The 236,794-nt window shown below is 46.6% G+C and overlaps 9 protein-coding genes, 1 long non-coding RNA gene and 2 pseudogenes across 20 annotated transcripts; 8 read left to right on the top strand and 4 right to left on the bottom strand.

Annotated features, from left to right (window-relative positions):
• The first annotated feature begins 17,547 nt into the window (after window positions 1-17,547).
• Window positions 17,548-20,101, top strand: LOC146355441 (16 kDa beta-galactoside-binding lectin-like). Its single transcript, XM_084829886.1, has 4 exons — window positions 17,548-17,556; window positions 18,387-18,466; window positions 18,786-18,963; window positions 19,955-20,101. The coding sequence occupies exons 1-4, from the start codon at window positions 17,548-17,550 to the stop codon at window positions 20,099-20,101; spliced, it is 414 nt and encodes a 137-aa protein (XP_084686012.1).
• A 4,352-nt stretch (window positions 20,102-24,453) lies between these two features.
• On the top strand, window positions 24,454-28,625 carry LOC146355440 (16 kDa beta-galactoside-binding lectin-like). Its single transcript, XM_084832555.1, has 3 exons — window positions 24,454-24,779; window positions 26,408-26,585; window positions 28,392-28,625. Exons 1-3 carry the CDS (start codon window positions 24,682-24,684, stop codon window positions 28,536-28,538), a joined length of 423 nt encoding a protein of 140 aa, XP_084688681.1. The 5' UTR covers window positions 24,454-24,681; the 3' UTR covers window positions 28,539-28,625.
• Window positions 28,626-32,162: 3,537 nt separating this feature from the next.
• Window positions 32,163-59,112, top strand: LOC146355439 (16 kDa beta-galactoside-binding lectin-like). 4 transcript variants are annotated; one of them, XM_084832551.1, is made up of 7 exons: window positions 32,163-32,294; window positions 41,053-41,417; window positions 42,294-42,461; window positions 53,298-53,432; window positions 57,143-57,222; window positions 57,548-57,731; window positions 58,900-59,104. In XM_084832551.1, the coding sequence occupies exons 2-5, from the start codon at window positions 41,057-41,059 to the stop codon at window positions 57,178-57,180; spliced, it is 702 nt and encodes a 233-aa protein (XP_084688677.1). In that variant the 5' UTR covers window positions 32,163-32,294; window positions 41,053-41,056; the 3' UTR covers window positions 57,181-57,222; window positions 57,548-57,731; window positions 58,900-59,104. The 4 variants fall into 4 exon arrangements, with proteins under 4 accessions (XP_084688677.1, XP_084688679.1, XP_084688680.1 ...); XM_084832553.1 differs by lacking the exons at window positions 32,163-32,294; window positions 41,053-41,417; window positions 42,294-42,461 and adding an exon at window positions 55,837-55,890 and having other exon boundaries at window positions 53,380-53,432; window positions 58,900-59,112; XM_084832554.1 differs by lacking the exons at window positions 32,163-32,294; window positions 41,053-41,417; window positions 42,294-42,461 and having other exon boundaries at window positions 53,380-53,432; window positions 57,635-57,731; window positions 58,900-59,112.
• A 13,935-nt stretch (window positions 59,113-73,047) lies between these two features.
• Window positions 73,048-80,349, top strand: LOC146355438 (galectin-1-like). Its single transcript, XM_084840898.1, has 4 exons — window positions 73,048-73,114; window positions 76,755-76,834; window positions 77,935-78,106; window positions 80,160-80,349. Exons 1-4 carry the CDS (start codon window positions 73,106-73,108, stop codon window positions 80,304-80,306), a joined length of 408 nt encoding a protein of 135 aa, XP_084697024.1. The 5' UTR covers window positions 73,048-73,105; the 3' UTR covers window positions 80,307-80,349.
• Window positions 80,350-83,207: 2,858 nt separating this feature from the next.
• Window positions 83,208-103,952, top strand: LOC146355437 (uncharacterized). The gene is made up of 8 exons (XM_084830622.1): window positions 83,208-83,311; window positions 88,572-88,654; window positions 90,314-90,440; window positions 92,100-92,207; window positions 93,818-93,928; window positions 94,309-94,491; window positions 97,174-97,356; window positions 98,876-103,952. The coding sequence occupies exons 2-8, from the start codon at window positions 88,580-88,582 to the stop codon at window positions 99,181-99,183; spliced, it is 1,095 nt and encodes a 364-aa protein (XP_084686748.1). The 5' UTR covers window positions 83,208-83,311; window positions 88,572-88,579; the 3' UTR covers window positions 99,184-103,952.
• Window positions 103,953-103,974: 22 nt separating this feature from the next.
• LOC146355436 (uncharacterized) lies at window positions 103,975-116,546 on the top strand. The gene is made up of 3 exons (XM_084830629.1): window positions 103,975-104,755; window positions 110,569-113,778; window positions 116,309-116,546. Exons 1-2 carry the CDS (start codon window positions 104,264-104,266, stop codon window positions 110,593-110,595), a joined length of 519 nt encoding a protein of 172 aa, XP_084686755.1. The 5' UTR covers window positions 103,975-104,263; the 3' UTR covers window positions 110,596-113,778; window positions 116,309-116,546.
• A 5,281-nt stretch (window positions 116,547-121,827) lies between these two features.
• Window positions 121,828-138,940, top strand: LOC146355435 (tripartite motif-containing protein 10-like). Its single transcript, XM_084829885.1, has 10 exons — window positions 121,828-121,949; window positions 123,199-123,580; window positions 125,729-125,825; window positions 126,473-126,934; window positions 129,362-129,457; window positions 131,859-132,089; window positions 132,261-132,283; window positions 133,764-133,879; window positions 135,099-135,172; window positions 138,386-138,940. The coding sequence occupies exons 1-10, from the start codon at window positions 121,853-121,855 to the stop codon at window positions 138,938-138,940; spliced, it is 2,133 nt and encodes a 710-aa protein (XP_084686011.1). The 5' UTR covers window positions 121,828-121,852.
• A 3,759-nt stretch (window positions 138,941-142,699) lies between these two features.
• LOC146355434 (uncharacterized) lies at window positions 142,700-154,476 on the top strand. The gene is made up of 2 exons (XR_014787184.1): window positions 142,700-142,778; window positions 148,492-154,476. It is a non-coding gene; the product is annotated as an uncharacterized LOC146355434 (long non-coding RNA).
• A 15,474-nt stretch (window positions 154,477-169,950) lies between these two features.
• On the bottom strand, window positions 169,951-171,247 carry LOC146355433 (uncharacterized; annotated as a pseudogene).
• Window positions 171,248-178,164: 6,917 nt separating this feature from the next.
• Window positions 178,165-217,356, bottom strand: LOC146355431 (uncharacterized). Of its 7 annotated transcripts, none has more exons than XR_014787172.1 (8): window positions 217,116-217,356; window positions 215,830-215,878; window positions 212,598-213,068; window positions 211,546-212,035; window positions 210,827-210,937; window positions 206,232-206,297; window positions 205,108-205,855; window positions 178,165-178,182 (listed from the first exon to the last, which is right to left on the bottom strand). XR_014787172.1 is itself a non-coding variant. In XM_084830605.1 (7 exons), the coding sequence occupies exons 3-7, from the start codon at window positions 212,970-212,972 to the stop codon at window positions 205,311-205,313; spliced, it is 1,587 nt and encodes a 528-aa protein (XP_084686731.1). In that variant the 5' UTR covers window positions 212,973-213,068; window positions 215,830-215,878; window positions 217,116-217,356; the 3' UTR covers window positions 198,791-205,310. The 7 variants fall into 7 exon arrangements, 5 of the variants coding, with proteins under 5 accessions (XP_084686731.1, XP_084686733.1, XP_084686735.1 ...); XR_014787171.1 differs by lacking the exon at window positions 178,165-178,182 and adding an exon at window positions 189,966-190,365; XM_084830605.1 differs by lacking the exon at window positions 178,165-178,182 and having other exon boundaries at window positions 198,791-205,855.
• LOC146355432 (butyrophilin subfamily 1 member A1-like) lies at window positions 179,070-189,686 on the bottom strand. The gene is made up of 3 exons (XM_084830628.1): window positions 189,354-189,686; window positions 182,737-182,766; window positions 179,070-180,483 (listed from the first exon to the last, which is right to left on the bottom strand). The coding sequence occupies exons 1-3, from the start codon at window positions 189,394-189,396 to the stop codon at window positions 179,828-179,830; spliced, it is 729 nt and encodes a 242-aa protein (XP_084686754.1). The 5' UTR covers window positions 189,397-189,686; the 3' UTR covers window positions 179,070-179,827.
• A 1,772-nt stretch (window positions 217,357-219,128) lies between the features above and the next one.
• Window positions 219,129-234,812, bottom strand: LOC146355430 (zinc finger protein RFP-like; annotated as a pseudogene). Its single transcript, XR_014787112.1, has 6 exons — window positions 234,417-234,812; window positions 228,218-228,301; window positions 224,871-225,101; window positions 223,238-223,353; window positions 221,418-221,552; window positions 219,129-219,807 (listed from the first exon to the last, which is right to left on the bottom strand). The product of XR_014787112.1 is annotated as a zinc finger protein RFP-like (transcript).
• Between the last annotated feature and the right edge of the window lie 1,982 nt (window positions 234,813-236,794).

Below are 236,794 nucleotides of genomic sequence, written 5' to 3'. Positions count from 1 at the left end.
GAGACAGATTTTGCTGGAGAAATCCATAGCTGCTATACATCAAAGCTAAATGGCTGTTCAAATTTCCAAATGTTTTTGCCCTCTGTTATGGATGGGATGACTTAGAAATGCCGAGGGGGTGTTCCCAGAGCTTTCCTGGCACGAGTCAACTAGCAGCCTGCTGCAGTCCTTCAACAGAAGGAGAAAATATCTTCCCCAGTACTCTGGCTCTGTAATTGATGGTACTGTTGACAATTGCCCAGGGATGTTCCCAGCACTAGCAACTCAGTAAAAGGGAATTAGATGGAGACTAGCTGTCCATGGCTATTAGTCATGATGGCTATATGGTGCCTCTGTTATCAGAAATAGTATGTGTCAGTATACCAGGTGCTGGGGAACATGACCAGAAAAGTGCTATTGCACTCATGTCCTGGTTATTGGTTTCCCACAGGCAGCTGGTTGGTCACTGTGGAAACAGAATGCTGCACTAGATAGGCCTTTGGTCTGACCCAGCATGGCTTTTCTCATGTTCTTACTCCAGGCAGGGCTGGTCAGAGGGAACTAGGCACTTGCCCTAGACACCAAGCTGTAAAGTGTGCTGAGCTGAGCATAGTGACTCAGTGCTAGGTTCACACAACATGACAACCCACACTAACGTTTGTGTATGGGTTGCTGTTGAACCATGGGTGGTTGTGTTGTGTGAACCCAGCCGCATGAACAAACCATGGTTTGTTAACCATGAACCCACAAAGAGAACCCATGGTTTGTTGTTGGGTTGTAAACTGTGAGTTGTTTGTGGTTAATACACCATGGTTTGTTAGCAAGGCTGGGTTCACACAACACAACAAGCCACAGTTTCACAACAACCCACCCTCAACTTTGAGTGAGAGTTGTCATGTTGTGTGAACCCAGCCAATGTTTGTTAAGTGTACAGTCTACAGTGGGCTTCATAAAAACAAAACAAAAAAGCAGTCGGCATCTTAACCCTTTCCCCCCAAATATTCTACAGGTTGTTTGAGTATTAACTACAAAAATGAAGTTCCCTCAGTTAGTTTGGAAGAATGTTTGTTTTTCTATTTCCATTTCAAAAGCATTTGTTAAAGATGAAAATCAGTGGAACATGACTTTACTTTGTGGTGACATTACCAAGCACTCTAAACACTACAAATACTACAAACTTGCTTGGACCATCTTAACTCCCATTGAGACACATCACCTGAACATTACAGGCTATCAACAAATTTTTGTCAGGTCTTAAGACACGTTGCTTCAAGGCAACCCACAATGATAACTCTACTCACAGGAATCTTAAGAGTCAAGAATCACAGAGCTGGAAGGGATCCTGAAAGGTCATGTTGGCCAACCCCCCTACTTACACCAATAACCTTTGTCATGGTTGCCATTTTATCACCTCATTAATTGGGGGCGCAGTCCTACATCTCTCAGCATTCCCCAGTCAGCATGCTGGGTGGGGAATGCTGGGAGATGTAGGACTTCTTTTCTGTCTAAACATGCATAGGACTGTGCTCTTAACTGTTCTTTTAATTAGTACTAAAATGTTTTTCTGGCTAAGTTTTTTTTTTAAATAATCAGAAAATACCCCATAAATGAAAATGTTTATAGAGCTATGTTGTTTTGTTAAGGGGATGGGGAACATGCTGGCCACTGCCATTCTAGCCATGCGGTTAAAGCGGTAACCAGAAAGGCTTTTTTAAAAAAAAAATTAAAAGCACCATCCTGCAATCACTTTAAAGTTTTATTATTGGAGGATGAATACTCCACCTAGTATGCCACTGAGTTTTGACACTACTCATCTAGCTTGAACAAGACATGTTTAAAAAGTGAGTATCTTGTACAGGGGTACCCTCTGGCCCAGCTGATTTGGAAACCTGCCCCCCCTTCTTTTCCTTCTCCCCCCTGGTTTCTCTTGTCACTCTCTTGAGCAGAAAACTTGACTCTGGATCCAGAAGTGGCTCATCCTGTAGTCAGCCTATCTGAGGATCTGAAACATATGAAACATATGAAATGGGATGCTGAATGGAAGATGCTTCCAAGAAACTTTCTGAGATTAGATTTCGAGACCTGTGTGCTGGGCCAAGGTGGATTCACTTCTGGGAGACATTTCTGGGTGGTAGAGTTAGAGGAAGGAGGAGGTTGGGCTGCTGGTGTCATCAGAGAATTGATCAACAGGAAAGGGCTGATCAGGGCAAGCACCAAAGGATATGAGCTGCACAGAATAATGGTGTAACATATACTCTATTTTATCTTCCCCTTTTCAAATCACTTTGAAACTGAGCAAGAAGCCAAGTAGGATTCAGGTGTCTGGATTATGAAAGGGGCAAATGACAGTTTTCATTGTTGATACCAAGATCCCGATTTTCATTTTCCCACTAGCCTCTTTCTCTAGGGAGAGAATATGCCCCTGGTTCAAACTGGGGAATGGATCCCTGCAGAGGCTCTGGCCCTGAGGGAGCGAGATGGGAAATCTGGTTTCCTTCAACTTTGCCATCTCCCAGGGTGACAGTCCCTTTTAGGACACCTGTGGAGCTGTTGGACATGATCCAGCTAGAGTTAGTTGTGGCAAAGTCCCACTTGAAATCAATGGGGCGGAATTTAGTCATGGCAAGCACAGCCCATTGATCTCAATGGCAAGCAGAGAGTTCCCAAGTGGCAATCCATATTGGGGCATTTTTAAAAAGAGATAATTAAGGGGTGGGAGGTGGTGCTAAATCTCCCCTCCATTTGTACTAAAGACTGGAAATAACCAAACATATGACAGGGGTGAGTGGGTTGCACTGCAAAATTAGTTTTGCTGTTAAAAATGCCAAGCATTTATCTGGCTGAATCTTATATATAAGTCATGTTGACTTGTGTTTTTATACTATACTCTTAATTGGCAATGTTTCATACTGGTGTATCATTTTTAAAAATTTCTAATAAAGTACATTAAAAAAACAAATGAAGTCTTTCTTCCCCCTTGGGTCCTTGGTCACCCCATCCCAAATGTCCAAGGTAATTAAAAACAGCTTGAACTAATTAAATTGGAAACATACTAATGAGAGATGCTACTTGCCATTAAGTGGCTGTATTCGAAACTAAAACAGGTGTGGAAGTCCCCACCTCTCTTTAATAGACTGTGATCCTCTGCCTCTGCAGTTGACTGGCAGCAAGGGAAAAGTTACACTATGCGACTATAGCCCAAAACAGATGAGTAAGGGCATCTCTACACCAGCCTAGAATCCTGCATTTAAAATGGGGCTTTCTGCGTCCATTTTAATTGCAGGGTCACAACAACTCCCCCCCTTCTCCCCATATCTGAGTTTTCCGTTTTCTTTCATTGATCTCCCTCCTCTTCTTGCAGCTTTTACTCTTTTCATGGCAGGAACTCAAGTGGAGCACAACGGGGTAACTTGATAGCTCATTATCTGTGATCTATTTAAAAACCGGAACAAAGGGGATTTCGTGTAGGAGACACCTTGGAGGGTCACAGCATCATGTAAAGAGCCCACAAACTTCAGTGAAGGAGCAATCTCAATCGCAGGATAAAAGCTCCCTGTGAAGAAAACCTAAGGCTGCAATCCTATGAACACTTACCTGGGAGTAAGCCCTATTGAACACAGTGGAACTTACTTCTGAGTAAACATGCATAGAATTGCATTGCAACGTACCAAGCACTAAGGTTTTGTATCATGGATTTGTTTGGTCTGTTAAAAATGTATTGTGATTTCCCCCTGCAACACAGCACACTCTAACGTGCAGTAGAGACTGGGTTTTCCCACCTCAGTCTGTAAACTGCTCATCTGTAATCCATGCCAGGTGACCCAATGGAGAAGGTCTTCTCCCCAAGCTATATAGAGGGTGTTTCCAGACAAGGCTTTTATCACCCTGCTTCATAGGCAAAAATTTACTAGGACAGCGTGTATGTGTCCAGATAATGTCATCTTCCATTTGTAACCCTCCTGTGTTTTCCTGTTGCTGCTTCTGCCTTTTTTTTTTCTTACCACAAAAAACCCATGAGGGAGGAAAAGACATAATAGCTGCACAGTGCCTTTGGATTGGTAGGAGCTGTCCATCTGGAAGAGCGCAGTCTCACAACTAGAGTTGCTTTTAAGGAATAGCTTGCCTTCCATGATTTTTTTCCTCCACAGCATCTAGCTTTTAAGTTTAAGATTTCTATTGCAAGTGTTAACATAACTGCAAGTATTTATTTATTTATTTTTATTGCATTTATACCCCGCCTTTTTTCCTCTTGCAAGGAACCCAAGGCAGCTTACATTATCCTCCTCCTCCATTTTATCCTCACATCAACAACCCTGTGAGGTAGGTTGGGCTGAGAGTGTGTGACTGGCCCAAAGTCACCCAGCGAGCTTCCATGGCCGAGTGGGGAATAGAACCCAGATCTCCCAGCTCCCAGTCCAACACTCTTGCCACTACACCACACTGGCTATTTATCTTTCAGTACTCAAGTTTCAATAAGTGCAAAGAACACCTTTCAATATATAAATTCAGAAAAACTTCATTGCAGATGACAAAAAATGCTTGCTTGTTTCTGAGCAGAATTGGAAAGACACTGTGGTGGGGTGGGGAGACAACAGACGGTTAGAGACTTGCTCCAGCCTACAACAAGAGGCAGGGAACCTGGAGGTGTTTGTAAGGAGTGGAGGTCAAGGCAGTCCAATAGTAAATTGCTATTCCACTGCATATTCAGCACAGGTGGGATCTTTTGTGAATCTAGAGTCTACTTCTAACTATTCAGGGTTCAGCTCACTCTCAACTTCAGTCATCTTTTCCCCAGCACCACCCAGGACACACTCACTCCGCTCTGTCCTCCACAACCAATCTCCACCCCTAAGGCACTACAGTCAAAGTGCGTGATTGATCTTGATTTTAAGGTGGAAAGCAAAGTACACACAATAGCTGGCTTTATGGGCTTTAAAAGTAACACACACACACTTTTTAAAAGCCAGAAATCTTTCCTAGCAGAGAAACCACAAAGAGGGACTTGGGGAAGAGGGAATGTTTTATTTATCTCTTTTATTGGTCTCTTTGAAATGACATCATAAGAGCATCTCACCAAACCAAGAACCAGGCAGTAGTGATAGAGCACAGCAGCAATGCCTGGAGAGGTAGGCCTTCACTCCATAGCAATGAAACTAGTCAGTAGCTAGGGGTACAGCAAGTCCAGAATGCTACCAAGCCAGTATTAATCCTTTTTTTAAAGGTACCCATGAGTTTTAGCACTGGTCACAAAACATGGCACAGCCTTCCCCAACATAGTGCCCTCCAGATGTTTTGGACTACAATTTCCAGCATCCCCAGCCAGCATCTGTGGGAAGCAGGCTAGGGAATATAAGGCGAGCTGCATGCCACACACAGGTTCCCCAGCATCTCACCACTGTCTGTGCCATCTGGGCTGCAGCTTTACTGTATTCATTTTGCAGAGTGGAAGTGAAATGAAACAAATACGTTTGACTCCAGAGGAACCCTTGAAGGTTTCAGCAGCACTACAGACCCTTCCAGTCTCAAGCCCAGTTTGCACATTCAACAGAATCAAGAGATGAAGGTTTCCTCAGATAATGGGATGTTTCCTCAGGTAATAGGGTAGGCAACCTGGTGCCCTCCAGATGTTTTGGACTACAACTCCCGACATGAACCCCAACTAGCATGGCCAATGATCAGGGATTATGGGAGCTGTCTTCTGAAACATTTGGAGGACACCAAGTTGCCTGCTGCTAGAGGGGTCACATTTCCTCTGAAGCCCCCCAGGAGGCACCCCCCACACACAACACCCTGCCAAATTTGTCACTGCACCACATGGTGCAGCAGCAAAAAAAAAAGAGGGGCAACTTTGCAGGGAACCAAGGTGCGTGGGGAGGGCACGGCTGGTTTCTAAGCAGAATCGCAATTCCAGCTGCGCAATCACATGAGGCTTTTATCCTGCAATTGAGATTGGTCATCCACAGAAGTTCGCAGGTCCCGTACGTGACATTGTCAACCTCCAGCGCCTTTCTTGTTCTTCCCAAGCAATTTCGTGGTTAATTTGAAACAGAAATAAACTAGTAATAAACAGATCCATTTCCCATTTTTCCATGAAAAAAAAATAAGAGCTAGTCCACAGAACCATCTTGTGGCTCCATAAATGAAACATAAAGAACTCCCAGATACAGGGACAAAAGGGAGGGAGGAGAGGGGAAGCAGGAGGAAGGGGGAAATGGAGCGCATCTTGACCCTGCGAAGGAAATGGGGAAAGTCCTGGTACAGTTGTGGGATTTCTGCATCATGTGATGACATCCCAGGAGGCTTTGCTGAGTTTCCAGTTTGCATGGATACAAGGTGTCCCTTGTTTCCTTGCAAAATGGCTGCTTTTTTGCCACTAGCCGCCAACATTTGGTGATGCAATGGCAAATCTAGTGACTAGGGTGGGGAAACACAATGGGAGTCATAAAAACAGTCATGGGGGGGCCACATGTTGCCCACTCCTGCCCCAGAGGATCACATATTTGATTATTCCCTCATACAGACAAAATGCCTGGAACATGCAAAATGACCATGTTCAGGAGGCTAATTAGCTGGCTGGGGAATGCTGGGAGTTGTAGGACTTCTTTCTGTCTAAATACTCATAAGATTGCACCCTTAGGTTATTTTTGATAGTATTCTCCCATGTTTATCTAGTATACAACTGAACCATAATACAAAAGTTTAGTATAAAGAATCCAGAGAGCAACCCCCTGCCACCCCAAGAAACACACATAAGGCATTTTTACTAAGTTGATTAATCACTTCTGTCTGTAGCAGCTGTTTATCATATCAAAATCAACAAAATGACTATTATTAAACATGTTTTTTTTAAATGCAAACACACCAATTGACTACAGAAGGGCTTAGATGCTATGTATAACAATTTAATGTTGTGGGCTGAACTGCTACATACAGGCCCTAATCAGAAGTGAATACAGGTGTGTGTTATCTAATCAATTTGGCAGGGATGTCTATAAATTATCTATTACTGAGTAAGCTGCTTCTAAAAACAGGAGCAGAACTTTAAAGAAACATCTACCCTGTTACATGATATAACGTGAACGGCTAGCCACAATTAATACAACAATTATTCATTTCCCATATACATGTACAACTGTCATTCAACACTAACAAAAATAGAATGGAAGTAAAACAATGGGAAATCATATGTATATCACAAGACATAACAAAACCATGGGAGGTCAAGGAACTGGCATGCATTTACACTCTTCAATAAGTCCTTGAGGCTCCACTGCCTTTAAAGGAGGAAACCAGAAGACTTCTCTCCTTCTCAATTGGAGATGTAGCCTTTTTCCTAGTCATAGAATCATAGAATAGTAGGGTTGGAAGGGGCCTACAAGGCCATCGAGTCCAACCCCCTGCTCAGTGCAGGAATCCAAGTCAGAGCATCCCTGACAGATGGCTGTCCAGCCTCATCTTGAATGTCCAGCCTCATCTTGAAAGTCCTTGGATCCTTTCTATTTTCCAGAACTTTAGATCCTTTTCGTCATGCCAAAAGTCAGCAAAATGATTCACCATGGGAGCCTGGAGTCTTTTTGGAATGGATACAGCTCTAATGTTCACAAATCCTAATCCTAATGGCTCTAATGGTCATGCCTACATATATTAAACTGCAAAGACATTTAACAGCATAGATGACTCCTTAGATATTGCAGTTGACAAACTCATGTAGTAATATGGATTATCATAAAAGTTTCTGAGGCCACACTCCTATACATTTTTAGACAGAAAAAGGTCCCATGCTGGGGGTTGTAGGGCTTTTTTCTGTCTAATCTTGCATAGGATTGCACCCTAAATTACTTAAGTTCAATACAAGTCCCCACACATACTGCAATGACCGCATGGAAAATTGCCAGTAATTCCTCCACCATCAATACTAAAAAGATACCTATGGCAGGGGTGGCTTAAAGTACTGTGAACAAATCTCTCAAATTTTGTGCATGTATATAAGCAAACACAGGAGTGTTTTTGCACCATGGGATTTCTGCCCAAAGAAGCCAATATTTGCAAACCACAGTTCTGATTTGCATTATATATCTATCATAGGTAAGAGGCGTCATACTATAAGCCTTTCCTGATATACTTGGTTTTGCTTGGGCTCTAATAACATTCCCCCATCCATGTTCTTAGTTTTATATGATGCTTGTTTTAAAACCCTAGAAGGATATTCCCTTCGCTTAAGCTATGAGAATGTTTGCCTGTCTAGAAAAATCCCTGTTGTTATCGCAATTCCTGCAATGCCTTATTATCCTGAGGTATGGTAAATTTATTTTTAGATAGATGCTGTCATATGCCAGAAAAGGATTGGCATCACTTGGATTCCTACACACCTGTGTGTATAGCTTATAGTCCTTCATGATGTTGGGTCTGGTTAGAATTTATTTATTTATTACATTTTTATACTGCCCAATAGCTAAAGTGTTTAAGTGTTCTTCCCCTTAAATGCAATCCGTAAATGCTGTCAAAAAAGAGACATGATGTCAGCAATTGGGTGGAATGCATCCCACCTGAGGAGATTCCAGTCCCTCCTACTCTGCTTGGGGCTTACAGGCCTGCCTCTTCTTGGATGGATGGAAGGAGAAGCTGCTATTTAAAGCTCAGGCAGAGCAAGCAAGAGCTGTTGGACTGTGTTTCTTTGGAGCTGACTTGAAGAAGGGTGCATGATGGCAACTGTAAGTTCCTTGAAATGTGAGACGCATATGTAGTAACAATGTAGAAGTATCTGTGTCTGGCCAATAGTCTGTGTTGAGGGGTTTTGTGTGCTCCTTTGGGGAGGCTTGTTAAATAAAAGCAGATAACTAGTATCAAAAAGTGTAAAAATAAGCATAGAATAGGAGGCTGTTTGCATGCTAATCCATATGATATTAGGTGTGGCAAGGAATAATAACTAGAGACCAAGTTGCTGGTTTAGAGGTATAGGGGAAGTGGTATTTGTGACTACAAACATTACTTGGCTTGAGGGTCAAGATAGTAGCTTGCTATCCTTTCCTAAAAATCAGTCCTCCAGGAAAGCTTTAACACTGTAGGTACTGGCTAGTACTTGGTTGAGCAGAAGGTAGGCCTGGATCTACTGGCATCACTCTGGGCATTTAGAAATAGAGTGGCAAGGATTTCTGTTTCCTAAATTAATGAACTTGCACTTAATCATAAAATCACATGGCCTTAATTTTGCTACTGAAGAAATCTTGGGGTAACCAGAACTGAAGGTTGGCCTTTTTGCCATTTCAAATATTCCAAGGGTGGATGGGTTGTGGTTGATAACCCACCCAGAACTAGGAATGTGTAGATTGTGCAAAATCTGTTCCATCTGTGTTTCATGGATTATCAGGCACCTTTAATTCTGTCGCCTGCCCATTGACAGAATTTGATTTTTTGTTTCTGAATTTGCACAAATGCACACTTGTGCATTTTTGCACATGTGAAAATACACTAATTCCCCCCAAATATGCATTTTCATGCTTTAGCCTTTATTTTGCATATTTTCTTCAACAAACTTTGCCCACAATACAGAAAAGTTAGAAAACTGGTCTACAAATCCATGGAATCTGCCCGACAGGGGAAAAGCCAGTCAACTGCAAATTCCGCAGGTTGTATTCATGAAAATCCAGACTCATTTTGTTCCATTGTGGATTTCTCTGACATCCCTACCCAGAACCCATGGGCTGTTTTAGGGTTGTGATAGGCTTGTCAACCACTCCAACAACCCATACTTGCCAGGTTCGCATGTAACAAGATGCTACTGAGTTTCCCCCCCACACACACTGCATCCCAAATATCCATAATGGTGACAATATTCATAATGGTGGCGGCGGCTGCAACAAGAATCTATGCTGGGAAATTCACCCACGGCGGATTCTCGTTATGTGTGAACCAGGCCAGGCTGCGGGTGTCACCTCAGGAGGCAGATGGTGGTAGTATAGAGGTGGTAGTGGAGAACAGACAGGGGCAGATACTCTGTTTTGAAGGACAAATACCCCCTAAGCTAACTTTCAGGTGCAGCGGAGAATGCTGTCCCATTGCCAGTATAAAAGTAATGATCAATGATGGCCAGTCTGTTGGTTTGGCTTCCATATGTGGAACTGGAAGGGGCGCCATCTTGTCCTTCATCACAGGCAACAAAATGCTTTCACAGACGTGAACTTCTGTGTCTGCACTCCATTCTGTTATGGTATGCAAACCAAATGCCTGGTTGAGAATTCTTTCATTCTAAGTGTGTGTCTTTTGCACTGGGCTCCAGGTGATGGATCTCCAGGTTCTGGTAAAAAATGAAGTGGCCCCTGTAAGCTTGGGGTCTTCCCACCCTGGGCTAGGACATCTGTTTTTAACCCATAAGAGGGTGAAGTTGAGTTGAGAGGGGGCTGAACAGCCCATGCCTGGGGTGGGCTCTAGCTCAGGGGCTGAGCACCTGCTTTGCTTGCAGAAGGTCCCAGGTTCAATCCCCGGCATCTCCAGGCAGGGGCTAGGAAGGAATCCTGCCTGGAGTGGCGCTGCCAGTCAGTGTTGACAATGCTGGGCTAGATGGACCAATGGCCTGACTCGGTATAAGGCAGCTCCTTATGTGAGCATGAATAAAATACAAGCCACCACTCTGAATGCTATGGGTTCAAAGAGATGCTCTTTAGAAGAATTATTCTATAAAATGGTTACAATGGTTCTTGTTGAAGCAGTTGAAACAGCAGCAGCAAGGTGGCCTTCTACCCATGAACCACAGGGTAACTGCTTGTATCTTGCATCAGGTACAGCAACGTCTAATTAGGAATTCAAAGCCCACAGAGTTAGCCTTCTGAAATGGCATTGCTAACCCATAACAACTTCCTTGAGGAGCCCTGGCAGTAGCCGTATGAGACCAACAGAAGTTGAGTCATTTAGCCACCTTTCCCAGAACAATTCGCTGGAAGTAGGGTGTGAGAAAACCTCTTTTAAATCTGCAATGGAGGACTGATCAATGTTCTGGAAAGTGTGTGTCTCTGCCAAAGGGAGATAATAATAGCTGCTCCTCCTTGACTTCTCCCTTAATACTAAAAATTCTCAGGATAGTGCTTGATAAAATACTGATTGAAATTTTAAATCTTTGATAGATAGATAGATAGATAGATAGATAGATAGCGATGGAGCCACATGAACCTTTGAGGAAGTGAATTCGTCACATGTAAAGCCACCAGTGAGAATGCCCTGCACTTTCTGAAACACTGTTGCTTGCTCTTCCTCCAGCCAATGTTTTTCTCCCACTTGAATATCAAGGCTGGGGATCGCACCAAAGTGAAGGGGAATGTGAGATCAGATGCCAGAAGGTATGTACTGATGGAAGATTGAGTTTTGGGGTGGAGGGAATGAGTGGAAAAGAGGAGGAGAGACCAGAAATAATAAAACAGAGATCGAAGGATGGTGATGTTACTGTGTAAGACTCTAGGGTAGCTTTCCTCAACCTGGTACCCGCTGGATGTATTGGACTTCAGCTCCCTTCAGCCCCTCCCAGCATAGCCATTGGTCAGGAATGGTGGGGATTGTAGTCCAAAACATCTGGAAGGCACCTGGATAAGGAAGTCTGCTCTAGTAGTTCATATCAAATGAAAGCCTTAAACTTATCTTGCCTCTGTTTTCATGGCAGCTTTATCATCAAACTAGGCCGGGATGAATCAAATCTCATCCTTCATCTCAACTTTCGCTATGTGTGTCATGCTGGTTTTAACACCAGGATGATTGAGTTGAATTCCATGGCAAATGGAGAATGGGGTGAGAAGGTGCGGATGCTTGCCTTCCCTTTCCTGCAGGGAGAAGATGCGAGGGTGAGTAAGGGGAGGTGGATGCTGAGAGAACCTGGTGAATACAGCTGGAGCAGTGTGGGTGGGCTCTCCTGTAGAGTTAGAGGTTGGGCTTGATAACTTTTGGGGGCCCATTCCAATGCGGTGATGCTTGACTCTACGTTTCTGTGAACAGTCTCTATTGGTGAGCGCCCGTGACACATTCTTAGAATTCCAAATATGTCCGCCAGCCCAAAAGGTTTGGGGACCTCTGGCCTAGGGATTGGGCAGAAACTGTGCTGGAAAAGGGATGCTCCCCCCTGACAAAGGAATGTCATAATCCAGGTATGTGTGTGAGCATAAAACAAGCAATAAACCAGCATCTTCCAGCAGACAGAGTTGGACAGGAAAAAAAGACAGAGCTGGGATTTTTGGAGCTTTGGAAGTGCTGGTTGCTTCCCTAGAAGACCTACTGGTGTGGGTGCAGAGAGCTCTGGGATATTGCCTGGAGTATTTAATGTTGCATGCTTGTCAGTGCTCAACCCGTATATTTGTAAATGAATGCGAATACTACAAAAGGCCAATAAGCTTCCAGTGACTTTCTTCCAAAGGGAACCAAACCTGGATAAGTACTGCACCCCTCATAGCTCTCCCTGGTCAGAGAATTGGGGGCACACATAATGTAACAGATATAGAGAGAAGACCAGTGTTGTACACAGTGACTGGTTCCCATGTAGACGCTACTGGATATGGAGCAGGCAAAGAAATACAGAATGGAAGAGCTGCTCTGACCTGTATCTCTGTGGTGTCCTGACCTATCTGGGGGCATTTGTGCCCCAGACATAGTCGCATTCAGTTGAGGACCAGACACCAAAGCTCGGGTGTCTAAATTGTTGATCGTCTTGGATCTTGGCAAGGGCTCTGTAGGCTTCTGTGAAGGAAGTGTAGGTCCTGGGGCTGGGGAGGAAACCTTATAAGGTCCAAAGACCTGCTCTTGGGCACATGCTGGTCAAACTGCAACACAATGTGCTTGTGAGTGTGTGCACGTATACACAAGCACCTCTGCCTTGATGGCAAACAGCTCTTGTTTTTAGTATAACAACCTTCCTAAAGCACCCTTCCCCAACTGCTGCCCTGAGGATGTGTTGACTGCAACGCCTGTCCTCCTCCAGGCAGCATGGCCATTGCGGAAGAGGGGAGTTGTAGTCCAACACATTTGTAGGGCACCCAGTTGGGGAAGGATGTCCTAAAGCGAAGGTGTTTGAATCTCTTTCAGACCAAGAGCTGAACTCAATTCTGGAGAAGCTGGGTGGGCTACATTCCAGTGGTGGGCGGGGCTAAGGCAAAAGGGGCGGAGACAAAAACACCAGCATATTCTAGCCTAAAGCTCTTGCTGCCTGTAGCTAAGCCATAGGAGGGAGGAACAAAATCAGGGAAACCAGCAAACAACAAGGGAAGGGGTGTGGCCATCTGGGGACCCTAGGTGGGCTGGATTGGCCCTGCAGGCCAGAAGTTCAACACTCCTGTTCTAAAGCTTAAGGCTGCTTGCTTGATTAATTTCTTAACCCCAGGCTGCTGGAGGTATCTAACCTTCTCTCCCACGAAACTGCCATGGGCGAACCCTTGATCTTTTCTTGTTAGATGACCATCCTCTTCGATGCCCAGAGGGTGAAGGTGTCCATGCAGGGGGAGAAGTCTCTCACGTTCCCCAACCGACTAGGATTGGATTCTGCAGAATTCCTCTCAGTTGAAGGAGACTTCAGGATCAGAGCCGTCAAGTTTTACTGAAGTTCAGCTGTTCCCTTCCTGTGTCTCTGTTCTAGTAGGGAAATTTGTTAATAAAGCAAGTGAGTTGTGCACTTTATTCCATTTCTGCTGTCAGCATGCCACATCTGTGACTTCTGAGGTTCTCTACGAATTGGCTAACAAACATGCTGACCTAGTAGAGTGTGTCACTGAATATGTACATACTCCACTGGAACAACTTCCAGCCAGGGCTGGCCCTACCATTAGCTAGGGTGAGGCAGCTGCCTTGGGTGGCAGATAACTGCAGTGGCATCAGGGCTGGTCCTAGGATAAATAGGCCTGTGAACAAGGAGTTCCTTTCATCAACTTATAGTGTGCATGCATGCGTGCAGACACACACTCGTATATGTATAGTGCTTGTGTTTATAGTATTCGTAGTGATTGGTAACAGTGCCCCAATGTAAAACCATATTCTGCTGATTTTTATCTGGAATAAATGACTCCAAACTGGAAATTGAAATAAAATCTTTAAGACTAATGGATGGAAGTCATTTTTGTAGTTAATACCCAAACAGCATGTAGGACATGGGTAAAAAAGGGCCACAGTTGTAAACCGGATAAGAAATTAGTGAACAGGCACACACCTGTAAATGGGTCAGGTAAGTGATGTGGAAAATAACTAAGGCAAAGCCATGTCATCTCGGCTTCTTCATGCCTACGTGGCAGATTCCTCAAAGGCCTAAAACTGTTGTCTCTGTTTCTTCCATACTGAAGGAGAAACTGCTAGGACAGTAGAGAAAAGTTATCTTGTTGGCACAGCAATATGCCCCACACCTATGAATCATCACGCTTCCAAAATAATTGGGTCATAAATCCTGGGAAAGTTGCAGGACTCTCAGGGAAGAAGCTGGGGGTGGTGGTTCAGTAACAATTCAGTTGATAATGAGCAGACATGCGCGCTAGGCTTGGCTGATGTCACTTATTTAGCCACACTACGATCATAAATGTAACTGGTGAGTGTTGATCTGCACTGCCTCTGGGCTGACAGCTGCCTTCGTTGTACACAAATAAACTCGAGTTGGATCTTACCCGTGTGTCCAGAGCTTAATTGGAGTGCAGTTGGGCATGGACCTCCAAGTCCAATTTTGGACTTTTACCACAGTGATCTATGTAAAATAGGATAGTTGTTGGAACAATATAATTATACATGTGAATACAGTGTGAATACAATCCTATTTTAAATAGATCACTAACACCCACTACGTTCATGGTGTGTTTTCATATTGTTACAACATTATACTAGTATTAGCTGACCCATTTACAGTTGTGTGCTTGTTCGCTAAAAAAAGGTTAAAGAGACTCCCTGCTTTTGGTTAACCTAGCTCACTGCAGATGGTAAACACACAAAAACACAATCGCCAACCTTGGCTTGGCTTCCCTAAGGCTGGGCCTGAGTGGCAAGGACTGCTGGGGAGATGCTGGAGGTCAGAGCTGCCTGTGTCTCACAGCTTGCCTGACACCCCCCCCCCCACCCCGTAGCCTACTGTCCTCAGGTGCAGTGGCGGATGTGTTGTCCTCAGTGCTGAAGTACCATACCCTGCATAGCCACACATCCAGGAGAGTGTTCTCTACCATGCAGGATATAGTCCTGTCCAGTCCAAAGCTTTCTGTATGTTCGGGACACACTTGAATTGATGCACCCAAGCCAATAATCACAAAAAGTAGTAGAAATGAATAAGGGACTGCTGCTGCCCACCCCAGAATAAACTTTGGGCCAGCCCGAATAAGACATGCATAAAACCAGGACAGTGTTCTCTATCAGATGTCATTGCGTCATATTGGACCCAAAGCTTTTTGTTCTTGCAGGGCACTATCAGGTTTGCATAGCAAAACTAGGTTAAAAGAAAAAGGAACATAGAATCGCAGGGTTGGAAGGGGCCTACAAGACCATCAAGTCCAACCCCCTGCTCAATGCAGGAATCCAAGTCAGAGCATCCCTGACAGATGGCTGTCCAGCCTCCTCTTGAATGCCTCCAGTGTGGGAGAGCCCACTGCTGTGCATCTGAAATTATTTATTACACTTCTATACTACCCAGTAGCCAAAGCTCTCCCTGGGCCACCCCAAATCATAAACCCACAGATCCAGAGGAGGTGGACCTGACAAGACACAATGCCATCTGATAAAGAACACTCTCCTGGTTTTGTGCATGTATGCTTTGGAGCGGGCGGCAGCAGTTCCTTATTCTTTTCTACATATTTTTGCTACTATTAGCGTGGATTCACCAATTTGATAGTGGAGGGAAAGCCATAACTGAATGGAGCATACAGTCCTTCCACAAAAAAATCTAGCCCTGGTTTTTACTCCAAGCTTTCTTAATTTCATCAGTAAAATTTAATGGTCATTTTGTGACAGCCTTTTGGTAGAGCCATTTTGTTGCTGGTATCCTTAAAAAATTGGGAGTCAAAATCTTTGCCAATGTACCGCAAATCACACAGAGAACTACCAGCAGATCTAAAGCTGCCTTCTGCTCACTCTTGCATTTCATAGATGCAGACAATGACGTAGAACAGCCTTCCCCAATCCAGTGCCCAGCAGATGTGTTGGTCAACAACTTCTGGCAATGCCGGTTGGACATAACAGAAGTTGCAGTCTACGACATCTGCAGAAGGTTGGGGGAGGCTGGCTTAGAAATGTGAATGTCTTACATTTCCTGCATTTATTGCACAGTCTTGTTCTGAGCAGACAGTATGAGCAAGTGATGCCCCAAACAAAAATAATTCATCTTGCAGCTTAATTGCCCCCTGATCGGACCATCACTACCCTTCTCCCTGAAACCAAAACCAGGACTCAATGAAATGCAGGCACCTTCTGCTCTGTTCACTTCCATACATACCTTGTGAACTTTCCTGCTCTTAGAGTGCAATCCAATGCATGTTTAGACAGAAAAAAGGCCTACAGTTCCCAGCATGCTCCAGCCAGCCATGCTGGCTGGGGGATGCTGGGAGGTGTAGAATGTAAAGGATTGCGCCTTTAACTGTATAAAATAGAAATAATAAAGTGAGAAACTAATGTGTCTCTGTAATTTTTGCCGTTTCTGTCTCTGCATTTCAGGCAGGACTTTTCCTAGCCTTACCTAGAGATGCCTGAGATTGAACCTGGGACCTTCTACATGCAAAGCAGGCGCTCTACCACTAAGCTACAGCCCCTCCCTGTAGTCTATGCTTGAACACCAGCTGCCTCCGTAATGGGCATGCTTCAAGAGCTTATTTTTGATGACAGACCACGTTCCCCCTAAATACCTCATTAGGACTAGGGGTTCTGTCATTTTAACCCATTTTGAGGAGCTCACAAATTTTTATGCAGATCACAGAACATGGCACAGCTGTCCTGAACCTAGCTGGAGGGATGCTGGGAGTTGTAGTCCAACACATTTGGAGGGAACCACTTTGGAGAAGCCAAGCATAGCATCTTTTTCTTCTTTTTTGCCAAATTTGGATTTCTGTTTTCAGCACTGACTCCCGTGCAGATAATCCTATGCCATACTAATTCCATTTGTCTTTAAGGGGGCTCAAGACTCTTGTTGCTGCTAAGGACTAACATGACACGGCCACATTGCTGGAAGAAGGTTCAGGCCAAAACATTTTACTGCCTGGGGCAAAAGAGGAGGTGCACCCCACCCTCCCCGATAGCTCTATACAGAAACGGACTAGACTGGCAGTTGAATCTCACTTTGATACTGGGGTCAGGGGGATACCCCCCCCCCATGAACTTCATTGACAAGTGAGGACTAGACTCATGAATCCCTATCCAACACTCTACCTGCTACACCACACTTAGCCATTGGGTGGAACGCATCCCACCTGGTGAGATTCCAGTCTCCCTTGGTCAGCCCAGTCTACTCTGCTTGGTGCTTACAGGCTCCCCTCTTATTGGATGGAAGAGAGGAGGAGGAGTTCCTCTTGGCTACTATTTAAAGCTCAGGCAGAGCAAGCAAGAGCTATTGGACTGTGTTTCTTTGGAGCTTTCGAAGAAAGGCGCACGATGGCAACTGTAAGTTCTTTTGAATGTGAAAAATGGTGTAGAAGTATCTATATCTGTCTAATGTTCTGTGTTGAGGGGTTTTGTGTGCTCCTTTGGGGAGGCTCGTTAAATAAAAGCAGATAACTAGTATCAAAACGTGTAAAAATAAGCATAGAATGGGAGGCTGTTCTCATGCTAATCCATATGATATTAGGTGTGGCAAGGAATAATAACTAGAGGCCAAGTTGCTGGTTTAGAGGTATGGGAGAAGTGGTATTTGTGACTACAAACGTTACTCGGCTTGAGGGTCAAGAAACTGGCTTGCTATCTGTTCCTAAAAATCGGTCTTCCAGGAAAGGTTTAACATCCTAGGTACTAGGAAAGTTGATCTGGGATCTATTGGCAGAGCTCTGGGCATTGAGAGAAAGAGTAGAAAGGATTTCTGCTTTCCAAATTAACAACAGTAACAAAATGGCACCACCCTTGCCATTGATGGAGAAAGCTTGGGGTAACCATGAGGCAAGGTTAGCCCTAACATGAGACAGAGTGAAGGGGTTGTCTCAGGCGTCAGATCCTGTGTGGTATATAGGGGGTGGTGGGGCACAGCCAGTGGTCTGCTGCTTGCTTTGGGAGGACAAAAGCCTTCTAAGTGAGGTGAACGTTGGCCTTAACATGAGACAGTGAGGGGGTTTCCTCAGGTGCAAATAGACATTCTTCAATTCATTTGTAAGTGTGCAAGTGTGCACAGCCCTGATCTGGATCAGGACTATGGTGTTTTGGGAGTGAATTCTGGAAATGCAGGACAAATCACTGAGAATGCCCTGCACCTTCTGAAACACTGTTGCTTGCTCTTCCTTCAGCCAATGTTTTTCTCTGGCTTGAAGATCAAGGCTGGGGATCTCACCAAAGTGAAGGGGAATGTGAGATCAGATGCCAGAAGGTATGTACTGATGGAAGAGTGAGTTATGGGAAGGGGGGGAGAATGGGTGGGAAAGGGGAGGAGAAACCAGAAATAATAAAACTGAAATTTAGGGATGATGATGTTACCGTGTGAGATGCTATGTTACCTTCCCCAACCTGGTGCCCTCCACATCTTTTGGACTTCTAAGGCCATCAGCCCCAGCCAGCATAGCCAATGGTCAGGAACGGTAGGGGTTGCAGTGCAAAATATCTGGAAGGCACTTGGATGGGGAAGTCTGCTCTAGTAGTTCCTGTCAAATAGAAGCTTCAAACCTAATATTTTGCCTCTGTCATGGCAGCTTTATCATCAAACTAGGCCGGGATAGCGCAAATCTGATCCTTCATCTCACCTTCTACTATGTGTGTCACGCTGGTTTTAACACCAGGGTTTTGGAGGTGAATTCCATGGCAGATGGAGAATGGGGTGAGAAGATGCGGATCTTTGCCTTCCCTTTCCTGCAGGGAGAAGAGGTGATGGTGAGTAAGGGGAGGTGGGTGCTGAGAAAAGCTGATGAATACAGCTGAAACTTTGCAGGTGGACTCTTCTGTTGACTTGGGGGTTGGCTTGATAACTTTTGGGTGCCTGGCTCTATTAGGGGGATAACAGCTGATGGTTTTCAAGACTGACTCTGGGTGGGTGCCTCTGGTATAAAGTTTTTTTTAATTCCAAAAATATTTTTTTTAACAAGGAGGCTGGCATACTGCAAAGCCTTCCAGCACCATCTTTGAGTTCGTTACAGTGGTTTTGTGTTTCGGAGCAAGTTCTTGGGCAAGTTACTTTGAATGCCATTTTTCTTGGTAGAAAGGTAGAGTGCAAATCAAATAACTTTTCATTTAGTCTCACCAGTTTGCCTTCTGAGAAATGAGTGCTTTGTGTGTCACATGCCAGTTTTAACATGGCAGCCATTCTATGAATGGGCTAGCATCTCCCATGGCAGCCTCTTTGTGAATGGGAAAGGCTCCCCCCACCCCCCTGCCCACGGCATACATTTTGGGAGTGTTCTTGACATTCTCTCTGAATTCCAGATGTGGCCACTGATCCAAAAGACTGGGAACCCCTAGACTATGGAATGGACAGAGACTGTTCTAGAAAGGATGCTTCTCTTCTCCCTGCTCAGGAATGTGTTAATCCAGGTCTCTGTACAAGCAGGAAACAAAGTGTAGACTGACTTCTACCAGCAGACAGAGTTGGACTGAGAAAAAGGCGGAGCTGTGATTTTTTTGAGTGTTGGTGGTGGCAGCTGCTCCTCAAGAAACCTGATGTGGGTGCAGGGAGCTCTGGGATATTGGTTGAACAATTTAACACTATATTTCTGTTAATGGTTACGGCCTGCAGGCAGGAATTTCAACACTCCTGTTCTAAAGGTTAAGGCTGCTTGCTTGATTTCTTATCCCTGAGCAGCTGGAGGTATCTAACCTTCTCTCCCAGGAAACTGGCATGGGCTAACCCTTGATCTTTACTTGTTAGATGACCATCCTCTTCGATGCCCAGAGCGTGAGAGTGAGCCTGCAGGAAGAGAAGTCTTACACGTTCCCCAACCGACTAGGATTGGATTCTGCACGATTCCTCTCTGTGGAAGGAGACTTCAGGATCAAAGCCATCGAGTTTTACTGAACTTCAGCTGTTCCCTGCTTATGTCCCTCTTCCACCAGTAAAATAAGCTGTCAATAAAACAAGTAACTGGAGTTGTGCACTTTCTCCTGTTTCTGCTGTCAGCATGCCCCATACGTGGCTTCTGACGTTCTCTACAACTGGCTAACAAACAGGGCTGGCCGGGTAGCCTGTGTCCTTGATCAGGTATATATGCAGCAAGAACAACTTCAAGTCAGGGCCAGCCAAACAATTAGCCCGGCTGAGGCAGCTACCTCAGGTGCAGTGGCATCAGGGCTGGTCCTAGGATAAATATGACAATGAAGAGGAGTCTTCCCCCCCCCATTCTGTGTGTGTGTGTGTGTGTGTGTGTGTGTGTGTGCGTGCGCATGCATGCGCGCACGCGCACACACACTCTCTCTCTCTCTCTCTCTCTCTCGTAGGGTTTATAGTATTTTAGTGATTCAAGTGCTTGGTAATGTTGCATCAAAATAAAGCCATATCCTACTGATATTTATCTAGAGTGAATTACTTCAAACTGGAAATAACCACTTTAAAGCATATTGACTGAGGGTTGAAGGAAAGGTTGAAGATGCTTCCCGCCTTTGGTCAACGTAGCTCTTTGCAGACAGCACACACACAGAAACACCATCACTGATCTCAGCTTGGCATCACTCAGGCTGGCCCAGAGTGGCAAGGGCAGGGGAGGGGAGTGGGGAGGATTTAAGAAGTGAGGAAGGGCTGATTGAATCACAGAGTTGGAAGGGGCATCGGCGATCATCCCAATGCAGATTTGATCATCTAGTCCAACCCTGGGCCCTGCAGGGTGCAGCCACAGCATCCCTGACAAATGGCCATCCAGCCTCTGCGTCAATACTTCCAGCGAAGAACTCATCACCTCCAGTGGCACTCAGTTCCATTGTCGAACAGCTCTCACTTCTGGGAAGTTTCTCCTAATGTTTAGCCAAAATCTGCTTCCCTACGGTTTCCACCCATTGTGTCTGGTCTTGCCCTCAGGAGCAACAGACAGCAAGTGTGCTCCATCTTCTAGGTTGGGGTGGACAGAAGTAGATCTCTAGATGTTTTGGTCTTCAGCTCTGACTGTTCCTGACCATTGGCCATACTGGTAAGGGTTTCTGGGAGCGGAGGTCCCAAAGCTCTGGAGATCCACCCTCTGCCCATCTCTGTTCTACATTTTTGATCACTGCTATTGCGTCTCCCCTTAATCTTCTCCATGATAAAATATACCCAGCTCTTTCAACCATTCCTCATAGCACTTGGTTTCCAGACCGCTTGTCATCCTGGTTCCTCTTCTCTGGATGTGTTGCAGGTTGTCAATGTCAATGTCTCAAAATGAGGTGCTCAGAGCTGAACACAGTACTTCAAATGTGGTCTGACTAATGCAGAATAGAATCAAACAATTTCCATGATCAGGACACTGTAATTCTGTTAATGCCGCCCAGGATGACATTAGCTTTCTTAGCTGCTGCATTGCACTTCTGGCTCATGTTTTGATATGTGTGTTAATGAGTGGAAAAGAAGGAAAAGTAGCTGTGATGCACACAATGATGCTAAAGGTCATTACTGGTTCCTAGTTCCTTATATGCGTGAACGTTCAAAAGAGTTCAGTCAGTGAACTGCATGAGGACCTGATCTTTAAATGGTGCTGCACCCCAAACAAAGCTTTGGGATGTATAGGGCTCAAAGGGGCTGCTAACACAGTGCTTGCTGAAGGAAGCACAGCTCCAGCCCTGTGGTTCTGTCTACTTTTTGCTATTCTTGGTGTGGGCACACCAGTCTGAGAGTGCTCTGTGCATACAGAAAGCTTTGGGCCAGGCAGGCTGTATTCCATTTAGTAGAGGACACTTTCCTGGGTGGCCTGAAGGTTCTTGAGGGCTGGAGATCCCCACTTCCTTATTCTCTTCTAAGTATTTTATGTACAATCAACATGGCGGGCCTTGCGTGAGAGTGTCCTGTGTGGAAGGAAAGCTATAACTGAACGGAGTGCACAGTTTTCCCACACAAAAATCAATTCCTGTTTTTTATCCCAGACTTCCTTCATTTCAGCAGTATCATTCGGGGGTGGGGGGCAGCGGTCGTTCCAGGGTTCGGAGTGCACTTGGGCAAGATCCACCCCCCGTCCATGAGTCCGCCTTCTCACAGCCATTGTCAGCAGCTGCTATCGCTTATCCTCCTCTCTCTCATCATTGCTGCCTCTTGCTTGCTCGCCTAAAAGGCTGAGACCCAGGGAACAAGTAACCAGAGGCACCTACCGCTTCTCCTCCTCACCAGCACCATTTTCTGGGCCAGAGTGAGAAGCAGGAAAATAAGTTGGAATGGTGAAGGGGAGGAACAACTCAAGGGGGGGTTGTTAGTGGGCCCCTGCTTGGCTGTGGGACCTTGGGAGGTGCCCCACCGTGCCTACTGTTGACGCCAGACCTGATGGGGTGGGGGTCATAGAATCAAAGAATCGCAGGGTTGGAAGGGGCCTACAAGACCATCAAGTCCAACCCCCTGCTCAGTGCAGGAGTCCAAGTCCAAGCATCCCTGACAGATGGCTGTCCAGCCTCCTCTTGAATGTCTCCAGTGTGGGAGAGCCCACCACCTCCCTAGGCCATTGGTTCCATTGTCGTATTGTTGCTGCTGTTGTTAAACAATCGGGAGTCAGACATCCTTGCCAATCTACTGCAAATCAAGCAGAGATCTACCAGTGATCCAGAGCTACCTTCTGCTCGCCCTTGCAGTTCAGAGATGCAGACAATGACCCAGAAGTGTTCCCCAATCCAGTGCCCTGCAGATGTGTTGCTTCTATATGCAAAGCAGGTGCTTTGCCACCGAGCTACAGCCCCTCCAGTTCCTCCAGTCTATGTGTGAATACAAGCTCTCTCCATATTGGGCACCCTTCAAGAGCCTAAATTTGACAACAGACCATCACCCCCTTCTCCTAAATACCTCTCTAGGTTTAGGAGTTCTGACATTTGACCCCCTTTTGAGGAGTTCACGAGTATTTATGAAGGTCACAGAACATGGCACACCCATCCTGAACTTGCCTGGGGAATGTTGGGAGTTGTAGTCCAACACATTTGGAAAGCAGCAGGTTGGAGAAGGCTGGCATAAGCATCTTTTCTTGCCAAATTTGGGTTGCTGTTCTAAGCACGGACTCCAGTGCAGATAAGCCTATGCCAGAATGATTCCGGTTGTCTTTAAGGGTGCTCAAGACTCTTGTTGCTGCTAAGGACTGACACAGCCACACTGCTGGAAGCAGGTTCAGGCCCAGCCACTCTACTGCAGAGGCTAAAGAGGAGATGCACCCCCACCCCAGATAGCTCCATACAGAAGCTGGCTAGACTGGCAGTTGAATCTCATGTCACTGCTGGTGTCAGGAGGATAATATCATTCATCCAGTGAGCTTCATGGCCAAGTGGGGAATAGAATCCCAGTGTGAGGACTAGTCTCAGGACTCTCAGTCCAACACTCTCACCTCTATACCACACTTAGCCATTGGATGGAATGCATCCCACCTGGTGAGATTCCAGTCTCCATTAGCATTCAGCCCCTTCTAATCAGCTTGGTGCTTACAGGCTTGCCTCTTATTGGATGGAAGGGAGGAGGAGGAGCTACACTTGGGCACTATTTAAAGCTCAGGCAGAGTAAGCAAGAGCTATTGGACTGTGTTGCTTTGGAGCTGACTGAAGAGTACGTGATGACAACTGTAAGTTCCTTGGAATGTAAGAAATGGTGCAGAAGTATCTACAGCTGTCTAATGTTCTGTGTTGGGGGGTTTTGTGTGCTCCTTTGGGGAGGCTGGTTAAATAAAAAAAGCAGATAACTAGTATCAAAAAGTGTAGGAATAAGCACAGAATGGGAGGCTGTTCTTATGCTAATCCATATGATATTAGGTGTGGCAAGGAATAACAAGAGGCCTCATTGTTGGTTTACATGCATGGAGGAAGTGGTATTTGTGACAATGAACTTTACTCATAGCTTGAGAGTCAAGAGTTTACTATCCTTTCCTAAAAATCAGTTTTAGAGGAAAGGTTTAACATCCTAGATAATGGCTAGGACTTGGATGGGTAGAAGGTAGGTCTGGATCTGCTAGCAGAGTTCTGGGCATTTGGAAATAGAGTGGCAACTATTTCTGCTTCCCAGAATAATGAACAATAACAATATTTACTTTATGTAAAACATTTTCATCCCGCCGTATATCATTAAGATCCCAATATGACACATATCCCCTTGCCCTTAATTACACTGAGGAGGAAAGTGTGGGGTAACCATGCGTCAGGGTTAGCCCTAACATGAGACAGAGTGAAGGGGTTGTCTCAGGTGTCAGATCCTGTGCCCCACCCACTGCTATATAGGGGTGGGTGGGGCACAGCCAGGGGTGGTCTGCTGCTCTCTTTGGGAGAACAAAAGTCTTCTAAGTGGAGTGAATGTTAGCCTTAACATGAGACAGCGAGGGGTGGTCTCCTCAGGTCCAAACTAAAAATCCTTCAAAACGTTTGTAACTGTGCACAGCCCCGATTCAGATAAGGACTAGGCAGCTTTGGGAGTGAATTCTGCAAATGCAGGGCCACTGGTGAGTGTCCTGCATTCTCTAAACCATGTTTTCCCTCTTTCAGCCAATAATCTTCTCCCGCTTGAAGGTCAAGGCTGGGGATCTCATCAAAGTGAAGGGGAATGTGAGATTAAGTGCCAGAAGGTATGTACTGATGAAAGAGTGAGTTATGGGGCAGGTGGGGGGTGGGGTGGAATGGGTGGAAAAGGGGAGGAGATGCCAGAAATAATTGAAAAATGAGACTCGGGGATGATGATGTGACTGTGTGAGACTCTAGAGTAGCCTTCCTCAACCTGGTGCCCTCCACATGTTTTGGGCCGGCTCCCATCAGCCTCAGCCAGCATAGCCAATGGTCAGAATAGCTGAGAGTTGTAGGGCTTCTTCACTCTGAGCTTTTTTCCTGCTATTGAGATGGCTCTCTCACCAAGGTTTGCAGGCTCTTTAGATGATGTCATGAACCTCCAGGGCGTCTCCCACCATTTTCCCCAGCCTATCCTGTGTTTTCCCCAAAAGCAAAAAATGTAGCATTTTTTCCAGCCCATGGAACAGGAGCGCCATGACCTCCCTGTGAAATTCTTACTCCCATGTAAGTGTGCTGCAGGTTGCAGACTTACAGCACAATCTTATGTCTACTCAGAAGTAAGTCATAGCTTTCCTGGGGGCTGCGAGGAATCAGTACAGCACAAGTTAAGAGGTGAAAACAAGACTCCCCCGCTCCTTTGCATGCATGCCAGGGATGGAGGTGCTGTTTTGATTCAAACCATGTCTTTTGAGTGGCAACTGCAGGATGGCATGGAAGAAGGTGGAGCAGAGGGTTGGCATGTACGTGCAAACAGCCACTGAATGGACTTGCACTCATGCCTGTGAAAACATCCATACAATTGGGAAGCCAGCCAGCCACTATCTCTTCTAGCCCACCATGCAGGGTTGTTGGGAAGCCAGAATAAGGGGGAAAAGAAACAACAGCATGGGGGGGGGGGGTAAAGCCATTAGATGGGAAGCCTCCTGTGGAAGCACCGTGAGGACCCAAGCAAACGTATCTGGAAGGAGGGTTCCCTCCGCCTTTAAAGTTCCTAGAAGGGCTTCCAACTTCCCTTCTGCTGCAGAGGAGTGGAGGAACGGGTGGAGTCATCAGTCATGTTACAGGAACCAATGCTCAGCCTTCTGTCCTGATTTTTCTGTGCAGTCATGAAAAGGTATAGAGCAGAGGGAAGCACTACGAAAGATGCCTGTATACAGGGCTAGTCTAAATCCTGGAAAGGATCCAGAATCAAAAGGACTGGTTTGTAGTGGGGTAAAATGCCAGGTGTAAAGACAGCGTTGGATCATCTCTGTACCAGCCTAAAATCCTGCACTTAAAATGGAGCTTTCTGCTTTCTTTTTAAATGCAGGATCACAACAACTTCCTTTTTCACGTGCTTCATTCCCCCCCTCCTTCTCCCCATATCTGAGTCTTCCATTATCTTTCATTGATCTCGCTCCTCTTCTTGCCACTTTCCCTCTTTTTCACGGAGGGAACTCAAGTGGAACACACCAGGGTAATTTGATAGCTCCTTATCTGCAATCTATTTAAAAACAGAACAAAGGGCAGTGCAGGAGGGTCATGTAAAGAGCCCTCAACCTTCCATGAAGGAGCTATCTCAATAGCAGGATAAAAGCTCAGTGTGAAGGAGCCCATAGTCTAAAACATCTGGAAGTCACCTGGATGGGAAAGTCTGCTCCTACCAAATGAAAGCCTCAGACTTATTATCTTGCTTCTGTTGTCATGGCAGCTTTATCATCAAACTAGGCCAGGATGAATCAAATCTGATCCTTCATCTCAACTTTCGCTATGTATGTCATGCTGGCTTTAACACCAGGGTTTTGGAGATGAATTCCATGGCAAATGGAGAATGGGGTGAGAAGGTGCGGGTGTCTGCCTTCCCTTTCCAGAAGGGAGAAGATGCGAGGGTGAGTAATGGGAGGTGGGTGTTGAGAGAACCTGGTGAATACAGCTGGAGCAGTGTGGGTGGGCTCTCCTGTAGAGTTTGGGGTTGGGCTTGATAACTTCTTGTGGCCCATTCCATCCCAGTAATACTTGTCTCTACATTCCTGTGAATAGGTTTCCTTGGTGTAGGTTGCCTGCTGGTCAAAGCTTTGGACTTGTTATTAGACCTGGCCTTGGGCTCCTTCACACTGAGCTTTTATCCTGAGATTGAGATGGCTCCTTCATGGAAGTTTGCGGGCACTTTACATGATGCCATGATCATTCAAGGCGTCTCCTGCACTAAATGCCCTTTGTTCCGTTTTTAAATAGATTGCAGATAATGACCTATCAAATTATCCTGTTGTGTTCTGCTTGAGTTCCCTCCATGAAAAGAGTAAAAGTGTCAAGAAGAGAAGTGAGATCAATGAAAGATAATGGAACACTTGGATATGGGGAGAAGGAGGGGGAGGGGGTAAAGGAAGCCCCGTTTTAAATGCAGGCTTTTAGGCTGGTGTAGAGATGCCCCTTGTCAGGGGGAGAATAGCTGATGGCTTTCAATAATGTCTGGGCTGGGTGCCTATGGGCACCAATATGCCCATGGACACCTCTCCTGGTGCCCACTGGCTTCCTGCCCCTCCTGATAGTTATTTTATTAAGAATTTCTTTAAAATTACAAATACGTATAAATTTAAATGGGAGTCTGGCATGCTGCAAAGTGAAGTGCTGGCCTCCAGCAGCACCTTCCTTTGGGCTCAGAAGAATGGTTTTGTGTTTTGGAGCTTAGACCCCACCTCTGCCTAGTACTTGAGTTCCCAGGCAAGTTACTGTGAGTGTTATTCTTCTTGGTAGAAAAGCAGGGTACAAATCAAATAACTTTTCATTTAGTCTCACTAGCTTGCCTTTGTGTCACATGCCAGTTTTAACATGGCAGCCATTTTATGAATGGGCAGGCACTGCCCATGGCAGCCATTTTGTGAATGGGAAAGCCCCCCCCCACCACCTCAAGGCAGTCATTTTGGGAGTGTTCCTGACATTCTCTCAGAATTCCAAATGTGCCCACTGGTCCAAAAGGTTGGGGACCTCTAGACTATGGAATGGACAGAGAAACTGTTCTGGGAAGGGGATGCTTTTCTTCTGCCTGCTCCCTGCTAAGGAATGTTTTTATTCAGGTCTGTGTGTAAGCAGGAAACAAAGAGTAGACTGACTTCTGTCAACAGACAGAGTCGGACTGAGAAAAAGGCAGAGCTGTGATTTTTGGAGTTTGGGAGGTATGGGCAGCTCCCCAAGAAATCTAATGTGGATACAGGGAGCTCTGGGATATTGGTTGGACTCTTTCTCACAGTGGGACCACTCAGACAACACGCTAACCCACACTCAGTGGTTGAGTGTGTGTTGTTGAACTGTTGAACAACAACATACACTCAAACACTGAGTGTGGCTTAGTGTGTTGTCTGAACCCAGGACATTTTTTGTAGAGTGGCTTGTTAACCACTCTGAACAAACTGACAACAAACTATGGCCTCTCAACATGGCTCGTTCAAGAAAATAAGCCACAGTGCATGGTTAACAAGCCACCCTACAGACATTCAGAGAAGACACTAACCCACAGTTCAACAGGAACCCACAGTCAACCACTGAGTTAATGCTTAGGGCCCAAAGGATGGATGTTCAATGTCCTGTTCTAAAGGTTAAGGCTGCTTGCTTGATTTCTTATCCCTGAGCAGCTGGAGGTATCTAACCTTCTCTCCCAGGAAACTGGCATGGGCTAACCCTTGATCTTTACTTGTTAGATGACCATCCTCTTCGATGCCCAGAGCGTGAGCGTGAGCCTGCAGGAAGAGAAGTCACTCACATTCCCCAACCGACTAGGGTTGGATTCTGCACGATTCCTCTCTGTGGAAGGAGACTTCAGGATCAAAGCTATCGAGTTTTACTGAACTTCAGCTGTTCCCTGCTTGTGTCCCTCTTCCAACAGGAATATAAGCTGTCAATGTTGCATCTAACTAAAGCCATATCCTGCTGATATTTATCTAGAATGAATTACTTTAATTTCCAGTTTGAAGTAACAGCTTTAAAGCATATTGACTGAGGGTTGAAGGAAAGGTTGAAGATGCTTCCCGCCTTTGGTCAATGTAGCTCTTTGCAGACAGTACACACACAGAAACACCATCACTGATCTCAGCTTGGCATCCCTCAGGCTGGCCCAGAGTGGCAAGGGCAAGTTAGGGGGCAGGGAGAAAAATGGCCATCCAGCCTCTGTGTCAATACTTCCAGCGAAGAACTCATCACCTCCAGTGGCACTCAGTTCCATTGCCGAACAGCTCTCACTGCTGGGAAGTTTCTCCTAATGTTTAGCCAAAATTTGCTTCCCTACGGTTTCCACCCATTGTGTCTGGTCTTGCCCTCAGGAGCAACAGAGAGCAAGTGTGCCCCATCCTCTAGGTTGGGGTGGACAGAAGTAGATCTCTAGATATTTTGGTCTTCAGCTCTGAGTGTTCCTGACCATTGGCCACATTTGCAGGGTGTTCTGGGCGCTGAGGTCCCAAAGCTGTGGAGATCCACCCTCCATCCATCCCTGTTCTGCTTTTTTGAACACTGCTGTTGTGTCTCCCCTTAATCTTCTCCAGGCTAAATATACCCAGCTCTTTCAATCATTCCTCATAGCACTTGGTTTCCAGGCCTCTTGCCATTCTGGTTGCTCTTCTCAGGACATTGTTATTTATTGCATTTCTATACTGCTCCATAGCCAAAGCTCTCTGGGTGGTTTACAAAGATTAAAAAACAGTATATGAAGTTTAAAAACCTTTTACATAAATCACACAAGCAGTCTACATGGAGATAACATAGATCTCAAAGCAAGTTTGAGCAGTAAACCATAACAAGACACATCCAGGACCAATTAAAAACATCATAAGCTACCAAATGCCTGAGAGAAAAGAGAGGTCATAACCTCATGCTAAAAAGATAAGTATGTTGGTGCCAGTCGGGCCTTGTTAGGGAGCTAATTCCACAGTTTGGGGGCCACCAGTGAGAAGGCCCTCTCCCTCATTGACACTATCCAAGCATCGCTCGGAGGAGGCACACGGAGGAGGACCTTAGATGTTGGGCATAGAGTATGTATAGGTTCATGTTGGGAGAGGTGCTCTGTCAGGTATTGCAGTCCCAAACCATGTATGGCTTTATAGGCTAAAACCAGCATCTTGAACTGAGCTCAGAAGCATACAGGCAGCCATTGCAAGCTGGCCAGAGTCAGCTTTGCAGTAATCTAACTTAGAGGTTGCCAAGGCATAGACAACTGATGCCAGGTTATCCCTGTCCAGATAGGGGCGTAGCTGAGCCACCAACTGAAGTTGGTAGAAGTAGGGATGGCAGAGAATTCTGCCACGGATTTCAGTGAGGCCGAATGAGGAATGGCCTGCCCCCCCGCGGATTCCTCCCAGGACGAGGCTTATCTGGGGCGGATGTTCCAGACGGCGGCGGCTTCGGTGGCAGCAGCTGGTCTTTCGACCGGCTGCCACGACCGCCATTTGCACTCTGGTCTTTGCCGTGATAGGCTACGTAAGTATTTATGTAGCCTATCACGGCAAGCCAAGAAAAAAAAAACGGCGTACGCAAATGGCGGCGGCTACGGCGGCTGCCATTTGCGTTCCCTATTTTTCGCTGTTTTATCGTACGTAAATATTTACGTAGGCAATTACGGCGAAAAAAAAGGGAACCGCAAATAGCGTAGTGGGCGCTATTTGCGTTCTTTTTTCCCACGCCGTTTTATCCTACGTAAATATTTACATAGGCTTTTACGGCAAAAAAAAGAAAAACACAAAGAGCGCCCACTACGCTATTTGCGGTTCCCTTTTTTTTTCGCTGTAATTGCCTACGTAAATATTTACATACGATAAAACGGCGAAAAATAGGGAACGCAAATGGTGGCCACCGTAGCCGCTGCCATTTGTGTACACCGTTTTTTGTTTTTTTGGGGGGGCATGCCATGGTAGGCTACGTAAATACATACGTAGCCTATCACGGCAGCCTGGAAGGACACAAATGGCGGCCGCAGCAGCCCGTCTGCAGCCAGAACTCCGTCTGCGGACGGCCCTGGCCGGCTGCTCCGCGGAGCTGCGGCGGAGCAGAGCCAGCCGGGCAGGATTTCAGGGGGGAGGACTGGATAATTATGGAATAAAACCCGTTAATCGGAAGGACAGAAAGCGGAAAAATGGTGGATTTGAACAAACAGAATCTGAGTTTGAAACAGCACTGTGTACAGGTACTGTACACTGCACTGTGTACTGTGTGTTGTGTTTTTTGTTTTTTAAATTATTACATATATAAAAAAGGAAGGACAGAATGCTAACAGGTTTCCCATATGTTACGATAATAAATACCTATGAACATGTTATTGCTAAACTGTATAAATTACTGTTAAGGTATCAGACAGAGAATGAACAAGTAAAAGATTGTATGATAAAATGGGCACAAAATGTAGTCATAATATATCAATGGAAGAGTGGGAAAGTATGCGGAGAAAAGATTTAAAATTTACTTTATGTACAAATCTTAAAGAGAATTTTTATAAGATGATGTATAGATGGTATATGTCACCGTTTAAATTGTATAAAATGTATAAAGGTGTTTCTGGAAAATGTTGGAAATGCGAAGACCAAGAGGGAATGTTTTATCATTTATGGTGGACATGTAAAAAAGCTAAAACATTTTGGAAATGAATACAGTCTTTAGCTCAAAGAATATTAAAGACTACTATAGAATTAAAGCCAGAAACCTTTTTATTGGGACTAACAGATAAACATGTAAAACAGAAGAAGGGAACTCTCTTTATCTACATGACAACAGCTGCAAGGTTATTGTATGCACAAAAGTAGAAGAATGAGACAATACCAACAGTGAGCGAGTGGATCATGAAAATGATGGAGCTGGAAGAGATGGCAAAACTTACTATTATAGTTAAAGAAGGGTCAACAACTAAATTTATGTTACATTGAAAACCTTTTATAGAATTTGTACAAGAAATAGAGAAAAATGATATCTATGTATGTGGATTTTGAACTTTGAGATGGTCGATCCTTTTTTTCTGTTGTTAAAATTAGGAAAAAGGAGATAATGTCTGTGAACTCAATGTATGATATACAACTAAGATAAGAACTAGAGAAGAAGAATAATAAGCATTTGTTGTGTAAGGGGAGCCAAAGGTAGATATCTTACAATCTTAAGAGATATTTTAGTGCATGTGTATTGTTGTTCTGTTTGTTTTTGTTGTGTTGTGTTGTGTTTTTTGTTTTTAAATTATTACATATATAAAAAAGGAAGGACAGAATGCTAACGGGTTTCCCATATGTTACGATAATAAATACCTATTTTCCCAGCGACCACGTGGCTTCCTTTCGCTGAGTCATGAAGTGTATGTAAATCCTCAATCTTTTTTTCTTATTGTCTGTGGAGGTGAGGTCAGGTGACTGAGATCCCTCCAGGCCACCCCACCAGGAAGATAAGGTCATCGAGGGGAGGGAACGCAAGGGAGGGGAGGGAGTCCAACCATTTTTCCCGCCTTCAGTGCAGTCATTCCTTCACTCGCTTCACTTGCTCAAGACGAGAGGCGCTGCTGCTGCTGCAGAAAAGAGCGTGCGCAACTGGGAAGAGTGGCCCTGCTTCTACGGCACAGTTCAACCTTTATCACAGTGACGGTATGTTCTGAGATATACTTTACATGAATGTGCCCCTATTTAGTGATTTTGTGGTGGCATATGGTGGGGGAAGGACAGCAGCAAAGGACTCCATCCTCCAGCAGCCCGTGTTTTCCAGGCTGCATGGATTCCATCCTCCAGCAGCCGGTATGTTCCAGGCTGCATGGACTCCATCCTCCAGCATCCAGTATGTTCCAGGCTGCATGGATTCCATCCTCCAACATCCAGTATGTTCCAGGCTGCATGGACTCCATCCTCCAGCAGCCCGTGTTTTCCAGGCTGCGTGGACTCCATCCTCCTGTAGCTGGTGTTTTCCAGGCTGCGTGGACTCCATCCTCCTGTAGCTGGTGTTTTCCAAGCTGCGTGGACTCCATCCTCCTGTAGCTGGTGTTTTCCAAGCTGCGTGGACTCCATCCTCCAGCAGCCCGTGTTTTCCAAGCTGCGTGGACTCCATCCTCCAGCAGCCCGTGTTTTCCAAGCTGCGTGGACTCCATCCTCCAGCAGCCCGTGTTTTCCAAGCTGCGTGGACTCCATCCTCCAGCAGCCCGTGTTTTCCAAGCTGCGTGGACTCCATCCTCCAGCAGCCCGTGTTTTCCAAGCTGCGTGGACTCCATCCTCCAGCAGCCCGTGTTTTCCAGGCTGCGTGGACTCCATCCTCCAGCAGCCCGTGTTTTCCAGGCTGCGTGGACTCCATCCTCCAGCAGCCCGTGTTTTCCAGGCTGCGTGGACTCCATCCTCCTGTAGCCGGTGTTTTCCAGGCTGCGTGGACTCCATCCTCCTGTAGCCGGTGTTTTCCAGGCTGCGTGGACTCCATCCTCCAGCAGCCCGTGTTTTCCAGGCTGCGTGGACTCCATCCTCCAGCAGCCTGTGTTTAGGTCAGAGAAGGACTCCATCCTCCAGCAGCCTCTGTTTTCCAGGCTGCATGGACTCCATCCTCCAGCAGCCCGTGTTTTCCAGGCTGCGTGGACTCCATCCTCCAGCAGCCTGTGTTTAGGTCAGAGAAGGACTCCATCCTCCAGCAGCCGGTGTTTAGGCCTGAGAAGGACTCCATCCTCCAGCAGCCTGTTTTTTTCAGGCTTCGTGGACTCCATCCTCCAGCAGCCTGTGTTTAGGTCAGAGAAGGACTCCATCCTCCAGCAGCCTGTGTTTTCCAGGCTGCATGGACTCCATCCTCCAGCAGCCTTTTTTTTCAGGCTGCATGGACTCCATCCTCCAGCAGCCTGTGTTTAGGTCAGAGAAGGACTCCATCCTCCAGCAGCCTGTGTTTTCCAGGCTGTGTGGACTCCATCCTCCAGCAGCCTGTTTTTTTCAGGCTGCATGGATTCCATCCTCCAGCAGCCTGTGTTTAGACCTGAGAAGGACTCCATCCTCCCGCAGCCTGTGTTTTCCAGGCTGCATGGACTCCATCCTCCCGCAGCCTGTGTTTAGGCCTGAGAAGGACTCCATCCTCCAGCAGCCTGTGTTTTCCAGGCTGCATGGACTCCATCCTCCAGCAGCCTGTGTTTAGTCCTGAGAAGGACTCCATCCTCCCGCAGCCTGTGTTTCCCAGGCTGCATGGACTCCATCCTCCAGCAGCCGGTGTTTAGGCCTGGGAAGGACTCCATCCGTCCGCAACCTGTGTTTAGTCTTGGGAAGGACTCCATCCTCCAGCAGCCCGTGTTTTCCAGGCTGCATGGACTCCATCCCCTAGCAGCCGGTTTTCCAGGCTGCATGGACTCCATCCTCCAGCAGCCGGTGTTTAGGCCTGGGAAGGACTCCATCCTTCCGCAACCTGTGTTTAGTCTTGGGAAGGACTCCATCCTCCAGCACCCCCTGTTTTCCAGGCTGCATGGACTCCATCCTCCAGCAGCCGGTGTTTAGGCCTGGGAAGGACTCCATCCTCCCGCAGCCCGTGTTTTTTAGGCTGCGTGGACTCCATCCTCCAGCAGCCCGTGTTTTTCAGGCTGCGTGGACTCCATCCCCCAGCAGCCTGTGTTTTTCAGGCTACGTGGACTCCATCCCCCAGCAGCCCGTGTTTTTCAGGCTGCGTGCACTCCATCCCCCAGCAGCCCGTGTTTTTCAGGCTGCATGGACTCCATCCCCCAGCAACCCGTGTTTTCCAGGCTGCGTGGACTCCATCCCCCAGCAGTCTGTGTTTAGACCTGAGAAGGACTCCATCCTCCCGCAGCCTGTGTTTTCCAGGCTGCATGGACTCCATCCCCTAGCAGCCGGTTTTCCAGGCTGCATGGACTCCATCCTCCCGCAGCCTGTGTTTAGGCCTGAGAAGGACTCCATCCTCCAGCAGCCTGTGTTTTCCAGGCTGCATGGACTCCATCCTCCAGCATCCTGTGTTTAGGCCTGAGAAGGACTCCATCCTCCAGCAGCCTGTGTTTTCCAGGCTGCATGGACTCCATCCTCCAGCATCCTGTGTTTAGTCCTGAGAAGGACTCCATCCTCCCGCAGCCTGTGTTTCCCAGGCTGCATGGACTCCATCCCCTAGCAGCCGGTTTTCCAGGCTGCATGGACTCCATCCTCCAGCAGCCGGTGTTTCCCAGGCTGCATGGACTCCATCCCCTAGCAGCCGGTTTTCCAGGCTGCATGGACTCCATCCTCCAGCAGCCGGTGTTTAGGCCTGGGAAGGACTCCATCCTTCCGCAACCTGTGTTTAGGCCTGGGAAGGACTCCATCCTCCAGCAGCCTGTGTTTAGTCCTGAGAAGGACTCCATCCTCCAGCAGCCCGTGTTTTCCAGGCTGCGTGGACTCCATCCTCCAGCAGCCCGTGTTTTCCAGGCTGCGTGGACTCCATCCTCCAGCAGCCAGTTTTTTCCAGGCTGCATGGACTCCATCCCCTAGCAGCCGGTTTTCCAGGCTGCATGGACTCCATCCTCGAGCAGCCGGTGTTTAGGCCTGGGAAGGACTCCATCCTTCCGCAACCTGTGTTTAGTCTTGGGAAGGACTCCATCCTCCAGCACCCCGTGTTTTCCAGGCTGCATGGACTCCATCCTCCAGCAGCCTGTGTTTAGACCTGAGAAGGACTCCATCCTCCAGCAGCCTGTGTTTTCCAGTCTGCATGGACTCCATCCTCCAGCAGCCTGTGTTTATACCTGAGAAGGACTCCATCCTCCAGCAGCCTGTGTTTTCCAGGCTGCATGGACTCCATCCCCTAGCAGCTGGTTTTCCAGGCTGCATGGACTCCATCCTCCAGCAGCCTGTGTTTAGTCCTGAGAAGGACTCCATCCTCCCGCAGCCTGTGTTTCCCAGGCTGCATGGACTCCATCCCCTAGCAGCCGGTTTTCCAGGCTGCATGGACTCCATCCTCCAGCAGCCGGTGTTTAGGCCTGGGAAGGACTCCATCCTTCCGCAACCTGTGTTTAGGCCTGGGAAGGACTCCATCCTCCAGCAGCCTGTGTTTAGTCCTGAGAAGGACTCCATCCTCCAGCAGCCCGTGTTTTCCAGGCTGCGTGGACTCCATCCTCCAGCAGCCCGTGTTTTCCAGGCTGCGTGGACTCCATCCTCCAGCAACCAGTTTTTTCCAGGCTGCATGGACTCCATCCCCTAGCAGCCGGTTTTCCAGGCTGCATGGACTCCATCCTCGAGCAGCCGGTGTTTAGGCCTGGGAAGGACTCCATCCTTCCGCAACCTGTGTTTAGTCTTGGGAAGGACTCCATCCTCCAGCACCCCGTGTTTTCCAGGCTGCATGGACTCCATCCTCCAGCAGCCTGTGTTTAGACCTGAGAAGGACTCCATCCTCCAGCAGCCTGTGTTTTCCAGTCTGCATGGACTCCATCCTCCAGCAGCCTGTGTTTATACCTGAGAAGGACTCCATCCTCCAGCAGCCTGTGTTTTCCAGGCTGCATGGACTCCATCCCCTAGCAGCTGGTTTTCCAGGCTGCATGGACTCCATCCTCCAGCAGCCTGTGTTTAGTCCTGAGAAGGACTCCATCCTCCCGCAGCCTGTGTTTCCCAGGCTGCATGGACTCCATCCCCTAGCAGCCGGTTTTCCAGGCTGCATGGACTCCATCCTCCAGCAGCCGGTGTTTAGGCCTGGGAAGGACTCCATCCTTCCGCAACCTGTGTTTAGGCCTGGGAAGGACTCCATCCTCCAGCAGCCTGTGTTTAGTCCTGAGAAGGACTCCATCCTCCAGCAGCCCGTGTTTTCCAGGCTGCGTGGACTCCATCCGCCAGCAGCCCGTGTTTTCCAGGCTGCGTGGACTCCATCCTCCAGCAGCCCGTGTTTTCCAGGCTGCGTGGACTCCATCCCCCAGCAGCCCGTGTTTTCCAGGCTGCGTGGACTCCATCCCCCAGCAGCCCGTGTTTTTCAGGCTGCGTGGACTCCATCCTCCAGCAGTCTGTGTTTAGACCTGAGAAGGACTCCATCCTCCAGCAGCCCGTGTTTAGGCCTGAGAAGGACTCCATCCTCCAGCAGCCTGTGTTTTCCAGGCTGCGTGGACTCCATCCCCCAGCAGCCTGTGTTTTTCAGGCTGCGTGGACTCCATCCCCCAGCAGCCTGTGTTTTTCAGGCTGCGTGGACTCCATCCCCCATCAGCCTGTGTTTTTCAGGCTGTGTGGACTCCATCCTCTAGCAGTCTGTGTTTAGACCTGAGAAGGACTCCATCCTCCAGCAGCCCGTGTTTAGGCCTGAGAAGGACTCCATCCTCCAGCAGCCTGTGTTTTTCAGGCTGCATGGACTCCATTCTCCAGCAGCCTGTGTTTTTCAGGCTGCGTGGACTCCATCCTCCAGCAGCCGGTGTTTAGGCCTGAGATGGACTCCATCCTCTCGCAGCCTGTGTTTAGGCCTGAGAAGGACTCCATCCTCCAGCAGCCTGTGTTTAGGTCAGAGAAGGACTCCATCCTCCAGCAGCCGGTGTTTAGGCCTGAGAAGGACTCCATCCTCCAGCAGCCTGTTTTTTTCAGGCTTCGTGGACTCCATCCTCCAGCAGCCTGTGTTTAGGTCAGAGAAGGACTCCATCCTCCAGCAGCCTGTGTTTTCCAGGCTGCATGGACTCCATCCTCCAGCAGCCTGTTTTTTTCAGGCTGCATGGACTCCATCCTCCAGCAGCCTGTGTTTAGGTCAGAGAAGGACTCCATCCTCCAGCAGCCTGTGTTTTCCAGGCTGTGTGGACTCCATCCTCCAGCAGCCTGTTTTTTTCAGGCTGCATGGATTCCATCCTCCAGCAGCCTGTGTTTAGACCTGAGAAGGACTCCATCCTCCCGCAGCCTGTGTTTTCCAGGCTGCATGGACTCCATCCTCCCGCAGCCTGTGTTTAGGCCTGAGAAGGACTCCATCCTCCAGCAGCCTGTGTTTTCCAGGCTGCATGGACTCCATCCTCCAGCAGCCTGTGTTTAGTCCTGAGAAGGACTCCATCCTCCCGCAGCCTGTGTTTCCCAGGCTGCATGGACTCCATCCTCCAGCAGCCGGTGTTTAGGCCTGGGAAGGACTCCATCCGTCCGCAACCTGTGTTTAGTCTTGGGAAGGACTCCATCCTCCAGCACCCCGTGTTTTCCAGGCTGCATGGACTCCATCCTCCAGCAGCCTGTGTTTAGACCTGAGAAGGACTCCATCCTCCAGCAGCCTGTGTTTTCCAGTCTGCATGGACTCCATCCTCCAGCAGCCTGTGTTTATACCTGAGAAGGACTCCATCCTCCAGCAGCCTGTGTTTTCCAGGCTGCATGGACTCCATCCCCTAGCAGCTGGTTTTCCAGGCTGCATGGACTCCATCCTCCAGCAGCCTGTGTTTAGTCCTGAGAAGGACTCCATCCTCCCGCAGCCTGTGTTTCCCAGGCTGCATGGACTCCATCCCCTAGCAGCCGGTTTTCCAGGCTGCATGGACTCCATCCTCCAGCAGCCGGTGTTTAGGCCTGGGAAGGACTCCATCCTTCCGCAACCTGTGTTTAGGCCTGGGAAGGACTCCATCCTCCAGCAGCCTGTGTTTAGTCCTGAGAAGGACTCCATCCTCCAGCAGCCCGTGTTTTCCAGGCTGCGTGGACTCCATCCTCCAGCAGCCCGTGTTTTCCAGGCTGCGTGGACTCCATCCTCCAGCAGCCCGTGTTTTCCAGGCTGCGTGGACTCCATCCCCCAGCAGCCCGTGTTTTCCAGGCTGCGTGGACTCCATCCCCCAGCAGCCCGTGTTTTTCAGGCTGCGTGGACTCCATCCTCCAGCAGTCTGTGTTTAGACCTGAGAAGGACTCCATCCTCCAGCAGCCCGTGTTTAGGCCTGAGAAGGACTCCATCCTCCAGCAGCCTGTGTTTTCCAGGCTGCGTGGACTCCATCCCCCAGCAGCCTGTGTTTTTCAGGCTGCGTGGACTCCATCCCCCAGCAGCCTGTGTTTTTCAGGCTGCGTGGACTCCATCCCCCATCAGCCTGTGTTTTTCAGGCTGTGTGGACTCCATCCTCCAGCAGTCTGTGTTTAGACCTGAGAAGGACTCCATCCTCCAGCAGCCCGTGTTTAGGCCTGAGAAGGACTCCATCCTCCAGCAGCCTGTGTTTTTCAGGCTGCATGGACTCCATTCTCCAGCAGCCTGTGTTTTTCAGGCTGCGTGGACTCCATCCTCCAGCAGCCGGTGTTTAGGCCTGAGATGGACTCCATCCTCTCGCAGCCTGTGTTTAGGCCTGAGAAGGACTCCATCCTCCAGCAGCCTGTGTTTTTCAGGCTGCGTCGACTCCATCCTCCAGCAGCCTGTGTTTTTCAGGCTGCGTCGACTCCATCCTCCAGTAGCCTGTGTTTAGGCCTGAGAAGGACTCCATCCTCCAGCAGCCTGTGTTTAGACCTGAGAAGGACTCCATCCAGCAGCCCGTGTTTTCCAGGCTGCATGGACTCCATCCTCCAGCAGCCTGTGTTTAGTCCTGAGAAGGACTCCATCCTCCTGCAGCTGGTGTTTTCCAGGCTGCTTGGACTCCATCCTCCTGCAGCTGGTGTTTTCCAGGCTGCATGGACTCCATCCTCCAGCAGCCGGTATTTAGGCCTGGGAAGGACTCCATCCTCCAGCAGCCTGTGTTTAGGTCTGAGAGGGACTCCATCCTCCCGCAGCCTGTGTTTTTTAGGCTGCGTGGACTCCATCCTCCAGCAGCCCGTGTTTTCCAGGCTGCGTGGACTCCATCCTCCAGCAGCCTGTGTTTAGGTCAGAGAAGGACTCCATCCTCCAGCAGCCTGTGTTTAGGCCTGAGAAGGACTCCATCCTCCAGCAGCCTGTTTTTTTCAGGCTGCATGGACTCCATCCTCCAGCAGCCTGTGTTTAGGTCAGAGAAGGACTCCATCCTCCAGCAGCCTGTGTTTTCCAGGCTGTGTGGACTCCATCCTCCAGCAGCCTGTTTTTTTCAGGCTGCATGGATTCCATCCTCCAGCAGCCTGTGTTTAGGCCTGAGAAGGACTCCATCCTCCAGCAGCCTGTGTTTTCCAGGCTGCATGGACTCCATCCTCCAGCAGCCTGTGTTTAAACCTGAGAAGGACTCCATCCTCCCGCAGCCTGTGTTTTCCAGGCTGCATGGACTCCATCCTCCCGCAGCCTGTGTTTAGGCCTGAGAAGGACTCCATCCTCCAGCAGCCTGTGTTTCCCAGGCTGCATGGACTCCATCCCCTAGCAGCCGGTTTTCCAGGCTGCATGGACTCCATCCTCCAGCAGCCGGTGTTTAGGCCTGGGAAGGACTCCATCCTCCCGCAGCCCGTGTTTTTCAGGCTGCGTGGACTCCATCCCCCAGCAACCCGTGTTTTCCAGGCTGCATGGACTCCATCCCCCAGCAGCCTGTGTTTTTCAGGCTGCGTGGACTCCATCCCCCAGCAGTCTGTGTTTAGACCTGAGAAGGACTCCATCCTCCAGCAGCCTGTGTTTTTCAGGCTGCGTGGACTCCATCCTCCAGCAGCCTGTGTTTAGGCCTGAGATGGACTCCATCCTCCCGCAGCCTGTGTTTAGGCCTGAGAAGGACTCCATCCTCCAGCAGCCTGTGTTTTTCAGGCTGCGTGGACTCCATCCTCCAGCAGCCTGTGTTTAGGCCTGAGATGGACTCCATCCTCCCCCAGCAGCCTGTTTTTCAGGCTGCGTGGACTCCATCCCCCAGCAGCCTGTGTTTTTCAGGCTGCGTGGACTCCATCCTCCAGCAGCCTGTGTTTTTCAGGCTGCGTGGACTCCATCCTCCAGCAGCCTGTGTTTAGGCCTGAGAAGGACTCCATCCTCCAGCAGCCTGTGTTTTCCAGGCTGCGTGGACTCCATCCTCCAGCAGCCTGTGTTTAGGCCTGAGAAGGACTCCATCCTCCAGCAGCCTGTGTTAGGCCTGAGAAGGACTCCATCCTCCAGCAGCCTGTGTTTTTGAGGCTGCGTGGACTCCATCCTCCAGCAGCCTGTGTTTTTCAAGCTGTGTGGACTCCATCCTCCAGCAGCCTGTGTTTTCCAGGCTCCATGGACTCCATCCTCCAGCAGCCTGTGTTTAGGCAGCTTCTTTCCATGGGATGCAAAATGTGTGCCTTTATGTTGGGGGTTGGGTGGGGGTGGCTGCAGCTGCACACAGCGGGGAAGGCCAGCAGCCTGTGTTTGGGGCTGAGAAGGACTCCATCCTCCAGCAGCCTGTGTTTTTCAGGCCAGATGGACTCCAACCTCCAGCAGCCTGTGTTTTTCAGGCCAGATGGACTCCAACCTCCAGCAGCACCCTCAAAGTGCTTTTACACTGCGCTATATCTGTGATTGTAGGCTGTTTACAAGACTTCAGCTTTGCTATAGTGAAATATGGTACTGAGTAATTCTCTCACCACCACCACATGCATTTATGTCTCCCCCTGCCCACCCCAGTGGCATGAGCATGGAGAAAAAAATAATTCGTACTCAATCCATTACTCAAAAGATGTACGGACATCGGAGTTTCAGCATGGAGGATGCAGTTCAACGATATTTGGAGAAGCATGAAGCCCAAGTTGTAACCAGCCTCAATAGACCCAGCACTAGTCCACCCTGCAACTTCAAGCAGCGCACACCACCAAATACTGCTGCAGGAAGTGGCACAGCCAGCCACATCTCTGGAGGAACAGGAAAAATGTGCATGGATGGTGAGCAGAAGGGTGGAAGTGTGTCCAAAGCAGATGGAAATGTTCCCAAGGAGATTCTACAGTGGTGGAATGACAACGACGAGGTCTACATCATTGCAAAGGATGAATCTGGTAAGACTCTATCCTCCCACAGGCTTTTCAGAGCTTTAGCGGTGAGTAGGGATGGCGGAGAATTCCGCCACGGACTCCAGTGAGGCGGGATTCTAAAGAATCCCTGCGGAATCCCCCCAGGATGGACCTACCTGGTGGCGGATGAAGCGGCGGCAGTGGCTCCAGCCACTGCCAGGCCGCTGCGGCCGCAAATGGCGGCTATCGTAGCAGTCGCCATTTGCGTCCCTACGCTGGCCCGTGATAGGCTACGTAGCCTATCACGGCTAAAGCAGGGACGCAAATGGCGTCCCCTACACCATTTGCGTTCCCGCTTTAGCTGTGATAGGCTACATAAATATTTACGTAGCCTATCACGGGCTGGCGTAGGGATGCAAATGGCATCCCCTACACAGGACGTCATTTGCGTCCGCAGCAGCCTGGCAGCGGCTGCAGGCCCCACTGCGGGTTGGCCTGGCCGGTGGCTCCGCGGACTGGCTGCAGAGCGGAGCCGGCCAGGCAGGATTCTGGGGCGGGGGGAGGAATGGATCGCCTCCCCCCCCGTCGCGGATTCTGGGGGGAGGAACGGATCGCCTCCCCCCACCTGCGGACCCCAGCGGAGCCAGGTAAGCGGGGTTTCGTACACCCCTAGCGGTGAGGACAATTTTAGACAACTCTTGTGTAGCTTTGAAGTATGTACATTTAATTTGCACCTTGTGGTGTATGTTTTCTCATCTCAGTGCAGTAGTAGCTTACATCTGCACCTTGTGGAATGTTAATTGAAATTCCAAGCTATGTTTCATAGTTTTCCATAAGTATATAGTGTTTTCTCATTGCTATTACTCATGTGTACAAGGTGCATTTATCCTGAAATTCCGCATCTATTTGGAATCTTTACAGAAACGCCCACAACCGTCCTCCCTGCATCTGAGAGCGAAAGTGGGACAGAAGATGAACCAGGTCCAGAGCTACCTGCTGATAATTACCTCGTGGGCAGTGGTTCACGTAATTTGGAAAATAAGCCCAGAGGACTTAATTTCAGCAGTGATTCAGACAGCGATGATTATGGTGAGTCCTTCTGTACCAGTGTCCCTGAGTCTGTGGTCAAGCCTGCAGGGTTCTTTGGGAGCAATCCCAAACCTCAGGAACCAATATCCCCTGCTAAGTGCTCATCATCGTCATCACCAGTGCCACCAACAACAGCATCCACAAGTAGAGATGTGTGGAAACGTGCAGCTCCCGATGCCACCTCATCTGAAACTCCCATTCCCCAAAGAAAAGATGGTGGCAGGGTGAGTTCTTATGTGTGGCGCTTCTTCAAATATGAGAAAAATGATCGTTATGTTGTGGTTTGCGATGTTTGTAGAAGTCATGTGCGCCTAGGAAGGGAAGGGGGCTGTGCACGACTGGGCACGTCTGCCATGAGGCGACACATGGAGGTGCATCATGCGCTTCTTGTGCCCAAAGATAGTAAAGGCAAGTCCCTCTCACAACAATCCAAAAAGGCCGTTACCGCCTTCGTTGCATCATCTTGCAAAGACCAAACGCAAAGTGGTTCGGGTGAGAAGGACACAGAAGGCAACTCAATTAAGAGGCAGTTGTCAATGGAAAAATGCCTCACACTGACACAGAAGTTCCCCTCTAACAGCGTCCAGGCAGCAAGGTTGAATCGAGCCCTGACAGAGTTCATTGCTCAATGCATGCTGCCCTTCTCCATAGTGGAAGAGGAGGCCTTCCGGGACTTCGTGAAAGGATTGTGCCCTCGGTGGGAGGTCCCCTCTCGTCACTACATTAGTGGCGTTGCCATTCCAGCCCTGGCTTCTGAAATCAGAAGGGTACTCCAACAGGATTTGAAATGCGCAGTTGGAGGAAGTATACATTTAACGAGTGACACATGGACAAGTAATCAAACAAAGTCTTATCTGTGTGTCACTGCGCAATGGGTATCCGTCAATGAGATCTGCAGACTGACTCGGAGAACAGCAACATTGACCCTCACAATTTTCTCAGGGACACATACAGCAGAAAGCATTACCAAAAAAATTGATGGTGTTGTTAAATCCTGGTTCGTCCCCTTAAATCTAGCAGTGGGCTGTTTAGCGACAGATAATGCCTCCAACTACCTGAAAGCGGTCCGCATTGCAGGGCTAAACCACATTCAGTGCATTGCGCACTGTTTGAACCTTGTGGTGCGTTGCGGATTGAGCAATGCATCTCCTAAAATAGGCAAGCTACTTAAGATGGCCCGATCCATTTGCACCCACTTCAGGCAGTCCTGCTCAGCAATGGAGGCAATCAGCGCCATCCAACGTAGCCGTGGTCTTCCACAACACAGATTCATCTTGGACGTGTGCACACGCTGGAACAGCACATTGCATATGCTACAGAGACTCTGTGAGCAGAGAGCTGCTATAAATGACTACGTTTTAGAGAAACAACACCCTTCCATTTTTTTTGTCACACCACAGCAGTGGGTGTTGATGCAAGACCTGGTTGACATATTAAAAGTATTTGATGAATGCACAACTTTACTGAGTGCAGACTGTGCTACACTAGGCCAAGTTCTACCTGTGCTGAAGATTATAGAGGGAGCTCTGAGAAAATGCTGTGCTGGGCTTTGTAAGCACACCAGTACTGAAGACAGTGAAGCCCCCAATCCTGCAGGTAGGCTTGCTGAATTCCTTCTACAGGAGATGGGCAACAACAAACACATCACTTTGATGAGGAGGGATATGAAATACATTGCTGCATCATTCCTTGAACCACGGTTCAGGGATAGCACAATGAGGGAGGTGCAGCAAAGCCAGAACCCTGACTTCCAAAGTCTAAAAACCTATTTAACAGAGAAAATCATAGACTGCTACAAGAGAGATGTTCCGGATGAGAAGGAGCTGGGGAAGAGTGAGGCTAGTAGGACTACTACCTCCCCTGAAAATAATATCTGCAGCAGCAACATCACCAGCAGGAAGGGTGATGATGCTACAGCAGCTGCACCACCACAACGTACAGGGGCATCTCGTGGTAAGTTCTACTTGTACTCCTCATTGGCAGTGGAACTTGGTGTAACTGTGCAGGAGAACTGTACAAAAAGAGCCAGGAAAGGATCTGCTTATGATGTGGCTATCCAGGAACTGGAAGCTTATACCAAAGACAGTTTCTCAGTAACACACAGCAGACCAGAGAGTGATTCTCTCCTGTACTGGGACACAAAACGTGGAGTTTGGCCAAATCTGACCAAAGTTGCCATTTGGCATCTATCTTGCCCTCCCTCGAGTGTGTCCTCGGAAAGGCTTTTCTCTACCACTGGGAACATTGTCACCACCCGCCGAAGCAGACTCACACCAGCACATGTCTCCAGCCTTGCCTTCATACGCTCCAACAGGAAATGGATTCCTAAGCTGCACCTCCCCCCACCACCACCACCTGAAACTGTCAGCATAATAGAGCAGTCATCAAGTGACGAGGAGGACCCCGTGGATGATGATACGGCCAGTAATGTGACTCCCAAGTTCTGAGGAGCAATGATGCAGATTCATGTGTGTGCTTGTGATTGTGTGTGTGACCCTAAGTTCATGCACATTTTCAACTGGTAGAGAAAAAACCATTTCCAAACGTGCATGAAGAGGCAACTCACAGAGTGGGTTGTACCACCAGCAGCAGACACATTCCACCGTAGCCAACCTGTTCTTGTTTTGTGCAATCACATTTTAAGGTACACACACACAAATATACATACACTACACATATCTCGGACGCCAGCTTGTGTATAAGCATTCACCATTGTTTGGAGTGATCCTAATGTTTTCAGGTCTTTCCACTAATGTCACAAAGTGCCCTTATGAAAGCGATGCACTGAAGGTCTTCCTTTTGCCTCTCTTTTGCAGTGCTGTGTGTCAGTGTGTGGGCGCATCGTATCATACATTCCGTGTTGGTTCACGTTAGTACTTTTGCTAACAGTTTAAGAATAAAATTATATCTCTTGACTTGAACCAAAAATGTGTTTACTTTTTTTTTCCAAGGCTGAAAGAATTTTAAACAGAACAGAAGTAATGAAATGAAACACAAACGCAATGGCAATGTTGCCAGCTGCAGGCCTCAGTTGAGATGTAGTGCCTCCTCAATGGCCTGGACCCTTCTTTGGAGATCATTACCTGTGTAGAAAGAGAAGAATAAACCACAGTAGTAATATGCGTCTTGCAGGCAGTTAGCTCAACTGTCATTCTCTATGCAGTACTTACAGGTCCTATTCAGCCTCCGCACATCCCCCAGCAGATGCCTAAGGTACCAGAGGAGGCGCTTCATCAACTGTGGAAGAAGAAGGGTGGCCTTCCTCTACAGATGCTCCTCCTGCTGTTGGCTGCTGATGTTGCTGCTGCTCAATGGCTTCTGGTTGTTGTGCCTCCTCCTCCTCCGCCTCTCCTTTCTCTCTCTCTGTAGCCCTCAGTCCCTCCTGAGCCAGCAATGCACAATGCGCCGCTGTGGAATGTCACAGTAACAGAATGATTTCAGTTATATACATGGTGAACAAAACCACGGTCATTGATCTGTCTATCACCATTTCCAATTCCTACCATAACCAACCATGGATTCTGTCCCACCACAAGGTCTATTGAGGTGATAAGGGAGGCAGATAACACAGTATTGCCATTTTTGGCTGGATGATGGGGACTGTTGGACTTCAGTAAACATGCACAGGATAGCACTTTTACTCACCCCACAGAACTGATACTGCATTCCAGTGTTGCAGATATTTGCAGTGTTGTGGCCACTGGTATGTGCACACACAGTTCCTTGCTGACTTACTCATTTAGTTATTTATTCTATGTATGCATTGCATAAATCCCACCTTTTTTCCTAGCGCAAGGAACCCAAGGTGGCTTACATTATACTCTTCCTCTCCATCTAACCCTCACAGCAACAACGTATGTAGGTTGGGTCTTTCTGACTGGCCCAAAGTCACCCAGCGAGCTTCCATGGCTGAGTGGACTATACCCAGAGATCTCCAAGCTCCCAGTTCAACATTTGTTCATCAGTTGACTTGAGTGCCATTTTCTTGGTAGAAAGGTGGGGCGCAAAAATTCAGAAATCACTAAATAAGGATGACGTGCACTGCACAGAGGCTGGCAGCGGCGGCAGCAGCATTTCACCACAAATGGACAGTGTGTCAGTGTGTATAATATCATTTGTAGCCAGGGCCACATAATCCTATGCATGTTGTACAGGAAAAAGGAATACAGTTCCCAGCATCCCTTCAACCAGCCAAAGTGGCCGGAAGATTATGGGAGTTGTAGGACCTTTATCTGTCCAAACAAGCATAGGATTGCGTGCTAAATGTCAGAATTTGTTTTGTTTCCACATGACTGAGACCACAAAGAGATAGCTTCATCTTTAGGTGGGCTTTTGCATTAGCTTGTGAGGGAGGGGTGGTTGCAAAAAGGGCTGGGACTGGAGGGACCTGGGATGGGAATAATAATAATAATAATAATCAGACTGGTGGTGGTGTCCAAGAGGAGTGGCAGACCACACACATTATTGTTTTCATATTCATTCAAGCTTGATGATGGGATAAATATAACTTACCAGGCATACGCCTCTGAGAAATTGCGGGCTTCCCCACCTTGAGCCACACTGTCCTGACCCTCCAGTAGTATGGTGGTGGGTTTGGCAATGGTGCCTTCTTCTCCGCTGCATCCAGCCCTTCATTCATAAAGGAGTGCTTCAGGGCTTTCCACTTGGAGCACAAATTTATTATTTATTATTGCATTTATACCCCGCCTTTCTTCCTCTCGCTAGGAACCCAAGGCGGCTTACATTATCCTCCTCCTCTCCATTTTATCCTCACAACAACAACCCTGTGAGGTGGGTTGGGCTGAGAGTCTGACTGGCCCAAAGTCACCCAGTGGGCTTCCATGGCCGAGTGGGGACTAGAACCCGGATCTCCCGGCTCCCATGTACCTCCTGATGCACTCCCAGTATGCCTCATTGCGGCAGGAGCTGCTCCCAAAGAGCACTGCCACCGCCTCCCTATTTTTAATATTTATTATAAGGGCCTTGGTTGCTGCCCCCACCTCCCTAACACTGCTTTGTCTGCAGCCATAATGAGCAGACACACTTCAAGAAAAACCAGACAGCAGAATTGCAACCATGACAACCAGACAACCACCATGCACACGCACAACCATGACAACAACCACCACCACCACTCGCACGCACAACCACAACAGCCAGACAACCACCACCACCACTCACACGCACAACCACAACAGCCAGACAACCACCGTGCACACGCACAACCACGACAACCAGACAGCTGCCGCCGCCACCATGCACACGCACAACTACGACAACCACCACCATGCACAACCAGACAACCACCACCATGCACAACCACGACAACCACCACCATGCACAACCAGACAACCACCACCATCACGCACAACCAGACAACCACCGCACACGTGCACGCGCACCACCACGACAACCAGACAACCACCACCACGCAGAACCACAACAACCAGACAACCACCGCGCACACGCACCACCACGACAACCAGACAACCACCGCGCGCACGCACCACCATGACAACCAACCACTGTGCACATGCACCACCATGCACAACCAGACAACCACCGCGCACATGCACCACCATGCACAACCACGCACAACGACAACAACCAGACGACCACGACAACCAGACGACCACAGCCAGACAACCACCGCACACGCGTACAACCACGACAACCAGACAACCACCACCACGCAGAACCACAACAACCAGACAACCACCGCGCACACTCACCACCATGCACAACCAGACAACCACCACCACCATGCACCACCACGACAACCACCACCACTACGACAACCACACCACCACCACCACCACGCACAACCAGACCACCACCACCACGCACAACCACACAGCCGCCGCCACCACGCACAACCACGACAACCACACAGCCACCATGCACATGCACAACCACGACAACCAGAAAGCCACCACGCACATGCACAACCACGACAACCAGACAGCCACCACGCACAACCAGACAGCCACCACGCACAACCAGACAACCACCACCACCACACACAATCATGACAACCACCACCACCATGCACGTGCACAACCACAACAACTACCACCACCACGACAACTGCCACCACGCACACCGCGTTCTGGAAGTTACCAGGAAGTTTACGAGAGATTTCCCAGAAGTGGAGCCGGAGCCCCGTTGTTTTTATTTGGGAGACCCTGGGTTTTCTGAGGTTAGCAAGAACAGTAAACGCGAGGAACATAAACAAGAAATACTCAGAAATTAATAAAATCACAACTCCTGTCCGAGAAAACAAGACGGTGGAGCGCACAGAGGGCGGGAAAAATTCCCACCATGAGAAAAAATACGTAAACAATTACGAAAATAGCAGAGGAAATTCCCACCAAGGGAAGAAATACGTAAACAATCATGGCAATGGTGAGTCTGGCAGAAGTTACGTGGGAGGGGATTCCCGCCAATGGGTAAAACGTAAACATTTACCAAAAAACCCGATTCTTGCAGAAGTAATGTGGGGAGTTCTCGCCATGAGAAAAATACGTAAACATTTACGAAAAATAGTCTTTTTCCGGAAGTTATGTGGACTGGCGGAGATGGACGGCTGCTGGTGCGAAGGATTTTTTGGTGGTCAGTATGTATTTATCTACGCAATTTCCAGAGCGGAAAAAAACCAGAGAATTCCGGGGGCTTGCAGACAGCAGAACGGGGCAGAGGACGCAAACTGCGGAAGTCAAGAGGGACGGCAGGGGCACAGTTCGCACATCCCTAGGTAGAAGGCACTCTATGCCACTGAGGCCACCTGAGCCTCAAGCAACAAAGATGGATCCAGAAGAACCCCCAAGCTATGAGCCTGCTCCTTCGGGGGAGTGCAAGCCCCTCCCAAATACATTGAGCATCCTCCATCTGGTCAGAAGAACCAACCAGTCTTGTCTGGATTGAGCTTCAGTTTATTAGCCCTCATCCAGTCCGTTGTCACAGCCAGGCACTGATTTAGCACATCCACATCCTCACCTGATGAAGAGGAAAAGGAGAAGCAAAGCTACATGTCATCAGCATACCGAGAACAATGCACTCCAACACTCTGGATGGCTGCGCTCAGCGGTTTCATGTAAATATTGAACAGCATGGGGGACAGAACTGGCCCCTGCAGAACCCCATGCTGGAGAAACCACAGGGCTGAGCAATGTTCCCCAGGTAGGAGTGAAACCACTGCAATGCAGTACCTCCCATTTCCAACTCAGAGAGTTGTCCCAGAAGGATACCATGATTGATGGTATCAAAAGCCACTGAGAGATCAAGGAAAATCAACAGAGTCACACTCCTCCTGTCTTTCTCTCAACATAGGTCATCATACAGTGCGATCAAGGCTGTTTCTATGCCAAAACCCAGCCTGAACCCTGACTGAAATAGGTCCGTATAATCGGTCTCACCCAAGAGTGTCTGGAGCTGGCTTGCAACCATCCGCTCAAGGACCTTGCCCAAGAATGGGATATTTGCCATGGTCTATAATTAAGATTTTCTGGGTCTAGAGAGGATATCTTCAGGAGTGGGCTCACCACTGCCTCTTTCAGGTAGCCCGGGACCACTCCTTCTCACAAGGAGGCATTAGTCATCTCCCTGGCCAGGCCGGCTGTTCCCTCCTTGCTGGTTTTTAATCAGCCAAGAGGGGCAAGGATCCATTTAGAGGTGGTTGCACAAACCTGTCCAAGCACCTTGTCAATGTCCTTGAGCTGTACCAACTGAAACTCATCCAAGAAAACTGGACAAGGCTGCGCCCTGGATACATCACCTGATTCACCTACTGTAACACTGGAGTGTAAGTCCTGGCGGATGCAAGAGATTTTATCCTGGAAGTGCCTAGCAAATGCATTCCAGAGTGCCTCAGATGGATCTACGGTGTCCTTAGGGCCAGCATGTAATAGCCCCTAGATGACTCTGAAAAGCTCTGCTAGGTGGCAGATAGAGAATTCAACAGAGGTAGCAAGATGTTGTTTTTCCGCCCTCACTGCCTCTGAATTTACCTTACCATGGGCACATGCCAGTGTTCTATTCCATCCGCTAGGAGTTCTTCTCCATCTGCACTCAGGCCATCTCCTATTTTGTTTCATTGCTCTCAGATCCAGGGTATACTGTGGAGTACTACGAGCATTACTCTAGAGAGGGCACTCGGGAGCAATCATGTCAGCCACCTGGGTCATTTCTGCATTCTACAGATCAACCAGGGTTTTGACAGGGGAGTCTGCAAGATCAGCCAGAAATCTCCCCAGAGCCCTCTGGAAACCAGCGGATCCATTAGCCTCTGGGGGTGGACCATCTTAATAGGTCTCCCACCCTTGCAGAGAGGAAAAGCTGCGGTAAGTCTAAACCTCAGAAGGTGATGATCTGACCATGACAAAGAGACTAATGCAAAGTCCCCCACCTTCAGATCACAATCTCCCTGTCCAGTTGAGAAAACCAAATCTAGAGTATGCCCCGCTACATGTGTTGCAGAACAGAGTCAAATGATGACTGTCCATGATCTGGACACTAATGCAGATCATGCATTAATGCAGCCCAGGATTGCATTTGCTTTCTTAAGCTGCTGCATCACACTGCTGGCTCATATTTTGATATGTGTGTTAATGCATCATAGAGTGGAAATGAAGGGAAAGTGGCTGTGATGCACACAATGATGCTGAAGTTGGTTCTTGGTTCCTACTTCTTTATTTGCGTCAAAACATTCAATCGATAAACTGCACGAGGACCTGATCTTTAAATAGTGCTGTACCCAAACTAAGCTTTGGGATATACAGGATTCAAAATGGCTGCTAACACAACATGCTTACCGACACTCGGTGGTTGAGTTAGGGTTGTTGTTGAACAACCCTAAGGTTGTTTTTTTTTGAACCGTGGGTTAGTGTGAGCCCAGGACATTTTCTGCAGGCTGGCTTGTTAACCACCCTGAACAACCTAACAACCAATCATGGATTCTCAGGGTGGCTTGTTCGAGAAAAATAAGCCACACTGCATGGTTAACAAGCTACTGTGCAGAAAATGTCCTGAATTCAGACAACATGCTAACCCGTGGTTCAATAAACAACCCCCGGTTCAATAAACAACCTACAGTCAACCACTGAGTGTGTCATCTAGTAGATGACATTATCCTGAAAGTGTAGCTATATGACTTGGGGCAGCCCAAAGTTTGGTCACAGAACATGGCACACCCATCGTGAACTTGCCTGGGGAATGCTGGGAGTTGTAGTCCAACACACTTAGAAAGCGGCAGGTTGGAGAAGGCTGGCATAGCATCTTTTCTTGCCAAATTTGGGTTACTGTTTTAAGCACGGACTCCAGTGCAGATGAGCCTATCCCATAATGATTCCATTTATCTTTAAGGGGGCTCAAGACTCTTGTTGCTGCTAAAAACTAATGTGGCCACATTGCTGGAAGCAGGTTCAGACCAAGCCATTCTACCGCCTGAGGCAGAGACACATCCCTACCCCAGATAGCTCCATACAGAAGCTGGCTAGACTGGCAGTTGAATCTCATGTCACTGCTGGTGTCAGGAGGATAATATCATCCATCCAGTGAGCTTCATAGCTGAGTAGGGACTAGAATCCCTGTGTGGAGACTAGTCTCATGAGCCCTAGTCCAACACTCACTTCTACACCACACTTAGCCATTGGGTGGAACGCATCCCACCTGGTGAGATTCCAGTCTCCCTTGGTCAGCCCAGTCTACTCTGCTTGGTGCTTACAGGCTCGCCTCTTATTAGATGGAAGGGAGGAGGAAGAGCTGCTCTTGGCTACTATTTAAAGCTCAGGCAGAGCAAGCAAGAGCTGTTGGATGAGATTTGCTTCCACCCCACACAGCTCCATGCTGGCAGTTAAATCTCATTTCAAAACTGGTGATGGGAGGACGTGACTTCCTCCACTGCACCTGTGAGGAGCAGGCTAGCTTTGGGGGAGGGGGAATATAGGGCAAGCTGCATGGCCTTCCCAGCATTGTCCTCCAACATCTCAGCCCTGTCCTTGCCATCCAGGATGTGGCTTTATTTTATTCATTTTGCAGGGTGGAGGTAAAATGAAACGAGTAAATTGCCCAAGAGCCGAAGTACAAGGTAGAGGTGGGGCCTGAGCTCAAAAACAAAGCCACTCTTTCAAAGCCAAGTAAAGAGGACTCGGGAGGGCAGCACTTCGCTTTACAGCATGCCAGCCTTCCCGTTTAATAAAGGCAATAAGGGCTGTGATGGGTTGTATGCCCTTGTGACAAACTGGCCCTCAGATACAGGACCTGTTCACATGATCACTGCAGCTTAAACAAGCCACAGTGGCTTGTTCAAGCTATGGTGTGGGTGGGCACGTGCTGGGTGCCATTTGCCTAATAACCTGCCCAGGTCTGGCTTGTCATGTCAACTGAACCTGGGTGACATGGCTTGTTTGAGGGGGAAATAAGCCATGTCGGGTGACACAAGCCGTGCCTGGGTGGGTGATTAGGCAAACGGCACCCAGTATGAACCTGCACATGCCATTACTTAAACAAGCCACCATAGCTTGTTTAAGCTATCATGATTGTGCAAACTGGGCAATCCTATTCCTGCCTGCTCAGAAGTAAATCTGATCGCAATCTATGGGATCAACTCTCCAGTAAATGTACACAGGATTGAAGCCTTGGGGGGCAGGGGGACACACACCACCCGCAAATGATTGTGTGCCTCTCCATGATGTTGGGTCTGGTTAGAAAGTGTTCTTCCCCTTAAACCAGATGTGTAAATGCTGTCAAAAAGAGACATGATGTCACTTAGCAACTGGGTGGAATGCATCCCACCTGGTGAGATTCCAATTTCCCTTCTACTCTGCTTGGTGCTTACAGGCTCCCCTCTTATTGGATGGAAGGGAGGAGGAGGAGCTCCTCTTGGCTGCTATTTAAAGCTCAGGCAGAGCAAGCAAGAGCTGTTGGACTGTGTTTCTTTGGAGCTGACTCGAAGAAGGGCGCACGATGGCAACTGTAAGTTCCTTGGAATGTGAGAAGCATATGTAGTAACAATGTAGAAGTATCTGTGTCTGGCCAATGTTCTGTGTTAAAGGGGTTTTGTGTGCTCCTTTGGGGAGGCTGGTTAATTAAAAAAGCAGATAACTAGTTTTGAAAAGTGTAGGAATAAGAGCAGAACAGGAGGCTGTTCTCATGCTAATCTATATGATAGTAGGTGTGGCCTGGAATAATAACTAGAGGGCACATTGTTGGTTTAGATGCATGGAGGAAGTGGTATTTGTGATTACAAATGTTACTTTTAGCTTGCAGGTCAAGAGCTTACTAGACTTTCCTAAAAATCCAAAATCCTCCAAGTAAGGTTTAACATCCTAGGTACTGACTAGGACTTGGGTGAACAGAAGGTAGGTCTGGATCTATTGGGACAGCTCTGTGCATTTAGAAATAGAGTAGGAAGGATTTCTGCCTCTGAAATTAACAAACAGTAGCAAAACAACTTGCCCTTAATGATAAAATTACTTGCCCTTAATTATACTAATGAAGAAAGTTTGGGGTAATCAGGACTGAAGGTCAGCCTTATGATGAGATGGGGTGGGGGGGGTGCCTCAAGCAGCAGATGCTGGGTGGTACGGAGGGGGTAGTGTAAAATAGCCAGGGGGCTGATGCTCTCCTTTGGAGGACAAAGCCTCCCCATTCCCATTCCCCAAGCTAGCCTGCTGCCTTCAGGTGTAGTAGAGAATGCTGTCCCATCTCTAGTGTGGAAGTAAGATTTAACGGCCAGTCTAGAAACCTATGTGGAACTGATGGATTGGCGGTGTGTGTGTGTGTGTGGGGGGGGGGGGCATCTTTTCCTTCATCTCAGGAGGAGGAAGCAAAATGCCTTGGGACAGCCCTCCCATGAGTGAATTTTTGTGTCTGAGCTCCATTCTGTTATGGTACACAAATCAAATGCTTGGCTCAGAATTCTTTCATTCTAAGTGTGTGTCTTTTGCACAAGAGTCCAGCTGATGGATCTTGAAGTTCTAATTAAAAAAATGAAATGGCCCCTGTAAGTTTTAAGTCTGCCCACCAGTGGGTCAGGACATCTGTTTTTTCAACCCACCATGGGTGAAGATGAGTTGAGAAGGGGCTGAACACCCAATGCCGGGGGGAGCCAGTCTGAGCTACGTGAACAAGACTAAAACTCAAGCTATAACTCTGTATACTATGGTTTCAAATAAATGCTCTTTCGAAAAATCACTCTAAAATGGTTACAGTGCTTCTTGCTGAAGCAGTTGAAACAACAGCAGCAAGGTGAACCACAGGGAAATTGCCTGTATTTTGCTTCAGGTAAAGCAATATCTGAATAGGAATTTGAAGCCCATAGAGTTAGAGTTTCTACATGAGGCTGTTAATCAGTTGTATCTACTTTCAGTTTCATCGCAGAATTAAGATCCAAGCACTAAGGAAGTTTGTTTCCTTTCCTGCTTTTCTACTACATAACCTCTAGATGGCACTGTGATATAGCAGAATAGCACAAATACACAATAGGAAATCACGCTTTCTTTAGCCATTAGAAATACTGCATTTTCTCAACTCTAAAAAAAAAAAAAATTTGGAGAAAGTGCTGTTGACAAACAGAAGTGAAACTGGAGTGTCACAACATCGTCTAAAGAACCCAAGTAGGGAATGACAAGTGCATGATAAATGCCTTGTGTAGAAAAGCCATAGAATTAGCCTTCTCTAATGGCATCACTGAACCATAATTTCCTTGAGGACCCCAGAACAACAATTCACTGGAAATAAGGTGGGGGCAAACCACTTCTAATTCTGTAATGGAGAGAAGGCCAGTGTCATGAAAAGTTACATTTGCCAAAAAGAAGATAATTAGCTTTTCTGAAGTCCAGTGCCCCACAGCCCAGCCCCCAAATAACCACTTAGAGAGTGGCAAGTGATGAAAGGATCAGGGCAGCAGAAGCAAACTCCATTTTATTCCTGTAGTTAGGATGGTACTGAGATTTAACTTAGTTTAAAATGGAGGTGGGGGGAAAAGAGAAATGTTAGTTGTGTGCCTCACAACTGAAGCAATGCACATGGCTGTCTAAAGCAGGGGTGGGCAGAAAGTAGATCTCCAGATGTGTTGGACTTCACCTTCCAGCATTCCTGACCACTGGTCACCTGGAGATCTACCTTCTGCCCACCCCTGGTCTAAAGCCCCCTCACCCCCGCCCTGACAATTAAGTCCAGGGTCTTAAATTACCTAGCTGTACCACTGGAGGCAGAGAACTGTGTCCTTCTGCCAAAGAGTCTGCAAAAAAGAGTGACTGACACTGATGTTATTGTAGTGATGCTCATGAGCCACATCTGGTGGTGATCAGGATTTCTCCCTCCATCTGCTGGCACAACAACTCTGTGCTGCAACTTACCTAGAAATTTCCTTCAGTCTTCTAGGCTGGACACCTTGATGCTTTTACTTGGGAGAGAGAATCTAGACTAGGTGAGCATAAGTATGTTCCCTTTCACTTCCCCATCACTTAAAAGAGCATGTAATAAAGGGGCTGCCTTTGAAAATGGTCTGGAAACTTCAGCTGGTCCAAAATACGGCAGCAAGATTGTTAACAGGGACTGGCCTGCGAGCTCATATTACGCCAGTACTTTTCCAGCTGCACTGGCTGCCAGTCCATTTCTGGGCCCGATTCAAAGTGCTGGTGTTAACATTCAAAGCCCTTAATGGCTTGGGGCCAGGTTACCTGAAGGATCGCCTCCTCCCATATGTGCCTGCCCGGACCTTAAGATCATCATCAGCGGCCCTTCTCTGTGAGCCCCTGCCAAAGGAAGTGAGGCGGGTGGCTACTAGGGGGAGGGCTTTTTCTGCTGTGGCACCCCGGCTCTGGAATGAGTTCCCTAGTGAGGTTTGCCTGGCGTCTACATTGTATTCCTTTCGGCGCCAGGTGAAGACCTTTTTATTTTCCCAAGCATTTTAGCATTTTAGCTTTCTAAATTTTTATCTTTGCTGTTTTAAATCTGTGTACTAAACTCCTGCACTGCTGCTAGGTTTTATTGTAGTTGTATTGTTATATTGTGGTTTTAATGTTCTGTATATTTTAAATTGTTCTATTGTGTGTTGTTTGGATTTAATTTTTGTGAACCGCCCAGAGAGCTTCGGCTATTGGGCGGTATAGAAATGAAATAAATAATAATAATAATATATATTTGTAAGTATATTTCTAAACTGCCTTTTAAGACTTAAGGCCATCTCAAGGCAGTGTATTTATTTTATTCATTGCATTTATATCCTGCCTTTTCCTTCAGGGAGCCCAAGGTGGTATACATGATCCTTCTCCTCTCCATTTTCTCTTTGCAGCCACCCTGTGGGGTAGGTTAGACTGAGACTCAGTGATTGGCCTGAAGTCACCCAGTGAGCTTCATGGCCGTGTGGGGACTAGAACCCAGGTCTCCCAGCTCTAACAACTAAGCCACACTGGCGCTCACAGGAACATAATACAATAATACAAATACAAAATCACCATTCTTAAAATGTATACCCACCTCTCTAAAATCAACAGTTCTGAAAATCCTCAGGACAGCAATTAATAAAGTGCAGATTTAAATGTTAAATCTTTGAAGTTTTTTTTAATTGAACGATGGAGCTGCTTGAATTTTGGGAGGGGAATAAACTCCACAAATGTGGGGTCACTGGTGAGAATGCCCTGCAACTTCTAAAACACTTTTGCTTGCACTTCCTTCAGCCAATGATTTTCACCCACTTAAAGATCAAGGCTGGTGATCTCACGAATCTGAAGGGAATACTGGCACCAGATGCCAAAAGGTGGGTACTGATGGAAGAGCGGGACATGGGGAGTGGGGGAGGAATGGGTGAAAAAGGGGAGGAGAGACCAGAAAAAATACAACTGAGATTGAGGGATGGTGATGTTACTGTGTGAGACTCTAGTGTAGCCTTCACCAACCTGCTGCCCTCCAGATGTTTTGGACTTCAGTTCCCATCAGCCCCACCCAGCATAGCCAGTGGTCAGGAATGGTGGGGATTGTGGACCAAAATATCTGGAGGGTGCCAGATTTAGGGAAGGCTACTCCAGTAGTTCCTATCAAATGGAACCTTCAAACCTAATACCTTGCCTCTGTCTTCATGACAGAGTTATCATCAATCTAGGCCGGGATGAGTCAAATCTTATCCTTCATCTCACCTTTCTCTTTGTGCGTCCCCCGGGTGTTGAGACCAGGACCATTGTGTTGAACTCCATGGCAAATGGAGAGTGGGGTGAGGCCGAGAAGTTCCAGGCGTTGGCCTTGCCTTTCATGAAGGGAGAAGAAGCCAGGGTGAGTAAGGAGAGCTGAAGCTGTGCAGATGAACTCTTTTGTATGGTTGGGCTTGATAACTCCTTGGGGCCCATTCCAGCCCAGTGACGCTTGACTCTACATTGCTGTGAATGGGTTCTCTTGGTCTAGGTTGCTTGGGGCACAGAGCTGGTCAAAGCCTTGGATTGTTACTAAACCTGGTTTTGATAGGGGAGAATAGCTGATGACTTTCAGTAATGACCACGGGGGGGATCTTCACGACAACAGAACGAGAAGCATGTTGGAATATTACCTGGATTTTCATGGAATTGGCTTTGGTCCATCAGGGACACACAAAGCAAAATAAGCCGAGTGTTTTCAGGGGTTACACAGCACTTGAAAGGAACATAGTTCTGGGTGGGGTGCGGGGAGTAGAACTGCACCTCATCAAACTGGCAGGGGCTGCTCAACCAATGAGAGAGGCTTGTTTCCTGCCCCTGTCCAGGCTCCCCCCTGCTACTACATTATTATGAATGGAGAGCAACTAATTTTCCCCATGTGTGCAGATTTCCCTGAAGAATCCAAAACCCCAGGTTCTCAAGTGCAGCATCTGAAGGCTCCCCCTGAGAGCTTCCTCCTGACACCAATTTCACCCTATTCTAGCATTCTGCTGCAGTTGCTGGAATAGCAACAAAACCCACCCCATTTTCCCCCATGGATGCACTTTTGCCTTGAGAAGCCAAAATCCCTAATTCTCAAGTGCAGCATCTGAAGCCCCCACCCCACGCCGAGCAGCTCAGCCCTCAGTTTTGTCCCATTTTAACACTCTGCCCTGGAGTTATTTCTTCCACCCCCCCTTTCTCTTCTCAATGAGAAGCTCCCTTAAACCTGAAAGATAGTTACTGCGATAAAGCGGAGAAGGGACTTTACATAACAGAGAAGCAACTTGAAACTACAGAACATCAAAGAAGCACAACATCGCGATCGCAATTTAAGAGAGCATTGGAGAAGTGAAAGAGTGCTTTAGGGCGAGTTACTAAAGTTAGCCTTAAACCCTTTCACTGCAGGGGATGAGTCCACTTAGGGACCCCTAGTGGTCCAAAGGTTCAACACTCATGTCTTAAAGCTTAAGGCTGCCTGCTTGGGCTGTTTCTTATCTCCAGGCTGCAGAAGGTATCCAATGGGCTAACCTTTGATCTTTTCTTCTCAGATGACTATCCTCTTCAATACCCAGAGGGTGAAAGTAAATATGCAGGGAGAGCAGTACTTCACATTCCCCAACCGACTAGGATTGGATTCTGCAGAATTTCTCTCAGTGGAAGGAGACTTCAGGATCAAAGCTGTCAAGTTTTACTGAACTTCAGCTGTTCCCTTCTTGTGTCTCTAAAATAACCTGTCAATAAAACAAGTAACATAAATTGTGCACAATCTCCTAATGTTTTTACTGCTAGCATGCCAAATAGGGCACATGTGTGACTTCTGAAGTTCTATATGAATTGGCTGAGAAACAGGCCTGACCTAGTAGCCTCTGATTGTATATACACACGCACGCACAGACCTAGAACCACCTCCAACCAGGGCCAGCCCTGCTGGTAGCCAGGGTGAGGCAGCTGCCTCAGGTGGCAGATACCAGGGGGCAATCTACATTACAACTTTAAACTGGTTTATCTAAAGGGATCCTGCAGTTTCATGAGGGTACTGAGAATTCTTTGCTAGAGACCCCTGTCCCAGCAGCCCCTCTTCCTAGAGCTACAATTCCCAGAATTCCTGTATTTGGTAGCCGTAATCGCTAAAAACAGGTTTGAAACCAGTTTAAAGTTGTAATGTAGATTGCCCCCTGGGCTGGCTGTAGGATAAATAACACCAATGAGGAACACACACACACACACCCCTACCCCTACCTAGAACTACCTCCAGCCAGGGCCGGCCCTGCTGTTAGCCAGGGTGAGGCAGCTGCCTCGGGTGGCAGATACCAGGGCTGGCTGTAGGATAAATAGGAACACCAGTGAAGAACACACACACGCACGCGCCCTGCATCAGCTTGTAACTTATACGTTAAAGGAGCACAGGAGTGCCTCTTTAGTTAAGGTGAGTCACAAAAGAAATGTTCTGCCATTATAAGCCTCATAATTCTACTGGTTATAAAAATGGCACCTGTACAGCTTATAACCTGCCATCTACTTGATGAGATCTACAATCGTGCAAAATTTCATACTGTTCCCATACAAATTGCCATAGATAGAACAGGTTAAAAGGTGGTGAAAGGTGATACTATTTTCTTTACTCTATTTTTCTTTTTACTCAAGTTGCAGCTCAGTATATCATTTTTTTCTCAAATTCTGAGGAAAATGACTGATATACTTTATTCAGACTTGTTGAATTCTGCCTTTCATTGGTTTGGTGAAATTCTGAGCAGTTTAAAATTTACAAAGATTTTTCTGCCCCATGAAAGCCTGTGGCAGCAACTGCTGCCAAAGTTATGTCATGCATGCTCAGTTTCACTCTGAAGCTAGAACACTGTCAGTACTCCAGTGTTTTTGGAGGAAATCCAGGGTTCCTGACAGCAATTCTGACTGTGGGGGAGGGACAGCAAGAAACTGTCAACTGAGATAAGGGTGATGTAATTTTGAAGGCTGATGGGATAACTCTCACTAATGAAGAGAAGGCGGAAAAGGAAAAGGTTATACTGGAATCCCGTGCAGACTTACTCAGAAATAAGCTATTCTGAACATACAGGGGCATATCTATTCATTTGTACACATCTACTCAGTTAATGACTTGTTTATGTCCTGTTTTTTAGTTCATGTTTTTTTCCAGAACAATATAATGTCCTTTTTAAAAATCAGGGGAAGTCATTATTCTCCATGGATTCATTAAGATATTAGTTCCACCAGAAAGTTCTTCCAGAAATATCACATTTGTCTTTTCTATCTTCTGTGATTTCTTTGCTGTCTAATAAAGTATGCATTCTGTCTGAAGTTCTTTCTGCATACCGGGCATTTAAATGGTTTGCCCTGTGTGTGAATTCTTTCATGGGAGGTAAGGGCATACCTCTGGCTGAAGCTGTTTCCACATGCCAGACATTCAAATTAGTTCTCCTGTGTGTGCATTCTTTGATGTACAGTAAGGTTTCCACTCTGCCTGAAACTCTTACTGCACTGCAGACCTTAAATGGTTCCTCCCCTCTGTGCATTCTTTTATGCATGCTAAGTATACTATTGTGACTGAAACTTTTTCCATACTCCAGGCATTTAAATACATTTCCCCCAGTGTGAATTCTTTGGTGTGAAGTAAGCTCCTCCCTCCGTCTGAAGCTTACCCAGACCTGTTTCAGGCACTAACTGGAACTCATAAGCCCCTTGTAAGTCAGTGAGCAGAAGTAAAGAAAGAGTGGTTTTTACATAGTCTTGCTGCTTTGAGTTATTTGGTCGGTCCTCATAACAGTATTTTTCACTGCCCTTGCTTGGATTTCGAATGTGATTTGGTTTTTTGCTGAGAGGCCAAAACTCCAATACATTATCTGTAGCTTGTGGTGAGGAGAGGCCACTGCCTTCTTTTTCAGGGTTTGGTATCCTTTGAGGAGAGTGATTCTCTGCTCCACCGAGGAGGAGCAGGCTCTGCCGCATCCAGGCCAAAGGGTGCTGTACCGGGAAGTCATGCTGGAGAATTCTGGGAATTAGACCTCTCTGGGTAAGGATCCCTTTCTCCTCTCTTGAGAGACACTACAAGGTGTGAGTTGCTGTTATTCTCACCACTCACCAGTAAGGATGTTGCCTGAGAGGAATGATTACATTTCCATCCTGCTTTTTTTCCTCTTGCAAGGTCCTCCTCTCCATCTTATCCTCACAACAACTCTGTGAGGTAAGTTAGGCTGAGAGTCAGTGACTGGCCCAAAGTCACCCAGTGAGCTTCATGGCTGAGTGGGGACTAGAGCACAGACCTCCTGAGTCCCAGTACGACACTGTAACCACTACACCACACTGGCTCTCCTTATGGGGCCAGTAGGTCAGTTTGGACCATTCTGGCTAAGCCTTACCTTCCTGTGCTACTTCCTTCTGGCCCAGCATAGATCCAGGTGCTCTTCGCAGACAGCGGAGCCCCTACCTGGTGATTTTGTAGGATAAGGATCATGCCGCGGTGTGGGTGCATGGCAAAACCCACAAACCAGAGAGAGAGAGACTCACAAAAGACTCTGAGTGAACACTTGGCTCCAGTAGGAGGCAACACGGCTTGCCCCACTCACGGCCTTGCAAGGCTGAGGGCTGCCAGCTCCTGCTGCTTGGGGGAGCTGAAGGCAACATCATTCTACGGGTGTGTGTGGGGGGGGGTCTTTTGGGGAGGAAACAGGGAAGCGGTATTGCATTTCAAGCCAGGGGTGTTGCAGCAGCCTGGCTGACTGGACATGTGCATGTCTCTGGAAAGTATTTGGTTTAACTATTCTTCTTGGGGTCTGCAAAGAGGGGAGGGAAGAGGAGGCATTCTTGAGCTCCACATAGCTGAGACTGGGGCTGCTTTTCAAATGTCCCCTTTAACTTTTATGTTTCCTGCTTTCTTTCTTCAAAGGGGGTGGGGTGGGGTTACTGTATAATACCTAAAGAGAGCTGCTAGGGATGAATTTGCTCCAGAGTCCTCATCTTACTTTGGCTCCTGATCTTAATTTTGGAAGCAAGCTGTGCTTAATTTTGGAAAATGTGGGTGCCCTCTGGATGGTTGGATGCATGTGGAGCGAGGGGGTGGGTGGGGGGAATCTCCAGTTACTTTAATAAAGTAGCCTTGGTCATCCTGGTGCCCTCCAGATGTGTCAGACCACAATTCCCAGCCATGCTGCCTGGGAATTATGTAAGTTGTAGCCCAACACTCCTGGGGGGAACCAGGTTCAGGAAGGCTGCTGTACAGGTTCGAGGAGCTCTCCTGGCTTCTGCTTCTGGGCAGACCCAGCGTGATGAGTGTAATTGTTTTCCTCTAAAATTGCCTTTCTTTCTGTAACTGCATTTCTGTTTATTGTAGGTGGTATTGTATGTCTAGTTGTACTCAGTCCTTGAGGTTGCTACTGGCATGCAAAACCACCTTTGGTCAATTGTCTTTTGTTTGGTGCTAGCTTAGAGGTACGGGCCCTTACCTAGAGGCCCAAGGAGCTACATTTTGTTTGTCTTTCAGTTACTTATTGGCTCTGTGTAGGGATCTGTTCTTATTTTCTTGGCTGAAAAAGCCAAGAAGTAGCGAAGGGCAGAATGGGTGTGTGTCTGGCTTCTTCCTCCCTGTAGCATAAGGCGAGGACTGGGAGAAAAGGGTGCAAAGACTCCGATCAAGCCCCAAGATAAGGAAAAGAGGATTTTGAGATGAACTGGGAAGGCAAATATGGCCTATATGACAAACAGTAGGATGTGTCTGCCCAGCCGGAGTTGACCTTGCAAAGATAACAAGAAGATGCCTGGAGCTGTGAGGCAGCAAATCTCCAGAACTGGTTTCACCTGGCTGCAAGTTGGCTACATTCAAGGAACTGGGTGAAATGCCTTGAGGAGACATCCCATGCCATCCCAAAAGAGTATAAAAACCCTGGAACAAAGAGAAACAAATTAGCGATACAGCAGAACCCTGGACAATGAAGTGTGCTTGTGAGAACTTCTGTCCTAAATCCCTATGCTACACCCTGGCCTGGCCAGCTGGAGGTGTGCGTCTGTAAGTATGAATGGATAGTTCAGTGTAACTATTGCATTTCCCTTTTGGTTGAAGGCAGCATCCCACACCATCTGCTGTCTTGGTAATAAAGCTATAAAACTAGAAACTCTGTATCTACAAGGTCCTAGGAATTTTACCCTGATCACCCGAGATTCCTGTTGCTTTAAATTGTTAAAGCCTGTCACAACAGTTCTCCTAGTCATGTTCAACGGTATTCACTCTTTGATTTGCAGTTAATATCATATCAATCAGCAGAGTCTCATTTGTGGCAGGACCAGCCTCTCGGCTTTTGAGCTCACATCCAGTCAGACCTGGCAATTATATTCTGCGTTCCCTGCAGCAGTTGATTTCCTCTGATCTGAAAGTCCCAATTTCTTCTTTGCATTCACATTTGTTTTCTCTTTTCATTTCTGCAGGGGATGTGTGGGAGACAAGAAATGACAGGGAATCCCATCAATTGTGGGAGGAAAAGCGTAAGTGTGCAGATGTGAAAGAGAATACTGGGAATCAGGAGGAAATGAAGAAGTGGAAGGGAAACCAAACAAACAAGGAGAGAAATAAATCTTTTGCTTATTTGGATGTTCACTTCCATGAAATTCCAGCCCACCAAACACGCACACACATACATGCACAAAAGAGAGAGAAAGAACAAGTACCCTGTGTATGGGGAAAGGTTTGCTTGTAAATCAGTTCTTGATAACCACTGGAGAACCCCCACTGGGTAGAAACCATTTAAATGTCTGGAGTGTGGAAAGAGCTTCTCTTGGAATGGAACACTTACCATATATCAAAGAATGCACAAGGTGGAGAAATCATTTAAATGCCTAGAATGTGGCACATGCTTCAGATGGAAGGATGAGGTTACTTCACATCAAAGAATTGACACTGGGGGGAAACCATTTAAATGCCTGGTATGTGGAAAGGACTTCAGGCAGAACACATACTTTATCAGACAGCAGAGAAATCACAGAAGATAGAAAAGACAAGTGTGTTATTTCTTAATGGCTCCATGGAGGATAGTCACTTTGCCCATGTTTCCTCAGGGATGTTTTCATCTCATCTGGTCCTTTTCAAACAGAGGGTGTTATAAATAGGTGGACTCTGTCAACATCTGGATCTACGGAGCCATATTTAAAAACCATAGTGGTGTTGCGTTGCTGATATAATGTTCTGTATTCTGTTCATATGGCAAGGAGGTGGATTGTAGTGAAAAAATCTGCATTTTAGTTAAAAGATTAACAATTCCTCCTTTTGACTTTTGGGTCAAAGCTATTCAGCCACACTGTTTTGTCACTTTTTTCATTTGCAAGTAATTAAATTCACCTCTGGTCATAGACATGCGTACAGGGTGTGCCGGGTGTGCCCAGGCATATGCTAATGTCTCAAAAAAAAAAAGTGGCTTTGCATTTTAATTTAATCACATAATACTCTCTTTTAGTTTTAAAGTATGGATTGTTGTATTATGCAATAAGTGCCAAATAGCGTAATATAGATGTAGAAATGTTTAGGAAGCTCACGTTCGCTTGCAGCATGCGTCCCTACTGAGGCACTGCATTACCATTGGTCCTCCCCCTTTGTTGTTTATTCGTTCAGTTGCTTCCACCTCCTCGTGACTTCATGGACCAGCCCACGCCAGAGCTTTCTGTCAGCCATCGCCACCTCCAGCTCCCCCAAGGTCGAGTCTGTCACCTCCAGAATATCAACCATCCATCTTGCCCTTGGTTGGTCCCTCTTCCTTTTGCCTTCCACTTTCCCTAGCATCAGCATCTTCTCCAGGGTGTCTTGTCTTCTCATTATGTGGCCAAAGTACTTCAGTTTCGCCTTTAATATAATTCCCTCAAGTGAGCAGTCTGGCTTTATTTCCTGGAGTATGGACTGGTTTGATCTTCTTGCAGTCCAAGGCACTCTCAGAATTTTCCTCCAACACCACAATTCAAAAGCATCTATCTTCCTTCGCTCAGCCTTCCTTATGGTCCAGCTCTTGCAGCCATAGGTTACTACGGGGAATACCATTGCTTTAACTATGTGGACCTTTGTTGTCAGTGTGATGTTTCTGCTCTTAACTATTTTATCAAGATTTGTCATTGCTCTCCCCTCAAGAAGTAAACGTCTTCTGATTTCCTGGCTGCAGTCAGCGTCTGCAGTAATCTTTGCACCTAGAAAGACAAAGTCTGTCACTGCCTCCACGTTTTCTCCCTCTATTTGCCAGTTATCACTCAAGCTGGTTGCCATAATCTTGTTTTTTTTGAGGTTTAACTGCAACCCAGCTTTTGCACTTTCTTCTTTCACCTTCGTCATGAGGTTCCTCAGCTCCTCCTTGCTTTCAGACATCAAAGTGGTATCATCTGCATATCTGAGATTGTTAATGTTTCTTCCAGTGATTTTAACTCCAGCCTTGGCTTCATCAAGCCCAGCACGTCGCATGACGTGTTCTGCGTACAGGTTGAATAGGTAGGGTGAGAGTATACAACCCTGCGGTACTCCTTACCCAATCTTAAACCAGTCTGTTGTTCCATGGTCTGTTCTTACTGTGGCTACTTGGTCATTATACAGATTCCTCAGGAGGCAGACAAGATGACATGGTATCCCCATACCACCAAGAACTTGCCACAATTTGTTATGATCCACACAATCAAGGGCTTTAGAATAGTCAATAGAACAGAAATAGATGTTTTTCTGAAACTCCCTGGCTTTCTCCATTATCCAGCAGATATTGGCAATTTGGTCTCTAGTTCCTCTGCCTTTTCTAAACCCAGCTTGTACATCTGGCAATTCTCGTTCCATTAATTGCTGGAGTCTACCTTGCAAGATCTTGAGCATTACCTTACTGGCATGTGAAATAAGTGCCACTGTTCAATAGTTTGAACATTCTGTCCTCCCCCTCCCCGACTACTCTTCTAGAAAATTCTTTGACCTATATAAGTAGCTGCATCAGGCATACCCAGCGCAGTGTCTCGAGTGTTTGTAATCTTTGTGTAAGAGGCATCTGTAACCCTGCCGAAGCTGCTTCCATGGCATCACCTATGGCAGACGGGGCGGGGGGGGGGGGGGCAACATAGTCCAGCCAGCAGCAGGAGAAACTCCACACAGAGGGGAAGGCTTGTGGCCTGGGATTTATTTACTGAGGATTGTCCCTAATTTTTACAGGTATGTGTGGGGTCCCAAATCAGTTATCTCCTTGACAGGAGCAATTATTAGTTTATGTTATAGAGAGAAAGGGATAAATACTTTGTAAATGTGTAAATTGATTGCTGTGCTGAGGCCTGCAGGCCTACCTTTATCTTTTATTTAAAATATTGTTAAATGGGTGTGATGTATGTTTTGTAATGTCCTTTATGACTGAATATTCAATAGATGTTTGCCTTAAAAAAATTAAAAAATAAAATTCCCTGGGTGCACACCCTAACGCAATGTACTGCGCATGCCTATGTCTATCATTCTCTGTTGTCAATGTTGTGGAACATTGACGGCAAGCGTGTGGCAAACAGGTGGGAATTGTGTATTTTGTTTCCCACTTCCCTTACAGTGATTCCAACAGTTTACCACACAGAACTTTTGGAGCGCTAAGAAGAGTGAGGCTTGGGGCAGGGAATCATTCTGAAGGGAGGTGAAATCTGTTTTGAGAGAGGCAGCGGGCCTGTTCAGGTGCAACAGGTGCATGCTGCTGGATTGCTCCTCCTTGGTTTCTCCTGCCTGTGGAAGTGACTAAAGAAACCAGGAAGCCTCTGTCCATGGTTTGTTTAGCGTTACATCTGAACTGTGATCACTGGCTTGACCCTTTCCTAACAAGTCAGAATCATAAACCAAGAAAAAAAAACCTGGCTTATGATTCTGGCTAGTTAGGAGAACAAGCCAGGGATCCAAGTTTGGACATAATCCTAAAGAAACTCTGGACTGAAACTTCCTGGTTTGTTTAGGGATATTGCACCTCGGACCTGGGGGCCAAATGTGGCCCACCTGGGTCCCAGTCTAACCCTTCAGGATTCCCTGGCTGGCCATGCTCCCTGCCCTGCCCCATTTCCCCTGACCACCCATGCTTTCCCAACTTTTGTGCATTTTTTCCCCATTCTAAAAGGTTGAAAAGCCTCTCCTAAAGCTTAGTGACTGGAAGCAAGAGCTTTAGGCTAAAGTGTGCTGGTATTTTTGGCCCCAGCTCTTTTCACTTCAGCCCCATCCACCACTAGAGCTTCTCTGAAATGCAATTCAGTCCTCAGGCTGAAAGAGATTCAACACCCCTGATTTACCCTGGTTTATATTAGGAAACCTTCTCCCTGAAGCCAGAAGAATGAACAACATAACCCGGAGGCAAAAAAGTGGGAGGCTGTGGAAGGGATCTTATGTGCATCCCTGGATATTAAAATTGAATGAGGATGCCCTTTAGAAAGTGCTTCATTTGCCTGGAGTTTGCTATGTGGCAACCCAAGAGATGGTGTTCTCCATACAGGCACCCTGATCGCAGAATTCCCGCCACCACCATATATGGTCAGCACTGAGTCTTGCATGGCTGTGTATGGCTGTGAGATTGCAATGTATGGCTGTGAGAGCTGGACTATAAGGAAGGCTGAGCGCCGAAGAATTAATGCTTTCGAACTGTGGTGCTGGAAAAGACTCTTACGAGTCCCCTGGACTGCAAGGAGGTCAAATCAGTCAATCCTGAGGGAAATCAACCCTGAGTGCTCATTGGAAGGACAGATACTGAAGCTGAAGCTCCAATATTTTGGCCACCTAATGCGAAGAGAAAACTCTCTGGAAAAGACCCTGATGCTGGGAAAGACTGAAGACAAAAAGAGAAGGGGACGGCAGAGGATGAGATGGCTAGATAGCATCACCGATGCAATGAATATGGACTTGCACACACTCCGGGAGAGAGTGCAGGACAGGAGGGCCTGGCGTGCTCTGGTCCATGGGGTCACGAAGAGTCGGACACGACTGAACGACTGAACAACAACAACAACAACATACAGGCACCCTGATCACAGAATTCCCGCCGCCACCATATATGGTCGGCACTGAGTCTTGCAAGCTTTTGGCACCAGCTAAAGACCTATTTGCTCACCCAATCTTTTGAATGAATTTGTTTTGCTGCATTTATTTATTTATTACATTTCTATCCCACCCTTTCCGCCTAGGTTGGCGTGCATGATTCTTTTCTTCCTCTCCATGTTATCTTCACAACAACCCTGTGAAGTAGTTTAGGCTGAGAGTCAGTGACTGGCCCAAAGTCACCCAGTGAGCTCCATGGACACTTCATTCTGAGTCTCCCCAGGCCCAGTCCAGTACTCTAACCACTATACCATACTGGCTCTCATGTAATGGCATGCATTATGTAAACTGTTACTTATCTGTGTTACTGTTCTCCTCTGTTTGATTGTGTGTGTTCTTTGGTCGATGTATTATTTTATTGTGTTTTATTAGTTGTAACCTGTGTTGGGATTATTTTATCATGAAAAGTGGGTGAATAAATTTCATAAATAAATAAGAAAGAGAGAATTGAGCCCAGGGTCTGTCACAGCCCAGTCAGTGCAGTGTTTAGTACCAGTGAAGCATAGCTAGTGAATTCATTTGACCACAAGACCATCTCCCCCTGGAAAGTGTTACTCAGCTTCAGAAATTTACTCTTTTTCAGCTATTGTGTAGATACTAGAGTACCGGAGGGGAGGAAACAGAAGAGAGAGCTGCGTACAGCACTCTGTCATTTCATGCTATAATTTCAGTCTTATCTCCTCACTTCATTATGGCTTGTGCTTTGAGCCTCTTGTGGCCTATTAAGAACTCTTGTCCACTTAACATGTGGGATGCCGAGAGCAAGATAAAGAGAAGCTAGGCAATGACTGTAATTACAGCAGCCAAGATTTCCCAGGGCAAATATAGGAGGGTGTTTTGGAAAGCAACAGAAAAACAGCTGCCTGGCAAAACAACATACAAGTAAAGCACTGGGAGCATGGAGGTCCCTGGCCTTTAAGAATTAGTTTCTTAATTTTAAATGTCATATTATCATTAGCAGACAGACACAGATGGGAAGTCGGTTCAGTCTGTCACCCACAGGTTTTGTCACTGTCAGTGTCCTGAGGGCATATCTATGCAACAAACTTATACTAATGGTTATGATTATTTTTCAGTGCCTTAGAAACAAGGGCCTGTATAGTAATCTAATGAATGCCAATTTCACTGTCATGGCTTTCCCCAAAGAATCCTGGGATTGCAGTTTGACAATGGTATTGAAAGAGTCATAAGAAGAGGCTTGCTGGATCAGTCCAAAGTCCTACCTAGCCCACCACTCTGTTCCCACAGTGGCCAACCAGATGCCTCTGGGAGGCCTGCAAGCAGGACGTGAACACAATAGCATCCTCCCGCTCATATTCCCCAGCAGCAACTGCTATACAGAGACATGCTGCCTCTGATTCTGGGGGTAGCATATAGCCATCAGGACTAGTAGCCATTGATAGCCTTCTCCCGCATGAATTGAGGCACATAGGAAGCTGCCTTACACTGAGTCAGACCTTTGGTCCATCTACCCCAATACTGTTGACGCTGACTGGCGATGACTCTTCAGGGGTCTTTCTAAGCCCTACCTGGAGATGCCGTGAGTTGAAGCCGGGACCTTCTGCATGCAAAGCCTGTGCTCTACCATTGAGCCACAGACCTTCCTGAATTTGTCTAATCCCCCTTTAAGCCATCCATGTTGGTGGCCATTGTCTCTACATCTTGTGGTAGTGAATTCCATGGTTGAGCTCTGCACTGGATGAAGAAGTACTTTCTTTTATCTGTCCTGAATTGCCCACTGACTAGTTTCCTTGGATGGCCTCGGGTTTTAGTATCATGAGCAAGAGAGAAATACTCTCTACCCACTTTCGTCACACAATGCATAATTTTATTTACTTATACTTTTATGAGTTGCCTTTTTGGCCTGAACAGGCCCCCCAAGGTGACTTACAATTAAAACTTAAAACAATTAAAAGTTAATTCAAACAGAAGGATATAAATTCATTCCCTAACTTGCTTTTTTTTCTAAGCTAAAAAGCCCCAAAGAAATTGCTCCATGCCCTTGATCATTTTGGTTGCCCTCGTCCTATTCTTCTCAAGCTGGTGGCCTCCAGATTTTTTGGACTACAATTCCCAGCATTCCTGACCATTAGCCATGCTGGCTGGGGCTGATGGGAACTAAAGTCCAAAACACATGGTATGCACCAGATTGGGGAAGGATACCCTAGTCAGAAGGATATGCTATCCCCACCTCCTACAGAACTACTAGGATTTTCTGGTGAGAGGAAATAACTATTAGGCCAGTTTACATCTGTGGTGATTACATCTGTGTTGGTTTCAAAAGTCACTGGGTGCTTTCAGATGAGACTTTAATCATGCTATTGCCCTGTTTCATTCACAGAATTACAGAATTTTACAGGGGTTCTGTTGAAGTTCCATTCAAACATACCCCGACCACATCACACAGTATAACTAGAACCACTTGGCCCCATACTCACAAACACCCTTGTCCCGAATACTCAGAACTAGATACTGAAAGTTTAGACAAAAATTCAAACCTTGCTCTACTCCAGCCTTTCCCAACATGGTGCCCTCCAGACATGTGGGACTGCAACTCCTGTCATTCCAAGCTAGCGTGGCCAGTGTTAAGCCTGAGGTGCTGAGCCTCTTCCAGCCCAAGGGCTGTATTCAGTTCTGGAGAAGCTCTTGGGGGCTGCATTCATTCCAGAGGTGGGCAGGTCTGCGCCAGCTAGCCACACACCTGAAAATGAGCATGCCAACTAGCCCTACATATACAGCATACATGGTTACAGGCGGAGACAGGCTTTGCGTGTCCAGCTGTATGCGCAACGGGTGCCCCTCTGCAGTTGAGGCATTTGCGCTGGACATGTGGATGCCTCAGGGCAGGCTAGTCAGAATGCACAATGCCAGGGGCGGGGTTGCTTAGCACTTCGCGGCTATTGCCCCCAAGTGTCCATCCAGTGTGTGAGGGATATGTCTGAACAGGGCGAGTGTTAAGGCCAGGGTGGAAACCTCTTTCAGCCCAGGGCCTGAATTCAATTTTGGGGAAGCTTTGGGCAGCTGCATTCCGGTGGTGGGCAAGGCCAGAGGCAAAAAATGTGGGGCCAAAATACCAAAACTGCCAGGTTATTTTAGCTGAAATGTCTTTCTGCTGGTCACTAAGCCGTAGGAGAGGCACTTCAACCTTTCAGAATGGGGAAAAAACTGCACAAATGATTGACAGTTGTGGGAATGGGGTGGGGCTAAAACAGAACCAATTTCCCACTCCAATTCAAAATATATAGCATTTTTAGAATCATAGAATCATAGAATAGTAGGGTTGGAAGGGGCCTACAAGGCCATCGAGTCCAACCCCCCGCTCAATCGAGGAATCCAAGTCAAAGCATCCCTGACAGATGGCTGTCCAGCCTCGTCTTGAACGCCTCCAGTGTGGGAGAGCCCACCACCTCCCTAGGTCATTGGTTCCATTGTCGTATTGCTCTAACAGTCAGGATGTTTTTTCTGATGTTCAGCCAGAATCTGGCTTCCTGTAACTGGAGCCCATTATTCCGTGTCCTGCACTCCGGGATGAGATCCTGGCCTTCCTCTTTGGGACAACCTTTCAAGTACTTGAAGAGCGCTATCCTATCTCCCCTCAGTCTTCTCTTCTCAAGGCTAAACATGCCCAATTCTTTCAGTCTCTCTTCATAGAGGTTTGTTTGTTTCCAGTCCCCTGATACACCAAACTATATCAGAATACCAAACTTTACCATAGAGATACCAAACTATAGAGTGATACTCACCCATGAAGAACCAGGGCCAGCGATGGCTTTCAGTTTTTACCTGAAGTGTGTCAGTCGCAGTGGAGGCTGGCAGCTCCGATGTCAGTGGGGTGGTGAATCAGCTCCAGGTTTCAGTCAGAACTCTAAAGGAGCTATCCAACCTTGGATAGCTCCTTTAGAGTTCTGACTGGCTCTGACTGAAACCTGGAGCGGATTCATCACCCCACAGACGCTGGAGCCCCCACCTCACTGGAGTTCTATTCTTTTTCTGTCTATATGTTCAAAGGTTTCTTTGCTTCTGTTATTACACACAGTGGAAGTTATAAGAACACATGACCAAAGTCCAGCATCCTGTTTCCCACAGTGCTGAAGCAGATTGCCCTCCACCCCCCAAGCCCAGAATCTGGACATGAGGACTGTAGCTACTGAATTTCCCAGTAATTGGTAACCAGAGGCAGGCTGGCTCTGATCCTGGAGGTAGCATAGACCCATCATGACTAGTAGCCATTTGTGCCTATAAATGCTTGCTAGATTGATGACTAGAATGCACCTGCCAAAAACCAATGGTAGATGTCCAGGAACTCCTTTATCCATTTACCTTGGAATAAGCCCCCACTGAACTCAATGGGACTTCCTTCTGAGTAGACATGGATAGGATTGTGCTGTGAATCACTGACAGAGACAGGCTCCAAAATATTGCCCAGGCATTTTTCTGTCATGCCCATCCTTTCTCTGATTGGCAGGGAATGGGACACAAATGTGACCCTCCCATCAAGTGAGATGTGTAAATAGCATCAAACAGAGAGGCAATTTGGTTGGATGAGTTGTGTGATTCTAATCTCTATTGGTCAATCCCTTCTATTCTGATTGGTTGGTGGCAGTGCTTATTCCTTGCCTCTGTTTAAAGGTCAGGCAGAACATTAAGAGTACTCAAGCATCGCGCTTGTGTGGAGCTGAGTCATTAAGTTCACAATGGAGACTGTAAGTTGTTTTAGCCTGCTAGCGCAGGTAGTAGACCTTTGTTTAACATGCATTTTTTGACCTTGTGTGGCTAATATAATGATTAGGTAGGATGATTTATTGTAGCTTTTTGTAGGGACGAATGGAGGTTGGGTAATCCTGAGCCAATAACTTGTAAGGATTTTGTTTTGAGCAGTGGGGGAGGGAAATCTGTAGTTTTCTGAGGGGTAGTGTAATGTTTTATTCTAGAACTCTTGCATGTTGCTGTGGTGTAGTCTTCCCCAACCTGGTGCTCTCCAGATAGTTTGGACTTCAATTCCCATCAGCCCCAGCTAGTGTGGCTAATGGTGAGGAAAGCTGGGAGTTGCACCTGGAGGGCACAAGATTGGGGAAGGCTGTGTCTAATGATATCTCCTTAATAATTAACTTTAAAAAAATATTGCTCAAAATAAGGAAGGAGAAAGCTGCTGTTCTCTTAACTCATACAACACAAGTGGTTAAGGCTGAGTCCCCCATACACTTCACAGTGAAAGTACTCTTTCTTCAGGCATACATACTTCTGAGCCCAAAAAGCAGGGCCAGCCCCTACCATTGGGCAGAGTGAGATACCCATTGAAGTACTTCAGTTTTCTGCCATGAAAGAGAAACAAACTTGTAACTTTTTACAGTTGTAACTCCCCATCCTTGACAATGAGAGATACAAGATTTTTTTTCGCTATGGGTATTATGCACCCTGATTTGTGTGCATATTTTGTTTGCCTCAAGCAGTAAAGTACCTTGGGCCAACCCTGCCCCAAAGCATTACTCTTCAGTGGTAAGGTGCTACCAACCTTCACTGATGCTTGCTGTGTGCATGAGTTGATGAGCTAAGCCTTGGGTTTCAAACACCTCTCTGTCCCTCTCCCTCCTGACTTTATTTAATTTTATTGTGTAAGATTTCTCTTTCTTTTAACTGGGAGGCTATCATGCTGTGGAGCAAAGGGCTGCCCTCCAGCACTATCTTGATTTGGTCTCAAAAGTGTGGGGTCTGAGCTCCAACACACGAAACCACATCCACCTGGTACTTATGTTCTTGGGCAAGTTACTTTTCTTGTAGTCTCATCAGTTTGCTCTCTAGGAAATGAGTGTTTTGTGACTGGCCACACCCACCATAGCAGCCGTTTTATGAATGCATCCATGACATCAACGTTCCAAATGCATCAGCTGACCCAACAAGTTGGGAACCCCTGATCTAGGCATTTCTCCTGATTAGAAGGTGAAAGGTCCAAGGCCACCACAGTGACTTGCATAACAGGCAGCCTTAGCTATACTAAGTGGATACTTCTGTGTCCTGGGAGAGTTTAACACTTTGTGTGGTGTGCAGGTGATCTTGGTATGCCATTTAGGAACAACAAGGCTAGGGATTGTTGATGTTCTATGATATGAATCAGTATGCCTTGTGGTGAGCTGAGTACATAACGATTGGCTAACTCTGGCCTTGAGGAGGCTCTGTGAGTAACACTGGACTGTAAGCCATATTGTTAGTTCCAAGGACCAAAATGAGACTGGGATTTCTGAAAGACTCCTTGAAAGTCTTACGAAAGAGATCCTACTGGCTTGCATTGGCGAAACTCAAACAAAGTTGTCTTACTCTTCCTTTATTCATTAACCACATGGAGATAGTCTGCTACTGGCTTATTACAAAACCAATTCCAGGTAGGAGCTGGAATCCCATAGAGCCCGGTTTCTCGCCTACAAATTCTGTCATGCCATTCTCTTATGGCTTGGCCTTGTGACCCACTGACCCCCAATATTGGATTTTAGTTTCAAGTAGTGAAAACTTTGTAACCCCTTGTCTGGTATGAACTATCCTCTTTCCCAACTGAATTCAGAGAAATGCTGGGGAAGTATAACTCACCCCCGCATAGTTTTTTACATTACATTCCTGCTCTGCATGTGGCGGATTCAAATGCAAATGAGATGTAATACCTGTGTAAATTATGTCTCTTTCCACCCCTATGGTTGGAAGCTTAGTTCTCTTTTCTTCCCCCCTTCCCCCCTCCCTTTGCAAAACTACAGTTCCCAAGTTTCCTAGGAAGGGGGAAGGACTAGCTCAGGGATGCAAAACCTCAGGCCTGGGGGCCAAATCTGGCTCTCTGAGGATTCTAGTCCGGTTCCCCAGGAGGCCACACCCCCTTCCCACCCCTTTCAATCAACTACTGATTGTTTAGTTTTCCAGCTTTTAGTGTGGGGAAACAACTACATAAAAGGTTGAAATGCCTCTCCTAAGGCCTAGTTATTGGCAGTAAGAGCTTTAAACTAGAATTTGGTATTTTGGGGGTTTTGGCCCCACTGTGTTTACCTTTGTACCCATGGAATGTGGCATCAGAGAGCGTCTTCGAAATAGAGTTCAGCCTTCTGACTGAAAGAGGTTCTGCACCCCTGGAGTAGTTTTGAGGACATGGGCTCATCCAATCATGGGGACAGACAAAAACGAAGTATTCCTTCATATAGACCAAAGATGGAGAAGTTATGACCCTCCAGATGTGGTTGGATGGCAACTCCCATCAGCCCTAACCAGCAGAGCCAATGGTGAGGCATGATGGGAGTTGTGGTCCTCCATAAGTTGTTAGACTGCATGTCCCCCATCCATGTTATACAGTGTAGTTAACTACAGAACTTGCTGTCCACAAGATGTGACAATGGCAACCAACATAGGTGGCTTGAGAAGAGGATAAGCAGATTAATGGAGGAGAAGGCCATCAGTGGCTATTGGTCATGATGACTGTAGGTTACCTCCAGGTGTAGAAGCAGGCAGAATGCCTCTCAAAACAACTTGCTGTGGAACCACAGCAGGAATGGGCTGGTGCCCTCATGTCCTGCTTGTGGGCTTTCCCATAGGGCCCAGGCATAGGGTGGCCATGTGTCCTACTTGACAGAGCATAGTCCTCTATTTGACAGTGTCATCTATTGGAATTGCTGTCCGGTCCAAAGCCTGTTCCAAGTTAAAGAACCATAAGGGAGGTCAATCAGCACTGACCTTGAAGTTGCCCATCCACAGTGAATACCTGGACAACAGCTGACTGAGTAGACACACAGGTCACCTGGTCACAGTTGTCCCCACTATGGTCAGCTGTACTGCATTTCTAGTGACGTTACTGTAATTTCTAAATTTGCACCTATGCATATAAATTAGCATATGCAGATGTTATGCAAATCTGTCCTCTTTTGTCCTTTTTTTTTGGTGATGCCTAGGTGGCCACCCCACCCAGGCATCTAGAGTGGGCATGTAGTTGGCCACTGTGGGAAAAGGGATGTTGTCGCACTATAGAAACCTCTGGTCTGATCCAGCAGGGTGCTTTTTATGTCAATCTTGCCTCGGCTACTGTTTCAACCCGTTATCCTGGTGTGGTGTTCAGGCACAGTGTCTTAAAAAGATCATGTGTGTGTCCATGTGTGTGTTAACTGGCTGTACATAGCGCATGGCTTGAAGAGCACCCATTTCCATGTACCCCGCTCTCTGTGGGCCTGTTTCTGAACTTTCTACCATACACAGGGGGCTCCTCGGTGAACACTTTGCAGTGGAAAGTGTTTCCCTATCCCACAGGGGTGGGGAGATATATGTGTCCTCATATTAGAGACTGCGCACATTCTAATGCTTTTTTGCTTCCCCTTCCTTCAGAAAATGGTTTTTTCCCACTTGTCCATCAAGGTTGGTGAATGCATCAAAGTGAAGGGGAAAGTGGCCCCAGATGCTAAGAGGTTGGTATTGTTAGTGGGCTTTAGCTAGTGTGAAGGTTAAATATCTGGACATGTCTATGCCTTGGACAAGCTGTAAAATCAACATAAGCAAAAATGAACATTGACAACCCTAGAACCCTGCATTCTGGTGCTGTACCACATAATGAATTTTATTTATTTATTCGTTCAAATTTATATCCATTTTGCCAGAAAAGTATGAAAGCAGTGAACATAAAATACAATGGCATACAAATATCAATAAATATAACAATGAAAGCAACATAGTACAGTTAATCAACAATAAAACCCTGCACTCTACTGTGCGGTGTTACACTTCAGGGAAAGCCTGCATAAAGAGACAAGTTTTAAGCAGACATCTCAATGTCAGAACTGTGCTGTTTGAAAACATCTCGACGAAACCCCACTTTCAGACAAAATGCTCTCTTTATAATACTGAGAGGGCACTGCCAGTTCCCCTTGAAGTTGCCCAAGCTGGGCCTGGCAACAGAGGTTGACACTCTTGGGCACCTGCCAGGGGCCAGAACCATGCAGTGGGGTTCCTGCCAGCCCCCATAGTCTCCTAGCCCTATACCACCTCCTCCTATTTGGATGGATGGATTGGGCCCAGAGAGCAAGTGGATGGGTGGCAGTGCCACTGGTGAGGAAGGGGGGCCCTCCAAGAAGGGGCCCACCGAGAGCAGCTTGCCCAAGGGCCTCTGAAATCCTGGAGGTGACACTAACTCAAGTCCTGCTCCAGGGCCTTATCAGCCCTGTGGTTAGTAGTAAGTGGTGATGCTTTGCTCCAACAGGTAAGGTTTTTCAGATAATGACTTCAGCAGATCAAGCTGATGTTCTTAAAGGCCAAGTAGGGATTAAGCTGGGGTCAGGGGAAGAGAAAAAGGGTCATCGCTACACCCTAGCAACCACGCAGCGGGTGGAGAATGCTGATAAGGGGAAGAGGTTAGTGATAGGCTAATACAGTACTGCTTGCTGGGATTTGGGGGGGAGGGATTGAACTGTAATGATGGAACTGGGCAGGATTAGCCTCTCCCATCTCATATTAAGTTGGAGCCCACAATGTGCATCGCTGCTTGTGTCTAACGTGCCCCTCCCTTTGCTAGTTTTGCCCTCAACCTGGGCCGGGATGGCTCAGATCTGATCCTTCACTTCAACCCTCGCTTTGAGAGCCTTGGAGACAGCAAGATCATCGTATGTAACTCCAAGACAGGGGGAGAGTGGGGTTTGGAGTTGCGGGAGTCGGCGTTCCCCTTCCAGCTGGGAGAAGAGACCAAGGTGAGGAGGAGAGTCTCGGCACAGCAGTAGGCTGAAAGTGAGGCAGTGCTGGTTCCAGGATTTTGGGGGCTCCAGGGCAAGGCATTCTCACTGCCCCCACTTAAACTGGAAGAATAGGGACATGCTCCTGGGCTCCTTCTGACCTCCGTGGGTGCTCTGTGTGAAGAGAGGATGTGTGGGGTTTTGAAGTAAATGCCTCACCAGCAGGACTGGCACCAGGGATTGGCATTACTGGACATTTGCCAATGCCCACAGCTCAGTGGGGGCCCCATTAGTGACTACCAGAACCCTTTAGTCCTGTTGCTCTTATCACTGCTCACCCACTCTGGCTGTCTCTCCCTGAGGGAGAGCACCACCAGCAATGGGAGACAGCAGGAGGGAGTAACAGCTGCCACTGTCCAATCACTTCTCTCTCCTTGTTCTCTGGGCAGCGATGGAAATTGGCAGAGTGAGGGCAAGTGAGGGATTGCAGGGAGAAAGAGGGCCATGTCACTGGGCTATTCTCATGATCAAGCAGGCCAGTCTGGTTTATTTTAAGCTGCAGTGCATGCCAACTGCCATTTTGCATATTCAAACTGCAGCTTGTGATATCATCCAAACCCTGTTTCGGGGTTATCCAACGGCTGTTTGTAACCCTTGCACAACCCCGTCTGCCTGGGTTCAACAACATGACAAACTGTGGCTTGAATATTCAAAACCCGCCTGGCTTGTGCCACAGCCTGATGTGGCTTAAACAAGCCACGATGTGCTGTGGTGCTCATGAGAACCAGGTCACTGAGGGCATCTTGCCCACTTAGCCTCCGAACCTGGAGCTATCCTCTGCTGACCACACTAGCCTCTGGAGCTGTCCATGGGGAGAAGGGCTTGAAATAGCCTTGATGGATCTCCCACACAGAGAATCAACTTCTCTTGGTGGAGAGGGGGAGTATATCCTTTCATCTTTGATCCCAAAGCACAGTGTTCAGAATTCAAGGGGGTGGTGGGGACATCAAGAAAGGTCCAAAGGCCCACTGCAGAATGGGGCTAAGCTATAAAAATGTTAAGAGCACTTATGGTGACTACATTTTTGTTTTAAATTAACAAGTGATATCTAAGCAAAGGAGTGTGTGTCGTTTGCCACAGATGCGTATTACATAGACCCACCTAACTATTATAATCACAGCCATATCTCTTCTTCCCCTCCCAAGTGTAAACAACATTGGTGGCATGGGTAGATGTCTCTATGCACCTCAGTGGCTCACTGGTATCTCTTGGTCTGAACATGGGAATGAGCACATGCATAAAGAGACTTCTGGCTGAGCCTGTACTGTTCACACACTGGGGTGTGTGTGTGTGTGTGTGTGTGTGTGTGTGTTGGGGCTAAAAGAGCCCTTTGCCAATGTTTTGATTTGTCCGAAGAGCCAGTGTGGTGTAGTGGTTAGAGTATTGGACTGGACTTGGAAGACTCAGGTTCAAATCCCCACTCAGTCATGAACCTCAAGTCATTGATTCTCAGCTTAGCCTGCCTCACAGGGTGGTTGTGAGGATAAAATGGAGAGGAGGATCAAGGAGCCCAAGGTGGTACGCACGGGGGAAAGGTGGGATATACATGTAATAAAGAATGAATGGAATGAATGAATAAATAAATAAATAAATAAATAAGACAGTGTTCAGCTCTTATTCAGTACAAATATGGCCCCTCTTAAAATTAACTTCTGGTTTCTGCTTCTGAGAATTTTATTATAACTACTGTGACTTCCCCCAAGGCATCCTGGGGTTTATTGCTGAGGCTGCTGAGAATGGCCAGAGATCCCTAATGCCCCTGCACAGACCCCCCTAGTTTCTAGAGGGGATAGAAGATGACTCCAAGACCACAAATAGTATAATGCTGTCAAGGACAGAACTAATGAGTTGGCAAGACATCGGTGTTGCTCTGAGGCATAATTGCATGTGGCATGAAATGCTGGGCATGGCATCCTTCCCTAAGCGGTACCTCTGTCTGGGCCATCTTTATTATTTAAATGGCCACTTCCAGGAAACTGCAGTGAGTTAACTGCTTGCCTTTGCTTGCCAGATCTGTGTCTCCCTTGATGGTGAGGAGGTGACGGTGAAGATGAACGGAGACCAGGAGGTCAAGTTCCCTAATCGGCTAGGGCTGGGGTCTGCAGAATACTTCTCGGTGGAGGGAGACATCAGCATCAAATCCATCAAAATTGGATGAACTGTGGTCACAAACCCAGAAATAAACAAAAATGTGTTACTTGACTTTTGCCTCTGTCTTATTGCCATCCTCCTATGCTTCCTTTTGACATGCAAATACCAGCCTGGAAGTCTTACCAAGCTACTCCTGATTTGGATTCCTGCTACTCTCCTGCCTGATAATCAGTGGGGCAGGTAGGGCTGGAACTTGGGACCAAATCCAGGGCCCCCACAGCCAAGGGTCCCCCTAAATGAACACCAAGAGAGCAGCAGGTGATCAGCAGAACAGAAGCAAACTCCCATTTTATTCCTGTGGTCATGATAGTGCTAAGATTTAAGTGATTTATGATTTCAGAGGCAGAACTGCACATGCACAGAGTTGTTGTTGTTTTTTTTTTTTAAAGCAGGGCTGGTAAACAGTTTTTGTTCTAACATATCAGGAATGTAGATGCAGTGGAATGGAATGGTGGTTGTGGGGTGAAGAGAAATTATAGCTGTGAGGTTCACATCTGTAGTAATACATGTGGCCATCTAAATGGGGACCCCATAAGACCATTAAGGGTGCAGTCTCAAGCACGTTTAGACAGAAAAAAGTTGTACATACTGGCTGGAGCATCCTGGGAATTGTAGGATGTTTTTCTGCCTAAATATACATAGGATTGCATCCTAACTACTTTAAAAGCGTCTCTGTCATTTTAAGCTGAATCAATATGCTATATGCTGAATCTGCCTATACAGCCAAATGATGGTCAAAGTACATGCAACACTAAACACATCACTGGAAATTGTATTTCTGTTTAATTTTAAATAGCCTTGGGGCGGGGGGTAAACTGTGCCCTTATCATAGTAATTCATGAGAACTTATTTAATTATATTTCTATACTGCCCAAATAGCTGAAGCTCTTATGAGGTTGGATCCTGACTTAGTGATGATTTCAGTGGGTCTGCTCTAAGTATAACCAACTTAAGTCTCATTGCTTTCAGTGGGACTTCTGTAAGTATGACTAAGTCTGGATCCAGCCCCTTTACTAGGCCTTTTTTTCCTAATAACACTAGAAAAAATTCAAGTAGAAAAGTAAAACATAGTAATGATCTAGGGAAGAGGAAAGGTAGTAAATTAGAACAAGCTCAACTTTTCAGTATCATTTAGAAAGGGATAATTAAGTGTATGAAGCTGAAGCTCAAATATTTTGGCCACCTAATGCGAAGAGAAAACTGTCTGGAAAAGACCCTGATGCTGGGAAAGACTGAAGGCAAAAGGAGAAGGCAGAGGATGAGATGGCTAGATAGCATCACTGATGCAATGAATATGGACTTGAGCACGCTCCGGGAGAGAACGCAGGACAGGAAGGCCTGGCGTGCTATGGTCCATGGGGTCACGAAGAGTCGGACATGACTGAACAACAACGAATTAAGTGTAATGGTAGAGATTGGTCTTTAGGGGGCTTTTAAAAGGGGGATTAAACAAACCCCAATGGTAGTTAGCCATGTACCCATTGTGAGATTCCCAGAAGCCTCTGCGTGGCCCTTATCGGCATGGGATGCATTAGAATAGGTGGACCTTTGGGTTCACCCAGAAGGCTTTTTATAACTTGAATATTTTGTGGATGGCTAGGAGGGATAACCTGATTCTGTAAGGAAAGGCTGATGTCTAGGAACCTGATAACTAGCATTCTGTCCCCTTGCCACCCAAAGCAGTCATTCTTACCTAATAGGGATGATAAACGCAGAACCCAAGAAAAGGCTGCTAAATACATTTACTTGGGGTTAAGCACCATTTTGTTGTAGAAGAGGAGAACATATTTTCAAAATAAAAATAAGTGTGTCAGGAGCTACATACATCCATGATCAGAAAATGTTTTCAAACATAAAGGACGTTGTAGCGATCAGCCCCAGCAGGCTCCAGCATACCCATGCCAGCTCGAGTGCTAATCGTGGGCCTCTTTGCCTCTACCTCATCGCCTGTTGCTCTTTGTGTGGTCATTTGGGGCTCACCCTGGGCTGTTGGGTCCTGGACTTCGACCCCAAAGTCCAGCCCTTGCTGCACCATTGGCTGTGTTACAATCCCTGTGTAAACCTTTGGTGGCTGTGGCTGGAAATAAAAACAAATGACCTAAAGCACAATCCTATGCTTATTCAGACAGGAAAAAGTCCTACAACTCCCAGCATGCCCCATTCAGCATGGGAGTTGTAGGACGTTTTCCTGTCTGAACACGCATAGGATTGCTCCCTAAGAATCCCAGAATCTCCTGCAACGTGCTGGTTTTTTTTCCTTCCCGAGAATACATGTATGCTTTCAGCGACGTTCTCTAACAGGCACTAAAGACTACAGTTCCCAGAAGCCACTGCGTTCTCTATGGCAAACGTCATTACCTTTCGGCGGCTCGGAATGGCCGGCGGCTGCCAGCTTCTTGCATAAGGAGACTATCACGGTCATAGAAATAAGCAAGTTTACATATAACTTTCGGTTTCCATTTGAACGCTGCCATCTGCGGGGTAGGGGCATAGTTCTGAACGGTGCGTGTGTGCTGAACACCACCAAATCTCTATGGTGCTTTCGTCAAAGACACACCGCAATCCTAAACCCGCTTACTGGAGCGTAATACACCCAATTGATCACAGTGGGACTTTACTTCTGAGCAAAAAAGCACAGCGTTGCGCTGTTAAAGTCCTTTCAGCAGTCCTTGTAGCGCAAATCTATGCGTGTTGGGTTACAGTACGTCTCACTGTACGTCTCAACCAACTCAATGGTTGTTGTTTTACTTAGATGTAGGCGTGGACTTTCTATTTTGATTGATCTCTCTGAGTATTTCGATGCAGGGTTCAAGGGAGAACTCGGAAGTGTCACTACACTTTCATTCAGTCCGTAGCCCTTTGGGCGGTGAATGCGAACCCGTGTGTGTGTGTGTGTGTGTGTGTGTGTGGGGGGGGGGAACAGCTGTATTACAAAGCGAGGAGATCTATGGTGCCCGTGCTTCTTCCTGGGTGAGTTGCTGAGATCAAAAAAAGGCGTGTCCAGTTGGAAAAGTAGGTAAATACGATGGATCTTATTTTCTACAATTCAGTAAAGCATCAGTAGCAAAGCTTTTCTCCTTTCCTGTGATTGATTTTGCTATTTGTTGCTCCCCTTTCCATCCTACATCTGTGATGCTTCTCTAGAGTTGTTTCTGTTCTCCAGGCTCCTGGAAAGTGGGTTGTGTGTGTGTGTGGAAAGTCTTTTTTCTTTATTTATTACTTTATTTGTTATTACACCACTTTATTATTATACTACCCAATAGCTGAAGCTCTTTGGGCGGCTCGCAACATAAGTCTTCAAACCATAAAATACAATAGCACAGTGAAACATAACATAAAAATCAAAACATCATATAAAAACCTTAAGTTTGCAACAGGATAAAAACAAAGTAAAAACCAGAATAAAGCCAGCAGCAGTACACGAATCTAAAAATAACAAAGGGAGAGCAATGAGGTGCCCTGGGATAATTTGGATTCCTGGGTCCGAGGTGAGAGGCAGCACTCTGACCTCGGACCCAGGAGTCTGAGCTCCATGGCCCCTCCCCTTGCAGCTGGGGTGGAGAGTAAAAGCGATCTCTGAGAAAAGGGAAACAGATGGAGGGGGGGGAGAGAGAGAGAGAACAAGAACTAAGAAGGACAAACAAGACTGAGAAGGGGCTATATAAGAAAGACAGTGACCTGGTTCGCATGTTTACTACAGCCCACCATGGCTTATTAGCCATGGTGGGTTGTGGTGCCCATGGGTACCAGGTTGGCATTCCAGTCCCCTGCTGCCATGGCTTCTTGTTTTTTCTTTCCCAAGCACAGATTTCAGCAATGTTCTCTAACAGACACTAAGACTACAGTTCCCAGAAGTCACTGCATTCTCTATCATATGTGTCATTATCTTTCAGCAGCTTGGAATGGCCAGTGGCTGGCTGCATTTTGCATAAGGAGAGTATCACAGTTATAGAAACATTCAAGTTTACATATAACTTTTGGTTTCCATTTGAATGCTGCCACCTGTGGGGCGAGGGCATAGTGATAAACAGTGTGTGTGTGTGCTGTACACCACCAAATCTCTATGGTGCTTTTGTCAAAGACACACCGCAATCTTAAAATTACTGGAGCATAATACACCTAATTGATCACAGTGGGATTTTACCCAGCAAGGGTGTGTTGTTGAGGTGGTGGACAAGCCACCCAGAACCCATGGGCTGTTTTAGGGTTGTGAGTGGCTTGTCATCCACCCCAACAACCCAGTCCAGGGTCACACATAACAGCAAGCTACGACATGCCCCGGCCATACCTTGAATATTCAAAATGGTAGCCACTGCTGCAACGGGAAGCCTTGCGAGGAAATTCCCCCATGGTGGCTTCTTGTTGCATGCAAAGCAGGCCAGCATAAAGAACTGGGCTGATGCTTTTTCAGGGGTGGACAACCTGTGACCCTCCAGAGGTTGGTGGACTGCAACTTCAATAATCCCTAACTATTGGCCATGTGGGCTGGAGCTAAAGTCCAACAGCATCTGGGGGCCCGAGCTTCCCCACTCCTGCCTTAGTGACTTATTATAGTACTTCAACAAACATTAAAAAACTATGGCTTATGAAATGCTCTTCTGATAGAATAATAATAAAATAAACCACTGTTACCTCTGGTTTTCAAATTCTTACAAATGATCACTGAATATTTTGTCTGTCACACCATACATCAGCCTTCCCCAACTTGGTGCCTTCCAGATGTTCTGGACTTCACTTCCTATCAGCCCTAGCCAGCATGACCAATGGTCTGGAATGCTGGGAGTTGTAGTCCAAAACTTCTGGAGGGAGCCAGGTTGGGGAAGGCTGGATACATTGTGGTCCAGCTTAGCCAAGGCACTAAGGTGAAACTGGCAACAGGGGCTAGGCCGTTGGATGTGTTCTGTGTCAGAGACTTCCCTCCAAGCAGTTCACAATTAGGGGCTCATAATGGGCAGTATCCAGCCCTGCCCCCGTGTTAGCAGGATATACCGCTAGTGCAACAGGAAGCTGGTGGTTCTTGAAGCAATCAGAAACAAACGGAAACACTTCTTTCCGGAATGGGGCAGCTCACTGGAGCTCAAAGAAGGGAGTTCCACTGACCTGTCCGACTCCAGAAATGAGGATTTCCTCTTGTTTCCGGGGTTGCTTTAAGAAGCGCTAGTTCCATGGGTGGAACGGAACAGGTGAGGTGCAGTGACAATATTGGATGCTGCTCAAAGTGTACAAATTGGGAAGCAGAAACATGAAATGTTGCCCCCAAACTGTTGCCATGTACCTCTTTTGTTTTCGTTTTTTGGCAATTGTCCTGGGGATTTGGGGATTTGCAGTCTCCTAGCCAGTGTGGTGTATCAGAATGTTGTACTAGTGGCTCTGAGTCAGTCACACTCTAAAACCTATCTTGCAGGGTTGTTGTGAGGATAAAACAGGGGTTGGGGGAGCCCTGAGGTCCTTAGAGGGGAAGGGAGGAAGAAGAATGTAATAACGAAATTTTAAAAATTGTAGCAGCATGAGGAAGAGTTCGGTGTAGTTTGAGAGCTCGCTCATTTGTTTGGTCCAGAGATCTGTTGTAGCGTGGTGAGCTATGAGCCAGATATTCCCCAGTTCAAATGTCATCTCAGACACATTAACCAGATGCTCCGACCTCTGGCTCGGCTTGCACCTTTAAGAATGCTGGTGAATTGCTTTGAATGTGCAAAGCACCAGATAAATGCTGAGCATCGCTAATAAAAGTGGCATTTTACCATCAGTCCACCTCACTCAATACGGTCCACACTGACTGGCAGTAGCTCTCTAGGGTAGGGGTGGGCAACTTGTGGCTCTCCAGATGTTTTGGCCCACAATTCCCATCTTCCCTCACCATTGGCTATGTTGGCTGGGGCTGATGGGAATTGTTGGCCAAAAATCTGGGGGGGCACAAGTTGCCCGCTACTACTTTAGAGTCTCAGACTCAGCACAATCTGGCTATACCAAGCATTGAACCTGGGAGCTACAGGAAGCAAAGCATGTGCTCCACAAACTTTGGCCCTTCCCCAACAAAGGAAGCCTGGGCTTTGAACCCAGAGCCTTGGGGTTAAAAAGGAAGCTGCCCCTACCCACTGAGGCCTACTGTTCCTCTTAACCTTCTGCTCCTTTCAACTTGCAACTGGAGCTGCTTTTTCTGTCTGCTGCTAGTGTAAACAATGGCAGGATTGTACTCTGGTATGCTGACTGTTCACGGTTCCACAGAGATACCAACAACCTGAGAATTACATGGGCTGTGGCTGAAACTCCCCCCCCCCCGAATTCCTCGTGGGTGTTGCGATTCAGATAACAACCCTCAGCCACTGAAGTCTTGGCTGCAGTCCCTGGACATTTGTAGTCTGAAAGCCGCTGCAACGCATAAGTTGTGATCCTCTCCTTCTGACCAGCTTATTAACAATCAGCCAAAAGCAGGTAGGTGGACTGGATTCTGTGGGCTTGAATTGCCAACGGAGAGCCATGGTTTGTGCATTGATGCCTCCATGAAAGCTTTTGCTCTCCCGAGGCGTCGAACTGCAACTCCCATCATTCTCAGCCATTGGCCATGTTGGCTGGGAATGATGGGACTTGTAGTCTAACACCTCGGGAGAGAACCAGATGGGGAACGCCTCTGCCCCATGAGAGCTGTCTGTCCTGTGTCCCTGTAAAGACCATTCCCTGATGCAACAGATGACACACTGCTGCTTATCAGGAAGAAGGCTGGCGGCGCACAGCCTTCGCTTCCAGGACCCGATTTACAAGCCGCATTTGAGAGGCAGGCCACGATGCAGAGTGTTTGGCATACATTTCTTATATTTCTCTTCCCCTCCCCTTTCCATCATGGCCATAAAGGTGGTGCACGTAGGGTTTCCAAGTGGTCTTTCATCCACACACTGACCAGACCTTTATTCTGTGTCAGACCGTTGATCCATTTTGCCGGCGAAGCCTAGTGGCTCTGATATCAGTGGGGTGGTGAATCTGCTCCAGGTTTCAGTTGGAAGCAGTCAGAACTCTAAAGAAGCTATCCAAGGTGTGCAGCGAAGCACCTTGCATGGCTCCTTTAGGGTTCTGACTGAAAGCCAAAGCGGATGCACTGCCCCCTGGAATTGGATCCACCAGCCTCCACTGCATTTAGCTTGGTAGTCTCTACACTGACTGGCAACGGCTCTCTGAGGCTTCTGGCAGAGAGAGTTTCCCCCCCATCACCTGCTATCTAATCTTCTTAAACTGGAGATGCTTGAGATCAAATGGAGGACCGTTTGCAGGTGAAGCAGTGCTCTCGGACAGGGGAGCAGAGCCTCAGGCTCGACGGCCCAATCTGGCCCATCTACAGTCCCAATTCACCACTCCAGGGTTCCCCAAATTATTTATTTAGTGATTTATTTATTCATTTCATTTCTGTACTGCCCAATAGCCAAAGTTTTCTGGGCAGTTCACAGAAGTTAAAAGCACAAAGCACAGCATAAAACAATATAAAATATGAAAGCTTAAAACCATAATATAACAGTGCAACCAGAGTAAAACGTAGCAGCAATGCAGAGATTTAAAATACAGATTTAAAACACCAGAGCTAAAAGACTAGGAAACTAAAATGCTAAAATGCTGGGAGAATGGCCTTGCCCGCCCGCCCCTCAATCTTTCGGTGGTTTCCCAGGTTTTGTGCATCTCCTCCTAGGGTTCAAAAAGGTTGAAATGCCTCTCCTAAGGCATTTACTGGCAGGAAGAGCTTTCTTTGTGTGGAAATATGCTGGGTTTTGGCCCTGCCCCTTTTGCCTCAACTCCACCCACCACTGGAATGCTGCTCCTGAGAGCTTCCCCGAAATGGAGTTCAGCGTTTGGGTTGAAAGAGGTTCTGCACCCCTGACATAAATAGGTGACCCTCCAGCTGAGGTTGGGGTTGGAAAGAAGTTGTTGGCCAAAGCAGCTGAGCTAGCTTGTAATAAACAGTCTAAAACTGGTGTTTAAGCAAGAGTTCCTCTTTTTACGTGGCTTCTGGTGATTTGCTTTGAACTATAAGCTCAAGATGTCTTCTGTTATGGGCTATACCACTTTATCCTCACAACAACCCTGTGAGGCCGGTCAGGATGAAAGACAGCAATTGGCCCAAGATCTCCCAGGGGTTTCGTCTCATCCCTGCTTTGAGACGCAAGCAGAACAGATGCAAAACTCATTGTAGTGCGCTGTCTAAATTGCAGATCTGCTCAGACCTTCTGATTTTTTTTTTTTTACTAGTAACTGTTCTTTTCAAAGTTGCCCGTTGTCCTTGATCTTACAGGCCTGCAAATGATGCTCACGTGTCACCCAGGATTCAGGAGTCGTCCTTGCGATGTGGAAATGGCTGTGTTTCAACCTATTCAGGTAGGAGGACATTCAGGTTCTGTTGTGGTGGGGGTGGGCCTAACGCAGCCGTGTGCCATAGGCGATCAGGAATGCCATGCAGGCGAGTGAGCAGACTAATGGTAGAAGGATGGATTGCTGTTCCTCCGCAGCCAGTCTGCTTGGTAGATAGCAGTTTTGTTCTTTCTATTAGCCTGAATTTCCATGCTGGCTGTGGAGGAGAATTCCCTTCCTCTACAGCCAGCACAGAAACACAAGCTGTTCGCCTCTTAGCTGACTAGTAACATTTGTGGGCAATGCGTATTTACAAGACTGGGCTACTGGAGAACAACAAATGCCTTGGGGCAGCTTTCCCCAAATAGGGGTCCTTCAGATGTGTTGGACTATGACTCGCATCACCAGTAGCCATGCTGGCTGGGGATGATGGGAGTTGTAGACCAATGCACCTGGAGGGCCCCCATTTGGGAAAGGCTGCCTTGTGGAACAAAGGGGGAAATTGATTTTCTCCAGGCTTGATAGGCATGTAAGAATTCTCACAAACGTGCAAGACAATGGAGGGCCTCAGAGGGACCGAGACCTTTTGTAGTCTCATGTGCAAATGTGTGGGAATTTCAGCTTGCTCACAGCCATGCTTGTTTTGGTGGCAACCTGTTTTCTGTAGCGGGGGGAGGGGGTGGCAAGGGCATGCAAGGGAACATTGAAAAATGCCTTATACCAGATCAGATTATTTGTCTGTCTAGCTCAGTATTATCTGCTGCAGAACCTCCTTCACCTCAAGGGCCAAATTCCATTTCAGAGAAGCTCATGGGGGCCACATTCCAGTGGCAGACGGAGCCAAAGGCAAAATGGTTTGGGGCCAAAAATTAAATGTGCCTGAATAACCAGCATATTGTAGCTTACAGCTCTAATCGCCAGTAATTAAGCCTTAGGAGAGGCATTTCAGCCTTTTAGAATGGGGAAAAACATGCACAATAGAGGAATCCACCAGACAATCAGTAGGGCCAGGGGAAGGGGATGTGGTATTTGGGGGACCCCTGGAGGGTGGGTTTAGGACTCCAGGAGGGGCAGAATTGGCCCCCAGGCTTGAGGTCCTGCACCTGTGATTTAGGGCACAATCCTATGCATGTTTAGACAGAAAAAAGTCCTACAACTCCCAGCATTCCCCAGCCAGTCTGTCTGAACATGCATAGGATTGCGCCCTTAGATAATTTTAGACATTGATCTTGATGTTCTTGTGCTCTCTTCCCCAATCTGGACTTAATCTGGGGCGTGCTCTTTAGATGTGGATTATTTCACTTACTTCAAAATGTGGTATGTCCACCCTTCTGTGTTTGAGGGGCCCCCTGCTCATTCTGCTGAGTGGGGCTCTGGACCTCTGCCCCAAAAGTCCTACCATGAAGGCACCACTAGGAGCCCTTCTCATTCTGATCTTGTTACGTTTGTTGCTGTTGGCATGATTTTTGTCTCCCTTGTTTTTCCCCATGTTTGTAGTCCACCTTTAGCCATCAGGGTTGGGCAGGAGAAATTTAGTAACAACTGTAACTCCTATAGGCAGCGATGGACGTCTGTGATCTCAGGAAAGGTTTACTGCTCTGGGGATAGATGGTTGTCCCATTTTTGCGACTGGCCACTGGGAGCACCATACAAGTGGTGTGTGTGTGTGTGTCGTTGTTCTTGCAGAGGCTGATGGCCTTCGAAGACGTGGTTGTGAGCTTCACAGAGGAGGAGTGGGCTCTCCTGGATCCAGATGAAAGAGAATTGTACCGGACTGTGATGATGGATAACTACAGGAATATGCTTTCTCTGGGTAAGGACCTTTTCATCACTTCTGTTGCAACGGGGACGATCTGAACCTAAGTACCTTTGGTGTCAGAATTTTCCATTCTCTATGCAATGATGCTACATTGGCATTCATTTTTAATAGTGTTTTAATATTGTATTTAAATGTCATTTTTAATTGGTATGTGAACTTCTTGAAGATTTTTTAAAATATTAAACGGTATATAAATATAAATACCAATCAATCAGTCAATCAGTGGTATAGCGGAGCGAGGGTTCCCAGGGCCGAAGCGCCATGACGTTTTGATTAGCAGGGACGATGACATCATCTGCCAACTCTCTCAAACTTCCCTGTTGACTCTGAACTTGGCTGTGATCCTCACAATAACTGGGCGGGGTGGGGATGGATTTTCCCAGGAACAATATATTGTTGTGAGCTGTCTCTGTTTAATGCAGAGTATTTTGTGGTGGCTGGGTCTTGAATATCCCAAAACAGAAGAAAAAATATTCTCAGATGCCTGAAAAACTTCTATTATGCCCATGTGTTTGGGAAAGGACTTTCCTTCCTCAGGGACCGCTCCTCTTTCTCCAAATGTGTCACAAAGAATCCTTCCAGTGCTGTTTCTGTTTTAAAATATTCAGGTCTTGAATGGGCAGTTAGGACCCATTAGCTTTACAGAAGGCCTGCACCTGGTGAAGATGAAAACTGCTAGAACTGGTTTGTCGATATGGAGGTAATAGCTATGGGGACTGTCCTAATGAGCACCTCCACTTCAAAATTTACCACTACATCACTGTTGGCATGTATGAGAAGCAGGACCTTTTTGGTAGTAGCTCCATCGATGTGGAATGCCCTCCCCAGCAGTTGTGCTCAGCCCCATCCCTGGCTGGCTGCTTTTAGGAAACAGACAAAACAAACCCTGTCTGTTTCTCTGAGGCTGTTGTCTGATTAAACTGTTACTGATTGCCTTTAACTCTTGTGTATTTCTGTTGGTTGCTGTTGTTTTTAGTTGCTGTATTATTACGTGGTCAATTACTCTGTAAACTTAATTGTGAAAAAAGCAGTATAGAAATATTGCAAATAATTAAATAAATATATCAATGGACAGTGATCTCACTGAGGGTTGGAGAAGTGAGCCTTCGGTTTGAGCATTCCCTCTATGATACATATTTTATTTTTGGATTCTTTTTTTTCTCCTCCATGAAATTCTATGTTATTTCAAAATGAAATTAACAAAATAAAGGCAAAAGAGCAACAGCGTACATAATAATAAATGAAGATCACAAAAGGAAGAAAGGGATACCTAATGAAAGAGTAAAAATACAATTTATACAGCATATAAAAAGAGCGTGTGTGAGTGTGTGTTATTTTGTGTGTATGTGTGTATTAGTCAGAAAAAAATTGAAATTTCAAAAGTTTGAAGAGTTTTAACACAGGAAATGGAAACCACAATGCCATAATCTCTTTCCTAAAGTTAAGATTCTTTGCTTGCTGCACTACTGCCTGTTGTGAGTCATTGCGGGGTGAGGGCACCAGGGCTGAAAAGCAAGATATGAATGCTTGCAAAGGGCTGTCTGCTGCCCCAGAGTCTTGCCCTTATGGCACCACTAAGCGAACATGCTGCAGTAACAACTTTTGACCTGATCTCTTCTCCCCCGCCCCGCTGCCCACCTGTTTCGTGAACAGGATTCCCAGTACCCAAACCTGCTGTCATCTCCTGGTTGGAAACAGGAGAAGAGCCTCGGGTGTCAAAGTCCCATATCTCTGCAAAAAAGATGTCATGCAGCAGCTCAGGTGAGGAATCAGAAAAAACAAAAGTATGGAACTCCTTGTTGCATAGATCTTGACATTTGGGGTTAGCTGGCCAATAGGTTTGGGAGGGAGGGCGCAGTAGGTATGTAGAGCACTTAGTCTAATCTGGGTCTGCACATCTAGCAGAATGAGATGGTAGAGATGATAGAATGGACTGTACCACATTTGTATAAACAAAAAAATAGCCCTGCAAGTAGAAAATTAGCATATACGGGGAAGAGTTTTGGGCCAGCAATTTACCTGCTGTGCTGCTCTTCTACTTGCTGGGATGTTTTATTCTTGGAGGGGTATTCAAAAATGTTATCTCCCACTTGCAGTCTGAAGTGATGCAGTCTGTTTGACAACCTCGCTCTGCTGCATGTGTCAACCAGGCTGTAGACTTGAATACTTACCACTAGCAGATCCCCTGAACCTTTCCCATAGAACAGGGGTGCTGAACCTCTTTCAGCCTGAGGGCCAAATTTAATTTCAGAGAAGCTCTCGGGTTGCATTCCAGTGGTGGGCGGAGCCAAAGGCAAGGGGGCAGGGCAAAATGAGGTGGGGCCAAAATACCAAAAATACCAGCATATTTTAGCTTAAAGCTCTTAACTGACAGTTACTAAGCCTTAGGAGAAGCATTTCAGTCTTTTACAATGAGGACAAAATTACTGCTGTGCCAAAAATTTCTCCCACATTTTTTCCACCAATCTCATTCAATTTCATAGAAGAGAAATTGCTTTCAGAAAGAAATTCAATGGTGAACAAATTCTGGAGAACTTCTCATGAGTTGGGTTCGGGTTTCTTGGGTCTACCTTACTTAGGAGGCAGCGGAGGAGTGAGCACAAGTGTCCTGTCTTTCACTCTACAGTCATCTCTCTGGCAGCCTGTAGCCTCCTCAGCTTCCTACACTTCAATGAAAGCTCAGTTTAAGGCCCCATGAGGTAACGAGGCTAGCTGTGATTATTTAAGCTCAAAAACACAAAATAAATTATAAAACATCCCAAATGAGGCAGAACAATGGAAGCCTCTTTCACTGGGGGAGAAAACTTTCAGGAAACTGGAGGAGATATTTTGGCAGAGCACGAGCTCCACCTCACCTGGAGCTGGACGCAACACTGCCCCGACTTGCATTGCTGTGTATGCAAACCAGGGGCCAGCCTGCTGAGAAAGTTGATGCTGTTGCAGCACGACCCCCCCGCCAACCCTTTCCAAAAACGGAAGAAGCTGTGCTACAAGCCCTGCTAATGGGGAGCCCTACTTGGGAGAAACTGTGGAGAATTTCTCCTTCCCCTGGAGAAATTCAGTTAAATCATCTCCCAAATTTCTCTACCCACAAGTAATGTGGAGAATTTCAAGAGGCCATTTGTGCACAGCTCTAGAAAAAACTGTGCAAAAGCCAGAAACCACCAAACGATAGGTGCGTGTGTGTGAAGCAGGAACCACCCGGTAATGTGAGGGTGGGGCATGGCCATCCGGAGAATCACAGAGGGCCAGATTGGGAGCCCAGGTGGGCTGGATTTGGCCCCTAGGGCTGAGGTTCAACACTTCTGCCTTAAAATGTGGGGTGATATGAAAGTGTATATTTTTAAGCAAACTTTGATTTGGGATTACAGGTACCATCACGTATAACAAGAACACCAACAATGCTCCAGGGGTTATTTTTACATGCCTCCCATCTGCACCCAGTTTTGAGCAAGAGAGTCCGAGCCATCGGAAGTCTGCAGGTGTGTGCTTTGCGAGACCAGGTAACCGTGTCTCCTGTATCCCATTTCTAAGAAGTGGGTTAGCCTCTTGGAGCTCATGCAGAATACACACAGCTCTGACTGTTGTAATTGCTCTCTGGTGTGATTCTGTGGATGGGCTGTTGGGTTTGGGAAACCCTGGTTCCAATTCCCCATTCAGCCCTGAAAGCTCCCTGGACAGCTTTGGGCAAGCCCCTCCCTTTCAACCTAACCTCGCAGGGCTGTTATAAGAACTGTAAAGCACTTTGCTTGCTGGAAAGTACCCTGGAAATAATTGCTAACATTAGTGTTTTTCTCTCCTCTTCCCTCTGCTTTTATTGTATGAAGGCTGGTCGGTTGTTGTTGTGTTTTAATCCTAATAGGTGAAGGGGCAGAGGCAGAGAAGAAGCACACATGTCCAGAATGTGGGAAAAGCGTCTGTTCCAAATCTTACCTTGCGGAACACATGAGAATCCACACCGGGGAGAAACCCTTCCAGTGCCTTGAATGTGGGGAAAGATTCGCTTGGAGACGAACCTTTACTGATCATCAGAGAGTCCATTTGGGTGAGGAAATAGCCCACTGCAGAACTGGTGTGTCAGAAAGCTATGGGGAATGGAGCCTTTTTGGTTGTCACACCGGCCCTCTGGGAAGCCCGCCTGGCCACATTTGTAATTGCATTCTGTCACCTGGTAAAATGTGGCACTTTCAATTGGCCTTGGGTAGCAGCTGATTATTTGTTTGTGATGCTTCCCTGCCGCTCTGAAGGTTTTCTTCTATTTATTTAAAACATTTTGTTACCCTGCTTTTCAGCCGAAAAGGTTCCCAGAGAAGCCTACATAAGATTAGTAACAAAGAAGATGTTCCCAGTCTTCAAGCTTACAATCTAAAAGACATGACACAAAAGGAAAAAGGGATGAGGAGGGAAGAGGGAAAGCAAGCCCATGCAGGCAGCAATTCTTAGAATGACATTATGGTCTGGTTCACACATAACACTAACTTATGGTTTGTTGCCCTTCCCACAGTTTGTCTGGCAGAAGGTTGAACAAACCATGGTTTATTTTCTCAATCCCTGAGTTGTTTGTTTCCTTCCTCTCATACCCGCTTCCTCCCTGTATCCCAAATGCCATTGTGACGCTGGGTTTTTTACTGCACTCGCCACCACCTCTGTAGCCTGACAAAACCCATGAACAACCCACAGTTCTGAGTTTGCATGTAACAACAACCCATGGTTTAAACAACCCAGAGTTCACAACCCAACAACAAACCATGGATGCTCCTTCTGGATTGTTTGTGGTTAACATACCATGGTTTGATAGTGCAACTACATTCACACATCGTAACAACCCAGAATTCAACAACTCATACCATGGGTCAGTGTGATGTGCGAACCATGCCAGTTCTTATAACGCCTGGCTGGAATGGAAACAGTTCTGGGGAGGGGGAGCCAAATGATGCAGGTCTCTCAGCAGAGCCAATGGAGCAGGCCCTGTGTCCCATCCTGCAATCCTATACGCACTTATGTCGGGGCTAACTCAGTGGAGCTAACTCCTGAGTAGACATACATAGGATTGCATTGTAAGGCTCAAATGTTCTCTGTCTCTGATCATACTGGCCCTCAGCACGTCTGAGCATTTCATTGAACAGGACTGGATATTTACCGGAGGCGGGTGTGCGGGGAGAGACAGGGAGAATCCTTAAGTAAATAGCACATGTAAACAGCCAGTGATAAAAGCATGTGCTCTGTTTTTTGATCTGTGTAAGATGGACAGGCAGATGAGTTCAATTAACCTGTATAAAACCTTTACTTTGCCACATTCTGTGAGCAGCAGCCCTGAGCCATGTTCTGGTTTGGGGAGTAGGGGGAGGGACAAGGAGATTCTATAGCTTTCTGAGTTGGCTTTCGTATTGAAGGTTAGTATCTTTATATATGGACATAGGAAGCCGCCAAATACTGAGTCAGACCCCAGGTCCATCTAGCCCAGTATTGTCAACACTGACTGGCAGCAATGGCTCTCCAGGGTTTCAGGTGGGATTCTCCCCCCCCCCCCCACTGGAGATGGCGAGGATTGAAGCTGGGATCTTTTGCATGCAAAGCAGGTGCTCTGCCACTGAGTTACAGCTTCTCCCCTTCTTTATATCATGAAGGTTTGGTTTCACATGGGAAGCGGTATTAAATTTACAAATTCATTTTATTTCATTTTATTCCAGGGAATAATAAACCCGTTTTGGGGAGTTCTTCTGTTAAAGTATTCTGGATGATTTACATCAGGTATTTATTTTCACTGGCAGTTTTTTGTATTGCCAGATGAAGATTGCCTGCTTAATTAAAAATTTTGTATTCACATTCCTTCATGAGGTAACAAGTCTTTGGAAGAGGGATTGAAGTGGCCAGAGGGTTATTTTCAGCTGCCTTCTGTGAGAAAATTTCCTTAGGGGGTTCTGATGAAGCAATGGACGTGGAATATAATCTGGAGATCTCGTCATCTCAGACAGAGCCCACAGTTGGGATTTAGCGTACACATGCAGTTTACGTGAGACTTTACCTTTTTGGACCCATGGGCACATTTGGGAATTTGAGAAACTGCTGTGGGCACCATTACAAAATGGCTCCCACGGAATATGTGGCTGGTCACATACTGGCTCCTGTGGGGGCCTGGCTAGTCACAAGTGAGCTAAAAAGGTGTGAGGGAGAGAAAGAACGTGGCTAGAAGCTGAGAGGGAGGGGGGAAAGGCAAGGCAAAGGGGTAGAGGGGAGAGAAAAAGCAAGGCTAGAGCCTGGGAGGGGGAGAAAGAGCAAGGTAAAAAGGTGGGGAGAGAAACAGCCAGGCTAGAGACTGGGAGGGAGAGGAAACAGTGAGCTAAAGAGGTGGGTAAGGTGGGGATAGAAATAGCTTGGCTAGAAAGGGAGAGAAAGAAGATTGCCCTAACATTTTCAGAGGCTTTAATTTTTTTCTTTAAGGGGCAGGGAGTGGAGAACTTCGTGGGTACCTTTGGAGGTGTCTGTGGGTGGGCACCGCCTTGGGGACCCCTGATGTATATTCAGCTGCAGCATGTGCTATTTTTACTTGTGTTTTTACATATTATTGTAATACATTGTGCTGTCACTTTCTAATAGTAATAATACTTGACTCACTTGTTACAGGTTCTGTTGAAAATGAGATGGACAGAAAAGGTGCTTGTTGGCACTGCAAGATCTTCCTATCTCTTTGAGGTAAAAGGGGCTGATCTCTCCTCTGTCCCACCAGGTGATGGAACAGAGGAAAAGAAGAAATTCACGTGCTCCGAATGCGGGAAGATCCTGAGTTCCAAGTACCACCTTATTGAACACCAAAGAATCCATAGCGGGGAGAAGCCATTCGAGTGCCCCCAGTGTGGGAGAAAATTCATCTGGAAGAATAACTTGGCTCAACATCAGAAAATCCATCAAGGTGAGAAGCCCTCTCATAGCCTGATGTGGCCAATGGTCAGGAATCCTGGGAGCTGTTGTCCAAAACGTTAGGAGAGGGGAAGGCAGTTCTTATTCAATCCCCTGCTCAGTGCAGGAATCTTGCAACTATATAGAATCACAATTTTGAATGCTCCCCCTGACAGCTTAAAACAAAAGAACTGATTTCCCTGTATATAGAAAATTAGCACAGCAGGGGAAAAAGTTCTATTCTTAGCCTTCTTCCTCATGAGCTAGTTTTGTATAAGCAGGGAATTCTCTGCATTGGTAAGCAGTTGAGAAGGTGATTCTCCTCTCCCTCTGCATCTTAAAGTGGTACCATCACAGAAAGCTCTTCGATGCGAGACCAGCCCTCAGTTACAGCTTGTAATGGTTAGGAAGGATCCCACCGTGAAGTTCATTCAACCACCCAGCTCTTCCTCAGGAGTACTGAGGATTAGAGCTACTACAGCCAGAATGTTTTGATGTGTCATAATAAAAATGTCCTATGAGTCATTTGGAGCAATTTGCTCTAGAACAGAACAGATGCAATAGACATGCAATAAATAAGTGTTCAATGAAAACATCCAGTGTGGTGTAACAGTTAGAGTGTTGGACTGGGACTCAGGAGATACGGGTTCTAGTCCCCATTTGGTCATGAAGCTCACTGGGTGACTCTGGGCCAGTCACTGACTCTCAGCCTAACCTCCCTCACAGGGTTGTTGTGAGGGTAAAATAGAGAGGAGGAGGAGGATCATGTAAGCCGCCTTGGGTTCCTTGCAAGAGAAAAGAAGGCAGGATATAAATGTAAGAAATAAACAAACAAGGAAACTCTAAAAAATAGATAATGCCAATAAAACCTGCAGCCCAGATATTATGGGAAGGCCAGCAAAACCAAGTCGCTGTTCAGAGCCTTCCTGGAGACTTGCAAAGACGAGATCTGAACCCCCAATGGAAGCTAATTCCAGAAGTGTGGGGCCACCACTGAGAAGGCCCTTTCCCTTTTACTCTCCAGCCTAACCACAGTGGACAGGTGAGAAAGGCCTTTGCTGATCACTTAACACAGAGGTGGGGAACCTTTTTCAGCCTGAGGGCCTAATTCAGTTTTGGAGAAGCCACATTTCCATGTAGGCAGGGTCGAAGGCAAAGCTGAACCCCTTTGCCACACATTTTGCCAAAGGCCAATGGAGTAGAGCCAATGATACAAAAATATCAGCATGTTCCAGCTTAAACTCTTACAGCCAGTAACTAAGCCTTAAGAGAAGCATCTCAACCTTTTAGAATGGGGGAAAACTGCACAGAAGCCAGGAAACCACCAAACCATTGGCAGTTGGGAGAAAGGAGGCCTGGCCATCAGGGAACTCCAGAGGGCCGGACTGGGACCCTGGGGCTGAGGTTCCCCACTACTGTTTTAAAAGGTGCTTAATCTGCCCAGGTTTAGTTATGTTTGCTTCTTCTCCTTTTGCTGTCCCTCCCTGAAATATGTCACACAATTCTTACCCCTGTGCTCTCTGCCCATGCAGGTGGCTTGAAAGAAAAACACTGGTGCTCTGTGTGTAGGAAAGGCTTTCCATGGAAGTCGCAGCTTATGAGCCATCAGAGAATCCACACAGGGGTGAAGCTCTTTGAATGCACAAAGTGTGGCAAAAGGTTCAGCGGGAGAGGAGGCCTCGTGAAACACCTCAAGACTTACACTGGAGAAATACCAGTGAATCCAGCAAAGGTGGCCCAGGATTCCTTGTTGAGGCGCATGCTGACTCAGCACCAAGGGACTGGTTTGGGTGAGGAACCGCTAGAAGATCCCAGTCAGGTCTTGGCCAGGACAAAATAACACACTTACCCAATAGTGAGTGACTGTGCCTTGGCTAAGGAGCCTGTTCATCTTTGGAAAATGGCTAAAGAACTCTCCGAAGTAATGACCATTCCCAGAAGTGCCCAAGTTGTGTTTTTTTGGCTGTCTCACAGGCATGTCTGCAGGCCTTGACTTTTGTCGTTTAACAGTCTAGGGGATCCGTATCATTGGGGACTAGTCTGAGGGGGCTTCCAGAGGAATCTTTTCTTGTGAAATCGCCCGGCCCCGTTCACTGAATTCTGTGGGGATTCCAGAGGTCGTTGTCTTCCATTTGTAACCCTGCCATGTTTTCCCACTACTTTCCCCATCTTTTTGTCACAGAAAACAGTGGAGGCTGGTGGCTCTGATGTCAGTGGGGCGGCAAATCCACTCCGGCTCTCAGTCAGAACTTTAAAGGAGGTATCCTTTAGTTTCTCACCTTGGATAGCTCCTGGTTCTGACTAAAACCTGGAGTGGATTCACTGCCCTTCTGACATCTTCCACTGACAGAAAATCCATTTTGATTGGTAGCACTCGGAGCCTTCCCATCTGCAAGCACTTAGGAAGAGTCTAAGGCAGGGGTGTTGAACCTCAGGCCCATGAGCCAAATCCAGTCTGCTTGGGCTCCCAATTTGGCCCTCCAGCATTCCCCAGATGGCCATGCCCCCTTCCCTTCCCTCCATCCATCCATCATATGGTGGGTGTCCCAGCTTTTGTGCAGTTTTTTCCTTTTTCTAAAAGGTTGGAATACCTCTCCTGAGGCTGAATTACTGGCAGGTAGAGCTTTCAGCTAAAATATGCTAGTATTTTTGGTGTTTCTGGTCTTTTGGCCCTGCCACTTTTGCCACCAGCCCTGACCACCACTGCAATGCCACCCCCAAGAGCCGCTCTGAAATTGAATTTGACCCTTGGGCTGAAAGAGGTTCAGTGCTCCTCTGGTCTAAGGGAACAGGAGGAGTGGAACAGTGGAGAGAAGCTCAGCCATTTTGTATTCAACTTCTTAGAGTAACGCATGATCCTCATGTGTTACTGGCACCTCGCACATATCCGTTGCTTTCCATGTTCTGCTCTTTTTCCTTCCTGAAGTTTCTTGACGATCTCAACAATATTGGTCAGTTGCCAGTTGGGCCTGAAGTTCTTTCTCTGATGCATTTCTTGGCACTGAGGGCAGGAACCGGTCATGTCAGCCCTTCCCCATTGCTGGCTGAGGCAGGCACGGCAGAAGTTGTGTCCACAGTCTAGAATCACCGGAGCTTTGAAGTACTCCAGGCAGATGGAACATGTCACTTCTTCACAGAGCTCCTTGATGGGATCCTGAGATGCCATGGCCACCTCTCCTTGAAGTGTAAATAACAGCCTTGGTTTTGCTTCTAGTTTCTTCCCTAGGATTGCCTAAGAATGTGTAGGATCTTTGCCAAGCTTGAATCTGCAACATGACAAAAATCATGGTCAATATATACATACATGTATATATGGGGGGGAGGGGGGAGAGAAAGAAAGGGAGAATGCAGGAGGAACACTTTTAATATGGACATTAAAGCAGGGCTGGGGAATCTGTGGTTCTGCACATCTTGTTGGAATCCAACTTCCATCATTGTAAAGGAAGGCAAAGGGCAAACATGATTCAACCGAACCATTTCCGTAAGCTGCTCTTGTGAAATATGGATTTCAATTGACCCAGAACCACTCAAGTTGATCAGGCTGAGAGGTTTGGGAACTTATGAGGTGGAGAAGAACATGCACACAACCAATGTAGATGAAAGAAAAGGAGATTTATTGAAATAAAATAAGCAAAAGTAGAACCTCACCAGAGAATTGCATGCTCTCTGAGGCTTAAGAGTTTGCGCGCCTCTTAGGTAAGAGCTTAACACAAAACAATCCTCAAGAAGTTGCGCCCTTCTTGGTCAAGACTGAGTTACCCAAATGTGGTGCATTAAATGACTAAATATACAGTTAGCCCCTATTTGTTGCTCAGCTCCAAATATACAGTACGCCACAACTGGCTCACTGAGGCAACGGTGATACAGTGTCAGCCAGGCCAAGCCTAAGCCTGCTGTCTTATATCCAAGCCCAAACAGTTAAGTATGTCAGAACAAAGATAACTGCGCCTTATCTAAGCTCCGGACAGTAAAATTTTTTCCCTGAATTCTACCCAACACATACTCACCACACACTATCAAGTACTTGGCCAGAGCGCTTAATACACGTCCTGTGGATCGAGGGTACTGTTGGTATGTTTTTGATTGATTGCATTTCTATCCCGCCTTTTTTCCCTTGCAAGGAACCCAAGGCGGCTTACATTATCCCCCTCCTCTCCATTTTATCCTCACAACAACAACCCTGTGAGGTGGGTTGGGCTGAGAGTCTGTGACTGGCCCAAAGTCACCCAGTGAGCTTCCATGGCCGAGTAGGGACTAGAACCCGGATCTCCCGGCTCCTAGTCCAACACTCTTGCCACTACACCACACTGGCTCTCATGCTGTCATGTGCACATACGAATGATCCAGGTGCAACCACACTCACCCTGAACAATGGAGAGCTTGGGCGTTTTATACCCCTTTTCCTCTGTTGGGGCCTATGAGATCAAAGAGCGGTTCAGGATTGACATTTGTTGAAGACAGACTGCCACCTCCTTCAGACTCCCCAACATTTTTCAAGGCTGCTTCTGTGGTCATAATGTGCTGTCCTCCATTATCAAAACATCTGCAGATACTCCTCTTTTATTAGCCCATTTCCGTCTTCTGTAAATGACACTTTGGCAATCTTCAGCACATACCAGAGCACCCCCATTTGGCCTTCCTGCAAAAAAGCCATTCATTCTCCATTCACACCCTTACTGACCTGGGCTAGAATACTTCATATGCACATGACATGGAATGGTTAAAAGTTAACCTTTTCACATTTCATGATATTCTCAATGGACACTTAAATGTTTTGGGTTACAGGGTACATTTCAGGATGTTTACAATTCAGGCTTGTATTCAGGGACAAACTTTGCATTCTATTTCTTTTCACACCACATTTGTTACAGTGCAACAGAGAACAAGAATTCATTGTGGTGCCTGACGTCTACAAGCTTATCTACTAGGAGCAGAAAGAAGTTATAGAGGGAGCAATCTTTATTAACAAAATCAAGTAAAGGTAGTTTTAAGAAATGAGATAAATTAATAAAAGTGCTAAGACATTAAAAGTAAGAAATAAACCTAACAATTTAAGGGAAATATATGTGGATGTAAGGAGATATAGGGAAGACAACATGAAAAAAATAGGAAAAATAAAATCACACCGTGTCACTACCACCCACCATTGGCACCCCACCTGAGTGGGAGGGAATTCTCAGGTGAACTTGGCCCCTGGGCACAAGGAGTAGAGACCAAACCAGTTCTCCCAATTCCTTGGGTCCAGAACAAAGATTAGTAGCGCCAACCACAGAATTACACTGGATTCGGCACTGACCCAGCTGGAAAAGGCCCACACACTTGAAAGGTAGTTTATTTAAAAGGTAGTGAAAGGAGGTGATGGAAAGTTACAATAACAACTGAAATACAAAGAGAGTCTAAAAGTACTACAGCAAACTTTTTTTTGGTACTTTTAGTACCCCCATACAGACAAAAATAAAAACACTCTAACTGGCCTATTCTACTTACTTGTTGTAAGGGCCCTTTTCATAAAGCTGCACCAAACTTGAGCACCTCCTCCAGAGGCAGGATGAGAACAAAGGCCTGGGCGGGGGGGGGGGGGAGAGAACCCTCCCTAGATTTACACTCTGTTCAGTCCAGACTCTGGAGCTGTCGCCACTCCCTTATGGAAAGGAGGGTAGAAGGAAAAGGCGGTGTATTTTGCAGGCACTCTACCCCTCCCTTTGGCACCACGCGGTTTATGGCCTTGAGGCCGGAGACAGCAAGGCCATATACTTTTGAGATAACACAGGCTTATCCTCCCCAGGTGTTACAAGGTCTCTGTGCCAGCTCCCTCCCCTCTGGGGGCCTCTTACAAACCAACAGTTTCTAACCCACACAATATAAAACGAATATCACAATTCAAAAACATGGAGTTACTCTAGTTCCTTACAGTCATCCTTGTCCATCTGTCATGCTGGTAGGGGCTGATGGGAGCTGTAGTCCAATAATGTCTGGAGTGCCACAGGTTCCCCCCACCCTACAATAAAGGAAGGGCTGGTGGAAGGTATTTTGTCACCATAGGACAGGGGTGAAGAACCTTTTTAACTCTGAGGGGATGGGGCCAAAAATACCCAAAATTGCGACGCATTTCAGCTTAAAGCTTTTACTGCCAGTAACTAAGTCTTAGGAGAGGCATTTCAACCTTTTAGAATGGGGGGAGAATATACAAAAGCTGATAAATGATCGGTGATTGGGCCAAGGGGGTGGGGCCATCCGAAAAAGCCCGGAGGGTCAAATTTGAACCCAGGACCTGAGTTTCCTCACTCCTGCCACAGTAAGTGGGTAAGTAAAAGGTCATTTGCGTTAGTTTCTAGTTCCCTTGTTCTCGTGCTCTCACAGGCACTTGGTTGAATCCAATGTTAGTTCAACTTAGCGTAGCGGACCCAATGAAATGAATGGGACTTAAGTCCCATTCATTTCAATGAGTCTATTCTAAGTAGGACTAACACTGGACACAACCCACTATTTCCTCTTTTTATACGCCTGCCTTTCTAAAGGCCTCAGAGAGGCCTTTAAACCAAACTACACTTTGGTCAAAGCTAAACTTTGCATGGTAGCCTGTGTTCTGATTTTCAATATATATTGACCCTCCTATAACATCCAATCTAGAACTATGTGGGGGGAGGGGAGAAGCACGAGGCCCATCCAGCCCCTTCCTTTTTTGCCAAAACTAATGCACGTGCATTAATTAATTAATGCGCTGTGCGAACCCCTCCCCGCCCCTTCAGTGAAAAGCAAAAGCGTGCTGGCGCCATTCTGGTTCCTCCCCACAAAAGAACACAGAACCTCGCCCCCTTCTCTCTTATGGAGCGGTCTCCTCCTCAAGCCTATGCACGTTTACTCGAGAGCAAGTCCGCGTTCCGGCGCCACCGCCCCGCCCGGCCCGGCCGCGCAATCCGATGCATGCGGGTCTACTCGGAAGGCAGGCGCGCTGCACTCAGCGAGACTTGCTCTCCCAAAGCCGTTTGTTTGGGACTGCTCTTGCAGCCTTCACTCCCCGAGGACGCGCGGCGAGGCTTGCAGAAATCCACGAGGGCCCCTCGGCGCAATGCTGTGGCCTTAATCGGCGCGCGGAGCTGCCTCCGGGCCCGCCGACACCGCCCCTGGGAGCTCCCTGGCCGTCCCGCAGCGCCTGGCCTGCGATTGGGCGGGAGAGCGCAGCCCCCGCGCCGCAGGAACTCTCTCGTCCAATGGAGATAGGAGGCGCCAAACCTTCCCGTAATGAACTTGAGCGCTCCGGGAGAGAGCGGAGGACGGGAGGGCCTGGCGTGCTACGGTCCGTGGGGGCACGAAGAGTCGGGCACGACTCAGCGCCTGAACAACAAACCTTCCTGTACCTGGGGGCCACGAGACGCGGCTGGACGGGCCCGGGCCCTGGAGGGGAGTCCAGGGTCAGTCGTTGCATGTGCGAAGCCTCGTTTCTGAAACTCTGTTTCTTCCCGTAGGCGAGAGACGCAGAGAGAGTTGCCCTAAAATACCGCCCCCACCCCACTCGTACATTTTAGGGCGCACGCACATGCCCTAGAAGGGGTCTTTACATGTACATACGACGGTTTTGTATCGTAAGACCCCTTTTAGGACGTTTGTTTGTTATCTCTGTGTAAAGATGTAAGCCTCATTGAATTCAGAAAGAAAAAGGAGGGAGTAGAGTTACGCCCACCCCACCCCCCAGATCAATCCATCATTTAAAAACTGAAACAAACAATACCAGTGTTTTTTTCAGGCTGCACAATCTTATATACACACTTACCTGAGAGTCAGTTCCATTGAATTCAATGGGACTGCTTTGTAAACATTGTGTTTACAAAGGATGCAAACCTATACACCTGGGTTCTCCCGTGTGGTGCCTACCAGGCTCCCTGCCCCTCCTGATTTTTATTTTATTAAGATTTTTTAAAAATGTTTTTAAAAGGAAGGCTGATGTGTTTCTCTCCAATGCCATGTTCATTTGGATTCAAAAGGATGTTTTTCTGTTTTGGATTTCAGACCCTACTACTTCTTTGTACTTGAGTTCTTGGGCAAATTACCATTCTTTTAGCCTCACCAGTTTGCCCTCTGGAAAATGAGTGATTGTGGCCAGCCATGCCCACCATTTTATGAATGGGCAAGCCACCCTTTAGCAGCCATTTTGTGAGAGTGGCCATGACACACTATCAAAAGTCCAAATGTGCCCACTCACTCAGAAGGGTTCGGAGACCCCTGCTATACACATTTTTCCCTCTGAAGTAAGTCCCATTGAATTAAATGGAATAAACCCCATTCAGTGGGGCTTATATCTGAGTAGACATGTGCAAATAATTGTTAGACCCTTAGTGGTTTAGATGCTGAACTGCAGACCGGAAGGTCAGCAGGACAGCAGTTCGAGACCCGAGTGCTGCGTGACGGAGTAAGCTCCCGTCTTCAGTCCCAGCTCCTGCCAACCTAGCAGTTCGAAAGCAAGAAATTGCAAGTAGATAAATAGGTACCGCTTCGGCGGGAAAGGTAACAGCGTTCCATGCACCTCGGTGTACAGTCATGCCAGCCACATGACCAAGGAAGCGTCTTCGGACAGCGCTGGCTCTTCGGCTTAGAAATGGAGATGAGCACCACACCCTAGAGTCGGACACGACTGGTTGGGGACACCTTTACCTTTTTTAGAAACTGCACCTGAAACATTCTGTTTTCTGGGAAGACCCTGTGCTACTTAATATTGTATTTGTTTGTTTCATTTATATCCTGCTTTTCTTCCAAGGAGCCCATGTGTTACATGATCCTTCTCCATTTTTATCCTCACAACAGCCCTGTGACAGGCTAAGAGTCATTGACTGGCCCAAAGTCATCGAGGGAGTCATGCCCTAGTTGGGACCACAACCAGGTCTCCCAAGTCCCAGACCAACACTCTGATCACTACACCACACTGATTCTCACTCCTCACCCCATTCCTCGTAGTTCCCCAAGTGGTTGCTTCTTCTTATAGAGTTGAGTCAGCCTGAGATTTCTTAGGAAGTCAGTAAGTGATCCAACAGAGCTGCTGTTAAAGGGAGATGTTATATTATTAACCAAAAACTGCACAGTGAACAGGGGAACTCTGTTTGGAATAAGCGCTGTTGATTGATCACTTCTGAAATTCAGGGTTCAAAAGGACACCACAGTGGGTAAGGCTGAAGCAGTAAGAGTGGCCACCAATTCAGTTTTCTTGTAACTGATTTACAGTGTAGTTCTATGCATGTCTTCTCATAAGCAAGCCCCACTGAATTCAGTGGCATTTTGTTGTTGTTGTTTTTTGTTGTTGTTTATTCGATTTACTCCCATGGAAATGTGTATAAGACTGCAGCCTAAGTGGTTTAGGGTGCAATCTTATGCATGTTTACACAGAAAAAAATCCTACAACTCCCAGCATAGTTGGTTGGGGAACGTTGGAAGTTGCAGAACTTTTTTCTCTCTAAACTTGCATGGGGTTGTGCCCTTATTGAGGTGCCATATGTGATACAAAGAGAGTGGATGGTGAAATACTATAGCTGGGGTTGGGGAAGCTACGGTCCTCCAGATGTTAAGGACATAAGAGTCATGCTGGATCAGACCAAGGGTCCATTCCATAGGTTAACGCTGTGCTGCTTGAAGAAGTACATCCTTTTATCTGTCCTGAATCTCCCACCAATCAGCTTCATGGGATGACCTGGGATATTAAGGGAATGGTTCCTGGGTACAAAAGACCACTCTGGAATTGCTGGGATGTGAGAGCCATTGGGGGAAGGAGACACACCTTACCTCCCGGCCATCTCATTCTAAAGGAGATGTAAGTTGGCATACGTGTGCATGTGCATACATGCCTCTCTGGGGATCTGATGTGGAGTAGTGGATTTGCTGTTTGGAGGAGTGCTGCAATGTTGGCCTCCGCTTATGGTCTACCTCAACCTTTCCGTAACCTGATACTCTCCAGATGTTTGGGATTACAACTCCCACCATTCATGATTCTTGGCTTCTGGAGGGCACCATGCTGGGGAAGGCTGCTCTACCCAAATATTTGAAAATAAACCCAAATATTCAAAAGTGCTCTCTCCTTCCAGAGGAAACAAAACCCAGGGAACTGCTGCCCATGACATATCTTGCTACTCAGGTGCAGTGGGAAACACATAACAATATTGGTGGGAACAAACTTTTCTACCTTCCCAGGGAAAAGTCCCTGTAAAGGTTCCACTTGTCAAGTAAACATGTTCCTTCTCAGCATCCCTCCCAGTCTTTGTTGGCTTCATCACCTGCTGCCTGCCTAACGCTGCCTTTCTCATCAGCCACGCTCTCTCCTGCACAGAGTCTGTCTGTACAACAAAGTTTACACAGAGCCCAGTAGTGCTCTGAACGTGGCAAAAAATGCCTCCCACTGCACGCAGTTTTATAATTATGAAAAGTAAAATAGTGTTTATTAAAGGGAATCAGAATATCTAAGCAACATGAGGTTAAAAGATGAGGAAACACATTTAGCACCACACACACACACAAATAGCAGTTCAAATATCTTGCAACCTCACTCTAGGATTTTGAGTCTTGGTTGCAGGAAAGAAGTTCTTAGTTCAAGACATCTTGAAAAAGAAAAATGGCTACAGGCCCACTTTGTTCTCTGGAGAAGATGGGAGGAGGAAGTTGGCCAAGAATTCCTGAGCTCCCTGGCCCCCAAAGAGATAAATTCTGTCTCTTGGGCAGACAAAGAACTCTACATCTGCATACCTATATAGCCTTTTGAATTGCCTGGCTTTCCTCTAATAGGTGAAACCAGTGTAACTGGAGGAGGGAAGGGGGGCAACCCACTTTTGGACTTGAACCAATCGAGGATGGCTACCTTGGAGGGAGGAAGGGCATGGCTAAACCAGTCAGAGACCAGCCTGCTCACTGTTGCTAATGTATGATCTCCTCTCGCAGATGTGACTCTCCAGCTTTACGAAAGCTGAGTTTAAGTACACAGAAGTATTACCTGACCCTTTTAAACCTTTTAACAGCTCATCTCCAAGACAGAATGGACAGACTGGTAAAAATTTTGTAGTATCTGCCTGTGCAACAAAAGACCTATACTATTATGCACATAGGTCCAAGGGCTGTTTTGAAAGGGAGGCTTTTTTTTGGCCTTCCAAGATGGAAAGTCTTAAAGATACAGCTATTTCAATCACATGCCTCTCTTCCACTGATTTGCTCTATCCCCTTTTAAAGTCTGTTGCTGCTGCTGCTGCTGTTGTTGTTGAACTAAATCCTTTGTAAAAGCTCAGAGAGCTTTGGCTATTGGGTGATATAGAAATATAGTAGTAGTGGTGATGATAAAGCTGAGGGTGCTGTTGCATTCATCTCCTGCTTGTGGGTTTCCCATGGGCATTTGGCTGGCCACTGTGTGAACAGAATGCTGGACTAGATGGACCCTTGGTCTGATCCAGCATGGCTGTTCTGTTGTTGTTAATTTGTTTGCCCCAAAGGGCCCTGAAAGCAATATTATCATCATTGTTCATCAGTAGAAGAGGACACATCCCTGCCCCACAGTGCTTACAATCTAAAATTTGACTCAGGAAAACAGTGGGAGTGGAGGCAAGAGAAAAGGATGTGTTATTTTTTCAGATATTTTCAGACTTCATTACAGACTTCATTATTTCATTTATAATACTTATATACCGCTCAGCATCAAAGATTTCAGAGCGGGGAACAACATGATAAAAGAATAAAACCCCATAATATTAAAACATTTTAAAAGAAACAGATTCTGAACTTAATAAACCGTGGCTGGTTACTCCGGGTAGGCCTCTCGAAATAACAATGTCTTTAGGAGATATTGAAAGTAACACAACTCATTTCAGAGTAATTACATGGAAACCCGGTAACTGGAAACTCGGTTTGTGCTGAAAGGATTCATAGAAATGGTGGGATTTTGAGGAGGGACTTCAAAGAAGTAACAAAGATACATCATGCAGGTGTTCTGGGAGGCAGCTCTATGCATGTGAGGGAGCCAGGGAGAAAGGCCAGAGGCTTTTGAGGGAGCAGGAGACCTTCTGACAGCTGAGGGTGGTGGAGATTGAGGACTGGAAGTGATGAGCAGGAATGTCCTGGGATATAAAAGGGCTTTTAAAAAACAAACAAACAAAAGATCCTCATGGACTATCAAAATCATCATTTAATCACAGATCACATCTGTGCCCATGGATGGCACTGTAAAAATTAGAGATCCAGAGCATTCTGGCGATGCCATAGCACAAAAACATGGATTGAAGCCACAGATCCTTATGAGTCCTTGTGATTTTTACACATCATGCCACCAAAACATTGTGGTGTCGTGGTTAGAGTGTTGGACTGGGACTCGGGAGACCTGGACTTCAATGACGTTTACACCGTGATCATATCTAAGCACAGTTTCCATAGTTTCCACCAAATCTCCGTAAAATCAGAAATGACATCTGTGGCCATGGATTGCACCATAAAAACAATGGATCCTGCACTTTCTGGCATGGCTGTGGTGCAAAAACACAGATCCAGGGCACTTTCTCACAGATTCTATGTATTTTAAATTAGGATTTCTCCAAATCAGAGATCACATCCGAGGCCATGGACAACACCATAAAATCATGGATCTAATGCTTTGTGGTGCAGTCATCCCTCAAAAACCTGGATCCATACTATGTAGCCTCATGAATTTTCATGATTTTTGTCCAGCTCCCCCCCCCCATCGTCAAGTTACATCTGAGCCAACGGATTGCACACTAAATATGACAGATCTTGTGTTTCATGGCTGCACTGTAGCACAAAAACATGGAGTCTTACGATGATCACAGGTTCAGTTATTTACTATATTATTGTAAGATTTGGGGTCAGATAGGAAGGATTAAGGTGTCCAAGAGTACTAATGGACATTGCATTCATAGCCCTGGCAACATTTCCTACCATCTTTTTTTGTTATGAAAATTACAAGTAAGTGGGCCATAATGACTAAGAAATAGGGGGAGCCTTCTGTAGAAGGCAAAAAAGGTCATGATTCCCCTCACCTTCTGTTTCTGTTATCTAGATCCCCCTCCCCCTCTCAGCTAGCCAGAGTGAGAGGCCAAGGTATAAAGCAGACAGGAGTATGAGAAAGGCACAGACATGTGATTTTGGGACTCTGTTTTGTGGGTGCTTGCTGTTTCCAAGATGTGGGTGCTGACCTGGTGAGATGGATAGCCTGAAATTTACTTGCATGTAATTTTTGTATCTTTCCCTACAGTGTATGAGGAGACAAACTTGCCAATAACTGCATTCTCTGGAAATTTCTGGAACAGGCTTCTAAAACTCTTTAGGAAAAATGTCCAATACGGTCTTATAGTGTAGAAGAAGTGATTAATTTACAGTGGAAGAGGCCCATCATATTTTAACCCATCCTGATTATCAGAAAATTGTTACTGATCAGCCATGCAAGCCTTGTGGTGGTGACGTCTTCCTTTATTCTTTCAAAGGCTCTCCTTGGAAGCAAAACGATTGGCGGTTTGATGAATATTCTTGTGTCAGTTGTAGTGTCCGACTTTGGCCAAAAGAGGATCCAAAAGTGAAGAAGTTTAATCACAAAATCAAAAAGGCGTCAGGGACTGGAAACTTTGTTAGGCAAAGTTATACACTAGTTGATGGGACTTGTGAATTGGTTCTTTTACACTATATGGGAGATGAGAAGGTGTCTGAGGCACTTCTCCACAGGAATAGGAAGGAAAACGTAAGAAGAATGCACACGCCATTTATGCCTTCAGTAATACAAAATATCTCAGATGCAAGTGCTAAGCCTTCCAAAATCTATCAAGACTTTTGTAATGAGCCCTTAAGTGACTCAACTCATACACCTATGGCTCATCCACAAAACTTAGAGCAGAGAAGAAAGAAACATAAATTAGCAAAACTATGTAAACAAATCAGCCATTATGATTTGTACAATGTCTATGAACTCTCCACACTCCTGGAGGGTTTCATCCATGAGTATTCAATATGTCCCACACTGATTCTTGTAATGGGACTACAGGACATTCTTTCTGAAATTAACAAAATAATACAATTAAATACAGATTTTCCAATGTTTTCTTCATACACCAAAACTTTTCAGAAGGGCGACTACTACTTGTCTACTTTATTTTTTAAAAATGTGCTTTTCAGTGAATCCCCATTACTTCCCATCATGTTTATGATATGTGATAGTAGAAGGGAGCACAACCATCAGAGACTTTTTGAGTGCCTTTCACAACAATGCCCTTTGATTGATTGATTCAGAAAATGTGATAGCAACAGACAGAGAAAAGGGAATTGAAAACACAATCCAAAGTGTTTTGCCTAAGACCCGCAGAGTGGTATGCTGGAATCATATCCATCAAGATGTCAGGTTCTGGCTGAAAAAAACATGGTGCCAGTTCAGAGAAGAGCAAGAGATACCTTGCAAATATTTTAAATCTTGTAAGGTCAAGTTCAGAGCAGGACTATACATCCAGAGTGCAGATGCTTGGCAGAAAATGGAGCAAAGCGTTCTTTGATTACTTCAGTGAGGAACTACACCAGATGATAACTGATCGTGCTGGTTCCTGGGTTCTAAAAAATCTGAACATATATAACAAGAAAAGTGGGATCACAACAGATATTTCTGCGAGTTTTCATGCAACTCTAAAAATACTTTCAGCATGGAAGGAAACATCCTTGGAAGTGATGGTGCCATGTAACCTTGTATGCCATTCAAAAATTTTACTGGTCAGAAACCTTGCATGGATTACGCAATACAGGAAACTTTCATTTACACCCACAGTTCACCAAATATTCAAGATCAGTCTTTCCACGTACTGCTTGTGATCCCTTGCAAATCATGGACCTTTTGCAAAAGGGGAAATTTCCACAGCCAAAGACAGAGGAGAGGTGCAGGAAGCCACCTTCTGCTTGTCAGGAACTGCATACAGATTTTGCTGTACAGAAGAGTTTAGTATCTCTTTGTCCACAGCTTCGTGCATTTGTGGTAAGGGGAACTAAAGAACGGAGTTATGTGGTTCGCCTTTACCCAAAAGAGAGGTGTACCTGCCCATCGTCCAGGACCTGTTCTCGCATTAGAGCTGCAGGGAAAGCTATTGGACTACCACTGGTCCCTTGCAAGCACCCCAGGCTGCAGCAGAAGGCAGAAGATGAGATCTGGCAGAAAGTTTCCTAGAGCACAGGAGAATATCGCTAGAGTTCCAGCATCTGATTCAGTTCAGCTAAGTGTCGGGGCTGACTCATTAGAACAAGAAAACTTGAGCATGATGACTAGTGTGGACAATGCACAATCTTAGTCCCTGCTAAAGTATTCTGAGAAAGGCTGTACAGACCCTGTACAGAGGCCGATAATGATGTCTTCAGCCAGAGCCCACTATCCTCACCATGTCTGGACAAATCACATAGTTGCCCATCAGACCCGTGCTATAATTGTACCTTCCCAAAACTTGTCCTACGAGAGAGAGCTGGTTGGCTCTGTGGCAAATATATGTTTACGATTATGACCTGGAAACCCTAAAAGGATCCAGCTGGGTAAATGATCGCATCATTGATGCACTTCTGGCCTCCAGAGTGATCTTGGCCAAAGAATTGGGATATGGCGGAGCTGTTTTTGCACTTGAATGCCACTTCATGCAGACATTAACATGTGAAAGACTGTCGATAGAAACCGTGAAATCCTGCATGAAATATGGAGTGCTGCAAAAGGATGTTCTCATAATTCCAGTAAATGACCAACAAGTCCACTGGATCTTGATTGTTATAACTGTAAAAAAGAAGACCATGCTGTATCTGGATTCCAAACACGGGGTTGACTTCTCCATCATCAAGACCATCACATCCTTTTTAGGGCATCTCTATGAGCTGGATTCTGGAAAACCCTATAATTTGGAGGACTGGCCATTGTTTGCACCGACTGACATACCAAGGCAAGACAATTCCACTGACCGCAACCCTTTCACATGTTCTATCACGCATCTGGTCACATCTGGTGATCAATTACAGTTCACCCAAAACGACATGGCTTTTATTAGGCCCTGGATTGCAAAACAAATAGTTCAATACAGCAGGAAAACCTATCTTGAAAAGGGAGATGGATACATCCCACTGGAAATAGCTGACGTTACCCCCAAGAAGCAAGCGATGTTGCAAGAGAGTGACATTCATGTCTCAAGATCTTGTCCCCCTGGTTCTGAGGACACGCTTACGTATCAAATATTTTACCTTCCTTGTTAGAGAGCTGCTGGTCACGCTGTTTTTTGAAGGAACATTGTATGAGGCCCAGCCAGGACTTGACAGTGGTATACCGTAGGGAATCTTGCAGGGGCTGGTACCACTGCGTTTGCTTAGGAACTGATTCGAAAGCCCTCCCACGGGCTTTTGTGTCAGAATTGCCAGTCTGCTTTTGACAAATAAACTACAATGTAATTGGCAAGTTATTCTCCAGGTAAGTACAATATGTTTGCGCATGTGGTCTATGAATTGGAAAAATCCTAAATTAAGGAATATCAGTATCAGGGCAGTGCAAGCAGCCACCCACCCCAAGTTGCAGAACATTTTTGTTCTCTCTTTAATTTTCAACATGCTTCACATGGGGTAGGGGGAAGGCTGGTATAAAATGCAGTGATGGCTATTTGGTAGGAAGAATTTGTTTACTACAGATGCAAATGCTGTGACATGGCTTATCTGTGATTGGTCACTACCTCTTAAATGTTATTTCAAATCTGTGGGTAGTTCCTAATTTAAATGGGCCTGAAGTGCTTGGCAAGGGAGTACCTAATCCCTGAACATTTCCTGATCTGAATCTGTAACTCATGTTAGAGGAAGAGATAAAAACTTCCTTTGTTCTCTACAGGACATTCTCAAGGGCCACTTCCAGGCTCTGGAACTCCCTGCTGAAGGAGGCTAGGTTGCTTCTCTCTTTGTCCTTTTACTATCAGGCAAAGATGTTTTTATTCAGGCAGGCCTTTGGCATATAAGTGGCTCTGCTGTTGAAGCAGTTTTTAATTGGTTGGCTGTTGTTTATTTCTTTTATTGTGTTTTTAATTGTGTTTTTAATTCATTTTATGTTATGTTTTAATTAAGAATTTTTAATCTGAGTTATTGTTAGCCCTCTTGAGCACCATTTTTGGTGGGAAAGTGAGATACAAATAAAAAATATAAAATATAAGCAAGTTTGGGATAGGATCAACTGAGGTGAGAGAACTTAAGTTCCCTCCTGCTAGGGCCGCTGTTTCCTTTAAACCTGCCTTCCACAACATGGTGCCCTCTAGATGTGTTAGACTACAGCCCCTATCATCCCCAGCCAGCATGTCCAATGGTCATGCTGGCTGGGGATGATGGCAGTTGTGTTCCTTTCCAAGACATCTAGAGAGCACAGCTTGGGGAGAGCTGATTTAAAGAGGGGTGTGAGACTGGGCCTTTTCTGTGGTGGACCCATATATTTGGAATGCCCTCCCCTAGGAAGTACACATGGCCCCCTCTTTGCTGGCCTTTAGGAGGATTTTTAAGGCGTATTTAATCCATTGCATTTGGTTCACTTTTAGTGTATTTTATTTTTAATTCAGGTTTTAGTTGCTGCTGCTATCTTATTTATTGTTCTAATGATTGATGTATTGAATATTGTTCATTGTTTTTATGGGTTTTTTATTTTCTGTTTTAAAGTATGTTGTAAAGTATGTCTCTGATTATTATGGTGCTTTGTTCCTCCCAAATGACTGTGTACATTAAACTCAGATTGGTAGTTCTTGAGGGCCAAAACAGAGATTGCTTTCAGTCTGTGTCTAGCAGGTATATCCCCCACCCCCATTGTTATTCTAGAGTAGATGCAGGGCCCCCAATCCTGACCTTAAGCCCCACCCCACCCCCTTTGCTAGGGTCCAATCTGGATCAGGGGCCCCATGCATACTCTAGAGTAAAAATGAAAAAAGACATGGCTGTTAGACACAGATTTAAAGTAATTTCTGCTTTGGCCCTGAGAGAGTATGTCACCTAAAGAAGCAAAAATCTCTCAAAATACAAGTTCATTTGACTGCATGAGCAGCATCAGCCTTGAATGCCATTTTTTGGTAGAAGGGTGAGGTACAAATCATATAAATACATACTCTGTTCTAGTGAAGCAGTTTGTTAATCTCAAACATTGCTTCTCATTGGCTACTTCAAATCTCTCAAGCTCTGGACAGTAGGTACTTAGATACAGGGAAATAAGCATCCATAAATATCCACGACTTGGATCTATAATGTAGCCACCGTTTTTTCCTCATGGTAAGGGGCCATAGCAAAGTGTACTTTGCAAAGTGCCCCCAACACAGCAAGGCTTTCTGACTCCCAGTAGTTTTACAGCGAAATTAACCACAAATTATACTGCTCAAATGAAGACAGTTGAGGGTGGGGAGAGTAACCAGGACTGGATTTTTGTTCTGATAGATTCTGAGCTCCATTGAGTTTTGGTAGTCAGAACACATTCCTGGGCTCAGAAATCTTCAATTCTAAGTGTATGTCTTTTGCACCAGGCTTTGGTTGGTGGATCTCAGGATTCTAGTAAAAAAAACCCCAAACCAAAATAGATCCCGCAAGTCCAAAGTCTGCTCACCCCTGCCTTAAGGCAGGAAATCTAATGTCTGTTCCCTGCCACATGTGGCTGCCACTTGGATGTCTAGACTGCACTGCCTGCGTTGCAAAACCATTGAAAATTAACCGTGGTCAGTGTGCCCTCCAAAATCATAAATATCCTTCCAAAAAACAATATAAGGGTGCAGTCCTATGCATGTTTAGACAGAAAAAAGTCCTACAACTTCCAGCATTCTCAAGCCAATCATGACTGGGGAATGTTGGGAGTTGTAGGATTTTTTTTTCTGTCTAAACATGCATAGGATTGCACCTTTAATCCTCAGACTAATGACGATTCCTTACTTTAAGGAAGGAAACAGAAGCAATTGTATGATATATAATTTGAGTTGTTGTTGTTGTTATTTCAGATCCATGTAAGAGAGCTACAGAGGATTGCAGGATGACCTACAGAGAAGAAAGCCTTTATTGTGTTTGGTTGTTGCCGATACTAAGATACTAAGAAATTTTAATAGCAGGTGTTTTTTTTAAAGTATTTACTTGAAATATGTCACTTTTGATATCTATTCTTCTGCTTCCCCTGAACTATCATGCACCAATAACATTCTATGTTGTAAGTAATAAATATATTATGTTCATTTCAGCTGGATACATTTTTAAAAATTACTTTCATTTACTGTTAAAGCACGAATGTCATTTTCACTCCCTAGATTACAACATTTAAAGCACATTTCATTTGAAAATAACTAACATTCTGAATCTTATACTTTCAGATGGGGCCTGTTGATGTAATGGGTGAAAAAATACTTGAAATCAGTGTTTCCTGTATTTCACTGCTGCTTAAAACAACCTCTGTGATCCACTTGGCAAAATCTGTACTCCTTGAAGGAGGAGGAAAAATATTTGATTTTTCAAGTGTTAGTGGGGTACTGTATTTTATTTTGATGCAAGCTTATCAGAACAGACCACAATATTATATTTCGGTCACCAACCTGTTTCTGAGTTTTGACAGTGGGTTTCTTTTTTTTCATTTTTGGTCTTTAAGGGTGCAACCCTATGCAGGTTTAGACAGAAAAAAGTCCTACAATTCCCAGCATGCCCCAGCCAGCATGGCTGGCTGGGGCATGCTGGGAATTGTAGGACTTTTTTCTGTCTAAACCTAAGTAGGACTGCGCCCCAAACAGCTCTTTCTCCCTCGGTATTTCACCAATCAACCTGAAATTTTCAGGGTATATAAAACCAACACTGCTTTCTGGCACCTGTAATTTCAGTTACAATTTTATTAAGGTTAGAATGACCATTGTGTATGTCACCGTTTTGCATGTTTGCATGACCATTTTGCATGTTAGACCTTGTTTTTTACTTTACTTAAGAAAGGACACACTATCGTTTGTCCTTTAATGACTTGGGTGAGGCAGGAGGAATGCTGAGCAGATATCCCTTTGAAGAGTCTGAAATCACTTTCAAAACTTGGTTGGCACTTTATTCCACTGTGAGAATGTAAGAACAGATCACATACAAATGATTTACGTATGTTACAAAGCAGAGAGTAAAAACAGAAAAGACACTTATGAATAACATCAAGAGATTTCTTTCTTTCCAGAGGGATGCAAATCTTGCCAAATGGAGAATTCAGCATCCCACCCCCATTTAATACACGCCATATTTTTTACTATCCAATTTCTTCTTGCCAAATGGCGAATCCAGTGTCTCAGCATTCTCTATTTTCTCACTTCTGTTCTGTGAACATGATTTTCAAGAGATGGTGGACATACAACACACGTAGGAAATTAGAGTCAGTCACGTTACAGCTCAGGGTAAGGTTCTGAATTCTTTTTCTGCTAAACTCTGCATCTTTTTGTAAGGAGGAGAGATACAATTTTATTGACTTAAACTTATTTTTAATCAGGAAACAAGGGGCTCTAGGTGGCAAGGAGTGCCGGCTCCAGGTTTTTGAAGGCCATTAGGTAAGACACCCTCAATGGCTCCCCTCCCTCAGTGAGCTTACCTTCTCGCCGCCATTGTCACCAGCTGCTATTGCTCCTCATCTTTTTTCTCATCGTTGCTGCCACTTACAGGCAGAGAACCAGGGAGCAAGGAGGCCAGAGCATCTACTGCTCATCACCACCACCACCACTGCTGTTATCTGGGCCAGAGTGAGAGGCAGGTGAACAAGCAGATTGCAATGGCAAAGAGAAGGAGCAACTCCAGGGGTCTCTTTTCAGTGGGCCCCTGCTGGAGTGTGGGCCCTTGGCAGGTGCCCAACCATGCCTACTCTTGACACTGGCCCTGATTAATATACCAAGACTCATCCTGGGTGAATTAGAAAAGGACACCCGAGCCTAAGCTAAGCAGGGTCAGCCCTGATTAGTACTTGGATGGGAGACTGCTTGGGAATCAGACTTCCTGCACTGAGCAGGGGGTTGGACTCAATGGTCTTGTAGGCCCCTTCCAACCCTATGATTCTATGATCTCATTCTAAGATCTAGCCAGAGCTCGGCTATGTACTTTGAAGCCTGAAGGCAGATTCCTGTGGCTGCTACAGAACTTCAGCCATGCCTACCTGAGGTCTGGCAAGCTGTGAGTAGTCAGGCGAGACTTTTAAGGGAGTTCTACTCTGTTAATGGCTCTGGTGGGTAGGGATGGCCATGAATTTCTCCACGAATCTCGGGGAGGCCGAATGCCAACGCATTCGGCCCCCTGAAATTGTTGGTGAAATTCTCCCCCCCCCCCCCCCCGGGATGGGACTTACCTCCCTCGAATGTCCCTCTCGGCGGCAGGTTTCGGCGGCGTTTTGGCAGGGGCGGGGGCGGCGGCCGGTCTTCCGACCGGCTGCCACTGCCATTACAAAGTGAATGAAAAACACACACACACACACACGTGATAGGCTACGTAATGATTAACGTAGCCTATCACGGCTAGATTTCCAAAGTCAGCCGTGATAGGTTACGTTAATCATTACGTAGCCTATCACGGGTGACTTTGAAAAAAAAAACGCGTACGCAAATGGCGGCGCCCATGGGCTCCGCCATTTGCGTTCCTTATTTGGGCAGGGGTAGTCTACGTAAAGATTTACGTAGACTACGGCGAAAATAAGGGTGCCGCCATTTGCGTACGTGCTTTTTTTTTTCCAAAGTCACCCGTGATAGGCTACGTAACGATTAACGTAGCCTATCACGGCTGACTTTGGAAATCTAGCCGTGATAGGCTACGTTAATCGTTACGTAGCCTATCACGTGTGTGTGTTTGTTTTTTCATTCACTTTTTTATTTCGCAGCCGGGGAGATGGGGCACTTCTCCCCGGCCTGAATTTCGGCTGGGCGAGGCGGGGCGCCTCCCCCCCCGGCCTGAACTTCGGGGGGAGAACCGAAGCGCCTCCCCCCCATCGCAAAGCAAGCTGCGGGACCAGGGAAGTGACTTTCGTACATCACTACTGATGGGAAAGGCATATCAAAGGTTGCTTGATCCATGAAGACCAGAGCAAAAAGGCTCAAGGGCATTTCAACTCAAAAGTAGGAAGCCCATTTTATTAATTTACGTAAGTAGTTAGAAGTCACTCCCTATTATTAATATCCCAGTTCCCAGTTTATTAATAATAGCTTGATACAGCAACATCTCTAAGCAGTTTACATAACAAAGTATTTAAAATCACTGTTAAAATATTCAATAAAACAATTACAAAAGCAAAGATAAGTAATGGCAATAATATTTTTTTTTAAAGCAACAATAGAAAATAATCAATTACAAGCCAGGGAAAGTTTGTCTAAACAGGTACAGTTTCAGGAGGTGTTTAAAACCAAACGTTCTGTCTCCTGAACTGCACAGTGGAGGGAGTTGTGGTGGGTGGGTGCCACTGCTGAGAAGGCCCGCTTTTGAGATGTCATATGGCAGCTTTCTGTTGGCTGTGGAATTATCAGCAGGATCTCATCTGAGGATCTTAAAAGTTGGCTGAGTGTATATCGGGAAAGGTAAGGGCTGGCGTAGGTTTTCTTGCTGCCTGAGACGGGAGAGCATATGTGTGCCTCCACCACCCCAGCACATCTCCCCCCACCCCCTGCCATGTTTCCCCCATTCCCACCCTGTGTCCCACTCCTACCATGTCACCCTTTCCCAGCGCTTCTGCTACTCCTCTCTGAAGAGCTGCATTGAATGTAAAAAGCAGCCGCCACAGAGCTGATGAGGTCCAAATGCCTGACTCTAAAGGGGTCCTTCCTCAGAGCCAGGCAATTGGGCCTGGCCAGCTCTCTGGCTGATGCAGCTCTACAGAGAGGGCAGGTGGCTGAGAGCAGTCACTTGTCCTTTGTTTCGCTGAGAGCAAAACAGAGAGCAGGCAGCTGCTCCAGAGAGCCCTGTCAGCTGCTTTCTCTCTGCAGCATTTGCTACAGTGGGAGAGGAGAGCCAGCAAGACTCTCTGGAGCACCACTAGCATCACTGAGTGGGTTGCTGCTCTCCAGAGTACCCACTGGAGGCAGTGGTGGGCCTCAAGGAGGCAGGATGGAGGAGGGAGTGCTGCATTCAACTGTTCCTCCCATTCCACCACCTGAAGCAGGGGCTTCACCCTGCTTCATGGGTGGGCTGGCCCTGGGGAAGATGGTCTGCTAGGTTCCCTGGTCCCGAGTTGTTAAGGGCTTTGTATGTTAACAGAACCTTGAAATCCCTTAGTAGCTAATAGGCAACGAGGGCAGTTCTTTTAACACAGGTGTAATGTGTACATGGCTGGGTGTCCCACTGAGCACCCTAGCTGCTGCATTCTGCACTGGCTACATTTTCCAAACCAGGCTCAAGGGCAGCCCCACACAGAGTGCATTCGAGTAGTCTAATTGTGAGGTTACTACAACAGTGGCTAGGCTATCCCTATCCAGGAACAGGCATAGTTGTTGTACCAAGCAAAGTTGATAGTGGGCGCTCTGAGCTACTGAAGTCACCTGGGATTCCAGTGACAAAGATGGATCCAGAGGCACCCTGAAACTATGGACCTCTTCCTTCAGAGGGAGTGCAACCCCATCCAGTTGTGGCAACGACTGCATCATGCTGAGCTTACAGGTAAGTTCTCTAGGTATCCTGTCTACGTGGTTCAGGTCTGCATGCCCTGCTTCCTTTCCCCTCATTGGAGAACGGACCTAGGATTAAAGTCAACTGGGTTTCAAATGAACTAGGGCTGGCTGCATGCGATTTCAGACTCTGCCCTTGTGGTGGCGGTAGACTCCCCCAAGAACTGGGAGTATATGGCCTGTCCTGGGGCCTAGATTCCTTCTGCTCCACCAGAAACTCTTGTTCCTCTCTGCCTCCAATTCCTCTTCTTCCCCACGATTGAATTCCTTTGCCTGTTTCTTGAGTTGGCTTGTAGTCAGCCCTTTCCGTTTCCATTTGTTGTTGTTGTTGTTCAGTCGTTGAGTCATGTCTGACTCTTTGTGACCCTGTGGACCATAGCACGCCAGGCCTTCCTGTCCTCCGCTCTCTCCCAGAGCGTGCTCAAGTCCATATTCATTGCATCAGTGATACTATCTAGCCATCTCATCCTCTGCTGTCCCCTTCTCCTTTTGCTTTCAATCTTTTCCATGCACTGTCTTTATTTATTTATGTATTACATTTCTGTACCGCCCAATAGCCAAAGCTTTCTGGGTGGTTCGGTCTTTGGCTCCACTTACTAGGCTTTGTGGGAGTGTCTGCAGCAGAAGCCCTGCTGCTGTGTTCCTTCAGGATCCAGAGGTCGCTCATTCCTAGCGAGGCCTCTGAGGTGGTCCCGCCAGGCTTATTTAACCACCATGTCTTTCCCTTTGCCTCCCTTCGCTTCTCTGCCTCTGCTTCCTTCAGCGTGTCTGTCCTCTCTCCCTCCACGCACCTTTGCCCGGCTCTCTGTCTGCTGGACTCTTTTAACCCCGCCCCTGCCTCTCCCCTGCTCCAGGCTTTCTTTTACCTGCCAGCTTCCGGGATGAGTGGCGGACTCCCGGTGCATGGCTGTTTGTCCTCTTGCTGCCAAGGTCCATTGCCAACCTATTCTGGCTACATGTGCGGCAGCATCCTCAGCCCTCTCGTCTCCTCGCCCCACAGGTAGGTGACGCAGCCCTACTGACTTGGGTATTGGGGTGGGATCAGCAGCGAAAAACAGGCAAGCAACCAACACAAGGAAGGGGCTGAGAGGAGCAGCAGCACCTGGTTGCATTTTAAAATGCCCCCATCAGCCTCCGCTCGTCCTCCTTCTCACCACAGGCTCTCCCACCCTTTCCGTCTATGCCACTGTTCTTCACTGCAAGGCCTGAAGGTCACTGGTAGCTCCCAATGACTTCTAGTATGGCTCACCACTCTCTCTCTCTCTCTCTCTCTCTCTCTCGTTCACTCACTCTGTTTACAGGAGCTGCTCACCCTTAGCAGGGGCTCTGTGACTTGTTTGCTTCAGTGGTGGGCCAGCTGCTGTGATCTGGGGTACCGGAAGGGCCAGCTGCAGAAGTCCACTGCATAAGTGCTGGAGGGGAGATGGAATGTGCGGGCAAGAGAGCAACATGGGCCTGAGCTGGGAGATTTTGCAGCACTGGGTGGAGCAGAGCACTCTCTCGGTGACGAGCAAAAGATCCATCCCAATCAAATGGCCAAGTGAGCCTGTTGGGATTTGCCTGCCTGGTGACCTGGCCTTGCTTGGACGACATGGAGGATGGTGGGGAGGAGAGGCCTGGGAAGGCCTCTAGTTGATGCCTGTGTACAGCCTCGATGCTTGTCTGGAGAGGAGAGTGGCTCCCCCACAGCCCAGGAAAGGCCCCAAGTAGCCTCAGTGGCAGTGTGTGGAGCCAAAGTGGCTCCTGCTTGAAAAATACAGAAGACCACTGCTCTAGGCAGCAGGCAGCAATGCAGAGGAGAAGCTGCTGTCATGATGGAACAGGCAAGGGTGGGTCAGGATGCTGGGCAGTATTGCTACCTGAACAAGTCGCTGACTGGGGAAAGGTTGGAGTGAGAGATTTAGATCTCTCTTCCCCAGCTAGGGGAAAGGGGGAAAAACAACAGCAATGTCCACATTGGAGGAAAGGCGGTCAGTGCATGGCAGGGGGAACCCAGAAACATCTACCTCAGAGGCAGAGCAGGCGGTAGGTGAGGCAGGCGTTCGCGCTCGTTCTGCCACCCTCTAGCGCTGGCTCCAACCTGCTGCCTGAGGCAAGGGATTCACCATGCCTCATGGGAGGACAGGCCCATGGATCAAGTTGACCACTCCAACAAACACGTAAGTAAAAATACAGGATGCACACTCAAGTTCATACACTCTTAAACTAAGAAGTAGTTTGACCCCAAGGCTCGTATTCGTACGTTTCAGAAAGAAAGATGGCCACGGAAGCTGACGTTCCTGTTGAGGATATAACTACTTGTCCCATCTGCCAGGAATTCTTCACAGACCCAATGATTATAGACTGTGGGCACAATTTCTGCCATGCCTGCCTCCTCCAGTGCTGGGGAGAGTTGGGCGCAGAAGCTTCCTGCCCTTGCTGTGGAAAAACCTTTCAGGAAGTCAACTGCAGGCCAAACCAGCAACTGGCAAATCTTGTCAAAACAGCGAAGGAATGTATGGAAGGAAAGAAAGCAGAAGGAAAGAGGGGAGAGTGTGGGAGGCACCAGGCCCCTCTGAAACCCTTCTGCGAGGATGATCAAGACCCCATCAGCTTTGCAGTTCCAGCAGAAGGGATTGCTCAAAATACAAGGTAGGAAATTAGCACAATGGGAAAGGGGGGCGGGGAATTAATTCACACTTTTTTTGGAGGGTTCTGTGTAGATTAATTCCTATACAAGTTTCTCTCATGTCTAACAATAGTCCCATCCCCTCCATTTCACAGAGCATTTTGGCTTTCCACTGTTTATTGGGCAGGGCGGGGGGAATTATTCTCCAGTCTACATGTTCCTGTTATCCAGCACTGGAGTATATATGTCTCCCTGTTACATTTATCCAGTTGAGAAGGACTATCTTCTGAATACTCGATTGCTTGCTCATAGTCAGTAAACATCCGTTGATGTTTCCTCTACCCAAAAGGGAAATGTTGAGATTAAGGAGAAACTGAAAAGCAATCTGCGGATGTACAGGATCGCCTGCTCATGTTCAGAATCTTGATGGAAAGTGGAAAGAAATCATTCTGTATAGCCAAACCTTCCAAGTGGAGGATGGGAGTGAAATAGTTTCCTCAGTTCACTCCATCCAGGGAGAGGAAGGGAGAAGAAACACACACTCATTCACTGGGCTGCATCCTGTAGGACGGCTCTCTGTTTGAAGGCCCTGTCCTGTCCAGTTCCAGTTTAAAGATAATGAACCATAAGAACTGTTGCCCATGAAAAGTTAGCACCTCAACAGCAGGCTGAACAGGCAAGCACACAGGTCATTTGGTCACAGTCTTCCACAGCAGGGTGAGAGGCACTGTATTTCTGCAATCGCAGTAAGTATTTCTAAATTTGCATCTATACATACGCAGATCTTCGCCCTCTGTTTTGGTTATGCATTTCCTCTTTTTTGGCAATTTGTATGTGGCCACCCAGGCCATGAGGCACGGGTGCCTGGGGCCCAGGAGCCACAGAAGTGAGTGTAACAGAAGCAGAGAGTCTCAGAGCCAAACTACACATTATGCTAGTTGCATATGTGTCATTGAGGCTTGTCTTTAAAAAAAAACACCTCTAGTGTAAGTGCATGTGACCCTGACTCGGATCAGGATGACTATGCCCCGGGAGGGGAGGGTTAAATCTCTCCCACTGTTTTATGCCAGTTGGGTGTGTGTCGCTGAGGCTTGTCTTTTTTAAACTCTAGTGTAAGCGCATGTGGCCCTGATTTGGATCGGGACCACCGTGCTCTGGGAGGGGAAGGTTAAATCTCTCCCACTGTTTTATGCTAGTTGGGTGTGTGTTGCTATGGCTAGTCTTTTTTTTAAACTCTAGTGTAAGCGTGTGTGGCCCTGATTCGGATCAGGTCCACTATGCTCTGGGAGGGGAGGGTTAAATCTCTCCCACTGTTTTCCCTCCTCACATATATTTAAAAAACAATCAAAGTCTCCATCAGCATCCGTGGATTTTTTTTCTATTTTATTTCGACCCCCCATGAGGGGTGGGGTGGGGTTTGGGAGAAAATCCGTGCGTCGGGGGAAGGCTTAATCCTCCTCTCCTGGAGTACTGTGGTGCCCATCCAGATCAGGACCTCACACACCCATCTGCAAGGAGGATCTGTATCTCTGGGCTCTGGCCACAACTTTTGTCAGGGCTGTATCTTTTGGAGGGTAAGGGGAGACATGAGAGAGGTGTGCAAAATGATGCATGGTGTGGAGAATGTGGACAGGGAGACATTTTTCTCCCTCTGTCAAAATAGTAGAACCCAGTGGAATCTGATTGGTGGGAGATTCAGGACAGAGAAATTGAAGGGCTTCTTCACACATTGCATATTTAAACTGTGGAATTCGCTGCCACACGATGTAGCGATGGCCACCAATTTGGATGGCTTTAAAAGGGGGTTAGACAAATTCCTGGAGAAGGCCATCAATGGCTACAGGTCCTGATGGCTGTGTGCTACCTCCAGTACCAGAGACAGTGAGCCTGTGTATACCAGTTGCTGGGGAACGTGGGCAGGAGGGTGCTGTTGTGCTCATGTCCTGCTTGTGGGCTCTTGGTTGGCAGCTGGTTGGCCACTGTGTGAACGGAATGCTGGACTGGATGACCTTTGGTCTGATCCAGCAGGGCTCTTGTATACTTATATTAACAGCAAGAACTTGATGAGGCTGAGCTGTGTGAAATCCTAACTGAAGGAGCATGATTTACCCTGTATAAATCACACTGGAGACTCTGGGTCAAAGGAATAAGAAAGCTTGCATTTATTGCAGGAAATACATGTTGAATAGGAGGGTCCCCAACTCAAGATGTGGGGAGACCCAAAGAGATGTCTCCTCTCTGAGAGGCAAGAGCATGAAGAAGAAGGAGGTAGGAAGTGAGGTTAGCAACCCCAAGAGTATCAGTCTACCATGGGAAGGAAGGTCAGTATGGATCAGAGGACAGTCTAGGAAGCTTGGAGTTTTCCCCTCTCTATCGATTCCCTTTTCATGCAGACACGTCAGCTTTCCTTTTTTCTTTTTGAAGTTAGCTGAGTTGCACCCACACTTCTAACAGTATCACCAAAACTGCCTGAAATGGGAAGAACTTGAAGGCCCTGGAGTGTCATCTTTGCAAAGCCTAGATTTGGAAAGGAAATCTTTGGCCACACTGGCCCCTGGAGAATATAGTTTCCCATTTCATTTTTTTTCTCAACTACCACCACAGCATTTGGTATAGCCTAAAATCTCACAAGTCTTTATCAGGACATTTTGGGTGTCCCCCCGCTTTTCCCTTTTACTTTCCAAATGTAGATACTTCTGTGTACCTACAAGTCCCTTGAGTATGTAGAAACTGCTTCCGTATTTTTAGGGTGGCCCCATTTTGCTTACAAAGTGGTAGGCACTCAACCTCAGAAATTTGCTATTAGAGCGAATGATTAGAGCTCTTGAAATGAGACTCCCTCCCACTGGAAGGATTGAGAAATAGCTGTTATCCAACAGATGCTTCTTACCTCTCATCCTGTTGTCCTCCTACAGGTCCCCCACACTGTGACATCTCACAGCAAAGCCAAAGAGACTTCCTCCAATGTGGCTTCAGCCCCACCAGCCACAGATGTGAAAGAGGAAACCAAGTGCCCCATCTGTAAGGAGCATCTGACAAATCCGGTGTCTGTGGACTGTGGCCACAACTACTGTCGGGCTTGTATCACCAAGTACTGTGAGATATGGGAAGAATTGGGGGACGTGGAGTGTCCCCTCTGTAAAGCCAAGATCCAGAAAGGGAATCTTCGGCCAAATTGGCCGCTGGCAAATATAGTAGAAAAGATCAAACTCCTCCCACTCAAACCAGCAAAGGAGAATCTGTGTGTGAACCATAAGGAGAAACTCAACCTGTTTTGCATTGAGGATGGAGAATTAGTGTGCATAAACTGTGAAAGATCCCCAGAGCACAGAGCACATACTACACTTCTCCTGAAAGAGGCTACCCAGGAATACAAGGTAGGAAAACATTGAGATCTTTGACATTCAAGTCTGGTCTTCCTATCATGCCCGGAAAAAGTTGCTGGAACGGAAGGGGCCAAAGCTTAGTGGTAGAGCACCTGCTTTGCATGCAGAAGATCCCAAGTTCAATCCCCGGCACCTCCAGGTAGGTCTAGGAAGAACTCCTGCCTGAAACCCTGGAGAGCCGCTTCCAGTCAGTGTCGACAATACTGGGCTAGATGGACCAACGGTCTGACTCGATATAAGGCAGATTCCCCTGTTGCTATCTCAGTCTGGAAACAAAAAACCCATCTGATCCAGAAGCTCTTCCCCTCACCTGCAATGTGTGGTCTTCTCTGTTCTCAGTAATAAAGAAAATGCACTTCCTTGCTTGAGGGCACTTTCATCTGTTGCTATTTCATATGTTCCCAGGATTAAGCCCTCACCTTCAAAACAGATGTTAAGGCTGAGCTTGGTCAACCATGGCACTAATTTATCCCTCACTATGGCTAGATATGGGGACACCTTTACCTTTTTTTATGGCTAGATCAGACAGCCCCCTTCCACATCACAGAGCGTTATTTCAGGCTTTCTCTGAATCTCTTCCCTTATTATGCCCTAGGCCCACCTCACTCCTCTGTGACTGGAGGTCAAAGATGGTAGCCAAAGAGAAAAACAATGGAGCTTCCATATGGCTGCCCCTTGGGCATTTTTCCATGGAAGGGCAGGATAGTCCCGTTGCTCAGTGCAGTATCTAGTTGTTCCTGCATCTGAAGCAGGATCCCCCGTTTATGCCCCCCGCCCTCTATAATAGGAATGGGTCAAGTTAAGGGTGGTTGTAGACTTTAGAGGGTAGTGCTGCTAAAATGTTCACTTCTCACAACTCAGATAGATGGCTCCTGCTCAAATATGTGCTCTTTAATATCTGTTTTACCCCCTTGTCCAAGTCGCCCATTACCACACTCCCCTAGTTCCACTACGGTTATTGCTCCCAAACAATGTGACTCGATGAACCATTCAGGTCATTCAGGCTCCTTCACCTGCTCCTAGATGCAACTAAACCTGTCCAGTCTCTTTCTTCCAGAAGGAATTGGACAAAATGAAATGAGTGGGGTGTAAGCATTTAATTTTATGCTTAAGGCTCATTTGTTTCAAGGCATTTTGCAGACTTCTCCTCCTTCTCCTTCTTCTTCTTCTTCTTCAAACTGCAGTGAAATCTACCCCAACTTTTAAAAAGTGGCACCACCCATCTAGCTTCATACTCACAGCAGCAGCAGCAAAGCTCTACCCTGTCCCACCCCCACTTCCATGCACTATGTGGAACTGAGTTATTTAGCACTAAGAAAAAAAACTAAACATCTTAAAAGTTCATACCATCCTACAGATTTTGACCACAGAGTATCTTACGGATATAAATGTTATAGATGTAAGGCAGGGAGTCTTGGGTTATGGTGGTATCAATTCAAACTTTTGTCATGTTTTGTCACCTTCTCATATTCAAGGTACTTTAAAACATTTTGCGGGGGAAGGGAGTGTGTGATATTTCTGGATAATCCATTGCTTGTATTTCAGAATGATCTGGGTTAATCACGGATTAGTCCACCCCAGGATTTATACTAGACTGGTGGGTCAAAGACAGTTCTGGAAGGAAAAATGGGGGGCTTGCTTGTGGCCAGGGTTGGCAGCAGATCCCAGTGGGTCCTTGGCATTGTGCTGACAATACCCCCCCCCCCGTTTGCTTGCACATCATTCAGGCTGGGGGGGCCCTCTGCCCTGCGAGCCACCCCTCCCTCCCTCTTTTTTCTTTTACCTGGCAGAGGCTCCTGCTTCTCCTTGCCCGTCCAGCCCCTCTGGCAAAAGGAAGTGCTGAGGCAACCGGACAGCCAAGCCTGCAGGCCCCATGGCACACCATTATAAAAGAAAACTTTTTTTTTAACTTATGTTCTGAGTGGCATTGATCTGAACCAATCAGACACTGCCTTTGTGGGGGACACAACCAGTGAGGGCACAGGAATGATGTAAAGTGTTTTTTCCCCTCAAGATATTTTGTACTTCTCAAACCTCGGGATTCCCTCAAGCGTACTGTTCCTCTTGTACGTGGATGGTGCCGATTTGGCTACATAAGAACTGGCGCTCACCCAAACTTTGCAAATACCAGAATGATTGCTATTCTTTACAGTTATGCATGTGACACAAAACTTGTGAGTTGTAATTCAAATCCTTAACAACTGTTCCCACAATATCACCACTTTGAGCAGGAAAGACAGAGAAGACGTGAATGGGCAAGTCACAGCAGAGCTACCTGGTTTTCCCAGCATAATGGGAAGGGTTGTCAGTACGTTCCTAGCCCTTCACAGTCAGATCCAATGTGATTTTCTTGGAAAATCACTGATTTGCATGACATCACTGACATACCTCCTGACAGAGCAAAACCTGTTTCTGCAGAAAAAAATCAGGGCCCATCTGGAGTCTATGAAGAAAGAGAGAGAGAAACTAGAAGACCAGAAATTGGTTGAAGAATTGGAAAGCCTGGAATATCTGGTCGGTGTTTGTTATAATGGCTCATATGTTGGGGCTTTGTGTGGATGGGCGGATTCCTCATACCCTCCATTGGTGAAGGGAAATAATTTTCTGGGTCTGACATGCATTTGTGTTGTTCTGTGGTGGCTACAGCCTGGTTCAGAAATGCAAGTTCATTATTTCATATTTGGAAGGTCCTTTCTGAAGAGGCAAAGAAACCTTTAGCAGGGAAGACAAGCAGAGTGGTGGAAACGCCATGACGATTATGACCCATCACAGGTTAGAGCTCATATTAGAGCCTACTCCAGAGGTGGGAAATCTCTTTCAGCCCAAGGGCCGAATTCCATTCCAGAGAAGGTATTGGGAGTCACATTCCAGGGGCGGGTGAAGTCAAATCTGGTTGGCCACTGTGTGAACACAGTGCTGGACTAGATGGACCCTTGGTCTGACCCAGCAGGGCTCTTCTTACGTTCTCATGTTCTTAAATGAAAAAGGGGTGGAGACAAAATACCCCAAATACTGGCCTATTTTAACTTCAAGTTCTTACTGCCAATTAGTAAGCCTTAGGAGAGGCATTTCAACCTTTTAGAATGGGAAAAAAATCATGTACAAGCTGGAAAACCACCAAACTATTGGCAATCGGGGAACGGGAATTGTGGCCAGGAAAAGAGGGTGTGACCATTTGGGGAACCTCAGGAGGGCTGGACTGGAACCCTGAGAGGGCCAGATTTGGCCTGTGGGCCTGCTATCATGGTATCTGCTGAAAAATGGACAGCAGAGCTGTTCCAAATAGTTAGAGGTCCCTTACATCTTGGTTCACGGTGTGAAGGAGAGGACAGCTTGGTAGCCCACTGTGAACAATTTGCTTGACATTTTGTGGATAAAGTTGCTCATGTCCCAGTAGATGTACCTTTGGTACCTGCTTGTCCAGTTCAATTGGATGTGTTTCAATTGATGCAGCCTGAGGATGTGGACAGAGTTCTTGGAGATGTGAATTCAGCTTCTCCTCCATGTGAATGCATGTTTGGGGCAAAAAATCCGAACTTCAAGTATAACCTGATGGGATCTGAGCTAGTGGTGATTGGCCAAGAAAGAGATTTTGGGGTTGTGGTGGACAGCTCGATGAAGATCTCCCTCTCTCATAATGCTAGAACCCAGTGTCATTCCATGAAGCTGATTGGTGGGAGATTCAGGACAGATAAAAGGATACAGCGCATCGTTAAACTATGGAATTCACTACCACAATGTGTAGGGATGGCCACCCATTTGTATGGCTTTAAAAGCGGGTTGGACAAATTCCTAGAGGAGAAGGCTATCAATGGCTACTAGTCCGGATGACTATGTGCTACCTCCAGTAGCAGAGGCAGTGAACTACGTATACCAGTTGTTGGAGTAATTGGGGCGGGAGGATGCTGTTGCACTCACGTCCCGTTTGTGACTGCCTGGTCAAAAGCTGGTTGGCCACTGTGTGAATGGGGTGCCGGAATAGATGGACCCTTGGTCTGATCCAGCAGGGCTCTTCTTATGTTCTTATGATAATTAGCTACTACTTTACATCAAATTTCAAGTGACCACAAATATATTGTGACATAGGCATGCCAATTTATGTTCACATTTAACAAATTAGTCTTTCCAATAGCTTATAGTTCTGTACGCATTTTAATGTAAGTTCCTTGAACTTAAGACCATTATATATTTGAAAAAGACAGGCAGGTTGAAACATATCCAGCATATGTGTCCCTGTCAGAAAGATTGTGGCTATGAACTCTGGGCCAAGTGTGCCTCCTTTTCTGTACCCACAAGCTATAAAAAAAGCTTTATGAAGGATCATGTCATCCACTCTTGTGGTCACAGCCTCTTATCTAACATCCATTGACCAATGGTGCAATCCTATCTGGATAGTCTGTCTGGATAGTCGGCTGCCTCCAAACTTGGAGGCGGCCAACAATCCAATGCAGGGCGGGTGGTGCACGGAGGGGATCCTGTCCTTCATGCTCTGGCCGCCCTGCATTTGTGGCTAGACAGCCAATTTTGGCTAACTAGCTGGGGACTTCAGAGCGAAGGGGGGAGGCTGGATGGCCCCTTCCAACCCTATGATTCTATGATGCATAGGAAATATCGTAATTACACTTCCACAGTCTCCTCCCCTCCCCACCCCCGGGAACGGCCCCTTTTCTCCTGCTCCACGCTGCAGTTACAAGCACAGAGACAGAGAAGAACCGTGCTGCTGACAAGATGGCAGGGGAGGGGGTGAGGAGAACGGTTTCTGGGAACCAAGCTCAGAGACCTGGCTCCAAGCTCAGTTCCCCCAAACCAAAACATCCTATGGCCTTCTAGACACTGTTTAGTGGCCATAGGATTGCTCTCTAAATCTTATATTCTACCTCTGCCCTTTCTTTAATTTTGATGTATTTTTCCCCAGACACAGTTAGAACTGGAGAAGCAGAAGATCAGATCTGCCTTTGAGGAGGTACAGATGTTTCTTGAAGAGAAACAGCAGCTCTGGTTACTTCAACTGGGAGATTTGGAGAGAGAGATCAAGAAGAGGGAAAAGCAAAACCTCACCAAACTCTCTGCAAAGATTTCCCAACTCAGTCAGCTGATCACAGAGATGGAGGGAAAGTGTCTGCAGCCAGCAAATGAATTCCTGCAGGTGAGACTTAACACAAAGGTGCCTCCCAGGTCTCTTGGAATAAAGAAGGCACAATCCTAGGAGTAATATTTTGTTTTCCATAGATAGGGAAGGGGCAAAGGCATCCCAGCTAGAAAAAGAACAAAACAGTCTTCAGTCTGTGAGATGATTTCTTCTCTTTCTCTATTTCAGGACATCAGAAATGCTTTGAGCAGGTATGTGGCCCTTTCTCCACTCGCTCTTCTGTTTTTCCTCATCTTTAGGTGAAAGGGCTTCAGGACAATTGGGGTGCTTTTGGACACAAATGCTACTATTAACTGCAGCACTATATGAGGTTCACTACTTTGTCTGTTTGCATTAAAAAGATAGAGTTGGTGCTGCCCTCCTTTTTTCCTGCTCTTCCTTATTCCCCTTTCTTTTTCACGTGCTGTGGAACAGTTTCAGTCCTATTAAAAAATGAAGCATATTTCTGCAATATAAAGTCTGTGGAGTACAATCAAGAGTTTTAGAAACTGTGTTATCCTGGGGGACAATATGAATGACCATGAAATGATATTTTCTTTGCAATGTGGGAATGGTCTCCATCCTTAAGATCTGATATCCTTCACATTCTGAAGAGGGGAGAGATGTCTTGACCACATATCTGTCATCAGATTTCAAGCATTTTCCTTTGTGAAGGGTGAGAACATCAGAAGCTGCCTTCTACAGACCTGGTCCACAAATAACGCTAACCCATGGTTTTCTAACCCATGGGTTACTGAATTCTGGTTTGTCGTGATGTCTGAATGCACTACGAATAACCAGAAAGAGAACCCACGGTTTGTTGTTGGGTTATGAACATGGAGAAACAAGCATGGTCTCCCATTTCAGAAAATATAAAATCCAGCTGTAATTCAGAACACTCTCCATCCTTAGGCAAAACACAGAGGTTCCTTGGTAGCTAAAAAACAAAAGCAGAGAGAAACTAGATCATTTTTATATTAACAAAGCTGGAGATAATTTTAGATGGTGTACTACAGGGATGGGGAAGCTTAGGCCCATGGGCCAAATCTTCCCTCCTGGGGTCCCTATCCAGCCCTCCAGGGTTCTCCAGATGGCCCTGCCCCCTTTTCCTGGACACTCCCCCATTCATTTTGGGGTTTTCCAGCCCCCCCCCCCTCAAAGGCTTTAGTTACTGGCGGTAGGAGCTCCAAGTTACAATATTCCGGTGTTTTTGGTATTTTGGTTCCACCCCTTTTGGCCTTAAACAGCCCACCATTGGAATGCAGCCCCTGAGAGCTTTTTGTTTGGCTGGAAGAGGTCCCCCACCCCTGATGTACTAGGTAAGAAATAAGTCAGTAGAAGCCAAATTGGGTAGCTTTACATAGTACTGTGGGGGTGGGTGGGGAGACATACTCTCCAAATAAAATTACAGCTTCAGGTGGTCTAAAATCTTCTTCCTTTTCTAGTATAAGATCCCATGGCTGAATGGTTAAATTCGGTGTTCTTCAAGTCACACAAAAAGCAAGGATAATTGTGTGAAATGGATTGGTGTAGAAGCTGTTCAAAAAGATTTCTAGCTTTAAAATGGCAGGATGGGGCACCTACCCAGAAGCAGCTCTTCAGTAAGAGCCAAGCTTGCCATGTAATTCTACAACCCTTCAGGAGAACGATGCTGTATTACTGTACCTGAAACTTGACCATATTTCCTTCCAGGTGTAAGAAGAATTTAGAAAAGCAAGTGGTAGACTTCTCACCCAAGCTGGAAAAGAGACTCAGAATCTACTCACAGAAATGTTCTGCTTTAGAAAAGGTGATGGAGAACTATCGAGGTACTGGGCACAGCTTAAGAAAGGGGATGGATGTATATCCCTTTGAGCAGTGATGCCACTAGGACTGGACCTCAGGACCAAGATTCAGGGCCCTGGAGCCCAGGACCCCCCAAATGACCACCCAGAGAGCAACAGGTGATGGGGCAGCAGCAGACAGGCCTGGCATCAGCACCTGGCCTAACATGGGTGTGTCAGGGCACATCTGGGCTGGTGCTGCCTGCTGCAGCTTCCCTTCTTATTTTTTAAAGCATGTTATAGTCAGGGGGCAGCTGGATGGGTCTGTACATGGTTACAGATGCTCATTTTTTATTTTTACTTTAAAGATGTATTATCCTTTACTGCAGTAAAATACTGCTTATTGCCAGATAAATGTGTTTAGCATCAGGGCAGGAGAAGCAAACTCCATGTTATTCCTGATGGTAATGATGGTATGATTTATTTATATATTTTATTATTATTGCATTTGTACCCCGCCTTTCTTCCTCTTGCAAGGAACCCAAGGCGGCTTACATTATCCTCCTCCTCTCCATTTTATCCTCACAACAACAACCCTGTGAGGTAGGTTGGGCTGAGAGTGTGTGACTGGCCCAAAGTCACCCAGTGAGCTTCCATGGCCGAGTGGGGACTAGAACCCGGATCTCCCAGCTCCCAGTCCAACACTCTTGCCACTACACCATACTGGCTTAACTTAAGTTAAACTGTGAAACTGCACATGCTCAGGAATTTTTGTTTATTTAAAATCAGGGTTGGCAAACAGTTGTTGTTCTTTGCTCTAACATATCAGGAATGTAGAAGCAATTGTAAATTATGGAATGGAGGAGGGGAAGAGAAATACTAGTTGTGTTTTATATATAGCTGCCTAAAGAGCCCACCCCATGAGACCATTAAGTCCAGGGTCTAAAATTACCTAGCTTCACCATGGTCTGTGAGTGTTTCAGTTCCAGACTAGTTGCAAGGAAAGTGAGATCCTTTTAAAAAGGGAACTAGCTTTTCTTGCAAGATTCCTCGAGATATCTGGAGAGACACAGCCTCCTTCTGTTGCCTTTTGGTGGCTCTTTTGAGGAGGAGAAGAAAAGCCACTGTCCTTGTTCATAAAAGGTCCCGTGGGGTGTGAAAGAATGAGAGACAGAAGTAGCCTCTTCCTCCCTCCCCATGCCATCCTGTCCATTCCGGAGGAAGGAGGGTAGTTTGTATGATGCAGCTGTCCTGCTCATTAAAGAACCCGCACAGGGAAAGGCTCTCCTGGTGCCAGAAGTGGATATCTTCCTTAATCACCACCATCAACAGCAAGCAGTAAGCAGTAAGCACTGTAAAAATGCACACACAAGAAGAAGATCCCATTTCTTATAATAGATCGGAGGGAGGGGGCTTTTCAAGTGCAAAGTGTGGCATATAAATGCTTTTATGCATTACATCTGTCCAACACCATTCCAAGAGTTTTGAATAAATAGAGATCCTGGTTGGACAGTACTCTCATCTCTTCCCTTGCTAGTCAAGAGGAGAAACTATGTGAGACCCAGTTCTACCACTTTCTAAAAGATGCTGTATTAGAGCTTTTCTACACAAGGCATTTATTGTGTGCTCGTGATTCCATACTCACGGTTGTTTACGGGTTCTGCGATGAAACCAAAAGTAGGTACAGTGATTAACAGCCTCGTCTTGAGTATTTCACCTGGTGAACAAGAGGTGGAGGCTACATCATTTGTCTTGGGCATCTTAAGTATCAATAGGTTAACATAACCAGCTTCACTGCCCTCTGCTGTCCCTGCCCCAATTAGAAACAATCTCAAAGTGGACCAGTCTGACTGGAAGGTGCCTCCTCATTTCGTGCTTTAAAGTCCTCCTTCCAATTTGCTTCCCAACCACCATGTTGCCCTTGACAGACTCTAGATGTAAAGAATAAACCATAACTGCCGCCTTCCCCAACGTAGCACCCCCCAGATGTGTTGGGCTACAACTCCCATCATGCCCAACCAACATGACCATGCTGGCTGGGGGTGATGGGAGCTGTAATTCAACACATCTGGGGGGCGCCAGGTTGGGGAATGCTGCATTACTGCAAGAGCGTGATCTTAATTTAAATGCTGTTATAAATCAGGAGTTATCCGTACAGGAGAATCCGGAGGTATTTTTGTTGGTGTTTCACATATGATGGTCAGTAATTTTGTCACCTTTTTGTCTACATAACAGATTCTCTGGAGCAAGCCCTGAATACAGGTAATTTTGTGGGACTGAAAGAGAAGAGAAATTTTGATAGGAGATGGAGCTTGAATTAGGGTCTGGGAGAGGCCCGTCTTCTAATCTTGGGAGACCGCTTCCGTGACGCATGCGCACACGCACCCCGCAGTGAACTCATTCAACATAATCCTAATTTAAATGCTGAATTTAATATGGAAATTAGTGTGGAGAGAGCGTTTTTCTTTTCTTTTAGTTATGTGTTTCTGTTTGTATTACTAGTGAACAAGGTCTGGCTTTGCATGGGTTGGAACAGCCTCTATTTTGGTACAGCGGAGTCTTCAAGCAAACGTACAAAGCTGTCAGAGTTGGACACATTGTACCTGTCCCGTCTGAGTGAAGCTATGTCTGTTGTCACCCCTAGGCATAGCCCCTGCCTGTTTCCCCCTGAAGGAAGGGCCTGTCCACTCCATTCCCCTGAGGGGGGCTGCCCTACAGCAGGGGGGATGGAGCAGGCCTATAATACTGTCCCTTGGCCAGTTGGCCTACTAATCTCCCCTAGCTTCAAACTGTATGGACTGCGAAGTTATGTGCTGGTTAGGGAAGTCTGCCCCTATTGCTTGAAGGTAATACTGCAGGCTCCAAGCACATGGACACATTGAAATTAATTAAAATTAACTAATGCATTTAAAAAATGAAATAACCCTGGGCTGCACACCCATACGCTCTCCTTAGTATGCAAGCCATGTTTTACGTGTCTGGGGTTGATGGGCCTGGCACTACGGCACTGATGGGCCCAGCACTACGGCAGACATATTTATGTACCGAAATACGCCACCACCAAATACGCCTCTGCTGCCTTTCCAGTAAAAATGCTCAAGGCAGCTTGGAACTATAATTAAAAGAGAAAGAATAAGGGATTCAAAATGATAAGCTGAAAAGAAGAGAAACAAACCATCACATTCAGCTGAATGAATAAACAAACGCTATAGCCCATTTACACACAAAAAGCTTGGGCAAATAAAAAGGTCACCTGGTGCGGAAACGATATCGAAGCTGGCACCTTCCTGGGGGCTGGGGGTGTGGGAGGGCTGGGGGTGTGAGAGGGCTAGTTTTTTGTTTTGTTTATATTTTTAATGATGATCTGAATTTAAATTTGCCACCCTTTCCTTCCCATAATAGATTCTCTGGGGCAAACCCTTAATACAGGTAACTATCTGAAAAAAACTTGATAATGTGGGAAACCTGATGGATGGTGGTGTCTCCATAGTGGTTCTTCGTTTAGTTACTTAGGGCACAATCCTATGCATATTTAGATAGAAAAAACATCCTACAACTCCCAGCATGCCCCAGCCAGCATGACTGGCTTAGGAACGCTGGGAGTTGTAGGTCTTTTTTCCCCTTGATCAGGTGGCATTAGGCAAGTGACTGAACACACCCTTTTTCTGGAAGATGCAAAGGATTTCTCTTTTTTCCTCACAGAAGTCTTGGGCAGTAATGGGGCTATTTAGGTTAGAGGGGATGGTCAGGAGGGACGTAGCATGTGTTTAGGAAGTGGTGTGGTGTAATGACTAAGCCTTTGAGCTGTGAAATCAAATAGCCCAGCCATCAGCACATTAAGATGTGAGCCAATATGCAAGCCATTCTCTGCCTTACACACACACCTGTATATGGGGATAATTCTGCCCCTCTCTATAGAACTGATGAAAAGATTACTGACATTATGCATACACTATGTTTCAAAAACACTGAAGTGCTTCATCAAGGCTTGATGTTAGTGATGTTGGTGGCAGACGTGCCTTTTGGTGTGGAGTTGGACTGTATGTAGCTTTTGTCCCATGCTGCACAATTCTGGGGTGAAGTGTTGTGACTCCTTTATGAGAGATGTGGGAGTTTAAAAATATTCAGATGAATGGGCCCCAACTGCCTTCCTCAGCGAGTGCTTTATCTCTGGCTCTGACCTGCCTCTGCTTGAGGAAGTGACTTTGGGACAAACCAGAGGATCCGGAACAAGAGTTAAGCCTTCCGTCCTCAGCTTCAGTCCCCCTTGAAAACTGCCCCCTGCATGGCTATTAAGCTGGGGAAAAAACCCTTCCATTGGCATCAGTGGAGTCTTAGGGCTCTGTAGAATAGATCTGTGGCTATGGGAAACAGATTCAGGGCCAAGGCCTTATGAGCCCAGGCCTAGCAACGCCTGGTGTCTAGTTTGCCCTTTTTCTGCACTGGGCCTCCTATCTAGATTCAGGTGAAGCCTGGAAGAAGGAGAACATTTTGTGAGTGTCTCTCCAGCAGGTGATGCTAATCCTTCCCTTGGTACCATTCACCATCCAGCCGTCTCTTTTCTCCTCTCTCTGTCCTGCACTGAATATGACTCTGGATGCAGACACGGCACATCCCTGGTGCATCCTGTCTAGCCGCCTGAAGGGTGCAATGAGGGTGTGGAAGAAGCGGGACCTGCCCAACAACCCGGAGAGATGTGACTGTACGCCTTTTGTGCTGGGCAGTGAAGCATTCACTTCAGGAAGACACTGGTGGGAAGTGGAAGTGGTGGCATGGGGGAAGGAAAGTTGGGCTGTGGGGGTTGCAAGAGACTCTGTCAGTAAGAAGCCATATATCAACTTTAATCCTAAGGAAGGGGTCTGGGCTGTGGGGAAGGCATTCAATGTCTCATCCTCTCTATGTCGAGTCTTGGCTTTGACTTCCCCTAAGCCAACCCTTTTGACCTTGAGGCAACAGCCCAGGAAAATCTGGGTGTGTCTAGATTATGAAGGGGGCCAGGTGGAATTTTTCAGTGCGGATACCGATGAACTGATTTTCATGTTCCATTCAGGGTCATTCTCTGGGGAGAAAATCCGACCCTTTTTCTGGGGCAGGAAGTCAAGCTGAGGTGCTGAACCTTGAGTACAATCCTCAACAATCCTGAAAGGAAGCGGCACACGAGAGCTTTCTCTGTGGCTGCAGGAGAGCCCAGACCAAAGACTACAGTCCTAATGGTTTTCAGGCAGGACGTCCAGTTCCTGATCGCAGATTTTGCAAAAACCCACCTGCAAAACTGTAAATAAAGCAGGCAAGGTTAGAGGCTACCTTCTGTTGCTGTATGTTGAAATCATTGTTCCCTCTACTCCCAAAAAAATAAAAAAAAAGAAGCTACGGTAGGTTGGAAATCTTGAGGTATTGCTCCTGTGCCTTTAAAGGCTACCTGACAAAAAGAAATGTAGCAGGTTCAGGTCTTGCTGTCACTGCATCACCATCTATTGATTTTTTGCATGTCATGAAGCTTTTGAAGGCACAGGAGGCCTGGCAGAAAAAAAGTCATTTTGTTCTTCTTAAGCTTTTTGCAGTAGAGGAGATTATTATTTCAAACCATTGCAACAAAAGGAAGCTTCTAACCCTGTTTGTTTTGAGAGTTTACATTGATTCCCTTTTATTTCCACCATTACCCTGCATATGAAAGAATCTCTAGCTCTCTAAAGGGATGTACCTGAAAGACATAGACCTGGTTCACACGTAACAGCAGCAAATCATGGATTAATATAACCTACAGTTTGCAGGGACGTGTGCCACATGTGAGCCAGTTCCACTTTGTGTAAACAACCTCCCATTATGCTGGAAGTTGTCAGTGTGATGTGCGATCTTGGGCTGCTGGGTTGTTTAGCAGCTAAACAACTCAGTGGTTAACCCATGGTTTATAGGTGGGTTGTTTAGCCCCTAAACAACCCAGTATGCTGGGTTCAGACTTCATGCTGACAACCTGCAATTGACCCACTTGGAGGTTGTTTACATAAAGTGGAAGCAGCTTGCATGTAGCCTAGATCCCTGTAAGTCATGGGTTATTTAATCCATGATTTGCCACCGTGATGTGCAGACAGCCACCATCAGACTACCTGAAAGACCACCACCTCCCTTATGAGACTGCCTGGATTTTAAGATCTTTGGAAGAGTCCCTTCTCTTGACACTGCTGCCACCATCACCCATGGGGGGGATGCAAGAGAGGGCCTTCTTGGTGGTGGCTCCCTGGCTTTGGAACTCCCTGCCAAGGGGAGGCTGGGTTGGCTCCCTCTCTGCTGTCCTTCTACCAGCAGGCACAGACATTTTTATTGAGGCAGGACTTTGGCATGTATGTGCGCAGTAAGTGTTTGTTAGCCATCTTGAGTGCCATTTCCTGTAGGAAGCCAGGGGTATGATAAAGAAATGAATGAAGCTCTGTAGAAGGGATGTATCAGCCTGAATCCTACCGAAGGGCCCCCATCTACACAAGCCTTTTACTCTGAGGCGTCTGCAGGTCCCTCAGGACAGATGACGCAGTTGCCACTTCACAGCCATCTGTGGTTTTCTCCCAGAAAATGCAGGCTTCTGAGGAGGCGTTTTGCTGCAATGTTTTTGGTTTGCTGCAGGTTTCCCTGCGGTTGCAAGCCATCTGCCCCTTCCCCAGACCGACTTCACATTTTGCGGTGGGTGTGTGCATAGCGCTTGCGTCGCTCTGTGATGCCCCTTTATTCCCCCTTTCCCTTCTCAGCAGCATAGTTACAGAGGTATAGAGAGGCGTTTTCATTTATTTAATCACACTTTTGCACATTTTTGCAGCTTCATATCTTTGCAACAGTTGCTTTTGGACTCTATGCCCAAGGGTCGGGGGGGTCTTGGGGGACAACCAACTTCGCTCCGGCCTCCATTTCAGAGCGATGGGTAGGCATGTGCGACTTACGCTTGTGAGTGCGAACCAGTGCGAGAGTCTCAGTCTGGGTAACTGGCAAACAGATGGCATGGAAATGAAGGAACACAGAGGTTTATTACGTGTAACCTGGGCAACTTGTGGCCCTCCCTCCAGATGTTTTGGCCTACAACTCTCATCAGCCGTAGTCAGCATAGCTAATGGTGAGGGATGATGGGAGTTGTAGGCTAAAAAATCCTGAAGACTCAAAGTTGCCCACCCCTGGTGTAACGTAAGAGCATCAAAGATTGCCATCTAGTGGGGATATTACAGAAGTGCAACAGATTGAAAGGAATATGGAAAACTTGAATACAGAACTATTCTTAGTTAATCTGGAAAGGAAACAATTTGTAGAAGCCCATGGGCAACTTTCCATTCAGTGCTCTGTCAGCTGGGTGGGGGTGAACATCCATGCGCCTGCTTTGCTTGGAATGCACACAGACATAACACAAAAATATAAGTCATATAGCTGACTGGGTTGGTCCTAATAATATTTTTACCATCCCTCAGTTTTGCTCTCTGTGGCTTGCAGCATGGGCTGGGTGCTCATTCTGTAACCCAGTCTCTGCTTGTAGGTTGTCATGTCATCCAAACCTGGTGAGGGTGGGTTGTTGGAGTGGTTAACAAACCAGCCCTAAAACAGCCCATGGCTTCTGGGTGGTTTGTTAAATGTTGTTAACAACCCACCCTCATTGGCTTCGGACAATATGATAACCCATACGCAGGGGTTGGGTTACAGAACAGGAACCCAGCACATGCCACAACCCACCCTGAAATCCATGGCTTGTTCTAGAGTTTCAGGGTGGTTTGTAAACCACCCCAGCGAACGACAACCTGTGCCTGGTGACGGTAATTATGCTAATTGGTAGCTCACAACTGGGGCTTATTTGTCCTCCGTGATCGTGCAAACACACCCTGTGTGTCAGAGACCCAAAGTCACAGCTTCTGCCCTTGGGCTGGAGCCATCTTAAGCTGCCTGCACTTTGCTATAAACTGTTCTCAGCCTAGATTGCCATGCCAGTTTGGCCCTGACTGAGGAAATGCAAGTTGGTGTGAAGCTGGTGCCAACAGCACTTCTGGAGGAACAATAGCAGACTGTCTCCTATCCTTTGAGAGGACTTGGAGTGGACAGCCAGAGGATGCCTTCAAAATAGAGGACAGTCCTCTGTAAAAGAGGACACCAGGCCACCCTACATTTGGTCTGGGCACTGGTCCAAACAACACAAAGCTTTTGCTTGCCAGCAGCAATATGGAGAAATAACTTGTTTGTTTTTCAGGGGCAAAGCCAATCATATCTTGAAACTGATGTCATAGATAGTTAAAAGGAGAATCAACACTGCAGTCCTATGAACACTTACCTGGGAGTAAAACCCACTTGAAACAATGGCACTTACTTCTGAGTAAATATCCATTGGATTGTACTGTAAGGCTGCAATTCTAAACACTTAGTAGGGGCCAATAAGCCCAAATGAACACAACGGGGCTGACTTCTGAAATAAACGTGCAGGGTTGCACTGTGAAAACTGTATTCTGTGTATTCTTTTATGCTTGTTTCTTTTTTATACAATGGCATAAGGTTCAGCAGATATTAGGTTTTTTTTCCCATTATACCCTGTTTTATCTCTATCCGAAGCTCTTTGTTATGATCCACAGTTAGGGCAATAAATAATTGTACTCATAAGGGACTCTTCCAGTTCATTTCAGCTTTTGTCATGCTATTGATTCCTGCTTAGTGGCAGCACTTTTATCTTTTGCTTCTTACTTTGCTCTTTTTTTATACATTGCTTTGCCAGGGCAGAACCCTAAATGTGCTTTAAAATACTTAAAACAGTGAGGATCCTCCCCCACTATCCATGAGTCATTTCAAAGAAACGCCCAGTGGTTATTTGAAATAGAAAATGAAAGTAGGCCATTATTTATTTATTGGACTAGAAAGAGATAGGGAGAGAGCCGGTGCTCCTGCTGAGACGCTCTGCGAAGAAACTATTTGTCCCATCTACCAGGAGTACAAGGTAGGAGGAAATTACCATAATGGATTGATATGAGGAATAATTTGATTTTTGCGGGGAGGGTTCTTTGTAGACTCATCCCTACAAGAGCTTCTGTTGAGCATAATGACATCCAAGAACAGACATTCCCCACAAAACAATTTTGTACCTCCCACTTCACATAATTTATTTAGTTTCTATTTATCCGCCCCACCTTTTAAAAAAAGGGGGCTACATCCATTGTTCTGCGAGCAGACTGGCAGTTGTGCAAAGGGACTTCCCTTTCCCTCCTTTTCCTTCCTCCCTCCCTCCTGCAGCAACCCCCCCCCCTTTAATCTGGACAGTCCCAAACATCCAAAACTTGGAACTAGGCAGGGTATGGGTGGCTGTAGACGGGAAGAGGGAACCTTTTCTGCAAGTAGATGCTGTTCCAGTTGTGAACAGACACTATTGGATGCCAGCCAGTGTTTCCAGCAGCTGCATTCCCCCTGTCTCTACTGCTGGCATGGAGTGCCCATCTCACCAAGGTTTTACAAAAAAATTGGAAACACTTAACGCAGCAGGGTTTATGCATGCATGTATATACAGAAACACACACACACACACACACTGAACCATCTATCACTATGCCACACATCAAGAGGAGGAATGGGGTAGCATAATTATGGCAACAGAGGAATTGCTATTGAATACAGGCCAAAATGTGACAAAAAGGGACGGGAGAGGAGTGTGAAAGGGGTCTGTGATGTATGTTATGGATGCTCCTTACAGTAGCAAATCCACTCCCTTATGTATTACACGGGGATGAGCTATTAGTACTGGATTGGAGCTGGTATGAATTTTCACTTTATTATATCGTTGTTTATTTCTAGCATTTTTTCCTGCCCTTTAGCCAAAAAGGCAGCTTACAAAGATATTTCTTAAGACAGTCTCTGCCCACAGGCTTACAATCTAAAAAAACATGGCACAAAAGGAAATGGAATTGGGAGGGAGGAGGGAAAAAAAGCAAATTCAGGCACTAGATTCTAGGGAGCAATCTTGTGGCCCCTAGACAGCATCTGAGGAGCTATAGGATACTTCAGTTCCCAGATCCGAGGTTGGAGACAGTTCTCTGACCTCGGGTCTGGGAATCTTGCTGCCTGCCCCCTCACAGCTGGCGTGGAGAGAACCGCACCAGCTGCCTTTCCGAGGTAGCAAAAGCAAGCTCGGAGGAGTAAAGGGGGCCTTCCAGTGGGTGGGGAGGGGACTGGAGAGGCTGGGATGTGCATTATCCCAAGGCCTCTCCAGCCTCCTCCTTTCCCTCTCTGAAGTGCCCCAGTTGGGCAGGCAAAAAAGCCCATCTAGCATAAATGCAGGGTAGGAGGCGACAGTTGCCTCCGCCGCTCCTCCCACTCTGCTTTTGGATTACCATAAGCCTCCAAGTTCGAGCCCTATGAGTATTGAGGGTGTTAGGGATAGGATTACGCCCTTAGCTGCAAAGTTCAGCAGGTCATAGACACAGTGGAAGGCCTGCTGCTTCCTCATGGGTCCTCCGTAGTGGCAGCTGGTATCAGGAGGGAGGGGCACTCTCAGCTGGAGCTGTATCCAGGCCTGATGGAGGGGTGCCCAACTCCTGCTTCCAATCCCTCTGATGGCCTCAGCAGCGATCCAACCCATTAGTCTGGATCCAACCCGTTATCCTTTTCTACAACAATACAGCTCTTACTCCCAAATATATGTATTTAGCATCAGAAGCAAATGCCATTTTATTCCTGTGGTCATGATGGTGCTATGATTTTTAAAAGTGAGTTTAAAATGCAAAACTGCATGTGCTCTGAGTATTTCTATTTTTCAGGCTTAGCAAAAGTTTTTTTATCCTCCCCAACCCCAAAGTATCAGGAACGTAGAAGTAGTTCTAAAGGCATAGAGTAGCAGTGGAGGGGTGGGGAAGACAAATGTTAATTGTGTGCTTCACATGGGCATCCAAAGAAATCCCCCCCCCCCGGTAAAAACATTATGGGCATCTCTTCTTGTTGTTGTTCAGTCGTGTCCAACTCTTCGTGACCCCATGGACCATAGCATGCCAGGCCTTCCTGTCCTGCCCTCTCCCGGAGCGTGCTCAAGTCCATATTCATTGCATCGGTGATGCTATCTAGCCATCTCATCCTCTGCCTCCCCTTCTCCTTTTGCCTTCAATCTTTCCCAGCATCAGGGTCTTTTCCAGTGACTTTTCACATTAGGTGGCCAAAATATTTGAGCTTCAGCTTCAGTATCTGTCCTTCCAACGAGCAGTCAGGGTTGATTTCCTTTAGGATGGACTGATTTGACCTCCTTGCAGTCCAGGGGACTTGTAAGAGTCTTCTCCAGCACCACAGTTCGAAAGCATCAATTCTTTGGCGCTCAGCCTTCCTTATAGTCCAGCTCTCACAGCCATATGTTGCAACTGGGAAAACCATAGACTTGATTATACGAACCTTTGTCGGCAAGGTGATGTCTCTGCTTCTTACTATGCTGTCTAGGTTTGCCATGGCAAATTTAATTCAGGTGACCATTATATCTACTACTGTGGGCAAGAATCCCTTAGAAGAAATGGAGTAGCACTCATAGTCAACAAAACAGTGGGAAAAGCAGTACTGGGGTACAATCTCAAAAATGATAGAATGATCTCAGTACGAATCCAAGGCAAACCATTCAACATCACAGTAATTCAAGTCTATGCCCCAATCACTGATGCTGAAGAAGCTGAGGTTGATCGGTTCTATGAAGACCTACAACACCTTCTAGAACTAACACCAAAAAAAGATGTCCTTTTCATCATAGGTGCTTGGAATGTCAAAGCAGGAAGTCAAGAAATAACCGGGATAACAGGCAAGCATGGCCTTGGTGTACAAAATGAAGCAGGACTTGTGTTGTTGTTGTTCAGTCGTTCAGTCGTGTCTGACTCTTCGTGACCCCATGGACCATAGCACGCCAGGCCTTCCTGTCCTGCGCTCTCTCCCGGAGCGTGCTCAAGTTCATATTCATTGCATCCGTGATGCTATCTAGCCATCTCATCCTCTGCCGTCCCCTTCTCCTTTTGCCTTCAGTCTTTGCCAGCATCAGGGTCTTTTCCAGGGAGTTTTCTCTTCGCATTAGGTGGCCAAAATATTGGAGCTTCAGCTTCATTATCTGTCCTTCCAATGAGCAGTCAGGGTTGATTTCCTTTAGGATGGACTGATTTGACCTCCTTGCAGTCCAGGGGACTCGTAAGAGTCTTCTCCAGCACCACAGTTCGAAAGCATCAATTCTTCGGCGCTCAGCCTTCCTTATAGTCCAGCTCTCACAGCCATACATTACTACTGGGAAAACCATAGCTTTGATTAGACGGACCTTTGTCGGCAAGGTGATGTCTCTGCTTCTTACTATGCTGTCTAGGTTTGCCATAGCTTTCCTCCCAAGGAGCAAGCGTCTTTTAATTTCATGGCTACAGTCACCATCTGCGGTGATCTTGGAGCCCAAGAAAGTAAAATCTGTCACTGCTTCCATTTCTTCCCCTTCTATATGCCAGGAAGTGATGGGGCCAGATGACATGATCTTCGTTTTTTTAATGTTGAGTTTCAAAACAGCTTTTGCACTCTCCTCTTTCACCCTCAACAAGAGGCTCTTGAGATCCTCTTCGCTTTCTGCCATTAGGGTGGTATCGACTGCATATCAGAGGTTGTTGATAATTCTCCCGGCAATCTTAATTCCGACCTCTGATTCATCCAACCCGGCATTTCTCATGATGTACTCTGCATATAAGTTAAATAAGCAGGGTGACAATATGCAGCCTTGTCGTACTCCTTTCCCAATTTTGAACCAATCGGTTGTTCCATGTCTGGTTCTTACTGTTGCTTCTTGACCCTCGTACAGGTTTCTCAGGAGACAGGTAAGGTGGTCTGGTACTCCCATCACTTTCAGAATTTGCCACAGTTTGTTGTGATCCACACAATCAAAGGCTTTAGCGTAGTCAATGAAGCAGAAATAGACGTTTTTCTGGAATTCTCTTGCTTTCTCCATGATGCAGCGAATGTTGGCGATTTGATCTCTAGTTCCTCTGCCTCTTCGAAACCCAGCTTGTACTTCCGCTAGTTCTCGGTTCGCATACTGCTGAAGCCTAGCTTGTAGGATTTTGAGCATCACCTTGCTGGCATGTGAAATGAGCGCAATTGTGCGGTAGTTTGAACACTCTTTGGCGTTGCCCTTCTTTGGGATTGGAATGTAAACTGACCTTTTCCAGTCTTGTGGCCACTGTTGAGTGTTCCAGATTTGTTGGCATATTGAATGCAGCACTTTAACAGCATCATCTTTTAGGATTTTAAATAGCTCGGCTGGAATACTGTCATCTCCGCTAGCTTTGTTGTTACTAATGCTTCCTAAGGCCCATTTGACTTCACTCTCTAGGATGTCCGGCTCAAGTTCAGTGACCGCACTATCATGGCTATCAGGGACATTCAGATCTTTCCTGTATAGTTCTTCTGTGTATTCTTGCCACCTCTTCTTAATCTCATCTGCTTCTGTTAGGTCCCTGCCTTCTTTGTCCTTTATCATGCCCGTCTTTGCACAAAACGTTCCCTTGAGATCTCCAATTTTCTTGAAGAGATCTCTAGTCTTTCCCATTCTGTTGTTTTCCTCGATTTCTTTGCATTGTTCATTTAAGAAGGCCTTCTTGTCTCTCCTTGCTATTCTCTGGAACTCTGCATTCAGTTGGGTATATCTTCCCCTTTCTCCTTTGCTTTTCACTTCCCTTCTTTCGTGAGCTACTTGTAAAGCCTCATCAGACAGCCACTTGGCTTTCTTGCATTTCTTTTTCTTTGGGACGGATTTCGTTGCTGCCTCCTGAACAATGTTACGGACCTCCGTCCATAGTTCCTCAGGCACTCTGTCTATCAGGTCTAATCCCTGAAATCTATTCCTCACCTCCACTGTATATTCATCAGGGATATGATTTAGGTCATACCTGAACGGTTTAGTGGTTTTCCCGACGTTCTTCAATTTAAGCCGAAATTTTGCAAGAAGCAGCTCATGATCTGAGCCACAGTCAGCTCCAGATCTTGTTTTTACTGACTGTATGGAGCTTCTCCATCTTTGGCTGCAAAGGACATAATCAATCTGATTTCGATATTGACCATCTGGTGACGTCCATGTGTAGAGTCGCCTCTTGTGCTGTTGGAAAAGAGTGTTTGCTATGATCAGCGTGTTCTCTTGGCAAAACTCTATTAGCTTTTGTCCTGCTTCATTTTGTACACCAAGGCCATGCCTGCCTGTTATCCCGGTGATTTCTTGACTTCCTACTTTAGCATTCCAATCCCCTATGATGAAGAGGACATCTTTTTTTGGTGTTAGTTCTAGAAGGTGTTGTAGGTCTTCATAGAACCGATCAAACTCAGCTTCTTCAGCCTCAGTGGTTGGGGCATAGACTTGAATTACTGTGATGTTGAATGGTTTGCCTTGGATTCGTACTGAGATCATTCTATCATTTTTAAGATTGTACCCCAGTACTGCTTTTCCCACCCTTTTGTTGACTATGAGTGCTACTCCATTTCTTCTAAGGGATTCTTGCCCACAATAGTAGATATGATGGTCACCTGAATTAAATTCGCCCATGCCTGTCCATTTTAGTTCGCTGATTCCCAAGATGTCGATGTTCAATCTTGCCATCTCATGTTTGACCACCTCCAGCTTACCTTGATTCATTGATCTGACATTCCAGGTTCCTAAACAATATTGTTCTTTACAGCATCGGATTTTCTTTTCACCGCCAGACACATCCACAGCTGAGTGTCCTTTCGGGTTTGGCCCAGCCGCTTCACTCTTTCTGGCGCTACTTGGAAATACCCTCTGCTCTTCCCCAGTAGCATATTGGACACCTTCCGACCTGAGGGGCTCATCTTCCGGCGTCATCTCTTTTAGCCTTGTGATACGTTCCATGGGGTTTTCTTGGCAAGAATACTGGAGTGGGTTGCCATTTCCTTCTCCAGTGGACCACATTTTGTCAGAACTCTCTGCCATGACCTGTCCGTCTTGGGTGGCCCTGCACGGCATAGCTTATGGCTTCACTGAGTTACGCAAGCCCCTTCGCCACAACAAGGCAGTGATCCATGAAGCAGGACTGCTTCATTATAAATGGTGCCGTGACTCGGATGTGGCAGGCTCTGAGACAGAGAGGTGGCAGTTGCCTACTCTTTATCGCCGCACCGGGAGGGAGGGCTCGGCACATGCCTCCCTTTCTTGGCGCCACCGACCTTTTTGTCAGGTGAACGGGAGAAAGCCTGCGCCGGGATCGCCCAAACGGCAGCGAGCAGCAAGAGAACCTTGGGAAGCGGAGGAAGGAACTTGAGCCCTGCCTGTATCGCAGCTGCAATTGAGTTGAAACCCACATTGGAAGCCTTCAGGAGAAAGGCAAGTATATGGAGTAAAAAGAGGGCCCCGCCTTCGGGAGTAAGGCCACTGGGCAGAAAAAAAGAGGGCCCCGCCTTCGGAAGTAAGGTCAGTGTTAGTATACGTATACAAAAGGTGACCCACCCGATTGGGGGTGGAAGGGGGGACCTGATCACTCCCCCGAGCAGGCACTAGTACTCAGCAAGGCGCTGAGGAAGCTGCTTCGCTCCAGTGGAAACGTGCGAAAAGTGGGTGGCAGGGACATATGAATGAAGTGGTGGAAATTGATGATTGTGTGAGTGGCTACTGCAGTTTCTGTTGCATACCGTCGACAGTCTGGGTGCCCAGGCCAGTAGCAAAGTGCGTGGTGTGAAATTCCTTTTGTGTCGGCCAGTGAGACCCCCTACTCGCTGACCAATCCCCTTCCCTCTTTGTGCGCGTCTTCATCTTAGGAGGGAGGCTATGGGAGGTGGGGGAAGCAAGACTTGCACCCCCTTGAGATGTATGTTAAAAAAAAAGGAAAAAGATTTTTTTAAAAAGGATTCAGAATAGAGCGAGGAAACAGCAAAAAGCTCAAGGTCGAGCTGAGAGAAAAAAAGAACAAGATCTGAGGCTGTTAATTAGAGAAATGTTGCAGGACAGCCTGGCTTTTAACGAAGCGTGGGAGTGTGAGGCCGAAGAAGTAGCTGTTAGCCTAGCGCGCCGAGGGGGGGGGCAGGAAAATTGCCCACAACGTTCTGAGTTGTGCAACATCATCACCTCGCCTAATTGAAATAAAATCCCTAAGAAATAGAAACTAAAAATGAAGACCCAGAAGATAAAGGTGCAAAATGGGGAATAAAAGTGAAGAATCAGCCCCCAGGGCACAGGCTAGACCCCTCTTCGAGTGAAAAGTGTGCCATAAGACTGTCCCAAGGCAGAATGAAGCGGAAAGACCACGATGAAGATCTCTATCAAGGTAGCCGTGTTTAGCTTTGAACTGTCCTAAAATTTCAAAGAGCCTGTAGACCATCAGCTATATGATTTCTGAAGAGCGTAACCATTAAGCTTTTGCCGTGGGATTCCCTCCAATGAAGAAATCTCACTAATTTGAGTGTCCAGTGTTAGACTGCCTGAGTGAGTGTGCTGAAGAGACCGAGAAACCAGACAGCATGTTCCTGGCCAAGCCAAAATCACGCTACTACCATGCTACTGGAAGCTGCAATAAACTGTGTAAGCTGGGAGACCCAACCTGATTGAGAAGAAAAGAAGATATTGGAGTAACTGTCTTTAAAAAAAAACATAGTAAAATCTGTGTAGCTGGCTAGCTGACGCTGTCAGTGATGTTACAACTTTAAATTAAGACTGTTTTCCTGTTTGAGACCCCAGCGAAGAAAGCTGACCCCAGTTATTTGTTGCCTGTGCCAAAGCAAAGATTTGGCTGCCCTGTACCTCATCGTGTCCTGTTTTAAGCTTGGGATTTACAAATACAAACAAACTGAGAAGCTTGCCTTTGAAGTCCTGCAAATCACCCCACCGCCTCCCCGAAGAAGATTAATGGCTGCCTGAAAAATGCAAATATAAGGCGATGCCCATCACCCCCCAGCGTCCTGAGTTTCAGCACTTTGCTTTCATGTACCAAGTTGAAGGGGAAGAGAAGAAAAGAGGGGTGTGTGTGTGTGTGTGTGTGTGTAATATTATAAATCCCTGGCTAGCTTGTCTAGTGATAGATAGCCCCGAGAGCTTTCCCCCCCCAATTGCTGGATCTGCTCCATCATGCCTTACCATGCAAAAAGTGTTTTCCATTCATTGTGTTAAATTGCAGAAAAAGTTTGTTGTGTATATTTTATGATTTCTTAAATATCATAAAATATGTATGATATTTGCAGATTAGTGTTAGTTGCAACTCCAAATGATATTGAGTGTGGTTCCCAATGAATGACAAGAGAAAAGACAAAGACAAGTAGAGAAAGACAGAGGCAAGTAGAAAAAGACAGAGAAATAGAGAAAGTGGCAGACAGAGAAGGGGGGGGGAAGAAGAAAGAGAAGGCAAGAGGCAAAGAGAAAGAACATTTGTAGAGAAGAAGCGTGGCCATAGTTGCCCCCAGGGTGAATTAAAAGCAGCTGATTGTGCCTACAGCTTATTACCTGGGGTAAAGTAGCCACAATAATGTAATAGTTCTTTAATATGAAGAAAATGTAACTAGAAGGAGAAGAAGAGCCTATCCGAAATGTGTGTCATTGGGACTAGTGTAAGGCAGAAAGGTTTAAGTAAGTGAGTTTAACTTGAAAAAAGACAAATAAAGAGACAAGGCTGGTGCACAGAGAGGAAAGTTTTATGTAAAACGTTTGAAACATGATCTGCAATACAGGCAGATCAGCAAGAAAAAGAAAGCAAAAGAAAGAGAGATTTCTCTTCCCATACTAATGAGTGAAAGTGTTATCAAGCACTTTGCTGGGAAGCGAAGTCTGTTTACAGGAAGCTGTGCCTGAGAACCAAACACTTCTAGCCTATGCTGAAAATGCTTGCTAGTGTTGTGCTGCCTCATGGGTAACATGTATGGTATAAAACCCATTTAGCCCAATAGCTCGTGGTTCAGAGAAGCTGTCTGATCCAACCATTAAGTATGCCTGTGTGCTGTAAGTTACCCAATAAAGTCTCCTTGTAAGTACCCCCCCCCCCTGCTGGAATCCCAAAACACAAGCACGGCTAGAGCGCCTCATCCAGTATCAAACCCTGCTGCTAGAAGCCATGAAGGCAGGTATAAAGAAGTCAGTTAATATGACCAAAGTGTCTAAAGTGCTGCAAGGTGCCACCGAGGCCCCAGAGAGTACTTGGAGCATCTTTTAAATGCCTATCGCCAGTATACCCCCCTCGACCCAGAGGCCCAAGAAGACGTGGAAGAAAAAATGAAAGAAGACCCAGCAGAAGCAGAGGCACAGTGTGCCCAGTGTGGACAAGATGGACATTGGTGGCATGAATGCCCAAATAAAATGAATCAAATACACAAAGGAAAAAACCAAAGGAGCCAGAACAGGTGAGAGAGAAGACAGCTTGAGAGGGGCCGTGACATTGACTGTGAGGGGCCGTGACATTGACTTCATGATTGACACTGGAGTGGCATCAAGAGCAAGCAAACGTTAGCCTTAAACAAGAAGTCCAAACACTGGGCAAAGTTCTTCAAGCCCAGCGTCGCTTTGTCTTAGAAAATAAGCCCCCAGTTCCCATCACAGAAGTTCATCCTTTCCAACCAGGAAATGAAGTATGAGTTAAAGAGGGAAAAAATAACCCTTTAACTCCCAAGTGGAGAAGACCAAAAACTGTCATACTTTCCACCCCCACAGCTATGAAAGTAGCTGAAATTAAACCCTGGATACATTGGACACGAGTCAAGAGAGCTAGAGGGGGGAATGGACTGTGAACAAAAATCCTAAAACTCCTTTGAAAATTATTCTGAAAAAGCAGTAAGAAGACTCAGGCTAGACCTTACTGTGGGCACACCGGGAGACTGTCCACCCTGCGTACGGTCAGACCTGCAACTGGAAAATTGAAGAAGGGGACTAGACCCTACTGTAGCTAGCCAGGTGAATAGCTGCCCAGTGTACGGTCAGATCCCAAAGAAGATCAAACATGCGTGTTGTAGTGTTAGTAGTGATGCATTGTGTCTCCTTAATAAAGTGCAAAAAGGGGGGTCTGCCCCTAGAGAGGGAAATCTGTCCCAGCGATTCACTGATAATTACTGGCTTCACCTGGCTAACATCACTGGAGTAAAACATTTCTGTTTACCAAAAGATATACCTGCAAACAGGCTTATTAACTCTTGTCTAATACCTGTCTGTAGACATCCTGAGAAAATTCAAAAAGATACCATGTTACGCAATTATGGTATAGGCTTAACTTATTCCCAAAATGCTGATTGGGGCGTAGTTGCAAAGATCCTACCCCCTACAGAATTTACTTTACGCACCCCCATCGTTGCTGGAAGAAATGCTACGTGTGCACGAATGCTTAATTGTCAAAAATTTTCCAGAAAATGTAAAGCTATCCCTGCCCCCCCCTTCCTCTGTAATGAAATTCAAAACATATCTTTTAATGATGCCCACATACTTTTGCCTCATGGATGGTTTTGGACATGTGGTTCCCGCACTTGGTCATTCATTCCTGCCAACTTGTCTGATAACCACCCATGTTGCCTCAGCCGCCTAGTGCCAATTCTTCCCCCGTGGCCCGAGAAAATCCGTCGACGGCAGCCTCGAGCACTCCAACTAACTAAAGATTGTAATAGTCATGTGCAGTTATATTCTGACTCAGAAAAATTGGCCTTAGCAATGTCACTGGTTGGGGTTCCAGGTTTAGCCTTGGCTGATGGTCTGGAGATCAACCGGTTAGCTTGCAGCTTAGCCAAAAGCATAAATGCCACCTCACAAGCATTGTCATTGTTAAATAAAGAGTTGCGTGATCTAAGAGGTGCGGTTCTAGAAAACAGAGCTGGTATAGATTACCTCTTCCTTCTTCTTCATTTGGGTTGTGAGACACACCAAAAACTCTGTTGTTTTAACTTAACTGATAATGGCAATGCTGTAGATGAACAGATCAACAAGCTGCACCATATAGTAGCTGACATCAAAATGGGACAACATGATTAGCTAAATTGGTTAACCCCTTGGCTTCCAGATCTTAGCTGGCTTAAGGCATTGTTCATCCTAATTCTACCAGTGTTGTTCATAGAGATACTGTTATGCCTTTGCATTCCTTGTCTTATGCGCTGTTTAACCAATCTGTTTTATGTCTCGGCTAGTAAAACTGCCGCCCTCTACGCTCTAATAGCTCAACAAAATATTAAGTAAGAGGGTTACTATAAGAGTCCTGTGTTATGCTTCGCAAACCAGAATGTCTATTTGCGTAATGAAATGCTATAATTGTAATGAAATTATGCATTTAAGGGGGGAATGTAGCAGCCATATCGGGGGTCAGACTAAGTAGCCTCATGCAGTCTCATGCTTCATGTTCTTGCTGAGCTCATGCTCTCTGAAATATATGTTTGTAAGCTGACGAGACACAGGAATTTCTTATCTTGTCAACAAAGGCTAAGGTCAGCATAAAACTGTATATCTTGTTCTCTGCTGTTCTGTTCTCTGCTTATCATGGCTACCCTATAACCCATTTCTTGTATTATAAACAATGGTGCTAGGAGAAGAAATGTTAAGGACTGCAACCCCACACAGGAGGGAGAGGAGGAGCCGTTTCCTATGTGTCACAATATCTATAAAAACAATGTGCTGATGTAAATCGGGGTTTCTGGCTCTTTGGAAATGATTCCAGCCTTAAGCCCGCGCGTTAAATAAAGAAACTCTTTTTCCTTCACTCCGTGGTCTCTCTGACTCTGAGTTCTGCAACAGGACAAAGGCTAATAGAGTTCTGTCAAGAGAACACGCTGATCATAGCAAACACGATTTTCCAACAGCACAAGAGGCGACTCTACACATGGACATCACCAGATGGTCAATATCGAAATCAGATTGATTATGTCCTTTGCAGCCAAAGATGGAGAAGCTCTATACAGTCAGTAAAAACAAGATCTGGAGCTGACTGTGGCTCAGATCATGAGCTGCTTCTTGCAAAAGTTCGGCTGAAATTGAAGAATGTAGGGAAAACCACTAAACCATTCAGGTATGACCTAAATCATATCCCTTATGAATATACAGTGGAGGTGAGGAATAGATTTCAGGGATTAGACCTGATAGACAGAGTGCCTGAGGAACTATGAACGGAGGTCCGTAACATTGTTCAGGAGGCAGCAACTCAATCCATACCAAAGAAAAAGAAATGCAAGAAAGCAAAGTGGCTGTCTGATGAGGCTTTATAAGTAGCTAAGGAAAGAAGGGAAGTGAAAAGCAAGGGAGAAAGGGGAAGATATATCCAACTGAATGCAGAGTTCCAGAAAATAGCAAGGAGAGACAAGGAGGCCTTCTTAAATGAACAATGCAAAGAAATCAAGGAAAACAATAGAATGGGAAAGACTAGAGATCTTTTCAAGAAAATCGGAGATCTCAAGGGAACGTTTAATGCAAAGGCGGGCATGATAAAGGACAAAGAAGGCAGGGACCTAACAGAAGCAGATGAGATTAAGAAGAGGTGGAAAGAATACACAGGAAAGATCTGAATGTCCCTGATAGCCGTGATAGTGCGGTCACTGAACTTGAGCCAGACATCCTCGAGAGTGAAGTCAAGTGGGCCTTAGGAAGCATTAGTAACAACAAAACTAGTGGAGATGACAGTATTCCAGCTGAGCTATTTAAAATCCTAAAAGATGATGCTGTTAAAGTGCTGCACTCAATATGCCAACAAATTTGGAACACTCAACAGTGGCCACAAGACTGGAAAAGGTCAGTTTACATTCCAATTCCAAAGAAGGGCAATGCCAAAGAGTGTTCAAACTACCGTACAATTGCGCTCATTTCACATGCCAGCAAGGTGATGCTCAAAATCCTACAAGCTAGGCTTCAGCAGTATGCAAACCAAGAACTACTGGAAGTACAAGCTGGGTTTCTAAGAGGCAGAGGAACTAGAGATCAAATCGCCAACTTTCGCTGGATCATGGAGAAAGCGAGAAAATTCCAGAAAAATGTCTATTTCTGCTTCATTGACTACGCTAAAGCCTTTGATTGTGTGGATCACAACAAACTCTGGCAAATTCTGAAAGAGATGGGGGTACCAGACCACCTTACCTGTCTCCTGAGAAACCTGTACGAGGGTCAAGAAGCAACAGTAAGAACCAGACATGGAACAACCGATTGGTTCAAAATTGGGAAAGGAGTACGACAAGGCTGCATATTGTCACCCTGCTTATTTAACTTATATGCAGAGTACATCATGAGAAACGCCGGGTTGGATGAATCAGAGGTCGGAATTAAGATTGCTGGGAGAATTATCAACAACCTCAGATACACAGATGATACCACCCTAATGGCAGAAACCCCTTGATGGATCACTGCCTTGTTGTGGCGAAGGGGCTTGCGTAACTCAATGAAGCCATAAGCTATGCCGTGCAGGGCCACCCAAGACGGACAGGTCATGGCAGAGAGTTCTGACAAAATGTGGTCCACTGGAGAAGGAAATGGCAACCCACTCCAGTATTCTTGCCAAGAAAACCCCATGGAACGTATCACAAGGCTAAAAGAGATGACGCCGGAAGATGAGACCCTCAGGTCGGAAGGTGTCCAATATGCTACTGGGGAAGAGCAGAGGGTATTTCCAAGTAGCGCCAGAAAGAGTGAAGCGGCTGGGCCAAAGCCGAAAGGACACTCAGCTGTGGATGTGTCTGGTGGTGAAAAGAAAATCCGATGCTGTAAAGAACAATATTGTTTAGGAACCTGGAATGTCAGATCAATGAATCAAGGTAAGCTGGAGGTGGTCAAACATGAAATGGCAAGATTGAACATCGACATCTTGGGAATCAGCGAACTAAAATGGACAAGCATGGGCGAATTTAATTCAGGTGACTATCATATCTACTATTGTGGGCAAGAATCCCTTAGAAGAAATGGAGTAGCACTCATAGTCAACAAAAGGGTGGGAAAAGCAGTACTGGGGTACAATCTTAAAAATGATAGAATGATCTCAGTACGAATCCAAGGCAAACCATTCAACATCACAGTAATTCAAGTCTATGCCCCAACCACTGAGGCTGAAGAAGCTGAGGTTGATCGGTTCTATGAAGACCTACAACACCTTCTAGAACTAACACCAAAAAAAGATGTCCTCTTCATCATAGGGGATTGGAATGCTAAAGTAGGAAGTCAAGAAATCACCGGGATAACAGGCAGGCATGGCCTTGGTGTACAAAATGAAGCAGGACAAAAGCTAATAGAGTTTTGCCAAGAGAACATGCTGATCATAGCAAACACTCTTTTCCAACAGCACAAGAGGCGACTCTACACATGGACATCACCAGATGGTCAATATCGAAATCAGATTGATTATGTCCTTTGCAGCCAAAGATGGAGAAGCTCCATACAGTCAGTAAAAACAAGACCTGGAGCTGACTGTGGCTCAGATCATGAGCTGCTTCTTGCAAAATTTCGGCTTAAATTGAAGAACGTCGGGAAAACCACTAAACCGATCAGGTATGACCTAAATCATATCCCTGATGAATATACAGTGGAGGTGAGGAATAGATTTCAGGGATTAGACCTGATAGACAGAGTGCCTGAGGAACTATGGACGGAGGTCCGTAACATTGTTCAGGAGGCAGCAACTCAATCCATACCAAAGAAAAAGAAATGCAAGAAAGCCAAGTGGCTGTCTGATGAGGCTTTACAAGTAGCTCACGAAAGAAGGGAAGCGAAAAGCAAGGGAGAAAGGGGAAGATATACCCAACTGAATGCAGAGTTCCAGAGAATAGCAAGGAGAGACAAGAAGGCCTTCTTAAATGAACAATGCAAAGAAATCGAGGAAAACAACAGAATGGGAAAGACTAGAGATCTCTTCAAGAAAATTGGAGATCTCAAGGGAACGTTTTGTGCAAAGACGGGCATGATCAAGGACAAAGAAGGCAGGGACCTAACAGAAGCAGATGAGATTAAGAAGAGGTGGAAAGAATACACAGAAGAACTATACAGGAAAGATCTGAATGTCCCTGATAGCCATGATAGTGCGGTCACTGAACTTGAGCCGGACATCCTAGAGAGTGAAGTCAAATGGGCCTTAGGAAGCATTAGTAACAACAAAGCTAGCGGAGATGACAGTATTCCAGTCGAGCTATTTAAAATCCTAAAAGATGATGCTGTTAAAGTGCTGCATTCAATATGCCAACAAATCTGGAACACTCAACAGTGGCCACAAGACTGGAAAAGGTCAGTTTACATTCCAATTCCAAAGAAGGGCAACGCCAAAGAGTGTTCAAACTACCGCACAATTGCGCTCATTTCACATGCCAGCAAGGTGATGCTCAAAATCCTACAAGCTAGGCTTCAGCAGTATGCGAACCGAGAACTAGCGGAAGTACAAGCTGGGTTTCGAAGAGGCAGAGGAACTAGAGATCAAATCGCCAACATTCGCTGCATCATGGAGAAAGCAAGAGAATTCCAGACAAACGTCTATTTCTGCTTCATTGACTACGCTAAAGCCTTTGATTGTGTGGATCACAACAAACTGTGGCAAATTCTGAAAGTGATGGGAGTACCAGACCACCTTACCTGTCTCCTGAGAAACCTGTACGAGGGTCAAGAAGCAACAGTAAGAACCAGACATGAAACAACCGATTGGTTCAAAATTGGGAAAGGAGTACGACAAGGCTGCATATTGTCACCCTGCTTATTTAACTTATATGCAGAGTACATCATGAGAAATGCCGGGTTGGATGAATCAGAGGTCGGAATTAAGATTGCTGGGAGAATTATCAACAACCTCCGATATGCAGACGATACCACCCTAATGGCAGAAAGCGAAGAGGATCTCAAGAGCCTCTTGTTGGGGGTGAAAGAGGAGAGTGCAAAAGCTGGTTTGAAACTCAACATTAAAAAAACGAAGATCATGGCATCTGGCCCCATCACTTCCTGGCATATAGAAGGGGAAGAAATGGAAGCAGTGACAGATTTTACTTTCTTGGGCTCCAAGATCACCGCAGATGGTGACTGTAGCCATGAAATTAAAAGACGCTTGCTCCTTGGGAGGAAAGCTATGGCCAACCTAGACAGCATAGTAAGAAGCAGAGACATCACCTTGCCGACAAAGGTCCGTCTAATCAAAGCTATGGTTTTCCCAGTAGTAATGTATGGCTGTGAGAGCTGGACTATAAGGAAGGCTGAGCGCCGAAGAATTGATGCCTTCGAACTGTGGTGCTGGAGAAGACTCTTACGAGTGCCCTGGACTGCAAGGAGGTCAAATCAGTCCATCCTAAAGGAAATCAACCCTGAGTGCTCATTGGAAGGACAGATACTGAAGCTGAAGCTCCAATATTTTGGCCACCTAATGCGAAGAGAAAACTCCCTGGAAAAGACCCTGATGCTGGGAAAGACTGAAGGCAAAAGGAGAAGGGGACGGCAGAGGATGAGATGGCTAGATAGCATCACGGATGCAATGAATATGAACTTGAGCACGCTCCGGGAGAGAGCGCAGGACAGGAAGGCCTGGCGTGCTATGGTCCATGGGGTCACGAAGAGTCGGACACGACTGAACGACTGAACAACAACAACAACAAATGGCAGAAAGCGAAGAGGATCTAAAGAGCCTCTTGTTGAGGGTGAAAGAGGAGAGTGCAAAAGCTGTTTTGAAACTCAACATTAAAAAAACGAAGATCATGGCATCTGGCCCCATCACTTCCTGGCATATAGAAGGGGAAGAAATGGAAGCAGTGACAGATTTTATTTTCTTGGGCTCCAAGATCACTGCAGACGGTGATTGTAGCCATGAAATTAAAAGATGCTTGCTCCTGGGGAGGAAAGCTATGGCAAACCTAGACAGCATAGTAAGAAGCAGAGACATCACCTTGCCAACAAAGGTCCGTCTAATCAAAGCTATGGTTTTCCCAGTAGTAATGTATGGCTGTGAGAACTGGACTATAAGGAAGGCTGAGCGCCGAAGAATTGATGCGTTCAAACTGTGGTGCTGGAGAAGACTCTTACGAGTCCACTGGACAGCAAGGAGGTCAAATCAGTCAATCCTAAAGGAAATCAACCCTAAGACGCCCCCTTACTCCCCACTTCCCCTCACAGCTGCGCAGTTGCAGAGGCACAGAGAGGCATTTTCATCTATTTCATCACACTTTCCCACATTTTTGCAGCTTCGTACCTTCGCAATGGTTGCTTTTGGACTCAGTGCCCAAAGCCGGGGGGGGGGCAGTCTTGGGGGAGAACCAACTTTGCTCCAGCCACCATTTTGGAGTGATGGGTAGGCATGTACCGTTCACACCTTGTGAGTGCAAACCATCGCGAGAGTCTCAGGCTGGGGAGCTGATACACAGTTGGTGTGGAAATGAAGGAGTGCAGAACACCCACTTTTTACGTAACCAGGGTCGGACAGACACAACAGAATCCCTAAAATACAAAACAGACACTGAAGTGTCACACTGCCACGCTCACGGGTCTGCACAGCTGTACAGCTGTGCATTAAAATATAATGGCAAAAAAAAGAGGGCATGGCTAGGTCTGTTAGGGAAGCCCAAAGTAAATAGCAAGGGTATCCCAGCAGAAGGTAATGCGAAGCTGAAATGCTGCACAGTTGCGACAGGGTGAAGGGTAAAAGTGATGCCATGTAGATGGGGCCTGGGTCTTCCCAACCCGAATCTATCATTCTAGCCGCTACACTGCATGACTCATGAAATGTTCTTCATGGATGAAGGAAGATTCCCAAAAATCTTGTTGCTGTTCAAACAGAGCATCGTGGTTCCAGTGCAAAATATCTCCCATCGCAATTTTTCTAGTTACTAACATCATTCTGCTAAGTGGCAACTTAAGAATCATTTGAGACTAATTTGTATTTATCCATTGTGATCTGACTTTGTTCACTCGTTTAAAACTGGCTCTGTTTCAAAAGAATAAAAATAAAAAATTTCCATCGTTGAGTCAGTTCAAGGAAAGGAGACACCCAGTCGTTCACTGAAATAAAAATGAAACTGAGGCTATTTATTTACTGCACCAGAAGGAGAGTCAGGCAGCTGCAGCAGCTGGTGCTCCTACAAAGAAGCTCTGTGAGCCAGGAGTCCAAGGTAGGAAGTTACCAGGATGGGCTGGTATGGGGCACCACTGTGATTTATTTTTGGAGGGTTCTTTGTATGTTCATTCTGACAAGAGTTTCTGTTGAACATAATAGCATGCAAGGATAGATCTTCCCCACACAGCAGTTCCACGCCATTTAACACAGGGGTGGCAGAAGTTAGTTCTCTGTATGTTTGGGACTTCAACTCCTAGAAGCTCCTGTCAGCATGGCCAGTGGTCAGGAATGCTGGGAATGGAAGCTGGACATCTACTTTCTGCCCACCCTGCACCCACACACACCTTTAAAAATAAATGTTCCTGAAAGCTGCATGCTACTCTGAGATCCAGGTTCTAGTCCCCACTCGGCCATGGAAGCTCGCTGGGTGACTTTGGGCCAGTCACAGACTCTCATCCCAACCTACCCCACAGGGTTGTTGTGAGGATAAAATGGAGAGGAGGAGGATTATGTATGCCGCCTTGGGGTCCTTAGGAGGAAAAAAGGCAGGATAGAAATGTAACAAATACATAAATAATAAAATTTTTACAAAACTGGGAACACCCAATACAGCAGCACAGACACAGAGAGACCATCTCTAAATAAGTCACACATCAAGAGGAGGAATAGGGTAGCAAAATTGGGACAACACATGGATTGGGATTGGTTAAAACAGGAGGGCCTGGCGTGCTCTGGTCCATGGGGTCACGAAGAGTCGGACGCGACTGAACGACTGAACAACGACAACAACAAAACAGATTTGTTATGCATTAATTCATTAAAACAGGCTCTTTGCAGATTCATCTTCGTAGATTCATTTGTAGAATGTTTGTTGAGTACAATGGCAGGCAAGGCTAGTCTGGCTCCACGAAGCAATGCCCCACTGTTTCCTTTCCCGACTCATGCCTAGTTTACAACAGGGGAAGACACCCGTACATGCACAGGCAGGCCCAACCGAAAGGTGTGCTGCACATGAAGAAGGGCCATGGGGTAATGACAGAGGGTGCTCTGCCCAGCATTGACTGTGTTGATGGATCCCCATGTTCTATCCTGTGTCCAAATTTCTTTATGTTTTCCCTCAGACACAATTCATAATTTGGAGACAGACATCCTGTTCTACCTTTGAGTGACCACACTATCTTCCTGAGGAAAAAAGTGTGATTGTGGCTGGACAAAATGGTGGATGTGGAGTTCATGAGCAGGTAGGCCACCAGAAGCACCCTGTGGAAGTATATTGCTCCTTCTCACCCCTCTTTCCTTTTCACCTGCTAGGGAAATGCTTCAGTCTCATTAAACACACACACACACACACACACACACTTCTTCAAAATAGGAGCACAAACTCCTAGATGGCGCAATCAAGCTTAAGAAAGATGTCCTTTAGATTCTGCAGAGGGAGCAGGGGCTTTTTGCAATCATATTGTGTGATTGGACATCAAATACATTGTAGCCCAGTTCATTGGTCTATCTAGCCTGACATCACCTGCTCCAGTGGGCAGTGGCTCTCCAAGGACTCAGAAATGAACTTTCCTAGCCTCCTACTTAAAAGGTCTTTCAACTGGTGATATCATGTGGAATAAATGTGCAACTTGCAATGTGCCCGTACCTTGTATGTAGCCCAGAGTGAAATTCACAGTGTTGGCTCAAGACATTTTGCGGCCTGAAGCAAAGCCCAAATGGTGCTCCCTGCCTCTAAGGTCAACACTTCTAAAGTCTTGCTGCATCATTCAAACACTTATTCCCGCTTTCATCTCTCCCCTCTCCCATGGTGCCTTGGCTGCATGGTAGGCAGCCAGAAATTGACTAGCATAGAAACTGCTTGCATGAAAGAGCTCCAGCCTTGAAACTGGGCTGTGTGCTTGCAGGAATCACATGTGCATTTTCCTTCAATAACTCATGAAATTTAAGCATCTTCTTTTCCAGGTTTGAGAACCTCCAGATGCAAGCACTACACAGAAAGGTGACTCTAGGCATGTGGAATAGCTCAGGGAAGGGAATGGATGCAATATTATAGATCTTTGGGAGTGCATCATCTCTGGGTTTGTTGTAGGAAAACTCAATTTCTTGTTAAAGAAGGACTGACTTTGCCAGAAAGGTTCCTCAGCATTTCTGCAGATGCATTTTGGGAAACATTGCCTCTCTTCCCTTCACATTGGTGGATCTTTTGAGGAGGAAGAAGCCTGCGTGAAAAGGAACTTGTTGCCTTTCCTCAGATGCAGACATTTGGGAGTGGGAGGAACAGGAGAGTTTCTTCCACGTGCTTCTCATCCTGTCATTTTCTGAAGGAGGATGGCCATGCCCTTGATGCAATTGTCCTCCTCCTCCTAAGACCCACTGGTGAGATAAAGTCCCCGGGTGCTGAGAGGGGACCCCTTTCTCCACCTCACCCCTCCTCCCCTCTCCTTCATCAGCAGTAAATGCCCTAGTGGGGTGCTTACTTACAAATAATTCCCTTGCTGTTGCTTGCAGAGAGCTTCAGCTATTGGGCAGTATAGAAATGGAATGGAATGGAAATGGAATGAATGAATGAATTAGATAGATAGATGATAGATAGATAGATAGATAGATAGATAGATAGATAGATAGATAGATAGATAGATAGATGCTAGCTAGCTAGCTAGCTTCTGCCAGAATATAGATGTTTAGCGGGTAATACTTCTGCTTCCGCCTTTTCTGGGCTATCTTCACTCATTCCAACCTCTTTTTGCACAGTGCTGTCTTAGAGTGGAATGCTTCTTCTGCTGAACAAGATATGGAGCCCATCTTAAAAATTAATATGTATATGCCCAGTCTTCACAAACACACATTGGGCTGGATCCAACATTGCATGAGCAGATTTCTGCTGGTGCAATGGCACTTTGCCTTCCTCTCCGCCCTCCTGCAGCCCCCTGCATGTGCCCCAAATCTGCTCTATTGGGTCCCCAAACCCTCTCGAGCAGATTTTGTGGTGTGGGGGGCTGCAACGGGGAAGGGAAATCCATTCCACTAGCAGTTTTCATTCCACTAGGAGATGACCATGTTGGAGCCAACCTATTACTCACACAGACCACAGTTGCAGCTATCAACAAAACTTGCAAAGCACCCATCTAACTGGAACATGCCTCCTCTTCTTTCTCCCAAGCACGTCTTCTCCTTTGCTCCTCTATCTTTTGATTGCTCTTTACTCCTAACACAGGGCCAAACTAAATGTAACAGGAAATGTGTCTAATGTGCACATTTTTGAAATGTAAATAGCAACTGTGGGAAGCCCAAGCAGGATCAGGACCATGGGGCTGGGGAGGGGAAGTCGAATCTTCCCCCCTCCTGGCTGCTATTTGCATCAGGAGAGAAGCCTGCACTGGTGTCAATGGGCATTTTCCTCTCAGTGCAAGCAACAGCATAGGTGGAGTGTGAGTTCAGCAGAACCACTGTAGCAGGGAAAGGGTTAAACTCCCCTCCTTACCCACCTTGGTGGTCTTGATGCAGTTTCCCCCTCCCTGGCATCTCTTTACATTTTTAATGTGCAGATTAAATGCTTAAAGTAATCATGATTTGTTTGGCATACATCATGCCTGATTTAAGCAAACAAAAAATAATTCATGGAACATGGTGTTGATTTAATACATGCTGGACTTAATGAAAAGGTTTGTGTATGTGAGATGTTTAATTTTAAATGAAATGATATATTGCTCTATGTTTCAAGGTTGTGGTGCCTACGGGCACCAGGTTACCAGTCCAAGCCTCTGCAGTCATGGCTTCTGATTAGGCTGGGTTGTTGGGGTGGTTGACAAGCCACCCAGGACCCATGGGCTCCTTCCCCTGCCCCCATGTGTGTAATTCATGGAACATGGTGTTGATTTAATACATGCTGGACTTAATTAAAAGTTTTTTGTATGTGAGATGTTTAATTTTAAATGAAATGATATATTGCTATATGTTTCAAGGTCAGAGAAAACTTGGCACTTTCCCTTCCATATAACAGAGACCTGGTTTGCATGATCACTGCAGCCCACCAGGATTATTAGCCATGGTGGCTTGTGGCGCCTGCGAGCACCAGGTTGCCAATCAAAACCTCTGCCGTCACAGCTTCTGATTAGGTTGGGTTGTTGGGGTGGTTGGCAAGCCACCCAGAGCCCATGGACTGTTCTAGGGTAGTGGGTGGCTTGTCAACAATGTTTGCACATAACGACCTGATTCGGACAATCGCAGTGGGGGAAGGAACCATCGTGACTCCTTCCCCTGCCCCCATGTGTGCCGCACATGCAATCACCATTTGCCTAATCTCCTGTGATTCAGCGGGGGTGGGCGTGTTGTGCGAACCTGGCGCGGGGTGCAGTGGCGGTTGCTTTGTACCCACCCTAAAACCTCTACTGCACATCATGGGAGATTATGCAAATGGCGATCGTGTGTACGGCACTCATGGGGTCAGGGGAAGGAACCCGAACCCGGCCAATGAGAAGCTACCGCCTGCCCCTGCTGCGCCCCAAATGTTCAGAATAAATAGTGGCTGCCATCACAACAAAAAGCCCCACGGGGAAATTCACCCACAGTGGTTTCTCAGTACGTTCAAACTGGGCCACTGTCTCTGAACAAGCACTGAATAAAATACAGTGCCAGCAACAGGGCCAAGGAAAGGAACTCTCTGCTGACTATGCCAGACCACATTGGACCCAATCTAAGAAACAAAATGATTGAGCATAATCCTGATTTATATGGCAATGTTAATGAGATACGTGTAAGTGAAGGGACACATGAAATGATCTAACTGTAAATCTGTTACTCTTTTCTCCCCATAACAGCGTCCCTGGAGGAAACATTTGAACAAGGTAAATATCTAGAAAGAACTAAAGGAGATGGAAAGCTGGTGATGGGGAATGAAGCTCACCATTCTCTCCCTGCCCCTGTCCGTTTAATGAATCAGGTTGCTATGAGCAGATGGTTCAACCCCTCAGCCTTCTGAAAGAGTGTGGATTTCTGCCTGCCCCCACACCCCTGGAATGAAGGCAAATGACATAACAGCTCTGTTTAACGATGGGCCATAATGTTATTTATTAACAATGCTGATCTGCAACACCTACCTAATAAATCCCCCCCCCTTTTAGTCAGGACATCTACCTCCAAGGTGAGGTCTAGGAACACAATTCCTGCAACCTCCCTTGGACCAAATCTTAATCCAGTGTCAGCCCACACACTTCAGCTGTGCTGATGAGGCCCTGCTGGGCATCACAGTCCTGAGCTGGTCAGCACTGGATTCAGGAAGCTGTCAGGACCCAACAGGGCCATCCCAAGACATTTTCCTGCCTGAGGTGAAGGACAAGATTCCATTTACAAAAGCTAACTAGACTGGCACTTGAATCCTTATTCTTCACTGGCAATGGGACAGCATCCATCACACCTGAAGGCAGCTGGTTGGCTTAGGGGACACATGGCAGACCACATGGGCCACACCTCTCTCCTCCAATAGCATGCCGCTGCCTCCCAGCATCTGCCTCCTGAGGCAACTACCTCACTCTGCCTAATGGTAGGGCCAGCCCTGGGGCCCAAGGTTTCCTTACCAATTCCTGCTCAAGCTACTCAGTATTGAGCGGCTTGTTTGCCAGGTCTCCCTTCACTAGCTGGATGCCTCAGGGGGCTCACCGATTCTCTTGTGCTTCTCCCCCCACTTGCTCTGAGAGTACCATTGTGACCTGATAAAAATACAAAAGAGTTTGAACCTGGAAAACCTATACCTATCACCTGACTGGCAGACACAGCAGTGTAGGCGGAAAAATTCCCACAGCCAGTCTCGGCCCAAGAAACAACACAATTTCTACACGGCCTCTTTAGGTGACAAGCTAGGCGTGATGCCCTGAGGAAAACTGAGTGGGTGGTGAGTTGGCTTGGTGTCTGTCTGAGGGCATGGCCCCCTTAAAAAGACATGCTCTATTTGTGCTAGCAACACTACATGTGGTGATACACCATGCATTCCTACTTCTTTCTCCTGCTAAGGGGTGGAGGCAAACACCGCCCCCCCCCCACATGAGTCAGGTGGAAAACACACTTTTGCCTGTCACAGAAAAGAAACACTAACTGTTCTAATCAGGATAGTGAGGGTGCTCCCAGACAAGGCTTCTACCATGCCATCACCCTGCCTCATTCACACATTTTAGGGGTGTGTGTGTCTAGACCAGGGGTGGAGAACCTCTTTCAGCCTGAAGACCAAATTCCATTTTGGAGAAGCTCTTGGGGGCCACATTCCATTGGTGGGCAGGGCAAGAGGGGTGGGGTAACCCCGCCACACATATTTTATCTTAAAGCTCTTACCGCTAATATCTAAGCTTTAGGGGAGGGATTTTAACCTTTTAGAATGGGTGTGTGTGTGTGGGTGGGATGGACAAAAGCCGGTAAACCATCAGTTGAGGCCGCAGGCCTGAGGTTCTGTAGCCTTGGTTTGGGCAGTGACATCTGCTACTCATAACCCTCCCGTGTTTCCCCACTGCTTCTTCTGTCTTTTCTCATACAGTGGGAAACCCGTTGATGAGATGGAATAGCTGCATGATGCTTTGTAATTCCAGACCGAGGGTTAGGAGACCTTGGACTGGAAGCACCCCGAGAATAACTAGGATGATCCAAGGAGGGTGGTCTGGCAGCTGTATGAGTATTAGCATAGTGTAGATGCCAGGAGTGCAGGCTGTGACGCTCCCAGTTACACCTCAGCCACCAACTAACAACATGGCCATATGCAAGCCAGGATTTTCTCAGTTTCTCTCTCAGGCATGCACACCAACAACAGGGGGATAACAACCTGGTCTTCTCTGCATGGGCGATGTAAATGTCACTGGTATGGCAAACGTTACTGATACAGTGAGGTTCATCACACAACGCTGAAATCCTGCATCCTTACCAGGGCTTTCTGCTTCCGGATTCTCTGTGGGAATAAGATCAGCTCCTTTGCACATGCTTTGAATCAAGGACTTCCTTTCTCAGGAAGTTCTATATATTTCATTTTACAGCCACTACATGGTGCTGTGATTATAGCACAACGCTGTCATTACACACAGCTGATAGATCAAATTAAGGTTCCTTACTGCGTTATCTCCGACCTTTAAAAAAGTGGGATAAAGGTCAGAAACTGTGGGAGGGGCCCTGGTGGTTGATAGCGTTGTGTAAAGGACCCGCAAACCTCTGTGAGAAGCCAATCTTGGTTGCACGATATAAGCCCCATGTAGAGAAGCTCAGTGTGTGTGAGGCACTTTACATTCAGTAAACCCATGTATAAGTCAGGAGGAGGAGGAAGAGGATGCCACATTTTCCATGGGGAGTTGGATCAAACATGCCACTTGTCTTCTCCAGTTCAATGATCAGGTTGGTGTTTTCTTCAGTAGCAATGTGGGATTTCAAAAATATCCCAACTGGAGCCCAAGTGCCCTAATCAGGCAGTGTTGTCACCCTGTGAAAGGTGCTTTTCACAAACACCTGCCTGTGCTTCATGAGGTGACTCTTCTCTCCTCTGTGCTGGGTGTCCTGACCAGATTCAGGAGAAGCCCGGAGCAAGGTGGATTTCTGAGACACTCCACAGGAGCGGAGGCCAATCCTCTCCCTGACATCATCAAGACTCCTATTTCTCTCTCTCTCTCTGTATCCTGCAGTGAATGCGACATTGGATCCCAACACAGCACATCCCGCCATCACTCTGTCAAAGGATCTGAAGAGTGCAAAATGGGACAGAGTAGAACAGGACCTGCCTGACATCCCTGAGAGGTTTCTCTATGTAGAAAATGTGCTGGGCCATCAGAAATTCACTTCTGGAAGACATTCTTGGGAGGTGGTGTTGGAGCAGGGAAAAGATAATACTTGGGCTGTGGGGGCTGCCAGAGAGTCTGTCAGGAGGAAGGGAAGGATCAGCTTTGGTCCCAGTGTGGGGATCTGGGCAGTGGGGATGTTTAATGTCGATTGTGTCTCACCTGGTGAGATCCTGGTTTCAACTTCCCCTTATTGGAAACGCCTGGCCTGGAACCCGGAGCCCAAGAAGATCCAGGTGACCCTGGATTATGAAGAGGGTCGTGTGGAGTTTTTTGATGCTGAGAAGGATACGTTGATCTACGCTTTCCATAAAAAGTAAAAATTTTTCTTTTTTCTTTAAAAATTTAATTCCATAAAAAGTAAAAAAAAAGTAATACTACATGTATTATGTAGTATTTTTTTAAAAAACTACCATAAAAATAACTACATGGATCTGACTTTTTTTAACTGGACTTCTGTGCCTTTAAAATTGGGATCCCCAATATGGTATCCATAGACACTTCCCCTGGCACCCCCCAGGCTACCTGCCACTTCTGACTTTTTAGATTTTTTTAAAATTTTGGGTTTGTTTTCTTTAACTGGGAGCCTGGCATGCTTCAAAGCAAACTGCCCAGCCTCAAGCACTAGCTTTATTTCCAGGAATGCCTCTAGGCACCACGTGGCATTCTCATAAATTAGAAATGGTGAGGAGCATCCTGGAATACTAGAAGGGGCAGCAGGGAATGATAGGGAGTGTTTTGCTTGAGCTATGTGTGTGTTTTGCCTTTTCTTCTTGGGTGTCGTGTGTGTATTAGCTGGTTGTTGTTTTGAGGAGGGGTGTTTTGTGTGATGTGTGTGTGGTGTGTGTGTTTGCCTGGTTTGGGGTAGTGGGTGGGGTGGTTGAGTGTCTTGCCTGTGTGTGTGTTTCTGAGCATCATCAGTTTGCCTTCTTTGAAATGGGTGTTTGAGCACAAAACTGGGTTCAACTGGTTTTGCATTTTGGAGCTCAGTCTTGTGCTTAGGTTCTTGGACGAGTTACTTCTCGTTTAGCTCCACCAGCTCATCTTTAGGGAAATGGGTATTTTGTGACTGGCCACACCCACCATGGCAGGCACTTTGTGAATGAGCAAGCCCTCCCACATGGCAACCATTTTGTGAGAGCACCCATGACACTCCCTCAAAATTTCCATTGTGCTCACTGGCCCAAAAAGGTTGGGGACCCCAGATTTAAACTCTGGCCAAAATCACTCTTATCTAGCTGATTTTTAAAAAAAACTTTGTTGGTAGCAGGCACAATTATTTCAAAACTTTTCAACAAAAGGGAGCTTCTTACTCAGCTTGTTTTGAGTCTTCACATTAATTCCCATTTCTCCCTTTCACTATCCCTGCATATGGAAAATTCTAATTCTACAGTCTGGAACTCAAATGCCACCTCGCTACTGCCCTGTAGACCGCCTCGTTCGCCCTGGTGGAGCTCCTCATGACCATCTCCGCACGGCAGCCCTGGAGCAGCATCTGGAGCAGCATCTCCACCTCCCTCTCCTGCCAATAGGCGAGCTGCCTAGGCGCCATTTCTCTGGCAGGAGAATGACAGTGGGGCAGTTTTGACAAGACCATAGAGCATTCCGCCTCCCCTATTTCCTCACGGTGTCACCTGTTGACGAATCTCTGATTCTTCGAAGAAGCTGTTCGGGAAGTGGGGGGGCAGCCGCCATCTCTTGCGCACACGAAGAAGAGAGGGGCGGGAGCTAATTATGGTTGTCTGAACACTTTTAATCAGAGAGGAAAAGGCATGAACAAAAATGGGGAAGCAATCAGGGGCAAACTAAAAACAAGGCAGACATAGAATCAACAACCCGACCCACTGCCACCACACGACTGGCCCCAACGGGCTTCCCAGGACATGTCCCCTCAACGCAACCTCTCCCCCGTTCTCCCACATGAAGTCGCATAGCGCCCTACGGACCTCGTTCCACTGCTCATTATGCAGCTGGTCGTCATTCACGTAGGGAAGCCCCAGGGTGTCCAACACAACGCAGTTATTGTCCCCAGACGCCTCTGTCAAAGTGGCCCCGTTAATCTTGCAGATGTTGTGCAAAAATCACCGATGGGACGTTTTCCTCCACCACCTCCAGTCATCCCGTGAGACATCTCCACCTTCTCTTCAGCCTGCCAAAAGTGTGCTCCACCACGTTTCTAGCTCTGCTGAGGCACTGGTTGAAGTGAGCCTCCTCTGGTGAGAGGTGTCCCCCAAAAGGCTTCATCAGCCAACGCCGCACGGGGTAAGCTCTGTTGGCCAGGATCAGTGGTGGGATAAGCACACCGCCCGCTCTCCACGTTGGATTCCCAGGCACAAGCTTCCCTGCATCCATTGCTTCGCACAGGCGGAGTTCCGAAAGATGTAGGCGTCATGGTTTTGGCCACTCCACCCGATCTCGACATTGATGAATCATCCCGCATGGTCCATTGTTCCTTGCAGAAGCATTGAGTAGTAGTGCTTCTGATTGATAAACTCGCTGCCCTGTCTAATTGGGGATACGATCGAGATATGCATCCTGTCACAAGCCGTGAGTGCCCCAGGAAAGCCAAGGGCGGAGAAGCCAAGCATTGCCTGGAGAGAAAGGAGAGACCATATTTGGTGGGAGGCAGCCAAAGCATGACTGGCCGTTGCCAAGCAACAGATGCAACCTGCTCGTGCCCCCATCTCCCCACACACTTGCCCGGACAAGCCCCATCAAGCACAAAGCACACAGCACCCGCCGCAAGGGTTGTGTAACACGCTCCCGAAACACACGCACACGTTCAGGAGGACGGTGATCACCATGAACGGGGGAGTACCTCTCAAAAACCACGCAGACAAGATCCCACCCCCCGACGTGAAACTTGCCTATACTGTGCTGCAGTGATCACAGCTTCGATTCTTCGAAGATGTGAACCCAACCTCAAAACCAACACATTAGATGGGTCTTCGATTCTTCGGAGATTCAAAGAATCAAAGATGTTCCCTCCCCCCCAAAAAGCCACCCCCCCAACTGCTCCCGAGCCGTATTCACCACATCCACATCGCCAAGGGTCACCGTTCTCCGCAGTAGAGTATGCTCCAGAGCAAGGCACACCTCCACAAAGAATCCTGAGACCGTGGATTTCCCCACCCCTAACTGCTCCGCCGCACTCTTGTACAAGGCATGATTGGCAAGCTTCCAAATGGCAATGGCCACCCTCTTCTCCCCAGGGATCGCTCTGCGCAGTTGTGTTGAGCGTCTGGCCAAGAACGGGGCCACCTCACCCACAACCTGAAAGAAGGTGTGACGAGGCATCCTGAAGTACTCGATCCAGCGCTTGTCATTCCACACCTGCAGAACAAGCCTCTCCCACCAGTCCTGGCTGCTCGGGTGCACCCAATACCTCTGGGAAACCCGAGGCATGGGGAGAAAAGCTACATTGTGCCCCACGGTCAATGTGTTTCGAAGCATCCTCGAACACAAGTTCTGACGGCAATGGCGGTACCAGCGCAGTACCCGGAGACGAGACCTCTGCCGCTGGGGTGACAGCCTCTCCAGAGCAATCAGTGCCTGGACAGTACATATCAGGGCATTTGCAGACAGAAACAGCAGCCTGTAGAACATTGCCAGTTCTGGACCCATGGCTCCAGCCGGGATTTGGACACCAAAGAAGATAGAATGTGTCCAGAAAGAGCTAACGGGATCAATGGGACGAGGTGACGCAGGCGCGGTGAGGTTTCCAGCGAACAGCTGAGGAAGAACACAGGGGAGGGGAGGGGAGTTGATGGGAGGGTGGGCGGTTTATCGACGGAGGCGGGAGGAGTTGCTGCTCCTCCAGTCAGGGTGGCCCTGCTTTGGAGCTGAGGAACTGTGAGGCGCCAGAGTGTGAACCAAGCTCCCGTGTTCGAGGAGGGAGTGGAGCGGAGAAAATGGGTGAATGAGGATAATCACGTAAAAATGCGAGAGCGTTTAACCTGACGGGACACTGAATTCAGTGCGGTGGCGGGCACAATGTAGATTGGCCCTTTGATTTAGGAAATACATTTCTTGCTTGAAAATATTTTAGTTGCTTCTATTAATGCTCAACAAGCCTCGTGTGGCGCAGAGTGGTAGGCGGCAGTATTGCAACCAAAACTCTCCCCACGACCTGAGTTCGATCCCAGCAGAAGCCGGGTCTCGGGTAACTGGCTCAGGTCGACTCAGCCTTCCATCCTTCCGAGGTCAGTAAAATGAGTACCCAGCTTGCTGGGGGAAAGGTAGTCAAGACTGGGGAAGGCAATGGCAAACCACCCCGCTATAGTCTGCCATGAAAACGCCAGCGCAAGCAGCGTCCCTCTAGGGGTCAGTAATGACCCGGTGCTTGCACAGGAGGAACCTTTCCTTTCCTATTAATGCTTGCATATCTTGATCGTTATTAATTTGCTGTTTGCATTAAAATTCATTTTAAGGCATAAAAAGTCTAGTTTGGAACCTCTCATTTCATATTATCTCTTGTCCTCATCCCCACCCCATCTTCTGGGTATGTCTGTAGTGGAGATAAAGCATTAATGTCCAGAATTCTCTAACTGTATAGGTAACTTTGGTGTTAATGGTCTTTCCAATACTTACGGTGGGGGTGCTTTTGTTATCTTCTCCTGGGAAGTGATAGCTTTTCAGGAAAACATTACTCTAGTGTGGCCCATGATATTTTAATTATGCCTAAGGTATAACATCCAATTAGCACTTTTCCCCCTGCTCATCGACACAGGGCATGATAGTGGAGAACTAAGAGGTGGGGAGTTGTCCTGGGCCATGTTTCCACGACAACGGAAGAAGCAGCTAATGGAGGAGTACCGGATTTTTAAAAAGGAATCGGCTTTGCTGTGAGCAGGGCTCCATGACAGGTTCTCCAGAGCAGTAAAAATCAGAACAGACTTCCTGGTGGGGGTGGGGGCTGGAGTGAAGGTCATCTGACTGGCAGGGGCTGATCAAGCAATGAGAGAGGCTTCCCCTGCCCCTCCTTCTCCTTTCCCCTGAGAGTCCAGATGCACCTGCATTTCAGGAGCAAGTCTCATTGAGCACAATGGGAGTTACTTCCGAGTAGACACACATATGCTTGTGCTGGGAAAGACAGCCGTAAACATGACGACGGAAACCAGCCCCCATTTTAACCCACAGGATCTCTATAAGGAAGGGTGGAAGTAGCTTCTTCCTTATGCAATAAACCAAACAAAGGAGATCTGGAGCCTTGAGATCGCACTGTGCCTTGTCAATTGAGGGGGTTCTATGTAAGTTCTGTGGGCATTAAGAGGGCAAGCCTCGTTCAGCCCAGTGGGAGTTACTTCTGAGGAGACACTAATGGGTTTGTTGTGGGAAAGGGAGCAGTAAACACAGAGACAGAAACCAGCCCCCATTTTAAACTGGACGATCTCTATAACGAAGGGTTGAAGTAGTTTCTTCCTCCACACTGTTGCTGCGCTTGATCGCTGTAACGGGGGGAAATAATTAATTACTTCCGATATGCACAACTGAGAGAGAAGCCTCCTAATGAGCTCCAATCTTTCTATACTGTTGCTGTGCTTGATCGCTGTAACGGGGGTGGGGGAGGGATTAATTACTTCCAATGTACACAACTGAGAGAGCAGCCTCATTGAGCATAGTGTAACTTCTGAGTAGACACTAAATGGTTTGTGCTGGGAATCACAGGGATGGGAGATGGGAAACACCCCTTGACCTGGTGAAAGGCACACCCTGGGCAGGGTTAGCGTACCCGAGCTCAATGTGGAGGTTGGGACACACAGCAACTATACCAGGGAGAACCCGACTTGAGGAAAATAATCAGACTTTAAGCAGTCTCAGGAAATCTGGGTTTTCCCTGATAAGCTCCGAGGTGGCTGCTGGATAGCCACGACGTCATATATCTCTAACAACGTCAACACGCAGGTGGCTCGGAGTAAGTCGCTGGTGGAAACATACCCCCCGCCCCGGTCAGCATCCCAGACAGTCCCTTTGGGGAAGTCCATGGGGCCCAAAATGTACTTAAACCATAGTAGACCGCCATCATTCTGGATGTCCCAGAGATGCCTCATTATTACAATCCTCTTATTTAAAAAAAAAAGAAAGCACAGCAGTGTTGTCAGGTGAACAAAACTGTAGCACCAGTGGCCAGAGGAAGCACAAGTGGACTTAGTGTAAAAGACCCAGGCACAGGATTATAATTTCAAAGTAAAACTGGATTTATTTAAAGACAGTGGAATCTGCATGGCTTTAAAATGTAAAAGATAGGAAATGTCTAAAAAGGGTATTAAAAGAAAAAAGAGAAAAGCAAAGCACTAGATGTCTTAGGATGCAGTCCTATGCAAGTTTAGACAGAAAAAAAGCCCTACAAATCCCAACATGTCTCAACCAGCAATGCTAGGAGTTGTAGGGCATGCTGGGAGTTGTAGGACTTGTTTCTGTTTAAACGTGCATAGGATTGAAATATTAGGTACTTTCATTAGGAAGGCTCCCAGATTTCTATCACATTTCACTACGGAATTATCCAGTGTAACCAGTGCTGTATCCAATGGTATCATTCCACTGATGGAAGCAGATCTGTCAGTGGTACTGGGAGAGTACCAATTTCTGCTCTCCCAGCTGCCCCCCCCTCAAATCTGCACTGGAGGGCTGGGCAACCTTTCAGAGCATATTGTCAGGCAACACAGAGGGCTGCAGAGGGAGGGGGAGGATGTCCCACCAGGGTAGCAGACATCCGCTAACACGACACTGGATTTAACCCAGTGTCACATTGCTTGCCTGCACAACAGAACTGTATGTGTTTGAGCTTTGATATGGTTCAGACTGGAAGTAGTGGCTCATAGCAGCCTCCCCTAATCTGTGGAAGATCTTCATGACAACAGAATAAGAGGTGGGTTGGTGTATTATCTGGATTTTCACGGAACCAGCTTTGGTCTGTCAGAGACACACGAAGCAAGATAAGCCAAGTGTACCATACCTTTAAAATCCAGTTTTCAAGCTTCATACAGCACTTGAAAGGAATATACTTCCGGGTTTGGTGGGAGGAGTAGAAGTAAAATCATCAAACTGGCAGGGGCTGCTCAACCAATGGGAGAGGCTTGTTTCCCCTCCCTGTTCAGGCTCCCCCCTGCTACTACATTATTATGAATGAAGAGCAACTAATTTCCCCCCACATGTGCAGATTTCCCTGAAGAAGCCAAAATCCCCACATCTTGAGTGCAGCATCTGAAGGCTCCCTATGAGAATGCCCCCCCATTTCACCACATTCCAGCAATCTGCCACAGAGTTATTGCTCCCACCCCATTTTTCCGCATGTGCGCACTTTTGCCTTGAGAAGCCAAAATCCTCGATTCTCGAGTGCAGCATCTGAAGGCTCCCCCCGAGAGCACGCCACCACCCCCATTTCACCCCCTTCCAGCAAACTGTGGCAGAGTTCTTGTTTACAACCCCTTTCTCCTTCTCTGGGCACTTCCACCCTGCTCACAATGAAAGGCTTCTTTGCTCTGTGTTCTCAATACCTTGGGAGATTGCTATTGCAATAAAGCTAAGGCACATTTGTTTAAAGCCAAAGGAAAGAGTATAAGCTCACTGTTCCCTCACTTTTCCAAGAAGGAGCCAAAATCCCCAATTCTCCAGTGCAGCATCTGAAGGTTCCCCTTGAGAGTACCCCCCCACACACACACATTTTTGCCCCATTCCAGCAAACTGTCATAGAGTTGTGGCTTCCAAGCTGTTTTTACTACAAGCATCAGGGAAGCAAAGCAATGCAACAAGAAGCAGGGAAGAGAAACAAGTAAAGCACACATTAAAGAAGCAAAGTAATGCAAACATCAGAGAAACTGCTAAGTAATGCAAGGATCAGACAAGCACCAAGAGAAGCGAAGTTACACAACATTGGAGAGGCCAATTAACACAATATCAGAGAAGCCAATCAACACAACATCAGGCAAACATCACTTAGGTCACTTAAATAATCTTTACCATATATGTAAGATATTAGCAACCTATTGGCCATCCATCCAGGCAGGAGTGTATATTAATATTAACACATATCAATTAATTAATAATAGTCGATTACACACTTATCCAGGCAGGGAGAATCAATGAGAAAGATCATCCTAACATAACCCTACAGCTGGAGGGCATAGACCACATAGAAAGTGTTGACAGTAAATTTATGATACATACATTTAAAAGGACTCTGTGAGGGGTTCTTAGTCTGAAGACTGGATGGGTTATGTGATATGCAAACCAGACTATAAAGAAGAGAAGAGCATCCAAGTAGGGTTAAATAGACTGGGAGGCTGAGATTTGCATCACATTGGGAAAATTATCTTTTACTGTATTTTGAAAGAACAGGGAAGAACTTAGGATAGAGCTGTAGTACTGGAGGAAGCCTGCTCTATTTTTACCTTGGGGCAAAAGAGGAGTGGTGTTCACATTAAGAGAATGCAGGACAGTAGGCTCCCATTGCAAAGGAAGCTCTGTGAGATGCTGCAAAATGTGGGGGGGGGGGCGTTGTATACTTATTGTGTCACTTACATACACAAAATCATTGGCACAGAACCACTTTGTCATGCTGTGTAGGAAGTCAGCATCAGACCCTCCAAGGAATGAATACACACAGACACACACACATTCCACATTGCCTTATCACTGGACAAAAAGTGGCACCTTGGGCTTTTCCTTTTCTTCCAGGAGGGGCACAAAACGAGTCTGTTCTTCTCACCAGATGACCTGGGAAACCAGAATAATCAAAGATGCAGCAGAAAAGAACCAAGATGAATTACTCTACCTTTCATATTATGTAGGTGCCCTGTAAAATAAGGAACTGAAAAATATATTATACTACTGTTGCACACTCTCCACATTCCCAGGCGTGAGAAGTTCCAGGGGTAACACAGTTCCAGTTTGGGTTTTTTGGATTAGAAAGCTCTGGAGATATGGGACTCATGAGTTGCATTATTTACAAATACATAAGGTGAGCATAAGTGAAGGTAGACCGGAAGGACACTTAGATCCCCAAAGAGAGGGACCCTGCACCTTAAGATATTTTCATTCAACTCCCCTTGCCCCTGCCCCACTGTCTCAGTCTCTGTTTGTCTATTCAAACTGCCAACCTGGTGCTTCCTTCAGAAACAGACACCTCCTACCCCCTACCCTTAGCTGTAAGGGAAGGGATATGTCACTTCCCTAAACTCAAATAGTCATTCCCAGACTAGTGCTCTCCAGATGTGCTGGACTACAACTCCCAGCCTTGAGCGCCATTTTCTGGGTGGAAAGGCAGGGTATAAATTTAATAAATGAAAAAATAAATAAGCACACACATCAAAGCAGGCGGGCAAATGGAAAATGGAATTTTTAGGCCTGAGAAATATGGACTTCGCCTTGTTAAAGTGACCAAATCGGACCAGACAAGTTCCATCACAAGAATCTACCAGCAATGTCTCCAGTTCAAGTCTGAGAAAAAAGACCAAAGAAGTGGTGGGAAAGCACAGGAGGGCTGCACATTTAGACAGCATTTTCTGGACCTCCCATAACGTTCTGTCAATGAGGGAGTGTGATTGCACAGTAAAAGCCTCACCTGGAAACAGCCATAGTATGGGTAGATCTGGATAGACAACCTGAGGAAACAGAGCAGCTGGAGGAAAAAAAGACAGATAACAGCACTGGGGAAACGGGGGCTGATTACAACTGGATATTGTCATCGTTCAGACCCCACCCCAATGAAATGAAATGCAAATGAACCACGGTTGTTTAAACCATGGGTAGTTGTGACCACAAGGGAGCGAGTGAGTGTGCTGCCTCCCAACTACTTGCCTGCTTCCACTTTGCTTCCCTTTGGCTAAATAAACCATGGTTTCTTGTTGGGTTAAAATTCTGGGTCATTTTTCCCTCAGCAACCCAGTGTGCCATGTTCAGACATCACAGCAAATAATCAGGCAGGGTTTTCTGGGTCATTTACTAAAGTGGACGTGGGCAAGTGGTAGCATGCTTACTCGCTTCCACACAGTCACAACTACCCATGGTTTAAACAACCCATGGGTAGCCATGCCATGCAAATTGGGTCATAGTGAGCTTCCAGAAGGGGGCTCCCAGCGCTAACACGTAAAGGCATCGTGCAGCTATTCTGTGCAGCTATTCTGTCCCTCCCCTCCCCCCTTAACGGTCTTTTTCTGATAAGAAAAAAAGATGGAAGTGGCTGGAAAACACGGGGGGGGGGCTACAACGTTAGATGTTTTCTAAACAACCATAGCATGGGTGGATTTGGATAGGGAGCCGGAGGAAACAGAGAAGTTCAGAGGTGGAGATCAGCTGCCCTTAGGAAGTGTCATTGAGAGATGGACATGCTGGAGAAATCCCAGGAGGGGGGTTTGAAGAGAGGTTGCACATTATGACCCCCCCAAGCCTTCTGCAGCAATTATGGGGGCTGTCAAAAAAGGGCTGGTTTTTCCATTAATGGTCTTCAGGAGCATAGACACAGGCCAAGAACATCTGCCTGGCTCCAAAGGGTTTATAGAGAGAGAATTCCACAAGGCTGTCAATTCAGGTTTTTTATTAAATAAATGTGCAATACAAGAGCAGAACAAATAAATAGGAATCAATGTTAAAAATTCAACACAGACTTCCATTCCTTCCAGTATTCTGGAATAATCACATACACTCTACCCGCAAAAGAAAATGGACGAATATAACATTAAGTATTTATTTATTTGCCAGAGTTCACATTTTGTTTCTAACAGATCTCTTGTGCCTTTAAAAGCCTCGTAACCATAGAAAGCACTTCAGTGAAAGGGAGCCACAAACACTGACTGTTTTACTTAAGTTTTTATATTTACTGTTTTCTGTCACGATTCTTGTTCTAAGATCTAGGAACAGGAAGTCCTGCTTAGAAACCATTTAGGCTATAAAGCAGGGAGGGGGAACCTTCAGCCCACGGAAGTTCCCCATCCGGCCCGTGGAGGTTTGGGCTCCCTCTGTGGGCCCCACCCCTTCTACTCCCCAATCCCTGCCCCTGGAGGCTACCCGGGGCTTGGGGAGGGGGCTGGAATCAGAAACCCCAGTCTGTGGGGGAAGCCTGTGCAGCGAAGCCAAGTCCCCAGCCAAAGCACTGGGTGGATGGTCCACCTGGCACCCCATTACATCATTTGGCCTGCGGAAGGCTAGGTGGGAGGGGTCATCTGGCTCCCACCCTACCCCTGCTGTAGAGCTTTGCCTTTCTCTCATGAAGCTAGAGAGAGAGTAGACAGGAGAAGAGGTAGAGGTGGAAGTGCTTTCCTTCAGAGTCAGCAATCCAAATTCACACCCCAATACACCCAGAAAAAGGGACAAAGCCTGTCCCCAGAGAATAATGCTGAGGGAAAAGTGAAGATCAAGTCGTTTGTATCACCATCAAAAAAATCCACATGGCTTTTTTCATAGTCCAGTGACACCCGGATCTTCCTGGGCTCATGCCTCAATCCCAAAAGGGTCCGCTTAGGGGAAGTAAAAGCCGTGAGTTGGTAAGGAGAGAATGGGGCCCTTAATGAGTCATGCAGTGCCTTCCCCAGAGCCCAGATCCCTCCATTGGGATTAAGGTTGACCTTTCCTTTCCTGATGATGGACTCTCTGGCGACTCCCACTGCCCAAACCTCCCACTTTGCCACCATCTCCTCTTCTATCTCCCACCTTCCTTCATTAGGACTTAGGTTGATCTCTTCTTTCCTCCTGACTGACTCTTGTGCGACCCCCATTGGCCTCATCCCTTTCATCTCTTCCACCTCCACCTCCCACCAGTGTCTTCCTGAAGTGAATCTCTCAGGGCCCAGTACAAAGGGCTCCCAGTCGAATCTCTCTGGGTTGTCCGGCAGCTCCTGCTTTCTGCTTTCCCATCTCACTCTCTTCAGATCATTAGACAGAACAAGGTTGGGATGTGCCGTGTCTGGATCTAGAGTCACATTTGCTGCAGGATAAAGGGAGAGAGAAGAGGCTGGATGGTGGGTGTGACAATAAAGGTATCAGCCTCACCTACTGGAGAGTGACTCGGAACGCCTCCTTTCTCCAAGCTTCACCCAATCTGGTCAGGAGGCTGAGCAAAGAGAAAAAAAAAGTCCCTCCCTCAATCCGAAGCAGGTTGAGTGCAGAGAAAAACCAGTGGTTGATGGAGGCACATGGAACCCACTTAATGGGATAATTCTAAACTCCCACATCTCTGAAAGGAAGGCCAGGATCTCTTCTCAATCATCACACAGTGCAGGACATGGAATAATGGGCTCAAGTGACAGGAAGCCAGATTCCAGCTGAACATCAGGAAAAACTTCCTGACTGTTAGAGCAATACGACAATGGAACCAAAGACCTAGGGAGGTGGTGGGCTCTCCCACACTGGAGGCATTCAAGATGAGGCTGGACAGCCATCTCTCAGGGATGCTTTGACTTGGATTCCTGCATTGAGCAGGGGGTTGGACTCAATGGTCTTATAGGCCCCTTCCAACCCTACTATTCTATGATTCTGTGATTCTAATAAAGCAGGCGCTACATTTAATCCAAGAATGAGCGAACTGGAGGAGACAAAAATAGAGATGAAACTAACCTTTTTACATAAAAGTCAGTTCACAGGTTTTGAAGCTGCGCGCCCTCCCCAATTACATCAGTGCTTGGGGAAGGGGAAAATTCACCTATTGCAGTGTCCAAAAACCTCATTTCATCCATGGCAATCCACAACCATGATGATCATAGCCCTGTTTACAAAGAACAGCACCAGATGATTGGGAGGGGGGGAGCCTGAGGAGGGAATCACTGAGTTGCTTAGGTGACCTAGGGACACTTCTCTTTCTTCCTGTGTTGTGCTGAACACAGATTAGGAGGACTGAGTATGACCCCCTCATTGCCTAGGCAACTGGTTATCTTCCTAAACTTCTAGCTTTTTTGCTCTGCTCTGCCAAAATGGTCATGATCATCATGGCTGCATATGACTGCAGGAGAAACAAATGGTAAATGCAAACGTAAGCCTTACTTAGAGTAAACCCATCAACAAACTTAAGTCTCATTCATTTCAATGGGTCTACTCTAAGTAGGACTTGCACTGGATTTTACCCAAACTTAAAGGTAATTGGGAGGATTCCACAACCCACAATATCTCTTCCGAAGTTTCTGCTGAGAGAGATACTTCAGCTTAGCTCTAGAAAAAGCCATTTTATTTCAACTTCCACTGAAAAATGGATGATGATGATGATGATGATGATAATAATATACAAAGCATTTCCAAAATATTTCGAGATTAGTGATCCTTACATCATCCTTGAAGAGTAGGCCAGGGGTTTTATCCCCATTTCGCAAAGGGGTGTGTGTGTGTGTGTGTGTGTGTGTGAGAGAGAGGCTGGTCTCCTGCTGTCATGTCCAGATTGGCCCCAACTTCTCCAGAAGAGGGAAGTGTTGATCTATTTCCACATTTCTAATTAGCCTGTCACTAAGCCTAAGGTCATGCAACTGAAACAGCTGCATACTGCTTCCCTGTTCACCCACCTCCACTTCCCTCTATTGCTTCCCCTGTGCCAAATGTGAGATTGGAAGTTCCTTGGGGCAGGGACTTACCCTCTTGTCCTCTGTAAAGCACCATCTACATTGGTGGTTGTATATAAAAACAGCAATCTGTGTAATGCGACTTGATTAAATATTTCTACAAGGATTGCGGGCGAGTCTCCATCCCCCATCAAAAAATTCCCATCTGCTTCAGCTCCTTTCACATAAAGTTACCAATTCGCTTACAGACGCAATTCAAAGCTTTGGTGATTAGCTTTAAAGCCCTAAATGCCTTAGGTCCAGGACACCTGAGAGGCCTCCTCCACCAACCTGCCCACTCCCTAAGATCAGGTGGGGAGGCCTTTCCCCGTGTCCCACCTGGAGTGGAAGCTTGGTTGGTTGTAACACGAGATAGGGCCTTTTCATGGAACACATTACCCCATGAGATTCAGATGTCCCCCTCTCTGGCTTTCTTCACTCTGGCTAGCAAAGATCTTTGTATTCTGACAGGCTTTTGCTTTACCAAGTAGACGATGTTTTTATCTGCTTTGCCTGCCTATATTGTATTATGCTGGACATTGAGATTGTGATTTTAACTGCCATCAGCCGCCCTGAGTAATGCTTAAGTATTAGAAAGGCAAGGTAGAATTGTTTAGATAAAATAAATAAATAAATAAATAAATAAATAACATTACCTTTCTTCACCACTTGTTTTAGAGGACCTGCTATGAGGAGGAAAGTATGACAAATTTAAAGTCAGACCACCATATGTACAGCAACATATTTTCCTGTTAAAAGATCCCTCCCATATTAAATAACGTTTTCAAATCAGTGTTTAACAGTATACAATAAAATGTTTGGCCTCACAACAAACTGTATCCCTGGTGGAACCTGAGGCTGATGGGACTATTGGCTCAGGATCAAGGGGGTAGTTCTACCTCTGTAGAGACAGCTGAGGGCCCCCTCACAGAGGAGTGTGCCATCTCAGTGGGAGATGCCTCTGGTTTCCTCACAAAAGCTATAACTCCCCTCATTGTCCCCTTCCAGGGTTCTTGTCTCATTTTGCCATTCATCTAGCTTTTCCCTCCCTGCTGCCTCTGCTCTTGTTTTCTCCTCCTCCTCTCACCTTGTACCATTCTGCTTCCTTTGTCTTTGGAGCTTTGCCTCATCTGTCCCTTTCCCTAATTCAATCACAGCTACAAGTAAATTTAAGATTTCTTGATTGATTTCTACAGGCAAGTCTCACCTTACTCCCTAGGTTCATTTAAAATCAGACTCCCAATGTGAACCAGCAAATGACCCATCCAGACAATGAGAAGGTTCTACCCTTTTTAAATCTATATGCCTCTTCTTTCATCCTTTTGCTCCTTTTCCACGCTACCAATTACGCCCTGGTCTTCTCCCACTCAGCCAGCCTCTCCTGTCACCTGCCAGCTGCTTTGTGGTGCTTTGAAGCCTCCTGGGCTGTCGCAGCCAATTCTACCAAGCCAACTACTTCTATTTCACTCACTCCATGTCTTTTTCAACTAGTGCTCAATGCTCTGTGGCTACTGAGCACACTCAGTCTCATTGGGTGGGGGGGCAGTTCCCCCCTTAGGTTTGATTTTTAAAAGTTTGTTTGTACTTCTGTGAACTTTCAGGTCCCCTCGGACATGCTGATATTTCCCTCTTGTAGCTAGGTGGGCCTTGTTTTGGCTACAAAGCTGTCAGCACTCTTTACCGTTAGAAGGGGTTATTAGGCCTGTGCTTGAATTCATTAAGTTTTGAGGGATGCTGGATGTGATCTCTCAAGACTTAGCCAGGAGGTCTGCACTTTGACCATCTCAAGTACTATCTAAACACCCGTTCTGTTTCACTCCTAGGAATTTACCTTTCTTCCATGTTTGCTCTAGGCTTAGCAGAGAGGTCTCCTCAATGGCAACCCACTCCAGTATTCTTGCCAAGAAAACCCCACGGAACGTATCACAAGGCTAAAAGAGATGACGCCGGAAGATGAGACCCTCAGGTCGGAAGGTGTCCAATATACTACTGGGGAAGAGCAGAGGGGATTTCCAAGTAGCGCCAGAAAGAGTGAAGCGGCTGGGCCAAAGCCGAAAGGACACTCAGCTGTGCATGTGTCTGGTGGTGAAAAGAAAATCCAATGCTGTCAAGAACAATATTGTTTAGGAACCTGGAATGTCAGATCAATGAATCAAGGTAAGCTGGAGGTGGTCAAACATGAGATGGCAAGATTGAACATCGACATCTTGGGAATCAGCGAACTAAAATGGACAGGCATGGGCGAATTTAATTCAGGTGACCATCATATCTACTACTGTGGGCAAGAATCCCTTAGAAGAAATGGAGTAGCACTCATAGTCAACAAAAGGGTGGGAAAAGCAGTACTGGGGTACAATCTTAAAAATGATACAATGATCTCAGTATGAATCCAGGGCAGGCCATTCAACATCACAGTGATTCAAGTCTATGCCCCAACCACTGATGCCAAAGAAGCTGAGGTTGATCGGTTCTATGAAGACCTACAACACCTTCTAGAACTAACACCAAAAAAAGATGTCCTCTTCATCATAGGGGATTGGAATGCTAAAGTAGGAAGTCAAGAAATCACCGGGATAACAGGCAGGCATGGCCTGGGTGTACAAAATGAAGCAGGACAAAAGCTAATAGAGTTTTGCCAAGAGAACACGCTGATCATAGCAAACACTCTTTTCCACCAGCACAAGAGGCGACTCTACACATGGACATCACCAGATGGTCAATATCGAAATCAGATTGATTATGTCCTTTGCAGTCAAAGATGGAGAAGCTCTATACAGTCGGTAAAAACAAGACCTGGAGCTGATTATGGCTCAGATCATGAGCTTCCTGTTGCAAAATTTCAGCTTAAATTGAAGAACGTAGGGAAAACCAATAACCATTCAGATATGACCAAAATCATATCCCTTATGAATATACAGTGGAGGTGAGGAATAGATTTCAGGGATTAGACCTGATAGACAGAGTGCCTGAGGAACTATGGATGGAGGTCCGTAACACTGTTCAGGAGGCAGCAACGAAATCCGTCCCAAAGAAAAAGAAATGCAAGACAGCCAAGTGGCTGTCTGATGAGGCTTTACAAGTAGCTGAGGAAAGAAGGGAAGCGAAAAGCAAGGGAGAAAAGGGAAGATATATCCAACTGAATGCAGAGTTCCAGAGAATAGCAAGGAGAGACAAGAAGGCCTTCTTAAATGAACAATGCAAAGAAATCGAGGAAAACAACAGAATGGGAAAGACTAGAGATCTCTTCAAGAAAATTGAAGATCTCAAGGGAACGTTTTGTGCAAAGATGGGCATGATAAAGGACAAAGAAGGCAGGGACCTAACAGAAGCAGATGACATTAATAAGAGGTGGAAAGAATACACAGAAGAACTATACAGGAAAGATCTGAATGTCCCTGATAGCCATGATAGTGCAGTCACTGAACTTGAGCCGGACATCCTCAAGAGTGAAGTCAAGTGGGCCTTAGGAAGCATTAGTAACAACAAAGCTAGCGGAGATGACAGTATTCCAGCTGAGCTATTTAAAATCCTAAAAGATGATGCTGTTAAAGTGCTGCATTCAATATGCCAACAAATTTGGAACACTCAACAGTGGCCACAAGACTGGAAAAGGTCAGTTTACATTCCAATTCCAAAGAAGGGCAACGCCAAAGAGTGTTCAAACTACCGCACAACTGCGCTCATTTCACATGCCAGCAAGGTGATGCTCAAAATCTTACAAGCTAGGCTTCAGCAGTACGCGAACCGAGAACTACCAGAAGTACAAGCTGGGTTTTGAAGAGGCAGAGGAACTAGAGATCAAATCGCCAACGTTCGCTGGATCATGGAGAAAGCAAGAGAATTCCAGAAAAACGTCTATTTCTGCTTCATTGACTACGCTAAAGCCTTTGATTGTGTGGATCACAACAAAATGTGGCAAATTCGTAAAGTGATGGGAGTACCAGACCACTTTACCTGTCTCCTGAGAAACCTGTACGAGGGTCAAGAAGCAACCATCAGAACCAGACATGGAACAACCGAGTGGTTCAAAATTGGGAAAGGAGTACGACAAGGCTGCATATTGTCGCCATGCTTATTTAACTGATATGCAAAGTACATCATGAAAAATGCCGAGTTGGATGAATCACAGGTCAGAATTAAGATTGCCGGGAGAATTATCAACAACCTCAGATACGCAGACAATACCACCCTAATGGCAGAAAGCGAAGAGGATCTCAAGAGCCTCTTGTTGAGGGTGAAAGAGGAGAGTGCAAAAGCTGTTTTGAAACTCAACATTAAAAAAACGAAGATCATGGCATCTGGCCCCATCACTTCCTGGCATATAGAAGGGGAAGAAATGGAAGCAGTGACAGATTTCATTTTCTTGGGCTCCAAGATCACCGCAGACGGTGACTGGAGCCATGAAATTAAAAGACGCTTGCTCCTGGGGAGGAAAGCTATGGCAAACCTAGACAGCATAGTAAGAAGCAGAGACATCACCTTGCCGACAAAGGTCCGTCTAATCAAAGCTATGGTTTTCCCAGTAGTAATGTATGGCTGTGAGAGCTGGACTATAAGGAAGGCTGAGCGCTGAAGAATTGATGCTTTCGAACTGTGGTGCTGGAGAAGACTCTTACGAGTCCCCTGGACTGCAAGGAGGTCCAATCAGTCAATCCTAAAGGAAATCAACCCTGAGTGCTTATTGGAAGGACAGATACTGAAGCTGAAGCTCAAATATTTTGGCCACCTAATGCGAAGAGAAAACTCTCTGGAAAAGACCCTGATGTTGGGAAAGATTGAAGGCAAAAGCAGAAGGGGACGGCAGAGGATGAGATGGCTAGATAGCATCACCGATGCAATGAATATGGACTTGAGCACACTCCGGAAGAGAGCGCAGGACAGGAAGGCCTGGCGTGCTATGGTCCATGGGGTCACGAAGAGTCGGACATGACTGAACGACTGAACAACAACAACAACTCCTCCTTGATCTTTTCCTACTGGCACAACAGTGACATAGGTGCGACACTGCTGGGGCAATGGTGCAAAAATGGTTGGTTTCAGTGGTGTGAAGGGGAGCTTGATCAGAATAAAATGCTCAGAGGACAGTCCTTCTCCCAACAGTGATGTTACCCCGCTCTGCAAAAGAGGTGGTGCGGAAGTCAATGGAGAGGTGGTGCGGAAGTCAGTGGAGAGCCCCATGTTCTGTTTCTTGGCCACAATGGAAGGGAAGATACCTTTGTAGCAAAGGTGCAGAACCCTTGGTCTTTGGGCCTAATCTGGCCTGCTGGGTTTCCCAATCTGGCCTGCGGAGCCTTCAAGCACCACCCCTTTAAGGAATCCCCCTGGGAGGACATCCCCACTGTTATCTCCAATCTAATTCCTCTGCACATTGGCTTTATAGATAAATCGTTTCTCAGAGGATCCTCCATGGATGAGCAAACACATGAAGGATGGACTGGGGCTACACTCTGTGGCCTTGCTTGTGTTGCATGCCATACTAGTCCTGCCTCTCCAATATCTGTATGCTGAGTGCAGAGATCTGAAAGGGGAAACCTGCACATGAGCAGCAATTCTGCTAGTGCCAATGCATACACTGCAACATTTTGTTGCGTATCCCCAATAGTCAGTATCAACAGCTAAGTTCCTCCTCACTGTGCCACAGAAGTCTCTGCTGTGGTGTCTTTGTGGCCATTGGATTGTGCTGGTAGGGCGAAATAATGGGTTGTTTTGCCAATGCCACATGTTGATTGGTTCCTTCATTGCATGGCTTGTGTTATATGAGTTTGTCTAGTATGAGTTGAGAAGCAAGTGCCAAGACAGTACTCAACAGCTATGGTGCTTTTCATTTTACCGAACTGAAAGCCAAAGGGCAAACAGAAAACAAACTCCAAAGTGGGGAAAGAGTTAAAGCAGGGATGGGGAACATGTGGCCCTCCAGATGTTGTTGGACTGCAACTCCCATCATCCCTCACCATTGGCTATGCTGTCTAGGAATGATGGGAACTGCAGCCCAGCAACATCCATAGGGCCCCACGCACCTCGGATTGAAAGGAATATCTCTTTCACAGTTTAGTACCCCACACTCGTTTGCCACCGCTTCTCTGCTCTCAATTAGCCCTCCCAAAACTGACTTAAAAACAAACAAAAACTAGAACAAACAGTATCAGAACACCAATACAGCCTCCCCTTGATCTGGTGTTCTCCAGATGTCTCGGACTATACAACTGCAGGACATTTGGTCAGGGAAGGCTGCTACATGCCAGGGCTTTTTTTTAAAGGAATTTTCACTGGGGAGGAATGAACTCAAAAGGGCTTTTTAAAATCATGTCAAAGTGCATTTTTATTTTCATTGTAAGTAACTAAGCACATGCATTTAAATAAAGAAATGTCATAAAACATGTGTTTTAATGGAATTTAAAGAAACATGACAAATTTAACTTAAAATGTCTGGAACTACGAAGTAATATTTTTACAAAATCTGCTCAGCTTAAATCTCTGGAAGAGGCTGACGTTGTCTCCTGTCTCTGATTGAGAGAAAAGGACAACAGCAGGCCAGGGATCATAATAGGCTGTACCAATCCCACTCAGAGCTACAACTAGCTGTTCATTAAGAGTCTGTGTTGACATATGTATTTGTGTGTCATCCAGCATAAGTTTATGCAGGGACACAATTCTTTCAGTTTGCATTGACTGTGGTGAGGGACTTGCAATTGCTGCCAGAACTTTTTGCACCATGCCAGAATTTACCCTACACTAGATTCCTTCCATGGTTTCCCTATGGGCAAGTAGTACTATCCTCTATCCTATGTCTGCTGTGATCTTTAATCAGTCCATATATTGTCTGTTAAGTGCAGTTGCAGGCCTCCACCCCTGCCACCACCCCGTCTCACTGCCCGACTTCCAGTCACCTAGGCTTGGACTTCACAGAAAGTGACAAACCTGCCTGGGATCTAAGTTCCAAGCTTCCTTCAATGCAGGCTTAAAAAAAGAAAAAAAGCTCTAGCTGGAGAGTGCAAAGGGACAACAGACTTCCCCAGCCAAAGCTTTCCATCCCGGCCCTTGACCCTCCATTTGCTTCTCCAACCCTCCTACATCAAAAGGCAGGACTTCTGGGAAAGCGGAAGAGTCCCAGCAGGGCAGCCTTATGGGAAATGGTGTTCCTGATTCACAGTTCTATTATATTCTGGAAACAACAGTTATACCTAAAAACACTCACACGGTTATTTTAAGGGTGCTCCTCTCTCCATATGGATTTGAGAGACCCCAAGATAATAATTAGGTATGCAGGGCTCACCTTTTAAAATATCTAGGTAGGCTGAGCCTGCCCCACATTCCATTCCTGCAGCTCTTAGTCAAAATGGCTTCCAAAGCCCTGGAAGCCTTTTTCTCCTCCCACATGCCTCCCCCACCCCACCCTAGTTTGCACACAAGAATTTGAAAGCCATGAAACTCCTTAAGGTAACAGGTCTAATTGAGCCATATGGGTTATATAGGGGCAGGTTTTGCTTAAAACAGAATGAGAAATCCTAAATCACAGAGGCTAGAAGAGAACACCAGAGAGCTTCTGCTATTGGGCAGTATAGAAATTAAACAAACACAAACAATCTAAATCTGCATGTTGTTTTCCCCAAATGTAAACCAGGGTCAGTCAGAATTAAAAGGGCACTTTGGGGGAGGAGGGGAATTTTGAGACCACTGGAGGGGCGGGGAAACTCATGAGGACTGGGGAGGGGGGTATTTCCCTTGCAGTTTATATGTTAGGAATGCCCTGCTACATGCCTTTGTACTTAGCACCTCTGTCTATTGTTAGGTGTCATTAAACACCTTGATCTCTACAGGTGGCAGTGTAATCCACAGAACTCATGCCTGTGAGATTTCTTTATTTGAGGTGGAGGATAACTTAAGCAACTGGGTGTTCGTGCAATAAAACTTGTTATTCTTAACACACACAGCAGACTTAATGAGAGACAAGTCAGACTAAGAATGCTAAGCAAACCTCCAGATGGAACCCAAATCACACACACACAGGAAACTGCCAGCACAATCTTATATTCATGTCTACTCAGAAGGAAGTCCCACTGAGTTTGGTGGGACTTACTCCCAGGTAAATGGGGACAGGATTGCACCCTAAACTAACAGCAGTCATCTGTTTTCCCAGACCTGTCAACTAAACAGACCTCACCAGTCCTCAGGTTTCTGTGTCTCTGAAGTCAGCCACAGTCTCAAAGCTCAGGTTTGGGGGTGATGTTTGTCAGAGAGCAGCAGTACATGACTCTTCCTTTCTCAATCTCTCCCTTCTCAAGAGTCTGAAATGAGTTTTTATAGACACAAAGCTGTCATTCTCCGGATATTACATCATCAAACCTAATCCTAAATAGTCCTAAAGGGACTTTTTGGGCGGACATATTAGGCAGGAACACTGCGATAAACAAGTCCCAGATTGCCTTTTGTGCAAGCTGTTATCTTCACGTGTCTTTAAACCAATAACTTCTTCATTAATCATTTACCTTTTCAAGTCCGTTTCTCCTGTCTGTACTTTCATTATGCTTAATCAGGCACATCTGACTTTTAATTGGGGTTTTTCCAGCTACACGCTTTATTGACATTAGCCTGGGACTTTCCAGTACCAAGTACTGCTAGGGTAAACCTTGCACTTTCCAGCAGGGCAATTGGTTCCATTTTCAAAATGCTTTTCCCAGTAAGAAGTTTCTCCTAACATTCCTCCCAATCCATCTCCATCCCTTAGATCTAGTCCTGCCTAGTCTAGAGCAGCAGAGAACAAGTTCTCTTCTATGGGACAGCTTTCAAGTCTGGAAGGATGTTATATCCCCTCCTCAGTCATCTCTAGCCTAAATATATCCACTTCCTTCTAATTTTCCTCATAGGACCTGATTTTCATACCCCTGACCATCTTTATTGCCTTCCTCCGAACATGTTTATTTTTTTCTACAACCATCCTGTTTAAAGTGCAGCACCAAAAACTGGATAAAGTACTCTAACCATGCTTTCAGACAAGCAGCTCTTAATGCAATATATTCATTGCTCTTGTTCTGCAAGCTACATGTGAAGTTTATTTATTTATTTGTAATACTTATATCCCACCTTTTCCTCCACAGAACCCAAGGCTTGATCCTCCTCTTCTCCATTTTGCATGAGCCTCAGCCTCTCCATTTTATCCTCACACAACAAGCCTGTGAGGTAGGTTAGGCTGAGAGCCAGTTACTGGCCCAAAGTCACCCAGTGAGCTTCAGTTCATGGCCAAGTGGTGACTAGAACCTGGATCTCCCCAGTCCAATACTTTAATTACCACACTACACTGGCTCTTCAGTGTTCATCGCAACTGGATTTGCAACTGACTTTCCATACTAATGGGGGGTATTGTGCTTTTTGTGTTCAAACAGTGCCACATTCTGCCCACTTGTGGGTTCTGTGACTGGGGGCATTTCCAGACAAGGCTTTCATGGTACCCTTGCCTCATTCACAGAACTTTACAGGGGGGTCCAGATGTCGTTGCTTTCCACTCGTAGCCCTGTTGGGTTTCTCCAGCACTTCTCCTATCACTTTTCTTGCCCTAGAAAATCTGTTAAGTAAGAAAAGACGGAAAACCTGCTATGCACCACGCCTTCTGATTGCTAGCACTAAGACCTGGCCACCTGGAAGCACCTATAGCCATGTGGCTGGGAAAACCTTCACAGTACCCATATTTTAATTTTTTTCCCCATTTGCTTTTTAAAAAACCCAGTTTCTGTCTCTGTTGCCTCCAGAATCCACTCTGCCCTCCCCCTTCCCTGTCTTGGCTAGGTACCCAAGCCGGCCACCTGCTGGCAGAGATTGCAGCAGATAGTTCTGCACTGCAGCTGCTGCAACAGGCAATTCCTTTCCTTCCTTGCACAGGAAGCCCTTTTGCTCCCAAAGAGATTGTAAAATAGAAACAAAACAAACGGGGAGGGGCATGCACAAATGCCCTAACAAGCAAAGATTTAAAAAGAGATCACTGGTACTCCCTCCCCTTCCCACTGCATCCTGTCCCACTCAAAATGCAAAATACTAGGGTGAGAGAGCATTCTTCCATTGAGACAGATAGCAGATTTTAAGCAAGCAAAAAGGAGTGTTTTTCTCCCCAACACAAGTGCCACTCTGAACTCCGTGTAACTATTACTAAGAAACAGCACGGTGGTGGTGGTTTGTTTTGTTTTAATGTTATCAGACAATCGAAATGGTGCAAATAATAAAGGATCTAATTAAAAAAAACTAGTTCCCCTCCCAGGACCCATCGTTCAACTATGTATTCGTTCCTTTATCGATTTCTCTTTCAAAGATCGCAAACAATGTGCAAGGTTTCAAGATCTCCTAATCAGGCAAGATGTTTAAAAAGCAGGTTAGAGGGAGGTAGGAGGAAAAAAAGAGTGATTGAATGTTGTAGTCAAGATGTCTGCATAGTCAGAGAGTTTTTCTACACGAGGCATTTATTGTGTGCTCGTCATTCCCTACTTACGGTTGTTTAATTATTTATTACATTTCTATACTGCCCAATAGCCGAAGCTCTCTGGGCATTTTACAGGTTCTTTAGATGATTTCATGGCCCTCCAGTTTAATTCTGCTTTTAAACAGCACTTTCTGTGAGATAATGCGGTATTATATTTGAAAGCAAGAGAAAACGCTTTTTCCACTTGTGTAATTGCACTTTCTGCTGTACCAACATGCCACCTAGAGGTTATGCAGTGGAAAAGCGGGAAAGGAAAAGCTATTTGTGTAGGGCTTGGATCTCAATTCTGCAACGAAACTGAAAGCAGATACAGCAGATTAACAGCCATGTATAGAAAAGCTCAGAGTCTTAAGATGATATAGAGGAGGAGGGTTTGCAGACATTCACACTGGGCTCTGCCATGTGATATGATGGTTTCAAGTTTCAGTCCCCCTACCACCACTCTGGAATAAGAAAAGAACAGACAATTGTTGAATCTTCATTTCTGAAAATATAAAATCCAGGTGTTAACTTTAAACTCCATCTGGAACGAACTAGATACATTCGTTGGTTGGTAGAAAGCAGAAACAGAGATCAGCTAGGCAATCTTTATATTAAAAAAAAGCTGAAGATACCACACTATATGGAGCTTTTCTTATGATCAATTCTACTGCCTTTGTTTTTTTGTTGTCTTTCGCAGCTGCTGCCTCAGGAGCCGAGATTTATTCTGCTAGCAGGTGGCTTGGACTGGGCTAACAAACCAGGGGGGAGGGAAGCAAAGAGGAGTCTGGAGTCAGCAGAGAATAAAGGCAGCAGAGACAGCAGCTTGAGGAGGGACTTGAAATACAATGATCTTGGGGGCAGGGAGCATTTTGCAGGATCTTGCAGGGAGAGAACAGGCAAAGAGGGGAGATGGATGCTTTTTTCCCCTCTCAACTCTCTTGAACAAAGGTCACCAAGCTGGGCAGGAAGAACTGGGCGCTACAGCGAAGGTGCACTGAGTGATAGGTTCACCTCTTTGATACAACAGTGCACATGTCACAACCACAGCTCACTGAAAAGGCAGAAGAGCAGTGCTAAGACCCCCTCCGACATGGGTGGAGATCGTGCTGCTCTTCCACACTTTTTTTTTTAAATATATAAACTGGATTATCCGCAGTCTAAAAAAACCCACAGAAGCAGCATGAGAAAAACCTGGAGATAGCATGGGGAAAACACGACTGGCCAGTGACTCGATAATGTCATGTGACTGCCCCGTAAAAATGGAATGAACAAATGGTGGCAATTGCAGATTAATGCCTCATCTGGAAGCAACCCAGATGGGGTCCAACTAGTGTGCAATCAAGCAGAACTATTACTTCTTTTTCTGCCTGTAGTCCCTTTCAGCTATTATCCTGCATGAGGGTGTAATCACATGGGGGAAGAGAGCAGGGCCATCCCAGTTTGTTCTGCCCCCACATTGGGGAGTCCTGAAGTGGGGAGCCTGCTCTATCACCACAAGCACGAACTCAAGACTCAATTGATGTACAAATGGTACGTATGCACAACAGAACACCGGTAAAAGTCTGTTTCAAGTTATAACTACAGGTGACTGGGCTGGCTCTCCAAAATCTTATACTAGGGGTGTTGCACCTCTGGCCAGCAGGCAAAATCTGGCCCACCTGGGGTCCCAATCCAGCCCACCATGGTTCCCCAGATGACCCCATCCCTTCCATGGCCCCTCCCACTCTTCCTTGACTGCTGATCATTTTGTAGTTTCCTGGCTTTTTCAGGTTTTTTTCTCCCATTCTAAATGGTGGAAATGCCTCTCCTAAGACTTAATTATTAGCAGCAATAGCTTTAAGGGACAATAGGCTGATATTTTTAGTCCCACCACTTTTGGCTTTGGATACATCCCACCACCGAGAGCTTCTCCAAAATGGAATTTGGCCCTTGAACTCGATCCCTTTTGTTACTAACCTGTAACAAAGAGAAAGGGTTGTTAATTGTCTGGCAAGGATCTGAGAGCTTCCAGGATGTAAGAAGGCTGACCTGTCAGTTGAAGGAAAAAGGAATGGTGGGGAGGGGTGTCGGGAGGGGAGAAGAAGGAATTAGCTGGTACAAGTCCCTAGGAGCTTATAGGAACTATCCTGGGGGGTTGGGATTAGGGTAGGGGGTGTGTTTCTGTGAAGGAATGAAACTGTTCAGACATTTTGTGTTTGGTTTTAGTTATAAACTTACTGTCTTCTCTTTAGAGGCTGTTTTTGCCCAGGGGAGGCATTCAAAAGATCAGCTCAGGAAACTGAAGGGGACGAAAGAAATCCAGCTATTATAAGAAACAGAAACAGCAAAATTCTCCTACCCCCCTGGATGGCTAAGAGGTTGGGAGGAAGAGCTGGAATAAAAACGTAAGAAGAGCCCTGCTAGATCAGACCAAAGGCCTGTCTTGTCCAGCATTCTGTTTATGCAGTGGCCAAGCAGTAGCCTGTGGGAAACCCACAAGTAGGACATGAGTGCAACAACACCTTCTTGCTCATGTTTCCTAGCAACTGATATTCAGAGACATACTGCCTCTGATACTGGAGGTAATATATAGTCATCATAACTAGTAGCCATCAATAGCCTTATCCTAGGGGTGCCTCCAGTCGATTTGCTGCGAGCTGGCTCTGTTTCAAGGTTGTTCGGGGCACATGATGTTGTGGCAATCCCGCAGCCACCCTGGAGCTTTTTGCAGAAAAAAAGGATTTCCTGAGCCTACTTTAAGTCCAATTCCTTTCCTTAAGTCAGGTTCTCCCTGGTATAGTTGTTGTGAGCCCCAACTCCATTTACCTCAGATATGCTAGCCCTGGCCAGGGGTGTGCCTTTCACCGTGACCCCAGTCAAAGGGTGTTTCCTGCCCCTGTGTTACCTAGCACAAACCAATTAGTGTCTACTCAGAAGTAACTCCCATTGTGGTCAATGAGGCTTGTCCCCTGAATGCACACTTCAGAATTTACAGAGATGCCCCTCAGTCGAAATAGTGCATTTTAAAGCACTAATTCCCTAAAGGCTGTAAAGCGCTATCTCAAACCTGCAATTCTCCGTTGTTTGGTTTATTGTCATTCGGAAGTAACTAATTTGCACCTTTGACCCTGCGTTGCATCGGGTTAGAAAGGGGGCTGGTTTCCCATCCCTATGTTTCCCAGCCCAAACATGTGTGTGTCTACTCAGAAGTAGCTGTCATTGTGGTCAATGAGGCTTGTTCCCAAAATGCGCACTCCAGAAGTTACTGAGATTCTCATGCCTCAAAATAACACATTTAGGAGCCTTAATGTTGAAGCTGCGTGTCTTTGATGTTTGCTTCCCTGCTTTTTGGAAGTAATAAATTCGCAACTTCGATCCTTTGCAGCATCGGGAGCTTCAGCGGAAAGGAGAATGGGGATTAGAAAGGGGGCTGCTTGGAGCCATGGTGCTTCAAGTATTCAGAGGGTTAACTCTCCTAAAGGCCCTGAAGATCTATGTTGAAGGTGTTTTGTCAGCAATGTGAAGCTTTGTTTGCAACTTTGTCAGCTGTAAGGAAGGATGGGGGAAACCTCTTGCATTGTGGGGGGAGCCTCTTGCATTGGTTGATCAGTCCCTGCCAGTCTGGTGATGTTCACTCCAATCCCCCCACGCCACCTGGAAATATGTTCCTGTGAAGGGACTTAGAATGGTGCGGTGCACTCATTCGTGGAGCCCTGCATGGACCAAAGCCAGCTCCTTGAAAATCTGGTGAAGCTACCATTGGCTTTTCCTTCCATTGTCATGGAGACACCTCCCCTGGATGTGGATGAGTCATACTGGCAGATTTGTTGTCGGTTTACCCTTGGTTTATGGCTTTGTTTTTCACCCCAAACGTCATTGCCTTACCACACTGCCCAGTATGGTGAGCTGGCTGGATTAGTAAGTAAATTACAGAGGTTATAGGGCTCTTTTAGTGTAGGCAGCCAGGAAAATAGACATATTTGTTACATTTCTATACTGCCCAATAGCCAGAGCTACTGGTAGCAGCAGTAGAGACCACAGGATGGATTACATTAACTAATTTGCTCCCTTCCTCTCATTCTCAAAATGCAGCCCATGCTGTCAGTGGGCCATGAGGTTCAAAAACTCACAAGGCCCCTGTTCCAAGCCAGTTGGAGTACTGAGCAAGAGTGCCCCTGGTAAGGGAGGGGGAAGAACCTGCAACATTTGTTCTACTACTTAGATAGCAATAATACGAGCATACAACCAGCCTCACCCCTGCCGTCTCAAACCTTCATTCCTCTATCTCCCCACGCCGCCCATACTTTGGCAGTGCCTGAAGGCGGAGAAATGGATAGATTTGACTTAAGGCCCAGGGAACCCTGGACTACTGCAAGCAAGCCCATTACCTTGAGGACAAAAGTCAAGCTCAACGGCCATCCCATCACACTCAAGAATGTTTATTCACACCTATGTCAAAGTAACATAAGAAACCGCCTTTTACGGAATTAGACCATTGGTCCATCTAGCTCATATTGTCAACACTGACTGGCAGCAGCTCTCCAGGGTTTCAGCCAGGAGTGTTTTCAGCCCTACCTGGAGATGCCAGGGATTGAACCTGGGACCTTCTGCATGCAAAGCAGCTGCTCTACCACTGAGCTTCATCCCCTTCCATGTATATTTTATCTTTTTATTTATGGCATCTCCAGATCTGGAATTTTTGTGTGGGAGCCAATCAGAAGCGGTGTCATGTCAGCAGAACAAGCACTGTTCATTCATATGAACAGTGAAGTGGTGGCCTGGGTAGGCTATCTTCCAGAACAATACAGAGATCAGGCCTGGCAGCCTGAGCTTATTATTCTCTTGCTAGGAATGCTCCAGTATCTCTGCAGGCCTCCAGCTGACTGGGGGCTGGGGAGAGAGGACTAAACCCTCCCTAACCCCTCCTGTCCCCCCCCAACCCTGCCATGCCTCCTCCTTCCCCTTTGTTTCACAAACACTATCACCCAGAGGGGCTAAGCCTTGCTGTTTTCCATGATGTAGGGGCAGAGAGGCTTCTGTGACTGGATTTGGTGTAAGAGTGGAGGGCTCTCCCTGAATCCCAGTGTCCTCTGTTCACTAGGCCTTGCCTGCTGGGAGCCTCAAGCAGAAACCAAGGGCCGGCTCCCGGGGACACACAGAACAGTCTCTCTCCTTCGGTTGGTGAATGAACAGCTCACTGTTCATATATTGTGGAACAGGGCTACAACAAAATATAGATTCGAAGTCCCCCAACAGCTAGCACCCCACCCTTCTGACTGCTTTTCCCCTTTGCTCCTCCAGGGAGAAACGGCTGGTAAGTGGATCTTCCGTAATTAACACGACGGCACATAAGAGAGTGAAATAAGTTTATTAGCAACTACCTTTTAACTGATATTTCCTAGAATAGGTAAGAAATGTATGAATCCAAAGTCTGTTAAAAGTATAAAGTCCCAGCCATTGCAGACATGTTCCAGGCTAGGCTAGGCTAGAGTGAGGATTTTTACATCTGTAAGCACTTGGTTGGTTTTCATCCCCATGTGTGAAATATGAACGCACAAATAATCTACAGATATTGAAAGGGACTATTATTTTAATCCAAACAAGCTAACCCCCCAAATGACTGGCTAAGCTATTTATTTATGTATCTATCCCATCCTTGATCCCCCCCACCCCCCAGGATGGTTTTATAATACAAATAAAAATGTTAACAATTAATGCAACAACACACCAAGGTCTAGAACAGCAGATGGCAGAACAGCACAAAGCAAATAAAAATATAAAACAGAGCCTGGGCAAATAAAAAAGGTCTTTGCTTGGTGCTTTGCTTTGCTTTGCTATAACATCAAGGAAGGCTTTGAATGACTCCCCCTGGGGAGAGCATCCCATAACCTCGACACCACCACTGGGAAGGCCCTGTTCCTTGTTGCTCTCTGCCTTATAGCTGGCTGCATAGAAGAAAGCTGAATGTGAAGACTGGCTACAGGTTGAAAGCCAGGCCACCCTGTTTTCCCTTTATCCTAACTGCAGCTGCTTTCCCAAGTCCCATACAAGACACTGGGAAGCTACTGGTGGAAAATTTATAATAGTGGCTCCTAGCTGCCTGCCACTAGGTAAGCCCACTGCTGGAGGGGCCCACTGCAGTATGAGGGAGCTCACAGAAGGCATTGTGACAAGTATTTCCCTCAAGCGTATTTGGTTACCCTGGCCTCGGACTGTTTAGTTCATTGTTGAGGAACTCCTGATAAGCTTCTAACCCACCCACCCACCCCTCCAAGGTTCCCCTGAATAAGTGTGAAAACCACTTTTAAAGACTTCTGGTGCAGCTCTCCTCTGCTTCAGTTACCATTGATATGTGCAATATGAATGCCTGGCACTAAAAGGGAAGCAAGCCAGCTCCATCAGCTCCTTCCTCAGCTGTCACCTGGCAGCAGCCATCCCATCTGGCTGCAGCAGAGGGAGCGAGGGGGAGGAAGCCCACTCCATCAGCTCTGCTAAGACATCAGCAACATTTGGCTCTCCGCTCATTATTGATTCTATTCCAGCCAGTCATTATAAGAACTTTGCAATTAAGAACTTGTACCCAAGTTTGCTTTCCCCCTCCTCCTTCCCAGTCCCTTTTCTTTTTGTGTCGTGTCTTTTGGACTGCAAGTCTGAGAAATCAGACTCTCTTATTATTTATCTTTGCAAGCCACTCTGGGAGCGTTTCAGCTGAAGAGTGGGGTAAAAACGCTTCATATAAATAAATCAGGTAGGCCGACATGAAAGATCGGCTGACAGATTTCACACCCTCCCACCATCTCACAGATGGGAGTAGGGACATTCTTGTGGGCTAACTCCGGTTTGCCCACTGCAAACAGAGCCCAGGGCTGGGCTGTGCTGAATAGTGAAAGCTGTGTTCTCAAAAGTGCCCCTTAAGTTCTATTGCACAAGGTAAATGGGCTGTAGTATGGGGCAGAACAGCTGGCCCCTAACTTAGTCCCTACCTGATAGAGTTAATGGGGGCAACTTTAGTCCCTGACCCAAAGGCATCCCTGAGTTGTCTCCCTCTGCCACCCATATTAGGTGAACAGCTCATTTTAAGAGTAAAATTAGGGATTGTGCCAAATCTTGAAAAGGAGGTGGTGGTGCTTGTGCTCAAAATAAAACTTGCGGATTTCATGGATTTTAGCCACAGGTTCATTCTGAATCAGGCATAGACACACGAATGCTGAAGTCTGACTCAATTTGGAACCGGTTCACCAGGCACCATACATCCCTTTCTACAGGCGCTGTTGCCCCATTCCTTTCCCTTCTGAATTTACCAGGGGGTAGCTGCAATAGTGATGAAGCTTTGTTGCAGGTTGTTGCATTGTTGCATGGCAGTGTAGAAGATGCAAGGATCCATAGGCAATGTAATTCCCATGGATCCTGTGCCATTAATAAATACATTGGGAGCTATGGAAATTTAATTGCCCATGGATCCTTTTACCCAGAATGCTTCCATGCTAGAGTCTAATGGAGGTCTCTGAGTTGCCATCAGCTGGTATGTTTAGTGGGAAGCAAACAGAGTGGGGAAGGCATTCTGGCCCTGGAAAACCTCCAGTGATGTCAGCAGAGGAATACTGCAGGGTCAAATGGGCTTAGAAATAAAATTAAACATTTGTAAAATAAAAGTAAACAAAACAGCTTTCCCTGAGCCCACTTCAAAACAAGTGGTGGGAGAGGAGCTTACCCATCATTAGCAGCTACATTGCAGTGAGAGCAAATCGTAGTACAGCTTTCACCAACATGGACTGCAAGGTCTATAATATGTCTCTCCAGGTTCCTGCAATATACAGGCCCTGCCTTTCCATCAGAAAGCTAAGGGAGACTGTCATAGAATGTTCCTGGAACACGTGACCTTCCATCTGAAAGAGCATTCCCAGCTGATACACTGCTTTAGAAACAGCAGCAAGGAAAAGCCACTCACAATGCAGACCTAAGGGCTATTTGCATCAACAGCCAGGAGACCAATCCTCTCCCATTATCCTCTGCCCTATTTGCAAATCCAAAAATACTGAGCTCCAGCTGCCAAACTGCAGATTTCAAAAATTCCAACCATTTGGTGGGTACTTCACTAGTGCGGAATTTACCATTATGTTGTTCTGTTAACCTGAGAAACCAGGATGGGACCAGGTTTGTAGTCGTGTGTGTGTGTGGGGGGGTGCTGATAGATCCAGCTTTGTCACTAGAGGCCCAGGGGCATCCACGGCATAAATTGCTTTTTACTAGCTGAGGCTGGGGTACCAGCTGCATATGCTCTTGGACAGAAATAGCCTGACCACAGTTATCCTTGTCCTGGTAACCTCTTAAGTTAGACTACTGCAATGACACCGTTCACATGACACAACCCACTGTGGGTTACTTAATAGTATGGTGAGGCCACCATTTTGAACATGCAAATCCTGCTCACAGGTTGTTGTGTGAACCTGGCAAGCATGGGTTATATGAGGGTTAAACAACCCTTGCTAACCCTAAAACAGACCATGGGCTATGCAAGGATTATTAAACCCTCACATAACCCACGCTCACCAGTTCGCACCACATAAAAACCCCCGAGTGGGGGTTGGATATACAGTATGGTGCCTATGGGTGCTGTGGCTCATCGTGGGTTACATAATCCACGATGAGCCATGGTGTGTCGTCCAAACCCAGTCAATGTGTTGTACATAGGGCTGCCTTTAAAGACTACTCAGAACCTCGGTTAGTATAAATCACATCTACTAGATTACTAACTGGCTGAGTTACGATTACCATATTTCAAACAGCTAGGCTGGTTGCTGCTCCATTTCCAAGCACAATTCAAAGTGCTGCTTGCTACATGTAAAGTCCTTCACGTAACCAAATCTTGGTTACCCGAAGGTCTGCGTCCTACCACAAACTTGCCCAAACGTTGCAATCTTCATCAGGGGCTCTCCTCCAAATCTACCACCATTTCAGGTTAAGCAGGTGATGATTGGTGACATGGAAGACACACCAGTCAGGAAACTATGCAAAAACTTTATTGTCTGTCTCCAACAAGAACAGAACAACAGCAGGTAACTTCTGACACCACCAAAAAAACCCATTTAAGGCCAGTGCCACCTAGCAACTAAACTATATAATGACAGTATCTACAGCATTGGGAAGAGAGTCTTTCTATTCGTGGCATCAAATGTTTGAAACATCCCCACCCCCCCAATGCATCCCCTGCATGCACCCACAAGAGGGCTATACTTGCAGGCTTACATATAATATATAAAACCCTCTAATAGTGAATTCAGGTGGTGAGTGCCAAGAGAAACAGAACCAAAGGAGGCCACTAAGGAATAAGAAGGAAGTATCAGCATGCTTGGGAAAACCCCGAAGTCTGCAGAAACCCCAAAGAAAGTTTCTTTAAAAGCATCAAATAAAAGGGGGCAATCCCCCACCAAAACCCAAAACCTGAGGATTGAGCATGCCCACTCATCACAGAATATTGAGCATCAGTGGGTGTAACAAGATGGCCTGTGCACATCAGAAAATATTGGGAATTCCCTGCCCCCAGTTTCTATGTGTTTTGTGTGCATGTGTAAAAGACACACACAATACACAAAACAAAGTCTTGGGCCCTGCATTGATTTCTCCATTTCTCACACACCATTACCCTGATTTTTTTTTCCTGCCCTCTCCATCACCTCATCATTTTTCTTGCCCTCTGTCTGGCATTTCCCACCCTCTCCCATTGCCCTGTGCTTTTCCCCACCTGCTCCTGCTTTCCCTCCTCCCCCTCACATCTTTAGCCAGGTGGATAGTTTGTGGGTCCCATACAGAAGCATAATTGCTGCTACCTGCTCAGGTGAGGATGCGCAGGCAGGCAGGGGAGCGACAGAGATGAGCGGGCAATAGGGTATTACCCTACAAGCGCAGTGGTGGCCTCAGGCTCTGCACTGGGGACACCCAAATTGCTGTGCATCCGCACAGTATTAATATTGCACCATCAGTGTGCATGGCACTTTACAGAAAATAAGAGGTCAGGTCCCTGCCCCAAGAGGTTTACAACCTAAAATTCTTCACAGGGAGGAAAAAGAGGAGGAGGAAGGGGTAAAGAAGGAAAAAATATGTGGCTGTTTCAGCATCTAGGGTAGTTACTTTCATAGGAGTAGGTTCCCTCACACAAGTTCTCAGGTACCTCGATTACAAGCACACCAAACCAGAACACCACCTTGGACCGTTACAGTGATCTAAAAGCGCCCCCCCCACACACACACTTAGAGAGATTTGGTGTGATTTCTTAGTGTTATATAGTCATACCAGCCCTGCTCTAGTACCAGGGCACTGGTGGGTCTACCCTGCTAGTGACCACTGGTGGAAGCAGTTTGTGCTCCAAATCTGGGATGATGAACAGTGGATTGTGCATTCTCAGATACACAGAGGAACCTGTTTGTAGAGATCCTTGGACCCCCCAGCTCTGAAGACAGGTAATTTATCAAGTGTGATGCCATCACAGTAGAGAAATCTGTTGCTATAGACAGATAGCAGCTTTCTGTTCTGCAATGTTATTGCACAGTTTGGAGTCAGGAAGTCCACAATGGGAGAGATAATTGTGGAGATGTACTCCGCCATTCAGCTTCTACTTAGCTACTGGACACTGCTCTGGTGACTCTCAAAAGGTAGGTCACAAACCTCAATTTTAAAAGAAAAATGTAGTATTTGTGAAATTTCAAAATATCACTCATTCACCAAGTAGTTGTGGCCATAATCTCACTTGTGGACCTTTTTGGAGTGGGAAGCACCGTAACAGTACTTGTGCAGTTATGAATAGTTTGTCCAGCCCGCACCACTTTCATATTGGTTTCTAACAGGCAAGTTGACAAAACCTATGCTTGCAAGGCGCCCTTCTTGGTACCTGTTCACACATGGTGGCTACCTTTCAACCTGCAGACACTTTCAGGGTGGTATTGTAACTCACACAACCACCACATTTTCTATGGGTTGCATCCAATTAGTCATAGTTAGAGCAGACCTACTGAAATTAATGGGACTTAAGTTAGGCTAACATTGGATACAGCTCTATATTGTTAACTGGACCTTTCTCTGCTACAGCACATGGGTGGTTTGGGGAAGATGGGGTTCCCCCACTGAACTGGTGCTGTTGGTAGGACACATCTGCCCATACTTGCCCCTAGAGGGTAGGCTTCCAAGAATTTCTACTCCATCTTACTTCAAGAGACAACTGGCTGGTTTATTGACATCAAAGTAGGGTGGAGAAACCATGATGCAGTCACGTTCTGTAACTCTGGACTGTGCCAGACCATGAATGTGGGTGCTTTTGTCCCCTGGGAACCCCAGAATAGCTATGTGCTGTGTGCAGATTCCATTACTACAGGCAGATGACATTTACCCCATGCAGATATGGCTCATGAACTACGGAGGGCACCTCAAACAGGAGACCGTCTTCAACAGGCAGTTCAGCCACTGCCACAATATAGTACAGCGTGCCTTCAACCGACTTGAGGCAAGATCGGTATTCCTCACTAGTAGACTGCCAGTGGCACAGAATACTGTGGTAGTGGTGACAGTATATGTTGGGGACATGCAGTGCAGGATGGTCTCGACATTCAAAGCCCGTACTGATTCCTGAATATAATGAGGATTACCACCCTTGTGACAACAGGGATGGGAGGGAGACAATGAAATTTTTCATTTCTTTCCAGGAAATATTAGCCCTTAATTTGGGTCTCTGCTCATAAAGCAGACTTGGGCTCGCCACGTGAGTGTATGTTGTGCATGCTTTTTTCAAACAAAATTAGCTTCAGTACACCGGCTTGGTCAGTCACATGCAGCATAGTATATGTCATTTGCCAAAATTGAGTGTACACCATTATAGCAACAGTATGTTATTTGTGCTAATGATACTATCACAACACTAAGAGAATTGACCAAGGGATGCTCAGTTTTCCCTTCCTTTCATTCATAAAACCAGAATTTTCAAGGCAGTTCTCTATATGATTCTTATGTTTCCTTGGGGGAAAAACGCTCTTAGCAAGTGAACTATGAGGAGGTAGATGGCTTCAAAGCCTTTTCCTGAAAACAGAGATGGTGGTGAAGAACAGCCTGTACCTTCTCCCTACAACCTATTTTCAGGAGGGTGGCTCGAGCCCATGGGTTTCCCAGAACATCAGCTCAGTCAGAGGTAGGCAATGCACTGCCCGTGGGCTGCATGTGGCCCCCACCCCCCTGCAGCAGCTCAACACTCAAGCACATCAAAACACTTTTTCCTGTAAGGAAGCACTCGAAGGGATCTTGCCAGCTTATGACCATCCCCCTTTTTGACTTGATGTGCAAAGTTGGGACAACTGGCAGCCACCTTGCAAGATCTGTCAAAAATGGATGAGGTGGGAGGATGGGAGAGAGAGAGAGAGAGAAAGCCTCCTAGATACAATTATTAGAGAGTAGGCCCCAGCCATCACAGTGGGAGTTAATCGTTTACTAGGTTGATTCTTCTTGCTGCTTTGATAGCTGCCAGGAGAAGCCACCGTAGCAATGAGGAGGAAAGGGAAGGGAATCTGCCTAGAATCAGCCAAGGTTAGTGCACACAAAGGGAGAAAGCTACCTGACGTACAATGGGACTTCCTTCGTAGTGCACTGTTACACTTCTTGTCTTTTTTCAGTGGCTCCCTTCCCTTCAAAGGAGTGCTTTGTGCATCATCCCACGCCCACATCCTTGAAAACACATCTGTTGGTGGCTTCCACCCAAGCCCAGCCGCAAGCCACATTCCAGTACCGTTTAGGAATAAGAGTCCAAAGGGGATGCTTTGTCATTCGCTACCCGAGATTACACATAACCCTAGGTGGAGTGTGAGTCACAGCAGTAGGCCTACGCGAGCCACTTTTTGGTGGGGTGCTAGTAGAACTGGTAGGGTGAGAGGGCATCGCTTCTTGCTGCAGAACACTCCTTGCAACAGGGACGGGGTTGTGTGGTAAATTCTCCTTGTGAGTGGCAGAATGCAGTGGGTGCCGGGCAGTAGGCTGGTTCCCAATGCTGGTTTGTTGCTGGCTGACAATGGCATCAGTCAGCTTGTTCAAGCTGCTCACGATGCCCTGTAAAATGTCACAATTTGCACGCATAGCCTCCAAACACTGTCTTCTCTCCTCTCGGCTATCTGTTGCTTCCTGCTCAAACACCTTCAAGAACTTTTCCAATACCACTCTGTCACGGCCCATCTCCTCCTGCTCCATCCTGTACTCCTCTTTGGCCTGCTGCATAAAGACTTGGAACATGCTCTCGGCCCTATCCCGCTTCTTCTTGCTCCTCATCATGGAAAGGCGGGTTCCAGGAGGCAGTGCTGCCTTTGGATTGGCAGCAGCATCTGTGTGAAAAAATAAAAATAATGGTTTCCAGAAATGTGCCCAGACGGGACATGTACAACTTAACCTTGCCAGTTTTCAACGCACACACACCCTGAGACAAAAGCACACACTTTCAACCCCGAAACGAAGACAGGGAAATTGGCCTCATTCCAAATTGTACAATTCCTACGACAGCATAGCTACCATATGTTATTGATTTCTATATTTGCCCTGTGTCTGTGCTATAGACCAGATGTCTAGTTGGTTGGATAAGCTGCAATGCTAAGCCATCTGTATCCAACCCTGCTTCAGGTATGTAGGAAGATGCCGTCCTTGAACATCGAGTATGTTGTAGACGACAACAACAACAACAAGTTGTGCACTCGCAATACATACCCATGTTGTCTAGGGGATCCTGAGCCTCAGGGCTTACTTGGGGTCTCTGAGAATCCAGATCTCTTCCTGTGGAAAATTTCAGGGCGAAAACATAGCAAAAAATTCAAAACTAAAATGGAGCAACAGAGTTGAGTTCGCACAACAGAAATTCTGCCTTAAATTGTACTGCCCATTATTGCACAACAAGATAAATGCACTGCACGCACCAGGGCACACATGAATGAATCCAAAGATTCAGAATAAAACACATTGAGGGTGTGATCCTTATGGGACTGCTGCCCATTAGACAGAAGCCTCCGAAATTGGAAGCTTTCAAAAATCCTATGCTGTTCTAGGCTGTTACTGGCAGAATGGGAGAGGATGGAAATGATTTTGTCTCCTGTTCCTACTCCTGTCCCCCCCCGATGGGCCTCCATGCCTGTCTAGCTCACTTACTTGCAATGGGAGAGGATGGGCAACAGAGAAGCCACAGGATTCTTCAGATCTTGTTTTCTTCTCTCCTGCTCCGTTCCCCACCCACCAGAATGCCCGCTACGACATCATCCAAGATCACTGTTGCGATCTCAGAAATCTGCACCAGCTGTGAGGTGGGGGAGAGATTGGAACACAGAGTCCCTTCCTGAGGTCGTAGCAGTGTCTACCCACCCTGCAAATCAGGGGCATTGCTAGGTTCTTAAAAGATCCAGGGCACAGGCCCATAACACAAATATATATATCTGAGTCTAAGTGCACCTCTAATATATATATGTGTGTGTGCAGTGCGTGTATGTGGTGTGCTTGCGTGTGTGTATAGATTATATACATACATAAGTGTGCACTGACCCCCCTACCCCACTTCAACTTAAACCCCAATTCAGCATTTTGGAAAACATCCCGCTTCTGCTTGGGCCAATTTGTAGTTGGACCATTTCAGCTCAGCACCAAACCTGAGTCAAGGTTTGGAAAAATGAGTCTTTATACTTCCTGTTGACTACCATTTGAAAAAACAACAACCCTGTAACTTTTTTCTCTTGGTCAGAACTGGGTGATAATTTCAGGCATAGTAGCCCCCTAGAAGGGGATTACATCTGCCCAATGTCAGAAAAATAGGTTTTATTTTATAGGGTTTATATTTTGATTTTCTTTTAAAGAGAACTGCCCATAACATTTTTATTACTTGGGAGAATTGGATAAACATTTCAGGATTCATTGCCCCATCAGAGGAGATCATGCCTCCAAATTTCAGAATGATAGCCACAAGGGTTTTTATGCAAGGGTGGCCTTGACATTTTGCAGTCTCCAAAAGAGGGCATACTTCTCTTCTTATTTTTCTTGTGGACCATTGTTCTGAAAATTACAGACAGCTTACAGTTGTCCCTGAGCAAGAAACCAGCAAAGTTTCAGAAGAATAGGTGCCACAGTTCATGTGGAAGGGGAGTTCTCCAATTTCGGGAAGGGAATGATTTGCTTTCCCTTCACCCCTTCCCCAATAGTTTTTTGGGTAAATTTGTATGAAAATGCACAGGTCATTAGAGGCGTACCCAGGCGAGAAACCCGCAAAGTTTCTGAAAGAGATACATGCGTGAAAATTTAGAATGATTCGAATTTATTTACATTTCACCAATGTTAGCAGCAGAGGAACATGGGTGGGAAGGTGCTATTGCACTCATGTCCTACTTCTGGGTTTCCCGTGGGCATCTGGTTGGCCACTGTGTAAACAAAATGCTGGACTAGATGGACCTTAGTCTGATGCAGCACAGCTCTTCCTATGTTCTTAAATATAGAGTGTCTCTGAGCATATGCAGAATGCTTTTCTTTCACCGCTGAGCACTTACATTCTCCCCCACCTATTCTATTCCACTCTATGCAGCCATCCCTCCTCATCCTACCATCCTCCAGCAACTCTTCATAAAAACAGATGTCTTGTTTTGTGCAACTCTTCTCTACCTCCTCCTTGTTATGCACAAGCTCTCATTGTATCTTGCTCCCCATAACTTCATTTGTGCCAAGACCTCAACTTCACCAGGATTCAGCCAATGAGTCTGTTTTCAAAACTAGGGCTAAGTTATGGAGAAACTCTGAGCATGTGCTAAGTGCCTTTCCTTCACCACTGAAGCTAGAGTTCATGCAAAATGAAAAAAAAAAACCCCACAAATGACAAAACATGCACAGGACTGAGCTGAAAGGGTAGTCAATTCATTAGACGGAATTGGGTAGGCACTGCGTTAAGCTTGCAGTACCATGCTCACAGCTCAGGACTCATTTCTGAGTAAACATGCAGGACATCAGGGTGCAAACCTCCCTGCAAAAGTAACTTGTGCTGGAATCCTATGCACACTTTCCTGAGGGTAAGCCTCATTAAACATAATGGGGCTTCTGAGTAGGCATTCATAGGATTGTATAAATCAGCAGTATTTATCTCCCTTCCACTTAAAAAAAAACAAACCAAAACCTCCTATTTTTATTAAAGCTTTCTGTTCATAGGAACATAGGAAGCTCCCTTATACTGAGTCAGACCCTGGGCCCATCTAGCGCAGAATTGTTGACACTAACTGGCAGCAGCGGCTCTCCAAAGTTTCAGGCAGGATTCTTTCGTAGCCCTACCTGGAGATGCTGGGGATTGAACCTGAGACCTTCTGCATACCGTGTGCTCTATCACTGAGCTACAGCCCTTTCTATTGCTGGATAATGGCAACTGACAAACAAAACAGCCCCAGATTTGTTTCTCTGAAACCACGTGAACCCACTTTTCTCAAAGACCGAGCAAGAAGGAGAAAACCCAACCCTCTTGTCTGTTTGTATAAAGTCAAATACAGTCCAGAACTTCTCTTGCCCACCGAAGATAATTCTCTTTAAGAATTCCCCAAGATATGCTCTGGGTGGAACAAAGAAGAGAGAGAAAGAAAGAACAGGATAGGGGAGGGAAGAAAATAAGAATGGTGACTGAGGTGGGGGGTAGAGAGAATTCCCTAAGCCAAGTGGCTCCTTTCAGAGAGGTAGTACTTCAGAGGAATTTAGGAAGCTGTGGAGGGTTTGTAAGGATTGCATGTACTTAAATTAATTTTATGAGGTGAGGTGGTGGAGGGCTTTTTCTAGCTTTTTAAAAACTGTAGAACCTGTTTAAAAGGCTTAGCAGTTCCTCGATCATGATGTCACATAGTCCTAACCCTCCTTTTGGAATAATTTGAATCCTATAGCTATTTCGGAGAAATTAAAATGGAGGGGGAGAAAGAAGTTTGTGGAGGCTGATTGGATCCTTTGCTGTACTGAAGCTACTAAACTTCTGCAGAATCCAAAGATTCCAGTTTGGGGCAGTAAAATCAGGTGCTGTGTGAAATACCAGTATTTCACATGAAGCTCTTTCTTCCTTTCCTTCTCCCTCTTCAAAATTTCATTGCAAGCAAGTTCCCAACAGTGGGCATCTAAGAGCAGAAAAGTAGGGGGAGAGAGGTTTTTTGCAACTCAACCCCCCCCCCCCCGCTGCAACAACAGAGATTAGGGATAGTGACCTCCTAATGGTCACCTTAAATACCTTCTGATTAGGATCCCTAATCCCCTGTGTGGTTTGGCAGTTTTTACTTTTTGTTTTAGTCTTTGAGAAAAGGAAACTTTACACATGGCTAGCACAAAAGCCACTGGACCTAACTGCCTGAAATGTGGCAGGTTCAATCATCTCCATGGGGACTGCAAGGTTGCCAAATTCCATGCACTTATGTGGAAGAACAAAAACATGATAGCTCTTTGCTTTGACACATTTTCTTGAAAAAAGCAAATTTTTACCTGTGGCTAGCACAAAAGTCACTAGGCCTAACTGCCTGAAATTTGGCAGATTCAGTCATCAGGGGCTGCCAGGTTGGGATGACAGAGAATTCCGCCACGGACCCCAAAGAGGGAGGCTGTGGCGGAACGGGGCACTCACCTCCGCCTCTGTCTGGAATCTATCCAGGCCGGCTCCTCCATGCAGCGATCCTGCGGAGCCGGACACTGGGTCTGCATCGCTGGCGATACGGCCAGCTGCCATTGCCGTGCCGCATCGCTGGGCTAACTCCGGCCGCAAATGGCGTCCACTATGCCATTTGCGGCCGTAAAGCTGCTAGATTAACCTAAATGCAGCCGCAAAAGGCGGCTGATGTAGTGGACGCCATTTGCGTCCAGAGTTAGCCCAGCAATACAGCATGGCAATGGTGGCCGGCCATATCACCAGTGATGTGGACCCGGCAGCAGGTAGGGGATCCGCGAATCCCTACTGCCAGGTCCCCAAACTCTATGCACTTATGTGGAAGTACACAAAAAATATAGCTCTTTGCTTTGACAGATTTTATTGAAAATAGCAAATTTTACTGGTGACTAGCACAAAAGCCACTAGACCTAACTGCCTGGCTACCAGGTCTCCAGATTTCATGTATTTATCTTACAAACTAAAAAAGTTATGGACATTTCTGTTTTCTAATGCAAGTCAATGGGAAAATGTATAAAAATAGCAATTAGGACAGTTAAAAAGGTCCAGGGCACAGCTCAAAAAGATCTGGGGCCCATGCCCAGCTGGCCCTCTTATGACGCCCCTGGGAGACTACCACCCCCATTCATAGTGAGATAGCCAATGAGCCAACTCTTACCGCTGCCTTCATTGCTGCCTTCCTCCTCAACTTGTATAATGTTGATACCTTCTGTCTCTGCCATTTCCTCCTCAGCACCATTACTAGACACCATTCCATCTCCTGTGTTGTCTGAAGAACAAAAAGAACCCCATAGAAAGAAACCACAAGCCTGCAGCCATAATTAAAAGGGCATCCAAAAATTCCCCTTTCACGCCAATCACCAAGGCCCCCCCTCCCCCCGGCACAACGATCAGTGGAAGCTAAAATGCTACATCGGAGCCCATAAATATTCAATTTCATGCCAAAAGGCCCCACTCTAAAAACAAAACCTCAGAAATGGAATTCAATTAATACTGGGTAAACAGGAAAATTACACAATAGAGCAACTACTACAACTCTCTTTCGTAAAAAAAAGGGGGGGGGGCTCTGCTGGGTATACCAACAGTCAATCTATTCCCCCAGAAACAATCACATTGAATCGGTACTGCTGAAATGGAATTTCCTACCGCTACAAATCAGACAGGCACGAACCCTTCTGGGTTTTTATACTGTATTTTCATTAACTGCTTAGACATCTCTTTTAATGCAAGAAATTCCTTTGTTAGCTAGGTAATTAAATAAACACTGCCGTGGTGAAATATGAAAATGACAGAATGGCACAATTTCTGCAACTATATATGTATATTAAAAAGGGGAATCTGCTGGGGAAATTGCCACTTGCCAGTACGGCAGCTTACCAGGGCTCTCTTCTTTCAGGTATTCTCCAATGTTAATCATGGGCAGATCCTCGTGGGAGAGATGCTCCTCCGAGCTCGGGGGGTCGGCTGCTGCTCCCTGCCGCGGCCCACGTTTGAAATTCAGGCTGCGGGAAACCCGCTTGGGTTTCACACTCGCATCCCCGCGAAGGATGCGGTGCAGCTGCTTGTAAAACGGACAGGTCACCTTATTGCTCCCAGGCCTGGAATTGTGACCGATCACACGCTTATACTCCAGCCTCATGACTTTGGTCTTGGACCGGCACTCCACCGCAGTGCGGCGGTGGCCTCGGGCGGCCATCTCCTGGGCTATGTATTCAAAGAAGTCTATGTTTCGGTGGCTGCTGCGGAGCTGGTCTTGGATCTTCTGCTCTCCCCAGATGTCCAGCAGATCCAAGGTTTCTTTGTGCCGCCATGAGACACCACGGCCTTTACGGCCATTGCTGGTGCCCGCACTGCTGTTATCGGTCATCTATTAAAATAGAGAAAATAAGAGGAAGGATCAAAATACTAATGCAGGGGTGGGCAACCTGGGAGGGTCTGGGGCTGGTGCAACATGCATTAGTGGTAGCTTTGCACTGGCTACTGCCCACGGCTTCCAGCCCAATGGTGGGGTTGGAAAGATCTCCTCCTGGTGACCCCTACTTTGAGAACGAGCCCTGCTGCTTCAGCTGTACAGCCTAATTCTGGGTTCCGTTTCTCAGTCACTCTAGAGATTGACAGGATATCAGGAGAGCATTGGGAAGTGGCTCTCACAGACACAGCATGACAACCCAGGGTGTGGGCTGAGTGTGGGTTGTTGTTGAATTGTGGGATGTTGTGTTATGTGAACCCAGCCACGCTAACAAACCGTGGCTTGTTAACCACAAACAACCCACAAGGGGAAACCATGGCTTGTTGCTGGGTTGTGAACTGTGGGATGTTTGTGGTTAACATGGTTTGTTAGCATGGCTGAGTTCACACAACACAACAACCCACACTCTGGCTTATCGAGTTATGTGAACGAGATCAAAGCCTCTGTGGGGAGCTCCTACCTTATATTCCTGGGATGCCTCGTCCACAGGAAACTCGCTGTGTTCCCATGATTCCCTGGAACGGTCACGCAGCAAGCCAATGAGAGCTTCCTCATCCTTGCACAAGAGTTTCAGGGACTCCTGGTGCCTCTCACGCATGCCCCCTTCTGCTTTCTCTCCTTCCTCCAGTTGCTGAACTGCTTCCGTACACAGCGGGCAGGAAGCATCTGCGGACTCCCCCCAGTACCGGGTCAGGCAGGCTTTGCAGAAGCTGTGCCCACAGTCATCAATCATTACCAAATCTTTAAAGTATTCCAGACAGATGGGACAAGTTGCTTCTTCGCAGAGCTCCTTGATGGGGGCCCCAGATGCCATAGCTGCCTCTCCTTGAAGCATAATAATAGCCTCCTTAATTTTATTTCCAGTTTTAAACGTTGGCCAGGTGTTTCCTTTCCAGGAAGTGCCACAATACGGAGCTGGGCATGTGCTGAGCTGAAATTAAAAGCATGACAGAATAAGGGCCAAATAATCACAACACCACTCACAAGGTTAGCATGGACTTTCTTTTAGCAGAGAAATCCTATGCATGTTTACTCAGGAGCAAGTCCGTTTGTATCCAATGGGGCTAACTCCCAGGTAAGTATGTCTAGGATTTCAGCCTAAAAAGAGTAAGTAGCAGATGAAGGGCGCCTGATCTGGACCAGGCTCCTGCCAGGATAGGGATGGTGTCTTTAATCTTTTACCTTGCAATGCTTTTATTTATTACATTTCTATACCACCCATTAGTCTAAGCTCTTTTTCCCAACCCAGATTAGCCCTTCCAACCCATGCCTGCTCTTTACACTTCAAAACAACAAACACCATTCATGTAATTGCTAATTGTGTGAGCAGTGTCATGTTTAACTTGGTTCTAAGCAAGCCAGAACAGCCACTTAATCCCCCCCCCCCCCCGCACTGCTGTAGTTACTGTCCATTTGAAGGAATGAATTTTGTTAGGTGGATACAGCCAGGGCTGGCTTAAACTAAACACCCTTTTTTTTCCCTTTATGTATACCACCCTGGAATCCAGTTTGGGAGGAAGGCAGTTTATACATTTGAAAAACAGAATAAATAAGATATTTTCTTCAACCTGGAGAAAGTCAGATTAAGTGTGTCAATTCACCTCTCAGCTAACCTGATGCTGAATAGCGTAACATTGTCTCTAGAACATCCTTCGCAAACTTGGTGCCCTTCCAGTTGCCATGCTGGCTGGCCGATGATTGGAGTGGTTGGAGGAAGGATGCTCTAGAAAATAACCTACAGTTTCCTGGGATACTGTTTTCACAGGGTGTTTTTTTTTTTTTAATCCTTAATGAAACAGCACAATTTTTCAAAAGAAAAAGTAGCCTTCCTCAAATATATCCTTCCCCTTCTCACTCACTGGCTTGGTTCGCACGTAACAATAAGCTGGAATTCCAAAGACTCTAGAACAGTCTTCACCAACCTGGTGACCTCGAAAAAATTCTAGCTTATTGTGAACGATGCGGTGTGTGGGAGCAGCTAAACAAACAACAGGCCTTCCACTAGTAGATTGCTTATCACAGAGCTGAGGAACCAGGATCTGCCAGATGTTGGGCTCCAGTTCACATCAGCCCAAGTCAGCCTGGCCAATGGTGATGAACGGGAACAGTAATTCATCAACATCTGGAGGGCCACAGCTTCTCCACTTCTGGCTTACTGTGATGTGCAAACTGGGAACTCCGGCTTGATTCTTCCCCCAAAACCCAGTCACAAGGCCTGGTCTGTTATTGTCTTATGATTCTGCCTAGCGATGTTGGAGAAATCTCCAATGGATTCAAATGAGTTCAGATTTCTATGAATGTGACCTGTGGATTCCGTAGTGGACTGGCTTTTTCTTAGTCATATGGATTCGGTGGACCGGTTTTTTACTTGGGGGGGGGGGAGTTTGCAAATTTGCACTTGTGCTAATGTGCATTAATGCAAGTGAAATGAAATTCTTGTGCATCCTCAAAAAAAATCTAATTCTGTCAATGAGCAGATGGCAGACGGAAAGATGCCTGACAATCCACAAAACACAGACAGAACAGATTTAACAAAATCCGTACATCCCTAACTCTGGTTCACTGGGGAAGACACAAGCCAGAGTTCCCAGTTCACACATCACAGTAACGTTCACTCATGTTTGTTTAGCTGCTCCCGCTTGCAGAGGAAGCAATTGGGCAGCATGCATGAGCTTGCTGCTCGTAATTAAATAGTTATCATTACATGCGAACAAGGCCACTGATGTGGGACGATCAACCCACAAGACGACAAGAAGTTGACTGATACAGAGGCAGACCGCTGGTTCATCTCTTTCAGTACTGACCCTTTGCCCCTGCCTTCCCCAACTTGATGCCATACAAATGTTTTGGACTAAAACCTGCAGCAATCTTGACCACTGGCTATGCTGGCTGGAGCTTATAGGAGCTCAGTCCAAAACATCTGGAGGACACCAAGTTGGGGAAGGCTGCTCTAGGGAGACAGTCAGCACTCCAAAACATTGCTAGCTGACAGAAGGGGCAAGCAACATCTGGAGGGTGCCATGCTGCTAACAGAGTAAAAAACCCCAGTGCTCAGTCTGCCTTAAACTGCAGTCTGTCTTCACACACAGGCTATTGTTCTTTTCCCCCTTCCCCCAGGCTAAGAAGTGGGTTGGGGGCGGGGGCAGAAGAGAAAGACAAGCCCTTTGGCCAAAAAAGCCCTCACAACCTTCCCGGAGAGTAGCCAACTCTTTTCTAGACACCCCGGGCCACTTGCCTGTAATTTCCCTAATGAAGGAGATACTTGCAAGGTCCATTACGATAATCTCCTCCAGTCCTACTGATCCCTTTAACTTTGTTCTATTCAATCTGCCGCCTCCCTGCCCCAAAGCCTACAGCAATATTAAACACTGAACATGATAAAGATCAACTGCCCCTCCCTCCCTGGATTCAGTCTTGTCAGGGTTCAGACACATAGGATTTGATTTTTAATACCAAAACTAAATCCTGCCATCTGTAAAGTTACATGCATGTACAGAGTGCCTTTTCCTCACCACCAAACATCCAAAACCAGGCCCCACCCAGGCATTCCATGGCAGTCAGCTGGGATGGCTCTCTGGAATCCTTAGGCCTTTTTTCTCCCCAAGGCAAAAGGTCCAGGACTTTAGATGAGTCCCCAGACTGGTCCCCCCCAGTATAAGGCAGCTTCATATCATGTTCAAATTAAGTGCTACCTTTACAGGAACCAAGCAAGCAAGATCAGTAGTTATGCTTCCAGAAAGGCTGTAGCAAAAAAGAAAGAAAAAATAGTGTCTTGTAGTACCTAACGGCACAACCCTGTACATGTTAATTCAGAAGCAAGCCCCACTGAGTTCAATAGGGCCTCCTCCCAGGTAAGTGGATACAGGATCACCGCTTTAGCCGAAAGAAATCAAACTGCTTGGCAGCAGATGGATTTGCTCACCCTTCTCTTTGCAGAGCACCAAGCCGGAGAGGATTCTTTCAAAAAGAAACCCAGGGTGCTTCCAGATAAGGCTTTTATTGTGCAACCGCCCAGCCTCCTTCATGGAATTTTACAGCGTTCCAGATGGCGCCATCTTCCATTTGGAACCCTCCCGTGTTTTCCCCACTGCTGCTTCCGTTGGTTTTTTTTCCTTTTCTTACCACAGAAAATCTGTTAAGGAGGGAAGGACGGAATAGCTGTCCAATGCCTTTTGATTGGTAGCGCTAGGAGGCCGCCATCTGGGATTCAGTAGAAGGACCCCGCTGCCTCCCCCCGCCCGCCCCTTGCGCGCTGCCTCTGCTGTAGCACAGCACAGCACACAGCTCGTACACCCTTCCTCGGAGACAAAGGGTGCTTCCAGACGGACGCCTCAGAGCGCTCCCAATCAAAAGGCATTGTGCAGCTGTTCCATTACGGGGGAAAAGATGTATTTTCTGTAAGAACAACTACAACCACAGCCACAGCCACGACAAAGATGGAAGAAGCGGTGGGAAACCACGGGAGAGTTACAAATGGACGACATCGCCATCTCGTTGTCCCAACCTCCCCTCCCCGGCACCCGTAAAATTCCATGAACGAGGCGGAGCGATTGCACAATAAAAGCCTCGTCTGGAAACATCCAACAGCTCGCCTGGCTACTCACCACTCCTTCCTTCTTACGAACTCAGTCTGAGGGGCTGGGCGGAAGGAGAAAGATTGCAATATTAGGCCAGAGTTCCCCGCCTCGGCGCCCTCCAGAAGCGCTGGGCTACAACTCCCATCAACCCCAGCCACCCTGGCTGGGGTTGATGGGAGTTGTAGTCCAGCGCTTCTGGAGGGCGCCGAGGTGGGGAAGGCTGTGCTAGGCCCTTTGAAACCCCTCCCCGTCTTTTACCACCACCCACCCCATCGGCTGGCTAATCCAAGGCAAGGAAGTTTAACTCACTGCACACGTTTGGGGGGGGGGGGGAGTTGCCCAGTTTACGAACGGCGCACGCACAACCCACCCAAGCCCCATCTACTAAACTAAACAAGCACCTTGCGAGTACCGGAGTAGGAGAGAAACAAACTCAGTCCGATGCCTGCTCCGTGTTGCAGCGGCGGCAGCTGCCCAAAAACAAATCAAAAGGAAATCGGGGCGTGAGCCGCGTTGAAAATTCGGAAGCCCCTCGCCTGTGATTGGCCAGGGCGCCACGGCCAGCCCTTCGCAACATTCCAAAAGCTCCCCCGCCCAATCAGGAAGTGAGGCGAGGCAGTAAACTCTTTCCCTCACGCTGGCCCGAGGGCGGCAGGCGGGCAGGCCGCCACGGGGAAGGGAGCGCGGTGAGCGGAAGTCGGTGCGTCTGCGTGGAGCCTCCTGCCTTGAACTTCTTCGCCTCGCTGAAAATTTGTTGTCGCCTATCCTTACCACCTACGGTTCCTAATAAAGCCGTTATTACTACTGCTACTAAATATTATTGATAATTCATTATTATTAGCTACTCTCCAGAAACAGTTGGCTTATTAAGATACCTCCGGAGCTCCCCCCCCGCCCCCAAACATGGTGCCCCAAGTGAGTGTTTTATGTTGCTTGCAGCGCTGAGCGAGCCAGCCAGCCACAAATTCTCTGACGGGCGCAATCCCATGCGTGTTTAAACAGGAAAAAAATCCTACAACTCCCGGCATTCCCCAGCCAGCTACGCCTGAACATGCATGCTGGCTATGGAATGCTGGGAGTTGCGGGACTTTTTTTTCCTGCCTAAACAGCCACAGGATTGCACCCTAAATGATCTAACATGCCTGCTGCTAAAAGGAGGCATTTAGCATCACCCATCATATAGCGGGAAAGTCGTTGGACTACCTAACTATCCCCGTATGGACTAGATCAATTCTGCCTCGCTTCTTGATCAGCCTTCTCTAGCTTGATGCCCCTCAGGTGTTTTGGACAGCAACTCCCAGCATTCCTATTTTATTTTTATTTATTTGATCATTGGCAATACTGGCTGGGGCTGATGGGAGTTGAAGTCTAAAACATCTGGAGGGTGTCAGGTCAGGGAACAACTGCTGGAGATTAATTCTGCCTTGCCTCTAGATTAATTCCAACTTATTCTTTGCAGTCCTAGAAGCAAAGGAACGAGTCTTTATTCCTCCCCTTAGCATAGAGCTGGGGAACATGTGGCCCTCCAGGCGCCGTTAGGCTGCAACTCCCATCAGCACAATGGTCAGAAATTATGGGAGTTGCGGTCAAACATGTGGAGGAGCACCTTCCCCCAACCCTCTACTACATGAAAGGTTCTTAAAATAATTTTAGGATGTTTTTAGCAGGATTTTGAAAGGGAGGAGAAAATGTTTTTAAAACGACTGATCAGGTAGTCTAGATGAAAATTTTGAAAGCAGCTCCCTAGCAAGGGGGAAGTAACAGAGGAGGTGGAGAAAGAAGAGTAAATCTAGTTACAGCAGAACCTAATAGGTTGTGTTCTCATTATGGTGAGGGATGTGTACATACTCTTTTTTTCCTCCTGGCCCACTGAAGAAAGGAGGCAGTGATAGTGGAAGAGAGCCCAGATGATCTCTAAGGGCATCAACAATTCCACATGCCCAGAGATCTTCCTGCATTCATGTCTCAAGGTTAAGGAGAGAGCCTTACACTGAGAGCCAGTGTAGTGTAGTGGTGAGAGTGAAGGACTGGGAGCCGGGAGATCCGGGTTCTAGTCCCCACTTGGCCATGGAAGCTCACTGGGTGACTTTGGGCCAGTCACAGACTCTCAGCCCAACCTACCTCACAGGGTTGTTGTTGTGAGGATACAACAGTGAGGAGGAGGATAATGTAAGCCGCCTTGAGTTCCTTGCGAGAGGGAGAAAGGCGGGGTATAAATGCAATAAATAAATAAATAAGGGTGGGGAGGATCACCTTTGAGGGAGGAAAAGCTGAAAGTTTGACCAGTTGAAAATAAGCCACTCCCCTGAACTCCACATCCTAGCAATGTCTTCCTGAAGCAGATCTCTCTCTCTCTCTCTCTCTCTCTCTCTCACAGGGCACAAAATCAAATCTCTCAGGGCCAAAGTGCATGTCACATTAAATATTTTATTTATTCAAATACAATCACATGTAATATTGTGTTTTTTAATAGCAGCCGCAGGGGAGGGGGAAACCAGGATGAGGACCACGGCCCACAAGGAGGAGGAATTTAACCCTTTGTCCTCCATGGCACAATGCCGATGAGTATCACACACACCCTTCCAAAAACACATACAACATTGCACAGGGAGGAAAGCTGCTATTGGCTATGAATTGTGTCCTTCCTGAAATGCAGAACAACAACTTGGAGGAACTACTACAGGCCAAACAGGCAGAGAAGGGTATGTGAGCAAAAAGAACTGGGGATTCTCCAAACCAATTCTGGGAGGACGATCAAGCTCCCATGTTGTGTGCTTTGTGGAGAATCCCAAGAGACAAAGCTCACTGTGTTTGCCCCTGGGGATGGCTGCTCAAGATATTAAAGCAGAAGTCTGCCTACTGCAGAAAACAGGAGAATAAAGTGAAACAGAGCAGTAATTTCCAAACTGTGGGCTATGGCTTATGGTTGTGCCCCAGGAACAGCCATTTCAACAAAAGGCTCCTGTGAGCTTGGAGTACCCACCCGCAGGGTAGGTTCTTCCCCTGCATCGCTGAGGACTGGTCATCCTTACTCTTACATACTCTCACAGTAAACCGGTGAAGTGTTTAAGAGTTAACGCAGCCTATCCCAACCTAGCGCCCTCCAGATGTGTTGGACTCCATGTTCTATATATTTTAAATTGTTTTATTGTGTGCTGTTTGGTTTTAATTTTTGTGAACCACCCAGAGAGCTTCAGCTACTGGGCAGTATAGAAATGAAATAAAATAAACACCCATAATTCCCAGCCAGCATGGCTATACTGGCTGGGAATTATAGGAGTTGGAGTCCAACACATCTGGAGGGCGCTAGGTTGGGGAAGGCTGGTTAATGTGTTGCTCTAATTTCCATTCAGATTTCTGACTTAAAGGTGGTCTGAAATTAGTGATCTTTGCCTGATCTCCTTGCTTGCCTAACCTCCCTTCTCCTCTCCCACCGCTGTTTGGCCATGTCATTTCCTTTGCTCCTTGGATCTTCCGTTCCTATGGAAGGCCCCTGCCTTGATGGCCTGGAACATCCTTCCCTGTCCTGGTACCTCCAGATGTTTTGACCTACAACTCCAAACATCCATGACCATTGGCCATGCTGACTGGGGATGATGTGAGTTGTAGTCCCAAACATGTGGAGGGATCCAGGTTAGGGAAGGATAGCTTACAATGTTACCTAGCTTCAAGGTTATAACAAGCCAAGACTTAGGATCTTCCTTTCATTAGTGTGTTTTGAATTAATGAGGCAAAAATGACAAAAAAAGAAACTAGATACTTGGGGGCAAAGGTTCATTTAAAAAAAAAAATTGGCAGGGCTCCTGTACATATAAAAGCCTAATGACAGCCACAATTCAACGAACACAGTCATGGGAGAGGCTTTAACAATTTCTGCTGCCTGTCATGCTGCTTTGAAAGGCAAAACAGCTCTACTAATGTTTACTATTTTTACACCTACAGAGCGGCTTCTATATTTCTTTGGGGCAGAGGGGATTATTTCAAAGTATGGCAGTGAAAGGGAATCTCCAACTCGGCCCGAGTTTTTCCTGTCGCTTCTTATATACTTCCACCACTACTGGTCTGAAGGTGGAAGATTCTGAAGTAGCCTTCCTCAACCTGGTACCCTCCAGATGTGTTGAACTTTACCTCCCATCTTCCCCAGCCACTGGTCAGGGGTGATGGGAATTGTAGTTCAACACATCTGGAGGGTAAAGAAGAAGCTACCTAGGGGGAAAAAACATTTTTGTAGGGCTCTTCTGCCTTTGAAAGATGTCTGAGGCAAACATTCAGCAGGTGTCATCACCACCTTGAGTATTGGGGATTTTACTTTAGACTCAGGCTGCCTGAATATATGCAGAAAAAAGGGCAGATTCTCTCCCCAGAGAATGAGGCCGAAAGGAAAGTGAAAATCTGTTCACCTGTCTCTGCATCAGAAAACACCACACGATCCTCTTCCACGTCCAGGGACACCGAGATCTTCTTGGGCTGCAGCCTCGGGTACAAAATGGTCTTCTTTGGGGAAATCAGAGCTGAGACTTCCCAAGATGAGCTATATCCATAACTAAAACTGTTCTGCTCCAGAACCCAGAGCCCCTTGTCAGGATTAAGGCTGATTTCTCCCTTCCTTTGGACAGACTCTCGTGCCACCCCCACGGCCCACTGCCCCTCCAGATTCAGTTCCACCACCCACCCATGTCTTCCTGAACGGAATCTTTCACAACCCAGCACACATGTCTCCTTATCGAATCTCTCAGCCTTGTCAGGCCGGTTCTGCCACCTGTCTTTTATCACCGTCTTCCAGTCCCAAGATAGAACGAGACAGGGGTGCACCGTCTCTGGATCCAGAGTTATGTTCACTGCAAGACAGAGAGAGAAAGAGAAATAGGAAGCAGGATGGTAACTGGGCAGGGAGGCAGCATTAGAGGCTGGAGAACAATTCAAGAAGCCTCCCGCCTCCCAGCATCTCCTGAATCCGATCAGGAGACTCAGCAAAGGGCAGAAAAGGTCACTCCCTCAAGCAGAGGCAGGCTGAGGACAGAAAGCACCAGCTGATTCAGGCCCCTGGGGCCCAGATATTGAGCTACTTGGAGCTCTCACATCCCTGATAAATCCGATACTTGTCTTAATAAAGTCAATGACTTACAGTGCAGTCCTACTGGGTGCGGAATGGAGATCTGAAGGAGGACGATCCGCTTCATCCAAAGCCCTGCCTGACTCATGCCAGCAGGGCAGAAGTGAGGGAGGACCAGTGTTTTTGCTTCCGTTTCTCTCCCCAGCTGTATTCTCCCCCACCATGAATTCCCTCCCATTGAAACAGATGGGAGGGAATGAATCTACACCAGCTCCAGGGTTGGTGTTGATCTGCAGCTGCTGGTATGTCGTTTCCTCCCCCCGCCCCCCACATATGTTAGAGACAACCCGACTACAGAGGTTTTGTGGCAGCTGGGAGGGGGTTTTTTAGAGGTCAGATCTTCCCCTCTGAGAGCTTACCTCTTTCTTTGCCCTTAGAGGGGGAGATCAAATACATTTTATGACTCCTGGGATGCTCTCCCAGGGACTGCATCCTAACTCATCATCAGCGGCCCTTCTCCGTGAGCCCCTGCAGAAGGAAGTAAGGCGGGTGGCTACTAGGAGGAGGGCTTTTTCTGTTGTGGCACCCCGGCTCTGGAATGAGCTCCCTAGTGAGGTTCGCCTGGCGCCTACATTGTACTCCTTTCGGCGCCAGGTGAAGACCTTTTTATTTTCCCAGGCATTTTAGCTTTCTAAATTTTTATCTTTGCTGTTTTAAATCTGTATTTTAAACTCCTGCACTGCTGCTAAGTTTTATTGTGGTTGTATTGTTATATTGTGGTTTTAATGTTCTATATATTTTAAATTGTTTTATTGTGTGTTGTTTGGTTTTAGTTTTTGTGAACCGCCCAGAGAGCTTCGGCTATTGGGCGGTATAGAAATGAAATAAATAAATAAATAAATAAATAAACTCGAGTGTATTTCTCAGCAGTTAAGAAAATAGCCACCAACTCATTGGGTGGCCAAAGTATGATTTCAGATGGGCATTTATCTGCTCAGCCACACTCTTAGCCCCTACACCACCTCAGTTCTCATCCACCCACTATGCCTGCAGTTTATATACTCTGCTTAGCCAGTCACTGCTAGACTCTGTCTTTTATCAGAGCAGCATTGTATCAAACTTTCCGCCTAATGGAGTCTTATTAAAGACCAGAACAAGGGATGACTGTTCCTTACAGATACTTACCTATGGGTAGAGCTTGCTCCAAAGACTCTGTTGTGGGGAAAAGAGGGCAACAAATTTACGCAGACCACTGCACATATTTCAGTGTGCCATATCCTGTACCCTCCCCCCCATAATTCACTTATCTAAGACTACAAATCCCATCAGCCCCTACAAGCATCACAAATGGTCAAGGGTGACAGGTGCCATTGTCCAAAACCTCAGGAGGGTGCTAGGGCTGGGGAAGGCTGGTATCCAGGATAATGCGGAGGATGATACAAAGTCCCCTCATTGGTTTGTTCCCAGTACCTTTAAAACTCTTGACCCACTTTTCCAGAGCTGAGCTTTTCTTGGTACATTTGTTGAGGGCCTTTTCCAGTCTCAGAGGAAGTTCCACCAGCTGGCTGCCTTGCATTGCCTCATACCTGGAAAGGAAAACAGTGAAGATTTAGGAAATGGGTAAAGAACCTGGTTATCTGGTACGGGCAAGCTGAGACTTTACTTGAGAGTAAATCTCATAAAGAGGTGCCTGAGCCTGCCATTTTGAGGCTGGAGCAAGTCCTGGCATGCAGCTTCTATTTTAGCCAAAATTCTCTCCTGGGTGAGGAGAGATCTGGATCTGCAGACTAAATTTCACTTTAGAACAGGGAGAGGAAATGTGTGGCCCTCCAGGTGTTGTTAGACCACAACTCCCAGCATCCATCACCACTGGCAGAGCTGGCAAGGGCTGAAAGGAGCCCCAGACCAACATGCGGAATGCCACAGGTTTAGAACATAAGAGTCCTGATTGATCAGAGCAAAGCCCTATCTAGTCCAGTATTCTGTTCACACAGTGGTCAAACAGATGCCCCAATGAGTGCATCAGCACCTTCCCGCCCAGGATCCCCAGCAGCTGGAATTCATAGAATCATAGAACAGTAGGGTTGGAAGGGGCCTATAAGACCATCAAGTCCAACCCTCTGCTCAATGCAGGGGCATGCTACATCTGATAGTGGAGGTAATATATAGCCATCAGGACTAGTAGCCTTATTCGCCATGAATTTGTCTAATCCCCCTTTAAAGCCGTCCAGGTTGATGGGCATCACTATATCTTGTGGTACTGAATTCCATTGTTTAGCTCTACTCTGTGCTGTGTGAAGAAGTAAGGAGTGAAATTGGATTAGAAAGAAGGGTTTTATCTTTCTGTTCCAGGCATCAGATTTGCTCTGCCTACATAACCCTCCGCTTTAGTGGTCTCTGAATAAGGAGGTGCAAAACAGAAAAGAAAAAAAAGATGTAGAGGTGTAGAAGCTCTAGCCAGTTGGAGTAGACGGCCCTGAGGTTGAGGGACCAACGGTCCAACTTGGTACAAGGTAGCTTCCCAAGTTCGTGCTCTTGATTATTGAAAGCACTTGAACGGTAGCCAAATTGTCAGGGTAAGACAAAGTTTTTCTCTCCCTTCCCAGAATATGAAGGATTCTTATGTCACGGGGGTAGGCCAGCCTTCCCCAACCCAGCCCCCTCCAAATGTGTGGGACTACAACTCCCATCATCCCCAGTTGGCATGGCCCATGGCTGTGATCTTGGATACTGACCCACTGAAGGCTGTTATTTGAGGCTGACGGCACCCAATGAAGATTGGGACTCTGCACCGCAGAAACATGGTGGGTTTAGCTCAAGAAGTGGGACTAAAGCTCTTTCACAGGAGGTGAATCAGGGAAAGAAAGAGAGAGATGAGAAAGAGCCACATACCTGCTCAAGGTGCTTTTGATGTCCTGGGGGGAGGGAAGAGGTGTGGGGGGTCAGCTACTCAGTCAGAACACAAACTGGACATTATCTTGTTCCAATGGCAACTCATTTGGGAAAAATAATTTTCATATTCCGGACAGAAACTTTGTTTATTACCAGTCTTAGGATTCACAGAGGTCTCTCTTCTCTGTGCAAGGACCTTTTGCTTTCCTACCTGAAGGAACTTCCTCGCTGGCTGCTGACACTTCCTCTCCATCTCTGCAATCAGCTCACTGAGGCCAGAGACCTCCTTCAAGAGCCTGGCAACATCTTCTTTCTGCCGCTCTTCAAACTCTGTCTCCAGATCTCCCAGATGGGCCAGCCAGGAGCTCTTTTTCTCCTCCAGGAACTGCTGCACTTCCTCAAAGGCAGACATGCTCTTCTTCCTCTCCCTTTCCAGCTGGGCCTGGGAAGAAGACACACCCAGGCAGAAATTGGGGAGGTGCCAGGTCCTTTCAGGAAGGGGTCCACAGAGTTTGACTGGCCTTGATAGCCAGCCCAAAATCTGTGCCCTGGGAAGAGGGACAGCCTCTATTTGACACCAGATCAAACTTTGGAGGCAAGAGCCCATGAAGCTCAGGAGAAGATCAAAGAAGATTCCCCCCTGCTTGGTTACCCTCCCCAATCCAAACTCAGAAGAGCTCTTCCATAGAATCAGAGAGTTGGAAAGGATCTTGGAAATCATTTAGCCCAACCCCATGCTGAATGCAGAATGTCATCACGGCATCCCTGTCAGATGGCTGTCCAACCTCTGCTTAAATACCTCCAAAGAAGGACAGCCCACCACTCCTGAGGCAATCTGTTCCACTGCCACACAACTCTCACTCTTAGGACATTGTTCCTAATGTTTAGTTCGGGGGTAGGCAATGTGGTGCCTCTGGGCACCAATGCACCCCCAAGACCCCTTCCTTGGGTGCCCACTGAGCCACTGCCCTCCTCTCAACTTTTATTTATCAAACTTTTTGTATTTTCTTACTGGCAGCTGGGATTGCTTCCAAGTGAAGCAGGAGCCTCTAGCTGCTGCCGTCTTAATTTCCCATGAATGCCTCTAAGCAGGTTATTTGTCTTTTGTGACTAGCCAGCCCACCCATGGCAGCCATTTTATGGTTGCGCCCAGGACAGTTTCTCAAACTTCCAAATTTGCCCACAGGCCCAAAAAGTCACCTACCCCTGGTGTAGCTGAAACCATGTTCCCCGGCAACATCTCCCCATTGGTTCTAGTCCTGGTCTCTGTAGTAACAGAGAACAAGTCTGCTCCACCTTCTGCATGACAAAGAAGTGGTGCAGCCAGGTAATTTTCGATCCTGGACTTAAAGCCCACCCCCCTTAAGATGCTCATGTGCATTGTTTCTTTTGTAAAGTGTACAATTAACATTTCTCTGCCCCCCACCCATACTCCGCCATTCCAGGATTTACAACTGCTTAAGAACATAAGAAGAGCCCTGCTGGATCAGACCAAGGGTCCATCTAGCCCAGCATTCTATTCACACAGTGGCCAACCAGCTGTCTGTGGGAAACCCAAAAGCAGGACATGAGTGCAACAGCACCCTCCCAGCCATGTTCCCCAGCAACTGGTGTACACAGGCTCACTGCTTATGCATTCCTGATATGTTATATAGAGGAAAAAAAACCTGTTTGCCATCCCTGATATAAAGAAGAAATATCTGAGCATGTGCAGTTTCACATTTTAAACCCACTTAAATCATAGCACCATCATGACTACAGGAATAAAGTGGGAGTTTGTTCCTGCTGCTCTGATGCTAATCAGGTTTACTTGGGAATAAGCACCATTTTGTTGTAGGAAAGGTTAAAGTTTTTTAACTTTTTTTTTTAAAAAAAGAAAGTGCATCTGTAACCATGTGCATGCCCAGCCATCTGCCCCCAGACTATAACATGTTAAAAAAAATAAGTAGAAAGAAAGGATGCTGCAGAACCAAGCGTGAAGCTCATCCTTTTCCTCGCTCCTTCCCAGCACTCATCAGTGCTAAACGCTCAGCCTGCCGCTGTCCTTCACCCAGTCATCCCTGCTCCCTCCAACCAGAGCTGATTGAAGTGGGGGAGCGAGCCACAGCAGGCAGCAAACATGGCAAACACTTCTCACTGCCCTAAAGCTGCTGAAGAGGGAAGAGGACAATGCAGAGGAGGGCAAGGGAATCTTCTGTGTGGCACTGCGCTTTGGAGAGTGCCTCCAAAGCACAGCATCGTGCAGATTTATGTATTTTATTTATTTTTATTATTACATTTCTATCGCACATTTTTCCTCTTGCAAGGAAGCCAAGGCGGCTCACATAGTCTTCCACTTCTCCATATTATCCTCACAACAACCCTGTGAGGCAGATTGTTGTATAATTACAACAAATTATAAAAACGATACATTATTATAAAAAGCACAGCATTAGGATAGGCTTATGGTTGTGAAAAGCCAGGGCCCCTATGAGGAAAGTTTTGCAATGTCTGGGAATGTTTAGCTTAGAAAAAATGGTGAATAAGGGGAGACAGGAAAGAGATGTACAAAATTATGCATAATGTGGAGAAAGTGGACATGGAGCTGTTTTTCTCCCTCCCTCATAACACTAGAATCCAGGGTCATCCCCTGAAGCTAAATGGAAATTCAGGACAGATAAAAGGAAGGACACAGCGTAGAGTTAAACTATGGGATTCGCTTCCACAAGATGTAGGGATAGCCACAACTTTGGATGATTTTAAAAGTGGATTGGACAAATTCATGGAGGAGAAGGCTCTCAATGGCTGCTAGTCCTGATGGCTATATGCTATCCCCAGTACCAGAGGCAGTGAGCCTATGTACACCAGTTGCTGGGGAACAAGGGTAGAAGAGTGCTATTGCACTCATGTCCTGCTTGTGGATTTCTTGTGGGCAGCTGGTTGGCCATTGTGTGAACAAGATGCTGGACTAGATGGATCCTTGGTCTGAACCAGCATAGCTCTTCTTATTTAAACCCCCCCCCCCCCACACACACACACACACGCCATCAGCTTGGGCTGGAACGTGTTGGGAATGACAGTAGCAGCTCTGGTGTCTAGCCATGCAAGTCACTGGGAAACGGGAGGAGGCAGCTGGCATACTTAGGACTGGCATGAGCTAGGAAGAAAGGTGTGTGTGTGTGTGTGTGTGTAGGGGGGGTGGGTACAGCTCAAAGGCTGGCTGCTGCTGGTGATTATCTGTCATACTCGCTAGAGGGGAAAGAGTCTGGTAAGCAGTTCTGTGGATTCCTCCTTCAGGATTAGTCAAAGGAAACAACTAAACTAGACTCCTGTGACTGCCACAGTGAATCAGCCTGGGACTTAATGGTTGATTGTGCCTTGTGGGTGCTCAAGAGAGAACACTTTCGGTGGAACTCTTAGCTACAATTGCTCTGAGTGGGACATGTGCATTGGATGCATTGCAAGCCATGTCTTTCTGAATTTTATTTTAACAGCCAATTATAACCTTCGCTGATCAAGGCCTAAGAGGTCTACCTGGCGACACACAGCCACACCATCTTAGCAGCAAGAGACACCTACCAGACACATCTGGCCTCTCCGCACTTCAGCATGTTTGTGATCTATAAGCTCCTGTCTCTTTTTCTTCAAGGACTGCAGCTGGGCCTGGATTTTTCCTGCAGAAACAGTAGAGTTTTTACTCTGTTGGGGTGGGGGAGTGGGACTGGAGCTCATCTAATACCCATTAGAGAGGCCTTTTGAAGCTCATATCTGATTTGGCAAACAGAAGGATAAGAGTCCTTTCCAGTTTCAGAACATCCCACAATTTGCTGAGGAACCTTGTAAAAAAAAAAAAAAAAAACAGCAACAACCAGGGAGCTGCTTTGTGACTTGTCCCTTTATCTTGTCCTCTGTCTCCACTTAGCAATATTTGAGGAGTGAAGGAGCTTAGTCAAAATGGATCACCAGCAAGTCCTACAACCACAAGCAGTGCTCCCTCAGTAATCCTTTTTGGGCTTGAGCTTAAAACTGACGGGGGAAGAAGCTGGTATTTTTGGGGGCGCCAAATGTGGCATAGCAGCTCCCAGTGGCTGATCACTAGAAGTTCTACAGCAGCGCTGGAGAACCCCTGGCCCACGGGCTCTGCAATCTGGCCTACAGAACCTCCTGGGGTTCCTCCAGGGGGCAGTATTTGCTCTCCCCCCTGGAGGGAATCCCTTCTGCTGTCCAGCGCTGAGAAGAGCAGCTGACAAATCTTCCTTTGCCGCATACACTCCTCTCAGCGCTGGCCACGTCCATTAACACACTGCTTGGCACCTCCATCAAGAAGACAAATCTACAGAAAACCCTCCAAAAAGAAACCCAGCTTATTTCCCATCAGCATGCCCCTAGTCATTATTAGGTGAAAGACTTTATTTACTTATTTATTTAAAATATTTCTTGGCTGCCTTTCAGAGCAGAAGCCCTTTCAAGGCGGCTTGCAGCAGTAAAATACATAAAAACAGTTAAAATATTAAAAGTGATAAAAACATAAACAATAAAAGCCAACAATAAAACCAGCAACAATGTTAACAGCAGTAACAGCAACAATAGCAGTCATATTAAGAGAAGGCCAAGGTAAAATAATATGTTTTCAGGGCCTTCTTAAAAGTCTGCAGTGACAGAGGATTGCAGACCTCCGATGGCAGCTTGTTCAAAAAGTGTGGGGCCACTACAGAGAAGGCCCTCTCACATGTGATCACCCACTTGCCTGCTCTAATGGGTGGGCAAATGAGAAGAGCCTCTCTTTCTGATCTTAAAGTGCAGGCAGGCTGATATGGGTGAAAGTGGTCCTTCAAGTAACTTGGTCGCAAACTGTTTATGGCTTTAAAGGTCAAAACCAGCACTATGAACTGGGCTCAGAAACGTACCAGTAATAATAGCTTGAATATGGTAGACATGGGGTCCCCCATCACCACCACCAAGAATCTGTATTGGGACCAGCGTTTCTGAACCTGTTCATAAATGATCTGGCTGGGTAAAACATGCAAAGATTGTAAAGAGTTTCTACAGGATCTCACCAAACTAGGTGAACGGGCAATAAAATGGCAAATGTGCTTTAATGTAAGCAACGTAATATAAGAACATAAGAGCCCTGTCAGGCCACGGGTCCATCTAGTCCAGCATTCTGTTCACACAGTGACCAACCAGCTGCCCATGGGAAACCCACAAGCAGGACATGAGTGCAACAGCACCCTCCCGCCCATGTTCCCCAGCAAAAAGATGACAATTGGAATACCGTGTACAGTTCTGGTCATTCCATCTCAAAGGAGATTATTGTCGAGCTGGAAAAGGTGCAGAAAACAAGGCAACAAAAACAATCAGGCAGTGGAGCAACTCCCCTGTCAGGAGAGGTTATAACATTTGGACCTTTTTAGTTTCAAAAAAAGGTGAGTAGGGATGGTGGGAGGGGAAAGATGAGGCTTATAAAATCATGGAGAAAGTGGACAGAGTTTTTCTCCCTCTCCGACAGCATCAGAATCTGGAGTCAACCAATGAAGCTAACTGGCAGGATAGACAAAAGGACTTTTTCACACAGCACGTAGTTAAGCTGTTGGCAACACATGGTCCACGTGCAGCCCCTGCTGCCCCCCTTCCACTCCTATTTTTTTCTTTAATAAAAGGGGAAAGGGAAAAAAAGCAGTTTACCCCTGAAATTCATTCTTAGCTATGGAGATTTAGAATGGACACATTTCATTTGTGTTCCCCCTTTTTTCATAGCACAGGGCGAAGGGAGTGGGGCCCACGGCAGGTGATTTGGGGGGGTGGGGTGGAATTGTCCCCTGGACTACCCTAAGTAGCCCACCCCGACATAGTCATGGATCACTGCCTTGTTGTGGCGAAGGGGCTTGCGTAACTCAGTGAAGTCATAAGCTATGCCGTGCAGGGCCACCCAAGACGGACAGGTCATGGCAGAGAGTTCTGACAAAATGTGGTCCACTGGAGAAGGAAATGGCAACCCACTCCAGTATTCTTGCCAAGAAAACCCCATGGAACGTATCACAAGGCTAAAAGAGATGACGCCGGAAGATGAGCCCCTCAGGTCGGAAGGGGTCCAATATACTACTGGGGAAGAGCAGAGGGTATTTCCAAGTAGCGCCAGAAAGAGTGAAGCGGCTGGGACAAAGCCGAAAGGACACTCAGCTGTGCATGTGTCTGGTGGTGAAAAGAAAATTCGATGCTGTAAAGAACAATATTGTTTAGGAACCTGGAATGTCAGATCAATGAATCAAGGTAAGCTGGAGGTGGTCAAACATGAGATGGCAAGATTGAACATCGACATCTTGGGAATCAGCGAATTAAAATGGACAGGCATGGGCGAATTTAATTCAGGTGACCATCATATCTACTACTGTGGGCAAGAATCCCTTAGAAGAAATGGAGTAGCACTCATAGTCAACAAAAGGGTGGGAAAAGCAGTACTGGGGTACAATCTTAAAAACGATAGAATGATCTCAGTACGAATCCAAGGCAAACCATTCAACATCACAGTAATTCAAGTCTATGCCCTAACCACTGATGCCAAAGAAGCTGAGGTTGATCGGTTCTGTGAAGACCTACAACACCTTCTAGAACTAACACCAAAAAAATATGTCCTCTTCATCATAGGGGATTGGAATGCTAAAGTAGGAAGCCAAGAAATCACCGGGATAACAGGCAGGCATGGCCTTGGTGTACAAAATGAAGCAGGACAAAAGCTAATAGAGTTTTGCCAAGAGAACATGCTGATCATAGCAAACACTCTTTTCCAACAGCACAACAGATGACTCTACACATGGACATCACCAGATGGTCAATATCAAAATCAGATTGATTATGTTCTTTGCAGCCAAAGATGGAGAAGCTCTATACAGTCAGTAAAAACAAGACCTGGAGCTGACTGTGGCTCAGATCATGAGCTTCTTGTTGCAAAATTTCGGCTTAACTTGAAGAACGTAGGGAAAACCACTAAACCATTCAGGTATGACCTAAATCATATCCCTTATGAATATACAGTAGAGGTGAGGAATAAATTTCAGGGATTAGACCTGATAGACAGAGTGCCTGAGGAACTATGGACGGAGGTCCGTAACATTGTTCAGGAGGCAGCCATGAAATCCATCCCAAAGAAAAAGAAATGCAAGAAAGCCAAGTGGCTGTCTGATGAGGCTTTACAAGTAGCTGAGGAAAGAAGGGAAGCGAAAAGCAAGGGAGAAAGGGGAAGATATATCCAACTGAATGCAGAGTTCCAGAGAACAGCAAGGAGAGACAAGAAGGCCTTCTTAAATGAACAATGCAAAGAAATCGAGGAAAACAACAGAATGGGAAAGACTAGAGATCTCTTCAAGAAAATTGGAGACCTCAAGGGAACGTTTTGTGCAAAGACGGGCATGATAAAGGACCAAGAAGGCAGGGACCTAACAGAAGCAGATGAGATTAAGAAGAGGTGGAAAGAATACACAGAAGAACTATAGAGGAAAGATCTGAATGTCCCTGATAGCCATGAGAGTGCGGTCACTGAACTTGAGCCGGACATCCTCGAGAGTGAAGTCAAGTGGGCCTTAGGAAGCATTAGTAACAACAATGCTAGCGGAGATGCCAATATTTCAGCTGAGGTATTTAAAATCCTAAAAGATGATGCTGTTGAAGTGCTGCACTCAATATGCCAACAAATTTGGAACACTCAACAATGGCCGCAAGACTGGAAAAGGTCAGTTTACATTCCAATTCCAAAGAAGGGCAACGCCAAAGAGTGTTCAAACTACCGCACAATTGCGCTCATTTCACATGCCAGCAAGGTGATGCTCAAAATCCTACAAGCTAGGCTTCAGCAGTATGCGAACCGAGAACTACCGGAAGTACAAGCTGGGTTTCGAAGAGGCAGAGGAACTAGAGATCAAATCGCCAACATTTGCTGGATCATGGAGAAAGCAAGCGAATTCCAGAAAAACGTCTATTTCTGCTTCATTGACGACGCTAAAGCCTTTGATTGTGTGGATCACAACAAACTGTGGCAAATTCTTAAAGTAATGGGAGTACCAGACCACCTTACCTGTCTCCTGAGAAACCTGTACGAGGGTCAAGAAGCAACAGTAAGACCCAGACATGGAACAACCGAGTGGTTCAAAATTGGGAAAGGAGTACGACAAGGCTGCATATTGTCACCCTGCTTATTTAACTTATATGCAGAGTACATCATGAGAAACGCCAGGTTAGATGAATCACAGGTCGGAATTAAGATTGCGGGGAGAATTATCAACAACCTCCGATATGCAGACGATACCACCCTAATGGCAGAAAGCGAAGAGGATCTAAACAGCCTCTTGTTGAGGGTGAAAGAGGAGAGTGCAAAAGCTGGTTTGAAACTCAACATTAAAAAAACGAAGATCATGGCATCTGGCCCCATCACTTCCTGGCATATAGAAGGGGAAGAAATGGAAGCAGTGACAGATTTTACTTTCTTGTGCTCCAAGATCACCGCAGACGGTGACTGTAGCCATGAAATTAAAAGACGCTTGCTCCTTGGGAGGAAAGCTATGGCAAACCTAGACAGCATAGTAAGAAGCAGAGACATCACCTTGCCGACAAAGGTCCGTCTAATCAAAGCTATGGTTTTCCCAGTAGTAATGTATGGCTGTGAGAGCTGGACTATCAGGAAGGCTGAGCGCTGAAGAATTGATGCTTTCAAACTGTGGTGTTGGAGAAGACTCTTACGAGTCCCCTGGACTGCAAGGAGGTCCAATCAGTCCATCCTAAAGGAAATCAACCCTGAGTGCTCATTGGAAGGACAGATACTGAAGCTGAAGCTCAAATATTTTGGCCACCTAATGCGAAGAGAAAACTCCCTGGAAAAGACCCTGATGCTGGGAAAGACTGAAGGCAAAAGGAGAAGGGGACGGCAGAGGATGAGATGGCTAGATAGCATCACCGATGCAATGAATATGAACTTGAGCACACTCTGGGAGAGAGCGCGGGACAGGAAGGCCCGGCGTGCTATGGTCCATGGGGTCACGAAGAGTCGGACACGACTGAACGACTGAACAACAACATACAAGTTGTAGTGATGTCCACCAACCTGGACAGCTTTTAAAGGGAATTAGACGAATTCATGGAGTATAAGGCTATCAATGGATACTAGTCATGACGACTATATGCTTCCTCTGGGTTCAGTGGCACCATGCCTCCCAACATCAGTTGCTGTGGAACCAGTGTGGGAAAGGGGCCATTGTGCTCATCTCCTGCTTGTGGGCTTCCCATTGGGGCATCTGATTGGTCACTATGGGAACAAGATGCTGGACTAAATAAGCCTATGGTCAGATCAAGCAGGGCTCTTCTTAATCTTAGAACCTCCTTGTGGAAGAGTGTGCTGCATCCAGTCTCTGTGGACCCCTTGTACAGTCACAGATTTCAGTCCTGGCCTCAGACTGGGGGCAAAGGCCTTCTCCTGGTGACCCCACTTTGAGATTCAAGCCTCCTCCTCCATCCATATATCCCCATCTTGGGTTCTATTTCTTGGTTATTCTTAAAACACGACAGAAAATTGGGATATTGCAGCCTTCCCCAACCTGGTGCCCTCCAGATAGGTTGGACTACAACTCCCATTAGCCCCAGTCAGCATGGCCCTCTAGATGTGCCTGGGCAGTCATACTGGCTGGGCTGTCAGGAGTTGTAGTCCAACACATCCGGAGGGCGCTGGGTTGGGGGAGGCTGGGATAATGGCATTTAAATCTATAAATACCCATCTGTCAATGTCCTCTCTTACCTTGTACTCTTGGAAAGCCTCCTCCAAAGGAAGCACATTGTGAGTTTGATGCTCCTTGGATCTGTCGCACACCACACAGATGGAGACGATCATCCTTGCAGAAGAGTTTCAAGGCCTCCTGGTGCTTCTTGCACTCTCCACTCTCACCTCCTGAAATTTCTTGACTATCCTTAAAAGGTTTGCCAGTTGTCGGTTTGGCCTGAAATCCCTTTGCTGAACAGTTTCCCTACACTGAGGGCAGGAAACGGCTCTGTCAGACTGCCCCCAGCACTGAGTGAGGCAGGCCTGGCAGAAATTGTGCCTGCACTCTATCATTACAGGGTCTCCGAAGTACTCCAGGCAGATGGCACAGTTTGCTTCATCGCAGAACTCCTTCATGAGATTCCCAGCTGCCATGCCTGTTTCGTCTCTCCTGAGGAGGAAATTAAGACGCTTATCTTTGTTTCCAGTTTCAAAAGGAGAGTGGAGTAGGGTGTCTGTTTCTTAAAATGTCTCAGGATGTAGGAGCAGGGCCAGCTCTAGGTTTTTGAGAGTCCTAGGGCAAGGCAACCTCAGCAGGCTCCCTCCCTCAGTGAGCCTACTTTCTCAACACCACTGTCACCAGCTGCTATTACTCCTCATCTTCTTTCTTGTCATTGCTCCCACAACACAATTGTTGTAGATCACAAGCTTAATATGAGCCAACAATGTGATGTGGCTGCAAAAAAGGCAAATGCTATTTTGGGCTGCATTTTGGGCTGTAGTTTGGGGGTGCTCTTGGATCCACAGTCACTTGAGGCACAGGTGAACTCAGTGGCACGGAGCACTTTTTATCAGCTTAGGCTGGTATACCAACTACGCCCTTATCTGGACAGAGATAGCCTAGCTACAGTTATCCATGCTCTGATAACTTCTCGTCTGGATTACTGCAATGCGTTATACGTGGGGCTGCCTTTGAAAACGGTCCGGAAACTTCAGCTGGTCCAAAATAGGGCAGCAAGATTGTTAACAGGGACTGGCCTGCGAGCTCATATTATGCCAGTACTTTTTCAGCTGCACTGGCTGCCAGTCCATTTCCAGGCCCGATTTAAAGTGCTGGTATTAACATTTAAAGCCCTTATTGGCTTGGGGCCAGGTTATCTGAAGGATTGCCTCCTCCCATATGTGCCTGCCCGGACCTTAAGATCATCCTCTTAATCATCCTCTTAAGATCATCCTGCCCTTCTCCGTGAACCCGCCAAAGTGAGGCGGGTGGCTACTAGGAGGAGGGCTTTTTCTGCTGTGACACCCCAGCTCTGGAATGAGCTCCCTAGTGAGGTTCGCCTGGCACCTACATTGTATTCCTTTCAGCGCCAGGTGAAGACCTTTTTATTTTCCCGGGCATTTTAGCTTTCTAAACTTTTAGCTTTGCTGTTTTAAAAATTTGTATTTTAAACTCCTGCACTGCTGCTAAGTTTTATTGTGGTTGTATTGTTATATTGTGGTTTTAATGTTCTATATATTTTAAATTGTTTTATTGTGTGTTGTACGGTTTTAATTTTTGTGAACCGCCCAGAGAGCTTCGGCTATTGGGTGATATAGAAATGAAATAAATAAAATAAAATAAAATTAATAGCATAGCTTCCAAATCCCGGGAAGTACTAATTCCCCTCTATTCAGCACTGGTTTGGCCTCATTTGGATTACTGTGTCCAGTTCTGGGCACTAGTTCTGGGCACTATTTTAAGAAGGATGCAGACAAGCACAGAGGGTTCAGAGGAGGGCAACAAAGATGATCAGGGGACTGGAAACAAAGCCCTATGAAGAGAGACTGAAAGAACTGGGCATGTTTAGCCTTGAGAAGACTGAGGGGAGATATGATAGCGCTCTTCAAGGACTTGAAAGGTTGTCACAGAGAGGAAGGCCGGGATCTCTTCTTGATCATCCCAGAGTGCAGGCCACAGAATAATGGGCTCAAGTGACAGGAAGCCAGATTCCGGCTGAACATCAGGAAAAACTTCCTGACTGTTAGAGCAATATGACAATGGAACCAATGACCTAGGGAGGTGGTGGGCTCTCCCACACTGGAGGCGTTGAAGACGAGGCTGGACAGCCATCTGTCAGGGATGCTCTGACTTGGATTCCTGCACTGAGCGGGGGGTTGGACTCGATGGCCTTGTAGGCCCCTTTCCAACCCTACTATTCTATGATTCTGTGAACATGCAGAGAGCCAGGCTGTAGCATCTACTGCTCCTCCTTCTCACTACCATCATTGTCTGGGCCAGAGCAAAAGGCAGGTGAACAAAGAGGCTGCAATGGTGAAGAGGAGGAGCAGCTCCAGGGGGCTCTTGTCAGTGAGCCCCTGCTGGGATGTGGGCCCTCGGCAGATGCCTGAGCATGCCTACCTTTGACACCAGTTCT

Source organism: Heloderma suspectum, chromosome 2 (genome assembly GCF_057233095.1).
Source record: "Heloderma suspectum isolate Gila_16-S chromosome 2, 16-S_ref, whole genome shotgun sequence".
Lineage (NCBI taxonomy): Eukaryota > Metazoa > Chordata > Lepidosauria > Squamata > Helodermatidae > Heloderma > Heloderma suspectum.
The sequence above is the reverse complement of the archived record's forward strand: the minus strand, read 5'-3'. Positions and strand labels throughout refer to the sequence as shown.

Coding starts and splice junctions, on each gene's coding strand:
- LOC146355439 (XM_084832551.1), top strand. CDS start 41,057: ATGAGCATGGAGAAAAAAATAATTCGTACTCAATCCATTACTCAAAAG. Junction 42,462..53,297: donor TTCAGACAGCGATGATTATG/GTGAGTCCTTCT, acceptor TGGTGCTTACAG/GCTCCCCTCTTATTGGATGG. Junction 53,433..57,142: donor AAGGGCGCACGATGGCAACT/GTAAGTTCCTTG, acceptor CACTTCCTTCAG/CCAATGATTTTCACCCACTT.
- LOC146355441 (XM_084829886.1), top strand. Junction 18,467..18,785: donor GTGAGATCAGATGCCAGAAG/GTATGTACTGAT, acceptor CTGTCATGGCAG/CTTTATCATCAAACTAGGCC. Junction 18,964..19,954: donor TGCAGGGAGAAGAGGTGATG/GTGAGTAAGGGG, acceptor TTTACTTGTTAG/ATGACCATCCTCTTCGATGC.
- LOC146355432 (XM_084830628.1), bottom strand. CDS start 189,396: ATGGAATGTGGGGCAGGCTCAGCCTACCTAGATATTTTAAAAG. Junction 182,767..189,353: donor CTACCTAGATATTTTAAAAG/GTGAGCCCTGCA, acceptor TCCTCCTCATAG/CAGGTCCTCTAAAACAAGTG. Junction 180,484..182,736: donor AAAACAAGTGGTGAAGAAAG/GTAATGTTATTT, acceptor TTTATCCTGCAG/CAAATGTGACTCTAGATCCA.
- LOC146355431 (XM_084830605.1), bottom strand. CDS start 212,972: ATGCTTCAAGGAGAGGCAGCTATGGCATCTGGGGCCCCCATCAAGGAG. Junction 212,036..212,597: donor AGGCATCCCAGGAATATAAG/GTAGGAGCTCCC, acceptor CTATTTTAATAG/ATGACCGATAACAGCAGTGC. Junction 206,298..210,826: donor AGGCAGCAATGAAGGCAGCG/GTAAGAGTTGGC, acceptor AATTTTCCACAG/GAAGAGATCTGGATTCTCAG.
- LOC146355437 (XM_084830622.1), top strand. CDS start 88,580: ATGATGCTCACGTGTCACCCAGGATTCAGGAGTCGTCCTTGCGATGTG. Junction 92,208..93,817: donor GATGTCATGCAGCAGCTCAG/GTGAGGAATCAG, acceptor TTGGGATTACAG/GTACCATCACGTATAACAAG. Junction 93,929..94,308: donor GAGCCATCGGAAGTCTGCAG/GTGTGTGCTTTG, acceptor TAATCCTAATAG/GTGAAGGGGCAGAGGCAGAG.
- LOC146355435 (XM_084829885.1), top strand. CDS start 121,853: ATGGCTGTTTGTCCTCTTGCTGCCAAGGTCCATTGCCAACCTATTCTG. Junction 125,826..126,472: donor AGAGCATGAAGAAGAAGGAG/GTAGGAAGTGAG, acceptor GTCCTCCTACAG/GTCCCCCACACTGTGACATC. Junction 129,458..131,858: donor TGGAAAGCCTGGAATATCTG/GTCGGTGTTTGT, acceptor ATTTTTCCCCAG/ACACAGTTAGAACTGGAGAA.
- LOC146355436 (XM_084830629.1), top strand. CDS start 104,264: ATGCATGCGGGTCTACTCGGAAGGCAGGCGCGCTGCACTCAGCGAGAC. Junction 104,756..110,568: donor GCCCTGGAGGGGAGTCCAGG/GTCAGTCGTTGC, acceptor CTTTCCCTACAG/TGTATGAGGAGACAAACTTG.
- LOC146355438 (XM_084840898.1), top strand. Junction 76,835..77,934: donor GTGGCCCCAGATGCTAAGAG/GTTGGTATTGTT, acceptor TCCCTTTGCTAG/TTTTGCCCTCAACCTGGGCC. Junction 78,107..80,159: donor AGCTGGGAGAAGAGACCAAG/GTGAGGAGGAGA, acceptor TTTGCTTGCCAG/ATCTGTGTCTCCCTTGATGG.
- LOC146355440 (XM_084832555.1), top strand. CDS start 24,682: ATGTTTTCCCTCTTTCAGCCAATAATCTTCTCCCGCTTGAAGGTCAAG. Junction 24,780..26,407: donor GTGAGATTAAGTGCCAGAAG/GTATGTACTGAT, acceptor TTGTCATGGCAG/CTTTATCATCAAACTAGGCC. Junction 26,586..28,391: donor AGAAGGGAGAAGATGCGAGG/GTGAGTAATGGG, acceptor TTTACTTGTTAG/ATGACCATCCTCTTCGATGC.